Here is a 288,358-nt window from a genome sequence, read left to right as displayed (position 1 = left end):
TATTTGGAATACTGTTCAGTTTAAACACCAATATCTATTGAGTAAAGATCCTCAACATTGAACAGTTTAGTTCTGTAACTGATTTTAGCCAACAGATCTCTCTTGAATCAGTTTGCAACAGTTCAGTTTAGCTGTCAACCTAAACATAGTTACAAGTGAATAAGTGCCACTAAATATAGTAGAAGTTTGGAGTTAACTTTCAGGTGATTGTGTCTCGTCTTCTTTTCACTCTGCCATAGCCAGTGACAGTCCCTGGCCAGCAACAAGAGGAATGGAGGATTCCTAAATTCATCTGCATTTTTGAAGGGACTGATATAATGCCTATTGTTAATTCAAGTTATTAAGTTTATACTTAGCAATTACTGTACCCCACCATTTCTGCTAGTACTGATTCTCATCCTTAGCCGTTTCCATAGAAGACTTCTATATCCGTGAAAATCGTACTGTATGGAGAGTTTTCAATATTTGCTCAATATAAAATCAGATGAGTATAAACTTGTAAAAATGGAATTGAAAAACTAGTAAAAAGGGACACTCATCCATACAGCCAAATCCCGGGCCTGTTTATATGTACTTTTCAAAAGCTATCAATTTTTGCAAGAAAGAAGAAGGAATAATCTTGGTCCCTTTGTCATCATGCTTTTCTAGTTAATCTCTTTATTATTTATAATCATCTGAACTTACATATTCAAACAACCTATCACAAACCTGTACTGCTCAATAATGTAGTAATGTTAATCTACTCAAATGTGTTCTGTGATTCATAAAAAACTGACATATTTATTGGAAATTATCTGTCCAAAGGGTCCCCATACACAGTTTTCTCAACTCTTACAAGCATTTATTTGAGGTAGATCAACATGATTATCAGATGGAAAACTAGACTGACACTTGGTACTGAATCATGGTTGCCTGATATCTCACCATTATATAAGTCTGACTTTGCAAAAATAGCCAGATTTCTATAATGCCAATTGCAAGAGCCTCTTAGCCCTTCATTGTTGCAGAGGGTATAAAGAATGGCCTTAAGGGGCAGGAGGAACAACCACTACCAATAAAACTGTCAGATAAAAAAGGCCTGAGTCAAGGGCAGAAATGTAACCTGAGAAAAAGCTCTGACAAGACCTTCCCTGAGGTAAAGGAAAGGAGGAAGGAAACATATTCAGACTTTCATTATTGGATTACTATATCTTTATAATAAAAGTAGCATTGACCTACATGACTTTGGCTTCCTAGTCTGATCTGCCTTAAAGGGCTAACAATATTGCCATTCAGTAAAGATCTGGCCTTCCCTTAATATGGTCACTAATGATTATTTCCCCCTCCTTGACTATCCCTATTGCCTGCTGAGCTAAACGGGAGAAAATTGACAGTGAAAATGCTTTTGGCTTGAGAAGATTTTGTTCAGCTCTTGAATGCTTTCAGTGGTTTAACTTTGTACAGTTTTCATTTTACTTGAAAATTAAATTAAAAAATAAAACTGAGTAATGGGGTGTCTGTGGATAGTCAAGGCCCATTAACGTAGGTTTTCTTTTTATGTGCAGTATGAAGTTTGAATAATTGTCTCAGTGGATGCTGAATATTTAGTGTGTGCTTAATTGTGAAGAAACCATCAGCCATTTATCCTGAAAATTATTTTTCAGCAAAGTAGTTTTATTATTGCAATGAGGGGGTTGGTAACTTTGTAAATCTACATTTCATATATGTTACAGACTATACTTAACAACAGAAGCTCACCTCATGGTTTCTGATTGTTTGTTTAATACTGCCAATGAGGCCACTGAGAGGGATCTCGGAGTCCTAGTGGACAATCACTTCAATATGAGCCAGCAGTGTGCTGCAGCTGCCAAAAAAGCCAACACAGTGCTAGGCTGCATTAACAGAGGGATAGAATCAAGATCATGTGAAGTACTAATACCACTTTACAATGCCTTGGTAAGGCCACACCTGGAATACTGCATCCAGTTTTGGTCACCATGATGTAAAAAAGATGTTGAGACTCTAGAAAGGGTACAGAGAAGAGCAACAAAGATGATTGGGGGACTGGAGGCTAAAACATATAGGGAATGGTTGCTGGAATTGGGTATGTCTAGTTTAACGAAGAGAAGGGTGAAGGGTGATATGATAGCAATGTTCCAATATCTCAGGGGCTGCTACAAAGAAGAGGGAGTCAAGCTATTCTCCAAAGCACCTGAAAGCATGACAAGAAGCAACGGATGGAAACTAGTCAAGGAGAGAAGCAACCTAGAACTAAGGAGAAACTTCCTGACAGTTAGAACAATTAACCAGTGGAACAACCTGCCTCCAGAAGTGGTGAATGCTCCAACACTGGAAGTTTTTAAGAGGAGACTGGACAGCCATTTGCCTGAAATGGTATAGGGTTTCCTGCCTGAGCAGGGGGTTGGACTAGATGACCTCCAAGGTCCCTTCCAACTTATTATTATTATTATTATTATTATTATTATTATTATTATTATTATTATTATTATTATTACTATATGTGAAAAAATCATTGTATTTCCAATCTTTCATAGAATAAGTTCCTAAACTGTTAGTTTCTCAACTGTTTAAAGATTCTGATCACACAGAAGAGTCCAAGCTGTATTATTGGTTGATATGCTTGGAAATTGGGTCTCGTATCTTTGCTGGTCTTCCAAGTTCTGAAATTGTTAGTAATTTATGGTTAGAGAAAAGCTATTCCTGATGCAAAAAACATAAAGATTGAAAGTTACATTGCACTTTCTTAGCCAAAATGATTTCTTCTAGACTTAAGAAAAGAGAGAGAGAAAATATAAATGAAAAATAAACCTCAATCAAGGAGTAATAGTTTTAAAAGGCAAGAAGGGAACATAAGAATCAAAGCTGTATTGATTTAGTTTAATTATAATTGGTTTTCTACTTGTAATCTAATTCTAACATCAATCTCCACTCAGCTACAGTAATAACCTATTTCTAACACTTCTATAGAAAGTTTATAACATACACTCTCCAGTTTCAGGCATCTTGGAATTTGGATGATTTTTCAACTATTGCCAGTCATGATCTTGAGCTTCACATGGAACCTATAAACTGAAATGGGACTTCAGAAGATCCAAGAACTTCTCCACTTTGAAGATGTCACCACTGTGCAATCTGGTGCCTTAATTAAAAGAGTAGCTGTTGTGCATAATTTTTTTTCCAAATTGTTTTGTTGTTGAGGAAGTTTACAGTTCAACCAATTGCTTTTTTAAAGATTTTTTAACCCACATTTATTTTTAATAAATAACGCAAGGCAGCAAACATATCTAATATTCCTTCCTCCTCATATTTTCCCCACAACAACCACCCTCTGAGGTGAGTTGGGCTGAGTTTTATCTTTACCTATTGGTGCCAGTTGCTGAAGCCAAGGAAACCTAATTTAAAAAATCAACAATATTTATGCAATCAGCTATGCCCCTGCTTAATGTGCCCTTAGTTCCTTCAGCATTCTCACTTTGCTAACATTTTACAATACATATATATTTGTTTATTGCCTTTGTAACCTATCACACTTTTTTTTTAGAATAGAATAGAATTTTTATTGGCCAAGTGTGATTGGACACACAAGGAATTTCTCTCCGGTCCATAAGCTCACAGTGTACATGCAAGCAACAAGTGATAAATCATGATCATAATCATCATAAAATACATTCATCATAAATCATAAGATACAACACTTAGTGATAGTCAAATAAGCAAGCAACATAAATCACACTGGGATACTAAATTAAACAATATAAATCGTAAGATACAAACAACAAAGTTATAGTCATAAGAAGATAAGGCAATAGGTAATAGGAGAAATGAGAAAGATAATAGTAATACAGCCCTATTAGGTAGTTTGACAGTGTTGTGGAAATTAGTTGTTTAGCAGAGTGATCACGTGCGGGGGGGGGACTGTCCTTGTGTCCAATTGTTTTGGTGTGCAATGCCCTGTAGTGACATTCTGAGGAGAGAAGTTGAAACAGTTTATGTCTAGAATGTGAGGGGGTCTGTAAATATTTTCACAGCCCTCTTTCTGGCTTGTGTAGTATACAGGTCTCAGCAACTAACAAAGACATCAAGATAGTATCCAAAAATCAAACACCAAGTCGTGTTTTTCAATAGGATAGTAATGCGAATACAAGGTTTACGGGGCAGCATGTTATCACTTAAGAGAAGTACTTGGTCCTAATGAATGAGTATGATATTTTTATATAGTGTATAGAAGCTCAAACTAAGTTTACTGTTTCTTGCACTGGACCTGTAGGGAATGACTTTATCAGTGAATTGCTAATTTGCAATTAATCTTCTTCTGAATTCACTGTGTACAGCACAGTGCATCTTTGAACTTGGAATATTAAGAGCTCAGTCCTGGTTTACTCTTGAGGATGTGTGGTAAGCCATTGAAAGTACAGGTTTTGCAGGATGAATGTTTAAATGAGTCATAGCAGTGAAGCCTTTGCTAATTATCCGTTTCCTTAATGATCTGCATGCATCAAATTGCTTGAGGTTTTAATGAAACACTGGTTTAAACAAATGTCAGAGCCAATCAAAATGATAAAGTAAATTCAGACATAGATGTTTTTGAATGTCAACTATTTTTTATTCAAGACAAAATTAATTGTGTAATTAGAGGAAAGTATCACTACACTTGTTGGCTTTTTTGCTGAGAATACTAAATGTATTTCTTTTCTTGTTTTCTTGTAAAAGTTACCTGTATCTTTTCTCCCACTTCTTGTGCTAATAACAGTTCTAGATTTAGAAGATGTAAAATGGAACAGCAAATGATCCAAAATCTCAAGTCCATGGCCCACACTCAACTTGGATTGAATGTTTTGAGATCCAGTCATAATTATGCTCCATCATAAATAGTTTGGCATGACAACCTGAAACTGTGCAAGAATTATTTGGTGAAATCCTTCAAGTACTTTAAATCTTAATAGTGCATATACAAAATTACTTACTGAAATTGTCCCTGTGTAAACTCTTCGAACACATCTACTGAGGACTCAGTTAGGACTTTCTCTTATGTATAAGGTTTCCAGAAACAGAGATTTCATGGCAAAAGGGAAGCCACGTGTTGGTTCTAAGATAATACAACCTATCCCCTGTAGAGTGTTTCAATAAAAGTTTAGATCTCTGCTACAGATGTGTTTGGGCATGGAAATACTGTATTTGGAAGCTTCTCAATTGAAGCCTAGGATTGAATGAGTGGTCCATGGACAATGGGAATGAAAACAATTTACATCAGATAATTTTTATATTGGACAGTTTCTTCCAGTTTTTCCTCACAGCAACAATTCTATAAGGTAAGCTAGGTTTAGAGATGATAACTGACCCAGTTTTAGCCACAATATACCTATTCGTTGTCCAAAACTTTTGTTTCAAGACCAGACAACATCCAGAATACCATGCAATGCTTTGTATTCTGGATGATTCATTTCTGACAAACTAGAATAGTTGAATTGTTCTTCTAGGAAAAATATGGACAATTCCAGAGAATGTTATTTTTAAAAATGCAACGAACGAAACACAAGATTGGGCACATTCCTCTTCCACAAATAAGGTTCTCCACAATCACTCTCAAAAGTGTTATCCTGGCAAAACAACATTAAATTTGGTGAAAGCTACATCCAGGCAACATGTGGCAAATATAGTAACTATACCTCTTGTAGCACAGTTCAGCAAACAAAAAATGCCATGAAAGGAAAATATGTGTGTGCATGTAAGCCAAAGGGATAAAGTGAAGAAACTCCTAGATTAGTGTTTTAAGATGTTGGATTAAGATTTTGAAAAGCCTGGTTCTAGAACTATTCCTTTTTTCGTTTAAAGAATTTCTGATATTCTTTTGCAGGGTGTTTAGCCTCAAGCTAGTAGTTTCATCAGCCTTTAAAAATGGAGAGTAGTAGAAGTGTGAACCCTCAATGAATCACGTCTCTTTTCATTCATCATAAACCACAAGGTGGTCCTCAGATTAATTACAATGTTTATCTTAGCATTTGAATGTATGCAAATAAAAGTAATTACAATAATTACCATGATGTTAGGGGAATGATGGCACTTTGTAATTACGGTCTTTTTTAGAAGCAGCTGTCCCAGTAAATGTGTTTGAGCCTAGAACATTTAACTTTGCCCTCTGTGTCTGGAGCCAGCACAGGTTAGGGGTTATCTAATTTATCACAGACACCCTTCTAAAAGGGTTAGGTTGTTTGGAAATACAAAAGAAATTTCAACTATCTCTCAACAGTTTGCGAGCAATTTATGAAAAGTGGAGTATCTTCTGGACTGTCTTCTGATTTAGGATAAATGTACTTTAGATTGCTAAGCATATTAATCACCCCCATGGTGATGACTGCTGTAAATAAAAAAAAACCCTAAAAACGGAAGGTAAACATTGGGATGTATATATTTTATTACATTTTTTCCCCAGAAGCAGCACGTAAGGGATGAAAAAAATGTGTGAAGTACTAGCAAAAGGAGAAGAAAGACTGCTTATGCATACTCAGATGTATCCACTTTATTAAAAAGAGGAAAAAGCTAAGAGGGGGTGCAGATTTCGCTAACATTTTTATATGCTGACTTATGTTTGGTTTATAATCAACTACTGATCCAAGATTATGAGATGATGATGATGCCACCTGATTTGCTATCCTTTATCTGATTATGTATTATATTAAGTCATGTATTATGTATTTTTTTTAGTTCTTATATTAAAGAGTTTTAAATACTAAAAGATAATACAAACAGAAATCAGGGGGGAAAAAAGAAAAGAATGGGAAAAAAAGAAATGCAAAGTGCAGAAGGAGGAGAAGAGAGGAGAGATCCATGCATGAATTGTCATTTCTGCCTTAATATCAGCAAAAAAAAACCCAAAAGAGTATCGATAATTTCATTGTAATATTTCTTATTTTAACCCTCACTGAACAAGTTAACTTTATATTCCTTTCTTTTGCTTCTGAGAACCTTAATATTTAATTCTGGGAATTAAAACATTCTTTCTCACAACTCAATGATTTCTTCAAAGTTTAGAAAGCCTTTTGTAGGAGAAGAGCAGGCAGAACTGGGGGCGGGGGAGGACTTTAATATGTTATTAGTTAGAGTTGTATTCCCACAAGCTCTCCAAGTCCAACCCCTCCTGAATTTCATTGAACCTTATATCACTCCAATTTAGTGTTGAACTTTAGTTGATCCATGTCAGGCACAAAGAATCAAGGCTAGGTTGCAGCACAGAAAGTTTATTCAAGTGCATACTCAAGAATCTAGTACACCTCTTTTGTAAATCAAAAAGTAAGTCTTGCACAAGTCATTTTTCATCACTTGTTTTGTCATTTATATTTTCATTTGGCTATCATCTCTTTATTATAACTCTCACTTTACTTCTTCATCAGCTACAGTGTGTATCCCCTCTTCATCCTGTCCATAAATTCTTCCATTTTGTTACCTGTCACATCTTTCATTTTTTTCTTTATAACCTTGTTCCAAAAAATTTTATAAGTTCAGATATTATTGCTGGCAAATTAGTTATAAATTTCTTCCCAATGCTTCAAAAATCCTTTGAAATATCTTACACCTCATAGCTCTGTCATTTTCTGTCACTTTTCTTTTTCCTGTCTGGAACTTTAGTCCCCTCTAGTGGCCTATTTTTATATTCAGAAAGTTACTTTTTTGTTTTATTCTCAACTTTCTGCCAATGTTTCTTTTCCTGATAAACTAAACAAATTGTGCGTGAGAGCGGGATGAATTATATATCTGAAATTTCAGAAGAAGTTCCAAGAACATATTTTGAAGTTATCTAATAAACTGCAATTTTTAATTTTAAAGAGAAAGCTACTTATAAGTGGGGGGTAGTCACAGTTACTGCATGCAATTAATTTAATTGGAATTGACTTCAGAGCTTGGGGGACTTATTTTTGCAAGCCTAGACTTAATTATTCATGAGAATACAGTTTCTACATTAATATATTACTCAAAGGTCAAGCATGGTTTTCAAATTATGAGACCAAAAAGGACTGCTTGGACTCCTTGCTACTGCCTGGCCTTGCTGGAAGAGGCAGTCAGAGAGAAGCACCTCATCAAGGCAAATCAGGGCTGCCTCACAAATACCTAATAATAATTCAATCAAAGTAAAAATAGCAGATAGAAAGCCAGTAGCTTGGATTGCTACTCTAGTGCAGGGCTGTCAAACTGCCAGCCAGCAGGCCAGTTGCATCATACAGAGGCCGTGCCCACCCCAGCTCTGGCAATGCAAACAAAGTTGCGATAGGTCACGACACGTCACGTGATGCGGCGAGTTTGACACCTGTGCTCTAGTGCAAATCTGGAATCAGGTTGCAAAGAGGAATGTAATTCAGGCCTTACAGGTTTAAAACTTTGAATTAAGGGGACATTTATTTTCTAAACTCTATATAGCTGTAATCAGCTAGATCTGATAATACTGATAAAGATGGATTCCCTAGTCTTTGCAAAATGAGTTTTCAACATCTAAGAAAGATGTCAAAACATTCTTGGGGTAAAGGATCATCAGGAATAACTGAAACACTGCAAGATGCCACTGTTGCAATTAAGGAAGAATGAGATTTATTTTTTCCTGAACATCTGTGATATAACCTGAAAAACTACGGAGTTATAATGCTTGATCAATACACAGTAGAAGCTCATATGGATCAAAGCTGTTGTTGTTGTTGTTGTTGTTAGCTGCGAAGTCGTATCCGACCCATCGCAACCCTATGGACAACATTCCTCCAGGCCTTCCTGTCCTCTACCATCTTCTGGAGTCCATTTAAGCTCACGCCTACTGCTTCAGTGACTCAACCCAGCCACCTCATTCTCTGACATCCCCTTCTTCTATTGCCCTCGATCTTTCCCAGCATTAGGCTCTTCTCCAGTGAGTCTTTCCTTCTCATTAGGTGGCCAAAGTATTTGAGTTTTAGCTTCAGGATCTGGCCTTCTAAAGAGCAGTCAGGATTGATCTCCTCTAGGACTGACCGGTTTGATCGCCTTGCAGTCCAAGGGACTCGCAGGAGTCTTCTCCAGCACCAGAGTTCAAAGGCCTCAATTCTTTGGCGCTCAGCCTTTCTTATGGTCCAACTTTCACTGCCATACATTGCAACTGGGAAGACCATCGCCTTGACTATACGCAAGGCTATCTCTGTACAATACTCTTCCAATATTTCAGATCTGCTTGATATTTGTTTTATGAGATTTAAATTATGCCAAATGTTGCTCTGCAGAATTTCCAATTTATTTTCCTTAAGATCTCGGATACTCTTAATTGATGGTGGGAGTGGTGAATCTATAGTCAGGTTCCATGCATGTCATCAGTTTAAGTATTTTGGTCCTTGTTTCAAATGATTTAATCAATAGAGGCATCTTATTTTAACATCCATTGAAAAATGTGTGAACATTGGCTCTGGATAATTTTTTCCTGAATATGTAACTCTTCAAAGAATACGTGGGATTAAGATGATTCTTTCTTACATATTGCTTAATCTAATGGAAGCCATAATGGTTTAATTAGATGTAAGTAGTTTTTAATCCATTCCAATCAATGGTATGATAATGAAGGAATGAGTGTCTAATTAACTCACAAATTGCATTTCTATTTTCTAAGGAACAAATAGAGACTGGTGGAGATACCAGTAAGTTTTTACATTTTCACCATGTGAATACTGTCTTTCTATTAAATATATTGGGAATAGAGTTGTCCTGTTGAGAGACCAGAATGACAGATCACGAAAGAAAAAGAACTTGGCTGTAGGCACTGTGTGCCTTGACTTAGATCTCTCAGGCAGCCAAAGATCTCGGCTGATCTTACAGAGTCTGCTCCCTCATGAATGCTCATCTTGAAAGGCTGAAGTACTCAGAAACTAAATTAAAGTTGAGAAACTTGTGTCCTTTCACTTGCTGTTGAACTACAACTTCCAGCAACCCTCATTATTTGCCCTTTTCAGTCCCACCCACCCGCCCCCACTCCACATACACACCTTGGGAAAGGTTGAAAATTGCCATAATGACCAAACTTTAAGTCATGCAAGAAATTGATGGTGAGGAAAGAGGAAGGAAATGAATTGTCTGAGGGATATTTGAAGTTGGTATTAAAACAGTTTAGTTTGAGTGTGGTGGAAGATAAGCCAGCCAATATAGGGATCACCAAGTCTTGACTATCTATTTATCTGTCTGTCTCCTATCTATCTGTCTATCTGTCTGTCTATCTATCTATATATCTAACTATCTATCTATCATCTATCTCATATACATAATACTATTATTTAATAAATAAATAAATATTTGAAAGATTTCAAGTACATGTCAGCTGTGGTAGGCAAATGTGTTGTTTTTTTTCACATAAAGCCATGTATGGAAACAAATATAATTTAATAATTATCAGGAAAGTGAATCCCTGCTCCATGTTTCATAAACACAAGATATTTCTATATTTTACCATTTATTGTATTGTTGTGCTTAAATGCAAAAAAAAATCTCACCTTGAAATATAATCCTCCTTAATGTTCTGGACCATTTACTTTTAATTAAAGTTCTGCCTTTTATGTATGCAAAGTGTGTTTTAGATATTTGTAGGATTCTTCTCCAATAAATATTTGAGAATTTATATTATATTTGAGTTTATTTTGCAAGAGGTTATTATTCCAAAATTTATTTGCATAGAATGGTTAAATGTTATCTCATATTGTAGTACTGAAGGAAATCATTCAGCTATCATTTTGGCACATATAAACTATTTTATCATTTTGATTGAGCTGTAATTCTATGTATGTGTGAGAGGGAGAAACAGAGAGAGTGTGTGGAAAAAGAATAACTTTGCTTTCACAAAGAAAAATGCAAGCAAAATGCAAAGAGCCACAAGTTTGGACACTTATTTCTACGTTATCTTCTCTCTTCTTGCTACTCCTTCTTTTTTGCCACTCCAGTCTTCAGGCCCAAATTTCTACCTAATTGGGGAAGACATATGAGCTTTTGGTGTTAGGGTTTCAAATGTGATGTGATAACATTTTACATTCTTATATAAAAATATCAAATTACCAAAATTAAAAAGTTCATGGCTCCTCTGTACAGCTGATCCATCACTTCACATTATATTTTTACATTTTATTCCTCTAAGTCAGAGATCCCCAACCTTTCGGGCACCAGGGACCAGTTATGTGGAGATGTTTTTCTGCGGACCGGAGGGGACGTGGTTTTGTGTGCTGCCTGCATCCTGTAGATGGGGCTTTGCTTGTTTGTGCAGTCTGGTTGCTGGCATGCTACAGCCCAGTACTGGTCCACGGACCAGGGGTTGGGGACCCCTGTTCTAAGTCTGCTGTTGAATGTTTGGCATTGTGTAGCTTTATATGGCTACAAAGTACTGGACTCCCTTTGTATTCAGAAAAGAAGCAATATTTATCATGTTGTACTGTCAAAACGCATCCTTCTCTAAGTCATTTTATCAGGGAAGGGATGCAACTTTACTTAAACCAATTTGGGACTATTTGCTGCAAACAGTCATACTTCACTGCAGCAGAAATGGGAAATCAATATAAAACAATTGCACACCACCTATGTCAATGTACTCTAGGGAAAAAGATTTAACTCTTCATATAATAATAATAATAATAATAATAATAATAATAATAATAATAATAATAATAATAATAATAATAAGAAGAAGAAGAAGAAGAAGAAGAAGAAGAAGAAGAAGAAGAAGAAGAAGAAGAAGAAGAAGAAGAAGAAGAAGAAGAAGAAGAAGTTGGAAGGGACCTTGGAGGTCATTAGTCCAACCCCCTGCTCAAGCAGGAAACCCTATACCATTTCAGACAAATGGCTGGCCAGTCTCTTCTTAAAAACTTCCAGTGTTGGGGCATTCACCACTTCTGGAGGCAGGTTGTTCCACTGGTTAATTGTTCTGTCAGGAAGTTTCTCCTTAGTTCTAGGTTGCTTCTCTCCTTGACTAGTTTCCATCCGTTGCTTCTTGTCCTGCTTTCAGGTGCTTTGGAGAATAGCTTGACTCCCTCCTCTTTGTGGCAGCCCCTGAGATATTGGAACACTGCTATCATGTCACCCCTCACTCTTCTCTTCGTTAAACTACACATAAACTACACATATTCATGGACTTCTTTCTCATTTTCATAACTCCAAAAACGAAGCCATAAATCTTTCCCTACATTTAGTTTTATTATATCCAAGAACATGCTCAAGAATTGAATTAGTTCTGAACATATAATTAAGCAGTAGCAATTAGAGCTTTAATAGTCATTAAGGTTTACAGAATTATCGATGCTCATTAAGAGAGACTGCAAGACAATCTCTGCCAGGCTGATACCTTCCAGATGTTTGAGACAAACAGCAGAGAATTCTGGAAATCTGTCCCCTCTTAACAGGAGGGCAGTGGCGTGCATTTCCCTCTGCTTTCAAGAATAAGAAAAGAGTGCATATGCAAATTTTAAAAAATACCATGAGGGGGGAAAATACTATGTAAGAACATTTGATTTGATGGAATCATATCTCTTGGTTACTATTGATTACCAAAAAGGGAGGGCCTGGAAGAGGTGGTCAATGTTGGAATGAATAGTTTAGATCAGAGGTAAACAACCTATAGAACATCACATATTGCTGAGCCAGAATTTCTATCATCTGATGCAAATCATACTTCCCAAGAAAACTGGGGTTGTAATTTAGGAGATCTGTCTCATTGCAAATTCCCTCCCACTGAAATTTGAAAAGTTTTGCATCATTTAATGTAATCTTTTTATCATTCTATTAAAAAATGACTGGAAATCCTTTTGTGCCAGGGTTACACAAAAGACCCAGTGTGTGCAGGGCAATGATACCATAAGCCAAATATTTCTATTTTATCCCAGGTTTGAAGAATTTTTCTCATTCTTTTTGCAATTAGTTTAAGTTTATTTTAGGGCTTAATGAATAATATCCATGCATTTCCTGCTTTCACATAGTGGGAACTATGCCATCCATTTTCAGCAGTTGGGTAGAGGGAGGCACTGCAAAAGTAATATTTTTATTGTTGTTGTTGTTGTTGTTATATCTATTTAGCAAATCATAAGGTTTAAATTGTTCTGAAGTTCAATTTCTGGGTCCTCTATGCTATTTCATGGAAGTGCAGATGTTCTTTATCATCATACACTTGATCACTAGGTGTCACTGAATCTTCTTTGGGATTTGTTGCCATAAATACAGAATTAGCCAAATACTAAACTGAATCCTGAAATGGCATAAAAAACCATAATTGTGAAAATAAAACTCCGAATGAATACAGGAAGCTTACTGGAGACCAACAGCAAGAGTGAGCTTCCAATGCAATTGGTTGAGCAGATTGTTGGACTAGAACACGACATGAGGGCGGTGCAGTGGTTAGAATGCAGTATTGCATTCTGCCAGCTGCCTCCAGTTCGATCTTGACCAGCTCAAGCTTGACTCAGCCTTCCATTTGTCTAAGGTTGATAAAATGAGGACCCAGATTGTTGGGGGCAATACACTGACTCTATAAACTGCTTAGAGAGAGCTGTAAAGCACTATGAAGTGGTATATAGGTCTAAATGCTATTGCTAAGTGCTATTGCTATTATCCAGCAGAGTAATTCCCGTGGTCTGTAATAATAACAACGTGTTAGGGTGGAATAAAACTTATAAGAAACATTAGAAATTTCCTTCAAAATTGCAACTTACCTATTTTTTGTTAAAGTATATAAATAAGAGTATGGTTGAAAGACTTTTTTTTAATGCCCAAAAACATGGCCTGTATCCTTACACCCTGAGTTTTGGGTGCTAACGTTAACTGCACTTTTGCAAGAATAGGCATATTTATGTCACTGAAAGAAGAGTGTTCTACTCTGTTCTGAACCAAGCCTTCCACGTACAGTTGAAAACCCCAATTCAAAGTTGTTCAGGAAAAACAAACATGGGGGGGAGGTTTGTCTTCCAGTATTTTATGTATGAATACAATGTCAGTATATGAATATGTCGTTAACAATTTTTATAGTTGGAACGGTATCGGGAAATGCTATGGGTTATCATACAATGCAATGAACATGTGGATCTCTCCATATAATTGTAGCTTCTGTCAGTCATCTTTTGGAAAGAGATTATCTGCATCTTCAAAGGATTGGTCTTTCCACTGAAGAGAATGTCCACCTTTGATAACAAAAAAGCAGCAGCCATGCTTTGGAATTTAGGAGAAGACAGGATCATTTCTAAATACAATTTAGAAAGTTAGGATTGTCCTGTAGATCTGCATAGTCCAGCATCATTTCCATGTAGACTGGCTGACCTGTGTAAATTTATCACTAATTTATTCAATAAGTCACAATAGGGTTTCACAACATGTCAGGGTTAGCCCAACGTGTGAACAGGCCTTAGGAGTACATTATATAATTTGTCTTCAGTGTTGTATCATTGTATCTCTGTCATCTGCAAGCAACCCATACATTTCTATGAAACATATTTGACAAAGTATTTTACCAAGTTGGATTTTTAAAAAAATAAGCAAAGAAAAATGCATTAATAGATTCCATAAATAATAGGCTATTATTTTCTTCTTTCTTTTTGATCCCAAGTATCAAGTTTCTTATGTTATTATTTGCAAAAAAAATAATCATATCTGTATATATTTTAGAGTGCACATAAATTCAGATAAGAACTAAATTACAGCAAGAAAAATACACATCCATCAAGATGTAAAATCAAATATGTACAAATAAATGCAGGAATACAATATGTTTTCTTTATTAAAATGTATGAAGCCCTTTAAAAATTGTGAATATATCTAGGCAGGACACCAAATGATGAGTATATGCCATACGTGCAAAGGTTCATTGATCCTAAATTAAATCACCAATAGGAATACCATAACCTTCCTGTAAGTCCTCAATTCCTCCAAAATTTCTCATTAAATGTGGTAGAAAAATAATGATTTGGGGCCCTTTGGAGAAATTAAAGCTAAAATAGAGATGTAAAGCTTTTGAAAACTTAAATGTAGTAGTAGTAGTATTAATAGTAGTAGTAGTAGTAGTAGAGTTGGAAGGGACCTTTGAGGTCTTTAGTCCAATCCCCAGACAGGAAACTTTATACCATTGCAGACAAATCGTTGTCCAGTCTCTTCTTGAAAACTTCCATTGTTAGAGCATTCACAACTTCTGGAGGCAGGTTGTTCCACTGATTGTTCTAACTGTCAGGAAATTTCTCCTTAGTTCTAGGTTGCTTCTCTCTATGATTAGTTTCTATCCATTGCTTCTTGTCCTACCTTCAGGTGCTTTGGAGAACAGCTTGACTCTCTTTTCCCTGTGGCAACCCCTGAGATATTGGAACACTGCAATCATGATTGGCCCTCAAAACTGTCAATATTTTCTACACTGACCCATTCTGTAATATCTGTATCTTATAGCCATACCTGTTAGGACACAGCCTTTTTAAAAAATCAATATATATATATAAAAAGTTGTTCACCTCTGGATTAAAGAATTTAATGTAGCAATTCCAGGAAAGATCCCTCCTTAAAAAATCCCCCCAGAATAAATTATACTAGTTATGAACCAGTTCAGTTAGCCTGCTGAGCACAATGATGCATTCCAAAATATTGGGTTAGCAATCACATGGAACATTTACCTGACCAGGCTTCTTATTTAATGTTCGGATATGAAGCTGGACTTTCCATTGAAATTGGAACACAATTCCTATGAGAGCTTTGTGCATATATCAAAGTTTACACAGGCAGTCAATATTTATAGCATATCTGGGCATGCAGTTTACCAGCAGTCATTGCTTTCCTATTCCTTCCATTTCTAAGGAATTTATAACAAGTAAGTTTAATAGTTTGGAATATTGCCTGTAGCTCATTATGTTGAAAGTCAGTAATAAAAGTCAAATGTTTCATGGTGGTCCAATGTTTAATTAAATTCTTCCTTTAAAAATAACCAGAAAAATATAAATGTTATTAATCATTAAAAAGTTGATGAATTTTCCCCAGCTTTTGAATGTATTTTTAATGCCATTCCTATAAGCTTGAAAGAAATAAAAAATAAAAGTAAGATCAATGAAACCAATGTTAATTAGAAACTGGAATTTCAGCATGATTTTTAAGATCTTGCTAAAAATGTTTTTTTTAATTAATAATCTCTGTGGTAGGAACTTTTAAAACTATTTTGAATTATACTGTAGTAACAAAAAGGCAGTGGTTTCTCTAAAAACAGGGAAAGATGGGGGGGAGGAGGAGGAGGAGGAGGATTAGGAGGAGGAGGAGGTGGGGTTAGTATTCTTTCAGTCCTAATAGGGAGAAGGAACCATTTTCCATAAGCTAGAGATCTGTAAAATCAAAATCGTCCGGTTGCCAGACCATTTTCAGAAAAATTATTGAAGAAAGTATGTAATGCTCATTCAGGAAGGCGACAAGCATGATACTGAAATGGCAGCATGATTTCTCCTACTTAGAGGAGCCCCCTATGTAGTTATAATGCTATTAAACACATACCTTAGAATGGGACTGAATTTTCTGTATATTTTTATATAGGAATGATCTATAAAGTAAACTATTTCAGTTTGGATTATGCTGCACAGAAGTATCAAGTTCCAAATCCAGGGGCTTTTCTGATATAAAGGCTTGGTAGTACATTTTCATTGACATAAATAATAAATATCTGTTTTTCAGACAAAGAATCTCTTGCATAAATTAGTCCTCTCACACCACTAAATTGTTGCTCACCGATATAAAAGTGACTAACATAGGACAAACACATGGAGGAAAATGTTATCCTAGAACACATATTAGAAAATTATTTTTATATATTATTTTTATATTTATATATTACTTTTATGAAACAAAAGTTTTGTTCCGTGGTGGAAGCAAACCAAGTGTCTTTATTACTTTCCAGTTCCTCTGTGAAGTTCTTCCATTTTCATCTGCTAAATTGTCTTCCTTGTCCCATTATTCCAGCTCAATGTTTCCTGCGTAGAGAGTGATGAGCAGAATTGCAGTGAACCCTGTGAGCAAGCCAGCATTTTGAATCAGGAAAAAAACGAGATCTGTTTTTCTTCCAGTTACTTTTTCTCTCAACATGTCGTTCATCTCTGGGAACTGGAGTTGCCATGGAAATAAAACCGCACACATACACAAAAAAGAGAAAGAATTTTACAGTAAGTAAGTTTCGCCATCTAGTGGCAAGTACAATAGCATGGTAGTATATTCAATTTTTAAAATGCATTCATTTTTACTTGCATAGGGGGGGGTTGTACATTACTGGTAAGATTGGTTATGATTTTTAAGTTGCAAGGAAAAATAGTTTAATGATTTGGGGGATACTCCCATCTTGGATAGTAGAACCAATTACTTCACCAAGACACAGACAAGAAAAAAGAAGCTATAGTTATTTTTAGTTCTCTATTCTAAGATTCTTGGGGACTTCCTCACCTGTCCATCTTAGACAGAAAACATTTTATTGGTACCAAATTTAATTCTCATCTTGCTTGGGCAGCCTATCATGAATGAAGAGTTAAGCTGAAGTTCAAATCTAGCTGCAAAACCTAATAAGTTACAATGGTACGTAGGTAGGAAAAAAATAAAGCTGTTTCCTTGTAGACCTTTCATTACCCAGCTAGGCTAACATAAAAAGTGCAGGATATGCTCCCTGTTTAAATACAGTACCACCTTCCCCTTCCAGCTTTGGATGGTTTTCTCCTTGGTATTTCTTTGAATAGGGTGTTGTTTTCTGCTTGATTGTTGTCTAGTGTTAATCCCTACTTATCTAGCTGTTGGCTGCTGGAGATTGTGTATAAGACTGTCCATACAACATGTTCCAACAAAATGGATATCCATACAATTTTATCAAAAAGTGCCTGACCACTCCACCCACCGCAACACAACCAATATACAGTAATGTATGAAAAGAATAATATTACCTTGTCACAAGCATTTCAGAAACAAACCCCAGACTATTGTCACCAAGACTTCATAGTAACACATAAAGCAACTAAAGTCCTCCAAAACATCTTAAGTAAACCAAAAGACTTAGTAGCCCAAAAAGATACACTCTAAGGCAGGGGTCTGCAACCTTGACAACTTTAAGACTTGTGGTGTTCAGCTCCCAGAATTCCTCAGCCAGCATAGCTGGCTGAGGAATTCTGGGAGCTGAAGTCCACAAACCTTAAAGTTGTCAGGGTTGCAGACCCCTGTTCTAAGGACTATAACAGCCACTATGTAAGACAGACAGACAGAACACTATCAAATCATATCCATGAACAACTAGCAGTCAAAAAATATGATGAAAACTCCTTAATCTCACAACACATGGACAAACTCAATCACAATTGGGAAACTGTGAATATCCCAGACCAAGTTAAATCTAAAAATAACATTGCTTCCTAAGGCTAAGCGAAAGTGACTGACCCAAGATTGGCTTTGTGCTTAAGGCAGGACTAGGACTCATGCTTTCCCACTACCCCCAAACTGTTTAACCACTACCCCAAACTTTTTCTCTCTGCTTATCTACCCATAATTAATCTGGGCTATGTCTTGATTCTTTTTTGCACGCGTATTTCTAGATCTTAACTTGCTGGAGATTGATATATGTTTTAACTAAAAGTACTCATCTGTTGAACTGTGGTTCCACTACCAATAGAAATACAACAGATGCTTTATGTACTTGGCAGCAAACAAATGTAGACATTTCTCATTCCTTGCTGCATTTAATAAAGATAGGTGTTTTTTTTCAGTCCAGGATCGGTCAATCTAATGCTTCATTTAATTCCCAGAAGAATATTTCTCCAAAGATGTTACCTAACCAAGGATGGGAAACAAAGCACCTTGTACCACAGACAAGAACAAAAGAATTCAGAAGTAAGTCAGCCACAAACAGCAGCTATTGTATAGGGCAGACATTTAGAATCAATTCTAGAATGTATTTTTTAAGGCTAAGTATAACAGACAAAGACATCAGACCAACAACTTTACTAATGCTTTACCCATCGTATGTAAGCATTTTAATGCGCAGGAAAAAATCTTGTGGAGGAACATTCAAAAGTATGAGACCATACAATCTCTGTTTTGACCCAGAGCTGAGAGATTACCTTGAATAATGAGATTAATGAGATTAATTCACCATGATCACCTAAGAAAGGGAAAGAGAGGGAAAGAGAGAGAAACAAGAACTCTTACAAATCCTACCTGTTTCTAGACAGAGAAGAACAAAGTGGGGTTCAGCAATATATCAGGGTTCTGTATTGATTATTCACACATATTATTACATTTGGCTCAGACACAGTTCCGGTCTAGACACCTAAAGATAGAGAAATTGGAAAGGAGATAGAAAAACCTACTGTGCCATAAGTAGGCTTTCAAACAGGGGTCTATACGTTATCTAAGATAGAAAGGTGTCACAGAAAACAACTTTAATTTCCAAGCTTGTTCTTTGCTCTCCATAAAGATGAGAAACAGGTCATAAAATATACCAAACTGCCATATTTCCACTTTTTTTCTGAACTACACTTAACTCATTGTAACTCAAGAAACAAGGCACAAACATATCCTAGAATTCACTGTGCCAGCTATGATTATAGATGTGATCTATTCATGTGTCCTCTCTAACTCTATATCACTACGAATAATTGTACATAGTTTTATTAAGTTCTCTACGTTTTTAATACATTGATTTTTTTTGTTTCAGAATTTGCACAGACAGAAGCATTAGCATGGCACATAATCCCTGGACACATATAGAGTACTCCAAATACTCCAAAAATTGTGAATAAATTGTAATGCACAATTTGATGGAATAAGAAAAATATTACATACTGTATATACCAGGCATGTTAAACTGCTGGCCCACAGGCCGGATGCAACACGACAAAACCGCACCCACCCCATTGCCGGCAATGGGGGAAAAGTCGCGATACGTCACACGACGTCACATGACGTCACGAGTTTGACATGCCTGATATATATGGAGTAGTTGCCTTAATGGCATTTAATTAATTTTTACTTAGCTATCTTTGTTTGTTTTTGTCCTAGATATACCAAATGTTTTGAAATGAAAATTGCTAGGATGTCACCCACAGGCAAGACGGTAGTAAATTCTAGAACTATAGCTCTTGAAACCCATACAGACTGAATACTAAATCCATATACTTCCCCTTATTTCTTTCATGTTTTTCAAGCCATTGGCCTCATGTACACATGTAGAACTAGTCAATCTTCCATACAGAGTTTTCAGGTGCAGTTAAGTAACTTGGGGAAAACAGCTGTTTTAAGAATTAAGCAAAAAAGCAAGATAGAAGTTCCTTACTTTGTCTCATAGCAATAAATATTTCACCCTAGACTTAGACAGACTTCAAAAGGCGTTTATGCAATTTAACACCAAGCTAGGTCACATCCAATATGTCCAGCTAGGAAAAATTGACATGAACTAATTTCCATTTCAATGTTTTTAATTTCCAGAATGAACTAGTTTCATGCTAATAGCACCAGTACTGTGGTTTCTCTTAACACTGTCTCACAGATATAGTCTCTCATAATCACACATTGTAATAATGCTAATGGTTAAGCCCATTTGTACTACAGTAAGACTATAAATATTGTTGAGTAGGTAGATACGCTGTAGCAGAAACTCACCATATCTGCAAGGGAGATGTATAGAAACATGCCTCCAGCTAGTGCAAAAATGATGTTTGGAGCAAAGTTGTTGCCTACAATTATGCCAAACACTAGGCCAATATAACAGGAACATGCTGATAAAAAATTGAAAAACAAGGCTTGCCTTGTGCTCATTCCTGCATTAAGAAGGATGACAAAATCCCCTAAAAAAAGAAATGGATGCCATTATGAGTACGTAACACAGTTATAATTTATACTTTCAACCAAGATGAATCAAAATACAGAGAGAAGGTCTGGTACATGGGTCGGCAACCCGTGGCTCTGGAGCTGCATGCGGCTCTTCCAGCCTTCTCCTGCGGCTCCCAGTCGTCCTTTGCCATTTGCAGAGAGAGAGAGAGAGAGAGAGAGAGGCACTTGCGCTTCCCTTCTCTCTCTCTCTCTCTCTCTCTCTCTCTCTCTCTCTCTCTCTCTCTCTCTCTCTCTCTCTGTGTGTGTGTGTGTGTGTGTGTGTGTGTGTGTGTGTGTGTGTAACTCACGCTGTTCTCCGAGAAGCTGACAAGCTTATTGGGCGGGGCTCCTGCCTTTGCTGTGTATCCACAGGAAGTGGGAAGGAGGAAGCAGCAGAAAGTAAGGCAGGAGAGCCAGTGCAATAAGAACATGTGTCAGCTTGTCCAAGAACAGCGTGAAGCCAGCTTGCCAGGTGAGCAGAAGATCGGAGAGAGGGAGGGAAAGAGACAGAGAGGGAGGGAGAGAGAGAGAGAAAACTCATGCACAGCAGCCTTTATTTATTTTTAATTAAACACTTCAATCAAGCTCCCCCCTTGTGTGCGTGCGTACGCGCGAGTGGGTTTTGCAGCTCCCAGTGTTTTTTTCCTCTGGGAAATGAGTCCAAGTGTTTAAGGTTGCCGACCCCTGGTCTGGTGTAATACTTTAAAGGCATCCTTGGTACTGGAATGGGAAGTTGAAAAACGTCTATCTATCAATATCCAGGACCAGCATGATAAATTACAGTCTGTAACCTTCTATGAAGTGGTTTTCATCTTGCAGTAGATTGATTCAGGATGATAATAATTCAAAATGGATTGGTAAAATGTATATGAAATGTATATGAAAACTATCATTTTCCCATTTAAATATAAAATATTTATGGATTAGGTTTTGCTTGACGAGAAATTTCCTAAAACAGCTTATCCCAGTCCTGATGCCCTTAGAGTTGGAATGCAGCTCCAGATTTCTGAATAACTATAGTTAAACACTGAAAGCCATAATTTTTGGAAAAACTATAGTGGCTGCATTGGTTCTAGAACTCTGCCTCAGCTACATACCTTAACCTTTGAAATGATGTAAAACATATTACCTAATTCATGAGGAAACTCCTCACATAAGATTGCTATAGATGTGCTAATTCCCTGAAGTAGGGAAAGTGTGAAAGAAGCCCCAATGGCCAATCCATCAATGAAGTTGTGCAAAGCATCGCTTAATGTAATCATCCAGGCAATTGTACCAATCTCGGACAGGGAAGGCCCTTTGATACATTTCCATGAAGTACTTTGCATTTCTTCTTTCTGCAACAACAAAAAACATGAGAGTTACATCAAATACTAAAGTCACTGTAAGAAATCAAAGGATCATGTAATTTGAAGTGTACTTGTTTATTGAGAAATAACTCATGGAATCCAAAGTACAGGTAGTTCTCACTTAAAAACCGGTCACTTAGCTACCATTCAAAGTTATGACACATTGTCTACCCCTTATAATCCAATTCCGGAGTTCCCACAATGGTGAGCGCGCGTGTGTGCACACACACACACACCATGACCACATGACCATATTTCAGATGCTCATTTTTATAGCTGGTTGCAAAATTGTGACCATGATTTATATTTTTCCAGCTGATTTCCAGCAAAAAAAGTGCCCATAAAAACAAAAAAATACCACCACAAACAATTTATAAAATCAGGTCAATCATGTGAGTATTATGATTGTCATGTCTTATAATGGAAATTCTGGGGTCCATTACAAACATAAATTAAGGATTACCTATAATCATTCTCCACATATAGCAAATATTTCTTTCACAAGCACAGCACCATGAGGTCAAATTCACTTTTGATCTAGATCACAGTTCTTCTGTTTTCTCTGCAGTAAACTTTCCAAATGAACTGGATTATCAAAGAACTGCAAAACAGGGTGGATCCTAATGCGACCAGGTTTCCAGTGTTTTTATATATTTGATTCAGAACACCATGTGTTGGATTCATCTTCTAACAGGCTTATCATAGACAGCATGACACCATTATGCAAATTTTTAAAGTAGGTATCAGATAATATATCAAATAATACATTTTCCTCAAAAAAGCAACTGAGCTACAGGTAGTCAATCAATGAAAAGTAATCGGAAATGAACCTGATAGAGTAGGGTTAATTTTCAGCAATAAGATAGAACTCTTTTATTCCTTTAAGCATATTATGCTATAGCAACTTTTCTGAAAGGGTTATATTTCATATTGTTAACAACTGGAAACTCTTTCCAAGCAGCAGGGACCTTTGGAGGTGAAGCCACTGTATTTTTTTGTCAGCCAATTAAATCTTGTCTATCTCCCTCCAAAACCTGACAGGACTATTTAAGACTTCACATAGCTTAATAAACCAAACCAGAAAGCACAGCTTTCCCTCTAGGACTCTGATTTCAAAGTCAACACAATTGTTGGATAGAAGTTACTGTTCACCTATTAATCATGCCACCTAACGTCAATAGGAAAAGTTTGGAATCCCTGGTATTTTAGGTAAACAAACTAACAAAGGAAAGAACGCTCTTCACTAATTCATGTGATTTTGGGATGGCTAAGTTGAAAAAAACCCTGTCAATTTAAAGAAATAATCCATTACATTTTTAAAATATGATTAATAATATTATTCATAATTATGGTAGCTTATTTATAACAATCAATAAAAAATAAGTAAGATCATGGGAGAATACACCAAATTTCACATACAAAACAACCACCTTGTATTGTTATGATCAGTCATCCAGTCAACTGGATGTGGTTTTCATGGCCAGACTGGATTTGATATTTTTATCCTCCTATGGGGTCCAAGCCTCAAAAAAAAAAAAGCTTTGCATGACCAGCAGCTTCCTTGCAAAGGGCCAGACAGGATGTGTCTCATCAACCGTGGGAGGAAGAAGGCAGCAGAGGTCATCTGGGAATGGCAAGGGCAGTGAAGCACAGGGTGGCAAGTCTGTCAGAGTGCAGGTGGCCAAAAGGGCAGAGATGGGGGCAGGTGAGATAGGCAGAAGGGGGGAATTGAAATGCCCTTCAGTCGTAAGTGCAAGTGCCACATCAAGCACCCAATTTTTGATCATGTGACCAAGGGAGCACTACAATGGCCATAACTTCAGGGACTGATATAAGAACCATTTGTTCAGTGCCACTGTAACTTTGAACTCTGACATAGTTAACCAAGGACCATTTGTATGAATTTTTAGCAGACATTTTAGTACTATACTTTCTATTATTGATGAACTGCATTGAAAAATTTGGATAATTTTGCAAATACTATCTAAGTTTCAGTTGGTGCATTGGAAATGCAAAATTAGGTAAATTACAAACTGGCTTTTTACCATTGATTAATATAGCTCTACTCGGACAATAAAATTCCCGGAGACGCCATTTAAAGAACAATTTCAACATTTCAAAAATTACAGCCAATTTACTAATCAAAGTAAAAATAGAAAAATTAATTGATGTCTGACTTAATTTCCTACTGCGTTCTTTTTTTCTTTAATCTTCTTAATTTCTTAACTTTCAGTAATTAACAAGGATTCTGAAAGAACACAAATCTTCACGCCACCTGAAAATTATTGAAAGTGGCCAACCAATAATAAATAATAAAAAGAAAGCTTTATTAATAATATTAAACAATAACATCTGCCTATCCCAGGTCCTTAGGGAAGATTTGATATGTAGATAAAAATGCCAGCTGTAGTCTAAATATCTGTGTGACTGTAATAATAGTAATAATATTTGCCACAATACTTACAACGCCCTCAAACAGCATCTGCCTATCCCTAATCCTAGGGAAGGACTTTATAGGTGAATAAAAATGTCAAATCCAGTCTAAATAATCTGCTGACTTTGTGGTCAATCATAAAATTTCTTAACACTATCTTTGTTTTAAGGCAGAAGGGAGTTTACAATATTGTAATTAAAATAAAATAAAACAAAAAATTGTCCTTTTTCAACCAAATCAAACATTAAAGCTTTCCAGTCTGAGCAACCATGAATCTTGTATAAACATTACATGAGATGTTAAAGGTTAAAGTTTCAACTATGAATGGAATTTAAGTTTACGTGACTGCTGGAAATATTGACACAGAGCTAAACTAACAGTTCAGAAACCTAAAAGAAAGAGAAAGGATACCACCCTAAAGGTTAATTCTATTGTTATATTAACAGAACTTGCCTAAAGTCAAACAGGGTACCTTAAAGTCAATGTTTAAAGTCAGTGAGAAAATCCTATGAACCTGCAGATTCTCCCAATGTAATCTAGTATCAACTTCCTGGTTATGCCTAATATTACTATATAGCTGTATATGCCTTGGTCAAAGGCAGAATCAGTTTCAGGGGAACGTTTTAATGGGCAAAGCCAGAAAAGAGAACCCACCCCAACAGATTCTTACCTCCAATTTACATAGCATACTCAAAGAGATTATGAATAGCTACACATTTCTGTTTATGTGTTTTACATATTCCACTGAGTGGAACGTGGGGTATCATTTCCAATTACGTCAGATTCTTGGAAGCAGTACTGGCCAAGCCCAGCTTTTACCTGAGCAGCTGCCAGATACTGTCTAGTCTACATAACTCCATAGTGTGTGTGTGTGTGTGTGTGTGTGTGTGTGTGTGTGTGTGTGTGTGTATAATGTGGAGTGAGTGATGAATGTAAATTCAATTTTAAAACTTTTATCAACAAAGAAAAGATCAGCAATCCGCTCTTTGCTGCAAATGCTGTGATAAACTGGCAAGACGTGTTTATTCATACCTGTCCAGAAATCACACTGAGATTATCAAAACCCAAGTTTCCATTAGCTTCTGCTACTGCTGGATTTGCATAGCACACGGTTCCATTAACTGGTTTGATTGATTCTGTAGGAGCAGGAGGCGCAGAACAACCTTGAGGAAGTTTCAGTTCTTCGGATTCAAAATGGCTGTGACCCATCTAAAGGGAACCAGATAAAACAATTTAGGAAGGGATCAATGGACTTCAATGAAAAGATAACTTTAGAAATAGAAGAGAGAGAGAGAGAAATCTTGTCCAAATGCACTTTTTTCCAATACGTATGAAAATAGCTGTTTGCTGTACTACAGATTTAAATGTACAGTAAATATATCTCAATGTGAGAAATTTGGCATTCTTAGCCAAAAGTGCACATCCTGGGTCTGAGGAACACATGTGACTCTTGAAAGCCTTATGTACAATCCTCAGGACCCTCCAAAGCTTACCACAAAATTGTTGTTTATAATGGGACTGAAAGGGAAACCATTCAATACCTTGCGGAGAATCACATCCTGTACTTAAAAGTATGTGATTAAATGTAAATGAAATATACTTGCAAATTAAATCCTAATTAGCTTTTGACCTGGCCCTTTTTTAAACAGATCCATGTGTGGTTAGTGTATGACATTAGTATAGTACAGGGGTAGGCAACCTCGGCTCTTTTATGACTCATGGACTTCAACCTCCTCAGGGTGCCTCTGATCAAAGAATGCCGATTGGTGGCCCCCAGGGGGAGGGCGTTCTCTGTGGGCACGCCAGACCTGTGGAACCACTTGCCGGTTGAGCTCTGGATGGCCCCTGACCTTCGCTCCTTCCGGCGCGATCTAAAAACGTATTTATTTGAGCACTCTTACCTGGTCTGATGGGTTAGGGTTGGGGTTTTAAATATGTTCTTAATTATTGTTTTAAATTTTAAATTTGGGCATTATATTTAATTGTATTTTAACTTTTATATTTTGTTTTTTATATTTATTGCCCTGTACACCGCCCTGAGTCCTTCGGGAGAAGGGCGGTATAAAAATATAATAAATAAATAAATAAATAAATAAATAAATACTCCCAGAATTCCTGAGTCAGCATTGCTGACTCAGGAATTCTGAGAGTTGAAGTCCATGAGTCATAAAAGAGCCGAGGTTGCCTACCTGTGGAATAGTAGATCAAAATGTTTTTTGTCTTTTCAACCTACACATCACACGTCAATGGCATTTCCCTTCCAATCTCATTCTGGCTGCTGGAGAGAAAGAACTGGCTTTCCACTCAGTCTCTGCTTCTCTGTACTGAACTGGATTGAGTGAGATCTATTGTCTGATGTGGTCTTTCGTTAAAACACAGCATCGGGGTGTGTGCTACTTTTGACACACTTAAACAAACATAATCATCTCTAGCAGTGAAAAGCAGCCCTTTAATTCAATCCTGCCCACCCAACTCACCTGACTATAGGTCTTCAATAACATTTTAAGAACTCTTTCCACGAAGAATAAGATGTAGAACCCACCAAAAACTGCAACTGCTTTTTCAATGTAGTTATCTACTTTGGGATCAAACCCAAAGGCCTAGAACAAAAATATTAATAATAATTCCATATCATTTTGATATTTCTGTATTTTTTTAAGAAAGCTTTTTTTCATTACAGTATTCACTTTTGCATTATATTCATTCAGTAAATTCAACCCAAATTTACTTTATATTGTAACTCACCTAAACTAAATCATATATGGTATGTCATCATTTGATAGGCCTGTCCCATAACAATGGTTGCCTGTTCTATATTTAAATATCTACTCCAAACTGATTTTTTTAATCAATCTTGAATTAATCCACAAAATGTACATGTGGGTCAGAATGAATGCTGAACAGGATAATTTGGAAATAAATTGCAGTAGCCAACTCTTATTACATATCACCTCTCCAGTGGACTGGGGAGTGCTGTGCAAATCAGAAGATTCAGGCAGTTCAAATAAGTATAAAGATTTATTCAAGGTTGAGCTGTCTACAAGAATCTGAACTATTAACAGTCAAGAGAAATTAGTGGGAGTTAAAGGAATTCAAGGTGGGCTGGACCTAGGTCTCTTGTGGGCATGAAGGGACTCATGATGCGTTTGTCCCTTCCCTCCAGCTCAGCCTGGTAACCTCCTATATGGACTCTATTCGTCCAACATGCTTAAGCAGTTCAGCCACTAACCCAATCAATTTTCCTTATCAGTGGTTCTGGCAACACACATCATCATTTGAGAAATAAAAAACTTCCCTTCCTCTTTCCAGAAAATACCTGAACAATCCTACCAAAGCTTCATGACATCACCAACCTTTTTTCCCTTGGCAGGCAACCACAGATATGTCTTGGTGACTGTACTTAATCAGTGTTTTCAAATTATGTTCTATTTGCCAGGCCACTGCCAATGGACATATGATATTAGTGTGTTCTCCCTTCCACTTCCTGTCAGAATGGTAATTCATCTTTTTTAGATGGGGAATAGTGGTTCAACTCTAATCTATCCCTTTGAAGGAGTTTTTGGTTGGAGGAAATGGAGAAGAAAGGGAATGACTACAAAGTTGTAATATTGAAGAGCATCTTTCTGGATGCTCAGTCTTAAGGGAAAACATAGAATATGGTTATATTCCCACCATTTTTGTCTACCTTTTCCTTACCTCTGGAATAAGTTGAAAAATTGCATTAGAGAAGAGAGTTCCAATGGCCAAACCTACGAAGTAGGTTAAAATCTTAGGGAAATAGTCCTTCTTTAAAAGAGGCGTTAAAACCAATCCAAGAAGTGATGCAAGGCTGATTATAGTCACAGCAAGGAACCCAAAGCCCCAAACTGTAAAAAGGAAAAAAAATCATACAGTAATATATATATTAAAACCAACAAAGTCCTTCTTGTCATTTGATAAGAAACTCATTTGACAGAAAAAAAAGTTTATCCATCTGGAATTGGGTATGTCTAGTTTAATGAAGAGAAGGACCAGGGGTGACATGATAGCAGCCTTCCAATATCTCAGAGGCTGCCACAAAGAAGAGGGAGCCAAGCTATTTTCCAAAGCACCTGAAGGCAGACAAGAAGCAACGGATGGAAACTAACCAAAGAGAGAAGCAACCTAGAACTAAGGAGAAACTTCCTGACAGAACAATTGATCAGTGAAAATCAGATTAAATAAATGAATAAAAAAATGGTAAATTGCATATTGCAACACACTAAAAATACTACATACAAGATTTTTCTTGTTTATTATCACTATTTCCATTCTTAAAAAATAGATTGTCTCAATAACTTCAAATTAATTGTTCCTTTCCCTTGGCATTTCCCATTGTGCTACATTTCTCATCAGCTAAAATTACAGTAGTTAAAAATCACAAAAAACAATAAGGCAGAAAAATTTGTGAGCTGACTAAAATGCACATAGATGCAAGAGCAAGTTTTTTGTTCTTTTTAACTGCTTTAACATTCCCATTTTTATTCATATCTTTAAGGAAAATAAAAATGAACAAAAATAAGAAACAAAAAAGGATGCAAATATATACAGATAGTCCTCAACTTATCTCATTTACTCACCATTCAAAGTTACAACACCACTGAAAAAAGTGACTTATGACCATTTTTCATACTTACAACCGTTGCAGCATGAATGGTCACATGATCAAAATTCAGATGCTTGGCAACTGACTCATTTATGACGGTTGCTGTGTCCTGGCATCATGTGATCACTTTTTAACCTTTTGACAAGCAAAGTCAATGGGGAAACCAGATTCACTTAACAATTGCATTACTAGCTTAACAACTGCAGTGATTCATAACAACTCTGGCAAGAAAAGTCATAAAATGGGATAAAACTGACTTAACAAATGTCTCATTTAGCAACAGAAATGTTGGGCTCAATTGTGTCCATAAGTCAAGGATTATCTGTAATATTAGTAAGTTGGCAGAAAAATTACAGAAATTGTACAGTTAGTGCTCAATATATCATTGTTGAAGAATTAACCATAAAAACAAAATACATTGTTTTTAACAATAAGGGAAAGGATTTTGGAGATCTTTTTAAATTTCTGAGTGTCAAACTCTCCATTGCTTTGTTATTTAAAGACACTATTTTAAAAAAAGAAAAAGAAGTACCAGTACCACTAAAAGCATTAAAGATGAGTATGTGGTTTCTAACAAACCCTTTGTTGTATTCTGACTTATTTATAATATTTATAAATATGGTAAATTTCAAGTATTTCTGATTTCAACTTTTTTCTTCATAAACCATACTCTAGTCTACACGCTTAAATTTTCCTTGTCTTTTGCCTTAACCAGAAGCTACTTTGATTAAAATCCTAGATGTTGAACGTTAAAATAGACAAGACTTTGTTACATAGTTTGTACTGAAATGAATTTGTTTTTATCTAATAGCTACTTCAGGATCATCTGATTTCTTTGGCAAAGGGCAAAATGGCAGCCTTCTTTATCCTGCATTACTATATTCCAATTCCAAAAATATGTCAGAGCTGATGGTGACCAGGGATATTGCACCCACTGTTTCAATAACAATTGTACCACAACTAATATCTTCCAAACTTCTGCAATCTCTATTTACAAATCTTTGAAATCTTTTCCACTTCCTTGTCTTCAACATTACCATCTCCTGGAATGGCTATGTTGATAAGCCATTGTTCTTTTCAATAACAATGGTATCTGGTGTGTTATATTTTAGGCATAAATTGGTATGAATTTAAAATGCCATAACATTTTTTACTTTGTCATGTTCGGTGATTTTTATCTGTGATTTGATGATTCCACTGATGTGAATCCATAGTTTTAACCATACTTGCCAGTGTAATATCTTCTCAATTCAATCATAATCATTTTTGTAATCAGTCTGGGTTATTTTGCTACATCCAGTTACTGTATACTCAACTGTCTTATCTTTACTTTGGCTCAAATGGAATTTACTACTTGTCTTTTCTCATTTTGCCTTGATAACTTTGGTTCATAGCGTTCTTCTTAGACTAAAAAAAACATCGCTTCTGCTTCCTTTTTTAATGTAACAATCTGAATAGTGCTGTCCATTTTTTTTCACTACCTTTCAAAAAATACCCATGGAATGCTTTGGTATTTTCAAATATCATATTCAAGCTATTGTTTCGTATAGTCAAGTTTAGAGTCCATTTCTGTAAATTGCCTTTCTTTCTGAGATTCTTTTGATAAAATTTCTGTATTTGTTTTAACGTAAAGCCCTCAATTTTTTTGTCCTCTGTGATTTGGTTTACCTGCAAAAGTCCTTGCTCACCAGAAAGAGATATAATCTATTGACATCACTACATGTGGGAGGCACTATTTCCAGTTATCAATATTCTAGTTTGCTAATGAAGACCATGAAGGTCCTTCTAAATTCAGGTCCTTCTAAATTCAAGCAAAATTCCTGCACTATACCAGGTTTTATGCAATTAGTTTTTAAGTTTAAAATCTTTTGCAACAATACCTTTCTAATAATATCTGCTAAGGCTTACTCACAAGCCAATGATATCTGACAATGGGATGCAGCAATATTTTGTTATTATCACAATATCATATTTAATGATGATAGTTATCTGAGTATATATTTAAAATTATCATGCAATACCTGTTAGTAGTGAAGACTGGTGGCCAACATTATGCCACTGGAGGTACAGAAATATTGACAGAAGTGCATAATTAGAAATAATAATAATCTGCTAACTAAACTAGGTTCTAAATGGAGAATTACCTTCTGTGGGAGATGGCTTGGAACTACCTTTGGGAACAGATATTTCACAAGGATGAAAAATCACTTGTTGTAAGACAGCAGGGCATATTGTAGAGAAGGTAGATTCCATTATCCTGGTATTGTTTGATATTCCATACAGAGAAAAAATATCTTCAGAAGATATGCACTAAAAGAGAATGAAAAACCTATGTTAGTTTGACAAAGAAAATGAATGCACTTATAGCAGAGAGATGCAAAACATTTTAGATTTGATTGTCATCAACTGTGTATTGTTCGGGGGGTTCCGGTTAGAAAAAGGACAGCAGGCTTGAGTGAGATCAGCTGTTTATTTGCCTCCACAGGAACAACCAAAGCGCATTTCAAACCCCCTTATATAGTCCTGCTGGTGGACTTCTGGCCAATCCCTGTTCGGGCATTCTCCCGCTGTTTCTGCTCGACCAATCCCGGCTATCCGCATGCGGAGCTGTCATGTCGCAGCTGTTATTGGTAGCTGTCAGTGGAAACCGCGTGTGGAGCTGTCAGCGGGACCGCATGTGTCAATGAACTGTCAAACCTGCGAACTATGTTTATAACTATAAAATCCCTTTTTTAACATATATTACAAACTGCATAAAAGATTATCTTTAGAATGGCATCTGAGGAAAAAATTCTCATTATACTTCTCAGTGTCCTCCTGAAAGGATCTAGGAACCTTGACAAGCTCGATTTTATTTTAATTATAGCTTTTAAAGTGAATCTTAAATATTTGCAAGAAAGCTTTCTTTGAACTTGATCCACTCTACCATTCTCTTTTTTTCATGTTGCAAATAAGGAAAATTAAGATACCAGAGTAAAAGACATGATGGGCACAGTCTTTAGATTCTCAATGCAGATATCTCAGCCATACATTATTCCATTTTATTATTATTTTGTTCATTAATTTATTCCAGTTGTACACCGCTCAATCTAGAATGACTTATTTTACCCGCTTGTTACTTGCTCCTATGCAGAAAACTATGGCACAGTTTGAAAGCTGCACTTCATCATGATCACGTGACAACCCCATGAAGTTATGGGAGTTCATGTTGCATGCTATGGCTGCTGCAGTTTGGATTCCAAACAAGGAATGGATAATAAAAACTAACAATTAGCAAAGCTGTGTTGATCAATTCCATATATTTACACAGGGAAGTCCCTTTCCTGATCTGCCATTTAGATTATTGCTTTTGCTTGCCAAGTTGTATAGCCTTCAATCCCTCCCTCTTCCCCTAAGTGAGGTTTCTTAGACAGGTTTTTTTGGGAAAATAAGTCAGGAAATGGCTGCATAACAAGACAGCAAAACAAGATTATATATTAGTAAGAAATACTATTACTGGTAAGTGTAAGTCAGAAGGAGCAAATCATCATCCAGTTGGGATCAGAGCAAAAAGCTCTTTATCATTAGGTTTGTACAAAGCAAAGAGAGGGTCCATGGTTTTAGGGAAAATATGAGGAAGAGAACTACCTTGAGTAAACAAGGTTTTGTGGGCTGAATGAAAGTGCAGTTCATTCACAGTTCGGGCCATGTCTCTCTTTTCTTTTATTTCTGTAATTTAGGAGATACTTTTGCACAAGCAGATCAGCAAGGAAACCTAGCCTGAAATGAACAACTTTCATTGGATCAGCCTTTCCAAAAGGAAATGAATAAGAAAGAGATATAATCAAGTGACATACAGAGGTACATTCCAGCGTTTGCTTGAACTGCAAGCAAAACTCTATAATTGAAATCCTGTGCATTTATGCTCCTAATATTTTATAAACATGTTGTAATGTTGTATTTCTGGAGACAAGATTTCATTAAAATGTGCATGAATTATGTTATGCTTCATGCTTGTTTATACAGTTTCACACAAATTGTGTTAACACTATGAATGCTTTTGTTCTGAAGCTTTATGAAACAATACTCTTCCCTGCAAAACTTGAATTGCTACATATTTATATTATGAAATCCGGTAATCATTCAGTTATTATTTTAAAGTGTTCCAGTAATAGTTATTTAATCTCGGAAACGGAATATGTAGCAATATTGACTTGTTTGGTTAGGGAAAAGACAATATCTACATTTATTGTTGACTAGAAACCTCATATGAAATTTTTGGAGAGAAAAACATCAACTTATATTTTATGGTTTTGATTATTAGGAAGGGTAGATTATAGAAAGAGAATCATAAAGTTACTTTAGCGAGAGAGAGGTTCAACTATCATTATACATATAACTGGTGTAAACAAGATTGGATGACATTTCTTTATATATTTCTTCTATTTTTCTACTTATTTTCTTTTTGCACTTTTAGGTTTTTCTTTTATTTTTTCCTTTTTCTTCGTTTTCATTCTATTTTAGTTGGTATTAATTCTTACTACTGTTGTTAAAACTTTCCGTAAAATTATGTATATTTTAAAAGGGAAACAAGCTTCCACCCTCCCTTTGTTTAAGTTTGGAATATCAGTTAAATTCTTTCTGCCATTATTCCAAAGACAGTAGTTGGGGTATGACTAGCTGCCAAAGCAATATATATTTAAATGTTTATGCCATGCCAGTCTAGTTATTGTTCAAGATAATTGCCTGACCTTTAGCCACAATGGCATCTGCAGTCAATAATCACAGTAAAAAGAATAAGAATACAATAGATAGTTTGTCCAAGGAAATGATTCAGATGCAATTCAACTCTGCATCCAAAATTGACTCAAAGCAAGTTGAGGGAAAACTCTGCAATACCCTTCATGATCTATATATAATTATTAATCAATACATATAAATTCTGTATTGACTCTTATGTCTTCTACGCATGCAGTTTCCCCTCTCCTCCCGTACTTCCTGAAACCCCTCTATTTGGATCTGGTGAAATAATTGATGAATTATTCTGTCAATAGGCAGATGGGTTGTTGTGTATGTAAATAGTTGCAAACAGGGAAGATTGCAGATTGCAAAAGTAGTGGGGTTTGAGCGGGAGATTCTGTTGCAATCATTGGTTGCCATAAACAAGAAGCGGGAAAATAGTCTCCAACGATTGGTTACAGTTCAAACAGTTCCACTATAAAAAGGTTGCAACATTTGACAGTTGACAGTTGACTTTGTGTATTCAATAAAATCATTCCTTGTTAAACCACTCTGAGTCCTCGTCTATGAGAACCAAACAATTGGCGACGAAGGTGGGATAGACAGAAGACCAGAGAATTGGCGGAATTGTCGCGCAAAGGCGGCAAATTCGAATACGTGTCAAAGTCAACCGAGCGGCCGCGGCAGAATAAGAAAAATTCTCCGAATGGCGCAGATTGGGTCATTGAAGGAATTCGACCCAAACTTCCCCGAAGATTGGGAAGAATACGTCGGACAGGTCGAAGGGTTCCTGCTAGTGAACGGAATCACAGACGACCGGAAAAAAGCGGCAGCATTACTGACGATTTGCGGCACACCGGTCTATCGAGTCGCTGTCGGTCTGTGTCAACCGCAACCGGTCTCAAGCGTGCCGTATGCCGATCTCCTAGCCAAACTAAAGGTCCACTTTACACCTAGGAGATCCGAACTATTCTGGCGGCGCATCTTCGAGAAAAGAAACCAGAGGCCGGGAGAATCCATACAAAAATTTGTCGCTGCCGTCAGGGAAGCCGCAGTATGATGTAAATACGATAATCTTGAAATAAGAATTCGTGACCATGTAGTACTGGGCTTGAGGGACGAGCAGCTACAAAACAGAATTATATCCAAACCCACTGGCGATCTGCAGGAGGTGATCGATGAACTTTTAACGTACGAATCAACCGGGTATCGCGACCCCCCCCCGCAGTAGCATGGCAGCATCGTCCGAGATCAACCAAGAGGGCTATGTGGACTACGGGGAGGCGGACCAGCAGTGGGAAGAAGATATCGCTGAAGTCTCCAGGCGATTCGGAAAATTGGCGCCAAGACCACCCAGAAGCGAAGGGCCCGAACCTAACCGCCGTCAACAACCCGCAACTCCGCAAAGACAAGCGACAGGGCCACAACGACCATGGAGGGACACCACAACCAGACCGCGTGACAACGAACCCCAAAACCGGTGTGGCAGCTGCGGTGGCAACCATCCCCGCGCATCTTGCCGATTCCGTACCGCAAAGTGCAGGGCGTGTGGGAAGACCGGCCACATCCAGGCCATCTGCAGGAGCCGTGCTCGTGACAACCGCCTTCACGAAGTAGAGGTGTGGCCCGAAGGTAAGGTAACCCCTAACGTTAGTGGCAAGGAGACCCCTAAACCCTGGGTAAAAATTCCTAATTTAGGGGAGGTGGCGCGAGTCAACCGCAGGAGAATTGGGAAAAATGGCAATTTTCCAGAAGGAAAATTAAAAATCATAGTCCATCTGCAAGGGGTTCCTTGCAGAATGGAAATTGACTCAGGGGCTTCAGTGTCAATAATTTCCAGTGAAACCCTTGATAGGATTGAACAAATAAGTGGAAGAAAAATTCCACTTAGTTCAACAAAAATTCAATTAATTGATTTCCAAAAAAGCCCAATTAAAATAAAAGGGAAAATTAGTTTTCGCGTAGAATTTAAGGGATTTAAGGGGATTTTAGATTTAATAGTAACTGAGGGTCATAGGACTAGCCTAATTGGCATTAACTGGTTCCCTGCCCTGGACATTTGGATCGGGGGAATAAATTCAATAATTAAAAATAAGACCCTCGAATCAGTCTGCAATGAATTTGCAGACGTATTCGACGGATCCCTTGGTAAATACAAAGGGCCCCCAATTAAATTTAATCTAGACCCCTCAGTAAAACCTATCAGGCTTAAGGCCCGCAGGGTGCCTTTCGCCCTGAAGGAAAAAATCGAGGCCGAGCTCGAGAGGCTTGTAGGCCAAGGCGTGTTAGAACCTGTTGAGGGTGGTTTGTGGGAAACGCCGATTGTCACACCCCTCAAACCCAATGGGGATGTGAGAATCTGCGCTGACTACAAGGCCACCCTGAACATTGGAATGAAAAAACATGCTTACCCGGTCCCGACGGTGAAGCAGGTCCTCGCCACGATCCAGGACGGCGCCATGTTTGCCAAGCTAGACTTGGCGCATGCGTACTTACAGTTGACTGTTTCTGAAGAGGCTGCAGAAGCACAGACGATTGTTACCCACAAGGGGGCGTTCCGAGTCCACAGACTGCAATTTGGCATTGCAGCAGCTCCAGGCATCTTTCAAGAAGTGATGGAGAGGACCTTAAAGGGCATACCAGGTGTATGCCCTTACTTTGATGATGTCTTGATAGCTGGAAAAAATGAAGAAATGCTAGTGGAGCGGCTGGAACAGGTATTGGGAAGATTTAGAAGGGCTGGTTTAAAACTAAAAAGGGAAAAATGTTGCATTGGGGTTAAGTCCACTGATTTCTTGGGGTTCAGGATAGACAAAAATGGAGTCCATCCAACCCCTGAAAAAATAAAAGCAATTAAATTGGCTCCTGAGCCTAGGAACAAGGCTGAACTACAAGCCTTCCTAGGCTTAGTAAACTTCTACCATACATTTGTGCCCCACAAGGCTGCCATTGCAGAACCTCTCCATAGGCTCTTAGATAAAAAGACTCCTTGGCAGTGGCAGAATAAACATAGAATTAGTTTCCAAACTTTAAAAGACATTCTTTCCAGCCAATCAATTGTAACCCACTTCATAGAAAATAAACCAATTTACCTAGCGTGCGATGCTTCACCTTATGGTGTAGGGGCTGTGATCAGCCATTTAGACAACCAAGGAATACAAAGACCAATAGCATATTATTCCAGGACACTAACCAAGGCAGAGCGGAACTACGCTCAGATAGACAGGGAAGCATTAGCAATTGTGGCTGGAGTTAAAAAGTTCCACGACTACCTTTATGGTAGGAACTTTACCATACTGACAGACCACAAACCCCTGTTGGGACTGTTTACCACAGATAAACAGACTCCCCAAATCATGTCACCCAGGATGCTGAGATGGTCCATCTTCCTCTCAGCATACTCATTCTCTCTTCAATACAGACCGGGCAAGGACATGGGGCACGCAGATGCCCTTAGCAGACTGCCCTTAAACATCACTGAGGGTGACCCTGCCCCAGTGGGACAAATAATGTCCCTACAGGACATCCCCGACTTGCCTCTAACTGCTAAAGACATAGCTGCGGCAACAAGTAATGACCACACTTTAAAGAGAGTAATGGCCTGGGTCCTGAGTGGGTGGCCAAACGCCAACCCGGATGAAAAATACATTCCCTATTTTAGAAGAAAAGATGAACTATCAGTTCATTTGGGATGCTTACTGTGGGGAAATCGTGTGGTTATTCCTGGGATCCACAGATCAGCTATTTTATTAGAATTACATGAAGGACACCCAGGAATAGTACGGATGAAGGCGTTGGCCAGGAGTCACTTGTGGTGGCCAGGACTGGACAACGACATTGAGGAATGTGTTGCCAATTGCCATTTGTGCCAACGTTCTAGGCCAGAACAACAACACACCCGTACGCATAAGTGGGAGTTAGCTAGAAATCCTTGGTCCAGGATCCATATTGACTTTGCTGGACCTTTCCAAGGGTTAACATTTCTGGTGGTAGTTGATAGTTTCTCTAGATGGCTAGAGGTAGTACCAGTTAGTTCAGTAACTTCAGGAAGAACAATACAGGTATTAAGGGGCCTCTTTGCCACTCATGGGTTACCGGATGTCATCGTGTCTGATAATGGGCCACAATTCACATCTATTGAATTCCAGGATTTCCTCAAGGCCAACTCGATTAAGCACAAGACATCAGCACCCTTCCACCCATCCACCAACGGCTTGGCTGAACGAAATGTGAGGACCACGAAAGATGCCTTAAAAAGAATCATTCGGGGTGACTGGCATCAAAGACTGGCTGAATTTTTGCTGGCCCAACATACGACCCCATGCGCTGCTACAGGCAAAAGTCCAGCTGAAATGAGGTGGGGAAGGAGATTGACCACCAAATTGGACAGATTACACCCGGACAGACTTATACCAAGCGCTGAATTGGACATGCCAAATAGAACATTTAAAGTGGGGGAATTAATCTGGGCCAGGAACTATACCCAAGGGGACAAATGGATTCCAGGGGTGGTTACTGAAATCTTAGGTCCCTTGTCGTACATTATTGAGGGGGAAGGGAATAGGATCATTAAAAGACATCTAGATCAGCTGAGGAAGAGATCTAGTGGATGCTTGCCAGAAGATGGGGACCAAAATATATTGGGGGGAAACAGTACATCCAGGTTCAGTAATAACATCATGCCAGAGAGCGAGGGAGAGGAAAGGCAAAATAATTCACCCCCTGGTACTCAACAACAACCATTTAGTCAATTTGACTGGGTAGCACCCCTGCAAGGTAGGCCAGTGACCACTAATCTTCAAGCACAAACAAATACACAAATCAGCAACAGGGAAACATCAGAGTCGGGTAGCCAAGAGCCCAGGTCCAACAGAGACAATCAGCCAAGCATAAATTCAGGAAAAGGGGTCCCTTGCAGCCAGAGCAATAGATACCCTTCTAGAATCCATAAGCCACCAAAATATCTAAAGGATTTTGTTCAGAAATAACAACAACTGGGGGGTAAGGGGTGTTGTGTATGTAAATAGTTGCAAACAGGGAAGATTGCAGATTGCAAAAGTAGTGGGGTTTGAGCGGGAGATTCTGTTGCAATCATTGGTTGCCATAAACAAGAAGCGGGAAAATAGTCTCCAACGATTGGTTACAGTTCAAACAGTTCCACTATAAAAAGGTTGCAACATTTGACAGTTGACAGTTGACTTTGTGTATTCAATAAACTCATTCCTTGTTAAACCACTCTGAGTCCTCGTCTATGAGAACCAAACATGGGTACCATTAATTTTACTCAATATAATAATCCTCAACTTACAACCGGACCATTAAAATTTTTGATAGACTCCTTCCAAGACATATTCATAACCCAGATTCAATATTCCGATGGCTGCACCCTTCCCTGCAATTATGTGATTTCATTTTAGGCACTCAGCAAACGGCCCACATTTAACACTGTTTGCAGTCTCATATCATTATGTGACTGTGATGTAGAATGTTTTTGCTAGAACCTGGCATTTACTTCTAGTTTCTGGCAAAAAAAGCCTACTGCAGAGAATAACTGCTAAGCTTGTAAGCCGCCCTGAGTCTTCGGAGAAGGGCGGGATATAAATGGAATTAAAAAAAATAAAATAAAATAAAATAAATTTCCCTTAATAGCCATGGTGTTTGCTTTATAAGCACCACGTTCCCTTTAAGAGTGCTGTTTGCTTAACAACCACCACAAAAAGGTTGTAAGATCAGGCATGGTTACGTAATGATAGAATAGAGGAATAGAATAATAACTTTACTGTCACTTTAAATGTATGCTAATCAGTATACATTAAAATGAAATTTTGTTGCATTCAGCTCTCAGAGGGTAACCATATCCAATGTACACTACATAAACATGTCAAAAGTTTATGCATATACCCACATACACACACACATATATATGACACACAGAAATAACATAGTCTAGTTCAGATGTATACATATACATAAAGAGAAAAAAAGAATTGTGCGAATTTACAAGACGGGTGGCTATTGCAGAATCTAGTAGTCCTAGAAATATCCACTTAACTGGCACAATTTACAACCTTAATTCCAGGCTGAATTGAGGTCATTAGTTGAGAACTGCTTGTAGGTTTTCATTGGCTGCTATTCTCATGACCTATGTTATTTAATTATATAACAGTTTTATTGTCATTAAATATACTTATGTGTATAAATTGCATTTTTGTAAGTTATCGTGATCTTCTACAAAAAACAAAAAATTAAAACAAATAAAACTGGTTCATGTTCCATATTCTATTAAACAGTGCTATATAAATAAGGTGGCAGGATGGAGTCACTGAAGCAGTAGGCGTGAGCCTAAAAGGACTCCAGAAGATGGTAGAGGACAGGAAGGCCTGGAGGAACGTTGTCCATGGGGTCGCGATGGGTCAGACAAGACTTCGCAACTAACAACAACAAATATAAATAATACAAAAATAACTAGAACAATCTCATCTAGTTCGTCATATAAAGTGAGGTATAAATAAGCTATTTTCATGAATCCTCTGGCTTGTACAGTAATTCTGTTGACGTATGTTCCAATTTACATATTCACCAACTACCTTTATAATTTGCTATATAGGATTTAAAAACCATGCTGACAAAGCAGTTATTATCATGTCCCTGACCACAATAAATATTTTCCTTAAATCACTATTCAATGTGGGGACAGATCAGATAAAACAAATTTATAAATATATGTGGTATTTGCTAGAGTTTATATTATGTGTATGAAGCAATAAGCCGTTGCCCTTTTACTCTTTAATTGTTTACATTATTTCTATTGTTGTGATAACTATTCTGTTTTATTTATACTGTTGTGAGCTGCACTGATATTTATACTGAAAGGAAACACAAAAGAGAACAACATGGATAAATAGCATTTATAACATAATTATAGAACTCCAGGTTGCAAGTTGTACATATTACTTTTCGATGGTCTAGTAAAAAAAAACAGCCAATAGAAAACATGAAAAACATTTTATTCTTTGCAAAACAATGCATTTTACCACTACAGCTCACCTATCTTTTTATACTACGAGGTCAAGCTTAGATTGAGTTTTATCACAAGGAGACAGACTAAAAAGCTGAAATAGCTTTCTGACCCATATGGTGAAAACCAGCTTGTATTAAGTCATTGTTTCTGTTGTTTATTTTCTGGATGATCCCACTCCACTAATAGCACTTTGGGTGGATTATTGCATGCCTGGTGTTTACTTCCAAAATGAATGTGTGCCTTATTTCTACACAGAAACATTTCATAACAGGTGTTCTCTGATCTTCTTCTCCTCTCTGCTTTTCTTACATGTCAACCCCCACATTTGGGGGATTATGCTGTACAAATTTTTCTGATAACTCAATGCACAAGAACAGTATTACTAGCCTGAGAGCTACAGCATGGCCCAGGGGTAGGCAACCTTGGCTCTTTTGTGACTCGTGGACTTCAACTCCCAGAATTCCTGAGCCAGCCAAGGTTGCCTACCCCTGGCCTAATATATAAATAACGGCCAGATGTAGACATTTAATTTATTCCAGAATTTTGGGGCTACAACTCCCATCATCCACATTTCACACTAAAGAAGGAGAGCAAAATTTAGTAAGGGAGATTTATGTGTCTGTGTTGTGTCTGGAGGGTACCAAGATGAGAAGATTGGTTTATATTCTAAATGCAGAGATAAACACACAATTCATTGTGAAGCACAAAACAGAGAATAGCAGAGAGATGGCAGAGTCAGTCCTTAAAGGAAAAAACAGTAAGACTCAAGCCTATTCTGATGAAATTATGATTTATAATATATTTATTACATATAATTATTATATAATTATAGTTATATAACAACATTCAAACAAGCCTACACTGGTGTAAATGTAATGAGCACATAATTGGATTTATTTCTTCTGGTAGGTACACTCATCTTCTAAGTGTATGAAATTTTTCCACAACATACTTTCCCAATCAATAAAAAAGAATATTTGTAGCTCAGGGTTGAAATGAGGAGTGCTTGATGCTCTCTGAACCTGGTTGTTTTCTTGCAGATGTCTCATTACACAAACTAGGTAACACTATCAGTTTTAGACTCACTTTCCCAGTCATTTGAGTGAGACTCTGAGATATTAGATCTTCTGTGTATATGTAAAACATGTCCTATGGCACTAAACCATAATTCTTCCATACTATAACAATGCTAACTGCATAATGAGCTACAATTTGTGTGTGATTTCTTTCCATATTTTATTTATTGAAGAAAGGGAATATCACCACTGTCCGTAACTGGATGTCTCTCCAAGGATACATGTGGCAGTTTGCTTTGCTTTTATTTCGAAAATAACTTATTTCATTTAAAAAGCTATAGAGAGATAGTCAAGAGGATAACATCTACAAGTATACTTTTTTCTCCCATTCTTACTCAATATTTTCACAAAATCCAGGAAAAGAAGGATTAGCTGCATAGTATATTCTAACAGGTAGCATTAAAAGCTGTCAGTACTGAAGCATGTTCAAATATTCTATATACAACATTTAGCACCGAAGATATAAATCTGTCTTCCTAAATCTAACGCCCTCCAAAGATGTTAGATCTCAGTTTCCAGGATTGCCATCAGTGGCTGAGAAAATCATCAAAGTTGCAGTCAACAGAGGGCATAAATATATTCAGGCATAATTCCTGCCCAACACCAGCTAGGTTTCTTTAACCCAGAAAGTCAGCCAATTTAAGATGGACCAAAAATAAAGGAACTCGGCCTGAAAGTAAACACGTTACCCATAATTGAACATGCAATTTATTTGACTTGAGTATATAGGTAGTCCTCAACTTACAACAGTTCATTTAGTGACTGTTCAAACTTACAACGGCACTGGCAAAAGTGACATGATCGTTTTTTCTGTTACGAACTTTGCAGCATCCCCCATAAATATGTGATTAAAATTCAGACACTTGGCAGCCAGTTCATATTTATGATCATTGCTGTGTCCCACGATCATGAGATCACCTTTTGCAAACTTCTCACAAGCAAATGTCAATGGGGAAAACCAGATTCACTCAACAATAGGGTTACTAACTTACCAATTGCAGTGATTCACTTAACAACTGTGGCAAGGAAGGTCGTAAAATGGGGCAAAACTCACTTAACAAATGTGTCACTTAACAAGAATAGAATAGAATAGAATAGAATAGAATAGAATAGAATAGAATAGAATAGAAGAATAGAATAGAATAGAATAGAATAGAATAGAATAGAATAGAATAGAATAGAAGAATAGAATAGAATAGAATAGAATAGAATAGAATAGAATAGAATAGAATAGAATAGAATAGAATAGAATAGAATAGAATAGAAGAATAGAATAGAATAGAATAGAAGAATAGAATAGAATAGAATAGAATAGAATAGAATAGAATAGAATAGAATAGAATAGAATAGAAGAATAGAATAGAATAGAATAGAATAGAATAGAATAGAATAGAATAGAAGAATAGAATAGAATAGAATAGAATAGAATAGAATAGAATAGAATAGAAGAATAGAATAGAATAGAATAGAATAGAATAGAATAGAATAGAATAGAATAGAATAGAATAGAAGAATAGAATAGAATAGAATAGAATAGAATAGAATAGAATAGAATAGAATAGAAGAATAGAATAGAATAGAATAGAATAGAATAGAATAGAATAGAATAGAATAGAATAGAATAGAATAGAATAGAATAGAATAGAATAGAATAGAATAGAATAGAAGAATAGAATAGAATAGAATAGAATAGAATAGAATAGAATAGAATAGAATAGAATAGAATAGAATAGAATAGAATAGAATAGAATAGAATAGAATAGAATAGAATAGAATTAGTTGGAAGGGACCTTGTAAGTCATCTAGTCCAACCCCACCACCACCACCAGGAGACCCTGGGGTAGGCAACCTCAGCTCTTTTATGACTCATGGACTTCAACTCCCAGAATTCCTGTCAACTATGCTGACTCAGGAATTCTGGGAGTTGAAGTCCTTGAGTCATAGAAGAGCCGAGGTTGCCTACCCCTGCCCCTACACCATTTCTGACCATAAGTTAGCACCATGTATTAGACCAGCGTTCCCCAACAACACATACAGTACTTGCTATGGTTGCTTACAAAGATTACCACCATCAAAACTCCTTCTGGTTCTATGATAGAACATTCTGCCACTGACATGACACTATTTATTTATCATTTATTTATTTATTATATTTGTATACCGCCCTTCTCCCGAGGAACTCAGGGCGGTGAAAAGGGCATGTAGGGACTTAAAGACCATTACCAGAACCTTGAATCTCAAGGTAGAGCTGGAATAAAATGGTGTGGTCAGTGGATCCCAGCTCTTAAGACTTTGCCAGTTCTTCCTCCTAACCATAGAGGTGAAGAGGGGAGGGAGGCAAATGGAGAGCTATGAAAAGTCTGCCTTCCCCTTTATCTGTATGTAGCCTTTGACCTTTTCAGCATTGACTAAAATTCTTAAAACGAAAATCGAGACTTTGAATCCTCCCTCCCTCTTCCACAAACGTGGAAGTCGAAACTGCTGGGTGGAGTTTCCAGCGCTAGGGATGCGGGGCAAAGGGCGGGATGTCTCCCTACCTGGTTGTAGCGCAGATGCGCCAGCGATCCTGGGGGCAAGAACTCGCTCATCTTCTGCCGGGCGCCCAGCTTCTGCAGCATCTGGCCGACCTGCTCGCTCGAGAGACTCCGGTTCCCTCCGAAGACAGCGAAGAGATCCTGAGCGAAGGACCCTCCGATCGCCGCCGACGCTGCTGGAGGATCTTCTTGGGCGCCGGTAGAAACGAAGACGCCAAGTGCCAGAGCGGCGGCCACGAGAGGAGACATCGCCGGCAAGCGCGAAGAGGCGAGCGAGAAGGGAAGGCGAGGCCGGAGGAGTTCAATCCACCAGCCGAAGACGCGCCGTGTCTTTGGGGCTGACGGCAAGCGGGAGTGACCCTTCCTCGGGCACTCAAACTTCGGCACTGCTGCAGGTGGAGGCCGTTTCTTCCCTCCCTCTTGGGCAGGGACAAGGGCCCTTCCCCGGACGTTCCCCAAATCCTATCCCGGAAGGGTGTAGGTAGGAGAAGCTGCCTCAGCCAGAGAACCGAAAGACCTCTTCAGTCCCGAATGCCAGGCGCACTTGGCTCTTCCTGCAACAGGAGGGGGGGGGGAAGTAAGGACAGAAAAAGTGTCAGAAGCCCTCTTGACCCCAATCTGTTGCCCAGAAAGGGCACACTGGACTACGGCTCCCATTATCTCCTGATTGCTTACCCAACCAAGAGGGCAATGATGTCAAGAGTTTATGAAGGACTGCATTGTTCTAATATTTTTTTTATTATTATTCTGTTCCTCTGTTAATGCAACCTAGGATTGCATTGGCTTTTTTAGCTGCTGCTGCTGCACACTGCTGGCTCATATTTAAGTGATTGTCCACTAGGACTCCAAGATCCCTCTCACAGTTACTGCTATTGAGTACTTGTACATTTGTTTTTTCTTACCTAAGTGCAAAACCTTACTTTTCTCTACGTTGAATTTCATTTTGTTAGATAGGGCCCAGTGTTCAAATCTGTTGAGATCCATATAGATCAGTGGTGGTGAACCTATGGTACGCGTGCCAGAGGGGGCACCTAGAGCCCTCTCTGTGGGCATGTGCGCTTTGCTCTTTGGCTAAGTTTTCGCAGGAAAAAGCCATTTCTCAAGCCTCTTCCTAGCCAAAACAAGCCTCTGGAGCAAGCTCTGGAGGCTTGTTTTCGTAGGATTGCTCTTAAGAAGAGTGAAGTATGCTCGCTCTGGAGGCTTGTTTTGGCTAGGAAGGGGCTTGAGAAATGGCTTTTTCCTGCAAAAACTTATCCAAAGAGCTTGCAGTCTCTGTCAGATCTCCATTGGGATAAAAAAATGTTTCCGCACCTATGGAGCGCTTCCAAACGCAGGGACTGGCTGTGTTTGGAAGCGGTCTATAGGAGCTAAAAGACTTTATCCCAACGGAGATCTGGCAGAGACTGCAAGTTCTGTATGCCTGGAATAGGGCGCTTGAGAAACAGAGCACTCCTTTCCATGCAGTCACACAGGGTGCTTGAAAATGCAAGGAATCCCTGTACTTTGAATAGCCCCACCAGAGCACAAACACTGCGCAATGCCAAACCCTAACCCCCACCACACCCCAGGGCATCCACAATGCCAAATCCTAACCCCCACCACAGGACAACCACATTCCTTCACTAATCTCCTTTCCAGCTCTGTTCTCCACGTGCAGGGCAACAAAAGAAGTTTGTGGGACTAAAAAAAAGATCCATCTGACCTTCCAACTTCTCATGAAAAAAAAAAGTTCTTGCAAAGTTGGAAGGTCTGGTTGAACTTTTTTTTTTAACCGGTAGTCCCACAAGCTTCTTTTGTTGCCCTGCACACAGTGGCGGAGAACAGAGCTGGAAAGGAGGTTAATGAAGGGAGGCTTTGGGGAAGCGAGGGGAGACAGGGAAGGGTCTGCTTTGGCCGCTGCTGCCTCACTCCACCAGCATCAGGGCTCGGAGGCTTATTTTTGCCAGGAAAAAGCCATTTCCCAAGCCCCTTCCTGGTGAAAACAGAGCTAAAGCGCATCTCGCTCTTATTGAGAGCAATCCTGTGAAAACAAGGATGACAAAAGACAGCACAGTTAATTCTGAAAATAAAATCCTTAAAGTGTGGAATTCTCTGCCAAATAATTTTAAGTCAATGAAAGCACTTGGGATTGCTTTTCTACTTTGTTTGGATCATCTTGTGCTTGTGAGCAGCTGTTTTCAGCTTTGAATTATATCAAATCTGACGCCAGAGACTAACAGATGACCTGAGTTCTGCATGTGTTGCTCTCAAACTTAGAAGTATGAGCCAAGGTTAGACAAATTATCAGCATGCATACAACAGTAAAAATCACATTAATTGTTCAAAAGCATGCCAAATGCAAACTTTTACCTTTCAATAAAAAGTTGTTTGTATCATTGAAAGCTTTGTTATTGTGTTTTTCTTTTAAGACAAAAGATGTTAACATATGAGTTGTTTCTTCTAAACTAAAACCTCAGTATTCAGGTTAAATTGCCGTGTTGGCACTTTGCGATAAATAAGTGGGTTTTGGGTTGCGGTTTGGGCACTTGGTCTCTAAAAGCTTCGCCATCACTGATCTAGATCTTGAGCCTGTCTTCTGAAGTATTGGCTATTCCTGCCAGTTTAATATCATCAAATTTGATGAGTTCCCCTTCTATTCCCTCATCTAAATTGTTTATGAAGATGTTGAAAAGTACTGAGTCTAAAGCAGAACTTTGGGGTATCCCACTGCTTACTTCCCTGTAGATGTAGTTCTATTACATCTGTAGATATAGTTTCATTAACTCTGTTGTTGTCATTGTTACAAATTTGAAATTCAGTACTGCCAATAATAATGGAAAATCTCTTTTCCCAAATCAGCCCATAATTCCATTTGCTCTATATTGACTGATAGACCTATTTGAACTTCAGACGTATCTCTTTCTTAACTGTCCCAGAAACTGAAACTGAAATCAGGTATATAAAGAATGAAATCTGGCATATAAAGAATAAGACTATTATTGAGCAATTCTAGATCACCTTCTGTTTGATAACAACGCTCTTCTGTTTTTCACTAGAGAGGGAATGTTTTTCTAGTTATATGCAACTCAGATTTTCTCACTCTAAATCAAAGATGATCCAGCTAAATAAACTTTGCTTGGTTCGTATATCACAATAATCCACAGTTTCGTTTATCTGTTTCTGTGAATGTCAATATAATCTGGTTCATATCTAATGCTACGTCAAGGGTGAGCAACATTTGACCAAAGAGATCATTAGAATCTGATAGATGCCACAATAACATCATGTACATTGAAAGAATATTGGGCAAATAGTGGTAATAATTGCATAATTTGTGCAAAGACAAAATATTATCGGTTCCCCTTGCCCCCTTCTCTCCTGCAGATATCCATGCCCAAGTCCCTTATTGTGGCTACCGTCTTCTCTGACCACAATGCCTGAAAATCAGCTGTATGGTTTTCTTCATTATGTGGCAAGAAATACTTAAAACTGCAATTCAGGTACTACAATAAGTAACATAGTTCAAAATCAAATATCAAAATTCTTCCCCACAATCCAGCAAAACCTTGAAAATAGTGGTTCCATCTACGTATACAAATCGCTACAAATTTTGAATGAGTTGAGATATTGTGGGGACCTAAAACTTAATGAATTATGTCATAGCACAATTTATTTTGTGAATTTATACTGACTGGATCATTAACACATTAAAACACTGAAGTTCTTGTACAGAATTTTACTCTCCCCAAACTTCATTCGGATTAAGAAAAGCCATAGTTGAGCATGGTTGGGTCAATTTTACTTTCTATATCAAGTATATCCAAGTATATCCACATGACAAAAACGTATGCATATATCCACATATAGACACATATACGACACAGAGAAACAACACAATCTAGTTCAGATGTATATACATGGGGAGGGGAAAAAATCCTGTGAATTTACAAGACAGAATAGCACCCCAGTGCAAAAATCCCTTCAGGTTGATTTTTTTAAGGAAAAGGAACTAGAAACATTTTAATTATTGTTGTTAACTGCTAGCTAAAGCAATATGTAGCTAAGCATTAACTTTATTTGAAAAAATGCAAAATGCAATCATGGGCTGCAGAGGGAATGGGGCACAGCTTGGGCTTTGCAGTTTCAGATGGTAAACAATAGTTTGCTGAAGCTTTGCTCTTGCTTTGAAATGTCAACATCTGAACACAAAATATGAAAGAATCTGCCAAGAAAACAGTGGGATCATCGGGCAGTTCCCTTTATCAACTTCCTGAGTAAATGATATATATTATTAGAGCATGAGTTTATGGAGTAATTTTTAACTTCCAGGTATGCCTTTAAAATTGTGCAACACATCTATAATATTTTATTTATCTACATGAGAGATATTGGTAATAACTACACACATACTGTAGCACAATCCATACATTGAGTGTCAGCATTCTAAAACTTTCCTACATTCTTTTGATCTTTTACCCAAAAGACTCTGTTTCAACTCGATAAACGTGTTCTTTAGCAAGAGACAATAAAAATGCTGTTTCTCAAGACAATCTCATTAAGGTGTTTTTTTTCCTGGCACAGCTTCTAGCCTCCAGGTATTGTAGAAATATCCCCATAGAAATACCCCCATGGAAGTTTTACTTATAATTACATAACCTGTGTACATGTTTACTTCTGTCATGTTCTCAAAATATGCTAAATAAATAATAGATTGTAGGAGGCATTAACCAATGGTAGTCAAAAATCAGAAGAATCTTATAAAAATGCATAAGCTTTCAAGAGCCATGGCTCACTTCACTTCATCTTCAATTGAGGATCCTACATCAGTTTATCCATTCTGTGCACCTCTCCTGATTTTGGCCAACAAACATGTTTAGTGACCTCTGTCTGTGGGTTGGGGAAGATAATGGTCCAACATCTTACATTTATTTTCATGAACAGCTACAGTCCTCTATCTCTAGTCATTCAACCATCTCCTAGGAAAAGAAAGCAAACAGGAACTTACCATGGCCAAACATTTTTTACAATGGGAAGACGGTAAGAATGCTTTCTCTGTTCTGCCACACAGTAATTACATTCAGCTCTCTTCATTCATTCACAAACATCTGTGTTGTCTATTCTTTTCATCACTTTCATAATAGTTTCTGCTACTATTTCCCATTGTAATGGGCAGGAGAGAAAGGCACTTGTTCCTTACTCACCTTGCTCTGTCTCTGGTTACTCCAACGGTCCTTCAGAATTAACACTGTTTCTTCCTTAGATAAAAAGCCTTGAGAGGAACACAGGTTGTCGTTCAGCAACTATATGCTGCCAGATAACTTGAGGCACATGCAATTTCTAGGATCAAAGATCAGCCACTATTTGCTCCTCCCAGCTGTGGTTTTAGACCTCTTTTTGTTCCATAAAACACAGCCAAACTGAATGAGGCACTAAAATGATTCCCGCTGCTAACTCAGCTGCTACAGATCCTTGTTCTGCACAGTAAGCAGTATACAATTATGCCTCGAAGCTTGACTTGAGAAGTCACTGATTTGTTTTCTTTGTAAGCAAGGTTATAGAAGCAGTTCAGCACAACAGTTAGAATATAATTTTCTTACATTCCACTGAAGTTGGTTTCCATTAAAGTCTTCCTTAATCTACAGACAGATTGTAGTTCCTCTTCCCACCCCCCACCCCATAATTTTGTTTCTTTTTGGCTGGTATAGGCATGGAACTTAACAGATAAAAGGCACAGCAACAGGACTCCACTGGAGAAACCCTCTTGGACGTGCCACCATTTAAACCAGGAGTCTTCAAACTTGGCCCTTTTATGACTTGTGGACTTCAACTCCCAGAATTCCTCAGCCAGCATGCCTGGCTGAGGATTTCTGGTAGTTGAAATCCACAAGTTATAAAAGGGCCAAGTTTGAAGACCCCTGATTTAAACTGTCAGTAGGTCTTGCTTGTTTCTAGTAAGTTATTCAAAGGAAGTTCCATGGATCTTTAGAGAACTAAGCCCTGTCAATATTCTATAGATTCAAATGAAAGGGACGTATGTTTGATAAGGCCGGTAAGAGTTATATCAAGGTGAAACTATAAACTCGCTTCTTGAAAAATTTCAAAAGGTAGGAAACTTTAATTTTTCAATCCACCAGAAAGTTTAGATATTGAACTGAGTATATAAATGTTTTGCAAAACTGTTCAGTATCTTTAAAAAGGAATTAACTTTTTATAGGTTAAAAGCGGCATCTATCTATGAGTGGTATGTGGGTAGAGCTAAGATGAACATTTCATTTCATGTACTATAAACCTTACTGTAAACTAAATTAATAAAATATAGTTCACATCATTCTTTTCTATTCAGAAGAATTCACTAAATTACAATTTTTGTGAATAGTTTTGCAGGTCATCCAAGGACTGCACACAAGACTTGGGGAATTGCATATACTGTTACTGTATTTCAGGCTATTCATCCAGGTTTGAATGAGATGCTAATCATAAGGAGCCAACTTAAGCAGCTGGCAATGGGAATTGAATTTCCTTTCTGCAACATTTTCATTTTACTTTTTCCTAGTTTACTTTTCCATTCCAGGTTTTATGCACAAATAATTTTGTATGTTGTAATTTGACTCATCATAGCTATGAAGAACTTCCTCATACTAACAAAATTTCCTGGAAAATAAAACCAGGCAAATCACAAGATATTTGCATAACAAGCTTTTTTTACCTCACATTCTAGGACTTCAGACTAATGCAATCTGCAAGAAACTGGCAAATGGCACTTTTCAGCCCCTTCTCTGACAAAGAAAGAGCATTTTGGGAAGAGAGACAGGTGCCTGGAGGTGTTTCAGGTGATGACTCTATCTGAATTTAGGTCTTGTACTTTCAGTCTAATAAATTAAATTTAGAAATGTCCTGGGGTGGACAGAAAGTTAAGAAAGAATAATAGCAGTCTAACTACAGGCAATCCTTGATTTATGACCACAATTGGGCCCAGAATTTATGTTGCTAAGTAAGAAATTTGAGTTTTGCCCTATTTTACAACTTTTCTTGCCACATTTGTTAAGTAAATCACTGCAGTTGTTAAATTAGTAACATGGTTGTTAAGTGAATCTGACTTCCCCATTGACTTTGCTTGTCAGAAGGTCGAAAAGGGGGATCATGTGACCCCAGGACACTGCAACTGTCATAAATATGAGCCAATTGCCAAGCATCTGGATTTCGATCACGTGACCATGACGATGCCACAACGGGCATAAGTGTGAAAAAACAGTCACAAGTCACATTTTTCAGTGCCATTGTAACTTTGAACGGTCACTAAATGAAATGTTGTAAGTCGAGATCTACCTGCATAGTGAATAGAGCAAGAATATTTATCTCCACTTAAAATTAATGGAAAGATTTGTCCATCAAGTGTTTTTAGTTAACAAATGTGGCAAGAAAAGTTGTAAAATAGGGCAATCCTGTTATTGATCCACTTCTGATGTCCCCGCCCCCTTTGTTGGAGCTCCTTTTCTGCTCAGCTTCTGACATAGTGGTAATAAATGACAAGGTCTGAATGGATCTCTCCTTTTATTTGTCTCAAAGTGAATAACTTATCACTCACATTTGTTAGTTCAGGCAAAGTTAGGTCTGCAATCACAGAAAAGAAGTCTGCTTCTTGCATTCAAACAGACCCAAGAAGAGCTGTCTTCACGCTATCAAGTATAAACACAATAAATCCTGTAATGTGAGGTAACAGCATGCATTTATGTGATGTAACAGCATGCATTTATACTTCTATACATTTAGGCAGAAGTGTGTAAAAGTCTTTTCTTGCCTCCTTATATGATCGTTGACTTTGCCTTCTGAGTTTCAACCAAGTTGGCACATTCCAGGTTCCTTAATGCTTTCTATTGGGACCCCAGAAGTATGTCTTCTCTGTAGCCGCGCCTGCCCTCTGGAACAAGGTTCGTCCCAAGATTCAAATAACCGAAATTTCTGGTGTTTTGAAAGGCCCTGAAGACTTAACTCTTCACCCAAGCCTTTGGTAAGGATGATTGATGCCTCTTTTCTTCCTTCTTGTACCTATCCAGGTATGTTTTCTCTGCCATTGTTATTCTTTTTTGTTGTCTCCTTGTTTTAAATATTTTGATTAATTTGTAAACTCACCAGGAATCAGGTGGCATATACATTTATATTATTATAGTTGACTGCACAATTAGCCAGATGTTTAGACTTTGCTCTGAGGTAAACAGACATGAGATTCTAGCATTAATCTATGTATTTAATTGCATGTTAGGCCAAGTTAAAAATAGTTGTTAATGTAGCATTAACATCATTCTTTTTCAGTCTTAAGAAATATTTTGCTTTGAATGTATTACCTCAATAAGCCTCCAAAAATCATTTCTGCTAGGCTGCTATTATGATCTTAATAGTGTAGTTAACTTTTGGGACTGAAGCAACAATATAGCACCTGGTCTAAAGCTGGGGCTAAGACAAGACTGAGCTAAGAATCTTCCACTACTGAATTCTGAGCAATCCAATGTCTACTTAAGTAGAAGTATGTCCAGTGTAGCTTATTTGTACATAAATTGACCGAGAATTGCCATTTTAAGATTATATACTATTTGTATTTTGCAGATTAATAGGAGTAGTTGTAGTAATAGTAGTAGTAGTATTCTTAGTCACTTACAGGCTAATTACAGTGTAGTTCTAGTTTTTCAGAAATTAAGCTTAGCTTGGAAACAGCCTGCAAATATATTCTTGGACATTAAAGGGCAAGAGCAAATTGCAAAGAAATTTCCTAACATTCTCTTCTGTGTTGAAATAATCTTCTGCACTCTTTTTTTGGTTTGAGGAAAAAGATGACATTATATTTCCATTGAGAAAGAACAGCATATCTAATAAAATTCTCATGGAGTGAAGTACAAAGGAGTTCCAGCATGTATTCTGGTTATGACGTAGCTGAGAAGTGCTTGTTGAGTGTCCTTGTTGAGTTTCCGCCCAAAAGTCTGAATTTCCCAGATTTCTCTCCCTTTCACTAAGTCTGATGGGACAGCAATACTGTATATGGGAGAGAAATTCATCATAGAAGCTACATGACTGTTATGACCCAGCACTGCCATAAACCATGGATTGCAAGTTTTCCTTGGCTTTCCTCACATCTGGCCTTTGAGCCTCTGGCCTCCAAAATTTGCATGGAGCTGGACAAAACTAAATTTTATTTAAAGCTAAACTTCAGTACAACTAAATAAAGTTAATGATTACCTACCAATCATATATTATTTTCGATTCAGTCATATTTGAAAATCTCCAAAAGACACCTTTGAAGCTTACCATTGGCTGTCCTGGAGTCTCTGGTTGGCTCTCTGCTAAAAACGTCTTAGCATATAGTAGGGCTGACTCCAGGCACCAGTGAGTTAAGATTGGAAAAGGTATCATGTGCTTCCTGATGTTATCACCACAAAAGAATAACATGACACACGTTATTTCATGATAACATGATACAATAGTCACCAATGACATAATCTGAATCCATTGCAAGATGATGTCATTATGTAGATGTCATCACTCTGGTTTGTACCAGATACCAATGGCTATGTCCCTGTAAGTACCGTGACTGGGCTTATTGGCCTACAATATACTATAATGTCTGGAAATTTGTAGCATTATGAGTTCAACATTTCTCTGCTACTTATTAAAGCAGTTGTTGCTTATTTTTAGATGTTCCACATAAGGCTGGAATAAAATGACTTCTTTAAGGAATCATCTGATGCAACTTCTTAAAGCAGCCACAGCTTTTTTCAGACTTGTGTGAAAGTCTGAAGAAAGATGTAGCTAATTTAATAAGTAGTAGAGAGATGCTAAAGACACAACACCGCAAGTACTGAGGCACTTTATTTACAAATTGTGCACAATTTTAATATCTAATTACTGTAACTGGGAAATTTTGACTAACATAGTATGCCGTGAGTTTTTCCCATTTGTGGGTAGATGTCCTCAAAGATATTTATATTTCTTTTCTTTCTTCCCATGCTATCATACCATTTTTAAAATTACAAGAAATCTTTCTTAGTGAAATGAAAGAAACATTTATTGCAGAGTAATAACTCTAGTAACTTTTTTAAATTGTAGGATGATACCTTTGTTACAATTCAAAGAATGAGAATTAGAGCAATTATGTCTAATTAGTGATTTAATGATACATGACTATCCTATGATTAATGAATATATTTTGCAAAAGAAAAAAAATCAAAAGTTCCAATTTTGTTTTAGTAAGTAAAGTTTAATCAATTTGTAAAACATTCAAACGATAAGCAGCACTCCAATGAGACATGCTGTTTGATCACTTAATAGCTCTCCCAAATAGGAAATTCCTCCTAATTTCAAGTTTGGAAGTCTCCTTGTAGAGCTTCCATCACTGATTGGGGTCAAATGCTCAGTCTATCAGGATCCTTTTGAAACTTGAGCCTGCATTCTGGGCTGTTAATACCGGTAATTCCCCCTTATTGTATCATTTATAGATGTTGTGAACATCCCTTGTACTACCTTATCTAAATCATTTTTTATGAAGATATTGTAGAATATTAGTACTAAGTCTAGGATGGAATCCTTGGGTATCTCATGTAAATATCCACCCTTTATTTTAAGATCTTCATTCTCATTTTGTAAAAATATAAATAAAATATAAGGTTATATACATTAATTACACTGTCACTTTTGGATTATACATATTTTACCTCTGATTTGATTTCCTGTGCCATCAAGACTAACCATTATTATTGAAATCTTCGTCATCTACCAGAGAGTAAAAGTAATTCACAGTGTAGTCACCATACCAAAACCAGATTATTAAAATATTACAACTTTATCAGGATCAACATTGGCCTCCAATTCTGAAGTGAAACCTGAAGAAGTAGTTCTTGTGGTTCATTATGACAATCCAAGTGATGAAAAGAACTGTGTATCAGCCAGATTTGAAATACTGCTGAGATAAGCAGAAAACACAAAGATCCATGAAGCTACAAGATTTATGATGCCAAACATTATCTAAGAAAGCAAATAATTTTAAATTTAGAAAACTTGTATGGAAACCTATATCCATAAGTTAATATATATTCTTCTATGAAACATTTTTAGGATGGTTATTTATCCAATGTGAGAGGAAAACCTGAGCTAACAAAGAAAGAAAAATGCTAAGGGTCAAAATGTCCTGGGAGAGATAGTGGAGAATAAGGAACACTCAAAATAGTTAAATGAATTCTAAAAAGTGAAACACCCAGAAATTCCTAGTAAATTCCTAGTAAAGCAATTTCTCTTCATGAGAAACACAACATATAATAATTAACATGATACTTTCCGATCACTTTATAATCTTAAACACAATCTGCCTCTAATGCACATACACCAACATTTGCAAGATATTATATTTGCTGTACATTTAGACGGCAGTTACTGAGAGCTTGTTTAATTGTTTCACTTACGCACTGTTGTAACGTAAAATAATATAAGTCAGTTAAACAAACTTTATGTGAAAATAACAATAATGTACTTAACAATAATGTACTTCCCTTTTCAAAATATTAGCTGGGAAGGATCTGCAAATATCTTTTTATGCAAATTCATATATCAGATATGATACATCAGAGTTCTTTTGGTAGAAGCAAGAAATATCTTTGTAGAGTCTGGATGCAATCATCACACTTAGTTTGGAGTAAAGTAAAATATTAGTTGAATTTAATTCGGACTCATTGCCTACTTATGAATTTTGGAGTGCAATTAGCATGTTTGTATTTCAGGAGTAGTTCCCAGAGATTTTTGCCGTTATTTTTTCTTCTGCAATCAAAAATGACTCTTCCACAATGAAACATGAACTCAGTGGCAGCTAAATAATCAAGCAGTGTGTGAAACTTCCAAGCATGAACTGGAACCCATCAGTAATAATGAAATCAGACTGGTTAAACCAGACCTTCTAGATATAATCTGAAGAATGTATTTCTCTAATAATAAGAGCTAGTTAAAAACTAGTCGGCATGTACGTACAATTTAAGCAAGAGATGTATTGCAACTAATGCAGAAGTAATTAATGTAACAAACTAAATAAATTATTACTTACAAAGAATCAATGTAAAAACAAATAGGAGTGTTATATATTTATCTAGTATACAAACCTGTCTGGTATAGTTTGGGGCCTGTTTGGAGTAGTGGTTAATGTACCAGGCTAGACAATGGATGACTATGAGTTTTATTCATCATCTAAATTATGAATATGAATTATTGTGCCATTAACTAATTTTAAATTTATAATAATGCCTGATATGTTTAAAGCTCTAACATAGAAAATAAGCAACCTGGTCTTCTGTTCCAAAGTCTGCATTACTTTAATCCAGGGGTCTTCAAATCTGGCCCTTTTATGACTTGTGGACTTGTGGACAGCGTGCCTGGCTGAGGAATTCTGGAAATTGAAGTCCACAAGTCATAAAAGGGCCAAGTTTGAAGACCCCTGCTTTAATCCATAAGTTGCTTTGAATGTTTTTCTCCTCCAACTGCCCTGTGAGGCAAGTTGGTTGAAAAATAGAGGTGCTCTTTTTTTCTTGTAAGGATTACTGCCTGATCCAAATTAAATGCTCTGGGGGGGGGAATAAACAGCTGAATGTTATGTAAATCTTTACCAGCAGCTGGGTAGATAAATGGAATGAAATCCATAGAAGGTGGCTACTAAAAGCTCAGGAACAAGATTTTCCAGTGCATGACTGAAAATATAGAACAGAATTCCAAGTTATATTCTGGAATATAGTTTTAGTAAACTCATTCTCCATACCCTTGATCACAACAGTGTTTAAACCCATTGTAATTATATGAGTTTTATGTTTTGTTCTCAGCTGTAGAGGATTGAGGGAATGGCCTTGAAAACAGGAGGAAGAGCTTTACCAAGGCAATGGTCAGATAAAATTACCTGAGCCCAGGCCAAGTATGTAAACATCTCAGGCAAGCCCCTCCTTAGTTTGCACAAAGTTAAAGGAACAAAGGGGAAAACACATTCAGACTTGCTTGATTCTGTTACTAAATTTATAATAAAAGTAGTACTGACCTACATGGTACTGGTTTCCTAATCTGGCTGACATCAGCCTGGTGTGTGTTTATTATTCCATTGTGATTTTTTTTCCCATTTTGGGAGGTTTATCATACTTATTATACACCCAGAATCACTGCATAAATAAATATATAACAGAGCATCTGTAGCTGTTGTGAAAATAGCCTACTATAAGAACTTGTATCTTGCCTTTAATGCATAAAAATATTTATGTATATATTCTTATGTTAATAGAGGCTGGTTAATCTTACTAGATATAGATAATACTCAACTTATAACCATTCATTTAGCCACTGTTATAACTTACAATGGCACAGAAAAGTGAGTTACAATGAGTCCTTGCCCTTATGACTGTCACATGTGATCAAAATTTGGGTGATTGGCAACCAGAATTCTGGTTCCAATTGTGGTTTATAAGTTGAGCACTAACTTAACTAGACTAATTAAATGTAAAGTATGAGATAGAACTATCACATCTAGGCTGCAAAAATTCACTTAAAAGCAGGAAAAAGTTGCCATTTGATGTCTTTTGGGCCCAGTCCTGGGAGAAGCCAGGTCTTTAGACAGCATATTACACAGGATAATCAAGATAATCTTTATCATTCAATTAATACATTCAATTACATGCATCAACATTGCAGTTGTTATTTTGCTTATAACATGACACTTATGCAAAAACATACAAATCCACCCTTTTGTGCAAATACTAACGAGCTGGCCTTTGCAAATGTAAAATGGTGGCTGTTTTGTTGGAGCATACAAAAATATGCCAGCCTACACTGTCTCTATTTTTATGTGCCCATCCAACAGAAATGTCAGTGCAATATTCGCAGGCATTTATAGTGCATATAAAACTGGGGTACAACAGAACCAACTTCACTAATAGCCATCCACAGTAACATCATGCATTAATTTAAAGCAATCACTACATAATTTCATGAAAACAATTTTCATTTAATTCTATGTAGGAAAGTACTGAATCTTGCATATAGTCACGTCATTGTATCTTAGGTTTTAATATTAAGAAAGATGGGAGGAAGCTCATTTCCGCTTTTTCTACTCCATGTAATTTCTACACTTTTGAAATGCATTGCATCAATACTATTTAAAAACAATTCCATTCCTTCTCACTCAAAAGAAAGTGTTAATCAGAATACTGCAATAATGTACACGATGAGGAAACAGTATGTCCGAAATAGTCTGGGTCCATGATATGCAGAAGGAGAAGATTTCAATTGCCTTTTAATAGTCTGAGAAGTATTCTCCTTGTTACACACTCTATCAGGTTACACATAGAGCAGGAAAAACCTACTAACCCAAATTTTCTTCTGAATAGCAGAAAAGCATATTTGTCTTCCTTCCTGAAAGAATGTAACAATTTTTTCAAAGTTCTCTTACTCAGAGTAAAACAGGGGTGTCAAACTGCCGGCCCATGGGCTGGATACATCACACAGAAGCTGGGCCAACCCCAGCTCCGGTAAGGGGGAAAAAGTTGCGATAGGTCATGACACATCATGTGATGCGGTGAGTTTGACACCCTGTAGTAAAAGAACGTGGTGGCTGAGTGGGTTAGGACGCTGAGCTTGTCGATCAGAAGGTCGGCAGGTTGGCGGGTCAAATCCTGAGTGCCGCGTAACAGAGTGAGCGCCTGTTACTCGTCCCAGCTTCTGCCCACCTAGCAGTTCGAAAGCATGTAAAAATGCAAGTAGAAAAATAGGGACCACTCCGGTGGGAAGGTAACAGCATTCCGTGCTCCTTTGGCATCTAGTCATGCCGGCCACATGACCACGGAGACGTCCTCGGACAAGCGCTGGCTCTTCGGCTTTGAAACGGAGATGAGCACCGGCCCCTAGAGTCAGAAACGACTAGCACGCATGTGCGGGGGAACCTTTACCTTTACCTAGTAAAAGAATGTAAGCACTTTAAAAAAAAGTTCTAACTGAAGAAAGCTTCAACTCAAAGAGACTTATTCAAGAAGTTTATTTTAGCTATCTTGCCTGATGAAGCCTTTTTGGAAACCGAAATGGTTATACCTGTTTTGTAAAGAATCAGGTGCCAAAGTATTGACTCAACAGATTACGTGCAATCTACTTGTTGCACAATAGGTTAAAAAAGAATCATCTGCTATAATGTTGATACAGCAAAGACCTCATAAAAAATATTTCACTTAATATATCCTATACTCTAAGTTGCTTCAATAAATGAAGAAATAGTTGTTATTATGTAGCTGTGTGTTACTCAATAGAGTCAGCTTTAGGAATGTACTGTATTTACCTTTATGATTAAGAGAGAATATAACAGAATTTCCCAGCAATCTCACCTGATTCCAAAATTTGAGCTTGTGGCGTTGTTCTGACAAAGGAAATAAGTAACAGAGGTAAAGAAAATATTTTGCTTATGAAATTGCAAATGTGTTTACATTTATATTTTCCTCTTTGCATTTGAACTGAAACATAAATATATATATGTATATTTTTTAATTGATTGATTTGAATCCTTTTACAATACTGTAACCAATTAGAGCCTTGGTGGAGCAGTGGGCTAATGCCTCCTTAAGTAACACCAGCTGCCTGCAATTAGTGCAGGTTCGCATCGCACCAGGCTCAAGGTTGACTCAGCCTTCCATCCTTCCAAGGTAGGTAAAATGAGGACCCAGATTGTTGGGGGCAATTAAGCTGACTTTGTAATAATGCCACTTGGGTGTGTGTGTGAAAGTCCTAATAAGCAGGCATATACATAGAATGAAGGCTACTGCTAAGCTTGTAAGCCGCCCTGAGTCTTCGGAGAAGGGCGGGATATAAATGGAATTAAAATAAAAAATAAAATAAAAATATTTAGTCATTTCTGCATTTATACACACTTTAGGAGGAAAGGAACATTAGACAGAATCAGACTAAACGTGCATTCTCCATTTAACAAAGGCCATTGTGCTGCCTTGTACAACTTGCTATTCCTCAAGGCAGATATAATTTGAATTGAAGTGTCTGGCAACTTCCACCACTTTACTTTGCAACATATCTTTAACTGTTAACACAGGGAGATTCACAAACATCTCTCTGATCAAAAGAACTAATGTAGGTTGAGGCTTGTGTATAAATGGATTTTTGATATCTCAGTTTTACACAGAAAGAGGAGGATGGGAAGTTTTGCATATCTCAAACTCTGCATAGAAATTGTATATATCAAAGTTATGCTATTTTTGAGAGCAAGTATGGTGTGGTGGTCAAGACATTGGAGGATAACTCAAGAGAGTTCACCACTAGCCATGGAATTTCAGTAAGTAACTTTAATTGCTTTCACTCAACGGAATCTCACTGACATCCTTGTTGCAGATAGTAATGAATTGATAGAACTTGGTTCTCCCCCACCCCCCAAAAAAATCATTCCATAAGAGGGAAGTAGCAAACTACTACTCCTTTGCTGCCAAGAGAACAATAAGTACATTTCCATGAACTCACAGGAATTGAGCTTGACTTGAAAGTACTTTCTATAATATATCCCACCAGAGTGAGGAAACCACTCACTAGATGCCTCCTCAATTTTCTGCTCTAATGATCACTGCTGGGGAGTAATTTCAAGGTCCTAAGGGTTCCCTTCTCTCTCTAGGTCAAGAGATAAGAGAACCATGGTCATATAACACTTGATGCCCCAGAGTAATTTTGTGGTCCTCAGAATTCTCCAATATATTCTAGCAAAATTTTCAGCAGTGATTTTTGCAAGTACATTTTTTAAAAAGAAGAGATGGGTTACATTTCTAGTAATTTTGTGCTGGCCTTTAAAAAGACATCCCCAGAAGCCAATCACAAACCAAATACAATTTACAAATTTAAGAATCCAAATCCTTAGGCTTGTCCATCACAACAGCAACATGGACAAACAAGGAAGTGAGGGAGCAGCCAGAGGATCCGTGGCTTTCAACCTCTGTGGGGAAAAATCTCCCCTTTTTTTACATTCTGAAGATTTCCTGATTTAGGTAACCCCAGGACGCTATGGAAGTATGTGCACTGCTACAGGGCTCTGGGAGGGTGGGAATAGATACTGTATAAGTGAATGGCAGCAAAAAAAAAGTTAGGTTTCCGCCTCTTTGCTGTCACTGAATGGGCACCCACCGTTTTTCACTATACTAGTGCTGCTTGATAAGTTTAAGCAAAATTTAAGCTACCTTAAACTCTTCCAAAAACCTTCACAGTTGAGTGGATATTTGCAGAAGTTCACATCTGAATAATAGCCACCATGTGTAGGCCAAACCTGTCTTTACCAAGGGCCATCTGTGGGCCAACACTATCACAGTGCAGAGTTTGATTATTACCATTAAGCCGATGTGAATGCAGAACACAATAAGTTCTACATAACCTATGCATGTATGCATTTACTGAGGTAAACAAAGACTTAGGAGCTTTATAAGGGAGTGGGGGGAAATGCAAAACTGTGATTACAGGTAATCTTTGGTCACATTCATCATACTTTAAATCCCTAGCAAAGATGAGACCTCTCTTTCTTGCTCAGCCAAACCATGTAATGGAAAAAATATTCAGGGGTGACGAGAATAGTGGTTAAAATTTCCTGGCTTATTTACCACATCACACAAACTGAGGGGGTATGAAAATAGCAGCTTCAAAATTAGTGGTGCAGCAAAACACACATTTTAAAGTAGCTTGAAAAGTGGTTGTTGCTACCTTACTGACAGTGCAGAAATGCTGAGGGCAAAAGGCTCAGCACACAGGTAGTTGTTAAGCCCTGTAATTTACTTGTTCTTTGTCATCCTATGGTAAATAGATTTCTGTAACACTTTTTTCCTCATTTATGTTTTATACTCTATGCCAGTGATGGCGAACTTTTTAGAGACTAAGTGGCCAAACTGCAACCCAAAACCCACTTATTTATCGCTGGGTGCCAGGTGGGCATGGCCCACTGGGTGGGTGTGGCTGTGGTGGTCATGGAAGATTGGGTGGGTGTGGTCAAGGTGGGTATGGTCACCTCAATGTCCTTCATGGGGAGGGACACCTGTGGGGGGTGGGCAGGGCTGGGGGAGCTCCAGGAGGTCTCTGGCAGGTGGGATGGTAGGCAGGAGACTCATCCTGTGGGGTGAGGCGCAGCAGGGTGGGGGTGTCATTGCCATGGGGCAAGGCAAGGGCTAGGGCGACTGCTGCCTCACACCATTGGGCCCCGCAAACAGAGGCCAGCGAGCTCATGGGGGCCAACAGTGTCCCTCAGCAGCCACAGCCTGCCGGACCCTCGACAGGCGCACTCTGGGGCTCCGCAACCCGTCACCAGCAGTTCAAAGAAGCCGCCTCCAAGATGGATGGTTGGCGAACAACTGAGGTGGCGATGCAGTGGGTCGTGCCCGGGAAAAGGAGAACATGCGAGGCCAGGAGGGACGGGATGCGGGGGAGGGAAACCAGCTGCACTGGGATGCATTCAGCCACATGGGAACTCGGCGAATTAGTAGGCGGCTGGTTGAAGAGGGACAGTTGCCACCTACGGGGCATGGCATGGGTGCCCACAGAGAGGGCTCTGAGTGCCGCCTCTGGCACCCATACCATAGGTTCGCTACCGCTGCTCTATGCTTTCTTTTACAATATTTTATTTCAATATTTGGTTAATATCTTTGCTCACTATGCATATTCTACTTGGAAGTACCCAACAATTTAATAATGGCATAAAATTTGCTTTTTTTTGCTTTTTTAATGGAAGATTTACATGCAGACATGGCAAACCCATGCTGTTAAAGGTGAATCTATTCCTTTTATTAGTTTTCCATTCCAAGTCTTCCTGGACCACATCTGTAAGATGATCCATTAGACTTGCACCAAGTGTATTGGATTTGTAGTAATACAAGTTTGATGAAGACTTTCAGTTTGCTGATGCTTTTGTATGCTCAACTTTACAGTTGCCTACAGGGCTTATGTGCCAAGTTTGGGCCCTATGATAGATATTGCCTAATATTGGGTGGTGCCTAAGTCTCAGTCTTACTGTATATGCAATGAGCTCTAAATAACTAGGTCCAATGTTACTTGGTTGTTAGTATATTTCCATTATTCTGAAGCATACCCACCTGCATTTAATATGTGAAAAAAGAATTATTCCTTGGATTTAGTGGAAGCAGCAGGGCACCCACCAAAGATGATCCCCTGGATAATTATCAAGGCCAAAGGATGCCAAACCAACTTTTTCAAGCTTCTTAGAAGAAAATTGGATTGTAGGTTTGAGGGATAAATGTATCAAATGCAACAGTATCTCTGTAATCAACTGCACTGAGACTGATCTAATTTGGTACTCAATAGATTTTGACAAGAAAATTTTACTTGTCATTTGTTTGGTACTCAACACATCAATTAGAATTTGTCGGTGTTATTTATCTTGTGATTCATTACACTCTCCAGCCGAAACAAAGGTTGATGTGTCAATCACACAATTGTTCTTGCCCTGTGCATATCTCCTTGCAGTTTTAGCTTCTGAGGTCATTTTGTGTATTTTTGTGCTTTTTTTCTCATCAATACAGGTAAAATGAATTTTTTATTTTTTTTTATTTAACCTAAGTATTCATTAATTTGTCGGTATGTTTCTTATGTAAAGTAATGATATACAACCTTATTTTTTTATGCTGCAAACATTGACATTTTACATATTGCCTTAAAAATGTGCATTGTCTTTGGTTTGGGAATGCATTAAATTTATTTATATTATTCCTTACGGGAAAAATTTGTTTGGTACTCGTACCTCCCAGAACTAATTAATGATGAGTAGTTATTTGCCTATCTTCCCATGCTTTCAATGGTTAGATATAGTTGTTACACAATTAAAAATAATGATCTGCCAATGATACTGGATAGATTCTATAAGATGAAATGCATTCAGGTTTGGTTAATGTGGGCTAGAATGAGATCGTTCTCATCATAACCATTCGGTGCCCTGAATGTACAGGGCACCTTACGGAATATAGGCCAAATAAGACCTTTTCCCACTGCTCAGTTGAAATGCATTCTCCCCTCCATAAGTTAGCAGAAAACTCTATCACAATAACATATGTTATAAACATTCCCTCTCCCACTTTTTCAACTCACTGCAGTCACCTGCCTTTTCTTCAAGCTAATGGTTGTCAAAGCTCAATTGATTTTTTTATACATTAATGCTGCTGTAAAGTCGCGTGCTTCACATAGAGACGGACACAGAGCTGGGGTAAAGATGAGTTTATTCTGAACAGAACAAACTGGGGAAACAGGGAAGCCTGGCGTCTATTTGTACCTGCCCAGGTGGATGGCATACAATCAGTTCAAACCTGGGCTTCCTGCCAGTGCATGTGACAATGGGTGTAGATCCTGGCTTCCCACCAGGCTGACCATGCCTGGGGCTGTCAACAGCTTAACTCATTAGGCTTATCCTGAGTGAGCAGTTATCACCCGGAGCTGTCCAACCCCTCTGCTGATCTGCACCATCAGCCTCCTGCTGTGCTGTCCTTTGTGTATGCTGGGAGGCATACACTGCACCCCTTCCCCCATAGTGAGGAGGATCCTCTGTGTTCCTTCTTAACTATATACAGCTTATTTACAATTTTTACATTTAACCCTCCAGATTCCTCCTCCCCCCAGGCTTAAGAGCGAACATAATCACTGAGGTAGCTGGGGGCTCTGTGTGTCCTGTTTGATCTTCTCAGGCTTGGCTCTGTAGTGGTTTCGGTTCTGCTTTTTGTTCCTTGGTCTGGTTGTGTTGGTCTGATTTGTGTGTGTGCATGTGTTTCTGTGTTGGCTCTTTGTGACCTGCTGCCCTCAGGCTCTTGCCTACTTTCCCTGTCAGCTCCCTGCCAGGCAGATGGATGCCCCAAAACCCTTCCTGCTGTTCTTCTGGGTGACTGTGACTGTGGCTGTGTGTGTGTTTCTGTTTGCTCTGCCTCCTCCCTTGCTCTGCCTCCTCCCTTGCTGTCCCTCCATTCCCCTTGTACTATTCGTTTGAGTGCATCCTTGGTAGTCCGCACTACCGTTACTGGCAGGGTGAAAGGGCGCTGAAGTGGCATGCCTAATCCCCAAGGTCCTAAGGAACACCTGGAAATCCGAGGAGGTAAATTGCACTCCGTTATCAGATACTACTACATCTGGTAGCCCATGTGTGGCAAACACTCCCCTTAGTGCCTGTATTGTGCCCGCTGATGTCATGTTGGACACAGGTACCACCTCTAACCTCTTGGAGTGACTATCCACAATGACTAAGAAGGTGTGTCCCTGAAATGGCCCCGCATAATCTATATGGACCCTGGACCAGGGGGTGTGAGTTTGTTCCCACTTGTGGACTGGAGCGTGTGCCTGCTCTGGGCGAGACCTTTGGCATGTGTAACAACCTGCTACCAACCCCTCTATCTCTTTATCCAACCCAGGCTACCACAGGTAACTCCTGGCCAGAGCCTTCATCCTTACCACTCCCGGGTGACCCTCGTGAAGGGACTGAAGGACTTTCTCCCTAAGTTTTGTGGGGATAATGACACTGCTCCCCCACAGCAGGCAGCCTTTATGGGTTGAGAGCTCGTGCCGCCGCGTAAAAAATGCTGTGAACTCAGGTCCCGGTGACTTGTCCTGCCACCCGCTGCTAACCCAGGACTGAATTCTGCTAAGAATCTTATCCCTGGGAGTTTTGGCTGCTATGTCGCTAGCGTCTAATGGGCACTCAGCCAGCTCCTGTATTGCTAATATCTGATTAGCAGGAGCGGGATCCAGTCCAGCCTCCCTTAGGGGAAGTCTGCTGAGTCCGTCTGCGTGTCCCATTTCCTTTCCGAATACTGTCAGCTAAGGCAAACATTGGTACAGCTACAGATAATTTTAATCTTGTCATTCATTGGCAAGTGATAAGATGAAGGGAGTATCACAAGTGTATGTAGAAAAGGTATCATTGTGCCACGGTTAGGAGCAAGTTGAGAAAAACTTATTTTCTCAAACCACAGGCTGTTGCCACAATAATTTTTTTCCCAGGTCATCTAACCAAGTCTCAGTACATTTATACTAATTAGAAATTACATACAATTATTACATGTTATTGTATATTTTAATAATAACTAATGCATTGCTACACTTACATTATAAAATAATAATCACCTTTGATTAGGGCAAGCAAAACCTCAGCTACTCTGTAGGTGGCAGCAAAGAGTTAAAAGTTTTAGCGCCCAAATTCCTACTCCAGTTTAAGCAATTACATCATACTGTACAAAATATAAGCTAGTTTTAACTGTTCTGGTGCCAGCATGCACTGTGTAATTTGCCAGCCACCAAGCACCCTATCCTGAACCTTGCCAAAAGTAGTTGTGTATCTGATGGAAAACTGGTGCAATTCTCAGAGATAGTGAACACAAACCAAAACTCTGGAGGTCGTTTTGCTACATTCCAGTTTAGGAATCTTTGGATTAGAAATTCAACACTAGATGGCAGACATTGCTTAGGAAAAAGGCAAAGCCAGTCTTCTCCTTGAAGGCATTTATGGGCTAATTTGACCTAAATAGCAACCTTCTTAATATGGAACAAAAAAGGAGGAGGCAGGAGTGTGCTAAAATGAGGGAGATGCTGACAGAGCAACAGGGTGGCAAAAAAAAGTATACCAGTATAACATTTGCCTATTTTGACAGCCAAGGTCTATTTTTACACAGCAACAAAAGCAGGCAACTAGTTCTTTCCTAACCTTTTAAAAGTGAGATAGGTTTAGGGGGAAAATGGCCCTCTATACAAATAATAATAATTCTCTCTTACGTAGGATGAAACTGTGTTGGTGTTGGCAAGAACAGCATGTTTTGCTGTTGTCAAGATGCCTATCAGATTGCAATGGAAAAAACATGAAAACCCTTTCTTAGAATTATCATTGCAGTGACCTATAAGCCTGAATAAGTAAATAAATAAATTATCCCTGCTTCAACCCTGATTTGAAGCTATGCTCATTTGATTATCTATTATTAACAAAACAAAAGTGGCACTTTTCAAGATCATTTCTTTTGGAATGATCAAAATCACTTTACTCCAAATAATCAGAATCGTTCAAAAGGGAATAGAAAAGATTTTTTTAGTGACTTCGTGAAAGTTCAAGAATTTATAACACAAAACTCAGAATATCTGTTGGGGCTTGTATACAAGTTCTTAATGAATTTATGACTCAGAAACTAAGCAAGTTAATGACTGTATCATGCAACAGATGTAGAATTTAAACAAGACAATTCATATGCAACAATGGCAACTGAAGATAAATATTAAATTTAGTGGGAATATCACACTTAGACAAAACTGGTACAAAATTTTATCACTGATATAGTACTGATTATCAAAATCAATAATTCATTTTCTAAAAATTGTTGAAAATGTAGTAATCAATTTGGATCATTCTTTCATTTGGAGCTATGTTGTAAATGCAACAGTTCTGAAAGATCATTTATTGTAGAATCAAATAAATGTTAAAAGCTGAATTCTCTTTCTGGCTACTTGTTTTTCTGAGAAACATTATCAACTGATACATTACCACAAATAAATCCTTCTATTAGAAGAATGGCAAAATAAGCTGCAGGAGTATGCATCAAAATTGAAAATAATTTTTTATTTGAAGAACAAGTCTGATAATTAATTTAATTCTACTTGGAAAGTATTTCTGTATTACAGTTCTTTGTACAGATTTGTACAGCATCTGGGCTTCTTTTAACCTAAGGCTTCAATATATTTTTGCTTGATTCATTAAATAAGAATAGACAGATTAAACAGAAAACTTATTTAATTCTATTCTGATTTATGATTCTCATTAAACTATCATATTTAAGATACTCTAATATGCAGTACTAATCCAATGTTACTTTAAAATTTTTATTTAACTTTATTTTTTATTTTCTTTTTACATTGTCTTATTTTTTCTGCTTTTCTTCTTAAGTCTGTCCCTTTTAAGTATATGCTAAAATAAAAAAGGCCATGGTTTTCCCAGTTGCAATGCATGGCTGTGAAAGTTGGACCATAAGAAAGGCTGAGCACCAAAGAATTGGAGCCTTTGAACTATGATGCTGGAGAAGACTCCTGCAAGTCCCTTGGACTGCAAGGTGTTCAAACCAGTCAGTTCTAGAGGAGATCAACCCTGACTGCACTTTAGAAGGCCAGATCCTGAAGTTGAAACTCAAATACTTTGGCCACCTAATGAGAAGGAAGGACTCACTGGAGAAGAGCCTAATGCAGGGAAAGATTGAGGGCAAGAGAAGAATGGGACGACAGAAAATGAGGTGGCTGGATGGAATCACTGAAGCAGTAGGTGTGAGCTTAAATAGACTGCAGAAGATGGTAGAGGACAGTAAGGCCTGGAGGAACGTTGTCCATGGGGTCGCAATGGGTCAGACATGACTTTGCAACTAACAACAACAAAAATCAAAAAGGTTTTTAAAAAAGTAAAGAAAAATCCTTATTAAAACAAGCGTGCCTTATTTTATGTTTTTTTTCCTCTCAGAGTTGCAGTTATAACAATTTTGATACATTCCGAAACCTTTTTCTAATAGCTGTCCTATTTTGATGCTGCATTTGTATAAAATATTAATACTGTTCAACTACCCTTTTAATCACTTTTATCAGGAAATCTTAACCAAGACTTGTGCCCAGATATTAAAAAGAGGAACGGGGGAGGGGGGGGGTTAAGGGCAGAGATAGCATTTGTGAGATGATGAAGCTATCATGACTTCAGACAAATTGAGGAATATATTATCATGCTAGCTGGAACTTATTAACATCTGGTCATGGGGGTAAGAAAATGCAGATCTTGCAGGTCTAGAGATGCTTGGCTAATCTTTGCACAACACACGAAAACTTGAATAAGTCAGGTTTGGCATTAGCAAAGAACCTGGATTGTGATTGATCTCCCACTGTTAAGATTTTGAAACTAAATTCACATAATTCAAGCTAAAGGGGGCTGACAATTTAGTCATTGCTGATGATATCACCCATTATTGCACCACACTGTCTGGAGTTATGTTGTCTGTAAATCAGGGAAGCCCATCCTTGCAAAATTACACCTATTTTCAGATTACTGCCTTGGTTATCAACAGATTTCAAGATGTAGTTTGATATTCTGATTGTCATTTATAAAGTCTTTTATGGCATGGCATCAGCATACATTCAGGAACTGCCATGTCAGGTATGGATATACTAATGAAAAGGGAAAAGAGGAAATAGACAATAGAGAGGTCTTCTCATTAGGGAAAAGAGGAATTAGATAATGAGGTCTCATCATCTCAGTGGTAGTCCCCATATTAATATTAATATTAATATTATTAATGATAATGATAAGTTGGAAGGGACCTTGGAGATCATCTAGTCCAACCCCCTGCTCAGGCAGGAAACCCTATACCATTTCAGACAAATGGCTGGCCAGTCTCTTCTTAAAAACTTCCAGTGTTGGAGCATTCACCACTTCTGGAGTCAGGTTGTTCCACTGGTTAATTGTTCTGTTAGGAAGTTTCTCCTTAGTTCTAGGTTGTTTCTCTCCTTGACTAGTTTCCATCCATTGCTTCTTGTCCTGCTTTCAGGTGCTTTGGAGAATAGCTTGACTCACTCTTCTTTGTGGAGGCCCCTGAGATATTGGAACACAGCTATCATGTCACCCCTCACCCTTCTCTTTGTTAAACTACACATACCCAATTCCAGCAACCGTTCCCTATATGTTTTAGCCTCCAGTCCCCCAATCATCTTTGTTGCTCTTCTCTGTACTCTTTCTAGAGTCCTGACATCTGTTTTACATCGTGGTGACCAAAACTGGATGCAGTATTCCAGGTGTGGCCTTACTAAGGCATTGTAAAGTGGTATTAGTACTTCACGTGATCTTGATTCTATCCCTCTGTTAATGCAGCCTAGCACTGTGCTGGCTTTTTGGCAGCTGCAGCACACTGCTGGCTCATATTTAAGTGATTGTCCACTAGGACTCCGAGATCTCTCTCACAGTTACTACTATTGAGCAAGGTACCACCTATACTATACCTGTGCATTTGATTTTTCTTGCCTAAATGTAGAACCTTACTTTTTTCACCATTGAATTTCATTTTGTTAGATAGCACCCAGTGTTCAAGTCTGTCCAGATCCTCCTGTATCTTAAGCCTGTCTTCGGGAGTGTTGGCTATTCCTGCCAGCTTGGTGTCATCTGCAAATTTGATGAGTTCCCCATCTATCCCCTCATCCAAATCGTTGATGAAGATGTTGAAGAGCACTGGGACCAGCACAGAGCCCTGGGGCAATCCACTACACACTTCCTTCCATGTAGATACAGTTCCATTGAGGTCCACACGCTGAGTACGGCCTGTCAGCCAGCTACGAATCCATCTGGTGGTAATGTTGTCTAACCCACATTTTTCTATCTTATCAAGTAGTAGGTTGTGATCTACTTTGTCAAATGCCTTACTGAAGTCCAAGTAAATTGTATCTACAGCATTCTTCTGCTCCACTAATTTTGTCACTTGATCAAAGAATGCAATAAGATTTGTCTGGCATTATGAAATATGCCACACCTAAAGAAGAAATTGATTCCGATCCTTGCATTTAAGGAACCTTTTCAGTTGGCCTTTGGAGTCAAGTTAATTATGGGATATTATTATTATTGTTTATTATATATGAATTTTATACGTACAAGTTATTAATCTACTATATAACTCTGAGCATTGGTGAGTTTGGGGAGGTTGATTAATGATGAATGAATGCTTGGCCTGAAATAAACCAAGATGATAAATATATGGTATCAAAGAATTAGGATTTTCCATACCTGTTTGCTGCCATGTAGTGATCATCCAGGTGTCTGCAGTCCAGATCTGGTACTTGTACATATATGGTCAGTAGCCATGATATATTAGTTTTCCTGGGTCTTTATTCTCTTGGTCAGGCATTAGCTATGTTAATTATGTTTCATGTCTCAGGACACCATGGAGTTAACCATTAGCAATAGTAATCTGAAGGGCTTCCAAAATTGCAAAAGAAGTTGTTGTGAATCAAACCATAAGAAGGGGTGGGTGGCTTTTATGTGCATTCAAACTGTGATTTATGTAGCATGGCTCATTGTGATTTATTCAGTTAATTATACACTATGATTTGTGTACCCATGATGGTGCAATAGTTAGAATACAGTATTACAGACTTACTCTGCCCACTGCCAGGAGTTCAATCCCAACTGGCTCAAGGTTGACTTATCCTTCATTGTTGGGGCAATATTTTCTGTTGTTGGCTTTTTGTATTTTAACTTCTCCTAGCCCCACTCAGTGGTCTGATGGGCCACTTTTGGCGGGGCAATATTTTACATATTTTACACATATCCATTGCTTAACAGCACTCTTCCCACAAAAAAAGGTCAGCTAAAAGTTGTTGAGAAGTCATTTTAGTGCCAGAATAGATAGTCATATATCCTTTCCATGTATACGTATTCAGCAGGAACTCCAACAATGTTGAAAGAAGTTTACTGTTGAGCACAGGATTTCAGAATATTTTTGAAAGTCCTTAAGTTTTTAAATGGAAGATGGTCTTAGGATTTCAAGCAAATGGTGGTTTTTAAATAATAAATCGATCTCTACTGGAGGTGATGGGTAAATATTTCCCTGAGGCTTAAAAGGGTGTGTGCGTCAGTTTTTGTTTTATAGCAAATGTCAGATAAAGCAAAAGTAAGATGTATTTATTTATTTATTTATTTAAAAAAAGAATAAATGAATTGTATTTGTTGAACAAGGTTCAAGAATGGATAGCTTTGCAGCCAGCCAAATTAATAATAGCTTTTTATTGAATCAAAACTCAAGATAGAAGCATATCATTAACAAAAGCAAAGGAAGCTGTGCAAAATATATAGGCTTAATATACTGCATACTGAAGATTTAAGCTTTATTATGTGAGCAGTTATCATTTGAATACCCTCTAGATGGCCTCCAAGAGATATAGAAAATGTGGGATTCTTTGCTGCCACTTCATGGTTTTCCAGCATTTTGCAGACCATATTTGATAGCTTTAAGCTATGCCTCAACACTGAATGACAATCTAAGTTTGAGAACCATTAAATGTACTTCTGGTCAGAGTGATTTCAATGCAGTTCCATATGTTTTGTTTTAAAATAGCAGCCTATCTCACCACTTCATTAAACAAAAGCTAAGAACGCTGTCCAATGGATTTAGATAACCTCCTTTTTTTCTGGCTTGTTGCTTAATATTGTACACTGCCATTTTTCTGCACCCATTCAGTATACATCAGTGTATAGTAAATTCAGTGTGCTACAACCTTGGAAGATCAGTAGGAATGCAATTTTAGCAGGCGGACCTGTCTCCCAGTTACAACCTGGATGATGGTGCCCCAAGTACTGTATGTAATTCACTAAAGTACTATTTACTGCAACATTCATATATAGAGAAAAGCAGAAAAATATCAGATAAGGGTTTTTTCCCCCTAACAAGATAGTTGTGATGAGATTTCAAATGCTTCAATCTTTATATTGTGGAACAAACAGGAAAGTTTCCAAAATAGTATCAACCTGACATTGTTAGACCAAGTTGGCATGCAGAGTGGGTGGTGGCAGAGATACTTATCAGACTTGCAGATGTAAATAGCATCTATGTTTCTTGTTTCATCCCTCTGCTTGTCACCACAGCTTCCGGGGTTATCCTCCCCTGCTTGGTCTTTCTGTTTCAACTAGCATGATTTAAAAGCCACATGTTTCCTTTAAATTGAACTGCCATTTCTCTGCTCATGTTTGAGAACTTTCTTTTTCAGCTGGCAGGGTTCTACCTTTGTCAGAACCAGAGACTGAACAAATATGAGAGTGAATCATCACACTGAATTGTGTGGCTTGCCTGCAGAGCTCAGAAAGAATCCTTTGCACCTTTGGACACCCAGATTTCACAAGGTGGCTGTGAACAGCTGGTGATATAGCAACCCAGATTTAAATCTACACTTTTCTAGGTGGAAATGGGAAAGCTTCTGCCTTTAACCCTGGAAAGATGCTAACCAGCTGATTTGGGATAATATAGTCCAGTGTTTCTGGAAGCTGATGAAGATAATATTGAGCAAGGGAGATCCATATTTCACTGAATGTAAGGCACTTTCTTACAGTTTTAATATTACACTGATAGAGGGGAGGATCAAAAAATGTGACCTTACCTGACCATATATGCTCAAGCTAGAACAGAAGTCCCCAAACTTTTGGGCATCAGGGACTGGTTACGTGCAGAGAGGTTTTTCTGCAGACCAGAGGGGGCCTGGTTTTGTGTGCTGCCTGCATCCCGTGGGTGGGGCTTTGTTTGTTTGTGTAGACTGGTTGCTGGCATGCCATGGCCCTGTACTGGTCCATGGACCAGGAGTTGGGGACCCTTGAGCTAGAAGGCTCTTTCAAGTTGTACACATTTTGGCAACAAGAATGGGTTTATTAAGCAAAAGTATACCCAGGTTAGGGACGCGGTGGCTCAGTGGGTTAGGATGCTGAGCTTGTCGATCAGAAGGTCGGCAGTTTGGCGGGTCCAATCCCGAGTGCTGCGTAACAGAGTGAGTGCCTGTTACTCGTCCCAGCTTCTGCCAACCTAGCAGTTCGAAAGCACGTAAAAATGAAAGTAGAAAAATAGGGACCACTATGGTGGGACGATAACAGTGTTCCGTGCGCCTTTGGCGTCTAGTCATGCCAGCCACATGACCACGGAGACGTCCTCGGACAAGCGCTGGCTCTTCGGCTTTGAAACAGAGATGAGCACCGGCCCCTAGAGTTGGAAACGACTAGCACGCATGTGTGGGGGAACCTTTACCTTTACTTTATACCCAGATTCCTGACAAATAAAAGATGGAGAGTAAAGAAAGAGAGAGATAGTGCAAACTTAATTTACTATGCACAAGCCTCTCTTAAACATATCTAAGTTTTTTCATTGCTTTAACAAAACTAGAGTAGAATAAATGCAAAACATCTTACTGGCTGTCTTTTTATTTGTTACTTTGTGCTGATGGAATGCCATTCCTGCCAAAGAGAGTTCATACATTTCATCAAAATAACCTTTACAACATAAGTTTGTTTCCAAGAATACAGATTTTTCCCCCACACAAATTTAGCCCTTACTAAATATTTACATTTTGGATGCATTAATACATTTTAAAATAATAAAAAAGACATGTAACATTTTTTAAAACCGGAAATTATTGACAAAATAGGAGGTTTCAATCCCCTATTCCAATTTTTGTAAATTATCAGTCTTCTTTTTAGTAAAACACTTTAAATATTGGTAGAACTGAACAGTTGGCTTACTCTTTAAGAAGTGTTTGTCTCATTGATAAGATTTTATAATAAGCCATGTGGCCTACAATGAATATATAGCAAATGTTTTGTCTGCACATATTCCTATTCAACAATTGTAGGCAAACTCCCTCTCCAAACATTTAAAGTATCACTAACATTGAGATAATTTAAGATAGCTAAATCAATTCCATTTCCAACCCCAGCCCAGAAAAAAGTGTTAATTTTAAATAAAATTATCCCAGAGTCAATTTATTCAAAGAACATAAACCAAATTATAATTTATTTCCCAATAACATTTACATATGCTGATCAATCTTCAGTGCTAGACTGCATTAGAATTCCAGTTATAACTAGAATAAAATACTAGCAAGAATACCACAGATACAAATTATAATTCTTTAACTGTACCCATAATAGTACATCATTCTTGTTAAGACAGATTTTATTATCTTGCTATATCAACCAAATTAAAATGCTGGATGTAAACATTGGAGATATTCCCCCTCTGTACTCCTTTTTAAAAGAAACTTTATTTTATTGAATTGAGCTGATAAATACCGTACTAAATCAAAATTAGTGTATGGCAGTAGGCAGCAGCTGTATTCACACAACATGCTTAATTAATTGTATATCAGCAATAATGCAACATTATAAATTTGGTTAGATATAATTTGAAAAAGGTGCTTTGCTTGTTTTTTTGTACCTTTGGTACCTTGGTTCAATCCACCCTAAGGCTTATTTTGCTTTAACCATATTTTATTGAATGAGCCACAGAGTCATGCTTCACATATTGCTAAGAGAACTAACCCCAACGGTAGATTAAATCAACATGAGAGTTTAAACAAAACTGATCACATTAATCTGTTGTATGAATCTCGTCTATGCAAAAATAGAAAGGGTTTTTATATCTGTTGAATAACTGGATTCCAAAAGCTTTTTAATGCTAAAAAAGAATGCCTAAGTATAGATGTGATATATAGAAATTACAATTCAAAGATATAAGTAAATGAGTTTCTCTTTTGATCTTGATTCTACCATACTGTGCTTCCTTTCATTCAGGTGTGTACAATAATTGGTTCTGTTTATTGGTCTGGAGGAAATGAGGATAGCCTAGAAATTCAAACCAGTCTTCGTCATTTCTCTTCTCCACAACTGGACAGGACTTTACAGAGATGGTTCGCAAAAGTAACTTACCTTCCCCAACTGAGAAAGTAAAGTCAGGGTTGAGGTAAAATAACAGCAGACTAGGAGAAAACGTGTACTATATTTATTTTGGGGAAAGAAATATGGGAGAATTTCTCAGAAGATGAGGAAGGTGCGAGAACTCAAAGTTATGGTTACTTGGTTTTCAGCTATTAAAGGCATCAGTAGAAATATTTTGAAAACACAATGTGAACTTAATTTAATGTATACAATAGAACACACTGTATTTTCATGGTTAAAATCCTTGACAGCAGAACTATGATTACGTTTGAAGAAAAAAAAACTAAAAATGGGTTAAGGATTAAGTACCCCCGCATTGTTTATTGAAGTGCTGTTTTTTTATATAACTGTTCAAGAAACATAAACTTTACTTACCTATTGCTTAAATGTTCTTAAGTCTACAGGAGAATTAGCAGATAAACCTGGTTAGTACAATAAAACTTCAATTTAATGGACTGTTTGGAAGGAGGTTGTATCTGTTAGACCTGAATGAGATCACTTCAATTTGCATCATTTGCATAATTGTATATAAATGTCTGCATTTAGGCTGATTTCCAATATAGAGGACTTGTCCATTAAATGGAAGCATTTGCCACACAGATTGAGTTCTGTATTTCCACCCATTAAATTTGCAATCTACTAATTAAGACTTCTTCAATGATTTCACTAACTTGGATAGGAGATCACCAGAAAATCTCAGAATAACAGACTAGATGGGAAGCAAAAAAAATAATCATGGCAATGGTTAACCATTTTTGAATTGTTGCAAGAAAACTATCTTAATGAAAAACTAGATCAAGTTTTTGACATTTTTCAAAACCCTTTAGGAAGTAGTGTATGAACCCTGAAAAACAAAAAGTGAGAAAATATGCAGAACAATACATATTAGCAAACAAGGTAAATTCTATACAGATGAGGGGGTCAAATTATTTCCCAAACATCAACAGGCAAGACAAGAAACAATGATTGGAAACTAACCATTGAGAAGCAAACTAGAACGGATGGTGAGAGCAATTAACCAGTGGAGCAACTTGCCTTCGGAAGTTGTGAATGCTCCATCACTGAAGGCTTTCAAAAAGTGTCTGGACAACCATTTCTTTAAAATAATACAGACTCTCCTGCTCGAGCAGAGGGTTGTACTAGAAGACCTCCAACGTCCCTTTCAACTTTATTATTCTGTGTTCCATGAGAGATTAAGAAAACATGGTTCAAAAAAGTGATCAATGTAGGATTTAGGATCTGATTTTTAGGGAAACAGGACATGTGCTAGAAGGATTCAATAGAATTGTCTTCTACTAAATCAGAATAAATTCTACCCCAGAACTGCAGCTTTGTATAAGAGCTTTCCAAGTCCTACTTGGAATGCTAGAGAGCTTCAGCATTGAACGCAAAGCATGTACTTCACCCTTAAGTTACACAACCCACTCCCTTTCTTCAAAGGAAGGAAAACTGGCATGGAATCACATTTGAGAAAGAGATATACAATTGCCTCAGATGAAACAGGAAGGAGGAGAGATTCGGATTGTTGATTTTATTCTTATAAGTGTGTAGATGGGATTCATCATCTAATTTGACTTCAGGTCAAATATTTTTTCATTCCTTATTATTACATTCCCAATACCAGAAAATGATGAGCACTTTACAAGAAATGCTGCAGGCAAATGAAATTTAATGATAATAATAAAAACGATCATGTCAATGCAGAAGACTTTTATTTCCCTTAATCTTAAGGTTACATTATATGGACTTCCTCTGTAAAAAAAAAACACCCTATTTTGCTTCGGAAAAATAAGATCTGATGTTGAAAAGAGTTTAGAATGCAGCCAAATGTGTTGGACTTCAATTCCTATAATTCTCATCAATATACTGACTAGAAATAATAGACCAATTATCCCAAATATTAGGCCAGGACCTTTGTAGTCAGTCAAGCTTTTGATGTGGAGGAAAGTTTTTAGCTGGTGGTTGGAAGTGCCTGAGATGCTTTCATTGCTTTAATATGCTTTAATTGTACTTTTAAAGCCATATTTTATGTCTTATTGTTTTAATTTGTTTTCAGGACATTGTTTATTGGTGGTATGGAAATGCCATAAATAAATTAATAAGCAATTAAGAAAGATAAAAACTAAGATGGACAAAAGCGACCGCACAAACTCTGAACTAAAATAAGCCACACAAATTGCAGACAAAAAAGAAGACCTCATGGACAAATTCAAGGGGTATTTATAGATTTAAGAATATAGAATACAGCTGTGTTTTCATGACACACTCACCAGTGGTTAATGTAAACCTGGTTTATAAAACGTGTTAAAAACTACTTATCAGCATATCTCTGTTAAGATATATTCTCTATAATATACATCCAGAAATACTTACCCATTATGTGACATTCTACAGGACCAATTCTTAAAAGCCTGACATCCTAGACCAGGAGTGTCAAACTGCCGGCCTGTGAGCGGGTTTCATCATACCGAAGCCGTGCCCACCCCATTGCCAGCAATGCAAAAAGAGTCGCGATATGTCGCGACACATCACATGACGTGGCAAGTTTGACACCTGTGCCCTAGACAGTACAGTAGTTATATCATTTTGGTAATGATATCAAAAGTGTTAGAGAACAAAAAATATTTCTTTTTTTAAAAAAAAGATTTTTATTGATTTTTCCCCCATACATTCAATAGTATTTGTTCAACAAATGTGCTGTTTGAGTTTACATTCACTAATACATGTTTAGTTCCTAATCCAGAACAAAAATTATTTCTTCTGCAGCTCCTTAGATAGGATGCTATCTTCAGGTGTCAAAAGAAACATTGTTCCATAATTAATATTGAATGAATATACAACACCCAATCTGATCATGTTCTGTAAACTTGGCAAGGAGCTGACTGGTTCATTTGGTGAGGGCTTCAGTGTAGATTCACAGAATTTAATCCATGTTAAACATGGTAAAATTATGCATCCTATTTATTTCACTTATGTGGTTTATGTACTTTTTCATAGTCCCCAATGAAATAAACATGTATTCTGGGTCTTGTGTTGTTTTATTCTAGTTAGAGTTATCATCCACAGCCTTTGAAATCACACAGCATGACCTTTCTCTTACTTAAAAAAAGGTAAAGGTTCCCCCGCACATGTGTGCTAGTCGTTTCCGACTCTAGGGGCCGGTGCTCATCTCCGTTTCAAAGCCGAAGAGCCAGCGCTTGTCCGAGGACGTCTCCGTGGTCATGTGGCCAGCATGACTAGATGCCAAAGGCGCACGGAACGCTGTTACCTTCCCACCGTAGTCGTCCCTATTTTTCTACTTTCATTTTTACGTGCTTTCAAACTGCTAGGTTGGCAGAAGCTGGGACAAGTAACAGGCGCAGTAAATACTCCATATTTCCAAGAAAATAACTTTATGACTCCAAGTTTATTCAACCACCTCTTTGTTTTTGTCAGCATTCATTGGTTCTATGTTTTTAATTATATTCAACTAGGAATCTGTTAAATATAAAAAGAATTATAGATCTCAAGAGGTAAAGTTCTGCATGCATGATCCTATTCTGGATTTCCACTGCAGAGGTATAATTCTGACTATAATTTAATTTGTTAAATTTGAGAGGTGTTTCTACAGCAAACTTATTTTCAGAATAATATTAACGGGTGTGCTAGCATCCTTCATAACAAGGTATCCCACCTTGGCAACTTTAAGACTTGATGACTTCAACTCCCAGAATTCCTCAGCCATCATGGGCATTGAAAGCCACAAGTTTTAAAGTTGCCACGTTGGGCTCTCCGCTTCATAATATCAAGGCCAATATTTGGGCTAGTACATTTGCTTCCCAAGGCAAAGGATATCATTATGCTCCTCTCATTCCATGATCAAAAGCCCGCTGGATAGCCAATTAAAACAGGCATCTGGAAGGGTGCATGGTTCTTTCCTCCAAAATCCATTTTCTATTGATTGCCTTATTCTGCCTCTTCCTTAGGACCATTTCTTTAAAAAGCCAAAAACTGACCCTTAAGTTAACCCATTGCTAATGCTGTTTCTTACTTGCTCCTTCAAAACAGCAGTCAATGCTGGCAAACCTGGTCTCTTTGCTTCCTTTTGGCTGGATACCCCTCATTACTCAAGAATACTTAGATAGAGGCAGATTCTTGCTTTTGCTGACTACTTGCTCTTCATTTTGTCAATCTTTCAAAGACATGTGAGTGAAAACTTTCTACTCTCAGCATACAAGTAATTCTTACAAACCATAGCTGGAACCAAATTTTCCTTTGCTAAGTAAGGTAATAGTTAAGTGAGTTGTGCACAATTTTACAACCTTTTTTGGCATGGTCATTTGTGAATCCAAATTCTCCCATTGAGTTTGCTTGTTGGAAGTCAGCTGGCAAACTCACAGATGGTAATCTCATGAGTCTGGGAAACTCCTTGCACTGCCATGGGTCATGGAAGGTATTTAGCAGGTAGATGTTTTTTAAGGTTTTCTCCCTCAGAATCAAGGGTAAAATTGATGGGCTAACCTCAGCAGTCTAGAATAATATTATTTGTATGAAAGTTAATTCATTGCTTGCCTATAGGCTTCTGGACCCAGTTCAAACTGCTGGTCATCATCTTTAAATCCTTACACGGCCTAATACTGTTATACATCAGGCACCACCTGCCAGAATCAAATCTTGCCATCCAGTCTGGTCACCTAGAAAGCTCTGCCTTTCTTAAGAGGTAGATGGGGTATGTTTGTACTGTATGTATGTATGATTGACCCACTTGTTATTTTTATAAATAACTGAAGATAATGAACATACCCATTACTTATTCTTCCTCCTATTTTCCTCACAACAACAATCCTATGAGGTGAGTTGGGAGGAGAGTGAGTGACTGGCCCAAACTCACCCAGCTGGGTTTCATGCCCAAAGTGGAACTAGAATTCACAGTCTCCTGGTTTCTGGCCTGGTGCTTAACCATTAGACCATTTGGAAGTATAAGTTCTTCCACAGCTAGAGTACACATAGTCCCATTTTATCTATCTGTCTGTCTGTCTGTCTGTCTATCTATCTATCTATCTATCTATCTATCTATCTATCTATCTAACAACTATCTATCATTACATCAACTTTGTTAACATTCTGTAGATGAGTTAAAACTACTTTTAGCCATCCAGACTAGCACCACAGTGAGATGGACAGCAAATAAATTTATCAAACAAATAAGTATATTTTAATCTCAGTGAACTTTTGGTTCCAGTCGATTGTTTGATATTGTCAACCTTGTGTTATGTATTATTGCTATGTAATGGTAATAATTGTTATTTTGAACATGGCTCAGAATCCTCCAGCAAAGGTATGATTTAGCCCTCTGGAAAAAAAAACTCAGGAAACAGGAGTTGCTAGAAGCCTTGAACGAACTTATTGAAGGAGGGTATCCAATAGAATTTTCAAAGCCTATCAAAAAATTTCTTTATTTCAATTTATGCCTAGCACAATTTATGCCCAGCACAGTTGCTTGAGTCTCTTTCTCACCCTTTCTACTTTCCCAGAACTTATATATTCTACATTGGCTTTACATTCTGTTGACACTCCATCACAGGCTGATAAAGAGCAACTGGTCTTTGGGGACAGAGTATTGAGTCACAGGAGTCTATATATGTGTGTTTGTGGGTCTATCTGGTCTGTTTCTTTTGTTAATTGATATTAAGTGTTCCATAAAGTAATGCAATTTTATTTTCTAGCCCTGTAAACTATGCAGTACATCAATTGTAAAAAGAAAGAAGAAAGACTACACTTGGTCTATAAACCGCTGATGAGCCATGGAAAGCTCTGCAGGTCTTCTTGGCATAGTATGCAGCCAGCTTTCCTAAATGTCTGTGAAGATTCTCAGACATCCAGGTCATAAGTTGTCTCAAAGGAGCTTTTTTTTTCTTCAAAAGGCAACTGGACTGTTGTTTTTTTTTTCTCGAGGAAGAAACCCCCCACCCCACCCGCACACATACAAACTCCTCTCAGAACTGATGACGTTTCTTGGATGAGAAGCGAAACGTTTTCTTCCTTCTTCCTCAAGGAAAAAAAACCAGTCCAGTTGCCTTTTGAAGAAGGAAAAAAAAGCCCCTTTGAGACAACTTTCCTAAAACATCGGATTTCACGGCTGGGATTTAGAACAGATAGAACCCATCACGTCTGAAAGACTCCAGTTGGAGGTGCCTGATATCAGAAAATGTTAAAAAGGCATCTCTTTTAGTATTTAGCGTCATCGTCGTCGCCACCGAGGCGTATCCCTGGCCGCAGGCATTACCTCCCTCCCTTGCAAGGAGAAAGGCACTTGTAGCAACTGTTGTCCTAGCTCGGCTTCTGTGTAATAAACTCGCGAGGGCTGGCGTGTTGCACAGCCTGCCGCCGCCCTTTCTTTTTTTTGCTTCCAACCAACCCTGCCCGGGGGCGGCTGTTTCTTTCGGATAATTTTCATTTTTCCTCCTTCGCTCATCTTTCAACGTCAGTGGGAATTTCCAGCTAGGAAGTGAGAGGGAGGCGAAAGTGCGGCCGAGGAACGAGCGAGAAATGGGCGGGCAGCAGGCTGGGTGGGGGGGGGGGGAGGGAAGGAGGTGCGAGGCGCTCGGGGTCGCGCGCCCAGGGAGCGCGCCCGCGCCCGCCTGTCTGTCATTGCGTGGGCGGCTAGGCGGGCAAAGGAGTCCTCGCGGGACCCGGAGAGGCGACGGCGGCGCGCGGGGCTTCCTTTTTTTTTTTATTTTTATAAACTCGACGAAGAGCCCAGCCTCGGGCAGCTGCTTCCTCCCGCTGCGACACCACCCATCCCGAGCAACCTTTGCGCGGACATGGCGCTCTTTTAACCGGGACTTCTCCACCACGGTCGCCTTCCTTCTTCTCCTTCTCCTCCTTCCTTCTCACCCTGCGCCGGTCTCCGATCCGAGTTCCTCCTTCCTTTCCTGGTCGAAGGTCCCCGGGAACACCATTCCCGAGTGTAAGGTGAGCCCGCGGAGAGTCCATCCCCACGACAGGCATGTATGCTCCGGGCTAGCGGGAAAACCCGCCAGGGTGCGCTTTGGGTGCCATGCGGAAATGTTGCGAAGTCGGGAAAGAAACTCTGTTCTCCAACTTTAGAGCGCGATGGGGTTTCTGGCGAGCGAAGCGGTTCTTTTCTTTTTTACGATCCCCGGATTTCAGGTGGCCCAAGCTTCCCTTGACAGCTGCCGTCCTTTGGTCTTCCCAAAGGGGCTGGGTCCTTGGAGTGAGAGACCGGGTGCCACGGCAAATCGACTCATCCTTCAGCCCGGTTGACAAGGCTGCTTGGGTCTTTTCTTTCGTGTTTGACCTTATGGATTATATAGACGTCGCTTTAGCCTCGGATGTTGGGGGGTGGGAGGGGTTTCAGTTAGGATTAAGTCTAAGGCAGGGGTGGGCAACCTTGGCTCTTTTATGACTCGTGGACTTTCTAGCTGGCTCAGGAATTCTGGGAGTTGAAGTCCACGAGCCATAAAGGAGCCAAGGTTGCCTACCCCCCCCTCTAAGGTGTGAATGGCTTTAGATCTGGCACCTTCTTTTAGTTGTAAGGTAGATGATCTGAGGTTGACTTCTAGAGAGGCCATAGCATATGCAGTATGGAAAGCTGTATTTTGTCACATTGCTATGCATTTGTGTGTGTGTGTGTGTGTGTGTTCAACAGAATTTTCTACTTCCTCATTCCTTTGTAAAAGACAAGACGCTATTCCTTGTTCACAGAAACTTTCTGGAGCACATGGTTGGGGCCTTCCCTAAAATGATGTATCCAGTTAATACAGTTGCAGCTTTTTCTTTTGCCACAGATTCTTCTAGGGCTGCCAAAGACCGATATGCAACTGGTAAAGCTTTCCCCATAACTTCCTCTCTATTTCAGGAACAGCCCCAGTCTGCACATGGCAGCCTCAATACATCATCACGTATGTTAAAGAAATAAAAGCTTTGCGGGGACAAGGTCGCAGCCGTCTTTGACAAGGAGTGCAGGATCTTGCGGGAATGTGATCAGGTTTCTCATCCTTGGCATTGTTCAGAAAAGCCCCCCCCCTCAAACTGAACAGGCCAAATCAGTGAAAGTATTTGTATTTCAGTTGGCATCTTCACTGATACTGAAAGTAGTTTTTTAGCTGCTGGGATGAATAAAGAAAGACAACTTTCTCTTACAGTCATGTAAACATTATCTCTTCTGAGCCAAGATTTTATTTAACTGATTTATTAGACTGATGCTCTGTCTTCCCGCCAGCGACTTAACATTGTATGTAAGATGATTTCTTCCAAATTTTCTCTGAAAGAGAGAGATAGGCTAGGCTGGGAGAATGACCAGTTCATCGTCATGCAATACAATTTTATGGCTGAAGAGCACTTGAACCTGAGTTTTCTTATCTTTAATCTAATGCTTTTAATGAATTTAACCCAACATTTACCGGTAATCATGGTTCTACATGCTGATTGTCTGCAAACATGGGGTTAGGAGCAGAATATTGCTTTTCACTGCTCCTATGTCACTGTCAATTTTTTTCTCAGATGAATGCAATATTTATCATTGTTGATATGACTTCCTCTAAGTGTGAGGCCTAGAACTGTTGTTGCATTGTTCTGCCAAAAGAGATCTGATTCTTAAAAAGGTCTGCGAAGAAAGGAAAGAAAAGAAAATCAATATACGAGTAGAAGTAAAAATGATTAGAAATGGACAATGGACAAAAATAGGTCCAGTATGTTTTTCAGTGCTTGTTCTGCTTTGGAAACTTCTAATATTTTGAGCATGAGCAGAATATGTCTACTTAAATGAAGTGGGGAAAATCACTCCAAAAGTCAGACATCTGAGTTCAGGTTTATAGTAATCTCTAATACTGGTAAGAAATAATTATTATCACAACATAAATAGGAAGTTTCCTATAAAAATACATTATATAAGCAAGCTATTTAAATCTCTGCTATTTCTTGATACCTAAATTAGACTCTTTTCGCTGGGTTTTTTTGATGTCAGTGTAATTCCAGCATGCAGTTTGATGATAATTATGTGACATGAAGTCATTGCTAATTCTTAGTCACCACGTAGATAGATTTACTCCATGCTGATCTGTTCCCAACCTTCAGCTCTTCCAACAGTGTACCCATCACCTTTGTAACTGAGTCCATTCACCTTACTACTGGTCATCTTTTTCTCTTTCCTTTCACCTTTCCCATTGTTAGAGCCTTCTCTGGAGAAAAATGCAGTCTAGGCATTGTTTAAATGAAGCACATTTAAGGAACTACTGGTATGCAGATGGAGCTGAGATGGGATAGGTTAGGGGTAGGCAACCTTGGCTCTTTTATGACTCATGGACTTCAACTCCCAGAATTCCATGAGTCATAAAAGAGCCAAGGTTGCCTACCCCTGGGATAGGTGAATCAAGGCGTATGACTTTGCATATTGGCCATTATTGTAGATTGTCGAATGTCTTGTTGGCATCATCATGGCAACATGAAAAGTCTGTACTGAATATAAATAGGAGATGTATGTCAGTGCAAGTCAAGAAGTTACATCTGCCTTTTAAATACAGCATTAGACAAGGGATACATTAGACTTGAGAATGGAGAGAAAGGACATTGTGAAGTCTGCCCTCTGTTAATTCATGTATACTGTATATTCTGAAGTAAATTGTGTTTTTCACATTATAAGATATTTTGGCATGAAAATATGATTTCAGGAAAAGCTGAAATTTCATATCGGATTGTAAAACATTTCTTTCATTGCAGCTGAGCTTGGCAGGATTTACAAGATTGAGATATTAAGCTTTCCTTAATAAACAGCATTTCTAAAGATACTCAGTAGCGGTTTTGTATTATTAATAACAGATACTGACTACTTACATGTTCAGTTTTATGCAATTTTTGTATATCCCAGTTTTTGTCACTTCTGTATTAGTGTTCAGTATATTGTTTCTAAATTAAAAATACCTCTCATCTAAAACATATATGAAGCTTTGTTGTTTTTTTGGTTAGTTCTTCACAAGAGTTATTTTCTCTATAATGAGTCTGTTAGAAATGATGAAATTAAATAGAGCATGCCTTTGTCTTGTATCAACCTTGAATTTTAATCTATTTCAAAACTCTGTTGCTCATTTTTTAGTCTAATACTACTAGGATTCTGAGGCTGACAGTTCTGTGTTCCCCAACTGGTACTGATGGGTCTGCTATCCTTTGATTGAAGATATGATGTATCCATAATTATCATTGGTAACCTCAGCTGCCTTGCATATGCTAAAAATAATTAATGAAGACAATAACTAATACATAAATAAATAATAAAGCTAGGTAGCAAGATAGAACTGATATATGAAAATTTCCAAGATTACAATAACTAAACAGACAAAACTAACTTTTTTTTTCCTTTGTGGTCTTTCTAGCAGTCAATAGTTTGCAGTGCATTAAAGAGATATTTTGCATAGTGGTACAGTGTCCTAGGTGTACACTGTGTCATATATTTTATTCTATCAGATGAATCTTCCTAATTTAGTTATATACAAAAGTAAAACATACAAGGCTTCATTAACTGTGTGAAGATAGAATTTAAATATAAAAACTATACTTTAGATTATACAAATTTCAGTATCCTCTTCTTAAAACAGTAGCCAATCAGATGCCTCCAAACATTAACATCCAAAATATGAAATTATAGCTATTCTGAATGCCAAAATATAATATTCAAAAGAATTCTGGGTTCATATAGGAGCTGTCCAGCTTTCTTGTTAACAAGAGCTTCTTATGATAAATGGAAAATAACCAGTGTTTACCTCTGGGAATGTTGTTTTTGAACAGTAAGTTTTCATAAAGGTAAAATAATATTCTGAGCTACTAAAAACAAAATGAACATGCATGGCTTAATAAAAATTACACTGGGCATTTATAATTCCGGGTTTTGCCAATCCCGGTTTCTGGGACAATGTAAATTAAGAGAATGAAAAACATGTAAAGAATAATTACATGCTCTTTAATTCATTAAAAAAACACAACACCATGCAGTGTCTGTATTCTTATCTTTAGTCTTTCCTTAAAAGGACCTTCTTTATTGGGTTATCAGGCAACATTATTGAATTACAGGTAGTCCTTGATTTATAACCATAATTGAGCCTGGCAATTATGATCATAAGTCGTGATGGTCATAAAGCATGTCATCACATGATTGACCTTATTTTACAAACTTTTTTGGGTCAGTCATTAAGCAAACGCAGTGGTCATTAAGCAAACATGGCAGTTGTTAAGCGAATGCTGCAGTTGTGAAGCAAACCCATTGTTCACTATGGGCCAGGTTTTGCTAGACGTTTTCCAGCAGTAAACGCTGGTTTCTGTCAAAACTCTTGTAAATCATAGTCACATGACTGCGAAGTGCTCAAATGGCCAGAAATGCAGGCTAGTTGCTGAGTACCCAATATGTGGCCACGTGACCATCAGGGGGCAGCATTGGAATTTTGAAACCAGGTCATAAGTGGCTTTTGGGGGATCTGTTGTAATTTCAAGAAGTCACTGGCTATAAGTCAAGGATTACCTGTATAGGGACGCGGTGGCTCAGTGGGTTAGGACGCTGAGCTTGTTGATCAGAAGGTCGGCAGTTTGGCGGGTCGAATCCCGAGTGCTGTGTAACAGAGTGAGCGCCTGTTACTCGTCTCAGCTTCTGCCAACCTAGCAGTTCGAAAGCACGTAAAAATGCAAGGGATCACTACGGTGGGAAGGTAACAGTATTCTGTGCGCCTTTGGCGTCTAGTCATGCCGGCCACATGACCACGGAGACGTCCTTGGACAAGCGCTGGCTCTTCGGCTTTGAAACGGAGATGAGCACCGGCCCCTAGAGTTGGAAACGACTAGCACGCATGTGTGGGGGAACCTTTACCTTTACTTTACCTGTATAGGAGTTGCATTAGTTCAATGTCTTGTATTGATAAAGAAATAAAATGGTATGCACAACATTGACTAATATTGGAAGAGACATTAGCCAAAATATGTTGCATTGATAGCCAAATAATTTTGTTACCAAAGAAACATATATTGTTAGCACTTCCAGTGTTTTAATCAACCTTCGAAGGTTGTCTTATTGCATTATTACTATTTCCTTCCTCTTCCTAAGAAAAATACAGAACTAGATGGTAGGGAATCCATTTTGCTTTACACAATCTCTTCATTTGATGCTAACCAAGATTTGTTTGTGAAATTTGGGGTGGTTTAATTTGATTTCTGCATGAATTTTAAAGAGTTGACTGAAATTCTACAACTATTTTTGGAAGTTTTTCAAAACAGTGGGATAGAAGGAGAATAAATACAGTTCTAAAGAATAAGTAGATTAAGAAATTTGTTTCTAGATACAGTATATGCTTTTAGATATTTGATACTATTGAAATTTAAAATTCATATCTTTCTGTAGGGGTTAGATAAATGTTTTATTTAAAAAAATCAAGTTCCTGTTTGCATTTACATTTACATCTCTTCATTTGTGATATCAGTGTATTGAAATTTCATTTACAATGGAAGTAATTAAGTACTGACCATGGTTGCACATACTGTGCATTTTATTCTTATTTTGATTGAAAGGCATGAAACTTTCATATGTGTACTCTACTTTGACATTGAGCCACAAATGGTTTGCATGTACAAAAAAGCAATTTGCAGTATAACTGAAGTGTTTGTGTACAGTACGTTAAACTCAAATAAAGCGGGTTTATTTAGAGTCAAATGAATAGATAGAAGTTGTGATTAGTACTTTACATTTTAAACTCTAATCAGTTTTGGTTGATTATGTGGTTACAAATTAAGGGAGATGAATCAAAGAATATAAGTATTCATTATTACTATATTAATTTTGATTGCAAGATTGCAAGAAAGAATGTGAAATAATATATTGACAAGATATATTCTTCTTTTCAAAACAATTATAATTTATAATAAATTTATATTATTCTTCCAGAGTGATAATCTATATAGGTACTGTGGCCATTTTACCTATTTATTGTTGGATTGATCAATTATATATTTTAGAAAACTATTTTTTTAAAATAAGTTGTAAACTCATGTATATTTGGAAATATTGTATTAAAATTAATGATAATTATTTCAAAGTAGATGTGTACAGAGGTCATATGGTACTTATTTATGCTAAATGACTATATATGGCATATTTATTTTTCAAATTATTTAATCCATTCTTGAACATTATGCTATTTTAATAAGCAGTAGAATTAGCAGTAGAATTTTTAGGATGTGATAATAAAAGCTTTATTTTCTACCAACCAAACTAAAATTATTTATTTAAACTAGGTGTTTTGGATTGCATTTGGAACTATTTAAAAAAAATGTGTTATAAAAATTGCAACTGGAAAATTCAGTCATAGTATACCAATTCAAAATGTGTATACCATAAGAATTATGAAATAAATACAACTTCTGAAAAGTAAATTCTCCCTATTTGTCAATCTTACAGTAAAAGGAACTATAAAGCTGGCTTGACTGGTTTCTCTAGAAGAAGTAACTAATAAACAAAAGAGGAAAAAACTTTTGAATCATAAGGTTTTCTGAAGAACTGGGACTCTGTGATACATTTAAAGACCCTTACAAATTTACACTATGGATTTCTAACTAGCTAGGACTATGCTGAATAGAAATTTAATTAACATTTAACACCAAATGGACTTTACCACCAAATATGAGACCGCTTCCATTCTGACTCTCTACAAATGAAAAACCAGGCAACCAAAGTTTCAAAATATGATTTTAAATCATCATTGTTCAGTTAACAGATGTTTTTCTTACTTTGTTTTTTATTAAGGAGTTCTGATTTTTAATTTTATGAAGCATTCTAGCAATCTTATATTTCTTCGATGATTTTTTAAAATAATTGTCTCGTTATGTTGCCTATTGTAGTACAAATGTTAATTTGATAGGAGATACTGGCTAGCCTTGTTTAACTTTTTTATATTTCTGAGAATTACATGCCATGCTTATTAAGTAATCTTAAGTTTATTTCCTTTCCAACAGCAAATGTAATGCTGCCCCAAATATCACATTTTTCATTACAGTTGTTGCATTTTATATGTACCAACTGAAATGATTTACTACAATCCATATTCAGTGTAGCTTGATAATATACTTCTTTAATTTTGCCCTTTGGAAAGATAGAATGATTTTTTTAAAAAAAATATCAATCCGTTTTAAATACAGAGTTCAGCCACTTTCTGTCATAAGGAATGTAGAAACACATATAATATTTGACACTGATATAATTAATATTTGAAATGTTAAAATGGCTGAGGTTTATATTATAGTATTTATAAATAAAATCTAATATTTCATAAATTGGCATTCTGTCCTAGTTCAGAAATTCCTGAACTACAAGTTCCAACATCCTTAGGAAGTATAGTCCATGAGGATTGTTCAGAGTTGCAGTTGAAATGCCAAAGATTGTCAATAGTCTTTTAATTTTTTTATTTTTGAACTATCCCATAGAACTTAATAACGTATTTTTAATTAAGATATATACATTTATTTAGTCATAATGCTGTTGCACACTTACTAAACCACAATATAGTGCAAACATAAATTTTATATGCACCGGGGAACCAAAAAAAGTCATATGGCTCATTTTATTGCTGTGGTCTGGAACCAAACGCAAAATATTTCCAATATATGTCTGTATGAAGCCGTTTCTTTTGTTTTGGTATTAATTTGGACAGACATTACTGCATTTCAATAATCTATTAGTTTTCCATAGATTAAAAAAGTGGGCAGAGAAATGTGAGAAATATATGAGGGCTACATGTGTAAGTTATTCAATCTGAATCTGCAAAATTTAGTACATGTAGCAAGGTGATTGTTTTATAAGGCTGCAACTAAAGAGCTTACTGTACCATCATAAGTAGGCACACTGAATGTGAGGATGGTTAGGTCAAGTGATGGGGTGGGTGGAATTATATACACAACAAATAAAAAGAATATGTTATGATTATATCATGTATAGCAAATCTGAGCAACTAAGCAACATATTCTAGAACATACTAAATATATAAATGCAGGTCTTGTTTTTCAAGAAGAATAAAATCCTATGTATAGCAAGGCATATCCCTACTTATAATGGGAATGACCTGCGAGATGGGGCAAAGAGCTGCTGCTTAGGGAAGTTCCGGATAAGACACAGCGTACCTTGCAATGGCATAGTGGGCAGAGCAAGGGAGTTTATAGGGGAGACGAATCTTCTCGATAACTATGGCAAAATTTGGTTTAATTAACTGTAAAACTCCACTAGAACTTTGTCTACTTAAGAGCAGACTTTGTAGCTTTAACATTATGTCACTATTTTCTTCTTCCCTTCCTTTCTTCCAGTTTAAATTTATTCCCAATCTCATGAATACATTCTTGGATAGTTCTAGAGAATTCAAAACTTTGTTCATGATGTTCCAAAATTATGTAAATCAGTAGCCATCATCACATTTTGGGATTATGTGTTGTAAAGAAGCATCTCCCAAGTTTAGCTTCATTAGGTAAAGGTAAAGGTTCCCCCGCACATACGTGCTAGTCGTTTCCAACTCTAGGGGCCGGTGCTCATCTCCGTTTCAAAGCCGAAGAACCAGCGCTTGTCCAAGGACGTCTCCGTGGTCATGTGACTGGCATGACTAGACGCCAAAGGCTCACGGAACACTCTTACCTTCCCACCGTAGTGGTCCCTATTTTTCTACTTGCATTTTTACATGCTTTCGAACTGCTAGGTTGGCAGAAGCTGGGACGAGTAACAGGCGCTCACTCTGTTCGCGGCACTTGGGATTCAACCCGCCAAATTGCCAACCTTCTGATCGACAAGCTCAGCGTCCTAACCCACTGAGCCACCGCGTCCCTTTTAGCTTCATTAGATAAACCCAAATTATAATATGGAATCCTTGGAGCTTTCTGAGCTTGGTTGCTTTCTTGCAGATGTTTCATTACCAGACTAGGTAATGTCTTCAGTATTACAGGGGAATGGGGTCTGCTCTCTGTTTATATACAGTAGTTTGCCTGACAGTGGGGACATTGTTTTTTCCTATGTATTTCCTTGATTAGGCTGTTTTCTTCTTGATTGTTTGTCCGAGCTGGTACTTCCTTGATTAAAGTATTGCTTGCTACTTGATAGTTTGGTGTTTGTTAATCAGTGTCACCACCTCCTTATTTGGATGTTGACTGCTGATGAGAAGATGTTCTGATTTTTACATGACCTTTTTGGTGACAGTTTTCTATGAATTTGCAATTGGATAGCAGTTATGGATAATTATTGATTGATGGTTATGTACTATCATTTTTTACTCCTAGATAGATTTTTTTCCCTGATGATTTGTCCCTAACCTGGCCTTTCAAGTCTTCCAGTGGTGCACTGCTGGGTATCCTCATCTTCTCTTTCCTTCCACTTTGCTCAATCTTAGAGCCTTTTCCAGATAGCTAGGGCGTAGTGTAGGATAATTTGAGCCTCCTCATTTGTGCCTTGAGTGAGAACTGTGGATTGATTTGTTTGATGATCCATCAATTTGTGTCCTTAGCTGTGAGTGTTACTCTTGAGAGTATTCTCTGGCACCTGCTTCTTTAAAATCTTTCCTTTGAATCTCAAGTTTTTTTAATGAACATCATAACGTGGTAATAGTTGAATGTGGGCTAATGAATGATAATTGTATTTAGTAAAGATAAGGTACTGAAGGTGATGAGGAAAACTAAATGAGGAGTAGTGTAATGCTAAGTAGGAATGATCTTGGCAGACAAGGAAAAGAGGCCTGTGGAAAAGTCATGTAAGAGACAGCATAGCCTGTAGTTGCATGGTCAGTGGAGCAAAAGTCTCTGAAGGATTCACGTTCTCAGATTGTGAATGTGATGGTGGGAGAATTTTACTTTCAGACTTTCAAAATTCTGTTAATGTAGTTTTACAATAAAGTAGAATTAGATTGTCTGGTTGTGTGTTCTGTCTGCTCTGTCTGGTCAGCTGACATTAATCTGGGTCTCTTCTGAGCCTCTTGGATGTCCATTATGTAGCTGCAGACTATGCTGTCTCTTATCTCAGAGGTCCCCAACACCAGGGACCGGTTCCGTGAAGAAAGGTTTTTCCACAGACCAGAGAGTGTATGGTTTTGTGTGCTACCTGCATCTCACGGATGTGCGGACCAGTTGCTGGCATGCCGTGGCCCAGTACCAGTCTACGGACCAGGGGTTGGGGACCCCTGTCTTATCTGACCCTTCCCTTAGCAGCAGCTCTTTGCTCCATTTTGCAAGATCTTTTTCATGTGCCATTATAAGTAGGGATATTTCTTGCTGTACATAGGATTTTATACCTCTGAAAAAACAATACCTGCATTTATATATTTAGGATTTTCTTGAATATGGTTTTGAATGGCAAACCTGGCAAAAAAGTAAAAAAAAATGCCCAATTTAAGCCAGGTGCACCAACAAATATACAATCATTCTCCTCGGCTGGCAGGAACTCTTCAAGAATCAAAGTTCTGTAACAAGGAGGGGAATACCATTTAGCTTTACATTATATCACCTTTGTTTCATGGTAATTGCTTCCCTTATTTTTCTGAGAATAATTTAAAATCCTGGTTCTGGAATATAAAACTCCAAGGTAAAGGTAAAGGTTCCCCCGCACATGCGTGCTAGTCGTTTCCGACTGTAGGGGCCGGTGCTCATCTCCGTTTCATAGCCGAAGAGCCAGCGTTTGTCCGAGGACGTCTCCATGGTCATGTGGCCGGCATGACTAGACGCCAAAGGCGCACGGAACGCTGTTACCTTCCCACCGTAGTGGTCCCTATTTTTCTACTTGCATTTTTACGTGCATTCGAACTGCTAGGTGGGCAGAAGCTGGGACGAGTAACAGGCGCTCACTCTGTTACACGGCACTCGGGATTCGACCCGCCAAACTGCCGACCTTCTGATCGACAAGCTCAGCATCCTAACCCACTGAGCCACCGCGTCCCTTATAAAACTCCAAACAAACAGTTTAATTTAAGATGACAGAAAATTAGAGTCTTCTAGCTCCTTTTCTGATGAACAGGTTTTTAAAAATGCATAAGTTTTCAACTACAGCTCACATAACCAAATGGTATTTCTAACCAATGCAAACAATGTGACATCATTCATAAAGGATCGAGTAAAAAATGTCTACAGACTTCAGCCAAGATCATGCCATACTGACTCCCAAGAAATTCAAATTCTTTGAAGTGAGCAAAAATTAAACCCCAGTGCCATCTCTACTCTGGAATTTCCACTGCATCAGGACTTTTCCATGACAAGACAACAAACCTTATAGAACAGAACGTATCTCTTTGAAGGAAAAGAAACAAACTGTCCATGCTTCTGCAAACATATACTCACCAAAATGGAAGGACTCTGGATTGGATAGCATTTCCCCAGTTGGAACCTATGTTCATTTGGGGGTCTTCCTAGACTCATGGCCCCTGCTTGAGAAACAGGCAGCAGCTTTGACTAGAAGGCCTTACCAAAGGCCTTTATCTTGAGTATCAGCTGCACCCCTTTATGCACCAGGAAGTTTTTCTCATAGTCATTCATGTATTACTCACCTCTGATATCTCATTTGGATTGCAGCAATGTTTTCTGTAGACTCCTTGGAAGCTATAGCTGACTTGAGTAGTTATGGTTGTATGGTTGCACCTTGGTAAGCTCATATTACACAAGATATGCTAGTTACCATTTGGCTTTCAGGTGCAATGCAAGTTGTTGATGGTTATCTTTTAAAGCCCTATAAATCTTATAGCTGTTTATCTCCAACCTCTCTCCAATTGTTTCTGCCCATTCCATAGAATCCATCAGGGTTGGCATGCTTCAGATCCCCTCACACTCATGGAATGTAATCTTGTGAGAGGCCTGAAGCATGCCTCCTTTATTGCCATTCTTCCCCACAAGATCCACATGGCTTCAGCCCCACAGTTCTTCAGGAAGGCTATAAAGATCTGACTTTTCCAGCAGGTCCCACCCAGTGGTGGGATTCAGCCAGTTTGCACCACTTCGGCAGAACCAATAGCTAATTTTTTGTTGCCCAGGCACAGAATGGACTTTCAGAAGCGGCATCCAAACAGAGAACCGGTTGTTCACATATTTGAATCTCACCACTGATCCCACCCATTGGATTTTGTGAGGGTCCTATATGTTATGATTATTTTAATTTTTTATTCCCCAAACATTACTGTTATATTGTGCTTTGAAGTTGGGTCCATCTTCAACACCAGGTTTTTTCAGGGTTGCTTGAAAGAGACATGACAAATTAGGATTCTGGGGTCCTTTGTGTTGTCTGAACTTGGTTGTTTTTTTGCAGATGTTTCATTACTCATATAGATAGGGATTGCTGTCTGTTTATATACAAGTATCTTGTCTTCACTGTTGGTGGGAGTGTTCTTGATGATTCTTTGATTACACTGTTATTTACTGTTTGTCTGAGTTGGTAGTTCCTTGATTAGGTTATTGTTTACTGTTTGATTGTTGGTCTGATATTAAACTTGACCGTAATCTTTGCTTGTCTGGATTTTGATTGCTGACAAGTAGGTGTTGTGGTCTTCTGGCTTTTTGATTGTCTCTTTTGAATAGTATGTAAATGTTGTTTATCTGTAGGTTCGGTTGATGGCTGATTTGTCTGAGTGCCAGATTTCCATAAATTCTGTAGCATTTTTGGATTTGCCTTAGTCTAGGATGCTCAGTTTCCCAATTGAAACTATGATGAAGTCTGTCCATGTGTTGTGCAATTAAGAAGTTTTCATTATGTGTTTGATTGCTTGTTGGTTGATTGATGCGATCTGATAGTCTTCTACCTGTTTGTCCTTCAAAGTGGCTGATAGAGTCCTTAACATTGCATTGTGTAGATGACTCCTGTTTTTTCTTCTGCGGTTACTGTGTCTTTTGGTTAACTTAAGATGTATTGGAGCGCTTTAGTTGGTTTGTGTGCTACAGTGATGTCATGTGATGAAAATCTGTTGGTGGTTTCTGAGATAGTTGTTATCCCTTTCACAGCTTATGTTGGTTGTGCTGTAGTGGGTTGAGTGGTCAGGCACTTTTTGATAAAGTTGTGTGAATATCCATTTGTTGGAAAATATATAGATGATCTGTTTCCTTTTTCTTATGTTCAAAGTTGCTGCAGTGTGTTTCTGCTCATCTAAATTGCACTCTTCCTTGTCTTGTGGGAAATTGGGTTATTACTTTGGTAATGGAACTCTTGCTTAGTGTGGGTGATTTTAAGATAGACTTGTATTTCTAATTTGCTGTTGTTGCTTCTGCTGATGAGGCTATCCAGGAAGGTATTGTTAGGAGTGTTGGGAATTAGGATAGTTGGAAATTAGACAGCGTATATATTTAGATGATGATGATGATGTTGATGATGATGATGATGATGATGATCTGGCCCCATGAAAAAAGGAAAGAGAAATTATTTTCACTTCCTCTATTTCCAAATTTTTCTAGACTGTGCTAAACATATAAGCAGGTTTATTGTTAGCATATAATAATAAAAATGAAGTCCATGTGACATATATTGTTTCTTAATACTGGTAACATAATGAAATTCTCTACACTGTCCGTACATAAAATAAGCCAAATATTAAACCATATGATGACTTAGTGTGATACATGAATCTAGCCACTAAAATCTAAAATGCTTTATTCTCTCATTCCATTCTGTCCCTTCTAATTCTAAAATTAAATTTAGGATCAAAAGATAGAACAAATATAGAAAAATATCTTGGTTTTTTTTATTAATATCTGTTTGTATTAGATATAAATATAATTAATAATATTAATATATTAATATTAAATTCTCAGTAATTCATCTAGAAAGGCAAAATTTGTAATATACTTAATTTCTTTTGTTATTCTTCAAAGAGCTGGTTAGTTAAATTAAACCAAGTATTTTCTAGTAAAAAGACAAGTTATTAATATTACATTTAAAATTGGTTGTATCTTAACCAATGGAAGGCTGCTGTATTCGTTAACTTTTTAGAACTTAAAATCGTGTGCATTGGTGCTTGTAGAATATAATTATGTCTCAGATTACTTCTGCTTTTTTGATGATCTTTTTTCTAATACTTTTAATTTACATCCATGTATTGCTTATTCTTGAATCATCCAAAATTACATCAGATTCATATAATCATACCTATTAGTTAGAGACTTGGGACACTTTTATATGGAAATCCCATGAGTAAAATCTTTGTTGTAATATGTCGCTCTGCTCTACAGCCATGGAGCTTATGCAAGAGCACTTATGCTGCTATGTCTCAATTCCTTCTAGGGAAGACTTACGAAGAAACACATTTTTAGAAATTCTGCCTTGGCATGCTGTGACTAGAACTATTCTTGATGTTGTATTGGTGAAATGCGTTTGTTCCAAACTCAAACGGACTATTGCTCAGTTACAGTCATCCTGCAGCACTCTTTATGATCAATCTTGTGTTCATTGGTTATCTTTTGAAGACCCTTCTTTTTTCATGAAACAAAACACATTTTGTAAACAAAACTAGCTAGAGAGTTATTTTAGCATAAACTTAACAGGCTTTATACAGATGGCATCTTATTTTCTCATTGGTTGTAAAAAGCAGTTCTGAAATATTTCCCTTGTATCTTTTCTGTGGTGCAGCCTATCCTGTGGAATGATACCTTCCAGCTCCCCATAATTTTACTGGCCCTGTAAGTGTTAGTCTTCAAAAAGGTTTTGAAGATATAAAGATAACAGGATGTTAGATAAGCTCCTCCTGAGAGGTGAAATATATACTGGTATACCCCAATTGTGTGGTTTGTTGATGGTTGTTTTTGTTGGTTGGGGATATAGGTGGTTTCTTTCAAAAATGAGCAAAAACAACAGAGACTTTGATTTGCAGATGCCATCTTTATTTTCTTAGATTTTATAGATGCTGGATTATCTGACAAATTTCTTTCTTATATAGATGGATTGTTTTTCCTCTGAATTTTGTTCCCTCCTACTGCCAATAATTTTAGTATTAAAATTAGTCATTTTGGTCATTTGCTAACTATGTACTGAGTTATCCATGCCTGGTTAATTGTTTCAGCTCTCAGAATGGCAGATGAGAATTCTTACCTCTTGGGAATGGGAGAACATCAGGTGAGTATCTGTACCCAATAATAGTAATATGGAAATATTAAAGTGTGAAAAGCATATTGTTATATTCTCGCTTTAACAAATGAAGGCTGTCAGAACATTGTATATTCCACAAAACTTTTAAAAGATGCCTAATTCAGACAAAATACATCAGGTATCCCATAATGAAGCATTAAAATATCAGAGGTGTAGCATAGTAAATGAAAGATAACAATGCCTAGACATGTCATTGATTTAGTATGTTGTACCTCTGATATTTTAAAAGCTAAGTAAATTTCCCATTGCTGCCTATCAGGATGGACACACAAATTCTCATCATTATACTGAGAAGCAACTTTTCAAGAAGTGGGAATACCTTAAGAAAGATTTTCCTTATTCCCTTATTCCTTTAACCTTAAGCAATTTGAGTAAGAAGCCAAGCCAAGGTTTGGGGAAAGGGAAGAATTATTCTTTATTATGATCCTGTTGTCTTGAAACCAATTTTCTTTTGATACTACTATTAATCACACTGGATCAGTGACTGTAGGTTCAGGTTTTTTTATTTTTATTTTTTCATTTCTACCAATCTTGGGGTGGGTGGGTTAGTTTTTGGTTCCTTTGAGTCATTGTTGACTCCTCGAGTCTGCCTGATCAAATTTCAGCAGTTTTCTCAGGAAGATTTTGGAAGTGGTTTGACATTGCTTCCTACCATAAGGCTGAGAGAAAATGAATGTCCCATGGTTGGTTGCCCAGCTGACTTTGTGCCTCAAGCAGAACTAGAACTCATAGGTGTCCTGATTTTAGTCTGATGCCTTAACTCCTAGACCAAACTGGAGTTAAGGAGCTTTTATGTTAACATTTCTGTCACTTGTCTTTTTAGCTAAGATCACTGTACCCCTTAATTTGTATATTTATTTCAAAAAAGAAGTTTTCTTAATCTATACTCTAGAATTAGTTTTATAGCTGTCTGATATCCTGTTTAAAAAAAGAGCTGAAAGTAACACAAGAGACCAGAGAGTCACTTATTCTACTAAAGACGTGAAATAGACTTTTTGAAAGCAGACATAGAGTTTATTTGGTATTGCGTTTTTAGGTTAGTGTATCCTGAATGAGTCATAACTGTAATTTAGATATTTCTTCTTCTGTTCATTAATGAGTGGGAGTTGTAACTTTTTGACACTGATGAATCTCTTTGTATATGATATTGAAAGTAGTGAAAGGCTAAATTTCCAAATAAATAGCATCCACCTACATAGATATACTGCCGAATTGCTGGAAATTAGTTTGATCATCTGCACCACAGGGAGGCAATGAATATGGGTAAGGATACTAGTCACAGTGCCCATTAGGCTACCCATCCCAGGTAGCTTTAGTTTTTTATTCCTTTTTAAATTTAAAAAAAAGCAAAGGTGGCGTATTGCAAAACAAAGTGCCTAAAGTGAGTCTGACTCTTATATGAGCTATGATTTTCTAAGAAACAAAATAGTGGTAAAAAACAAAAAATGCTAGAGGTTCCAGCCTTTTGCATTGTTTAGAAGCATGCCCACTTAGTCCCCAAAATGAAAACTTAACAATAAACTGATATGGCATAAGGTATTGAACTGATGACAATGACCAACTTCAACACTTCATATTTTTGTAAATCTCTATGCCTATCATCATTTCTTTGTGATTTCATGCACACGTGCTATAAAACGTGGCCCAATGATACTAACCTCGTGTATAAACAAATCCTCTGAAATGTGGAACAGAAACATTGATGTGGGAAGTAACAGAAGAAAGAGAGAGAAGTGGAGGCAGGAACGGGATAATTCATAGTTATTTCAGGAGTATTTAGGGTTTTTTTTATATAATGGCATATGGGATTAGGTCGTTGAATTAAAGTTGTCTTTGAAAAGGTATAATCTCAATATATTTGAAGGAAAGGAATGTGCAGATTTCTCTGGAAGGACTAGAGTTTATTAGTTTTTACATGAATACATAATATATAAATTTACTACATTTATCTCCAAGGGACCCCTGGGGGTCTTCCCTTATTTTGCACTCAACAATTCTGTGAGATATCTTGGGTTGAAAGACAGTGAATGTGAAACAGTCTTAAAACAGCCGCTCACACTTGAAATGGATATTTAATGAAACATGTGCAAAGAGATTTAAAATGAAACGTTTTGCAGACCCATATTGTTATATAGGTAGTCCTCAACTTACAATCACAATTGAGCTCAAAATTTCTGTTGCTAAGTGAGACATTTGTTAAGAGAGTTTTGCTCCATTTTGCAACCTCTCTTGCCACAGTTGTTCAGTGAATCAGAGCAGTTCTTAAGTTATTAACACGTTTGTTAAGTGAATCTGGCTTCCCCATTGACTTTGCTTGTCATAAGGTCGCAAAAGGTTATAAAATGACCTCGGGACACTGCAACTGTCATAAATACGAGTCAATTGCCAAGTGTCTGAATGTTGATCACGTGACTATGAGGATGCTGCAGTTGTAAGTGTGAAAAAGGTCACAAAGTCATTTTTAGTGCTGTTGTAATTTTGAACAGTCACTAAACAAATCATTGTAAATTGAGAACTAGCTGTAGTTATATAGTATTTTTTGTACTTTTTTTACCTAAACTGCATCGTCAGTTTAACTTCAGTATGTTTGACCACTGAATTATAACATGTCATCTTCCATATTGATTGGTTCACAATCGTATTTGGACTTTTCACTGTCAGCTATACTAGATGGTTAAGAGAGGACAATTCAAACCAGATACTGTTAATAGCTGGATGGTGAAGTAGCACAGACAGTAATTGTGCAGGATAAAATATAGCCACCCAAAAGTTGCAGGTAGTCTTCAACTTACAGCCATTTGTTTAATGACCATTCAAAGTTATAATGGCCTGAAAAAAATGACTTATCACCAGTTCTCACACTTTTGACCACTGTAGCATTCCTACAGTCTTGTGATCAAACTTTGGGTGCTATATTCACAGTGATTGCAGCATCCCACAATCCTGGGACTGTCACTGGTAACCATCCTAGGGAGATTCTGGCAAGCAAAGTTAATGCGGAAGCCAGATGCACTTAACAACCACCTGATTCACTTAACAGCTGTAGTGGTTCACTTAACAACCATGACAAAAAGTCATAAAATGGGACATGACTTGCTTAACCATTGCCTTGCTTAGCAGTGGAAATTTTGGGCTCAGCTGTGGTGATACGTTGAGGATTACTTTCATAGTATTTGATTTTTAAATTAGTTGTTTATAAGCTGAAATAACTAGACTTACTGAAAATGCAAATATTCTTAACACAGGTATATACAATGGAACATTTCCCCTTGGGGATGAATCAGCTGTACAATAACACAAGCATGATTTCAACTGATCTGCCACTTCGCACAAGTAAGAGCCATTATTGCTTGATTGATAGCATTCATTAATGATAACTATATATACTGATCATGGAAAGGAATTTTTGCAACAACAACAAAAAAAAAGGATTGTGCTTTCAAATCAACATTTTCTGATCCTGTTTATATTATTACTGCACAGTTCTTTCTTGTATTTGTATGTGTTTTTGTGTGTAGGAAAAATACTTGGGAAATTTGGGGACTTCCTGAAAACAAATATTTATTTATTTATTATTTATTTTATTTATTTTAATTCCATTTATATCCCGCCCTTCTCCGAAGACTCAGGGCGGCTTACAAGCTTAGCAGTAGCCTTCATTCTATGTATATGCCTGCTTATTAGGGCTTTCACACACACCCCAAGCGGCATTATTACAAAGTCAGCTTATTGCCCCCAACAATCTGGGTCCTCATTTTACCTACCTCGGAAGGATGGAAGGCTGAGTCAACCTTGAGCCTGGTGGGACTCGAACCTGCACTGATTGCAGGCAGCTGGGGTTACTTAAGGAGGCATTAGCCCTCTGCTCCACCAAGGCTCTTTGCAACTGTGTTCTTTGCAACTGTGTAAAGATGACAGGAGTTTTTCCTGTTGTTGTTGTCATTGTTATAATCTGCTAGGCCTATTTCCCCAAATTAAAACACCACAGATGAGTTAAGAGCAAACCTGCATGATTTTAACAACAGTGCAAGGACGTATGAATGATTTCCATTCTCCCATTCTTTATTAGTTGAAAAATGGGAATGGTAACTTCTTGTCTGCTTCAGGGAAATGTGTGAACTCAGAGTGTATCATGACTTCCTCTTTGAATATTAATTTCTTCTATTCTTTATTTATTACATATGAAGATGATTGGAAGATAAGGCTATTGTTGAACTTTGGGTGTTTAGCTATTTAGCTTTGTGAGCCATGGTGGCACAGTGGTTAAAATGCAGTAATTGCAAACTAATTCTACCCACTGCCAGCAGTTCGATTCTCACCGGCACAGGGTTGATTCAGCCTTCATCCTTCCGAAGTTGGTAAAATGAGGACCCAGATTGTTGGGAGCCATAAGCTGACTCTGTAAACTGCTTCGAGAGGGCTGTAAAACACAGTGAAGCAGTATATATAAGTGCTATTGCTGTTGGTATTTCATTTAGCATTGCCAAAGCCCAGAAAACCTAAGTGTGCATATAAATCATGTCCATGTACGTATATGAGGAATCTTCAGGAGGAAGGACAGTTTCATAGGCTATAAGGAACCACAGCAGGAAGAATGTATGAATTTCCATGGGGAAAGAGAGATGGAGATGTTCAGAGAAGAAAGGCAGAAGCCCCCATTGTTTGGTGGTCAGAGAAAGAAACTTAGGAACAACCTGCACTAATGGATAAAGCAGTCAAAAATGGGGGTAGGAAGTTTATGTCTTCAGACTTGCAAGATTTTGTTAATGTAAAGGTAAAGGTTCCCCCGCACATGTGTGCTAGTCGTTTCCGACTGTAGGGGCCAGTGCTCATCTCCGTTTCAAAGTCGAAGAGCCAGCGCTTGTCCGAGGACGTCTCCGTGGTCATGTGGCTGGCATGACTAGACGCCAAAGGCGCACGGAACGCTGTTACCTTCCCACCGTAGTGGTCCCTATTTTTCTACTTGCATTTTTATGTGCTTTCGAACTGCTAGGTTGGCAGAAGCTGGGACGAGTAACAGGCACTCACTGTTACGCGGCACTCGGGATTCGACCCGCCAAACTGCCGACCTTCTGATCGACAAGCTCAGCATCCTAACCCACTGAGCCACCGCGTCCCTTTTTTGTTGTTGTTAATGTAGCCTTACAATAAAATACAATTCGATCATCTTGTCATGTTTCTTGGCATGGTTTACTTTTTTATCCATGAAAGGTTGTTATGTGGCCTTTTGAATCTTGGACCTGTTTCCCTAAAATTAAAAAAATGATAAACACATGACCAAAAAATTTAAAATAAAAATAAATAAAAAACCCTCCAAGGGCAGAGTTGATGGACCACTAGGTCTTTTTATGCTGTAGTTTTCTATGTTTCTAAAGTTCAAACATAATTTTAAAATACAGGGCTTTAAAGATTTATTTATAGATAGCAGAAAAGATACAGGAAAAAGAGACATTTTGTCAATAGAAGAGACTATTTACAGCTCAGGCTTGAATTGTGGCAGCCTTGATGCTCTCTATGCTTGGTTGTTTTCTTGCATTGATGATGTTAGCTAGTTGGGTAATGAAACATCTGCAAGAAAACAACCAAGCCCAGAGAGCATAAGGAGCCCAAATAAATATTTTGTTTTATTTTCAAAGCAAATGATAAGTTATAGTGTTAAAAGGAAAGGAAAAGAAAGGAATACAAACTTGGTTTATCTATTTAAGGTTCACACACACACACACACACACACATACATACGTACATGTTTGTTATTTCTGGTAACTCTGGACTTTTGCTGAGTAAAACTAAGTGGGAAGGTTTTAGAGATTGTAGATAAGATGAGATATGGGAAGAAGAGATATTCTGTTGTAAAAATCAGAAAAGGTGATAAGTTACTGAAATTGTGCTTGTCTTGGTACAGAGGGAAGTCATTTCTTATCTCTTAGTTTTTTATTACTATTTTTATCCTTTTTAAATTTTGTACTGACACTTAATTTTTTTAAATTTTTTATATTTGTATCATAAGTTTGTATTAGTTTTTATCTAATCTTTAATAAAATTCTTATCAAAATAATTTAAAACATATATAAATATCTAGCAACAAAACAGTTTATGTAAAAAATGAGCAATTTCAGAAAGTCTGCATTTCTTTTGTCTAAAATATTTACCAGAAAAGGAAGTATTTTTAATTGCAATCCCTTTGGGCTATGAATTGTTCTTTAGAACATCTGGTTTCTACTTGCCTTAATATCTTTTCAAGTCATCCCATTTAAAATCTTTTAAAATCTTTCATTTATTATTTATGCCTTATTTGTTACTGGATGTTTATTTCTTTTGGCTTTCTATATTATTGATTATTGTTGTATTTTTTAATAAACTGATTTATGGTTTGAAATTATTCTTCTTTGTGTATATAGTGATTTGTGGACCTAACCTGGATTGAAATTGCAATTTTTTGTTATTGTCTTGCATCTGTGCCAAAGTACAAAATGACTGACAATATAAGTAGTTAAATAAATAATTGCAAGCTATTTGCTTAGAAATAGGTTTTTAGAATTTTTATTGTTAAGAAATATATATAACTATGTCTATATGATTGTACCACTATTTTATTTTGTTAGGATTTTTCTTTGTTGAAGATATCAACCAGGAATTTTAGTCATACTTATGTCTTCGGTCTCTTAAAACATTATTTGCAAAACGTCCTCAGAAATAGCATATTTGTATGAACTCTTTTGTTTTCTTCATTATCTTTTTTACTAGCTGATGGGCCATATCTTCAGATAGTTGAACAACCTAAACAGGTAAGTGAAGAGCATTGTTTTCTTTTTTAATATTGAAAGGTTAATAATTTAGCATAGTGAAAGCCCAACTATTTAAGATAATGCTATACAAAGAAAACACACTTTATACAAAATTTTATCATTAAGATAGTATGATTATCATAATAGATGAAAGTCTTGTGGTCTTAAATCGTCTATTCCACAAATTCTATGGGATCTTCTTACCCAAACTTTATCTCCTGCTTATAATATCTATATATCTATATTTATATGTCTCCATATATGTATTAAGTATATTAATTACAATAGTAAAAACTAATACAAACTAAAATTAAAGGGAAGAGAATGGAAAGAAAGAATAAAAAGTGCAAAAAAAAGAAAGAAGAAAAAAGAGAATATAATAAAGAAAAAAGTGACTTCCAACCATTATAATTATAAAAAATTTTAATAACATTTTACCCCATAAGATTAAATAGATATCTTTTCATCCCAGATTGCATTCCTTATCTATAACTAAATAAAAAAACATCAACTTTTCCATCATGATGTCAACAAAAAGTCATAAAGTATTGACAGAACATTGCAAAAATATACCTTGATCAAACCAACTGTTTATTCCATCCTTTTTCTTCTAACAGTCTTAATCTTTAGTTCAATCAAATATTGTCACCAGATTTGATAGCTCTTTAATTCTTCTTTGTTCCATTGCATACATTTCTTTTTTTTTACAAATTTTATTGATTTTCTAATATTACATTCACATATTTGAAAAGCAGCGTGGTGGCTGGATAGTAATAATTCAATTACATACAGATATCATTAGTACAGATTTCAGATTGCTACCATAAACATTTCCTCTCTTTTTCCCTTCATATGTACTGTCTATTTGTGAATTTAAAGACAGGTTTTATCCTATCAATCATATAAAAATAACTTTCTTACATATATCCATAGTTTTTATTTTACACATATTCTAGTTGATTTCACATACAATCTTTTAGACAATCAATGACCTAATAAATTTTTCAATTTTAATTTCCACTAACATTTAGATTTAACGTTTGATATTTATCATTCCCAAGATTTTTAATATAGTCCCAATTCATCTATCACCATTCCTCACAAAATCTAATATTCAAAATACACATCCCGTTTAATTAACTTTTCACCCTCTGTGTCAGCAATTTACAATCAGGTGACCCAGATACAATATGATATCCTTCCTTTTTGCTGATTTTCAGTTTTGTTTTTTTAAGCAGTAATCAATTTTTTTTATTTCAGTATTTAATACTTCCTCTCTTCCTCTTTGTATCTGCTATCTCTTGCTTAAACTGATAATTTTTGTTTTTAAATTTCCATTATAGACCTATTTATTACTTTCAACAATAAGTTTTTAGCTCGTCTACATTATTCACCTTTACATGACCTTTATGTACAAATCAATATTCAAATTTACTATTAGTATTTATACTGCTAAATTTTAATGACCAATTTTTTTCTTTATCTCAGTTCATAACAAATTCTTGTGTTCAACATGCACATCTTATCTATTTAAGTACATTCTGTTTTAGATTTCAATAAGATGGTCAAAACTCCATTCTTCTTGAGTCTTATTCTGGCTTTTTTCCTTTGCCAAATCATCTTCCATGTCCTTGTTTTTGGGTCATCGAACCAATCTCCTTGTAATATCATGTATATTAATTGATATTGGCAAAACCATCTGGTCACCATTTTTTTGAGAGGACTGGTAGATCTAGTGGGTCATCTCTTTATTCTTCCATATTGTAGTTGTTCTGAATTGTTCTGACTGGGGAGAGAGAGAGAGCAAATCTCCCAACCGTCCATAGCGGCTGCGTGGCAAACCAGAAGTCCCCATTGAATACATTTCTTCTAGACTTTAACAAGCTTTTTTTGTAGATCCAATAAGAAAACTTTCCAGATTATTTTCTTGGTTAATCTTGGTTAAAATTAAAGTTTTAATTTTTAAAACTTCAGCCACTTTTTGCAAAGCTTCTTTTCCTAATCATTATGTTGGCCTGTCATTTGTAGTTCTACATTCTGTACTATTTTTATTGTACCAGATAAAATTTGTTCCACGTTTAATTTTTTTCATTAATATTTTAGACATAGTCTCCCTAAAGAAGTAGACATGTTTATAATGGAGTTGATGTTGTGCTTACTAACTTCTGACTCCATTTTTCAAATATCTCCTTTAATGTTTCTGACGTTACGACCTTTTGTATTAGTCTGTAGGCCCCAGTATTAATTGACACCAGGCTTTGCCTTTTTTCTTCGGCTTAAAATCTTTAGTTTCCTCTGGTCTCCTGTTTCTAAAATCATAACTTTTTTTTATTATGACTTTCATTCGCCTGGATAACCAAAAAAAGTCTGTTTCCCACAAGTAAGTGATCATTTTTATAGTTAATTCCAAAAGGTTATATTAAAAATCAATACTCCAAATTTATCTGGACCCGTAATTTTATTTATAACTTTATTTGATCTCAATCTTAGATTTTTACTGTTTAGGTCGAATTCTTTAAGTTCTTAAAATTGTCATTAATATTTCTTTTGATCAGAATTGAAGATAAACTCACCCAATAAAGGCTTTTCAAACCTATCATTCTGAATGTCTGTAATAGCTTTAGAATAGTTAATAGAAAATTTCTGAAAGTGATAGAAAGTGAGTTTTGCGAACTTGGTGTCCTTTAAAAGTCTCCCCTGCAGTTGCAACCAAGATGGCTGATCCAGTAGTCTACCAGCCATCAGACCCACAGCAGCATATGTGAGCAATGTCCTGTCCTATCCTTATTTCAGGATGTTCCAAGAAACCGTCCACTGACCAATTCCTTAACCTTTGCTATGCTCATTGGCTTCACTGTTATAGAGCCATCTTCAGTTCATCCCATCTCCTCCAGAAGTCCCTCTATTTCCTACTTTGATATAACAGCTTAGAAATTCTCATTGCCACCACCTTTATCTGTTATCCTTCCCCCAACTTCAGCAAATGAGAAAAATAAGGTTCACATAGCCTGTGCAGCTTCCTAGCTAATAAAAGGAAATAAATAATGACAAATGAGATAAATTGTATAGTTACCCTGACTGACCCTGTTGCACTGAGATGTTTCATCTCATCCTCATTTTTTTCATAGTGAGATTTCACAAGCCACAAATGCAAACAAACTTTATTTTAATGTAAAATAGAGGATGTAAAAATTCCCTTCAAACTTTAAGATGTTAAATACAAAACAATCAATGGTGGAAGAAAATAAAATTATAGGGCTGCTCAAATCAGGCACAACATTTTCCAGGAATATCCAACATCAAAATGTAAAGAAAAATACAGGAATTTCAGTAGATTATACTGATATAAATCATACCATTTTGCCTCTGTTTAGAAGCAACTCTGGCATAAAAAGTAGCTGTTTTGCACAAATCCCACATGCACTGAGCATGTATAAAGAAAGACAAAATTGGACTTAAAAATACAGAAAAAAAATCAACTCAGTCCCGTTCATATCTAACATTTATCTATTCCTCTACAGAATATCTGGAACAGATATTAACTTTACACCATTTTTCCTTTAGAAATCCTTCTTCCTGCCATTTCAAACTTAAACCAGAGATTGGAGGGAATCCACTCTAGCTTCTTGGTCTTTTTCTCTCAGAATTCTGATTGTAGTGTTCCAAATATAAACATTTTCCCTCAGAACAGAGAGGGAGGGATTTCAGTCGTTTGACTTTGCAGGTGACCCAGAACTGTTTTTCCTGGAGATGTAGATGTAACATCTGAGATGAGTGAATGCATATTAGACATGCCTAAGCCGGCCAGACGAGAATGGCTGGCAAGAAGGCTGCAATTTTTAAAAATTGGCTGACTATTTGGAACCATTAGTTTTGCTGAAGAATAATATTTTTTCCTATGAATGACAAGTTGAAAAGATTCCCAAAAATTAAACTGTTCTCTATATGAAATATGTTTTTGACAAAACATTGTAAATGATACAGAATTAAGACAACTTTAGCTTTGTGTAGCAGCTGCGCTATGCTGAATATGTGTTTCCACAAACAAGTGTAGGATAAAAAATAAACTAATAGTGTATAGGTGATAAAAGTTCTGCTAAAGGAAAATCGAAGCTCCCAGCTCTTCCTTTTTTGTGTCACTCTAAGTTTTAGGACATGGAAGTTTTCATTTAAATTTCATTAGTTTATTTTCTCAGCATTACTACTAAATGTTACCATCATTAACATTGTGCAGATACCTACTTTTAAATGTAAATAACAAATTTTGAAATAATAGCTCTGATCTTGGAAAAAACAAATCCAACATCCATGGGGAAGCATAGTCTTTATAGGAATCAGCCAAAATGATACAAAAAGGGGAAAGCTTTAGTTCGTCTTAAAATCAAAATCTCAATGTTATAAAAAGCAGAAGGTTGGAGGGGAAAGGAAAGTGACTCGGAATGCCAAAAGCACTTATGACAAATTCTGAGTGCAATTCTAATGTTAAAATGGGGAAATGGACTGAAAAACTGTTATTGAGGCTTTAAAGTTAGCTCTTCTTTGTCTTTTTTATTGAACAAATACTCAAAGAAAAATGAAAAAGAATTTTCAAATTAAGATAAGCCAGTAGAAACAAAAGAAAACCAAGTCCAACATTCACATCGCTATTTATATTTAGATTAAAAGAACATTTCTATAGATGAAAGTCATCTGCTGGGAAATGTTATTGTTAATATAGTTAATAAATGGTAATCAGATTTCAATTTATTTATCCTGAAAGAAAACAGTACAAAAGTACATCTTATTTCTTACGTTTAGTCAGCATCAGAATTTCATTCAGAATACCTGAGATTCATGATCTTTTTTGTAGCATAAGGTATTTCTACAGAAATTATTTGACATATCTGCTAGAAATTGTCTTTCAATTTTAATTTATAGTAGGCCTTTAATGAACTTGATGGAAAGAAAGCATAATGTTCACTGCAGTATCACCTGGATCTGTATTTGCTAAATTATGTAGTTATACCCAGGTTGGATGACCAATTTGCACGTCAGAACCGCTACGGACCTCCACCAGAGTTTCCTCTGGCTTCGCTCTGACCAGGCATAGTTCACCATCTTTCGGGTCCTAGCACGCATGCTCATGCTCCACCTCCCCAACGGGGCGGGTGAGACGGGCCAGTGGTGCGCCCTCCGCTCAGAGGCCTCAGGATCCCACCTCGGCCGGCACGCACCAGCCCTCACCTTCATTGAGCCACAGAGCTTTTGTCTGCAGCCTCCCACGAGCGCCAGCTATTCTGAGGGAAACTTCGGAGGGAACCAGCTACTAGATGGTTTGATTAGTCCAGGGGTAGGCAACCTTGGCTCTTTTATGACTCGTGGACTTCAACTCCCAGAATTTGCTGGCTCAGGAATTCTGGGAGTTGAAGTCCACGAGTCATAAAAGAGCCAAGGTTGCCTACCCCTGGATTAGTCTTTCGCCCCTATACAATTATGTAGTTAGTGAGCGCCTGTTACTCGTCCCAGCTTCTGCCAACCTAGCAGTTCGAAAGCACGTAAAAATGCAAGTAGAAAAATAGGGACCACTACAGTGGGAAGGTAATAGCATTCCGTGCGCCTTTGGCATCTAGTCATGCCGGCCACATGACCACGGAGTTGTCCTCGGACAAGCGCTGGCTCTTCGGCTTTGAAATGGAGATGAGCACTGGTCCCTAGAGTTGGAAACGACTAGCACGTATGTGCGGGGGAACCTTTACCTTTACCTTAAAATTTAAAATAGCTACAGTTTTTACAATAAATAGGCACAGTAGATAAATATTTTAATAAATGAGTATATGAATATTTATCAGTGTTGTATGGGATATTACTGATTTATCTATCTTATTGAGGAATTTGTAATTAAATGTTCTTTAATTCTTCAAAACTAATCTCCTTAGAGAGGCTTTCGTTTCCGCTATGTTTGTGAAGGACCATCCCATGGTGGACTTCCTGGAGCTTCTAGTGAAAAGAACAAGAAGTCTTATCCACAAGTCAAAGTAAGTTAATAACTACTATATTTAATATGATTAATATTTATTTATCATTACCATATAACTATATTATCGATTGTGTGATACTCTACAGAATAAGGAAGGACATACTTTGCTGCTCAATAGTGATTTAACTTAAGGTTCCTTCTATGTTCTTTACAGACTTCATTGGAAATAAATGGTAAATTAGGTTAAATCCCCAGTTGTATCAACACTGAGAAGTGAGGGATGAGATTTAGCCAGACAAGAATTAATTCAAGGTCCACAATTATTGAGATCTTTTTGAGCTTGGAAATTTTTTTCATAAAACAATAAGCTGAGATTCAAAGACATCCTGGTTTATTTTTATCCAACTGCATTGTGATAAATGCAGGCCTTTCATTCTTGCTTTGCTTCTTTTCACAAGCAGGGAAATAGATTCATCAGACAGGGGCTATGTTGAGCAAATCCAATTCATTTCCTTAAAAATATTATTAAAGGGTCTGGTTTGATTTTCAAATCCTACTATTTCTGAATGTGTTGGTTACTGTAAAGACATCTGTGCTTTTAAATGACTTTAGCTAAAGTGTTTTATATCTTCTCTCAGCTGTAGTTGAATTATCAATATAGTATATGTACAATCTTCAGAGAAGCAGATTGTGTCCATATTGAGAGGTTAGCATGTATGTCTTGAATGTCTTTGAGGGCTAACCCTGCTCTTTCCTGAGAATCAATAGAAGTTATCTAGTTAATGTTTTTAGACAAAAAGTAGCTTTAAGGACCTCTAGTTATAGTACCAACACCAATGGAGAAATATCGAGAAGTTTGAATATATTGGACTGGTATATCTGCAGTTGAGGGCAGGCAAGATGGAGGTTGTAGCTCATAATGAAAGCCCTTGCCCAACATGTATTTGGGCAATATTTGGATGGCACATTTCCCATTATGATACCATCACCCTTGCAACTGCTCAGTTCTGCAGCAATGATTTACAGTGTTCTGAAGTTATTTTTTTACTGTAATTCCTGTTACAAAGATACAGGACCATATTGTTTAATTGCAGTGTAAACAATTATTAATTGTTTCCTCATAAGGCTATACTGGCTTTTTGAAGACATCTTTGTTATTTTTATAATTGTGATAGTCTGTGCTTTTATTTTTACATAAAATGGGTATCTTTTTAAAGTTTTTTTTAAGGTTAATTGTATTGTACTCAGGGGTGTGGTGGCCTAATAGTTAAGACACTGGGCTGTCATTTGGAAGGTTGGCAGTTCAAGACCCAAGTACTGTGAGCTCCTGTTTTTGCCACAACTCCTGCCAACCTAGTAGTTTGTAAGCATGCAAATTCAGGTAGATAAATAGGTGTCATTTTGATGGGATGGTAACAACATTCTGTGCATCTTGGCATATAGTCATGCCAGCCACATGACCATGGAAGCATCTTTGGACAACACTGGATCCCTCAGCTAGGAAATGGAGTCCTCAAGATACTTTTTCAAAAAGCAATTGGACTTTTTTAATTTGGAAAACTGGAAAAAAAATTAAGAAAGTCCACTTGCCTTTGGAAAAGCACCTTGGAACAACCATGACCTGGATTTTGAGAATCTCCACAGACATTTAGGAAATAGAGATGAGCACTGCCCCCTAGAGTTGGACATAACTGGACAGGGGAAACCTTTGCTGGATTATTCTCTGTCTCCTACCTTATCTTCATGAAGGAACTTCTGTTTCTGGCATTGACTCCAGTATGAAAAATGAGTCAAGCAAGAGAGAAAAATGTTTCTTATGGAGATGAATAAGATAAATAAGGTAATGCAGGGGAGAGCATTATCTATTCTCAACTACGGATATCCTTTTGGGCTCAAAATTAAGATCTTACTTTGTTTCTCCCAACATCTTAACAGTTTGTTGTGAATGTGTAAATATAGCTCTTCTTAAGATATCTATGTTGAACTCACATATATTTCTTAGAACTCTCTGAGAACCTTAGAACAAATAAACTTTTTGTTTATTTCATTTATATTGTGTCTTTTTGGAAAATATGTCAGAGATGTTCTCATATTTATGGAAATGGGCAAGGCATGTGGGGTTTTTATGGGTATTTCCCCTCATATTATTTCAACTTGCCTTTAATCTTTTATCATAATTATATTACTCAGTCTTCAATTCTGTATATTTTTAGCTGAGAAAAATCTGATTAACAATAGGTCTTGCTTCAGAATAGACATATAAAGAGTGCACTGTCAGTGATTTTTATTTTTATTTGAAAGTATTATATCTTTTTTTTATTTTCTTTCTTCTTCATTTATATAAATCTTTACACGACAATACCTACAAAGAGAGTTTGGCGGATAAATATGGGGAAGTTCCTTAAGGCTACTTTAGTAGCTTGTTAGTACCTGTTTTTTATTTCAAGTTTAGCCAGTTGGAAGGTGGAATATTTTGTGTTCTGTTTCCTTCTGACTGTCTGCCTTCAACCAAGGTGCTTCATTTACATGAATGGAAAGACCTCCAATATGTTATATTGTATTGAATAATTATTAGTTGTTATGATCTATATAGCACCATATATTTTACTGCACATGTAATCAGATAAATTAGTTTCTGCGGAGTTTGCTCTGTTTATAATGCGCTGCTGATTTGTGCAGCACCATCTTTTCAAATTAAGTATAATAATGTCACTTCAGTATAATGATGTCACTAGCAACATACATACATTTTCCCCAAAATTTAAACTTTCTGGGTTTTATTGTTATCAGTATCCCATCTTTCGAGAATATAGAAGTTATAATAAAGCACAATCTGTACTTTTTTAAGGAAAGTAATGGCTAAAATTCTGCAAAGTAAGGCAAAATCCAGCCATTCTGTTAAAACTATGTAACAAAAGTTTTAGCATCACTATACAAACTGTACCCCTTTGTATATTTGTGCATCACACTGCATGTTCCGATGGGGTAGAATCCTCTTTTGCTTTTCCCACTTTTACCCACCTTTTGATTTGCTGTAGTAGAGCATGAATCGCTACTAAAGAGAGCCCGTTTTGTGCAGTATTTAAGACTTCAGGCTAGAAGACTGTGAGTTCTAGTCCCACCTTAGGCATGAAACTTGCTGGGTGACCTTGAACCAGTCAATCTCTCTAATCCCTAGGAAGAAGGCAATGTTAAATCATTTGTGAAAATGCCAAGAAAAATGCAGAAACATGTCCGGGCAGTTGCTAGGAGTCAAAAAGGATTTGAAACCAATAAATAAATAAATAGCATGAATCACTGAAACAAGACAACACTAGGATTACACTCTAGGGCCGCAGCTCCCAACCTTTTGGGCACCAGGGACTGGTTACCGTATGTTGAAAGAGTTTTTTCCACGAACCAGAAGGGGCATGGTTTTGTGTGCTGCCTGCATCCTGTGAATGGGACTTCGCTTGCTTGTGAGGCCTGGTTTCTGGCATGCCGTGGGCTGGTGCTGGTCCATGGACCGGTGGTTGGGAACCCCTGCTCTAGGGGCCTTTTCCACTCCCAGGCTGTAGTGCTGTTTGTTGAGTCAGTATAAAATTATGCCAGTATTAAATGTGCTTTTCTTATTGCCAGTGCCCATCCTATCTTTATGGCTTCTCTTATCAGTCAGTATCAACATATAGGTCAGTAGGCCCCAACTGCAATGGACCGTTTCTGTGGAGGATAATTTTCCATGGACCAGGGGACATACTTTTGCGTGCTGCCTGGATCCCAGGCATGCGTGGATGGGGCTTCGCTCACTAGTGCGGCCCAGTTCCTGGCAGGCCACGGACGAGTACCAGTCCACAGACTGAGGGTTGGGAATCCCTGGTATAGGTGACAAAAGTGTAACATATATACGTACTGTAGGGCTGTCTTTGGAAAGTATTGGAAAAAGAAGCACAATACTACTTTAACAAAAATACAACTAACGATAAATAATATTTGAATGCATGGTGATGAACACAAATGGATTGGAAATAAGAACATAAAAGGAGCCATAGCAGGCCCATCTGAATCCAGCATTTTCTTTTTTTCTTTTTTTTATTAAAGAGTTTTACAAAAACAAGATTTTACAATATATATCCCCAAATCCCCCCACCCCAAACCCGCCCACTTCCCCCCCACTTCCCAGAGCTAAATACAGGATTATAGTTATAATAATCATATTCTAAATAAAAATTATGCATAATATACAATTAACCAAATTCATAATGTGCTTTAAAGAATCCAGCATTTTCTAATGGGGAGCCAGATGCCCCTAGATACCTGAAATGAATTTGGATCAGCCTGTTGATAGTTTAAAAAACTTCTAAAAGTTATTTTTAAAAATATTTAACATTAAAAATGTTTAATCTGTTTAAAACATAAAAATGTAAAATGTAAACACATTAAACTTTTTTAATGTTAAATATTAAAATAGTTATGTTTAGATTTGTGTGTCTGTATTCTGGGAAACATATATTGGAATCATTGTTGTTAGTATAAACATTATTTTTGGTATCACCATGACAGAATTTCTCCACATTTATCAGTAAAAGTTTTCATATTTACTTTTGCTTTCTCTTTCATTTCCTGTTCTTGTTTAAGGAATATCATTTTGAAAATAAGCTTGCAATATATAATGAAAACTCACCATTTCGAAGAAAGTTTTAAATTGCTTCATTAACAGAACTTTATAAAATGCCCATAAATATCTTAACTGTAGTGTCCACCCCATACTTCCTCTTTTTTAATCATAAGTCTGTTAATAAAAATAGTATGTATGTATTTTGATTTATAGTGTCAGGAATCATCCTTCTGGTTTTCAAATGCATGTTGTAACACATATTCAATATAAATGTTTTAAAAAAAAATATTTGTCTTTTGAAAACATTTTTCCATTTTCCAGAATTTAAACATTTTGTTTTTGTAATTATATATTTACATTTTGAATATACCAATTTGGTGTATCTTATACTTACCCAGTTCTACCGAGATGACACTAATATAATTGATACTCCTATATATACATATTTTAATCCTCTAACTCAGAATAAATGAATACCTTCACTTGCCTGCATGTATTAATCAGTGATGGTGCCTGAATTTATTTTAAAAATCTTAGTTTCAACAAGGCTAGAGTAAAGGTGTGAAAAATCTGGAGCACAGTCTAATAGGGCTTCACAGGACTACAAAACTGGCTTACTACTTTCAGCATTCAGTTTCACTTTACCCAAATAAAGAGCAAATAGCAACCCAAAATAAATGTGCAATGAGAAATTAGAAGGATTGTTTCAAAATCCATTTTGTTCTTATTAAGAGAATATGGTTTAAATGTGTTTCTAAAGAAAAGTATTGTTTTATAAAAATATGAAGTTCTATTATTGTTTTATTTTATATCTAAATAAAAATTAAATTATTAGAAATAAGTGATATATTTATTTCTAACTCCAATGAAATTATTTGTTGTGTACAGTATTCATGGAGATGTCACACCAATTAATTTACAATTTTAATTTGAATATCTCAGACTTAACCTATAGAAATGGAGGAGTTTCAGCTTCCTTTATGTATTCATCCATAGTGTTGGGTCCAAATGTTCTGAAACTATTTATGTGCTATTTCAGAACATTGTGTTTATTTATGAATATTAGTATCCTTTTCTTGTTTTTATTTCAAGTCTGTGCCACTTAGCATTTGACATTTCTTCGTAAATTTTAAATAAAAAATTATTCCATACTCTACAACAGGATCCCCAACTCCTGGCCCGTGGCCTATTCAGAATTGAGTGACTGGCTGGAGTGCATGCATGTTCGTGCCTGCAGCTCAACTTATATGAGCGTTGGGCCAGTAGGCACTTGTGTGCATGTGTGTCAGCCTGGTGCCTATGTGAGTTAAGTTTTGTGTGTATGCGCGCGTGTGCCAGCCCTCTGCCCATGTGAACTAAGCTGCATATGTGCAGGATGGCTAAACTGAGCATGTGCATGCTGGCCTGCCACAAGTCTTAAATACATTCCTAACATGCAAGAACTCCACATGTAATACATTTCAAAAATCAGTGTAAAATCAGAATAATTGCTCAGAAATAAAAGTGTTTATTCTGCTTCCTACAGATCTGCAATTATGCTGGACCTGCAAAAGTAATAGTGCAGTTAGTCACAAATGGAAAACATATCCACTTGCATGCTCACAGCTTGGTAGGAAAACATTGTGAGCAGGGAGTATGCACAGTAAATGCAGGACCGAAGGACATGGTAGTGGGGTAAGTAAGTAGTGTCCTTACAAAGTACAATTTCTGTATAATTATGTTATGTAGATTCAGTTCTACCTAAAGTCTTTATCCACTCATTGTTCACTCTGTCTCACCTTTCTAATTTGCGGTAAACCATCTTTTTTAAAAAAAAAGATTAGCAATTATGAAGAGATGGGAAAGTCTGCAAGTGCATGGTGCCAACTTACAATTTTTGTAGTTTAAATCAGTCTATAGTAGAACAAGAAGAAAAATGGATACAATAAAATCTTGTGGACGATTATTCTTCATTTAGGATTACTACATATGTAAATTGTGATGAAGTACATCTCCAGGGCATACACATGAATGCATGAACACACTGTTAAGATACAGTCAAATTTCAATGGGAATTTGGTTGTAATTGCTATTTGTTGAAAAGGCTTCAATTATTAGTGAATCTGCTTGCATAATGAATTGAAATTGATTATGCATGTCATGGTAGAGAAACAAAATGTTATAATACTTTAGTCATACATAATAATAATCATGTATTGTTACAGTTTCATTATATTGTCTAGCTTGAAAATTATAGAAGAAAACCACTGAAGTATTGAGGGAAATAAATGTTTGATTATTCTGAAATAGCCAAGTCCGGGTGTAATTAGCAAGTAATATAATAATTCCTTTTCTAAATATAATACTTGCAAAAATATTTTTAATTATTGCTGTTTTTTTCAATAATTTTCTTGTGATTTTTTATTTTCAGATGAAGAACTAAGATTGATAGTTAGCTTCTTATTCAAAGCTGCCTGATTAATAACTGAATAGCAAAAAAATAGAATTGAAATTTTTATGGAAATGTTTCCTTTCCTCCAAATACATTTCCTAAATTCACTTTCCAGGTTTTTCCATTTTGTTAGAAACCACTTCCCTAGTTTCCCTAATTATAAAGTTAGCCTCTTTCTTCATTACTAAATTAAATAAACAACTTACTCAAGTTAGATAAAAGTGATTATGATGTTGACATAAACAGTGGATTCATTGAAGTGTTGCATTCCAAGAGCAAAATAACCAAGGGAGTATTAAACCCTAGTTAATCTGCTTTTTTTTTTTAAAAAAAGAGCAAATATATTATTGTTCCTAGGATTGGGTTAGTTTCAGTTAAGTGCTAGTTTGATGTTATATAGGAAGATTTTAGAAATACATATGCAAACATACATACACATACACAAAATCCTGGGGAAAAAATAGCCAGATAGAAGCTATGTTTTAAACTTGAAAGACTTATTCTTTTGATGTTAAGAGTCATGTTGTCATCAAACTGAGTGCAGGATTTCAAACTGTTTTCAATTCTGCTTCTAATCTTGAAAGTTTTATCATATTCTTGCTAAGCATACTTAAATTCAGAATATATCATTTGAAGCTACTTATCCAAACATCATACCTTACTTGATGCTCTCTTGTTATTGAAACACAAACTCTCAAAAACTTTTCTGCATTTAAAAAAACTTTGAGTGAATTTATCCAATCAGTTTTCATTGGCTATAAATTTTTTTCCCCCTCTAAGTTCTCAAAGGAATTTGTTTTCCATATCTCATTGCCTGCTTGCAATAGCCCAATTAGGAGGTTTATTGGCTCAACATCATAGCGTGAACTCTATATAGTCTTTGAGTGGCATTTTAAACAGGGGTCTTCTTGGTTCTGGTCTAATGCCTAAATGTTTTAGCTTTACAAAAATAGAAAAAGTTGAATAAACATAGGCAATGCAACAGAGTTTGCATCGATTGAGGCCAGAGAAAACACTGTATGTTGAGTGGAATAAAGGTAAACACTATGTTATACCTGAGAAAGTATAGGATATTTCTTCATATAATGATTTGTATTTCTCTACAGATTTCCTAACCTGGGAATATTACATGTTACAAAGAAAAAAGTATTAGAAACACTGGAAGCCCGCATGATTGATGCATGTAAAAAAGGGTACAATCCAGGACTCCTCGTTCACCCCGACCTCAATTATATACAAGCAGAAGGTGGAGGGGAGAGGCAGCTAACAGGTAGGTAGGGAGTTACCTCTGTGGCACATGTGAAATAAATAAATAAAATAAATTTAAATATTTTAAATTCCTCTTGTCTCTTTATCATGTTTTATGATCAGCATTCAGGAAAAGAATGGTACTTCCTTCAAACTTGTCAATATAAAGTTCAGTGGGAAAGAAAATAATTTCTTTTAGGGTGCATATTCCTTTAATTCTTTTTCAGTAATTCTTTTGTTTCTGATGTATGGATCTCTCACATTCTTGAATATTATCAACTCCTTTTCTTTTTCTTTAACTCTTGGTTCAAAGTAACATTTAGCGTTAAACATGCATTATGTAATTCTTTTTAAAACCACTTTGCATGTTAAATAGCTGGGTGGGTGATTTTGAACTGAATGGGGAATTTGGAATTTCCTATATCTCTTGAAGAAATAGCAGTGGTATTTGTGTGCATGCTTGAGAAGGTTTGAGCATATAAAAAAAACTGTTCAGAAGAATCATAAAGTTGAATATACTGTATCTTTACTATAATGCCAACTGTGTGTCCTACGCTTTGGCTTCCATCTGATCTCTTGCTTTCGTCACTAAAATGGTTAGTCCTCCTCTTAATTCAATTTCTGTGCTTGCTTTCTCTTTCTCTTTCATTTACCATTACCACTGTTAATGGTACCACCTTGCTGCAATAATCCATTGTCTTCTCCACTGTTTGCAGAACGAGAACGCGAAATCATTCATCAGGCAGCACAACAACAGACTAAGGAGATGGATCTCAGTGTTGTTCGGCTCATGTTCACTGCATTTCTTCCTGATAGCACTGGTAGCTTTACAAGAAGACTTCAGCCTGTCTTGTCTGACCCTATATATGACAGCAGTGAGTGCCTTTTGACTTTTCTTTCCATGCTGGAGCCAAACCCCAGTCTGAACAGGATTTTGTTGTAAGGTTGAATATTGAGGCATAGGCAATTTCTCCTAATCGACATTTTGAAAAGGATATGAAAGGCTTACATTTAAAAAAAACCACACAGAAAAGTATCACTTAATATCTAAAGAAATGTTTCTGTAGTTGTAGTATTCACAATGCAAATGGCAGTTTGTGTTAAAAAATGATAAAGGTGAATTTAAGACACACAATGAAGATCGCCTTGTTCATCCCTGAATTAATGTAAATTGAAAAGTATATATAGTCCTCTCCCTGTTAGTATGATTGCTATTATTTCTAAAAGTTGTGACTACAGTTATAAAAAAACCACTATGCATAAGCCCTAGGTCAATGCAGTGAAATATGGTTTGAAACAAATGATACAAAATGGTTCTTAAGTCAAAGAGAATTATATTTCACTATTCTCTCTGCACTGCAGTTAAAATCTTTAAAGACAGCAGTATACAGAACGCAATTCAAAATATTCATATAGGATAAAAATCTTCAAATCGATATATTGGTGATTAAGAGCTGCTTGTAAAATCTTGTAGGTAGAATTTAATGGCTGTTGCAAAGAGGTATTAGCTCATAACTGACACTTCTATACATATGATGAAAGTAAGGAGTCAGAAAAGTCAAGCTGCTGACTGCAATCACACTATCACTCTTTGCCTCCCCCCCTTTTGTTTACAGTGTTGAATATTGTCAAAGGAAGCAGGGGTTCCATGATAGGGACACCATTACCAGCTCCTTTAATTTAGTCCCTTGTGGATTATACTGTATCATATTGTGCAGTACAGCTAGATGCTGTTGTAATTCTGTGCCAGCCTGTGATCCCAACAGCTGAGAGGGCCTCCTTAGGGTGCCATCGGTCAAAGAGTGTCGACTGGCGGCCCCCAGGGGGAGGGCGTTCTCTGTGGGCGCGCCAGACCTTTGGAACCGTTTACCGGTGGAGCTCCGGACGGCTCCCAACCTTTGCTCCTTCCGACGTGACCTAAAAACATATTTATTTGAACAAGCCGGCTTGGTCTGATGTGTTTAGGGGTATTTTAACGTTTTGTATTAATCTATTGAATTGGGCTATTGTATTTAATATTTCTTTTAAGTTTTATATATTGTATTTTATTGTATTGCCCTGTACACCACCCTGAGTCCTTCGGGAGAAGGGCGGTATAAAAATTAAATTATTATTATTATTATTAATCTGAGGAGGAGGAGGGGGGCCCTGGGGAGCCATCAGAGTCAGGGAAAGGCTCTGATGAGCTCCAAGACTTACATTCCAGTGAGGAGGCTGGCCCTTCTGCTCGTGCTCAGGATGAGACGCAGCTGGGTGGGGAGGCTGGGTCGAACTCTGAGGACACACAGCTAAAGGGAATGAGAGACGCCCACAAACGAAGACAGGCTAGGAGAGTAAGCCAGAGAGAGGCAATGGGGAGACTCCGGAGAAGGCATTGAGAAGCCACGCCTTAAGGACTGAATTACAAAAGGGGAATATGTGGGCGGTGCTGGTTGCTGAAGGCAACCGTTGCAAAGTACTTCATGGGATCATGTTCTGTTGGTATTGCCAGTGAATAATTCTATTTTGCATTGTGTTTCGTGTGGACAACTTTCTCCGTTTGGATTGTGCTTTGTTACCTTTGTTGTTGGACCATTTGGCAGGTTTGTTACCAATATTGAAGGGGTTTTTGTTTTCTTCTGAGTCTCCAGCCTCTTTGTCAAAGGGGATTTATCCTTGTGCATTTAACAAGGACGTCCATAGACTGGGACAGAACAGATTCTGTTTTGGCAATTGTTCTTTGCTTTTATCCAGACTTTCCAAAATCTCTATAAGCCAGTTTTTATACATCCTCTGTCTTTGATAAGCCTTTCAGCCATTTTATTCTAATGTGTCTGCTTTTTTGTATTGATATACTGAGCATCTGGAACTCAGTTATATATCTGTGCTTTTGAATCCTCGTGTATAATAGCTGAATGTGCCAATTGTCAGAGCAGGAACATCCAATTTTACAGCGTTGACACCAATAATATTAATGATCAAAGAAGACATAATAATCAAATGTTGACAATCTTTTCATTCATATGACCTTTCTATATGAACATAAGAAGAGGATTACATTTTAATTTTTATTACATTTTTTAAAAAGTAAAAATAAAAAATATAATAACAATAATAATAAATTAAAAAGAAAACAAAAACAAATGAAACACTCAAATGGCATACTCAATGGACCACTGGAATGTTTTCTGCCATCAGTTTTTATATTTCTGTATTAAATGTTATATTATGCTTTTCCTTCTCTAGAGAACCACCTAGAGAAATGAAATAATAAATGCATAATTGGCAACTGAGGTAAAACTACAAAAACATCAAATCAATGTTTTTTGATATTAAAAAGTGGCATGGATTTCCCAATACAAGAAGTCATTGTCTTGCAAAGTGACTTATGACTGGTTGTCACTTAGGACCGTTGCAGCATCGCTGTGGTTATGTGATCAAACTTTAGCTACTTGGCAACTGGCATTTATTTATGACAGCTGCAGTGATTGTTTGCCACCTTCTGACAAGCAAAGTCAATGGCAAAGCCAGATTCACTGAACAACCATATTACTATCTTAACAACTGCAGTGATTCGCTTAACAGCTGTGGCAAGAAAGGTCATAAAATGGGGCAAAACTCACTTAACAATGCTTAGCAAAGGAAATTTTGGGCTCAGCTGGTCATAAATCAAGAACTATCTAATATTTTCTTATTTTACTCTATGGATTATTGTTGTGTATTTTCTGAGTTTTGGAGATGATACAGCCAAGTTGGGAGAAAATTCTTGTTGCTGAAGTAATTATAAGTTGACTTAATTCTTTCTTTAATTTTCTCTCCCCAGAAGCTCCAAATGCATCCAATTTAAAAATTGTACGGATGGATCGGACTGCAGGCTGTGTAACAGGGGGAGAAGAAGTTTACCTCCTTTGTGACAAGGTCCAGAAAGGTGTGAACTCAAAACTGCATCTATCATGCTTGAACACAGTTATATAAACATATGCTGGGAATCAGTAAAGGTGGCCAATAAGGAAAGAGCTAGATGCTATTAGGACGATCAACTTTTTCTCAATCTAATCTATTTCACAAGCCTGTTCCAAAAATAAAGTGGAATTTAAAAATAATGCAACTGAATTCTTCAAAGGAAGGATGAGATAAGAAGGCAGCTAAATGTAGATTCCAATAAAGGAGAACATTTGTAGCCCTGGGTTGAAATGACGGGTCCTTGATGCTCTCTGAGTTTGGTTGTTTTCATGCAGCTGCTTCATTACCCAAACCAGGTAATGTCATCAATGCTAGTTAGTACAGGTCGTCCTCGACCTACAACAGTTCATTTAGTAATGGTTCAAAGTTACAACAGCAATGAAAAAAATGACTTATGACCGTTTTTCACACTTATGACCGTTGCAGCATCCCCATGGTCACCTGATCAAACTTCAGATGCTTGGCAACTGACTCATATTTATGATGTTTGCAGTGTCCTGGAGACATATGGTCACATTTTGTGACTTTCTGACAAGCAAAGTCAATGGGGAAATCAGATTCACTTAATAACCGTGGCAACTGCAGTGATTCACTTAACAACTGTGGCAAGAAATGTTGTAAAATGGTGCAAAACTCACTTAACAAATGTTTCACTTCACAACAGCAATTTTGGGCTCAGTTGTGGTCGTATGTTGAGGACTGCCTGTACTAGCACTAATGATGTTACCTAGTTTGGATAATAAATATAAATTGCTGTCCTGTTTTCTTTTGGGGGGAAGTGGGAAATTTGTACCATAAAATTTATTAATAAAATATGCTTCTATATACTGGAGATTTGCCATAATTATTCCAAAGCCAAAAATTGATTTGATTTTATTTAGTAATAAGAAAGATTTGTAAATGATAAAAAGATATCAAGTCTGACAAAGTCCTTCCCAATCCAAGATAGGGAAGTGAAATAAATTTCTTAACTGATTTAAATAAGACTCTGAGTAAATGGAAACTCCAGAGTGGGGTTTTCCCTTAGCAAGACTGTTTTTTCCTTGCAACAGTGTTAATTGAAATCTCTCCAGCCTAGCGAATTGAAATGTATACTGAGAAATGTGATACTTTTTTATCAATAAACATTTCTATATTAAAAATTTTGATATGGCATCTATTATCAAAAACTCTCCATAATTAGTAAGAGGGGAAAAACTGGCCAACATTCAGAAAGAAAGTATACACTTAAACAGAGTTGACAGCCCACAGGTTTTCTCCATTTAGACATTTCCGAAGTATATGGGGACTACATCTCTGCATCTATGTAATTTTTGACATAGGCTACATTGAACTTATTTTAGTAGCAACTATACAGTAAACTGGCTTATTTTAATTACGAAAAAACAGAAATATTAGCTATAACATTGTTAACAATATGTTTTTGTGGTGGTACAGCTTAGTGCTTCCCAGATTTCTTAAGAAAATATTGTAACCTTTGTTGCATAAATGTTTATGCTTGTTGTGCACAAGCTGTAATTTTTTATTTTATTTATATGATTCCAGACAAGAAGAAAAAGCAACAATTTAAGAATCATTAAGGTTCTTCCTACCCAATTGGATTACATTGATACTGGAGTTGTTGTTTTTTAACTCCAAATTTGCACTTTTCCCCAATAAGACAATCAATTTGGGAATACTTCATAACTCTGGACATCCTAAACACTTTTCCCTTCCTGGAGCGTAATACTACTGTTAACGACTCCAATTAATTTTCTGGTTCCCAAATCCTTCCAATTTTTTCCCTAGTTTAGAAGATCTTGTATTTTATTTCTGTTCTTCACAGGGTTACTTCACTATTTAGCTTATGATGAGAAAATGATAGAAAAGAAGTAAACATGCACACTATCCACATAATTATATACAAAACCTCTACAGAGGTACGGCTGTGGCCTCATAACTGGATGTCCAATTCAGCTATATAGGCAATTGCCTCTAGTGATTGTTTCGTGCACAACTTCTAGGGAACCGGCGAATGCATGTCATGGGCAATAGTTTAATGGTTTGCATATCAGCACCACAATCGTAACAAGGGGAATCTTTCCATCCCATTGATACAGGGCAGAGGCGCTTCTTCCAGTATTACATCTAATTCTCTTCAATTTCATCCAGACAAAAGTGTGTGTGTGTGTGTGTGCGCGCGCATCTGTCTTTGAGTCAGTGTTGACTCCTGCTGAGTGGCAAATCCTTGTAGTTTTCTTGGCAAGATTTCAGAAGTGGTTTTCCTTCCCTGCTTCTTCTTAGGCTGAGAGAGAGTGACTAGCTAGCCCAAGTCACTGAGTTCACTTTGTGCGTAAGGTGGGACTAGAACTCATAGTTTCCTGATTTCTAGCCTAGTGCCTTAACCTCTAGACCAGGGGTCTTCAAACTTGGCCCTTTTATGACTTGTGGACTTCAACTCATAGAATTCCTCAGCCAGTCTAGACCAAACTAGCTCCTATTACTTCAGTAGGATGGGCAGGAACGTACTCTTCCTTTTTGACAATATTATTCCAACCTCCACTTCTCTACTTCTGTTAAAATTCACCTGTAAAATACAAAACCAGATTGCTGGAACTTAGCAGAATACATCTTGATTCCTTAGCCATGTGGCTCTGATTGTTATAAAAAACAAACAACTTGTGTTCTTATACCAGATGGACAGCTTATGGATAGGGGAAAAGAAAATCATTAGCTTTCACTTTGTTTTCTCAGCTTTCTTTGTAAACAGTTAGCTTTCTTGTCACACATTCTTATTTAGGACATAAAATAGTAAGGCTTTCTTGAGAGAGGGAGAGAGACTCTGGACTGACTAATGCTGCCCTAGAATCTAAAGTTTTCCAGCATCTGTTTTCTGTTTTGGACAAAAGAAATGGAGGGGTGGGTGATGGAACAGTCAAATTGTTCCCAGATTTGGATACAACAGCATAATTGTTCACCACACATCATTTGGCTATTAGCACGCTGGCGGAAACAAAGCGAAGTCTGAGGAAATGTCTGGAAGAATGTTAGCACAACTTTAAAAATCAATTAGCAGTGCTTTAAGTTGGATCTAGACCGTGAATGTAGAATTGAAACAATACAGTCTTTGCAACCTAACCCAGCCCACCTTAACTCATCCTGAGATGCCCGCTATTGCCTTAAAGCAGAGGGTAAACATGAATCATGACCTATTATTCATGTTTTCTCTCTTACAGATGATATTCAAATCCGTTTTTATGAAGAAGATGAAAGTGGTGGTGTCTGGGAAGGTTTTGGAGACTTTTCGCCTACTGATGTGCACAGGCAGGTAAGTTCTTTTGGCAAGGAACTATAGTGATAACATATACAACAAGTTTTAATTTGAGGTATTTAATTTCTAACGCTTCTCAGGGTTCGAAAACCTGATCACTTCCAATAATTTCAAAGAAGCAATAATTAATGTACATACAGAGATGTATAAATCAGAAAGAAGATAATATAGTATGCAAATATATTAGATATGTAAATTATTACATTTCACTGTACTTATCTTGATCATCTGTGTCATGATTGCCTACAGTTTGCAATAGTATTCAAAACACCGAAGTATCGAGATGTCAACATCACGAAAGCAGCATCTGTTTTTGTTCAGTTACGACGAAAATCAGATCTAGAGACCAGTGAACCAAAGCCTTTTCTGTACTATCCTGAAATCAAAGGTAATTGTCAATGCTCTGTTATATTGCATATGGTAGAAGACATGCATCTTTTTAGAAAACCATCACTATTGGAATTCTTCTACCTATTGTAATATGTTGCATATTAGTTAATATTATGGACTTCGTATGAATTCCAGAATAATAGTGTTGCCAATAAATCATTGCTGCATTTAACATTCTGCTCATTATAAAAAATAGAATTAATACAGTGGTCAATAAGGAAAAGACCCCTAAATGACATGAGGTAAAAATACTGGCATCATTCACACCTTCTAATATATAGGAAGTCCTTGACCTACAAAAGTTCATTTACTGACAGTTCAAAGTTACAACAGCATTGAAAAAAGTGACTTATGACCATTTTTACACTTATGACCATTGCAGCATCCCCATGGTCATGTGATCAAAACTCAGATGCTTAGCAACTGACCCATATTTATTGACGGTTGCAGGGTCCCAGGTTCATGTGGTCCCCTTTTGCAATCTTCTGACAAGCAAAGTCAGTGAGAAAGCCAGATTCATTTAACAACTCTGCTATTAATTTAACAACTGCAGTGATTCACTTAATAACTCTGATAAGAAATGTCATAATTCGCTTAACAAATGTTTCGCTTAGCAACAAATATGTGGGGCTCAATTGTGATCGTAAGTTGAGGACTACTTGTATGGAGATGTTTTGGAATGATTGGTGGTGATGGTGGTTATTGTAGAGGCTTCCCATATTTCTTTTCCAGTCCATGAGTAAAATGCTCCACCCCCTGGTAGTTTCCATCTCTAGCAAGAAAAGCCATTCGTTACTTTCAAATTTTCAACTTTTTGAACACTGTAATTATATCACAGCCGTTGCTTTGTAGCCTTAGGTTACTTTTCTATTAGTCAGGATTCTCAGTAAACTTCCCAGCTCCTAGATTCAATTTAACCATTTAATTTCCCTATAAACCAACGACAAACAACAGCGGAAATCTACTTCTCTTTCCTGATAACTGTGAAAACTTTGTTCAGTAAGCATTCCCTTCCCAACTAGTTTATTAATAGTATTTTTCTTCATTCACAACATCCAGACTTTGTAGCAGAGGCTGTGCACACTAATTAGCCAATGATTTCTTCAAGTTTCAGAGTTAAAAGTATAGGCAATCAAAGATGATAGTGTTGTGTAAATCAGACCCCACTCTGAAGAAAGGCAGTAAAATTGCACTGACTTGATTTTATCATGCCTTTTAAAGAGGGAAAACCTAAGCTTGATATCTGTCTTAAGCTCTTAATGGATGTACCCAAATTCTGGATTTCTTAACTGTTTACTGATTCAGGTAAGCTGTATAAACACAGGATTCCTTAAAGTATCAACACACATTCTTTTTAAAAAAAATGAATGAAGTCATGTTTATCTATTATCTGAGTTTTGGTTTTGTTGTTTTGACAAGAACTATCTTCAGCAATATTGTCATATCAGTTGTGAAATATCTATGTGTCACATTAATGGGGAACAGGAAGAACAGAATACTGATTCTTGGATAATAGAAAGGGAGTGTTATTGATTACAGTTGATAGAAACACCAGTTATTTTAATTATGTGTGCCTAAAAAGACTGAATGATATTTACTGATAGAGTCAAGAAAGAAATAGCCAAAAAAGGACACTTTTTTCATTTATTGATTCAATATGTAAATATGTGTAACATTTATTCAGTATGTGAACTTATCAAACTGGTTTCTCAAAAATCCTCTGTGATTTTTTTTACAAATAATGTGACACTCTTGGTATTTATTTGATAAGTATGTTTGACATTTAAATTATTTTTACAAGAGTCCTATTTGGCAAATTTGCATTTTAATGTTGTCAAATAATTTTGTTCCTGATAGTTTAATAATTTCTTTATTATTTCATTGCTTGACTTATACCGTATTCTTAAAAGAACTATAAATTTCTTTCTCTTGAAAAATGAATTAGAGGTAGAGATAGCTCACTTATTTTCTAAAGAATTGGAAAATTCTCTGAATTCTATTTTTTGTCTCATCACATTCAGTTCCGATTAGTCAGACTGTAATCATGTTTATTTTTTAAAGGATATAGTATTTGATCCGTGGTGTCCAAGATAGCTGATGTCTCAGTTCTTCTCAGGTGCCTTTACTTTGCTTCCCATCCCAGACTCTTTTTCATCAATAACGACTCAGTCTCCATTTGTAGTTTCAATTCTGTGGCGAATCTTTACTTTCCTGTAAAGGTATTGCATAACAGATAAGCTCCTTCATTTTCACCATAAGCCTCTATTCATAATGAATTTTGTGGAACTAAATTTTACTTATGTTCACTGTACTGAGATAGAAAGATATAGCAGGCCTTGATTAAACTAATTTAATTTATACATGATTTATGTATGACTAATTATTAAATTAATAAATAATTTGATAACTTCAATTATTCTGGCATGTGTAATCACATGGCATACTATCAGTTCTTTCAAATGTTTTATTATATACAACATGAAAATGAATGAGCAAGCTGGAAATACACACACAGCAGTAATAATGCAGCCCATACACTAAATGTGGTTTGGCAGAAAAAGTAGACTCATTCTTGGCATTGCCCACAGATAAACAAAAGCAATTATTTCAATATCAAAATAGAGCTTGTCTCTCATTCTTACAAATACGCAGAAGCAAAACCAATCTCAAATCAGTCTGAATTTGTGAGAATGAAATCTATCACACCTGAGGAAAGTATTTAAAGAGTGAAAGGATTAATATATAACAAGCAAAAACATGTAGTTAAGATGGACAAATGAGGGAACAATTAGTTTATTCTTCATAAGTTGTTATGATAACTGACAGGAAGTGATGTGCTTTAGGGAATTTCCAGGTTTACCACTGAATTGATGAACTCTGTACACTTCTTTTTTTAGGATTCAGAAATCTTTGTGGTGTACAGTTGAACTTTGCAGAAACTTTCAAAAACTCCCTAGGCACCTACTGAACCATCCTGGGGTTGGCTGGCTATCTATCTGTATAATTTGGGGGAATTGCCCAGATACAGCGGCCTACTTTGGTGCTCGGCTTTAACTATAATTATTAATGAAGTTGCAAGTATACCAGTTGAATATCGTCCAAGTCTAGGAATACATATTTATTTTATATTATTGTTTCTCTTCAGTACTCCTAAGTTGGGTGGCTGGGTGTTAATCCAAGGGGAAGAAACCTATATGGAGAATCATTTAAGAAAATATAACTTTGAAGAAAAGAATGTTAATAAAGTTCATGTTTACCCAGAGGTTATCTTATACCTAACAGACTTTTTTGTCTACCATATCTACTCTAATTAAGAAAAAATTTTCAGAGATCTTGGCACATTCAAATTCACATCCACTGCTTTTTGATATTTTTCTTAACTGGAAATGCCAAAGATTGACCTTGAAATTGGTTATAAATGAACTATGTTCTCGTCCCACTCTACTATTCTATTGTCTCTCTGCTTTTCTCAATTTTTCCTTCTTCTTTGGACTGACTATTAATATATTATAGATGTAATATGGTATTCTGATTCTCATGGGCATTTTCCCATCTCTCTGTCTCTGTCTCTGTCTCTCTCCCCCTCTCCCTCTCTCTCTCTCTCTGTCTCTCTCTCTCTCACTCACACACACAGAGAGAGAGAGAGAGAGAGACGTCTGTCTTTCTGTCTGCCTGTCTATCTATTTATTCATCAACCAATCAATCTATATTGTGTGGGGTACCTCAAGTTCTGTCTTGGCCCAGTGGTGTTTAACTTCTTCATAAATGACCTAGATGTGGGGATTAAAGGGCAAATTTCCACATGATACTAAGCTGGGATAAATTGCTAATACTTTAGAACAGAGGTTGTCAACCTTTTGGGCAGCAGGCAGCAGAGTTTTTTCCACAGCCTGGAGAGTGTGTGGTTTTGTGTGCTGCCTGCATCCCATGGATGGGGCTTTGCTTGTTTGTGTGGACCTCTTGCTGGCATGCCGTGGCCCAGTACTGGGCCACAGACCAGGGGTTGGGGACCCCTGCTTTAGAAGATAGACTCAAGTTTCAGAAGGATCTTGTCAGACTTCAATGCTGGGCCCTATCTAACAAGATGCAGGTCAGTGGTGAGAAAAATAAGGTTATGTATTTAGGCAGGAACAACTAAATGCACAGGTAGTTGATAGTCATTACCTGGTTCAACAGTAGATGCTGTGACTCTGAGAGATCACTGGATCACTGCCTAAGTATGAATCAACAGTGTGCTACATTCACCAAAAAAAACCCCAATGCAGTCCTAGGCTGCATCAGCAGAAGGATAAAATCAAGATCATGAGCAATGATAGCCCTGCATAAGGAAGATCACATTTGTAATACTGTGTCCAATTCTGGCCACCTTGAGATAAAAAAAGTTGCTGAGGCCCTATAAAGAGGACAGAGAAGAGCAAGAAAAATGATAAGGGGTCTTGAGGCCAAATCATACCATGAGCGGCTAAGGGAACTAGGTGTGTTTAGCTTAATGAAGAGAAAGCTTGGGGGAGCCCTGATAGCTGTCTTCTGACACTTGAAAGGCTATCACAGGAAGAGGGGGGTCAATTTATTCTCCAGAGTACCTGAGGAAAGGACAAGAAGCAATAGGTGGAAACTCATGAGAGGGAGAACAACCTGGAAATAAGGAGGTTTTCTGACAGTGAGAATGATTAATCAATGGAACAACGTGCCACCTTGAGTTGTGGGTGCTCCATCACTGGAGGCTTTCAAGAAAAAAACAAGGTAATCATTTGTCTGGGGTGATATAAGAGCTCCTGCCTTGGGCAAGGGGTTGGAGTAGAAGTCCTTCAAGGTTCCATTCAGTTATATGATTCTGTGACTCTACTAAGGAAGATAGTAGGCTTCACTAGTTATGTTATAAACTAGTCATGTTTAACCATCTGTTTTAGATGCTTTAATTTAAATTGCTATTGGCCTTGACGGACTGACTAGTTTCAGTTCCATGAATAGGATTCAATTTATATGCTTTTATTCAAATAAGTTAATTAGTATCATCAAAGGGGAAGTAGGATCAGTCCATAAATTAGTTTGAGAACTGCCTTAGCTGCTAGTATAAGATATCTCTTGACCTATTTTATGCATTGTTCATATCCTGGTGTAAATCCAAATACAATTAGGCTTCTGATTTGCCTATAATTAATTGGAAGATCTTAATATAAGTAAAAATGCTCTTAGGAGTGGCTTGGACACACAGAGAATGCTTATATCAATTCCTCTCTCGTTCCATTTTTGTCATTTGTGCTGTTTCCCTAACTTCCGTGGCCTATTTTGACTGTTCTATCTTTTCATGGTACAGAAGTCTTTTTTCTCTATAAGAAAACATAACTCCTATCTAGATCATGGGTGTCAAACTCAATCGTGTCACATGACATATCGTGATGTATCGCAACATTTTTTGCCTCTGCGGAACCGGGGTGGGTGTGGCCTGCATGTGACGCATCTGGCCTGTGGGCCACCAGTTTGACACCCCTGATCTAGATGGTTGTCCTCTTTCACAAGCATACAGCTTCAGGACAGAAACACATGGAGTGATCAGGGGGAAGGGAACGCCCACCTAGACAACCAGATCAGCTGAACAATCATCAATCAGTGGAGTGACAGATGTTACAGCCAGTTCACTGTCATAGTTGTTAATTAAATGTTAATAATTGAGTAACAATAAACATTCCATGCTCTACTGTGGGATCAACATAGTTCCTGAAATGCATTTGGCAATTCTTCATGTGTAGACATGAAGCAACCTATTATTAAAGGAAAGAGAAAATGGGAAGGAATATATCTGAAAAGGAAGAAAACATTTAAGTCCAGGAGAAAAAAAAGTTTTATTAAACTTGAAGTCTTTATTACTATGAGAAAGCAGCTGAGACCCAACTGCTCAGACCTAAGGTCACCAAAGAATCTTAGGAGCCAAGTAAAGCTGGTTTGGTCAGGAGGTCTGTAATTTATTGTCACATCCTGGTCAGGTAGCCAAATAAACATACACTTAAATTAGAATGTCTCCCTTATATTAGTCTATTATGACAAATTGTATTACAGGCTGTGCCTCAGTTTTCCCAGTATTGCCCAAACAATATATCCAGCAATGAAAGAGGAAGGGCAGACTCCTTGAAATAGGGCTTTAGAACCTCCATTATACAACACAAGTATCTGTTTTATTCATTATTTATACAGTCATACTCTTACAAAATATGAGAATTCAATTCATATTTATGTAATTTACAGCAGTAGCAACAAATGTTATTCCTCATTTCATAGCCTGTTACCTTCTGAAACAGTTAGAGGTGCCTTAAAGATTTGGTTGCATCTCTCTCATATTTCTTTTGTCAAAAATGTAGATAAAGAAGAAGTACTAAGAAAACGACAGAAGCTCATGCCGAATTTCTCCGATAGTTTTGGTGGAAGTGGCGCAGGTGCTGCAGGAGGTGGAATGTATGGAGGAGGAGGAGGAGGAGGAGGCGGTGGCAGTGCTGGATCAGGTAAAGAAAAATGTTAATGGGATAATGAATGAATAATGGAAGGTGCATTAGGAAATGGCTTTTCTTTTTATTTTGAACTGTCACTATGATAGCTGGGTTTTGTTTTGCAGGAGATTTAAGGAACCTCAGAAGTTATGTTTTTGTGTGTGGCCCCATACAGTGCTGATTCTAAACTACCACTATCAGTACAGTCCATATTTATGCATTTAATTCTCTGTGGAGTTAGGCTCTGTATATTAATTGAATTGTAAATTGAGTAATGTATTACTTTATTCAATTTAATGTCTTTATGAAGACAAATTGACACAATAACATTTTTCATCCCTAAAAACCAAATATTTTCACGTATATTTATCTTAATACCGTACGTTTTTATGCACAGTTGGAGAAGAGATGTCTATTAAGAACAATTGTCCTTTAATTTAAATGTAGGTAATATATTTAAACAAAATTTACATAAAATTTACATAAAATGTATGAATTATTGGAGTACAGTTTGGAAAAGCAGTGCACACTTATTTATTTATTTAAATTTAGGCACTCCCCAACTACAAACTGACTCTAGGTGGCACACAAAAGCAATAAAAACATAATATAAAACAAGACAAGACAAACTGACAAATTTTCTTACTGTATTCAAACTTTATAAAAATCATTCTCATTTTAGTTAAAAGAATTATTAGTGAAGGTCCAGTATGTTATTAATTCTTTTATGACCTGTACATGTATATGTATATGTATAAACATTTTCTTTCTGTGGATATAGCAATTATTGTTTTGTTGTTGGGCAAACATTACCATCCATATTGAACTCTTAAATAAGAATAAATAAATTTACTTATTTATTTGAATTAGTATTACTTAAAAGTAAATTAATGTGTAGCCTTTGGCTTATATTTGCAGTGATAAACACCATATCTGCATTTCTGGGTGAATGCTAATAGAATGTGCAATAATAACATATATCCTTGAATAAAAGTTAGATTGTTGATAGACTACAGCAAAAGGCCTCCCAAGGGGAAAAAAACCAATATTTGCTATAATAGTATTTGCTATAATTGCAAGAAAATTACTTTACTGACCTATGCATAGTTAACGTCAGACCTATTTATACTGTGTAACCTATTATATACAGTATATAGTAAAGCTTTAAAAGCACGCTTTCATATGCGTTTAAATCATGTATTTTAATCTTTCTATATTTATAATGAAATATCCATGGAAAGCAACATATTAAGCATAGGTATTGCATAGCCTGCTTCTTCTTATACCTCTGAGACCCTGAATCCTGTGATTTATCTTTGTTATGTGGATTGTACTACTTAGATTTCTATTTTGTCTGCTATAGATAGTGAATTAGTCTAAATAATGTATGTTTCTCTTGTTTATGATAAAATTAGAAAGAGATGAGGTGACGCGAACATGCTATAAACATCTATAGATGACACTTTTTGACTTTAAAACAGACATGTCAAACACAAGGCCCGGGGGCCAGATCCGGCCTGCAAAGTGGTTTCATGCGGCCCGCGAAGCCACCCTGGAAACAGTGAGGGAACAGCCCCCACTGCCTTGGCCCTGGCCCAGAGACCCTCCTTCTGCCAGAGACCCTCAGATCTGTCCCACTCCTGCCCAGGCCCCCATAGGCACCCTTGATGCAAATGATGTAGAGCTGGCCATGCCCATCCAGTAGGCCATACGCACTTTAGCCACGCCCACACAGTAGGCCACGCCCACCCAGGCCATACCCACCCGGCCCCCTGAGGGCAACCGCAATGCTGATGCGGCCCTCAATGAAATTGAGTTTGACACCCCTGCTTTAAAAGATGAGAAAAAGCCTTCTTTATGTTTCTTTTTATTACTTATAATCTGGATTTTTTTTCCTTGTCACGCACAAAAAAATGTACATACTTCCATAGAGATTCATCAGACTAAAAATTCTGCAGGTAATTTTGTCAGTTGGAACTATTGCATATTACACTTGAATCAGTACAGGTGGTCCTCGACTTACAACAGTTCATTTAGTGACCGTTCAAAGTTACAATGGTACCGAAAAAAGTGACTTATGACCATTTTTCACACAACTATTGCAGCATCCCCAGGGTCATATGATCAAAATTCGGACACTTGGCAACTGACTCATATTTATATCGGTTGCAGTGTCCCGGGGTCAAGGGATCGCCTTTTGTGATTTTCTGGTAAGCAAAGTCAATGGGGAAGCCAGACTCACTTAACAACTGTGTTACTAACTTAGCAACTAACTTTGCTTAACAACTGTGGCAAGAATGGTCATAAAATGGGGCGATGTTCACTTAGCAAATGTCTCAGGAACAGAAATTTTGGTTCCCAGTTGTGGTCGTAAGTCATAGTTTATTTGTGAATCATTTTTCATCCCTAAAAAACTACAATTAATGATGTGTCTTTTAATCTGCTTTTTTTTTCTTTTAGGATATGGGTACCCACCATATGGGTTTTCCAGTTATGGCGCAATGCATTTCCATTCCAGCACAAACAAAAGTGGTGCAGGAATGAAACACGGTAAAAATCAAAGGACTTCCCCCCCCTTCATTTCTGTTATGCATTGGGATATTACTCTTTGTGTTATTACTGTGAGTAGTCAAGTAATCTGAATGCGATTACTCAAATTCATGTAATTTTTATAGTATTTAATTCCACCTACATGTGTAGGCTTTGTAAAGAAAGTTTGACGGCTTCTTGCTGCAAGGCCACACAATCTGAAATACCTGCACAACAAACCTAGGAAAGGAATATGAAAAAGGGAAGAATAGGTTTGCCCCGTTCATAGTTACCATGGGGCATGGATTGAATTGGATTGGATTCCCTTAAATAGGACCTAGATTGAATACTAGGAGCAGACAAAGCCAGGGTTAGAAACAGAAAAAGATAGCACCAAGTAGAGTATTAAATGAGCCATCAGTTTTCTCTTTATCACCACCTTCTGTTCATTTTTCTTTTTTGCCTCAGTTCCTTTCTTGAAACATCTCTTGTGTGTATAAAATAGAAATCCATTTTTTAAAATTATATTTTTATAAAAATCCAGAATCCAAATGTTTTTATTCGTGGTAGTAGCGAATGGTAATGTAGCCTGCAGAGGAAAGGAGGCAATCTTTTCTTCTGAAAATCTACACAAAAATTAGACCAAAAATAGCATGAAAGCCAACAGAATAGTTTTTGTTTTTATTTTTATTTTATTTTAATCCCATTTATATCCCGCCCTTCTCCGAAGACTCAGGGCGGCTTACAATCTAAGCACAAATCAAATGTGCTTAGCAATAGCCTTCATTCTATGTATATGTCTGCTTATTAGGGCTTTCGCCCCCCCCCAAGTGGCATTATTACAAAGTCAGCTTATTGCCCCCAACAATCTGGGTCCTCATGAAGCTCATGTGTTGCAGGGGAGAGCATACTTCAGGAAAGTTAGAATCTACAGTGAGAAAAGTTATCCTTATCTTTCCAGATAATCATCCTCATAATCTCAAACACAAACACAACCAGCATCCACTTAAAGCGAGGTCTTGTTGCAGTCAGCTGCAACTTGGAGGGCAGTGAGGGAGGGCCGTGAGGTGTAGCATAGCCAATTACATCTGAAAAGGGTGCAGATCACTTATGGCTAGCCCTTTGGGCATTTAGATTGGTTGTTCCAAAAACTTTATGAAACGATGTCTTTGATTGGTGGAAAATGATGTCTGCTTCTCTTGGCTCTCACTTTGAATGTAATAGAGCAGTGTTTTTCAACCACTGTTCCGCGGCACACTAGTGTGCCGCGAGATGTTGCCTGGTGTGCCGTGGGAAAAATTGAAAAGTAATTATAAAATACTTGCTTTGTGTTTATTTGATTCCTATTCAAGAGAATTACTTTATATATAGTCAATATAGGCACAGAGTTAAATTTTTTAACATTTTCTAATGGTGGAGTGCCTCGTGATTTTTTTCATGAAACAAGTGTGCCTTTGCCCAAAAAAGGTTGAAAAACACTGTAATAGAGGACAAGCCAGAACTTTTGCCATCTATACTCTGATGCAATATGCCCACTGGTTTTGTTGGGTTTTAATTAAAAACCTCCATCTTTCTCCCTTTTTAAGGAGTTTCAAATGGCACGCCCAAAGGGGAGAACCAAATGTGCTGTAACAAAAAACACAACAAGAAAGTCAAGGAGAAAGTAGAGATTGAAGATAAAAGCGAAACCAGCCCCGACTTGGTTTCTGGGATGGAAGAAGAGGCTGGTACTGACATTCATTTACAAGGTAATTGGAAAAGTTTACTTAGCATTCTTGCAATTATTTAGGAAGGTGAAGTACAGATGAAGCCTTGACTCTTAAATGCAATTCTTAGTTGAAATGTGCAACGGCAGATAGTCAGATCTGATCATTTTTTGAAACTGAGAAATCAGTTTTCTAATTCAGGCATCTTCTAATTATTTATTCAGAACTACTAGAGGCATCTGTATCTTAAAATGTGCTGTTTTATTATTATAACCTGTCATCCAGAAATGACTGGTGTGCTGCTTTAGGTTTTATAAATCTGGCTTTAAAATTCCATTTTGGTTCAAGAAATAACATGCTCGAGTCTTTGGACATAAGAATCCTAATGTACACATGTGTAAAAATGTATGTGCACTTAATTGTTTGAGTGCATGTGTGCATTTATTAATATGATTTAATTTATCCTTTTCTGAGCCTAACTTTAGCTGACTTTATAACACTTTAATGCAACATCAGCTAAATAACTAAATAAACCAATGCTGCAGCGATCAATAGATTGTAGCTAAATATATAAAAAAGGGAGGATATGAATTTAAACCTGTATAAATAGAGTTTAAAACCATGGAGGTATGAGAGAACAAAATGGTTACTTAGTGTTTGAAGACTAACAAAAGCTGAGTAATATTGGGGGGGGGGGGAAATCCATAATCTGAGTGCCCCAAAGAAATTACATTTCTTGCTGTCCATCTAAACTTCAGTGTTAAGAATACTTGAAGCACAGTCTTCAAAGGTTATGCGAAGTCTTGTTGGAAGAGAGGAACTTGCCAATCCTCCCTTTCACTGAAGTAAATGTATTATGTGAAACATGTCCTAGAAAACAAAGATTATGCATCAAAGAATGTTTTGTGCAATTGCGTACAATGCAGGTCACTTCACATTAATTAACAAGCACAATTGATTAAATCTTAAACTTTGTGGGTACTTTTGTGACCAAGCAGTGAAACAGCTTTAACGGTTTTCTAAGATTTTCCTGTATAAAAACAAAGAGGAATGTCAGTTGTTATTTAACGTGAGAATCTAAGGCCCCTGTACCTTCTTTGAGCCCTTGCCAGGTAAACAGCCTTTCAATCTTCTAGTCCTTTTGATTCCAGCATCAAATACACCAGAGACCAGGCTGTTGTGTTTCTTTGCAGCTCTCTGCACCGTAACTCTTCCCAAAGGAATAGCAGTTTTGTTGAAGCAAGCAAAGGTGAAATTAGCCAGAGGGAAACAGCAATAGACAGCTGGAATTGTCCTACTGTATCATTGTCCGTGGCTTGTCAGTTTCAAAGAAAACAAATAGTAGAACCATTGTTACGATTGCACCTAGTCATGGTGCTGCTTGAACCTAGGATGGTTCAGTTTAGTGGGCCATCAGAAACACATTGAGAAAAGGAAGAAAATATTTCTCAATTATTCTTCATCTCCTTCAATGCCTACTGGAGCCTTAGAGTTTTGGGACCAAGCCTATTTCTACTTTTCTCCAGATTCTTGAATAATTTAGTGTATTGAATAAATTACAGAATGCAATAAATACATTTATATTGGAACTTACCATTTTTTTTGTTTGTGACATGGGTGATTTGTGATTGGCTATGGTATTTTTTTTTTTACTAGATTCCATCTTTGTAGAACCTGCATGCAATCATTTCGGCTTAGCTACCGGTATCACGGAGTAGTTTTGTTTTGGATTACAACTTCTGTGGTCTCTTGTAGGATGCTTTTGAAGTATAGAGATTTTCATGTATAGAGTCATTCTCTTTCATCTGACTGATACTCAGAAATTTTGGCTATATGTTTCCATTATAACTGTAAATTATAATTCTGCTCCCTACAGATGCCTTCTTTTTGGAAAAAGCCATGGAACTCGCTAAGCGACACGCTAATGCCCTTTTTGACTATGCAGTCACAGGAGATGTAAAGATGCTTCTGGCAGTACAACGCCACCTTACAGCTGTTCAGGACGAAAATGGCGATAAGTAAGTATGTAATATCATAAAGCCAAATTTGTATAACATGATGGGGTGGCATTTTTGTATATGATGGGGAAACCCTAATTTCCCAAATTCTGTGTTTTCCATTTTATTTTTTTATTAGAAAAACAACTTTCTCAAAGATGTTTACAGCTAGCCACAATGATATCCAAATGAAAAAAAGTGTTCTAATATCACAACGTCAATTCCGCCCTTTCATAGTTGTGTTGCAGCCTATCATGCAAGTCTCAATCTATTCAATGACATTTACTTTAGGGCCAATGTACACGGAACTTCATGTTAAAGGCAGAGAGTACATGGTCCTCTGCAGAAGAGGAAGGTTGAGTGATAAAATATGCATCATAACATATACAGTACTGATGCTTGCTAAGTTATCCTCTGCAGCAGTCTGTGGTTCTCTCTCTCTCTGTTTAAGATGCCGTTCCATCTGTACTAGCCTGAAAGTAAATTTTATTAAATTCACTGATTTTTCTATTGTTTCTAGGTAAACCACTTTAACTTTTGAGGTATCATTCTCACTATTTTATTTTTTCCCAAGTAATAGATGTCATATTCTTCTCTTGAGATGACACAGAAAGGAAAATAATGGTTCCAAAATGAGGCAACATTCCAATGATTCATTGTAGGTGCTTCTCATTTAGAGAGAAAGAGGCAAAATTATTTGACTCATCTCTATATGTAACGTTTCAAAACAGGATGAGAGGGCTTTTTCCTCCTTCAGCTTTAATTCCTTTTGCTTTTTAGACCAGAGAGAACTCATTCCTCATTCCAATCTTTTTTCAGAATGCCTTAAGGCTTCAGGTTTTTGCAGTTGCATCTCTTGCAGCTGATACAAATCAATTATTCTTCCAGAAAGTACTGAAGAATTTACATTTGGGGAAAAAAGATAATATTGGAAACACTCTATCTGGACATGACAGGAGTTGAAGTTTAATATATCTGGAAGGTTATTTGATTGGAGGAGTCTACCTTTCCTCCTCTTCCAAACATCAGGCTTTGATATTTAATCTTACCATTTCCTTCAGATAATGCACAACAGGAAGCTTCTCAACTCTGAAGCTGTAGAAATTGACAAGGATCATATGTTACCAGCACTTCCCCAACACTTAAATGTGGGAGGAAGCCTATAAGGTTTATGAATTAAAAGAATGATTTAAAAGTTGTTTAAAAGAAATGAAGCATTGTGAAAGATCTTTCGTTGTGGCCAGTGGTAATAATGTTGTTGCAAAGAGTTAGCTCAGATCAATGTGATTTCTACATCTCTAGTACAAGAGATTTGCATATTCCATTAAACCAATTCCTTGCTTTGTGAAAATGTTGGGATCTTGATTTATGACCTCTTTTTAATATATGCTTCCTCTTCCTTAGATATTTTGAAATCCTATTTTGATTACCATACTGGAATTCTATTCATGCTACATCTTGCTACATTTTCTTAGGCAGTGTTCACAAGGCACAAATAATGCAGCCATCCTCTCCCCAGTGGTTGATTATCCCTTGAATGTTGGCAATACTTAATATAAGATAGTTAGAAATGCCACATGATTTTTATTTTTTAATCCTCTGAACCCCAGCAATGAAGGATCGGAGGCTTGTCTCTTCCTTTCTCACTTCTTCAAAATATATTAATACCTGAGATACATTACATCACATCACATCATATCACATCACATTACATTATTAATAGCAATGACACAATTGGGGTTAATTTCTCTATGGAAAAACTGGAGTCCTTCACGTTGCTTTCTTCCCCCTTTTCACATACAGCCTTAAGTGTGGCCATAAGAAAAGTGATGGGAGTTTGTAGGAGGCTTTGTTATCATGGGGTCTCTCTGGGATGTCATTTCAGGTTGAATATGTTATTTCCAGGAAGTGAAGGGAGACAATTGCCTGGAGCAACTTAGTTTAGCCTCAGACAAGACTGTTTTCCCCTCTCTCAAATGACCAGCATAAAGCTGCCATACAAACATGCTTAATTTATTCTATAGGTTGGCTTACGATGAATCTCACCACATGCAGTCTATGCTTCTCTGAGCTGAATGAGATAGGGCAACAGTTAGATGTATTTTCCTCGTAGGAAAATATACTCTACTGGGGAATTCCCAGCCTCTGAAAGAAGACTATCCATACTGTTAATCAATGTGCCATTGCTTCAAGGCATATCTTGAAAAATAATTATGGATCTGTACAGCAAGGGGAGCCAAACTAGACATAACAAGAACTACACAGTTTGCTCTTCATTACAGGTTTTCTCTTTTACAAGTAGATTTTATTTTGAATTCAAGGGTGGAATATAAAACAATACAATTAAATTAAAATATTGTTTAGGGATAGGTGTAACAGATTTGACTTCCATTGTCATTGGAAACTTTTATCTTTGTGGCCGTGATGAGGTTGAACTCCAGCAACCTATGGTCACTAAGTGGGAATCATTGATCAGGCTACCAATTCTGTCTTTTAGAACTAGATATATGCTTTAGACATAACGAAGAAGATTGTTGGGGGCAATTAAGCTGACTTTGTAATAATGCTGCTTGGGGGTGTGTGAAAGCCCTAATAAGCAGGCATATACATAGAATGAAGGCTATTGCTAAGCTTGTAAGCCGCCCTGAGTCTTCGGAGAAGGGCGGGATATAAATGGAATTAAAATAAAATAAAATAAATAAATAAATAACCAGCACTTTCGGTTATGACTGGAAATAGACTGAGGTCTTGAGTAGTGCTTCTAAGAATTGAGTTGTATGTTCCTTGCAACCAATTTCATCTGGCCATAGACTAGTTTAAACTTTCCATCATCGATGTCTATGGAGAGTCTCAGTTATCCAGGTCAGAACTGAAGAAGCTTCTTGGATGAGAAGCAAAATGTTTTTAAGGGAAAAAAAATCAAGAAAGTACAGTTGCCTTTTGGAAAAGTACTTTTGGGTTTTCCACCATCAAGGGCTATATTTGAATTTGCAGAGACCTCTGACTGGCTGCTATTGAAAAAGAAATGCAGGAGAAAATGTTTTGATCCCCTGAGCCAACTTGTAGTCCAGCATTTCATGCTGGAAATGAAAAACAAACAAACAATTCTTGACACACTGTCCAAAAATCACCTTTGCTCAGGACAGTCAAACAGGATGGGAGTTAAAGGAGAGCAGATTGGGTGTAGCTTTTTTGTTCTTGCATTTTTGTTCTTGCTTTTTTGTTCTTGCATTTTCCGCCAAACCATTTATGTTGATTGTGTCTTTGCCTTTCCATTCCCTCTTTCTCCCTCAAAAAAAAATCTTAATTTTTTTAATTCAAAAAATAGTTTTGGAGATTTATTCATCATCCTTGATGCATTGTTTTATTACTTGTCTAAAAAAGTAAGTTTGAAAAGTGATTAAGCAATAGTGGATAAGTAGAGGGAGATGGGCAGTTTTAAACTCAATTTTTAAATCAGCTAGAAGCACATCAGGGGATCTTTTATATAGGCAGTTGTGGGAACTTCAGATTGTTTCTCCTAACCTTCCTTTTTTAATTATGAATGACTGAGAACCAAATGTACTTAAAGAAATAAGAAATTGTGGTCTCAATATAGTAAAACATGGAGGTTGGATTTCCGTAATATGTTCCATCTTACATATTAAATGTGGTTTTGGGGGTTTTTTTCCTCATTACTTCTCTTTTTCTAGCTACATTTCTGAATATACCTTAAAGACAAAAACATTAAAGATCTGCTCAATAGTAGGCAACTGTCTAAAAGAAAGTGTAATTTCCCTTTCAAGTTGGTGCAGTTCTCAGCCTTTCAGATCTTAAGTCCTACCCAATAGTTTATCAAAAAACCTAAATCATTTCATGAGAGATAGTTTAAAAAAACTACTTTATCTCTGAAGTTCACAGGTTATATACAAATCATACTTCTCTTTTATGGCAAATTGTAGTGGTTTACCTTGTGCTCATCTACAATATTTCTAACTGTGTTAGTGTCAAATTAAAAAGCATTGATATTAAAAATCCTGGGGAGGCTTGTGATGGCTTAAATTGATTAAGGATAGTCCACTTCAACAGAATTTACTAAGTATTTTGATTCTGTTGTACGTGATGTTAGGTTTTAAAGGTATTCAAGATTGCCCTTTGTTGCCTGCAGTCAAACTGTGACTACCTTTCTGGAAAGTAAGGATTATAATTTCATTCTACCAATATGAAGCTTTATTTGTCATTAAAACTCCTGACTTAGAAAAGGCACTCCCATTTTCATAAAAGATCTCTATAATCTGCAAAAATGCTTAAGTAAAGAAAATTATTTGCAATATATTTATTCTTCTGATAATATTGCTGAAAACTCTTGTCTTTCCCTTTCTTTTCTTTAATCAATACCAGTGTTCTTCACTTGGCAATTATTCACCTTCACACGGAACTGGTGGAGAACCTTTTAGAAGTAATAGCAAATATGAATGCTGCTGATGTTCTCAATGTGAGAAATGATCTTTACCAGGTATGGAAACACTGGGAAGAAGGTAATACACAAACCAGTTCATTTCTGGACCTAAGTGGAACTATATTAGAGGATACAGTGAAATTTGCAAGAGGACATATTGTCTGCAACTGAAACTCATGTGACCCATTCAGTATTACTTTTCTACTGTTCTTAAGCTACAGGTTTTCCTACACATCCATCAGTTAATAATCAGTTAATAATCAGTTAATTTCCATGTTTGCACTTTATATTTCGTAAAGTTTTAAATGGGTACATTTGTGCAAAGTGAGCCAGTTTGAGGCAGTAGTTAAGGTTGAAAACTGGGAATCTAAAATCCACTCTGCATTAGGCACAAAGCTAGCTGGGTGAGGTTTACGCCAGTCAGTCTCTCAACCCTAGGAAAATGAGACATCACTTCCAAAACTGTTGTAAAAAAAAATGCAGGGACAATTCCAGGCAGTTGGGAGGAGTCAGAATGATTTCAAATGCACAGACATAAACACATATGCAAAAAACAGATTTGCGGGGGGAAAATTCTGATGGCCTTTTTATTTCTCCCATTCCTTCTTTTTTAAACAGACTCCTTTACACTTGGCTGTTATAACAAGGCAAGCGGGGATTGTGAAAGCCTTGCTTGGAGCTGGGGCCGACGTGAACCTCTTGGATCGCCATGGGAATTCTGTCTTCCATTTGGCAGCTCAGCAAGGAGATGAGGCGGTTTTAAGTATGTTGCTTCAGCACAAAGAGGCATCTGGGATGAGAGACCTTCCTAACGGGGACGGTAAGCAAGTATCAGGAATATCTTTCTAATGGATCAATAGTGCTGTCCTATTATTTTCTCAAGAGCTATTCATTATTTCATTACAATTTAGATTTCCAAGGAAGTTCTGTATTTTAATGCTTACATTTTGAAACAAAACACATTATTCTACCACCTCCTTCATCAACAGCTATGCAGTGTTCTTTAACTGTACAACCAAAGATGCTTTAGAGAAGACTGAACAAAACTGAGCCTAACCTATAAGAAGACAATGATAAGGAGGATGTCATGTCAGTGTACCATCTCTTCTCTTTTCTGTCCCTGCTATTTTTTGTTATTTTCTTGATGGAAACTTTCCAAAAGAAACTTTCCACTGCTTCTATCCTACAGTGCTGCCCATCTGAAATTTGGTATTTCGGGGTTCATTTTGACCAATTCTGCCATAGATGTTCAGGAATATGTCCTGAAATATGTCAGGATCTCTTTTTTTATAGCCCCTGTGTTTTCTTCTTCTTTTTTGTTGTTGTTGTTAGTTGCGCAGTCGTGTCTGACCCATCGCGACCCTGTGGACAACGTTCCTCCAAGCCTTCCTGTCCTCTACTATCTTCTGGAGTCCATTTAAGCTCACGCCTACTGCTTCAGTAACTCCATCCAGCCACCTCATTCTCTGTCGTCCCCTTCTTCTATTGCCCTCAATCTTTCCCAGCATTAGGCTCTTCTCCAGTGAGTCCTTCCTTCTCATTAGGTGGCCAAAGTATTTGAGTTTTAGCTTCAGGATCTGGCCTTCTAAAGAGCAGTCAGGGTTGATCTCCTCTAGGACTGATTGATTTGATCACCCTGCAGTCCAAGGAACTCGCAGGAGTCTTCTCCAGCACCATAATTCAAAAGCCTCAATTCTTTGACGCTCAGCCTTTCTTATGGTCCAACTTTCACAGCCATACATTGAAACTGGGAAAACCATAGCCTTGACTATACGTTTCTTCCTAAGTAACTTCAACATTTTGGAAAATGGAAACGTGGTCACTTTTGAAAAAATTAATTTCAGGAAAAATTGTCTTGAGAAAAAGGGCAACTTTCCCTGTCCATAGGTTTTTTTCCCCGGATACAATATTTGCCTGATTATGTCTTATTATGGTTGATTGCATGGCCAGGGAGATGTTTAGATAGGATTTGGCATTTTCATCCACATAGTGAATCCTTCCCAGGGACCTGGGATAGAGAGATGTTGTTAAAAGTATTGTCACAGGATGTGAGTTGTTCTAAACTGTTGTTGTTGTTGTTGTTGTTGTTATTTACACAACTGTGTGAAATTACAACTGCCAGTACTTTAGGTAGTGTTGGCATTCATGCAGATTGAATTCTTCCCAAGAATCTAGGACATTGCAATATTACGGTGTTGTATATCTGCAGATTCCAGCAGTGTTGGTACATAGAAATTCTGTCAATGCACAGATTTTCTAAGTGCTGTCCAAGATTTCTTTATATGGCACCCAGTGTGGCAATAACCATTGGACCTACCATAGCTAGTTTATGCCACAAGATTTTCAGATCTTTATATTTTCAGATCTTTATATTTTCTGATCTCCAATTCTTGGTCTTCTGTTCTACTTCCCCTGGTATTGCCATGTAAATTATCCACATTTTTTCTTTCTTTCTTTCTTTCTTTCTTTCTTTCTTTCTTTCTTTCTTCTTTCTTTCTTTCTTTCTTTCTTTCTTCTTTCTTTCTTTCTTTCTCTTTCTTTCTTTTTCTTTCTTTCTTTCTTTCTTTCTTTCTTTTCCTTTCTTTCTTTCTTTTCTTTCTTTCTTCTTTCTATCTTTCTTTCTTTCTTATTGATGTTGTTGTTATTATTATTATTATTCAGGCCTGACAGTCCTTCACTTAGCTGTTATTGCAAACAGTATGCTGTGTCTCAGACAACTCCTTGCTGTTGGTGTTGATGTCAATATCCAGGAACAGAAATCTGGAAGGACAGCCTTGCACCTGGCTGTTGAACAAGGAAGTATTTCCATGGCAGGATGCCTTCTGCTTGAGGTGAGCATTATGGGGGCAAAATCTCTCTATCTCTCCTTTCTCTTTTGAAAGAAGCAGCCATTCTTCTCTATATAATCCTCCCACCTTTATAAAATTGGGAAGAGTGTAGTGATACATCACATCCTACAATAATGGTACATAAATATTTCCTTCAAACACAGGCAATCCTTGCTTTTGTTCTTAACTAATCGGAAAACAAGGAGCATTCCCCTTTATGATTATTTTGGAATTCATATTGCATCTGATATCATTATTGTGTTACCCCTATCTGGATCCAGGCATTCTGGTTATCTGTGAGAGTATTGTAGAAAGTAGTAATATTGATGCTTACATATTTATATGTTTATGCATGTGTGTGCAACACGAGAGGGAGGGAGAGAGAGAGAGAGAGAGCCATTTTGGAAGAACATCACATCTTGCAAGTTTCAGTACACGGGTGGTGCAGTGGTTAGAATGTAGTATTGCAGGCTAATTCTGCTGACTGTCAGCAGTTTGAGTGTGACAGACTCAAGGTTGACTCAGCCTTCCATCCTTCTGAGTTCAGTAAAATGAGGACCCAGATTGTTGGGGGCAATATGCTGACTCTGTAAACCCCTTAGAGACTGCTGAAGTGCTATATAAATCTAAGTGCTAGTGTTATTGCTAAATCTGAGACATGCTGTTCATACCTGAAATCTCACAAGATTTTAATCAGAAACAAAAAGTCTTGTGAGATTTGATGACTGGGACATTTTGATTATTTTAATCTTACTTTAAAGTGCATGTATTCTAGAAAGGCTATGCTATAGTTGTGATCTTAGGCCAATTTACTACATTTTCTCTAGCTTTTGCTTTCAAGCTGGTCACGAGCCAAAACAACATATTTTTTTTGCTTAAAAAAACAGGGAGATGCATTTGTGGACAGCATTACTTATGATGGAACCACTCCACTTCATATAGCAGCTGGAAGGGGATCTACAAAATTGGCAGCTCTTCTCAAAGCAGCAGGTAAGGAAGTAAGTCTATAATGACTGTATCATTATTCACTCCTAAAGTTCTAGCTGAAAAAAAATTATACAACTCAAAATTATAGGCCCCCTCGTGCCAAAATGCACTGCTTTTCTAATACACATGCAATTTTATGCTTTACATTATTGTAATGCAACAATGGAAGAATTTTTGTCTTGTAATATTAAACACTTCCCATTTTAAAATGTTTCTCTTTTTCCTCTTAATCACTTTTTCATTCTCCTCTTCCTCTCACTCCATTATCTCTTCCCCATCCTTTCTTCAGCTGCATTATCACCTCTTCTTACTCATTTTCTTCTGTGGTTTTAGTCATTCTCTAATTGAAAATCTCAATCCAGAGTTAACTATGTCATTAGGCACAGTGGGGTAATTTCCTTGACCATCAGAGGTTAACAAGGTATTGGAGGGAAAGACTTGTGTGATCCTGCCCAATTCCTTGTTTGGTAGCCCACCACCCTCAAATAATTTAATGGCTCAGCTTCCCCTACTGACTCATTGTTGATGTCAAATGTTGCCAAATTTCCTTCTTAAAAAATTATATGTGTTGTTGTTGTAATATATAGTGTTAAGTGTTTAAAGACAGAAATCTTTTCCCCAGTACTAAGTCAAAGCGCTATCCACCATCCTTAAGCAGGCACAAAACGCCAGCATAAAATTTGTTGTTTCCATTGCCAATATTTATCCTGTCTTTGTTTCATTTATTTCCACTCACTACCAAATGGTCCTGTCCTTATTTAACAGTATGTCATATATTCTTATGGGGAAATTGTGGCTTTTCTTTTGCCTGTGCTGTTGTCCTCTTTTACACATGATAACCCAATGAGAAAATGTTCATCAATCAAGGCAATGCAGCATGAATTGGGTTGTGTCTCACTTTGGGAGCCTGTATATTGTTCTCCAGGCTGTTTAGTCTCCCCCCCCCCACCTTTAGCATACCTCATTTGGGCATCTCCCAAGTTAAAACAATGTGAAATGAATAAGGAGAGGAGAGGAGAAATAGCTCCAAAGGCATCACCTGCATTCACTGTGCAACTAAATAGATACTAAACTGATAGCTGTTGGGAAGTGTTTGAAAACTGGCAGAAAAGCTCAATTCAACACCCCTCATATTCTGGACACCCCAGCAAAGAAATGTAGATACATTTCAAAATACTATTAAGGGAGCATAGATCAAGAATACATCCTTTCATTCTCCAAATAAAATATTGGAGGTCTGGACATTTTTAGAGTACCATTAAACAGGACTAGCATTAATACAATCTTCCCCATATAAAATAATGGAGTTGTGTTCTTCTCCTCTAGGTCTTCTTCTAGGTTTGAGAGAAGTGGATGAAAATTAGGAAGGGGGTGGGGATGAAAGTGCTAATGAAGTATGCACCCACTCTGAAGTGACTGCAACAAACCAGGGTTAGGGATAAGAGGAGAGGAGTTTGTATGCTCCTCCCAACAGTCTCAAAATACATCTCAACAGAGTTTGCCTGCAATATTATAATTACCGTATACCTTGAAGCTGCAAGAGAGAAAATATTTCTTTAAAACTCGTGTACCTCACATAGCGCTGTTTCATTCATGAGCTCAGGATGAGTCAAAGGCAAATTTGTGCCAGAAGAACCTGGTATGGATAAGGCTTTTTATGCTGTGTTAAACTGCAAGTGGAAAGCAGGGCCGGAGTGATTCCTAAATAAAACCTGACGTAAATTGGAGAAAAACAGAGGAAGTCAGAACAAAGAATATTCTTTTCTTTGGGAAGGTAAATCATTGTTATCAGCATTATTTTAATGTTGTAGACCAGGGGTAGGCAACCTTGACTCTTTTATGACTCGTGGAAGTTGAAGTCCACGAGTCATAAAAGAGCCAAGGTTGCCTACCCCTGTTGTAGACCATGATGAATTCATACTTTAATGTTGTAGACCATGATGAATTCATATTTGTTCTCCAGTAGAATCTCTCATGCCTTCAGTGTGATCATTCCAAGTACTGTTGTTTGGCACTTGGACTACCACTTAAAAGACATAATTAACAAAGAGCGCCATTTAAAAACAAATCAATTCTGTCTCAGATTTGGACGTGAGGATGCACCTAAGATTGTGAAAAAATAACGAGTTATTGTTTCCTTCATATGGAATCACTCCAATTATTTTTGGAAACTTGCTAATATACACTAGATAACAGATAGAAACTCTGCCAATTTACAACATTTGTTTAAAAATTGGGAAATTGGGATGAAATTAAGCAATGCCAATGATACCTAGGTGCCTTGAACATTTAATTACCTACATATTAAACTGAACTATTATAATAAAAATGCTAAAATAATTTATGCTGTCTCCTCCATATTCTTTATTTATTAATATAGGTGCAGATCCTCACATTGAAAACTTTGAACCGTTATTTGAAGAGGAAGATATGAAAGATAATGAAGGTGAAAAAAGTATACCTGGGACAACACCTCTGGATATGGCAACCAGCTGGCAGGCAAGTGATCACTGACACCTTGTTTCAAAAGACAACATTTTTTGTTTGTTTCTTCTTTGTTTCTTCTTCTTAATCACATATTTTCTCTTTTCAAAAAAAATTGATACTGTGGTTGTGTCAAGTTTCCGACATGTGGGTTTTTCAAGTGACTCTGAGGCATTGTTTACCTTAAAAGTCCTTTATTAGCCTAATATGCTTGAAGGAAGTTGGAATCTGAAATCTCCGCCTCTTGCACAATATATTAAAACACAATTCTCCACCTCTCTAATTTTGTCATTAATCATATTCTCCAATTAATTTGAAGAATCAGTTTCCCTTCCGTTAGAACAGACATGTCAAACACAAGGCCCGCGGGCCACAAACGGCCCGCCATACAATTGAATCCGGCCTGCACAACTCTCCTGGAAATTACGAAGGTACGCCCCCCACCACCTTGGCGCCGACCCAGCTGAGCACTTGCTCAGTAGGAGGCAAGTGCACGTAGACTAGTGGAGCCCAGCAACATTTGCAGCTCATTAGCCCCTCGACAGCTTATTGGCCAGAGCCGTCTCCTGCGGCTCCCAGTCCTCCTCCACCATGTGCAGTTCCGAAAAAAATAGTGGGACTAAAAAAGTTCAATCAATCAATTCAAAGTGCTCACATAAAAGAAAACCCTTGCAAAGTTTGAATTGATTGGTTGAACTTGCTTCTTCAGACTGCACGTGGTGGCAGCGGAGGAAAAGACTGGAGGACTGGAAAGGTGAGTGGGCCCTTTTTCTACCTGCTGCGCAGGCGGGGGCGGCCAGTCTTGGGGTGCCCCGGGCCTGCCTCTTCCCTGCCCAGCAGGTCTCCCCTTGCCCTGCTCCACTGCCACCTCTGCTAGCCTGGGGCGGGGGTCCACCAGGGTCTTAGAAGCTTCCCCGTCAGCCCCTGCCCTTTGGCGTGTCGCGGGTGGCAGATCTTACAAGAGATTCCCCTGTGGTGCCTGCCAGGCCTGCTGACCTTGGCAACAAGTCCAAGCCATTGGTGCACCTCCCCTGTCACTGTTTGTGCAGGGACCCAGAGGCATCCCCCCCCCTGTATGGGGATCCACTCTGCCGCCCCCTTTTCTCAGCTGCCTGGCAGCACATCCCGCAGGGGAGGTCTGCTAGGGAGGCGGCAGTCCGGCGTTGTTTCCCCCCTTGTGCGTGTGTGTGTGTGTCAGACCTGCAGGAATGGCTGGTAAAGGTGGCGGCAGTCTGGCATTTGCATTTCTCTGTGTGTCGAGCCCCGTGGGCCCGACACACAGGAGGGGGGGAACGCCGGAATGCCGCTTCCCTACCAGCCATTCCCACGGGTCTGACACACACACACATACACACACACATGCATGAGGGGGGGAAACAACGCTGGACTGCCGCCACCTCTACCAGCTCTGCAAGCCTTTGCCACTCCTTCTGTCCGCTTCCTGGCCTGAACAAAGAGGAGCCGAAGGGAGCAGCTCTGCAAAGCTCTGCCGCCCCCTTCTCTCAGCAGCCTGGCCCGAAGGGACGCCCCTTCATTCGGGCCAGGCAGCGGAGAGAAGGGGCGGCAGAGCCTTGCAGAGCTGGTAGAGGCGGTGGCAGTCCGGTGTTGTTTTCCCCCCTCATGCGTGCGTGTGTGTATATGTGTGTGTGTCAGACCCGCGGGAATGGCTGGTAGGGAAGCGGCATTCCGGCATTTCCCCCCCTCCTGTGTGTTGGGCCCACGGGGTTCGACACACAGAAAAACGCAAATGCCGGACTGCCGCCACCTCTACTAGCCGTTCCCGTGGTTCTCACACACACACACGCACGAGGAGGGAAACAACGCCGGACTGCCGCCTCCCTAGCAGACCTCCCCTGCGGGATGTGCTGCCAGGAAGCCGGGCAGCCCGATGAGCGGACCCTGCGAACCGCGGCCCATCAGCTGAGGCCGAGCCAGCTCCGGGATGCCGCCAGAGTCAATGAGCGGCTCGGCGCGGCACAGAATGTAGATATGTTGCTAAGAAGGGGCCGAGCTGTAAGATCCAATCTCCTGAGCAGACTGAAAGAAAGTGCTCCCTACTCTGCTATTAGGAAATTAAATATTTTATTAAAAAATATTCAGAGTACAGGGTAGCAAAAAATAATAATAAGAGGAGCCCGTGTCATTTTAATAAGGCACCCCTCAAAATAAAATCTTAAATAATAACTTAGAAGCTAAGCACCATTCTCAGATCCCCGTGGAGCACAGCTTTCGCAGGGGGAGGGGAGATGGGCAGCCCAAAGGAACACCTTCCTCGGCTCTTAAGGGCTAAGCAGGCATTGTGTGCCACCAGCTAAGCTCCTGAAGGAAGACGGCATTCCGAGGCCCAGCAGAGATTTTTACTGCTGTGTTGTCTTTGGGGCTTTTCAAAAGCAAGCTACAGTCTACTCTAGTCTGTTCTAGCGACCTGAAGGTCTTTAGGATAAACACAGTTCTGCACAGCAACAGCCCCAACTCTACCTTTGGCTTTGCAGCCAGGGAGGCCCAACCGTATCAGTTTACTTAGGCTTTCTTTTTGGCAAATTCCAACACCTGATCTTTCCAACTTATATGGGACAGGTTATTAGCGAGTCTTGGCTTACCATCCAACGGAATAGCCAATTAATTCCAAGCAGAGCTTTACCTTTGGGATTCAGATGAGCCCCCCACCCAATTCTCCAGCCAAAGGAGCTGCAGACCTTTCCCAAGGGTGCTCAAAGGACCTTTTCTCACTCTTCAAGGTATCTAATCGATGATATCTGATTCATGGGCTTCCTCTTCTGTGTTCTGAACGTCTAAATTAGGGAACCTTAGGGAACACCTGCTGCCGGCGTCAACTTCCCTCCGCCCTGTGCGTTCCCACAGAGAGGGACTCCTCAGGGTGCCACCGGTCAGAGAATGTAGATTGGTGGCCCCCAGGGGGAGATCTTTCTCTGTGGGCGCCCCGGAGCTATGGAACCAGTTACCGGTTGAGCTCCGGACAGCGCCCGATCTTTGCTCCTTTCGCCACGATCTGAAAACATACCTGTTCGAACAAGCCGGCCTGGCCTGAGGGGGGATTGGTGGGGTTTTTACTATCATTTTATTGGGGTTTTTATTAATGTATCAACTGTTTTTATGGGCATGTATTTAATTACCTTTTAATTTTTGTAACTCTGTGTTTTATTCTTGCCCTGTACACCGCCCTGAGTCCTTCGGGAGAAGGGCGGTATAGAAATATTAATAAATTAAAATTAAAAAAAATTAAATTGCTGCAGTGAAATAAGAACATTTCTCAATACTATGTACCTGATGGGACCTCAGGAACTGTAAAGCAGCCATTTGTTCCCCCTACTTGCTAAGGGAGAGGGCATTATATTTGTGCAAACAAGATGTAAATGTAGTTAAAAAATAAAAAAAGGCAGCCGGATACCACTGTGCCCAACCACATAACTAAAGCATGCATCAGCATAAATGAACCCAGAACACTGACCCTTCTCACAACAGGCAGTGGTAAGCACCATTTGGCATCTGGCAGTCAAAGCTTAAACTGTCATTCACTTGAACCCTGGCCCACAAGCAAGAGATCTCCAGATTTATTTGAAATAAATAACTTATCTTTTATATTTGAAATTTTACTCCTTTTTGCCCCACTCTTAGACATAATACACTTCTGAACTAATACAATAGTCTTACATGCAACTGGCCCTTTGAAGGCAACCATGATGCTGATGTGGCGAAAGTTTCCAGGAAGCAGTTTCCTCCAACTTCTTCTGCCTTGAAAGATCTCTGGAGAGGAGCAGAAGGTGGCAGGGAAGCTGCATGAGGGAAGGCTGCTCCAACAAGCCAGCATCGTGACCACGCATGATTGGAAATGGGGATTCCCTTTCAAGAAGGGCCAGCCTCCCTCATGTATGACTGGGAAGTGCTGCTCCCTGCTTCCTCTTGCTGTCCAGAGATCTGTCAAGGCAGAAGAAGGAAACTACACACACACACACACACACACACACACACACACACACTCCAAGCTTGGAGACTAGGAGGCTATCTACATCTGAGCTAACAAACTACCAATCATGCCTGGGCTTGGGAAGAAGGCCCTTTCCATCCTCTGTGGATAAAAATCCCTAAACTTGGAATGCAGTCTGTGTGCGTGTGTGTGTGCATGTGCACATGCTTGGCTGCAGAGTTTGGGGAGGTGAAGAGCTTGTGGGGCAACGAGTTGTCCCCACATCAAATTAGCCGGTGCAACTTGTTCTTTCCTGACCAGGTATCTCAAGTCAGCTGCGCTGAGTGAGCAGCATTGAGCTGACCACGCCCACTCAGCCACGCCCACTAAGCCACACCTACTCGGTCACGCCCACCCGGCCCTTTGAGGGCAACCATAATACTGATGCGGCTATCAATAAAATTGAGTTTGACACCCCTGCGTTAGAAGAACCGCCAAAGCCTTATCTTCTTTAGAGAGACAAATGGCCTTGAAAGTGCATTCCTACTCTTCCCTCCTCCCATTTTAAACTAAAGCAATACACAAGTCTTAAAGCAATACACAAGTTTAACATATGAAATAGCTACTTCTTCATCTCTTGTCAAGCAATAACATTCGATGTTAGCAGCGCTGACAGGTTGTCTAATACGGTCAAGGATGTGAAGAGTTATATAGTTCAGCAATATCTGAATTGCATTTCTCAATGTGCAATACAGTGAAGGGTGAAAAAGAACCTCTTATAGGTGACTCTGATTCTATTTTTACAATGATAACAGTCAGTGCTAACACCTTAAGATATTGTTTAGTTTTGAAAATTGACATATACAAACTTAAGGGTTTTTTTAAATTAAAAATATTTAAAATTGTGGTTTAATTGTAACAGATATTAGCAATGTTTGTATAACTAAGAGTAGGAGGTTTGAGGGGGTCAGATCTAGCCTCACATTAGACACAACTAGGTGACTTTGGGCCACTCTCTCAGCCCTAACAAGCAGGCGACGGCAAACCACTTCTGAAATCTTGCCAATAAAAATGTAGGGATTATTCTGGGCAGTTATTTATTTATTTATTTATTTATTTAATTTGTATACCGCCCTTCTCCCAAGGGACTCAGGGCGGTGAACAGGGCAATACATAAAAACTAGATACAAAAATTAAAATTATTAAAACATGATTAAACAATGCCCATAAATTAATACAAATTTAAAATTAAAGTCATTTATAAAAATCCCACCCCGTCCCATCAGGCCAGGCCAGCTTGTTTAAAGAGATGGGTTTTAAGATCGTGCCGGAAGGAGCAGAGATCGGGCGCCATCCGGAGCTCAACCGGAAGATGGTTCCATAAATCCGGTGCACCCACAGAGAACGCTCTCCCCCTGGGGGCCACCAGTCAGCATTCTTTGACCGGTGGCACCCCAAGGAGGCCCTCTCTGTGGGAGCGTACTGGGTGGAGGGAAGTTAACGCCGGCTGCAGGTGCTCCCCAAGGTATTCTGGACCCATGCCATGAAGGGCTTTGTAGGTCATTACCAACACCTTGAACCTCACCCGGAAGACAACTGGCAACCAATGCAGCTCGCGGAGCAAAGGTGTGACATGGGAGTATCGGGAAAGTCCCAGTACAACTCTCGCGGCTGCATTCTGTACCAGTTGGAGCCTCCGAGTGGTCTTCAAGGGTAGCCCCATGTAGAGAGCGTTGCAGTAATCAAGACGAGAGGTCACGAGCGCATGAGTGACCGTACGTAAGGCATCCCGGTCTAGATAGGGCCGCAACTGGCGCACCAGGCGAACCTGGGCGAAGGCCCCGCTAGTCACAGCTACGATATGGTCTTCTAAGGAGAGTTGTGAATCTAGGAGGACTCCCAAGTTGCGAGCCCTATCTACAGGAGATAATGACTCACCCCCCATAATGAGGGGTGGGATATCCTGAATATCCCGAGAAGCCGGTACGCACAGCCACTCAGTCTTGTCAGGGTTGAGTCGAAGCCTGTTCCTCCCCATCCAGACCCGGACCGCCTCCAGGCACCGGGACATCACGTCGAGGGCATCACTGGGGTGGTTTGGGGTCGAAATGAAAAGTTGGGTATCATCAGCATACTGGTGATACCCAACTCCAAAACCACGAATGATCTCACCCAGCGGTTTCATGTAGATGTTGAACAGGAGAGGCGAGAGGACCGACCCCTGAGGAACTCCACAAGCGAGAGGCCTCGCGGTCGACCTCTGCCCCCCTGCCAACACCGACTGCGAGCGTCCCAGGAGATAGGAGGAGAACCACTGAAGAACCGTGCCTCCCACTCCCAATCCCCTGAGACGCCGCAGCAGGATACCATGGTCGATGGTATCGAAAGCCGCTGAGAGGTCTAATAGGACTAGAACAGAGGAATATCCCCTGTCCCGGGCCCTCCAGAGATCATTCACCAGCGCGACCAATGCCGTCTCCGTGCTGTACCCGGGCCTGAAGCCCGATTGGTACGGGTCTAGATAATCCGCTTCATCCAGGACCAGAGGGAGCTGATGCGCCACCACACTCTCAACAACCTTCGCAAGAAAGCGAAGGTTGGAGACCGGACGAAAGTTATTCAAAACAGCCGGGTCCAAGGCAGGCTTCTTGAGGAGAGGTCTTACCACTGCCTCTTTCAAGGCGGCGGGAAAACTACCCTCACTCAGAGAGGCAGATATAACCGCCTGGAACCATCCTCGTGTCCCCTCCCGGGCTGCATAAACCAGCCAGGAAGGGCACGGGTCCAATAAACATGTGGTGGAGCTCAGCCTCCCCATGATCCTGTCCACTTCCTCCGGAGTTACAGGATCGAACTCCTCCCAGGTGACATTGACAAGACCGCTCGTGTCCTGATCGTCCGATACTGCCCAGTCGGAGTCCAAACCGGTCCGAATCCGAGCGATTTTGTCCAACAGATGTTGACTGAATTCCTCGGCACGCCCCTGCAAGGGTTCCTCACTCACCTCCTGATTAAGGAGGGAGCGGGTCACCCTAAACAGGGCGGCCGGGCGATTATCTGCGGACGCGATGAGGGCAGCGAAGTAGTTAGATCTCGCTACCCTCATCGCTGCGAGATAAGACCTAATATGGGTTCTTAGTCGCAATCGGTCGGATTCAGATCGGCTGGACCTCCAAACGCTCTCTAGGCCCCGTCTCCGACACTTCATCTCCCGGAGCTCCGCGGAGAACCATGGAGCCCATTGGGATCTGCGCCGGGTCAGGGGCCGCAAGGGTACAACTCGGTCAAGTGCCTCCGTGGCCGTCCTTTCCCAGGCTTCCACTAAGGCATCTGCCGAGCTGTGAGCTGAGAAGGCAGGTGGGGACCCCAGCGCTGCCTGGAACCTCTCAGGGTCCATTAAGCGCCTGGGGCGGAACCATCTAGTTGGCTCAACAACCCCACGGTGGGGAGTGGCAAAACGGAAGACCAGCCGCAGGAGATGATGATCGGTCCATGACAGGGGCATAACAATTGGGGAGCCCCCACCAAGATCATCTAACCACCGACCAGATAAGAAAACCAAGTCAAGGGTGTGGCCTCCCTCATGAGTCGGTCCATGAATTACCTGCGTCAGGTCCATGGCCGTCATGGAAGCCATGAACTCCCGAGCTAACTCAGATGCTCCTCCCAGGGATGGTAGATTGAAGTCTCCCAAAACCATAAGTTTGGGAAACTCAATCACCAGCCCTGAGAGGATATCGAGAAGCTCAGGCAGGGCTGCTGCTGCGCGACTAGGCGAAAGGTACGCCAGCAGCAAGCCCAACTGCGCCCTAGGACCAAACCTCAATAGGAGAGAGTCACACCCGACTATCTGAGGAACGGTGGCCTCCTGCGGACATAAGGTCTCCCTCATAACCACAGCCACTCCCCCACCCCTACCCTGAGTCCGAGGCACCCGGAAGCCTGGTGGGCAAAGATCAACCAGGGGGATACCACCCTCTGGGCCCAACCAGGTTTCCGTGATGCAGGCCAGGTCCGCTAAAAGGTAGTCCTGGACTTATGACTACAACTTTCCATTACTAAGCAAGGCAATTGTTAAGTGAGTTGCGCCTCATTTTACACACTTTTTTGCTATAGTTGTTAAATTGCAGTTATTAAGTGAATCATGCAATTGTTAAACAAATCTGGCTTCCCTCATTGACTTTGCCGGAAGCCAGCTTGGAAAGTTGCAAATCACATGACCCCAGGATGTGGCAAAAATTGTAAATACATGCCAATTGCCAGTTGTCCAAATTTTGATTATATGGCCACGGGATGCTGCAGTGGTTGTAAGTGTGAAAATAGGTCATAAGTCACAATCACTAAATGAATGGTTGTTAAGTCAAATGGTTGTATTTACCAGTGACTTGATGGGGCAAATAAATTTTTTGTAGAATTTAAATCCAAATACTGTTTTTGAAAAGTGGTTGTGATTTGGATAATTCAAAGTGGATTAACTGTATCAAATGCAAGGTGAATTACGTATTTTGTAACAACAATATTTTAATGTTAAACCACAGCTTAGCTTTACAGGAGGGGATGTGGCCTCCCATTTTTCTTTTGTCTTGTAACCATAATAAAGAATTCAGAAGTAAAAGCTTATGCTTTAAATCAATCACATTTTTCTTAGCTTTGAAAAGACAAGTTTTAATTAAACCAGGGGTAGGCAACCTTGGCTCTTTTATGACTCGTGGACTTCTACTCCCAGAATTCCTGAGCCAGCTCGGAGTTGAAGTCCACGAGTCATAAAAGAGCCAAGATTGTCTACCCCTGAATTAAACTATAATTAATAAGCAAAATGCTTCTGTGAGTCTTGTTCTTAAAAAGTAGTAGTTTATTAGGGTTGTTTTTCACTATTAATTAAAATAACTTATGATTCAAAAATGGAGAAAGTTTCTTTACGTTCTCTCGGCAGTTCTACTGGTGAAGGAGAGAACCTAGCAACTTGATCTCACATTTTCCACAGCAAGCTGTCATTTGGCACTGTGTCTAAACTTGGCAACTGAGCAGTATAATGTTCAGGAAAAATGCGCAGGATAAAATCAATACTTTTCTCACCTATAACTTGTTTTTTCCCCTCTTGACAGGTGTATGATATTTTGAGTAACAAAATATGTAAGTCAAAGGCAGCTTCTGAGGATCTACTGATTCGAGGTGAGAGTATATTTAAGCAAGAAAATAAATCCTTTGATACTTATATGGTCTTTCTTTCTGTAGTAGGTATTATTTTGCAGGGAGCCAACGTATATAGGAAATCGGTAGGGATTTAATTTTTTTAATTCTAACTAAAAATACCAATGTGACCTGTTTTGATACGTATTGGGGTATGTATGGTTTCAATCTTCCAATTGTAGTCAATAGTGGATTTAATGCTACTTTAAAATACTATATGCTGTTCCTTGGAAATTTGAAGGAAGTTAACATAGTTTAATGTATGTTTATGGCATCTATAATTATGACACTCTAGTGGATTTTTAAAATCTTTTCTAGGCAATATGAAAGACCTGAATGAGGATGTTAAATTACAGCTGTACAAATTGCTTGAAGTTCCTGATCTGAATAAAAGCTGGTCCATGTTGGCACAGAAGCTAGGTCTAGGGATATTAAACAATGCCTTTCGGTTGAGTCCTTCTCCATCAAAAACTCTACTGGATAATTATGAGGTAATTCTCTTAACTGCCTTACTATGATGAAAACCTTCTTTGACAAGATGGTGTCTAAACACTGTTATAATTTTAACGTTCATGTTGTTAGATGTAGAACTTCTTGCCACATACTGAGGAATTCCTTGTATTCTGGCATGCCTAATTTTTAGGAATTCCTGTCTTTCACAATACAGGCAATCCTCGGTTTACAGGGCCCAGAATTGTCGTTGCTAAGTAACGTGGTTGTAAAATGCAATATCACATGACCACATCACTTAGGGATAGCAATTGCAGTAGTCTGGTTGCCATTAAATAAAGACCATGCAGGTTGAAGACCGCATGAGTCATTAAGCAAGGGCTTTATATGACTGCAACTTTGATTTTGCTGATGGCTTCTCCATTGATTTTGCTTATCGGAAGGCAACAGGGTATGTAAGAAATTGTGATCATCTAATCACGGAGACAGTGTAAATCCCCATTCAGCATCATTGCAAGATTGAATGACCACTGAATGAGTGGTCATAACCCGAGGACTGCCTGTATAACTTACTGCATTCTCCATTGCTTACATTCTTTGTGCAATATTTTTTGAAAGGTTGAACAAATCTCTCTCTAGAGGGAGAGAGATGAGAATTCTGCTTCCTGCATCCAGATGTGTGTAGCTAAATCTGTACCTGACCTTCCATTAAGATAATGTAATCATAGATTCCATACCAATTATTGAATTTTTAAAGTATTTTTATTAGTATAATAAAATACAAAGGAAAGAAAGATCCACACTGGTAGTAATATAAAAAGAATAACCCAGTAATAACAAAACATAAATAAAAGCATTAAGAGAAAACCTTCTAGTGATATTTTCCCCGCCCCTTCTGTTTATTTCCCCAATTGCTGCCACAACCTAAATACATACTGTATGCTTTATATTTACTATTAAAGTTACTAGAATCTATTTGAATCCTTCAGCCTATTTATTAGTCTCATACTGTACCTTTGTTGTAAAGCTATATTCCAAGGGTTTCCATTTGCCCTGTTGTATAGTGAGTACACTATAGTATAGTAAGTAGTATATTCCATTCCTACTTAAATTTGGTTGGATTTCTATTATGAATATATTTAGTCAATTTTGTCATCACTGCATATTCTCCAGTTTTGGTCTCCCAGTCTGATGTCAGCAAGCTTTTTCCCCCCAATGTTGAAATTTGTTCTTGCAGCTCTCAACACACAATATAGCTTAGAACATTTCAAATTTTTCATTTTTTTCTGGAATTACACTTAATAAAATTCTTTGATTTTAGTTCAAGTTTTATTTTTAGGATTTTTTGAGTATTTTGCTATATTTCTTTCTAGTACTTTTGAAGTTTTATTTTTACATAACCATCTTATATAACATGTTCCTTCTTTGTTACGGTACTTCCAGCATTTACTGCTATTTATCTAACTTGGTAATTATTGAGATAAATATATATATAATCTGTAAATTATTTTGTATCAATTTTATTTTGCCATTTCGAATGTATTGATTGATTTTTCTATTGCTTTTCCCATTATTGTATTGTAATTATTTTGTTGAAGTTTTGCACCTGTATGATGTTTAGGAGACAGTCAGCTCTTTTTATGATTGATCTTCACTATTTGGTGATTTTATCCACAGACTATAATTAAAATATAAAATGAAATGTTTTCCATCCATTCTGAATGTAGCATTTAAAATATTTTATTTTACTATGTAAATGCATATTTGCAATGGAGAAAAGGGGAGAATTACATGGTTTTCTTAAATGGTAATAAGATTGCAGGATTTAAAAAAACTATGCTGCATATTCACTCAACTGTCTTAATATCATTTTTTGGAGTGGCAGAGTGTACCATACTTTTAAAATATACAAATTTATCTCCCACTAGATATTATAGTATCTCTGTAGAGTCTCTGTGGGGGTGTGTGTGTGGAATCCTTCCAAAGTACCTTAACTTTGTTTCCCTTTTGAAAGGTTTCTGGTGGAACAGTAAGAGAGTTGATTGATGCCCTCAGAGAAATGGATTATCCAGAGGCTGTTGAAATAATTGAGAAAAGAACTACTTCATCCAGCCAGTCTAGCCAGGAGAAAACCAAAGATGATGTTCTTCCGTTATGTGATTTACCTTCTCCTAGGACAGAACAAGCAGGTAAAATAAATGTCATTTCAGACCTCTTGACCAGTAGACCTTGGAAACTTCATTGTCCAAAGTCCAAAGATCTGTGGACTTCAACTCCCAGAATTCCCTGGTTATCGGGGTTACACCCCCAAAAGAAAATTCAATTTACAACCCTTGCTTGTTTTTGTTTTTGTTTTTTTTTAATTCCATTTATATCCCGCCCTTCTCCGAAGACTCAGGGCGGCTTACAATTTAAGCACAAACCAATGTGCTTAGCAATAGCCTTCATTCTATGTATATGCCTGCTTATTAGGGCTTTCGCCCCCCCCAAGCGGCATTATTACAAAGTCAGCTTATTGCCCCCAACAATCTGGGTCCTCATTTTACCTACCTCGGAAGGATGGAAGGCTGAGTCAACCTTGAGCCTGGTGGGATGCGAACCTGCACTAATTGCAGGCAGCTGGTGTTACTTAAGGAGGCCTTAGCCCACTGCTCCACCAAGGCTCCATAGATCATCCATTCATTTTCAATAAATCTAGTAATGCTGTCAGTCTAGCTAAGCATGTTTGGTTTTGACTAGTTCCTGGATGGAAACTAATGCTGTGAGTTTTTATGGAAAACGAAGGATATAAAATTATTTAGTTTTGCTAAATAACCCTTAACTGCTTTTTTCTTTTTTTATTTTATTTTGCTATATTCTTAATTACTGGGAAGTAAGCCCTCTTTAAAACTGAGGAGTATTTGCTTTTGAATAATCTTCATTATGGCTGCCCAGTTAATGTAGACTAGAGGTTATGTTTGTATGTATCATTTATTGGGCTGTTGCCAGCTTTTCTGTTGCATCCATTAAGAAACACCAGTGGCATTTAAAACGCATTACAAGTAATTAAAATTCCTGAAGATGGAGGTAGTGAATTAAGATTGAGCCAGAGGGTGGTAAAACCTTAGCAAACATTGACAGCTTCAGTTCCATTGAAACTTGGGGCAGCCTTCAATACTTGAAACCCAGTTTGCAAGAGGGCAACCGTTGGCATGAAAGAAGTTCTAGGAGAATCTTCAGAGAATATCTCACCTCTTATACCATAAAGCTGGTTCAACGTCTCCATCATGTCCTGCATTGTTTATATTAACTTTAGGGCATTGGTTATGCCAAAACATTATTTTGTATTTATTTATCATGTTTTTGAACCATCAATCTACCTTCCAGAGGGATTAAACTATGTTACTAAACTATGGAATTATTGCAAATAATTAGAAGGCAATATATTGAAAATTCTTGTCCAGACTGAAACTTGACTCTGGATTAGGAAAAGCAGAGGTGGCTCTATTCTCTTCTATGAAAACAATTGGGTGTACTGTGTAAGTCTGTAAAGTGTTGTGTGTCATTGCATTTTTCAAACATTTTCTTTCTTTCACCAGATGAAATATGTAATTTCAAGTTCCAGGATGCTGAAAGCATTTGTGACAGTGGTGTAGAGATCTCTCTTCACAAACTTAGCTTTACATATTCTGATTCTTTTACCGACAAGACATCAATAAACCTTAAGAAAAACGCTTCAGGCTATGGACAGGACAACTCATTACAAGGTAAAATTGAAGTAACTTAAATATGGTATTGCTATGAAAATGCTTTCCAGAGAAAAGAGAACTGTTATTGATCCAAAGTCCACCAGAAGAAAAAGCTCTTTGAAATGTTTATCCACTGGACTTTTCAAGAAACTCAGACCAGATCCCAGTAAACTGGAAGACTCAGGAAAAGGATTGACCAGCACTTATTTTTCCCCAGAAGGATCACTGGTAAAGAAAATGAACCATTCTCTTCATTCTCAGTGAAATTTATGGAACAGACTCTTAATTGTGGTCCAAAGCTGTGAAGCACAAAATCACAAATAATAATCAGGATTCTTAATTGCAAAATATAATGTAAATGTATTTAAAACTTCATCTGGTGTCTATAAAATAATGCAAGCTTCCAAGGGTTTGCCATTGTTTTACCTTTTTATATTGTAAATATTTCAGTTTAGATAAATTGCCACTAAGAATTTTTTAAAAGGCTTGTTTTTTTAATTTTACTTTTATAATAAAAAGCAAAAATGTGATGAATTGTGGCATTGTTTATATCCTACCTATGTAGGATATGTATCCTACCTATGTAGAAAATGTCTCATAATCAAGCATGTGCAGCAAGTCTAAAAATAGAAATATATAAATTGATTCCTATTACTATTTCTGAGGTAGACAAATGCATCATTTCTGAGTGACAGGAAAGCCAGAGAAAGAAATTAAAACATTTTTACAAATTCAAATATATCAGAGTGGAAAAACTACAGGTAGTCCTCAACTTACAACATTTCATTTAATGACTGTTCAGAGTTACAACAGCACTGAAAAAGTGACTTATGACCGTATTTCACATAACTGTTGCAGCATCCCTGTGGTCACATGATCAAAATTCAGATGCTTGGCAACTCATATTTATGACGGTTGCAGTGTCCCAAACTCATGTGATCACTTTTTGCAATCTTCCGACAAGCAAAGTCAATGGGGAAGCCAGATTCACTTAACAACCGCGTTACTAATGTAACAACTTTGATTCACTTAACAATTGTGGCAAGAATGGTAATAAAATAGGGCAATATTCACTTAACAAATGTCTCACTTAGCAAAAAGGAACACTATTGCTAGAAGCGCTCACGCTGTTATCCCTTATCTGCCCTCTTTAATAGTAGACACAGAAGGTCCAGTCTATTAAACCAACACACTGTTCAAATTTCCTGTATTTACCATCAATATTATCCTTATACACCAGCAGTCCTCAAATTTTCTAGCTCCGCGGACCGGCAGCAGCCGCGATGGGGTGTGTGTGAGAGAGGATGGTTTCACGTGTGTGCCTGCAGCTCGCACAAATGTAGCTTTGCGAGCTCATGCGCTTGCCTGCCGCTTCAGTGGCCCGATTCCTGGAGTTGGAGACCCCTGTTATCCACCATAATATTTATCTGCAACAAGAGCAATGTTATAATTACATGAGAAGGATGCCCATCTATGATGCCCCAACACAAGAAGCAGGAGGGAAGCTCCCTCTGGTCAATCCTGTAATAGGACCAGTGCCTAAAGATCCATACAGATCTCTGGTCTTTTGCAGTGTATGTTTTCATTGGAGATGCAGACTCTGGTTCTGGAATTCAGAAAAATGGTGCCAGTGGGATGCAGAGTATTACATATTTTACTGTTCACAGACATTTCTCAGGATGTGTGCCCGTCTAACATTTCAAGTATTCTCATTCTAAAGAGATTCAGAACTGCACTTGGCTTCCCTCCACTTAACTGAGTAATGCCACATGTGTAGGAAGCTGGCATGAGAATAATGTCCAACCATTCCATTTTATCCACTTTATTTTAGAGTTACATTCCTACACAAGTTCCCCATTTCCAGCAGCTTTTGTCACCATTCTTGCTGAGTTTTTGTCAGGAAATGTCTGTCAGCGATATTAAGCTGAATGACTTCTCCAGCTCCTTGACGCTAGTAGTTTCCCAAGGGTGAAAGAATAAGACTTTTTGCTCCTCTGTGAGGAGAAATCCGTTGTCACTGAATCTTCCTGGGATGTTCCCAACATCTAACCAAACAAAAGGAGCGATGGCTGCAGCTTCCAGGGCAAATTTAAAACGATCTCCTTCTTGAGAAATAGAAGCCTGAAAGGGGCAGACAAATTTAGGTTACTGTATTGTTTCATTGTTTCTTTACATATTTGGAATTCTAGAAAATTTGTACTATGCGCTGTGTCTTTAATACTGTGCTATCTTCAAAACAGATTACTGTACTTTGCAGAAAAAATAAATGTCACACGAACAGTATAAAAAACATCCTAATTATAAAATTCTATTTATACCCACATAAAAGGTATAAAGAACATCCTAATTATAAAATTCCATTTACAATAAAGGGTGCTTTAGAATTTATCAATCTAAATTCCCCACCATCATCACAAAAATTCCTAGAATTGTAGCTTTTAATTGGTGAAAATACAGGAAACTATCCTACCAATACCAAAATACATAATTCTCCAGATTTTCTAGTTAAAAAGATGAACCTAGATATATTCTTAATTTACTCTACTAATGGCAATGTTGTTAGATGTTCAAGATAAACATTTTATCCAGTCCTGTACAACCTGTTTAAGTTGGTAAACACAGCTCTAACTTATGAAACCTATACATGCAAAGCACTGGTCTCCCAGTAAAATATGATTTAATGACCAGGTTACAGTGGTCATGGCTTGCTACAGAGTGTAGAGCAGTAGCTATGGCATCGTCTATTGACCTGTTCCTCCTGTAGGCAAATTGATGTTTGTTGAAGTCCAGTGGGAGGCATGTCCTAAGATACTGGTTCTACAACATCTTAGGACATGCCTCCCACTGGACTTCGACAAACATCAACTTGCCTACAGGGGCAACAGGTCGACAGATGATGCCACAGCTACTGCTCTACACTCTGTAGCAAGCCATCTAGAGAAACCTGGAAGCTATGTCAGGATGCTTTTTGTTGATTACAGCTTGGCTTTCAACACCATTTTTCAGAGCACTAATTGAAAAGCTGACTGACTTGAAATTTTCCCCCTCCATCTGCGATTAGATTAAAGACTTTTTCAGGGACCGGTTACAAACAGTGAGGGCCGGGTCTGTTTTATCCACCCCCCCTGAAGCTTTGCACCGGCTCACCACAGGGCTGCGTGCTTACCCCTACCTGTACTCATTGTACCCATATGATTGTGTATCATCCGACCCATCTACTGCGATAATTAAGTTTGCAGATGATACCACCATAGTGGGTCTTATTAGAGGTGGAGATGAGACAGAATACAGGGGGGAGGTACAAAAACTATCCATATGGTGTTCCAAGAACAACCTGCACCTGAACATCGGCAAGACGAAAAAGAGGGTGCTAGAGTTCCAGAGGAAAAAAGAGGAACCTGCCCCACTTTACATTGGGGGGTCTGTGTGGAGAGAGTTTCCTCCTTTAAATTTCTGGGAGTCTACCTCTGTGAAGATCTTACCTGGAAAGTCAATACAACCCAGGTGGCCAGAAAGGCCCAACAGAGACTCCACTTCCTCAGGGTCTTGCGGAAGAACAGGGTAGAACAACGGCTAATGACCCTCTTTTACCGGTCTACTATAGAGAACATCCTCTCGTACTGTATTGTGGTTTGGTATGCTGGACTGACAGCCGTGGATAGGAAAGTATTACAGAGGGTGGTGAGCACAGCACAAGACATCGTGGGCTGTCCCCTGACACCACTGCATGACATTGCCAGGGCTCGCTGCCTTGGAAGAGGAAAATTCTCAGGGATGACTCACACCCTGGTCAGTATCTCTTTACTCTCCTACCATCAGGTAGGAGATATAGGAGTATAGCCAGCTGTACCAACAGGCTGAAGAACAGCTTTTATCCATGGGCGGTTAGGCTCTTGAACGGGAAATAATTTTATAACTTTATGTATGATTGACTTGCGAGGCCAGTGTGTTGTGCAATTAGCTCACATGGTGTAATAAGATGGAGGGTTTGTTGTCACTGTGAGTTGTGGGGGGGGCACGAAGGGAGGCTCAGCCAATCTCAATGTATACATGGTTGTACTTTTGACAATAAAGGTTCATTCAAAAGGTTTGATTTAGTCTACTTCTCCCCATCAAGTATACAGTATTAATTATGGGACCACAAAAATAATGGAAAACTATTGGTGGCAGACATGATTAATGATTGTGTTACTTCTCTCATCCAAACCCAGATAATTTCCTAACAAGCAGTTTTGCACTTATATTTATGTTTAACACAGTAATACAGTTCAGAAATTGAACATATCTTACAACTGAATTCTAAGCTACCCAGTCATTGACTGAGATAGGCAATTATAGAAATTGAGTAAATAAACAATATAAAATAAATAAACATCATTTAAAAAAACAACATTTTGCTTGAAAGATATAAAATCTCTTCCAGGGAGGGGAAAAATCCAAAACTAGGTAAAATATGTGTGTATGCATTTTATTGTGTAATCTATTTTCAGAAACAAATTCTAAACTGGCAAGAGTTTCTATAAATTATGCAAATTAGGTGACTTGGCATCTTGTAATTATTTCTGCTTCTCCAAACCAAGAGAAGAAAAAGAAGCTATGCAAGTCAGTAAAGTCACACCCATCATCCCCACCTCTATCTTGTGAAAGCATATCTTCAAAAAAGGTCAAAAAGATGCCAAAAAAGGAAAAAGGAACTTTAGGAGGGTGCTTTATAGGCCCACCATCAAAGTTTAGTCATATTTTCAGGAACAAAACCAAGTAGGTCACTTCCTCTAGCTTTTATGATTCTCAAAACAATACATACGTTTAATGCTCTATTTTGCTGAGGTCAAAAGAATTGCTGGAAATGGTACTTACATGAATGTGTGGATTCTCTAATCCTTTTGCATTTTTCAGTGAGGACAGGAAGTGGTAATTAATTGGACTGGAGTGTTCACCTTCTGTCTCAAAATGAAAGGTAATGACACAGCTTTGCCTGGTACAATTTCCACATCTTTTCAAAAGATCATTGATGGGCTCCTTATAAATGAGAACGGCACTTCCTTGCTTAACAATCACATCATCTTTCGTCAAAGTGCACACCGGCTCCATTCTGCTCCAATCATATACAATTATCTATGGTGCCCATAAGAAAAGATCAAGACAAGAAAAAAAGTGATTATGAGTGACTATTTTCCATCAAATGAATTTGGGCACTCAAATATCTCTGTAAATTTCTTTAAAAAGTAGAATCATACCTTAAGGCTATCATGTTCTATCTTGTCTCGCATGATAGCTGTAGAGTGCATAAAATAGAAAACGTATTTTGTTTCACACCTGAAACAATCTACCGTGTTCTGGAAGTTGGACCAATTGTGAATTAGTAAGAAACAAAAGCCAGACTATTTAGGTACTTCCATATTTGGGCCAAAATAAAACCCAGAGAGATCCCAGAGTAAATTCAGAAACAATAATAGACCAAGGCTAGTGCATGTTGCCTCTTCTATCCAGCTTAGCATCCTCTTTGGTTATCCAACGCCTTATCTTCCCAGAGCATTCCCTTCGCTCTTTCTCTCTTTCTCTCCCCCCTCCGTTCCTCCCTCCCTCCCACCACTTAGTATCCCAATCTTTCTTCACTCCCTTCCCCAAAAATAAAATCAGAGCAACTGCATTTCATAGCACATCTGGACTAAAATTATGGAACAAAATATCCAAAATACACCTTTTTCAGTGTTGCTACAGACCACTGCAAAACACATGTAACTTGCACAGAATGGGTTGAGCACAGAACGTTTTACGTATTCCTCTCTTATATCTTCCCTTGCAATGTTCACATCTTTACTTTAAAATACTAAATATAATATTTAATTAAATATAACCATACAGAATGCCATCTTATTTCATTTCTGGCTTTTGAGCAAACTAAGGGAAGCTGAGCTACTAGGCCAAAAAACAAAAACAAAAAAACCCCTTCAAATTTGATTCCTGGTGACTCTATAAACACATTCCAAGTTCTTTTCTTTTGTTGGCAACTATATTTTTTATTTCCCAGTCTAGCCTCTAGCCTTGAGATAGCCTGGTAGCCTAGCACATATTTACCAGGCCCAAATCTGTATAACGGTTTTCTGAGAGCAGTTAAGGTCAGCTATGAATTGCCACACAGTATGACAACAGGAAAACCACAAAAAACTAATCAAAATAGAAGGGGTTTTCTTGTGTTTTCTCCCTTGTTTGCCTCTTTAAAAATGTTTTTTTTCTTTTTTAAGGCTGAGAATTTTGCTGGTGGTTTTGCCTCAAAGCAAAATTCTGTTGCCACTATTTTTTTTTCTAAGAGTATAAGAAAAAAAATAATGGCATCCTTGTCCTCTCAAAGAGGGAGGGAAAGAAGGGGAAGGGGAGCAAAAAAGCAAAGTTATGAAAGATAATCTTTATAAAATTGATTTGGACATTTTTTTCAGGGCTCACACTGCATACTATGTAATAAAGCCAAAACCAGAAGAGAAAATTACCATGTTTAATTCTTCCCTACTTCTCGCATGCTTCTTTTAAGAAGATAATATAGTCATCAAAATACCAAAGAAAACATTTCCTGCTTCAGAACATTTCAGTCAGATAAAAAAAAATTAAGCAATCCAGTAAAAACAATATAAACAATGAACAACTATATTTTACAATCAACTGGCAGTTTTACTTTTCCCTTATTCCAGAATCTTCTCTAGCTCTCATTTCAAAGTGAAGTAAAAGGCGACTTACTTTGAGGGCCAGGTTGTAGTCAGAATGAAAATCCGAGACTCCATATATGTAGAAAACATTTTCCTTCTCATGTGCCACAGGCAACAAAGGAGCAAAGAAATGCTTGGCAAAGTAATGAAGCATCTTCCATTTGCCACCGTATTCTAAGAAAGGGTTCAAAACAGGGGGAAAAAACCCATCACACTCTTTGCAGAAGAACCCAAATGGAGCTATTCGGCTTCAAAAGCCTGCTCTCTTTTCTTCATTCAGGAGGAGACTAAAGACTGTCCCTATATATATTGACTTAGAAAAGGTTGCCAAAATCTGGAATCTCCAGATGAGTTGCTTGCTGAGATTTTTAGGAATTGTCATTCCAAAACTTCATGGAAGGGGTAGGAGAGTTATATACCAGATTGGGAATGGACACTTTACAACAGAGGTCACCAACCTTGGCAATTTTAAGACTTGTGGACTTCAACTCCCAGAATTCCTCAGCCAGCCGGCTGAGGAATTCTGGGAGTTGAAGCCCACAAGTCTTAAAGTTTCCAAGGTTGGAGACTCCTGCCTTACAAATAATGTTTTTTTTTGTGTGTGTGTTTTTGGTTTGTGTGTGTGTTGGTGTTTTTTTTTGCAGTAATGTACAGGTGCTCCTTGACTTACAACCACAAATAAGCCCAAAATTTCTGTTGCTAAGTAAGACAGTTGTTAAATGAATTTTGCCCCATTTTAAGACCTTTCTTGCCAGGGTTGTTGCAAATCACTACAGTCCTTAAGTTAATAACATGGATATTAAGTGAATCTGGCTTCCCCTTTTGACTCTGCTCATCAGAATATCACAAAAGGTGATCGCATGAGCCAGGGATACTTAACTATAATAAATATGAGTTGGTTGCCAAACAACTGAATTTTGATCACATGACCATAAGGATGCTGCAACGGTCATGTGAAAAATGGTCACGTCACATGTTTCAATGCCGTTGTAACTTCAAATAGTCATTGAATGAACTGTTATAAGTAGAGGACTGCCTGTACATAATAGAAATAACAGTGATAGCAGTATTCCAGTATTTGATGGGCTGCCACCAAGAAAAAGGGCTCACGTTATTCACCAAAGCACCAGAAGGCAGGACAAGAAACAATGGTTGGAAACTGAGCAAAGAGAGAAGCAACCTGCAATTAAGGAGAAACTTCCTGACAGTGAGGACAATTAACCAGTGGAACAGCTGGCCTCTGGAAATCGTGGGCTCTCCATCACTGGAGGTTTTTAAGAAGAGACTGGGCAATCACTTGTCTGAGAAGGTATAAGTTCTCCTGCTTGAGCAGGGAGCTGGACTAGAAGACCTCCAAGGTCCCTTCCAGCTCTATTCTATTCTATTCTAATACCAAATATAGTGGGACCTTAAAGAATAACAAATGTATGACCACAGGAGCTTTTAGGAATCACAATCCATTTCCTAAAAAATTTTTCTTACACTGTAAAAAAAAATTATTGAGACATTAAGGGTGCCATGAACCAAGTTTGGGAACTCCTGGCTTATTATATTAGGCTACCATGGCTCATGAGAACTCAAGCCTCACACGATGAGATTTCATGTTTCATCTGATCCTCGCAGCAACCATCCAACAAGGTAGTCAGTCTTAGAAGGCATGCCTAGCCCAATGCCACCCAAAAAACCAATATGGTCAAGTGGAGATTTGAACATTGCTCTTCCCACTCCCATCCCAAATCAACCTTCACAGCATGTACTCTAGCATGTATGCAGTGATATATGTGTTTATTCCTACTGACTCAACCCATGTGACAATTCCTCTAAAAACTGCAAGAGTTGAAGCCATTAATAAATTTAAAGAAATCACTATACTCAGATATTGGTCTGAGTACAATAAAGGAACAGATAGGGAATATGCTCACTAATGAACACCTTGAGGCCCTTTTCACTACCTGTCTCAGAAGAGTACTCTTTCCTCTCTTTCAGGGTGGCCCGCATGATTATGAAAAATAATAGGAGATTTTGGGACCCAGGTCCTTTTTCAACCCCACCCTATCTCCCAGAGGCGTTGTAAGGCAGGGGTTCTCAACCTTGGCAACTTTAAGCAAAGCTGGCTGAGGAATTCTGGAAGTTGAAGTCCACAAGTTTTAAAGTTGCCAAAGGTTGAGGACCCCTGTTGTAAGGTTAAAATGATAAGAGTCCTCCAAGCATACTGCCTGGAGTTCCTAAAGAAAAGCTAGTTTATGCATACAATAAACAAACATACAAACAAATATGCCATACCATGATTTATGCTATGATTTATTTCCTTCTCTCTGTAGACATAATCATCATGCCTCAGAAAGGCGTGATTGTCTCTAATAGCTGCTGTGTTTCAGCTCAGCAGAAGATGAAAATGCTAGTGTAATGGCAGCAAAAACTGACTCATTTCTTCAACCAAAATGTGCGATCTGAATTGATCACGCTAAAGTGACCTTAAAATGTAGGATGGAAACTGAGGAAACAAAGCTTGCAATTTGCCTCAAATGTAACCCAGTGGTTTATGCAAACCATACAGATGGCTGACTCAGAAGCCTTTAATTCAAAGCTTCAGACATAGTATTTCCTCAATAGGCCACAAAGAACCAGGGGAGATGACTTCCTGAGGTCATCTGGGGAAATTTATCTACAGAAGCAGACACTCACCTGGCAATGGCTGAAGGTCGAGATTTGTCTATCATCTTCTCTGGTCTCTGAACTAGAGGACCAACCTCTCTGTTGCCATTTAACACACCCCCCATGCTTTTTTTAAAACAGCCTTTTAAGTGCTCACCATTTTAATTTAATATTTATTTATTTATTTATTTATTTATTTATTTATTTATTTATTTATTTATTTATTTATTTTTGGGACTTATATGCCGCCCTATCTCCCGAAGGACTCAGGGCGGCTAACAACAATAAAAACAACAATACAAAAGTTAAAAGAAATTAAATAAACAGCCCCAAAATAAATTAACTAAACAATTAAAAATTAAAACATTTTAAAAACCCGTCGTCATTCCAGGTCAGCCTGATGAAAAAGGAAAGTTTTGAGATCGCGGCGAAAGGACCAGAGATCCGGGGCCATCCAGAGCTCAAGGGGGAGTTGGTTTCACAGGGCTGGCGCTCCCACAGAGAAGGCTCTCCCCCTGGGGGTCACCAGCCGACATTGTCTAGCCGACGGCACCCTGAGGAGGCCCTCTCTGTGTGAGCGCACTGGGCAATGGGAAGTCGTCCCCGGCAGCAGACGGTCCTGCAAATATCCTGGGCCTAGGCCATGTAGGGCTTTAAAGGTAAGTACCAGCACCTTAAAACTCACCCGGAAGACAACCGGTAACCAATGTAGCTCACGCAGGAGGGGTGTAATATGGGAGTATCGGGATGCTCCCATCACTACCCGCGCAGCCGCATTCTGCACCAGCTGCAGCCTCCGGGTGGTCTTCAAGGGCAGCCCCATGTAGAGAGCATTGCAGTAATCTATCCGAGAGGTAACGAGTGCATGAGTGACTGTACGTAGGGCATCTCGGTCCAGATAGGGGTGCAACTGGCGCACCAGGCGAACCTGGGCAAATGCCCCCCTGGCCACGACTCCAATATGATCTTCAAAACTGAGTCGTGAGTCCAGGAGGACGCCTAAATTGCGTGCCCCATCTACGGGAGGTAACACCTCTCCTTCCATAACCAAAGATGCTCTTGGACAAGTCAAGATGCCGGTACGTAAAGCCACTCAGTCTTGGCCGGGTTGAGCTGGAGCCTGTTCTTCCCCATCCAAATCTGTACCGCTTTAATCCGTACCGCTTTAATATGTCCTTTAACACTTTCGTTCCAGTTTAGTTTTATGTTTTTATTATAACTAGAAGACTTCAGGTGGAAGGAAGGAAGGGAGGATTATTTCAATTCCCTCTATCAGTGGGCCAATGATAAAAAAAACTGGCAAAAATCAGGTTACCCAAGACTAGTTTGGGGATTTCGTTTCCATGTGCTTTAAAAAATTATTTTTGAAACTTTTTATGCTAATTTACAGCTCACACTACAATTGCTAATTCTGTCTTCCTGCTAGTAATTTTTAGCAACAGTGATAAGAGGTGGCTTGAGGACACAAGCTACATTTCTGCTGTAATCTTATGTAAGTATTAGCAGAGCAATTACCTCTGCCCATGCTGGCTGGAGTTTATAGGAATTCAATCCAATTTATCTGATCGTCACTGGCTAAGGAAGGCCTCCAAAAATTTCTTAGGAGCAAAGTATAAGTAGTCCTCAACTTACATCCACAACTGATCCCAAATTTATGTGGTGAAGTGAGACATTTGTTAAGTGAGTTTTGCCCCATTTTTATGACTTTCCTTGCTGCATTTGTTAAGTAAATCACTGCAGTTGTTAAATGAATCCGGTTTCCCCATAGACTTTGTTTGTCAGAAGGTCGCAAGAGGGATCTTGTGACTCCCAGACACTGCAACTGTCATAAACGTAACTCAGCTGTCAAGCATCTGAATGTAAATCACATGCTATAGTGGTCATTAGTGTGAAAAATGGTCAAAAGTCACTTTTTTCAGTGTGTTGTAACTTTGAATGATCACTAAACAAACTGTTGTAAGTCGAGGACAACCTGTAATTCCTGTTTCTCTAGATGTTGTCAAACACCTTCCAGTCGTCCTGCCAGCACTGCCCTGGGGAATGCTGAGTGTTACGGTTCTGAAACATCTGGAAAGTTTCAGGATCCCAAATCTGTTTCAGAGAGTTATGTGTTGCTTGTCTCTCTCATTTTACAGCTCTTATTAAACATCCCCTGAGAGGAAGAATCTGTCTAAACCAAATCAAGGACAACATCCTGTATAAATAGTAAAGGTTAACACAAAAGACTTCATTAAAATTCCTGTTTTCTGCACCTCCTACATCTTTGCTCAACAAAAGAAAAAAAAGGCTTTCAATTGCCTGGATGTGATGCAAATTTGTACTTGCTATATTAGGGACTCATCCTAAGAAATAAAGACAAGAAGCATAAGCGATTTCACACCTTTCCCCTCCTCAGCAGTTAGGGAGACTAAGTTTAACTTCCAATTAAAAATGCTTTGTATTTTAAATTCTTTTTTTAAACAAAAAATACAGCAAATTAATCATTAGTGTGATAGACTTCGTGAATGAAGGAGTGCCAGTTTGGTGCACCAGGCTAGGAATCAGGAGACCATCAATTCTAGTCCCACCTTAGGCACAACCCCAGCTGGGTGACCTTGGGCCAGCCACTCTCTCTCAACCCTGAAATCTTGCCAAGAACATTACAAGTAATAAATACATGTTTAGGCAATTGCCAGGAGTCAACACTGATTCAAAGGGAAACACCCCCCCCCAAAAAAGTGAGAGAAAACTAGTCACGCTGTTAGTCATGAAGTTGACTAAGTAATTTATCTTTCAGTCCACGCTAACTCACAAGGTAAGATTTGGTTGAGAAACTCATACACTGCCTTCAGCACTTTAAGAGAAAATAGGACCATATTGAAAGACAGGGAATTTTAAAGCCCATATTTTAACTCGGCACAACCACTGTTTTTATTTTTAGTCTTACCTAGAGAAGCCCAGGATGGGCCCTGCCAGATATCATTTAGTTGCCAAAAAAGGGCACCCATAGTTCGTCCCTCCCCGTTGACTATCTCACTTTGGCTGCGACGATAGAACTCGGTTTCAGTTTTTACACACTGGGCCTGCATGATCTAATTTGGGACATATATATATATTAAAAAACACAGGTTTCAACCACCCTAGAAACATACAGGTTTTTATAATTAGAGAACATTTTTCATTCAAAGATCAGCAGATCTGGAGGATATCAATTATCTGGACCTATTTCAATTGTTCTTTCAATTCAAATATGCAAGTAAAATTACCTAACTAGATGGCCTACTCTTGGAACTGGGAAGAACAATCTGGCTCAATGTGATTTCCTGGATATCTTTGGAGGTTTTTGATATAATTCACCATGATATCTTATGGAGGGCTAGGATGTTATAATTCAGAACCTCAGTGTTCCACTGAGTTCTACCTTATTCTCCATGCTGTTTAGTGTATAGATGAATGAATTTGCATGATGAAGTCCACAGGTCTTAAAGTTGCCAAGGTTGGGGACCCCGTCTTATAGAACTTAAGTCCAGACAAGATGGAGAGATCCTAGTAATCATAGGAAATTGGACTCCAGGCTTTAGGAACATTCTGTTCTGGATAAGGCTACAATCCCTCAGAAAGAACAGATCCATCGTCTTGGACTGCTCCTTGATTTCGGATGCCTTATGATTCTCAGGTGGGAATGGAAAGCATACTTACCATGTCATGTCCAGTGAGCTGTTCCTGAAATAATCACACTTCAGAACACATTCCCATCCCTTGGTCACTTCCACTTGACAACTACAATACTTTACAGCATATATCTAGTAACCACAAATATTGCAAACACCAGCAAAAAATGGCTGCGTGATGTACAGAACATTATTTTAGCTAGCACCTTATCATTTGCTGTTGGGAAAATACTCCTGGCTCTTGAGGCCCTCATGTCAGACACAGGATAGACATTCATTAATTTCACATTTTCACAAAAGGGAGATGTACATTTTGAAACACATACACAGATCGTATTTTTCACAGCCCCCTCTTAAAAGTTTGGATCCTTTGAAAACAAAGGACAAACCTCAGTAACAGGGCTACGAAAAGGAGAAATTAGCCACATTCTCCTGAGCCTATGATTAAAAGTGTTCTTCAACCTTGGCAAATTTTAGATGCATGGACTTACACTGATTGGGGAATTATGCTGACTGGGGAATTCTGAGAACTGAAGTCTATACATCATACAGTTGCCAAGGTTGAAAAACACTGGATTAAAGTATAGAATTTACAAGAAGCTTGGAGGTTGGGGGGGAGAGGGGCTTTTGTTTAAAGAATCTGTTTATTTCTAAGGACTCTGGAAATCTCTAAGTAATTAGCCAGGAAGTTGCATTGGTAGTTTGATAAAAATTTTTACACATTTTAATGTAAATGTGCAAATGTGCTATTTAAGCCTTATTATATCTTGTGCTTATTATTTCTGAAAAAGTAAGGAATTCAGTGTAACCCCAATCTCTCCATTCCTATACTCTCACAAAGTAAAACATGAATAACAGCCATTTTTTCAATGATTCGCTTGAACTCACTAGCCAGAAAACTCAAGCCAGCGCCATCTTGTGATCTGTTTGGAACCCTGCAGGTAGGTACGTTTGTAAATTTTAGAGTAAGATTTCATGTACTTTATCTTCTCCATTAAAAAAAAGCTTGATTTTGTTTATCACATGTGAATTTGTCATTCAGACAAGGTAGACTCTAAATTATATAAATTATTTTTCTTCCTTTTCCACCTTTTAAAAGAGAGTACAGGAGATGAAAGTTGTATCTTTCTTATATGCTCGATTAGGGGAGGACCCCAGATGTCTCTGTGGAAGCTGGGAAGTAACAGAGGGAGTCACCAAGACTAATCCAAGACAGAAGGCACAGCCAAAATGTAAAGATTCAGAAAGTTTCTTGGAAATGAGGTTCCAATTATGAGTTCAGCCATGCTACTATAGTTTTCCAGACCCCAATGTTCTAGATTTTGACCTTTAAATCATGGTTTGAAATTAGACTATTGGAGAGATCACCAATCTCAATATAAAAATTGGTAGACAATATGGTCAACAAAAGAGGTTTTCTTAAAATTTCCCTCACTTTCCTACTACCTTTTTAAAGCTCATGTTGAGAGGGTCTTCTCCAATGCTGTCCCCAGGTTTTGAAAAGCAATCCCTCAGGAGCTGTGCTGAGCAAAAACTGACTTTTGGATTAAAATTTAAGCCAATTTCACTGAATTAGGTCATAAGTCCTTACATAGAGAGTATGAAGACTCCAAGAAGAAGCATTTGTGCTACCTTTACATGCAACGTACATGTAAGCATATACACTTTTTCCTTCAGAGAAATTATACATTTGGAAGAGACATATATAAAAAGAAATACAGAAGGAATGTGAGAAGTTGGGAAAGCATCAGAGTCCGAAGGAGGTACTAGACAGCATGTGCAAAATAAAGGCCAAAGTGGTCCAAGTAGTGGTAGGATCACTGAAGACTGTGGCTCCTAAGCTGGGAGAGTTGGCGCCAACAGATCCCAGGAAAAACAATAGCTCTCTGTCTGGAAGAGTGCAGGCCAGCTGCTTAGCTAACTGGTGGCATAGTGGTGCAGTAGTTACAATGCAGTATTGCAAGCTAACTCTGCCCACAGCCTGAAGTTGGATCCTAACTGGTTCAAGGTTGATTCAGTCTCCCATCTCTCTGAGGTCAGTAAAATGAGGACCCAGATTGTTGGGAGCAATATGTAAATAATGCTGACATTATAAACTATCCAGAGACTGCTGTAAAGCACTATGGGGTGATCTAAATGCTATAGCTACTGCTTAGCTGCTAACATAACTGCTTAGCTAGTCACTTAGCTAAGATCCTGTGCAGAACCCCAAACCCAAGATATCACCCAAAGAGTGGGAAGAGATTTTACATAAATACAGTATGTGTATTTACACACACAAACACACACACACAAAGAGAGAGAGAGAACTTCATTTTGTTGTTAGATCCAAGAATTAGCTTCTGTAAAATGTGAACAGATTATTTGCTGCACATTTTCTAAAATCTTTACATTAACTCTTTATTTTTTAAGGTCACTGTTAACATTCTGACAAATCCTTACCTGGGTGAGATAGATTGTCTGTTTGAAGTTCTCAATTGGATTTACTACCTGAGGCAATTTAAAGTGAAGCCCTGCCTGCTGAAGCATTTCATCGTTACCTCCAGCATGATGCTGTCGGTGCAAGGAGAAATTACTTTTATAAGACCAATCTTCCTCTACAGAAACCTGAACTTAAAAAGAGTAAAATTCATATGATTATAAGAACACGAATAGTGTTCAGAAATGCATGCATTTTAAAAAATCATATATGGTACTTCAAAATCAGTATCCTATTTATTCATTCAAATAATATAATATCCTTACCTAAAACAAGGACTCTTTAAAAAGCTATTAAATATTTGGGAGTATGAAGGGCATAACCCCCAGGATGACTCTCTTTTTAATAATAATAATAATAATAATAATAATAATAATAATAATAATAATAATAATAATAATAATAATGATGATGATGATGATGTAATTGCCTTAAATTGTGATAGCTCATTTATTTTTGTAAAACTGAAATAGACCTATTGTTTCCAATGTTGTATTTAGACCCAGGAATCATAATTTCGTTTTTCCAATCCAAGTTGTTCTACCTTGTTTCTATGAAAGAAGATTTTTCAAAGTAGCATTACTTTCTGAATTCTCCAAGACACCTTGTTGACTCTCAGATGAACTACGAACCATACAACAACCTCAGAAATCAGTTTCAGGCAGCAAACCTTGTCCTATATTCATTCAACAGGCTACTGGTTTAAACTGGGGAAAAAGAAAACCGTGTGCAGACTTGTCAGCTATCCTGTGCTGGATTAGAACTGCCTCCAAACAACCAGTTAGAGAAGTTTTAGAGAATGTATGTTTCTTCTTGCATTTGAGTTTACAAAGTAACACAGGCATGCCCGACAAACAAAGAAATAAATGCTATTTTAAGTCTGCAGCTTTGGCTTCCCTCTAAAGCCAAGCGTGTGCCCACACATCCTTCTACTGAAGAAATGGAGGAGACACAAGAGATAAGGATTTTTTTTCTTCCTTAAAGTGAATTGTGTCAACTCGGTGTGGCGGAGCATAACTGAACACCATTTTCATGTGTGCATCTGTGCCTTTAATGTGCCAATGTTTAAATATGCACACTGCATCAGCAGGGGAAGAGAACTAAACTTACCACCACTATCATTTCCAGCTCCAGCTGAGAATCCAAGGACAATCTTAGTTCTGAGTCTATTGAATCTATCTATACAATATTCAACTTCTGAATCTGTCTATTAGGTTCCCAAAGGTCAAGGTCATTGTTTCTCCATCTCAGCAGCTTTCAGATGTGTGTATTCCACAGAGTTCCCCAGCCAGCCACTTTGATGTAGTAAAGGCTACTGAGAGTTCTGAGTTGAAAATGTAGCATCTTATTTTATATGGTTTTATTCAAAGCACTGGATAAAATAGGTACTTGGTTCCACATCATTTAATCTTATTATTTGATGTTTTGACCCAAGACTGGACCAGATGGATCCTTGAACTGATTCCCTAAGTTTTGTGTTACATTCACAAATGGGCTATAGCAGGGGTAGGCAACCTCAGCTCTTTTATGACTCATGGACTTCAACTCCCAGAATTCCTGAGTCAGCTATGCTGACTCAGGAATTCTGGGAGTTGAAGTCCATGAGTCATAAAAGAGCCGAGGTTGCCTACCCCTGGGCTATAGAGAGTGAGAAAAGACAACTGGCTTTTATTTACCTGTACCAAGGTGCTAAAGGAAGGCCATGACTGAAAGCCATATTCAGAGGCAAACCGAGCCCTTGGATAAAGGGTCCAATCCCAGCAGTCATTCAGATAATTGTAGTAATGGGTATCTCCATAATGGGTATCATAAGGGTTACGAGCCAACCAGCCTTCTTTGACTGACTCCAATCCATTGGTAGGGCTTGAGGCAATAAAAGGACGGCTCTGATCTTCCTATATTGAACAAGATTTGACATAATAGGATAATTAGCATCAAGAAATAAAAGAGATTTGCTATAAAAACTACCTAGGCAAACTGCAATTTGGAAAGTAAAAGCCAACAGCAGATTTTTCATGGTGAATCATGGTCTCTTTTCCCAAGAATACTAGGTCATTTCTATCATTTCTGGTTAATTGAATGTCTCTTTATTGTACAGATCTACACATGGCTCAGGGGACGTGGTGGCTCAGTGGGTTAGGACGCTGAGCTTGTCGATCAGAAGGTTGGCAGTTTGGCAGGTCGAATCCCGAGTGCCGCGTAACAGAGTGAGCGCCTGTTACTCATCCCAGCTTCTGCCAACCTAGCAGTTCAAAAGCACGTAAAAATGCAAGTAGAAAAATAGGGACCACTGCGGTGGGAAGGTAACAGCATTCCATGCGCCTTTGGCGTCTAGTCATGCCGGCCACATGACCACGGAAGACGTCCTCGGACAAACATTGGCTCTTCGGCACCGGTCCCTAGAGTCGGAAACGACTAGCACGCATGTGCGGGGGAACCTTTACCTTTACCTTACACATGGCTCACTGCATTTTACTGCATATACCATGTTGCTCAGTTGGTGAGTCATGTGCAGATCTGTGCATTGGAGAAACAAAACAACCCACTTTATAAATGCATGGCATAACATAGGAGAACAAACTCATCAGGACAAGATTCAGTAGTCCATCTGCATTTAAAAGACAAAGGCCACTCTTTCGAAGACACCAAAGTTCACATTTTGGAGAGAGAGGACCATTGGTTTGAAAGAGGGGTCAAAGAGGCCATGTATGTCAAAACTGAACAGCCCTCTCTCAACAGAGGGGGAGGGATAAAACATCATCTATCTCCAAACTACAACACAGTCCTTTCAGCAGTTCCAAAAGCTCCACACCATTTGTAGTACTCAGGTGACACTGATGACACAGATAAACCTCCAGGTGGCCTCAGTAACTCTCTAAAAGAATGCAAATGACCAGCTATTTGCAAGGAGTATAGATCCTTCCATTCCCCGCTATCCAGTCAGAGCTGAAGAAGCTTCTTGGATGAGAAGCAAAATGTCTTCAAAGAAAAACAATAAAGTCCAGTTGCCTTCTGAAAAAGCACCCTTGGGATAACTATGATCTGGATGACTGGGAATTTCCATAGCCTTAGTCACTAATCCAGGATGCCCTCTGCATCTCTTTTAAAACACCACTCTTCATGGTCTTTTACAGTAGAGCTGATTAACTTACCACTTAGCTCAGCCATGACATTGCCAAGGTATCACCATAGTATTAATGCAAAGTGGGGACACCATGTCACGCTGTCTTATCAATTCTTCCTTCTGCCTGATGAACTCAAGGCACCACAACAAGGTTGTGTGGTTTTTCCAAAGTTTCTTTTGCCCACAGGAAAGATACGCTACGTGTGTATGTGGGAAGCGGGGGAGGAATATGAGAGAGAAAGAAAGTGCAAAAGCAAAAGGAGAGGAAAGGAGATGCTGGCTGGAAGTTGATTTTTATACTTCTCCTTTGGCCAGCAGAACAGAATACTTATTAGTTATTCGCTTTCAGGGGAAAAAAAGTGAGCTCCGGGGAATGGAAGCAATAGTTCTTTGGAAATGCCTTTGGAAAAACTGAGAAAGGGCCAAAAAGGTACTTCCAGGGAACAAAGATACTATTCCTTTCACATCAGTTAGGCACTGGCTACATAATTTTCCCCTCCCAGTTTTATTTAAGTCTTTTACGTCTTCCATGGAAACAACTTATTATATTTACTTCCTGTAGAACAAATGAAGCTTTTACCCTTGTCAGTTTACCTCTTCACTATTCTGCATAATTTCTTGTGTAACATTCACCATTTTAGCTATCAAACTTGGCTTCTTTCATTGAAAGGCAAGACAGCTTTTAAGATCACCACAGAAGTAGGAGATATTTTTCTCCCGTAAGCAAGGTAATCCAGTAGGGAGCTGAAGCCTTCTTATCTTCAATATGGATAGTATGTGGAATATCCAGAGTTCATTCTATCATTACAAGGAATGAAACAGAAAACTGGACAGAAGAATTCACCTCCTAATCCAATTCTTGGTGAAGCCCTTTCATCCCCTTATAAGCACAGGGCTTTAGCAACAGGTTTCTCTTCTGGGCAGCTGCTGCTGTGCTTTATTCTCAGTGGGCTGTGTGTGAATGAAGCCGTGACAATTGTCTGCATAGGCAGCTGTGATAAGCGTCAGAGAATGACATTAAGTTGTATCATCTGTTGTACAGTCTTTCAAGAGGGGAAGCCAGCTCTGATGTTTATACTTCTTTTCCAATAGTTAATTATTTCCTCCACTAGACAGAGCACTGGGCAATGTGGGCAATACAAGGAAGACCTTTCTTCCCAGTCCCAAAATGCCTTTGTATATATAAGAAAAAAATAAAATGAGCCCTTTCATACTATTTTTGCAGCTATTCAACAACAGACTACTTCCAGAAGCACAAATGCTCTGGCGGGGTGGGTGGGACAAGCCCCAGGTACAAAGTTTGCATCCCATAATGTACTTCTATCGTAAACAGCTTACTGGATTTTTAGTCAGAATTCAGAAAAATTCAAAACAATCCCTGCACACATTTAAAAGTGGCCTGCACAACTTGTAACCAGGCAAGCCAAACAGATCCTTGACATTCTAATATAAAATGGCTATTAGCAGGGGTAATAAATTTCCAGGATTTGTTGTCTGCTTAGGATTTCAGAAAAGAGAAACAGAAGGAAGAAGAAAGTAGAAGGAAGAGGGGAAGAAGAGGTAAAAGATAAGACATCCGGTAATCCAAACAGCATGGCAGCTGGGCAGTGATTGATTTAGGAGATGGCAGCGCCTGGAATGGCTGCGGCTGCATTGGCTCTTGAAGGTGAATAGTTTTGGGAGGGATAGTAAGGGCTAAAGGCCACATGATCAGGAAGATTTTAATGTGTTTGAGCAACATGGTGGAACTAAGGTAACATACGACATACGACCGACAATCTTTGCTGGCCTGGCGAGTTTCTAGTTGTTTTGGAACTGTTGGTGAGACCGTTAAAAGTCGTTGGCGCTGTTTGAATTTGTTCTACCAGCAGCAAGATCTGACTGCTGGCCCAGTGATGGATTCTACTGCAAATCAGGGCTGTTTCCAGAGGAGGCAGAGGAGGAGAGGACCTGGAGCTTATGGAGCGAAGGAACTGGATGAGGCTGTCGGCAGGCCCAGAGGAAGAGAGAGAGAGGCTTTTGGAGGAGTTGGTGGCAGCGGCAGCAGCGTGCTCCAGGGGCGAAAAGAAGCAAGGCCTCTTTAAGGAAAGGGTGGAAGAGTCAGGATCAGAAAAAGGAAAGAAGGCGAGGTTGTCAGAATACAAGCTAACTTGAGGGCTAATCCACATGGAGCCCCATTTCCATCTGTCCTGTTTGCCATCGTTCACTCCCTAGAGACTAAAATGGACAATGTGAAATTTGAGCGGGCCCCGAACAAGGAGTATATATCGGAGGTGGTGAGCCTTTGAGAGCTGTATGCAACGAAATTTCATTTTGATGTATGCCGATTGGTGTACATTCAAAGTGACAATAAAGTTATCATCATCATCACAAGCCTGGACCAGCCTGATTTAGAAGGAAAAAAATTAAGTATGTTCAATGCTAAGAACTCATGGCCATGTATTCATTCTTGTGAGCAATACAATAAAGTCATCAAGCTGATGGGTAACAAGGGCATGATAAAAACAGCCTCCTCTTTCCAAACCAGCAGCAAATCATTAGATTTATTAGAGAAGTCAGACAAGATTCCTAAAATCACAGAGGCGTTCCAACAGAATCCAGGACACTGAACTAGGCCAGATAATCATCACCATTTTTAAGACAGATCATAAACTTCCTCTTTACACAATGACTTCATCTCCTATCTGTTTTTTACAAAATACTTGAAGAAATATTATTACTACTAATATAGTGCCATAATTAGTAAATTAACCATGTCCCAATTCAAACAGACCACCTTTAGTTGCAAAATAAAAAAAGGAAATATGCACCTCCCCAGGAGTCATAGAGTCCCTGACAAAGACTAGCACCAAAGGTGTATCAGCCAACTGCAGCTGGTAAGAGGCAGGGCTTTTTTTCCTCATAGAACGCTCAGAACGGAGTTCCGGCACCTTTTTTGGATGGAACCTTGTAGGGTAGGCAAGGCAGGTTGTATGACATGTGTGAGTTCCGGCCGTTCCTAATTTTGTGAAAAACTGTATGATCTCTTTTTAAACATATTTACCAAGGCAAACACTGATATTCAAATTGGGACATTGGTCTTTCCCGCCCCCCAAGCAAAATTCTAACCTGCTACAATAGGCAATCAACAGAAGAAAGCATTTTAATATGTATCTTACAAAGCCAGCACAAATGTAAGGGGAAAGCAGAACATAAAATGGTTGTCAGCGCATTCTGAGCACATCAGGACTCAAAGGAAACAGATGTTTCCAGATTTTATCTAGTGCATCTTTAATGTTAGGGGTTTGCCTGCAAAATTATTCAAATCAATCTATTCATTTCCAAACTCTGAAGGAAAGTCACAATTTATCAGAATATAAAACCAACTAAAATGTCAGTCCTCTTTTAGATAGGGGAAAAGAAACGGGTACTTACAGCAAAAACAATTTCTCGGATATTATCAACATAAAGTGTCACATAATCTTTGAAATAAAGGTTCATCTGTGCACTTGGAATGGAGAACCAGTTGGTGGAAAGTGCAACTTCATTTTCATTGTTCCCACTCCATAAAATGATGGACGGGTGATGTTTCAGTCGCTTTACCTGGAAAGAACAGTTCTTCTTTCAGCTTAAAAGTATTTGCATAAAATTACAAATTATTTATATCAGATGTATTTGTATGGAAAAAAAACTAAAGTCAAACAAAACAAAAGTAACACTTCTAAAACTGATTTCTTTCAGGTGCACTAAGATTGCAACTTCCAGTGATCACAGCAAGCGTGACCAAGACTACCTTAAAAGAAAGGACACAAATGGAAAAAAAAATCCTGTATAATTTTACCAAGAGTCTTAATGTATCTGGAAATATGACATAGTGTAAAGGAAGCTATGCTTCATATTCCGGAAGTGACTTTTGTTCTAAAGAGTCCAAAGAAGAAGAATCTAGTCCCATTACACCAGCTTCTGTTTAAGGTTTTATTATTATTAAAATAATTACTTAAAAATAATAAGATTAGACTTGCCCAATTGTGCCAAGTTATTTCTCTTGAATCTGCTAGCCAGGTTTATCTCTGATAAAAGAAATAAACAGGGCATTCAATGTTCTGCAGCTTTTATCAACAGAATGGAAATTTCCAAAATCACTTCCTGTTCAAGGATTAAACCAGTCATATCTTCTTCCACCAAGGCAAAATTATCTAAGCCAGATATGCGTAGAGGCATTGGGACCATGAATATCAATTATTTAACATGCAGCCAGCAACAAAACACTGCTCTCTTTGGCTTTTTTAGAAAGATCAGAATAGTTTAGACTAGGATATTTCATGTGGCTGCAACATCTATAAACATATGGGTTATACCAGGGGTCTTCAAACTTGGCCCTTTTATGATTTGTGGACTTCAACTCCCAGAATTCCTCAGCCAGGGTGCCTGAACAGGTAACGTTCAACGTACAACTATTTCTTTAGCAACGAAGTTACAATGACACTGAAACAACTGATGTACTGTATGACTCCCTACCCCTACAACTGTCATAGCATCCCCATGGACACATGATCAAAATTTGTGTGCTTTGCAACTGACATGTATTTAGACAGTTGCAGCCTCCTAGGGTCATGTGTATTGCCATTTGCAAAGCCAACAAGGGAACAGATTTGCTTAATGACTGCTTGATTTACTTAACAATTGCAGTGATTTGCTTAACAATTGTGGCAAAAAAATTGGTTGTTAAATTGGGCATGACTTAGTTAACTGCCCTGCTTAGCAATGGAAATACTGGTCCCATTTGTCACCATAGGTCGAGGTCTACGTGCAATGCATAAAACCTGGCCCCTTTGCAGGCAGAGATTGTTAACCTCTCTGCTCCACTTTGGGGAAGGGGGAGAAAGTTAGTTTTTTTTTAATTAAACAAGAAATGGCAAGCTACTGTGCTGCAGAATAAAGTAATTCTCAAGCATGACCTCTATGTTTGCAAATATCTCTGGGCTTTCCTTTGATTTCAGAGAGATTCTTAGAAAATATAATGTGGATGACTGCAGCCAAGTACTTTGTTGTGAGGAGAAAGTTAAGAGTACACTACATAGTGATGCAGGGCGCAGGTGAGTGGAAGAAAAAGAATAGGTGATAAGTGGAAAAGTTTTCATCAGTGGGATAATGTGTGATTGGCAACAGGGACAATGGAAGCTTTGCGTGAGAGTACTGAAAGGGTAATCTCACAAATGTTCTCCCATGGACAAAAAAATTGCCATATGGATCCAATCTCTGCCAATCCCAAGAGTGGCTGAGATAATTTTGACTCCTGAGTGATCATCAGGTAACACTTATTTTGAAAATGGTCAGAATAACAGAGTTGAAAGGGACCTTGGAGGTCTTCTAATCCAACTCCCTGCTCAGGCAGAAAACCCTATACCATTTCAGACAAATGGTTGTCCAATCTCTTCTTGAAAACCTCCTGTGTTGGAGTACCCACACCTTCTGGAGGCAAGTCATTCCATTAACTGTTCTAACTGTCAGGAAATTTCTCCTTAGTTCTAGGTTGCTTCTCTCCTTGATTAGTTTCCATCCGTTGCTTCTTGTCCTGCCTTCAGGTGCTTTGGAGAATAAGTTGGCCCTCTCTTCTTTATGATAGATGCACTCCTCTCTTTTAGCTAAATCCATATTCTCCCTTTATAAATACAGTAACTGTGGTGCTTCCAAATTCCAGTCCTGGGAACAGACAGCAGAGGAGAATCTCTCTCAGCCGAACACAAAAAAGTCTCTGTTTATTCAAGCCAGAGCGGCAAAAGGCAACTGAGACCTGCCTGAAAATAATCTAAGGATTTCAAATAAATTTTACTAGCTACAAGTACCTGTTTCTGAAGACATCAGAACAAAACTCAAACGGGAATATATTTTATAGTCCAATTCAGTGAAAAGTTTATAGGATGCATTTGTAAGCTTTTGCTCCTGCCCCTTTGTTGGAATTTGCGCCAGTGTTGCTCTTGGCAGCAACGATGCATCCAGAAATGGTTTCTTCTTCTTAATGCATCCAAAACTCTTATGAATCCAAGCAACTATTCAGTGATGAAATTGGCTATAGGCCAGAGATGTTAGTGATGAAAGTGCCAGTTCTACCAGCTGAAAATTATACTGGCCCACTTTCAGTTTTTACAATCAGGTTATTAAATGAGCAAGCATACAAGCTAATCAATGAACCCTTTTCTATATGAAAGGTAAACCACAATCACATTAACATGTACAGTGTATTTCCTCTGAGGAAAGAAAGCACCCATTTTTTTTCTCCACAATGTTGTTGTTGTTTTTAGTTGCGAAGTCGTGTCCGACCCATCGCGACCCTATGGACAATGTTCCTCCAGGCTTTCCTGTCCTCTACCATCTTCTGGAGTCCATTTAAGCTCACGCCTACTGTTTCAGTGACTCCATCCAGCCACCTCATTCTCTCTCGTCCCCTTCTTCTATTGCCCTCAATCTTTCCTAGCATCAGGCTCTTCTCCAGTGAGTCCTTCCTTCTCATTAGGTGGCCAAAGTATTTGAGTTTTAGCTTCAGGATCTGGCCTTCTAAAGAGCAGTCAAGGTTGATCTCCTCTAGGACTGACCGGTTTGATCGCCTTGCAGTCCAAGGGACTCGCAGGAGTCTTCTCTAGCACCATAGTTCTCCACAATACAATCCATTAAGTCCTCCCTCACCCCATGTCTTTCTCCCTCCCTCCCGCCACACATTTTCTCTTTTTTCCTCCTCCTCGACCCATATCCATATAAAATAACTAAGAGGTTTCCCTTGGCGTCAGCGGAAGCTTTTAAAATACTGTGAATGTGGAGAATATGCAACATATGAGGAAAAAATGGTTAACAGGCCATAACACACTTTTTGCTCCATGTGGGAATAAGGCTAGGAAGGACTCCCCATTTCCCATGGAAGCTTCACAGAGATTTTAAGGATGTGACTGGAGTGACCCCAGGCTGCATCCAACTACAGAACAAGAGTGGTATACCTCTAAAATAAGTGTTCTCCAAACGAGTTTTAAAGAATGTTACTCTACTTTTTCAGTTACTCATTTTCATACTATAGCTTGCCATGTGGACAGTTAACCATGTTAGATAGAAAGTTTGCATACGAACCATTAAGGTCTTCCACGCATTGTGGGAAGGAAGAGAACAGTGGAGAAACAGTAGGATTAGCCTATTTTGAGCAAGATAAACTTGTTGATAAACCTTCAACTGACATGAATGTTTATTTCTTTGTGATAGTTTATCATAACCTTCCTCCCCATGTAAAGAATATCATACCTGATGAGTAATTTCTGCTCTTACTGAGTCTAAGTAGTGCTGGTTGGTAGGATAAAGGGCACACGCAAACATAAAGTCTTGCCAAACCTAGAAAATTAAGGGGGGGGAGGAAATTGAAGCTCAAAAAACAACCGGTGTCTTTTTATAAAGGCAGAAGATATATTACATTATATCAGTGATTCCAACCTGTTATTTACAAAAAGTATTGGAGTATAACATCCAACAAGGGCATAATGACTAGAGATTATAACAATGCTATGTCACAGATCTGGAGGACACTGGATCAAGAAAGATTGCCTTAAAAGGATACACAGTCATAAAAATACTGTCTTCCTTCAAATCGTACTTAAAATGAAGTTCCTGTCACGTTTTCTTGAAAATATGCATTTGAATATAGAGCTTGTTTCTAATTGGTACTACAGGTTTGCAGTACAGAAGATGTAATAAATGTATAATAAAGGTTTGTTGTAGCTGAACAAAATTGGGGTGATTTAGGAGATACAAGCATTTTTTTTTATTTTTTTTTTAATTCCATTTATATCCCGCCCTTCTCCGAAGACTCAGGGCGGCTTACAAGCTTAGCAGTAGCCTTCATTCTATGTATATGCCTGCTTATTAGGGCTTTCGCCCCCCCCCCCAAGCGGCATTATTACAAAGTCAGCTTAATTGCCCCCAACAATCTGGGTCCTCATTTTACCTACCTCAGAAGGATGGAAGGCTGAGTCAACCTTGAGCCTGGTCGGATGCGAACCTGCACTAATTGCAGGCAGCTGGTGTTACTTAAGGAGGCATTAGCCCACTGCTCCACCAAGGCTCTTTATAAAGAAGAAAACGTTACATATAGCAATATAAAATAATGATGAAAAAAATGATGGCCTAATTATTTTCAGCCATCCTGCAGTCATCATAGTCTTTAGCCTGAATACAAAAAGGTAAACATGGTTTGTTTCCTTAAGAAGCAATTGGATAGTATACCAACATAAATAAAAATGCCTAAGGCAGCAATTCCCAATTTGGTGTCCTCTAGATGTCTGGAAACCCCCAGATTTCTCCATATTTGTGGGAGTTGGCGCTCAACACATCTGGAGGAAGCAAAGTTATAAAGCACTGGATTGAGGTTTACTTTCAATGGAAGCCACACATTCAGAAAACAGGCAAGAGCTTGTGAATACTTGTCCCAGTATTCCCTCCTAGGAATAATTGTTCCTTACAAAACAAATGCAAATTATCAGCAGAATTATTTTTTATAGAAAAACCAAAAGTCCATATCCCCACACAGACATACACACATAGATACTACTCTGAAATAACAGAGACTTCGGGTAATCAAGTATGGACTTTGCAAGAAAAGAGAATGAGATGTGAAATGCAAAACAGGCTCTAAATTCTTTAAGCTAAACTGTGCACCAGGTTCAGTTTTGCTAGAGGGAACAGCCAGAGAAAGGGGAGAGCAAGAAGAATAATGGTATCTGGATGTGATCCAAGGAGCACAGGGTGGGAGCTGAAATTTCACCTGACTGTATCATTAATGAAAATCTAAGAAAATGAACTTAAAGGCTATAACTCAAGGTTGTGCAGATAGTTTATCTGCAGTTTCAAGCAGGTGTCTTTCTCCTAATCATACTTCTATGTGTGTGCATATGTGCATGTATGTATGTATGTACTGTATGTACACACACAGACACACACACACACACACACACTTCATTTTTTTAAAAAAATGGGTTTTGAAACTTTCTGTGTTTGGTCTCAAGCCAGGACTCTGTGTGTAGGTTAAGAAAAATTAATATTTACTTCCTAAACTAAGAAAATTCAAAACAGTGCAAAATTTTCAATTATCTTCTGTTTCCTAAACTATATATTACAGTATTTGGGCCTTAACATATCTGTAGAATTCTTGGTGCTCTCTGAGCTCGGTTGTTTGACTGCAGATGTTTTGCTATCAGATTTGTTGAAGATGTTACCTAGTCTGGTAACAAAATATTTGCAAACAAACAACCTCAGAAAGCGCCAAGGATTCTACAGGTGAACCCTGAGTTACACATATTCTCTTCTATTAGTCCTAACATATCTCAAAAGACAGAAAGAACCACCACAGGGAGCATTTAGTACCGTAATAATATAGGTTAGAAACCACACACATTTTAGATACCAAGAAGACCAAAGCGGAACAGGAAACATGAACAGTTCCTCATGTTTCTCATTTTCCTGCTTCTGCATTATTTTTTTACTCAGTTACTTTTGGTTGCATTCCTTTTGCATTTTCCAGAGAAGAGGGACATATGAACCGTTAAATGTGCAATCTTTACCACATGAGTATAGATTCAGTAAACTAAAAGCATTTTTCTGTTTCTTCAACATATTCACAAATTGCTGTACATGTGAAAAATATACTCATTAATCTGGCTAAGCATCTCCACACTGGTATGTTAGTGCTAGACTTTAGATCTGCTCCAGTAGGATTTACCTTCCAACCCATGGCTTAAGCTGTTAGCTGTGGTTTTACTACAGGGACAAGCAATTGCTGTGCAGCCAAAGGCCACACTTAATTTAAACAGAAAATAATGCTTAGGCTACTACATTTTAGGTCAGTTGCTGCTAACATATACTGGTTTGGGGGACTTACCATGATTCCTAGTTCATCACAGATCTCATAGAACTCATCTTGCTCATATATGCCTCCTCCCCAAACTCGAAGTGTATTCATATTGGCATCAATTGTTGACTGCAATAAGAAGCGTAACCTATCAAGAAGAACTGAGAGTTCAATCTCACTGAGCAGCAAATGCTACCCTATAGAAAAGCATAAGGAAGTAGCAAATATTTCATTTGACAGCATGCACATAACTCAGTGGTGATCTTGCTTTTTATATTTTGGCATTGAATTATTCCATGAGCAACACTGAACTGAAGGAAAGATACTTAACTATCATATTTTCTGTGTTATTCCAAAGATGCTGTCTATCTAACATTTTCAAAAGACAATTGGATTTTTGTTTTTCCTTGAAGACATCACTTCTAATCCGAGAAGCTTCTTCAGTTCTTTTTTGAAAAAGCACCTTTGGGACAACCAGGACCTGGATGACTGAGAATCTCCACAGTCTTATTTCCTGGGTGTTGCCATAGGCCAGGGATAGGCAACCTTGGCTCTTTTATGACTCGTGGATTTCAACTCCCAGAATTCCTGAGCCAGCAGGAATTCTGGGAGTTGAAGTACACGAGTCATAAAAGACCCAAGGTCGCCTACCCCTGCCATAGGCTCATAGTGAAATTAATCTTTGCAAATTATTTTCATTCTTCTTTCAGAAAAGCAGCAGCACCACAATGCAAATGGGGGGAAAAATCAGCCCCTTTTAAGTTCCCAGTCCTTCCAAAAGATCTTTTGTTTTAGTCAATGTGTTCCTCTGCCTTTATGAACTCTGTAATATACCTTATTTCTAGAATGCCAAAATTATTTATATTCCATTTAGAAAGAAACGTTAACATTTCTACACAACTGTTTCAAAACTCTCCAACCCTCAATCTAGTACTTGCCTCCATAGACTAATTTCTATACTGAACATCTAAAAAACATTTGTTCAAACTCACATTGTAGAGCTCACTTTGTCAGGAAAAGAATCAGCTGGAATCCAATTGGAACCTTTCATAAAAATGGGCAGTCCATTTATTCTGAAATAAAAACTCAAACCAGGAGAGTCAGGAATGGGTTCCTCTACCAGATCTACTGTCCGAAAATAAACCTAGGGAAAAAGAAAGTTTGGACATATTTGAGAAAAACCTTTAGCTTTAAGATATGTGTTTTGGATATTCTCCTCCCCAAAAGCATCATGTGACATACAATGAAACCTTATTGCAATAATTCTTAAAATAAGAAAGGCATGGGGCTGGACTAAATTGGAATCAGTTGGAAAAGGAACCTAAAACTAGACACTGCTAGAAAATGCTAAGGTTTCTGCTTGATTTCTGATTCTTTTTCAACAAAGAAAACTTATTTTTCCTATGAACATCTATGTAGTTTGTTTACAGGGAAATTCAGGTAATATATTGTAATATAAATTCAGGATAATGTAATGAATCAACTAAGCGAAGTGTTTATTACTCAGACTGCATTCACAGGGAAACTATAGAAATACTAGGACAGATTTAAAAGGATCACATTTTTTTCTCCAGCCACTATTTCTGATTCATATTAAAGTTCAAGGAACAAAAAAATCAGTTCAGCTATGGAAAAAGGAACCTAAAGGTTTTGGTGGCAACTTTAAAGGAGCAGCTGGGTAAATTGGAGATTATCCCAATTCATTATACAGTGAGTTCTGGAATTACAGCCTTCTGCAAGCTTTTTCCTTCCAGATGGGTTGGTCTACCATTCCCATAATTCCCAGTCAGTATTGATTGTGTGTGATGATAATGGCAGCCCAACATATCTAGTGAGCAATGGCTTGAAAAAGCAAGTTAATCTGGGGGAGGCTGTTCCCTATACCTTACACTCCATCCCCAAAGAATACAAAGACCCAAACTCACTATATAGTAACAAAGGTATTACTTCTTTAACAGGCATTGTAGAAATAGATCACTCCATGATGACAAGATATTGCCAATCACAACAGCAAAAGTGAAACAACCATTTTATAATATTTTAATCATTAATCTGTTTTGGGCTTTCCCTTAATATTATTGCACAAAGTGGTAATAAATAACACCAAAGAACATTAAAGATAAAAATCACTATCCTGGGGCCATTTCTAGAGATATTTCAGTGGTTGCATGCAATGCTTTCAGAAACCATATTCTTAGTGGATAACCTAGTCATCATTTGCAGTCTTCGATCATATCTTTATAACCTACAGAGGCATTCAAGAGACCTGCCTGATTTTTCTCACTGACCAAGTTATTGGCCTAATTAAATGTTCTGCAAGAAACAAAATGATGAATTTTCAAAAAACCCCAAATGTCAGATCTTTCATAAGGAAGAGAAAATCTATTTGTTTTCTTCTTCCTTTCAGGGACTCTGCTGATATTGCTAGACAGACGGGGAATGAATGAATGTCCTATCTAACATCCAATGTAGCCATCAATCCACAACCTTATCCTTAACACAGGTAGATTGCAAAATGAAAATATTAAAATATTCAGTGGAGTATTTCAGCAACACTGGACAATATGTTAATATGTGTATAATTGAGAGGGGGATACAGTTCAGGCTCCACTCATCCACTTCAATATTATATGTGTCAAAATCTTGCAAGATGTGTTTTTTTTTACTATTAATATAGTGCAATCTATGAATCCAGTCACAAAGGCTATGAAAGAGAAGGGATGATTGTATGTCATATGTAATGCTAAGCAGAAGATCTGACTTACCTTCCAATGTTTTATGATCTTGTATCCTTCCTGCATAATGAACACTGTTGTCATGTTGTATCCAGACTGATTTCCATGCCCAGATGGCCACCAAAGTTCCACTGGCACACTCTTTATAAAACCCACAACAGGAAAAGAAAGAAGTATGTTACAATGAAAATCTGGGCAGAATTTCATTCAACTCATAGAGAACTGTTCCTTGAACAAACAACATCCTTAAATATTCCTTGAAGGATGGACTAAGCGCTAACAGTATGACAAAACAACCCTTCCAGATAACCCAGTTATCTGCACTAGATATTAGTGATATAAGAATTCCATTTTAGTCAGATTCTATCTACTAAAGGGTTATTGCCTTAAGTCAATTTAAATTTTATGTATAAAAAAAGAACCAAAGGTACAAGGCCATCATCTAAAATGCATCCAGTTATGCTCATGGTCAATTCAAAATTTCTTCCATCAAAATCTTATGTGATCAGTGACCATTATTTACTTCAGTTTAGGAAAATGAAATCTAGGTCAATATACAGAGCAGATACTATTTTTTACAAGGCAGAGAATATTCATTGTAGCATTCAGAACTTATTTCAAACATTCTAATAGTTACAACGTTATTAGTGCCATTAAACCAGTCAAAAACATTAATTGTGAGACAAAGGAAGAAATTCAGTGTCAGCATATAGGTAAAGTACAGGGTCATCCTAACACAACATTTAATAACTGGTTCCTGCATTCCTTAAAATAAATAATAAAATATGGGTATACTGGTGCCACTAACGGTATGACTTCTCCTTATAAAGCAGAGTGAAAAATCCCTGGTCCCCAGCAACAAAAACATTGCCCAAGAACCCTTGCCTTCAACTAGGTGATCAATGCAGCCAGCTGGCCTGTAGTGAAAACTCTATGTAGGTGCCGTTAGGACCAGTCATAAACTATTGTTTGTTAGCAAGTGATTGACTGAGAACCAATTGTTGATTTCCTGCTGCTAAAAGCAACAGGAAACCAACAAACTGAAATAGGGTCCACTGAGAGATGACAAAAAAAAGCTTATTGCTTTTATCTTTCTTCCAGCAACTCTTAAACTCTTAAACTTTAGTCTGAGGGAGTAAGTTCCTTTTCAAGTACTGTGATAGCATTTAAACCCAATTTAATTATCCCTCTTTTGATCACTTGGCACTATGAAAAATACGCTCCATGATGTGGATCTGGAAATGTATCTTAGCATCAAAGAATGTACCAAAACATCATACGTGTTTTTCTTCCTCCGCTACTCTAGCCTGCCTAACCAGTTGCCATCTGAGGTAATTTTAGAACGGTGACCTAGGGTTCCGAGAATTTGGAGGAGGAATATGATAGGGATAGGTTGGGGTTAGGTAAGGTGCTGGCCTAGAAAGCAAGAGACTACAAATTCTAGGCCTCCCTTAGGCATGAAAGCCGGCCGGGTGACTTTGGACCAATTATTCTCTCTCAGCCCAACCCATATTTGCTATAGTAATAATAATAATAAAAAAAGCTAAACACCATAAGCAAAGGCATGAGTGCCTCATTAAAAACAAAATATCCCCCAAATCTAACATTCTTGCCCACCGAGATCTCATGTGAATTTATTTTACAAGATTTTAACCATTAAAAATAACTAAAGTACTAAATAAAAAATATGTGTCCTTAGAAAGTATAAGAGTCCTATAACCACTATACTGTTAACTCCTGGACTACACTGTCTGAAGTCCTCTCACAGCACTACACAACACTACTGTTGTTGGACTCTGGGGAATCATGAAGTCCCAACCTGCTGTCATAGGAAATCATCTGGCAACTTTTCATATGCCCAGTTCATTATAGGTTTCCATCCTGACATGCTATATGAAATATTTTGATAAGACCTGCACAGAAGTTCCCAGATGACTCACACTGACTCTATTCACAATTACTGTAGCATTCCCTTAACCTAGTGCCCCTCCCGACAGGTCAGGTGGCATCAAAATCCTTAGGTAGCATGACTTTTGTCTATCAATGAGTCAATGTCACCCTTTTTATTAGTATAATATTTAACAATGAACACTATTTTTAATACAATTATCTGTTTTATGCAGAAGTATTAGCCTCTTTTATGTAATGTAAATCCTAATGCAAAATTTTAACCATGACAAATTTATGAGATATGCCTGAATATTTTAAATGAATAAATGTTGAACATGTGAATGGTCAATGGTCTGGATATTTCACATACAGCAACTAGAGAAGAAACATTCAAACAATCCAGTTTGTTGTGTCTATTACCAAGGCATTACTTTGTAAAGCCACTAATGCTTTACCTTTCATTATCTGGAATTACATGGAAGGGTACATGAATTCTTAGCAGAGAGCACAAAGCATTACTAATGTGCCTCTTTCATTCAGCAGCATAAAATAGAGAATGGCATAGGAGCACAGCCATTGGTTGTCAGTGATGTCACATCCCCGCTCATCCATTTGCTACTCCTTTGCTGGAAAACACCATGTACATTCAACTTGGGTAAGAAGTGAGGGGGAGAAAGAAAAATTTATACTGTTTCGGAGGGCCTCAAATGGTTTGAGCAGCCTCATCTTTGGCACTCTTCCCAGGAATAAATTGCTGTGGCTTTTTTTAAAAAATGTGTATCCTGTAATTTAATACACGAATCCATCAAGCAACATCAACTGCAGGTACAGGTTTTCTACGCTATATAAATTTCATTTCTGAGTGCTTCATCACAAGACCATGCAAACAACAGATCAGGGAAGATGGGACTGATAAACTGCAATAAAAAATGTGTTATTATAATCATAGGGCTTATCTGCTAATGCTTCTGAATGGTTTTAAATCTGTTTTAAATGGGACTTCTGAAGCAAATGGGTTTGTCCCATTCTGCAACTCTTCATGAAGGGTTGCCAGGAATGAGAAATCATTACTTGCAATTAGGTCTCACCTGACAGTCAAACTGTAGATTCAATTGTGACAAAAGAAATCATATTAAGTAATACAAAGCCATGTATGGTCCAAACTGAAGGGGTTTGTTTTCCTGGCTGGCCTGTGGACGTAAGAGGAGACTGGAACAACTGTGAAGTGAGTCCATTCCAGCTGCAGTATATTCTGTTGCTTCATCTTTTTCTCATGACCTCCTCTTGGGAGGGTAGAAAGCTGAAATCAGGATACAAAGTAGAGGGAGGGGTCCTGTCTTGGTCCAGTAATGATCAGAATGCTGTAGTGTTAAGGTTTGCTTCTATTATACTAATACAATGAAACAACAATCTACTACACAAAGATGGCTGAGATGCAAACCAAACCAAAAGATAATCAGTGCACTGAGCCCAATCACAGTTTACTGTATCTTCTAGTATCTGGCTGTTGTGTGGAATGTAAGGAGGGATTTTTGCATCAAACACAGCGAAGAATGCAATGCCATAGGTACAAAATGAGGTATTAGAACATTAAGCCAACTATAACCACTTGGCAATAGTCATTCTTTGATCATCTAGGTCAGGGGTTCCCAACCAGAGGTGATATTCCAGAAGGTACGAAAACTTGGGTTTTCAAAATTATAGCATATATGCATAATTCATTGCCGTTATTTCGAACTTTTGTAAGGGGTGCGAGAATATATTAGAAGCGTTCTAGGGGTGCAGGATATAGAAAAGGTTGGGAACCACTGATCTAGGTCAAACTATATTTTCCCAGGCAACCACAGAAGCAAGCGCTTGCAAACTGGAAAAGTCCTGGTTTTTCCCCCCAACGAATGCTTTAAAATCAATGGAAGGATTAGAATCACACTGAAAATGGGATGTAAAATCAGTTAACATTTGTCTAGATTATGCTTGCTGACATACAAAAGTGTTACGCTTAGTAATCCAGCATGCTTTTCCACTATGTACCAATATGGTGCACTGATTATCATGAAGAAGAAAACTCTCCACGTGCAACAGATATGGCTCTCACCTTACTGACATTTACGAGCAACACAATACTGCTTTCTCCAGGAAGAAGTTGCACAGTGAAGCCCTGCTGGATCCTCAGCTCAGGAACGTTCACAGCCACAAATCCAGCAATTGGCTTTTTGCTGACAACATCAAACTTTGACTCTATCTGAAGATGCCACTGATGAATATTTTGCTCTAGACAAAAATAAAAACAAGAAGTTTGGATGCTGGTAGACATGAAATGTGATGCTTATTTTACATACAGGTAGTCCTCATCTTACAACAGTTCATTTAGTGACCGCTCAAAGTTACAACAGCACTGACTTTATGACCCCTTTTCACAGTTACAAGCATTGCAGCATCCCCGTGATCATGTGATCGAAATCCAGATGCTTGGCAACTAGTTCATATTTATGATGTTGCCGTGTCCCAGGGTCATGTGATCCCTTTTGCAACTTCTTGGCAAGCAAAGTCAATGGGGAAGCCAGAGTCACTAAACCAGGAATCTGCAACCTTGACAACTTTAAGACTTGTGGACTTCAAGTCTGGAATTCCTCAGCCAGCATAGTTGTCAAGGTCGCAGACCCCTGCATTAAACAACCAGGTGACTAACTTTACTGAAGTGATTCACTTAACAACTGGGGCAAGGTCGTAAAATGGGGCAAAACTCACTTAACAAATGTCTCACTTAACAACAGAAATTTTGGACTCATTTGTGGTCATAAGTCTGGTAAGTCAGAATGGTCTCCCTGAGCTGGTATTCTCTAAGAGTGATGGACTACCATGCCCAATTTTATTGGGGATGGACACGGCAGGTGAACAGTAACAAAGCGGAGGTGCACTACTTTTTTTGGGTTAATGAACAGACTTTGCCTTTTGATGGCCTGGCAATGGCCACACTCCAATAACAGGCAAGGTCAGAACAAAAACACTGGCCACTGCCACTGAATTCTCTCTTCAAACAAGTATTGGAAAATTAGATTCATACTACTGAAGTTGCTCATCCGTTGATTGAGTAATAATAAATTGAGACAAAGAAGATAAAATGCTGCATCAAGACTATTATAGGTATAGCAACACAGAAGCAGCCTTTTAAAATTCTTTTCCTAATTTGCAACTGAAAGATTCAGGATGGAGAATGGAGAACAAAATCTCCAACAATTCTTCAAGGGCAAGACTGCCACTTTGGAGTGAGAACAGCATTGCTAATGGAGGAGCAGTGAGAACAAGGGAACCAGTAGCCTGCTAGTGAGATTATCTGCAATGAAACAGAGGATATTTGCATGTTCCTCTCAGCAATCTCACCATTAAATAAGTGTAAAAGTATTGCATTTCATCAATATTTCTCCTCTTTTAAAAGATATCCCAAAACCAGGTAGGTGAAGATAATAAAAAATCAAAGGTTTTTTTCCCTGCCTGGCACCAGCTGCACTTAATGACATCAACCATTGGGGCACTCCCCCCTCCCCCTTACATTTGCACTATTTTGGGGAAAGATCTTAAGTTTTGGACAACACAATCACTTTAACAGAACAAACAAATGCTGCATTCAATTAAAAAATGTGTGAAAACATCTCCTGTGCTTCAAGGTTGTGAAGTGGGTAAAATGCTGGAGGAGAATGAATTGAATCTGTTGCGTCTGAATCTTAAGGAGCGTATGGCTTTTTTCTCTTGGTCACTCAGGTGTGCTGGACTCATCAGTATGCTGAAAACTGATGAAAAAAGGTCTCTGCAGCATCTAAAACAATCTTTCAGTTCAATTCATTCAATCAGAGTATTCTCAAAATGACAAGAGAGGATTCAATGGAGTGGAGTGGAGTGGAATGGAGTGAAGTGGAGTGGAGTAGAGTGGAGTGAAACGGAACGGAACAGAACGGAACAGAACAGAACAGAATAGAATATGCCAGTAAAGTAGGAGGGGTCTTCCTAAAATCCATTCACATCTCCACATTTAAGCATGTTCAGATTGTTCTGGCTGCACCACAGGGCCAGTTGTTCAACCTCCAATCTACCATATAGGCAGATTCATTACCATCTCAGTTGAGACCAATGTCTGTTGTATCATCTGCAAACTTCAGTACTTTAACAGAGGGATCCTTGGAGATGCAGTCTTTGGTGTAGAGAGAAAGAGATGGGCCATAATTGTCCATGGAGTGAATGAATTATATTTTTTCTGTCATAAGCACCTACTTGGTTCCATTCATATTAAAGTTCAGTTATACATATCTTTCTCTTACCCTTGAGAATTCTGGCAATATTATGTATCTTTGAAAATTCGGAAATGACTCTTTTAAAGGAACCTAATTACATGAACACGGTCAAAAGAGGCCAATTATTCCAGTCATTGTCTGGGGCTACCTGAGTATAATTTTCATGCCACTCCAAATATTTGCATGACTATTTTAGACATTCAATTGTTTCTTCTCTTCTTCTGTGGACAGCCATCTGTGAGCTCTTCTCCAGAAGTGCCCAAATGGACTAATGGAAATTGAAACTGGCTACTTATTAAGGTGATGCTGGGAAACTCATAATTTTGCTGTGACAATCTGACAACTCTAATTGTGTAAATTTCCAGAAGCTTTGATAGCTTATTTTTCTCCTGTATCATCCATATAAAGGAGTTAAGTGTTTCACCAGCAGACAATATTCATACGCATGCTGAATTTTCACCCAGCAGAACAGAAATGCTCCATTTGTGCCACAGAATGCCCTTCACAGGTACGCAATGACTCTTACCTGAAGGATCAAAACACCTCAGGTATTTATGTTTTGCAACCTTGAAACATATTATTAAATCTACTCATTAAACATGTGGCCTAATGCAATTGCAGAGTTGGAATTCAGAATATATATTTTGCATGCAGATGTTATTTACAAATAAGGATGGGAAATTCCAAATACGTTCAAACAGTGCTTTATCAGATAGCTTAGGAATGGGAAGTGGTTTTTATCAGCTCTGGATCGAATGGGGGTTATGAGATATTTTTAAGATATTTCACATTATAGAAAATCTGCATGTTCTTTGCTTTAGTCAACTCATTGTAAGCTAAACTGCAAACAAGTGGCCATCAGTGACAGGAAGCAACTTGGCAGCTCTGGACAAGAACAGAGTAGGAAGCCTGATCATATTAAAGATAAACTATCCTTACACCTTTGCTTATGCTATAAATTATTGGAAATCAAATCAGGGGGGAAAACTCAAAGATATTCATAATGATGGTTTATAGTCTCAGCAGCTCCTGTTTGAGAAATGCACAGAGTGAACGTAACACATGTCAATAGAAAAAGTAATGCAAGATGAACAAGGAAGATGGAACCCTGAATTTTTCTCCAGGGATATTATTCTAGAATCAGCTCTAATTTTGCTATAAACTTCCTTAAACTGAATTTATGTCTATCAGGTCACTAACTTCAATTACATCCAATAGCATCTGCCCAGAATTTCAAAGAGAAACCTTTGACAACACTACTTACTGCAGTATGACCAGAAACATTTTAAGATTTTGAGAGCAGATGCTACCACAGAGAAAAGGGAACTTGCCTGCTCACAAAATGATTACTTTTATGAGCAAAGCCAGAACAACTGGTGAGATTATTCTCGGCTGTTCCTCTCCTGATCAACTACCACCTTATTTTGGTTTTCTAGGCAGAACAACTTTCAAACAAAGCACACAATGTAATCACCACCTTATGTGTTTTCAAAGAATGACATAGAGCCTTGACACTGGCAGTTTGCTTTGCAATATGATAATCTCTGATTTATCTATTGTAAAATAATAGCAAAAGCACTTAGACTTATATATCGCTTCATAGTGCTTTAAACACTAAGTGGTTTACAGTCAGCATATTGCCCCCAACAATCTGGCTCCTCATTTTATCAACCTCTGAAGGATGGAAAACTGAGTTAACATTAAGCTGGTCAGGATCAAACCTGGCAGTGAGCTGAACTAGCCTGCAATACTGCATTCTAACCACTGCGCCACCACGGCTCAGTAATAGTAAGAATAATTTTTAAAAGTCAGATGGAAGGTAAGTCTTCCAGAAGTACAAACTCTTTCCACGCTTAATGTAGACACCTGATCTTCACTCCTAAAACCTCATTTAGATACTGAGAGCCCCTATAAAAATCATTTATTTTCTATTTTCTGTATTTGAATTGTAAGAGTACTCCTCCATGATTACGTCTATTAATATCTCATTTTTGCACAGCTGATTCTAGGTACATTAAAAGCTGATTCATGTGCTGGCCTTGCCCTTTGGGTAACCTTTGTATCCAGCTTAACAACACACTTTTATCATAAGCCTTTAGTCAGGAAAGCCTTCACAGAACATGCAGAGCCAAGAAAAGGAACTTCCAGGAGACTGGGCAATGAGCTGACAAGCAGAGAAAGACAGACAACATCTGTTCAAAGCACAGGAAGTAATATGACATGTCCATAGTGAATAAGCTACAAACAAAGTATACTGATAACAAGTGTTTTCCGGTGAGACCAGTCTATCAAGACAACCTGGTCTATCCTAAATATGGGACGGAGCATACTGCTTCCACTTTTGCCCTTCAGCCCCAATCTAGGAGCCTTCACAGGCAGTCGCTTCTGCGACAGACTATTTTTGTGTGTAAAATTTAAATTTACCGACAAATATAGTGATAGCAGTTAATATGGGGAGTGCAAGAAGGTTGTTTAGTGAAAACAATGCAAATAGGCAACGTTCAAAGTTTGTGATACAATATAATGAATCTAAACCAATGGGAATTTGAAGAATTTACCCATCAGTAACTACTGGAAACCTTCAGTTCTGTATTTTTTTAAAAAGAGGTAAGGACATAACTGAAGACAGATCGCTAAAAACATTGGCTTTCTTCGTAACTAGAAACGTGAGGAAACAAGAAGAAAAATGACAGGAACTCAATGATAGGAATGAACTAGACCAGGGCTAGGCAACCTTGGCTCTTTTATGACTCGTGGACTTCAACTCCCAGAATTCCTGAGCCAGCCATGCTGAGGGGAAAGGGAGAGGTTTCCAAGCTGAGCCATGGTGGCTCAGGAATTCTGGGAGTTGAAGTCCACGAGTCATAAAAGAGCCAAGGTTGCCTACCCCTGAACTAGACAAAAGAAATTCCAGGCTGACTAGAGGGAAAAAAAACCAGTGTTCTATTACCACAGATGGCTATTTTCAGCCAAAGTTACATTAACAAGAAAAGCCATTAGTTGCCTTTAGTTTTAAGTTTCAAAAGACCACTGCTTCTTCCCGCATTCAGTCAAGACTTAAGCAAGCAAGACTTACCATAGAAAGGAGTCACAGAGAAGTAGACAAGGTGACAAAGATTATATACTTCAATTCTAACATCCTTCCAAATTCCCTGAGTAGGGAAAGAGGGACCCCAATCCCAGCTAAATGAACACTGCTCCTGAAACAAATGAGACAAAATGCAAAGTGAACTGCACAATGAGCACCTGCAAAAGGAAAACACCAGATTCTGCAACATTCATCCATAAGGGGATCTCCATTTTTTTTTGAAAGACATTTCAGTACTGCAGGATTGAGATATGGTGCAATGGCCACCTCATGCAGCAAAACTGAATGCGGAGGCAATTTTTGGAATTTTGAGGTATTGTGGTGAAGCAAAAGGTTTATTTACAAAGAAAAGGATCACAAAACAGGACTGAAGGTTGAAAGTGAATTGTGGGTTGCTCATGCTTTTTGTTTTGTAAAAAAACAAACTTCTAACTCATTCTATCTCCAAAGGGAATTGTGTGTGTGTGTGTGTGTGTGTGTGTGTGTGTGTGTAAATAAGAAGCCATTTGCCAGCACTGAACATTACTCTAACGCAGCTTCCTTTTATATGTTTCCTATCTTAAACAAATCGGTTCTGAAGGGCAACAGATTTTTTCATAGAATTTGTGAATATTTATTATATAAAATAAAATACATAAAAATAGTAAAATAAATTAATAAAAATGTGGTCTCCATATTGAGAGTGATTTTTGAGATCAGGATGATGCTAAGTAAATCAACATTTATTGTCATTTTAAAAAGATTGCCAATGATGGCTGAGTCCCTTGTTTTTAAAACGACTTTCCATTTTAGAAATGAAGCTTACTTTTGATGTTTGAAACAACCTCCTAATTTCAGGATTCCTTCATTTTAATGGTATTTCTTTTTTCTGTTTGCAATATATTTGCAAGCTAGAGAGAATTAAGATCCCAATGTCTCACTATAGTCACATTTACAGACTGAGACAAAAAATGTTTTAGGAAGGATAGTGTACAGTATGGATTTTCTTACCCACAAACCATTGATAACTTTCCAAGCCTCATAACACAATTCACTGCCCTAACTTGGCTAAGAAACAAAATTCATTTTCAACATCTGGGCAGGCAAAGGAAGGCAACAAGCTTACCATGCATCTCAGTCGAGCTCTCACTAAGCTAAACCAAAATAAACTATAATGATAGGCTGTGTGAGAATTCAAATCCTCTTGATTGTGAAGTTAACTCAGTTTTCATGGACAAGGTTGTCTATCGGCCTAACTTGTAAGAATAAATTGGAGTAACACCATATCATGTATTTTATTCCTCTGCTCCTTGAGAAAGGAGATATGACTGTAATATTGTTATTTGATACAACTAAAACAGTATTTATTTCTATGGAGAAAATGAAAGCTCAACATGATTACTATCCTATGCTCTCTACAGATGATTCACTATTGTTTCTTAGCTATGCTACTATATAAATTAATAGGCTAGCCAAATCCTTCCCCTGCAATATAGAATTACAATGGGTGTCCTCCTTCTTCTCGTACTTTTTCAGTGACAGTATTTTACATTTCAGGTTGCTTTCCTCTTTAATTACATTCTTTTTCAGACATTTATTTCAGCTGATATTCCCAATCTTAAGAGTTGAAAATAAGTGAATCATAGTCCATGGGGCCAAAATAAAGTCAGAGAGATAAAGTGCATTTCAGTTACGGCCTCTGCAATTCAGAATGCCTACCAACTTCTCTAGTTTGCCCCCCATTATATAATTTCGAGGTTCTGAAAGCTGCACTCTCAGTCATCCCATAGAAATCAGACAATGAGCATCTGAAAATATATATCTCAACATATTGTCTATCATTATTTGTAGCATACCCTGGTTGTATGCATTTGGTTACAACTACTATCCCAGTTCAAAAATACTAAGATATACTTCAAAAATAGGTAAGGACAGTTCACATGCTTCAGAAATGATTTGACCTTCTCTCTGAGATTTAGAAATACTAAGGGCCACTTGACACATTAACTTTTATCGCATGGAGTAGCACTTCCATGCGAAGAACGCTACAAAATGAAATTATAGATCCTTGCATGTGGCAGCATCCACACACTTCGTCACGTGCTAGCAGTCAGGCCCCATCTCAATGTACAGAAAGCTGTCATATGACTTGCCACATGAGGCTACTTTGAAAGCACGTTAAGTGCTACATTCCATTTCAGGATTATGGCAAATTTCTATGTTACCTGCAAAAGAAAAAAGAGTAGCTCGAACAGCAGCAACGGAGGCTTTTATTCCTGAATCCATGGTTCCTAAATTTCAGCTCCCGCAGAGAAAAACACTGTACTGCAAGATTGGCAGCGTAGCTTATGACAGGCCCCTGAAAAGCTCCTTTACGACTGTCAAAATTTCACACAATTTCAGCTAATTGGGATGGGTTCACACTATAGGGCCGGAGTTTTAAGAAATTTGCAGATTTCTATTTGAGAAAACAACATTTAAAATTGCTTTTTTCTGCAACTTCACCATGATGATATGGAGGCCCATATCATCAGTCCCCATATGAACAAGCAAACAAACAAAAATGTTTGGCAGAAGAGGCTGGGTTTCATTTAGTTCCCACTTTTGAAGAAAACCACCCTCAGGAGTTTAGCTTTCAAAACTGAGCAATTTAGGTATAATATAATTCAGTAATCCAAAAATGAGACATCAAGAATCAGATTATCTATGCAGCCCCAAAATTTAACAGCTGTGCTGCTTTCCATTAACTTTACATGAGTCCCTTGAACTGATCTATTAACTAATACAAAAAACACATTCCACTCAGATGTGAGATTCTGATCACATGAAAACATTCAGGGCAAAAAAGTTATTGACCACTCCCTGGTCAGGTATTCAAAACATGGCCTCATTTCCCACCTCTGGGCATGCAAGTGACCTAAAGTTTTACACTGTGACCTTCCATCTAAATTTATAACCCTAATAATCAGTAGCTGAAGCACACTAATTTTGGCAACACACTGGGCACTTGTCTCATTTGTTCCCTATATCCCAGGAATTGGCTTGCCTGCCAGTAGATCAAATTACAAGTAATGTGAAGCAGGCATTGTGCCTATTTCTAGTTTATAACCCTGGGAATAACCACTTCTTAGAACAGAGGTTCTCCGTCCCCATCCCAATTACCTTCCAGCTTGATTGCTGCAATGATGCAAATTTTGAGTTTCAAATCTATACAAGCAACTGGCATTAATACAGCAAGGGAAATGGTTTCAGACCAGAGTCACACACCCTTCTAAATCCTAAGTCTGTATGTGGCAACGACTCTGAACGTTCCCCATAAAATGTAGGCAACAGAATCGCCATAGGCAGATATAAAATATCAAAAATGAAGCCATGAATCCAGTCTTCATATGTTATAAAATCATTTTAAAATTCTAAATTTTACTTTAAAAAATAAAATTTGATCATCAGAGGAATGACATAGACATTTAGTGCAAGCTTACTTACTTACTTACTTACTTACTTACTTACTTATTTATTTATACTTTGTATTTCTTTACTGCCCATCTCCCTCATTTTCCTGGAACTTCCCTCATTTAATTTCCATATCCCTGCCCTATCAACTTAAAGGTTAAGTTTACTTATTTTTAATAAAGGATTTCCTCACTTTCCCTTCATTTTACTTCCACATCCATGCTATATCAACTTAAAGGTTAAGTTTATTTATTTTTAATGAAGGATTAATTTCCTCGCTTATTTATGTATACTACTACAAAGTCAGTGTATAATAATAGGGCAGAGAAGACAAACAATCAACAGGACAGGTCTGGTTTGCAGAGTGCCTGCACATTGGTGGTTAACAATTACTTCCATGTAATCAAAATGTTGTCATTCAAACTACTGATACTTATCACTGAACTGGCCTGCCAAGGGTAGAATGCAACCATGCCATTTTTCTTCAGTGTTCTTCAGTGTTACCAATATGCCCTGAGCTGCTTCAACAAGGATTTTTTTCAGCCTCTTTGAACTCAGTTCACTCTTCTGAACCATGCCATTCTGAGTAACCAAATACTATTCCATACACGAAAGAGGCTGTAATACAATTTATCCAGGGTCATCAATCTTTTCAACTGTCAAAAGCACCGTTCACTTTTGTGCAACAGCAAGGGTGTCCAAATACAAACATTAAATTCATACACATTTATATGTATATGTCACCTTGTTAAATTAAAATGGCTGAAATTTCAGGAGAGAGACAAACCTTGAAAGATCTGGTTTCTCAGATGGGATCACACAGTACTTGGGTCACTTGTAATTCTCTCTCATTCTCTTCTACCTAGGAGAACCATGGTCCGTCCGGTCCCAGATGAACTGAAGCTTGTGGTTCTAAAAGTCACAGACACCAACCATGGGCACTGCACACTGACATATTATGCCCGCTTCTCAGTTAAATGCAAAGAGCAGGGAGTTTTCAAGGATTCACACAACTGGCCCATGCATACCTATGAACTTAATTTTTATTTATTTCTCACCTTTACTATTTTTATAAAAAAACTCAACGCAGCAAACATGTCAAATACTATTCTCTGCTCCTATTTTGTCCACAATAAGACTGTGAGGCAGGCTGGGCTAAGAGCAAATCACTCTTGGCATAAGGTCATTCAGATGCCTTTCATATCTAAGAGGACTAGAGAATTCACAATTTCCTGGTTTCTAGCCTGGTGTCTTAACCACTAGACCAGGGGTCCCCAACCCACGGTCAGTTGACCAGTACTGGGCCTCAGCATGCCAGCAACCGGGCCACACAAAAAAGCAAAGCCCCATCCAAGGGATGCAGGCAACACACAAAACCACACCCCCTCCAGTGCGCGGAAAAACCTCTCTCCACGGAACCGGTCCCTGGTGCCCAAAAGGATGGGGAACTCTGCACTAGACCAAACTGGCTCTTATCTCAATTATAGCAGTTAAAGCACATAAATAATATATACATATGAGGGAGTAGGTCACCTTGAACACAGAGGGACTTATATCCAGATAAACATGCAGAGGATTGTTCTGTCTGATATTTACAGAAACAAGATTCACTGGTCTTTTTAATACATTTCTAACCATTATGACTGAACTGAATAAAAGCTGTTGGGAATCATCCTCTAATAATCCTCAAATAGATCCCATCGTCTTATTCTGTAACATTTCCCAGAAATTGTCAGGGCAGGTTGAATAATATCAGTATGGTAGTTTGGAACAGGGGGAACAGCAAATACATACAAAGCTGCTATGTAGAGCAGGCTATGCTCTACTATGTAGAGCAGGCATGTCAAACGTGTGACATCAAATGACGTCGCATGACGTATCAGGACTTTTTGGGGTGGGCACAATTTTGGTGTGACACATCCAGCTCTTGTTGGAAGCTGGTTATGAAGCACTCAAATGTTGAACATGTGACTATGTGGATGCTGTGACAATCATTAGCACAAGGACTAGTCATAAAAGTTACTTTTTCAGTACCAGCATAACTTATACTGCTCATTAAACAGAGCAGACATTTAGCAATGGCTACTATAACAAAGAAGTCAACGTACATCTCATTGTTTAGCTTTGGCTGGACCTATAAAAGTATCACTTGATTATAGATTATTAATAGATATATTTAAGTGATGTTCAGTTACCAAACAAGGACAATTGTAGCATTCATTTTCTCTGATCATCATTATTATAACTTACATGCACACAGCAGTATTACCTTTCGGATGAAATTCACATGACATTCTCCTTTTTGCACAGGTGGAGGACATTCTGGAGGTACTTTGTATGCTTGGTGATTTTTATTTTGTTGTGCAGCATACAAAATAGCAGACAAAAACTGGACTTGAACTGTGTTGATCTCCTTGATCACATGAGTAACATCAAATTTCTATGTAGACCAACAAAGACAGAAGGTTGATTATAGACAGATTAATTCATTACTCTGGTGCACAGAATCATCTGTATATTGGTTCCATTATGTGTACTAGGATTCTTCTGTTTATAAATGTATACCAGGTATGTGGGCACTTTTAAGAAATATGCATGATTTGCTGTATGATTATCTTCACATTTCTCCAAGGGAAAGGAACTTCAAGGAAAGATTTTTCTGCACCGAGCATAGCATACCTTCTGGATAATAGCAACAACAGCTTCATTAGCTGCTGATTTTGCGGTGATATTACCGGAAGAAGTGCTTTTCAAGCATTGCTAAGCTTTCTGCAGAGCTGGTTTAAAGAAGGTAATGAGAGGTTTTTTGACTCACAGATGCCTTGTGCTCCCATTTCTATGTTCTTATTATACTGTTCAAACACAAGAGATAGGGCACTTAAGAGCTGTTCCTAGCGCTGGGTTACCCCATCTCACAGGTCTGCAACCCGTGGCTCCGGAGCCGCATGCGGCTCTTTCAGCCGTCTCCTGCGGCTCCCAGTCTTCTGCTATGTGCAGTCCCCCCCAGAAAAAAGTGGGACTAAAAAAGTTCAACCAATCAATTCAAATATGCAGGGTAGATGCATATCTCGCCTTGGCTCCACTCTTCAGTCAAACCCTGTTCTGCGCATGTGCGCATGTACGTGCATGCGCACACATTTTTTGCGGCTCCGTTTATCCTTTTGTGAGGGAACCGGTTCCGAGTGGCTCTTTCACTGTTTCAGGTTGCTGACCCCTGCCCCATCTTATTGATGAACCAGATAGTCATTGACTGACTTACTCATTTCATGATGTTGTTGTGGAACATCAAATTAATCTGCAATAAAATATCTGGACAGTTGTCAATCTGAAGAGGGAGATGCTTATAGTGAATCCTACATTGTGGACAGGGTTGGACAAGATTGCCTCTTAGATCCTTTGTAATCTACTATTTATGACCTATGATGACAAGTGTGGATGAACAGGCCGCTAACCTAATTTGTCTGATGGAGATTTGGATGAGAAATGTAAGTGGCCCAGATTTAATCAATTAAATATGTCCAAATACAACGTAAATAGGTTGGGTGTGTTTGTAGAGTTGCATCCATATACAGAAATTCTATTCCCATCACCAGGAAACTACTCATTTTGCAATCTAGATACAGTATAAGGGCTTGTATTTAATCCTGGGTTGAAGGGATAGAACAGGGTGCTACTGGCATACTAACCACTTTGTTGTCCAGTAGCCTTTCTGTTTGAACTGGTAGAGATGATCTCTAGTGTGGTGTTGAAATGTCATCCCTCTTCATTTGGGTTTCAATGTGCATTCTGGGGACTCAAATTGACCAGTTCAAGACTTCGTGACCTGTACAACAACTAGAAGGCTTTCTCAGTATATCAGGTACCTTGCAGGAAAAATGGTCATGTTATTTTTTGCTTCTGAGCAGTTAGACAGAAAACCAGTGGATGGAGCTGTGCACGTTTTTCCTTTTCTATGGAATTGTATCTATTCTAAATACAATTTAGTTTGACTATCACTCCTGTCTATAGGAGTGGGGAACAAATTACAATGGTCTATCCCCAAAGATTTATGAGAATAAAGCACTTTTGACTTCTTTGATGGATTTTTCAATGCATAAAATAATAGAAGGGCCTGTGGAAATCTTCTGGACCAATACCTTGGCTAGGCAGGAATCCTCAGACTCTACCAGACAAATGGTTGGACAACCATTTGTTTGATAACCGTCAGTGATGGATCACCTACAGATCCAGGAGGCAGGCTGTTCTTTGACTTAATAGCTCTCATGGTCAGCAAATTCTTCCATATTTCAAGATTTAGTCTGAAAGCTTCAGCCTCCTAGGTTTTGTCATACCCTCAGAAGTTACAGAGAATAAATTCACACCCTCTTTCCTAGGACAGTCGTTCAGATATTAGAAAACCGATATCATATCTCCTTTTAGCATTATCATCTTTGGGTTAACCTTACACAGTTCCTTTAATCCAGGGGCTCTTAATCTGGAGTCCATGAATACCTCAGGATCTGTGGCTGAATTTCAGGGGTTCACAAAGTTGGTTGGGGGAAAAATTGTATTTTTACTTGTTTATTTTAATACATTAACCAATCATTAAGTGGGTGACCACATCCAATTTTACAACCTTTTTTTGCAATGTTTGTTAAGCAAACACAATGGTCAGAATGTGAATACTGCAGCTGTTGAGTGAACTCATTGTCTGCAATGTGTTTTTTTTCTCCAAAAAACTGGAAGTAAATGCCAGTTTCCAGCAAAAAAAAAAGTCATAAATCACTGTCACGTGACTGTGGGATGCTGAAACGAGCTATAAATGCAGGTCAAAATGTGAACACATGACTATGGGGTGGGGGGGCATTGGAACTTTGAATCTGGATTGTAAAGTATATAAGTTAGCTTTAAGTCCATCATAAGTTCGAATGGTCGTAAGTGATGTTCAAGGCTAAGAACTACTTGTATATGTCAATGTGCAGGATCTCTCACTGCAAAGCACCAGCAAGAGTTCAAACTGAGATCTGAAGAGGCAAAACACATAAAATGTATATATTCTTTTCTCAGTCATAGAAACCTCTTTCGGACAACTGTAATATATTACACACTGCATTGAGAGTTATCTTATTTGAGTTAAACTATATAGTTCAATAAATTGGTAACATTTGAAATGTCCTGAATTTGAGATGTGTTTATTTTTGTTCTCTTCTTTAACTTTAACGAAACACAAAAAAAGACACTCACATATTTCTGGAACATATTATCCGTCTTTCCAACCGTTATGCTATTGACCACTATCTCTGCTACTGTATCTACCCCGTCAAAAGCCAAAGTCACTTTTTGCCACGTGCTGCAGAAAAGATAACAAAAACAGAATTTTGAATTATTTTATTCATATTTACATTCCTTCTTTACAATTCTAACTCCACTCCCAAATTCTATCATTACAACAAGTCTGTGAAGTAGGTTAGGTTGCCATAAAGAAGAGGGAGTCAAGCTATTCTCCAAAGCACCTGAAGGCAGGACAAGAAGCAATGGATGGAAACTAACCAAGGAGAGAAGCAACCTATAACTAAGGAGAAATTTCCTGACAGTTAGAACAATTAATCAGTGGAACAACCTGCCTCCAGAAGCTGTGAATGCTCCAACAATGGAAGTTTTTAAGAATAGACTGGACAGCCATTTGTCTGAAATAGTATAGGATTTCCTGCCTGAGCAGGGGGTTGGACTAGATGACCTCCAAGATCCCTTCCAACATCATCATCATCGTTATTGTTGTTGTTATGATGATGATGCTCCTGGATCAGCAATTCTCTTGTTCAAAGGTGTGTACTGCTGTATTCATTTTCATTTCATTTCATTTCATTTTATTATATTTGTATTCAGGGGGGTTTATTCTTAGATAAATGCATACAAATGTGCAGTCTAAACCTTAGTAATCTTAAATTCAATTTTATCACATACCTGATATTAAAAGGAGCTTTGAATGTTCTGCTATATGTCCAGTTATCCAAGGAGATCCATCTGTAGGCCAGATCATTAAATCTATAGTAAGGATCCTACAAACCAGCCACATGAAACAAAGAAACAAACAAAAGCTTAAAATTGAGTGATGAAATAAATTATACAAAGACATTTTAAATGATATTGGCATCAGAAATTACAAACAGCTATTAACTTTAATGCCTGATTGCTTTCACTCATACCTGTTGGTAAATAAAAGAGGCTTCACATCCAGTTGATTCATTGGATTAAGACATTTCACAACATTATAATTTACCGGTATTTATTTCTCCCCAAAGTAGTGGACAATACTATAAAAATAAAGTAAAAATAAAAAAACTAATGCTAAATAACAAGGCAAAATAAACAGTATGTAAACCAGTAAAATCCCACAATCAGAGAACAGACATGGCAAAACAGAATGAAAATGCAAACACGAAAACCAGAATAGAAATGAACACTGTTTTTAATTTGACTTTTCCAAGAAAATCTATCCATGGGTTATATTAGATACAGTGACTACAGATCAATGACAAACAATAATTTATGGTTACAGGTAGTCCTTAAGTTACAATGGCATTTGGGACTGAAATTGACTTTGCTAAGAGATGCGGTAATTTGTTGCATTAAAACTCTCCTTGTTCCCAGGCAAAACCAAAGATTGGTAATTAAGACAACTTTAATCCGAAGGACATAGATTTGCTGAAACATGCCAACTCCAAACCTTTTTAAGTTGATAATGTCAACAAACCATAATTAAGATTAAGGTTACTGCATTTTACTGCATTACTGCATTCTAACCACTGCGCTACCACAGCTGTTTACTTGAATTGCACAGGATAGAGCCAAGAATTGGAATGACGCTTCCTTCCATGAACGTTTTTAATTCATCTCAATTTAACATGCAAGCCCAGTTCTGAATCACCTTGTACATTTATAAGTTGCAGGAGTGTTACAGACGAAGTACTTCCTTCAGTTTTAACTCAGAAAAAGCAACATGCTGTAGCTATCAGATGTGGTCAAGGTTGTTTTGAATCACAGAATCAGCAATTTTCATGGGGGAAACTTTCCATCCACCCAAATCAACCAGCAAAATATTGATAAATGTGATGAAAACAGAGAACAAGCAGACTGCATCCAACTCCAATAATAATGATATAACAAATAAGTCTCCAAACATGTGCTCTAATGTTGGCATAAGAACTTAGGTAATCAAGGTAATCAAACATTAGCATCAGGGAATTGGCGATAGTAGAGATATCACACCTGCTTAATAGACATAGTATGTTAATCTGATAAATGAGAAAAATTGGGGAGAAGGGGCAGTTCTATGTCCTAACTACAAAGAGAGAAGATTTGGAAGGCCGATAATTTGTTATAGGTTCCACTTATTAAACTTATGTAATGATTCACATCTGAAGAGGAAACTGATTTAAAGCACACACGGGAGCTCATGTAACCTTCATCAGCAACTCCTTAAAAATCCTGTGTCTTCTACACATTTGATTTAAGAGGAGCCAACACCTGATACCGTACAGTGTGTGAATGCACCTGTGTCTTTTTCCCCTTCAAACTTTGAAAGCTGCCCAGCATTACTGTTTTTAAAGAATGTTCACATGACTTCTCTGCAGGATCAGATACTATACATTCACAGAAGATATCAGTCTGTGTAACATCACTGGGAAGAAAGCAGCTGTAACTTGTGCTGGCAGGTCTCAGCATAATCAGAATAGTCAACCCAACATTGGTTGAATAATCAGAAAGATAAGCCACCTACTGTGAAGAAAAGGATAATTTATAGAAGTAATTTCCAACCTTTTTATAAGCAGATAACTTAGCTTGCTAATGCACTACAATGTCAACTCAGACAACAAATAGTTGAACAGCAAGAGATTCTGGGTAGACAAAACCAATCTCTTATACGACATATGGAATTTGCTGCTGTAAGATGCATCAATGATTTTAAGAGAGGATCAGATAAATTCAGATGAAAAGCAACCCCCAAGACTTTTAATAATATCTCCAACATCAAAGGCAGAATGTGTACTGATACTAGTTTCTACAAAATAATAGAAATCCATTGTTCCCTTGTCCATCTCATAGATATCCCATAGACAGTTTTATGGTCACCATGGAAGCAGTGCTGGACTAGATAGATTAAGGTCTGTTCTTGTGGGATAACACTGATCAACTGGCTTATCCCACAGTAATTCTGGTCACGTGTATGAAGTCATCAAGCAATATTATGTGCATAAAACTATAATGATGTTATCCATTCAGTTAAGTCTGACTCTTGGTGATACTATAGGCCAGCTCTCTCCACATCTTCCGATCTTGCACTATTTCTTTGAGTTTTTTTATGCTCTGGCTGGTGTCAGTTTTGATGGTGTCCAGCCACTGTGTTCTTTGACAGCTTGGTTTTCTTTTACAACTGACTCTTCCAAAAATGATTGCATTCTGCAGTGAATTCCCCCACATGACATGGCCAAAGTAAGTGAGATGCAATTTTGTGATTTTGCCTTCCAGTGACATGTCTGGTTTTAGGCACTCCAGTACTTGCTTGTTAGTCACCTTTGCTGTCCAAGAAATATGCTGGAGCCTTCTCCAGCACCACAGCTCAAATGAGTTGATTTTCTTCCTGTCTTGCTTTTTTAAGGTCCAAACATCATAACCATAGGTAGCTATGGGGATCAAAATAGAGCAAACTAACCTACATTTGGTTGCAAGGCTGTTGTATGAAAATATAAAATGGAAATTATTGGTCTATCTAGACCAGGGGTAGGCAACCTCCGCTCTTTTATGATTCATGGACTTCAACTCCCAGAATTCCTGAGCCAGCTGGCTCAGGAATTCTGGGAGTTGAAGTCCATGAGTCATAAAAAAGCCAAGGTTGCCTACCCCGGATCTAGACCTAAGGACTCAGAAGTAAACCTCAGCCCTCCAATATCATACAGTTTAACTGGGTTGAAGTTTCTCATACAACATGAAGCAGCTACATAAAAGTGTTTATTGAAAACTAGAATGAAGCCACTCTGAGCAGAAGGATGGTGCAGTTCCTTGCTTAAATCCATTGTTTTCTTCCTGACTTTTTGCACTTTGCCTTGGGCTTTATGGCTTTCAAGCCAAGGATGTGCTGACAATAGCAGGTCTTTATAACCTCTAAAGTTTAAACCACCACTTATGTCTTATCTTGTATAACATAATTTCCAAGATAGAAACATCCTTTTTTAAAGTATATAGCACATATGTATTTCCCAAATTCCCTGGGCCACTGAGCATATATTTGGCTTTGGAAAAAAATGTGAACAGGAAAGGAAGTGTTGGATTAGATTTTACAAACATCAGGCTAGAAAAGAAGGAGAGCAATTAAATGTGTTAAAGGATAAAGATGTTAGTTCTGTTTATCAACAGTGCACAATGTATCCCTTTAGGTTTCACCTGAAAAGAGAAGGAAGTATTTTGAAATAACGCATGTTGGTTTTTTAAGAACTTGTATAGAAAAAGAGTTTAAAGGGAAAAATCCATTAATGGATAAGCAGAAAAATATACTTTTTTGATTTAGTTATTTAATTAATTAATCTTTACTAATAATTACATCCAAGCTGCAGTTTTACATGAGATGGATTTGCATCTGAGTATAAACTGCCAGAAGGCCAGTTTCTCTAAAGTTTGCCCAATTTGCTGAGCCCTGACAAACAGTATTGGTCCCTGTAGCCAAGAACTATTAGAACTTATAATACAGATGAGTCTTAAACAACTGCTTTTGTTGATGGACTAATTCATGAAAATCTAGCAAATTATGTAAATCTGATACATACTTCAGTATTAGTTCCTGTTTTGCCTTTATCCGCAATTGATTTGTAATTTTTATTCTTTGCTAGATATAGCAAGAAAAAAAAGTCACAAAGTTCAACTGCATATTATCAAATGCCCTTCGCCCAGTGCGCTCCCACAGGGAGGGTCTGCTCAGGGTCCCGCTGGTAAGAGATTGCCGGCGGGTGACACCCAGGGATAGGGCCTTCTCAGTGGGGGCGCCTGCCCTCTGGAACCAGCTGCCGGTGGAGCTGAGGACTGCTCCCGACCTCCGATCATTCCGCCGGGGCCTGAAGACCTGGCTCTTTGAGCTCTCGGGCCCAGGCTGAGGAGACATTCATTTTAATTGGGGTTTTAATTAGTACAGGGTCGATTTAATTTTTTTTAAATTGGGTTTTAACTTTTGTATGGTTGATTTTAATTCCCTGTAAACCGCCCTGAGTCCTCAGGGAAAGGGCGGTATATAAATGCAATAAATAAATAATAAATAAATAAATATTATACCATCAAATGAAAATTGAGTGTAAAACAACTTCTATAATCTGCATAATTCAGTCACATGCAGACAGTGGTAGAATTAATTCAAATAGATACGCACAGGCATGAATTTATACACATTTATGCACATACTTAATTTAACACACTTAGACAGTCACTGTGAGGTTTTTCTTGGCAAAAAAAGTTGGTAGCTATTTCAGAACATGTTTTCAATGCAAATAAAGAGAATTCAGCGCTCACAGCTGGGTCTCGGGAATCAAAAGAAAAGGCAGAAATGCTCACTGCAGTATATTCACATGGAAACTGCTGAGAGCACTTAATAGAAGTGTCCAGCTCTCAACTGAATTGCTGCCTAACCCTTTCTCAGAAACAGACTTCAAATCCTGAACTACGTTCCCTACACAACAACTAGCCTTGAAATATGAGTCATTCATTCCACTATCCTTGAACAGCTTCATAGCCTTGATGAAATGCTTAGCAGCACCTAATAAAATATCTCAGCATACTTTTAATCATTTGTACAATAGGATACCAACTGCCACAATGCATCAAGCAGAAATCATTGGATGAATTTGTGGAAAATCATTACTTATAAAAGATCCGTCTGTTTATTTCCTATTACAATCCCGGGCTTGTATTTGGATCCTAATCCCTACCGCTATGTTCAAATGAAGCCATACTTATTTAGAAGGCAACTCTATACCTGTCTCCTCCAAAGTAAATTCAAAATCAGCACTGCAGGCTTCACAACAAAAGTAGACAATGAAGCTGGAATTGATTTTAGATTTCTGTTGTGAGCTTATGTATTACAGGTATTAGATCATTAAAACAAATAAAAACCTGCACTTAGAAACAAGGATAGTGTTGAAGGAAAAGTCTTCAAGTTTATTGAAGAGGAGAGCCAGACAGGAAGATGGCTCTGGAAGAAAAGAGAGTAAGCACATGTAGGGAGTGGGTTTTTATACCTTCTTGAGCCTTTTGTTTGGAGTTGTTCCTGTGGCACGCACTTTGACCTGAGTCTGAGTGTGCCTTTCTGGTATTCTGATGGTGGTGGGTTAATCCTATTATATTCCAAAGGTCATATCCTGCTTCCCTGGAGCTGTGGCTGATGGCTCTTAGATTTTTGGTGTTGATTATAGGGATCTTTCTTCCTAATCCCAGTTTCCTGGCTCAGTCTTTCTGAGAAGATTATCACCTGCATTTCTACAGAGCTGGTTTCTGCTTGGGGAAGGAAGACTTGGGGCTATTAAGAAAAAAAAATCCGGACATGCTTTTCTGCCTCTTTAAGATCCTTTGAGGAAATATATTTTTCTGCCCTTTTAATATTTCCTTCTCTGAAGGGGGTGACTTTCCACAATAGCAACCAGATTTTGCTAGACAAATATTGCATACAGGTAGTCATCGACTTATGCCAATCACTTATTGACTGTTTGCACTTACAACTGACTCAAAAAGGGGGCTTATGACCCAAACTCAAAATCTGGTTGGGCCTCTTCCACAATCACAAGACCAAACTTTGAGTGCTCAGCAACAGCTGCCTTTACAGCCATTTGCAGCATCCTGTGGTCACCTAATCATTTTGCCAGAAATGGACACTTCTGGTTTTCAGCAAAATTGTACCCAGAGCAAATCATTGGTTTGCTTAACAATTGCCACACTTGCTTATGACCACTGCATAAAAGTCATAAAATCAAGTCAGCTCCATTACATAATGGGCAGGTTCCATTACAATGTTGGGAACTATTGGTAACTTTTTAAAAAATTCTTCCATTTTAAAGAAGCTCATAATCTACTAAGAATTAGAGTTGTAATACATGTAGTTGTATCGAAACAGAGCTGTTTTACATATACCATGCAAGTAAAGACAGCAATTATTTTAAAAATGATCAGATAAAAAATACAATATTATCACATAATACTATGTAACCAAAGATGCAAGACTGTCCAAATGGTTAAAAATTAAAAAACCACCATAAACGCAGGCTTCCCTGTACTTGCATATTCCAGATGTGTTTGGCTACAAAACACATCTTTTCCAAATAGGATTTCCACATAATGAGAAAGGTAACCATTAAAGTATTACGAAAACATCTCCACTGAAAAGGGGAAAACAAAGCAGATGACTCAATAAACCCATGTTGTTTCATGTACACATTTACATGGTGTCCATGTTATAGAACACATTTCCTACAAGTCCAGTCAGCTGGCCACTATTTTTCTGCAGATGCTTTCCTTTCTGGCAACTTACTCAATGAAGCTTAAACCTGAATTCATGATCTTTAACTTGCTTCCAGTTTGCTTCTGATTACAGCACTTCCTCCCCTACACAACTTCATTGAAACAATGAGGATGCATGATTGTTATTTCGATTAAAGTGATCATTATATGGCTATTCAGTAGCTCCCTTTGTTGTGTAGTTCTTACTTTTTTCAACAGGACTGAAACAGGGATGCACTTCATTTTTTTTATTTGGTAATTTTGCCCTTAACTTTGATGTGTCGTTTATAAGGAACAGTTCCATAAAATAGAGCAGGGGTGTCAATCTGCCGGCCCATGAGCCGGATGTGTCACACGGAAGCCACGCCCACTCCAGCTCCGGCAAGGGGAAAAACGTCCCGATACATTGCAACACGTCACGTGACACGGCGAGTTTGACACCCCTGAAATAGAGTATAAGAATCTTTCTTGTTTTTTAAGGCATCACTGTAATGGATTCCACTTAATTATATTTGAGGCTGTATGATATACACATTCACAAATCATGTGCAACTACTGCCTGATGCTCGCTAGTTAAATGATACATCCATCTGGGCATTCATTTCCATTTTAAGAAAAGGGGGGAACTGGGTTGCCACATGGCGTACCCCTTTCAGATCCATGCCTTTCTCCACAATTTTTCTGCAATACACTGTTGGCATTTTCCATGTTTATGGATTTCAATTTCTTTCAATTCCCAGCCACCAATGTTCAGTCCTCACTAGGATTTTGGGAATCTAAAGGCCCCTCAGGCTGGTTTGATTAAATTTTCTTTCTATAAACTATGTGATCTTGGCTACAAAAACCATCGAACATCAAGAATGAAGGGAATAAAAAATCAAAATAAAAATGTCAGATTTTGTTTTAGAGAAGTTTGTTGAATAAGCCATATTGACTTGAATGGATAAATTATAGCTGGTAGGTTCCTATCATGCTAAAATTAAACAAACTAGACTAATTTCTTTAGCGCAATGGATCTTTACCTCTGATCTTTATTTCAGGACCACTAGTAATCTGTATATATAATAGCAAGTATTTTCTGTTCTGGTATCAAAATAAAAATAAAAGTTTTTAAATGATTAACTTATCGGGAGACTGCCAAATCTTACAAGATTTTTGAGTTGTGGCTTGACATCTCTTGAGAATTTGGCTATTTTTAAAATTAACTATTATTCAATGTTGAGGTCCAACAGACCCCAATGGAGACTATATATGTCATGGTGTCATTTTTCCATGGCTTATGCATGATTTTCAGGATAACACATTATGAACCAAGGAATAGATTGCTTATTGCTGACTTAGTGTTATGTGTGAATATGTCCCTTTCTTAAACAGCTCGATATTAGAAAGCCACAGCCCCATTTGAAACTAAAACAGATATCATAACAGCCACAAATAATGGACCTGCACACAAAAATCAATTAATCCTGAGCTGGAAGAACTGAATGTAGTGGCTGGTGCTGCAAATCCCATCAAATCCAAAAATACACAGCGCCTGCAGAAAGATGAGCACATCAGGGGAGCAACTTAGTCACCAACGAAACAAGCAAACACAAAGCTCCAGAATACTTCAGTACGTGTTCTTTAATCCATCTTACTGCCAGAACATCGGATTGGGCTCAGAGAAACCCGCTTAACCCTGAGAAAAAAAAACGCAATCTTTTTTTATTTATTTCATTGTTTTTGGTACAGATGTTGAAACAGTGCAGGTTCGCATCCCACCAGGCTCAAGGTTGACTCAGCCTTCCATCCTTCCGAGGTAGGTAAAATGAGGACCCAGATTGTTGGGGGCAATTAAGCTGACTTTGTAATAATGCTGCTTGCGGGGGTGTGTGAAAGCCCTAATAAGCAGGCATATACATAGAATGAAGGCTACTGCTAAGCTTGTAAGCTGCCCTGAGTCTTCAGAGAAGGGCGGGATATAAATGGAATTAAAATAAATAAATAAATAAATAAATAAATAAATTTGGCAACTTCTGAGTCATAGAATCATAGAGCTGGCAGGGACTTGGGAGATCTTCTAGTCCAGGGATAGGCAACCTCGGCTCTTTTGTGACTCGTGGACTTCAACTCCCAGAATTCCTGAGCCAGCCATGCTGAGGGGAAAGGGAGAGGTTTCCAAGCTGAGACATGCTGACTCAGGAATTCTGGGAGTTGAAGTCCACGAGTCATAAAAGAGCCGAGGTTGCCTACCCCTGTTCTAGTCTAACACCCCCCCCCACCCCCGCTAAAGGCGGGAGCCTTATACCAGGGGTAGGCAACCTCGGCTCTTTTATGACTCATGGACTTCAACTCCCAGAATTCCTGAGTCAGCATAGCTGGCTGAGGAATTCTGGGAGTTGAAGTCCATGAGTCATAAAAGAGCCGAGGTTGCCTACCCCTGCCTTATACCATCCCACTCAAATCCAAGAGCTTCCCTCAGGGACAATTCAGCCCGAATTTACCACGCTAATAGTAGACTCAATTGTCGCGGGATAACCACAGTTAACACACACACACACACACCGCTCCTCCCTCATCTGGGCTCGCGAGACGCCTGCCGCCCACCACCTGCTCTCCAATGCGCGCCAGCCGGCCCGCCGTCACAATACCTGGATGAGACCCGCTCGGAACAAGGCGGTGTGCACGCAGCCCGGGACCTCGCCTTTCAGAGCCAGCGAGCCGTTCGCGTTGTTCACCCGCCAGCTGCCCCTCAGGCTGCGCACAGCTGCTCCTCCGGGTCTGGGCGAACTGGAACCGAGCGGGAAGCCTCTCCCGCACACGGCGAGCAGAACCGCCACCCCGAGCAGACGAGCCCCGCTCTCCATCCTCGGCTCTGCCAACAGAAGAAGTTGAACCCGGGCAAGAGACCGGCTGGCAGATGAAGAGGAGGGCGGGGAGGAAAGGATCGAAGGCGGCAGAGCGAACTCGCCCGGAAAAGCGAAAACTCTCGGGCGCCTTTGGCCTCCGCGCAGAGGAGGAAAGACATACGCCTGCGCGCGTCTTCCACGCCTCCGGGCGCTGTAAACCAGGGGACTTCAAACTTGGCCCTTTTATGACTTGTGGACTTCAACTCCCAGAATTCCTCAGCCAGCAAAGCTGGCTGAGGAATTCTGGGAGTTGAAGTCCACAAGTCATAAAAGGGCCAAGTTTGAAGACCCCTGCTGTAAACAGAAGGCTGGGCGCTTTCTCGCTTCTCGCCTCCGCGAAACGCGGTCGGAACTTGGGGGGAAAGAAGCAGAGCGAGGCGGCTAGGCGCGTGATCCCCCTTCTAGATGTTGGCGATGGTTCGAGACGGTGGCGGCGCCTTTCTGAGAATGGCAAAAGGCGGCGGCGGCGGCGGTGCTTTTCCCGCGGCCCTGCAACTTGGACACTTTCTTCTCGGACACTCCCCTTCCACGTTCCCTCTTGCGGGTCGGCAAAGAGACTCGGTTTTTTTTTAAAAAAAAAATCACCTCCTCTCACCCCAGCGCTCCCGCCGGCGTTAAGGTTGCATTAGTCAGGTCGGGAAATCGCCTCCAGGCTGCGTTCTCACGTTATTTATCCTCGGGTAAACAGAACGCTGATTTGTTACACTTGGGATACTGCCTAAGACAGGGGTCTTCAAACTCGGCCCTTTTATGATTCATGGACTTCAACTCCCAGAATTCCTCAGCCAGCATGCCTGGCTGAGGAATTCTGGGAGTTGAATTCCATGAGTCATAAAAGGGCCGAGTTTGAAGACCCCTGGCCCTAAGAACTGGATTGAGGCGTTTCTGGTTCAGAGAATGTCTTGGAGCGGGGAGTGGGAGGAGAAGAGGAAGATTTGGGGATTTCAGTCTCCTATCCACTGCAATGTCTTTTGTGAACGCCCTGTAAATTTAAGCTGCTGCTTTGGCGCCACGTCCCTCGCCTACTCCATTTCTTTATTTGATGGGAGTGGTGCTTCAGGAATTTTCATTCAAGATTTTTTGCCATCCTTAGGCTTTTAACTATCCTGAGTTTGTAATCCTTCCGCTGTAATATATATTGCTGGTAGTTCTACTGAATAAAAGGAGTTGTGCACTTCTCACTTTCCAGACAATTGGAATGTAGCTCATTACTGGAATTTCATGGCATATAAATTACTTTGTCACTTTTTAATTACCAATTTGATTCTATAACTCCCAGTGACAAGGTCCTTCAATTTCAGGGGTTGCCACAAAGAAGAGGGAGCCAGGCTGTTCTCCAGAGCACCTGAGAGCAGGACAAGAAGCAATGGATGGAAACTAGTCAAGGAGAGAAGCAACCTAGAACTAAGGAGAAATTTCCTGACAGTTAGAACAATTAACCAGTGGAACAGCCTGCCTCCAGAAGTGGTGAATGCTCCAACACTGGAAGTTTTTAAGAAGAGACTGGACAGCCATTTGTCTGAAATGGTATAGGGTTTCCTGCCTTAGCAGGTGGACTAGATGACCTCCAAGGTCCCTTCCAACTTATTATTATTATTATAAGCTGTGAGTTCAGTCATCTTTTTGTTTAATTTCAGGACCCTCCTTGGTGGTCAAGATGGACTGAGAGAAAACCAATGAGTGGGGCTGTGCAATGGTGTAAGCCTCTTTCAGAAGGGAGGTGCCTTGAAGGAGGCAGGTACTTTCCCATCATGGACAGTTACTGTCTAGTCTCCAACTTTCTCTTGGTGGGGAAGATTGTTAGAAAGGTAATCAGACAGCGGTTACACTGTCTCTTGGAGGAAACAGATTACCTGAACCCATTCCAGTTGCATTTCAGGCCAGGGTATTTGCTTATCAATTATCTTTGGTGTACCCTTAGCCATGAAAGCCAGCTGGGTGATTTGGGGCCAGTCATTCTCTCTCAACCCAACCCACTTTACAAGATTGTTGTTCTGGGCAAAATAGGAGGAGGAGGAGGAGATGTTGAACATGTTTGCCGCCTTGAGTTATTTGTAAAAATAATAAAGGGGAAATAAATAATCAAATAAACCTCCTGAATTTCTGTTTTGAGAGCATAATATTCCATTGGCTCTTTTCCTCTAACATGGAGTTCATTCCTAGAGGCATGTTACATATTTTTGTCAGAAGATCTGCAATTTTATCTTTATAAATTCTTGGATAACTTCCATCTGGATTTGGAGATATGTCTATTTTCAGTTAGTAATGAATAGAGCAAAAATAGGGGGGGGAATGTATTTCTTCAAATGTTACTGAACTACAACTCTCAGCAGTGCCAGCTAGCATAGCCCAAGGGTTAAGATGCAGTCAGCTATATTAGCAATTGGGGAAGTGTAGTTCCCTCTTCTTCTATTTAATGTTTGCTACAATTTGTCGGATACAGGTGTCTGAACAGATATTGTCAGGAAGAGAATCTTCTTGTCAAAAGCAGACACCCCTAATGCATTTATCTGCCTTGCAAGCTCTATTCTTTTACCATGCCTCTAATCTATAGAATTATGAAGTTGGAAGATGCCATTTAGACCACTGGCTCCAGCCTAAATGACTCAAAGTCAAGGATTCCCAGAGAGATAGTTATCTAGCCTTTGCCTGAAAATACACTGTGAAAAGGAACCTTTTTCCAGTTGAGTCATCAGTAAATGACTTTACTGTTAAAGTGATTTGCTTTACTGTTACTTTGTTTTAATAACATTTAATCAGACTCTACATCAGGCATGTCACGTGACTTTTCCCCATTGCAAGCATGGTTTTGGCGTGACGCATCCGGCCCGTGGGCCGGCAGTTTGACATGCCTGCTCTACATTCCTGAAACTCAGATCCATTATTCCATGTCCTGCATAGAATACTTCAAGTCTCTAACTTTCTAATGATATCTTTTGAGATATTTTTAGACTGCTATCTGTTAAACAAGTCAAAACCATTGGCTCAAGGATTTAATCTGTTCCTTAATTGGTTTTCCTGATTCTGATTAAGATTAATTTGGTTCTTTGTGATTGAAAAATATTTTTCCAAAACCCTTTTGTAACCTCACATTTACTTATTTCCACGTTTAAACGCTCTGAGAGGGTTGTAACTATGATTGCACAGCCCACATCTGCTGGTTTTCCAGCATGTATTAGATAAACAGATTAAAATCTGAACTTCTAAAATACATTTATTTAGTTGAACAGAGAACATAAGCAATATCACAATTATAAATTATTTCCAGAAGGGTAATAGTGATATGTTACTCAGTTCCAAGGAAAAAAAAGGAATTTTCTAGGATAATGATGGTGAGCCTATGATACTTGTGTCAAGATGACATGCCACATTTTGGGTTTCACGCTAGTGTTTATGAACCCGAACAACTATTCTTGGAAGTATGGAAATTACACAAGAGGGTTGTGCATTTGCGTGACCTCCAGAGCCTCTGAAAAATCACACAAGAATGGGAAGTGCTTTTGTACAATTTTCAGAAGTTGCAGAGGCCACAAAAGAGCATCTTCCAAAGCAGGGGTCTCCAACCTTAGCCAGTGCTGCTGGCTAAGGAATTTTGGCAGTTGGAAGTCCACAAGCCTTAAAGTTGCCAAGGTTAGAGATCCCTGCTCCAAAGCTATTTCAAGAATGAAGGCCTTGTATGACCTGAAATAGCCTCAAGTAGGCCACAGGGGCCTTTCAACTGAAAGCAAGCAAGCACTGTATGGCAGATTTGGAGAGCACTAGGCCTTGGAGGCAATCACGCCTTGGAGATGATGTGAGGCAACCTTTTTGGGCGGCAATGGTGGCACTAGGACTGAAGTCAAGGGCTAAACCTTTACTTCAGACCCAGACTCAGTGCTGCTGAGTGCAGCTATTCAAGGTGGCCTAGATGGGTCATGGGCCAGCAGAGTCATGAATTTTTGACATGCCAAGCCCAAAAGGTTCACCATAACTGATGTAGGGCATGAGGTTTTGTAAATTACAGGTTACTTCAAAGATCTATGAAGTCATCATTAGTTGGTAACTACACCCCCATATGTATATAGCTGTAGAGGCACAGAAACTGTGAGCAGTCAGGCATCACATTTAAAAAAATAATAATAATTGTGGTAGCCTATTGCCATGTTGAACAGGATAGTTACACCAAGGAGGGCATAACTGGATTTTTTAAAATGCCCATCAGAGAATAGCAAAATAAAATATCCCATTGTTTTTCTGTAGTGTAAAACAGGGACCAATCAGGGCAGAATGAAAAGTATTGGTTTTGATCTTCCACATAAATAAAAGATGCTACTGGTCTGTTCATATAAGACCATCCCCTGATATCAAGGAATCTGCCCAGGTAGATGGAAACACCAGATGCAATTCATGAACTAGATCCAGTTCTTCCGCCCGCACAGAAGAGAAATGGCAAATTAAGATGAAAAAATTTGATAATCTAGTACAGAAAATAACATTTATCATTTATACCTCTTAACTAATACATTTTCAAAATGTCATAATGATCTACATTTTTGTGAGACCCAGGGCACAGCAGTCAGCTTGCAATTCAAACAGTCCTCTAATTGCTCCAAATTTTTCCCAAATGCTCCCACGTTTCTGGCAAGCCTCCAACAAAAGAAAACACACACACCTTCAGCTGACTCTGGCTGCAAGTAGTTTCACATACAGTCTGATTAGAAAAGGAATGATGTACTCAAGGCCACAGAGATAACAAGGAATAACACATACATCATAACCCTAAGGAGTCTGCGTGAATACAAGCTTGCCTGAGCAGTTTCAAAAGAGAATCCAAAATACAGTCCGAGATCTTTAAACATTCAAGCAACATTGTCAGTCAGTCCAATAGTCACGAGTTTCCTGGTGTCCAAGCAGAAGTCACAGAACAAGAGATCAGCAACAACACACAAAACTCCAAGGAATCAGCGTTTGTTCCTGAGAAATGCCCCTCACCACAGGTCTCCTTAAACATCAGTCTCCAGGTGTGCCTTGTGGAGTGGGGCGGGATGCTCTCCTCCAGAGTAGTTGAGCCTGCCTGCATTGTTCCCTCCTCTCCACTCTCGTGCTCTAGGATCAGGTGGGGGTGGCCCTTGCTCATCGCCTGAACTCTGCCTCTCTTGTTCATCCTGTCCCAATCCTGAAGGCCCCTGGCCTGCCTCGGCCTGCTCTTCCCCACATTTCTCTGAAACCACAGATACCTCTCCCTCAACCTCCATAGGGTCTTGTTCCAGCTCATTTTCCTCCGCAGATTCAAGCTCCGACGGAGGCATGACAATTTTTCTCAAACATTACTGACTTCTTTCTGCCCCTTAATATCTTTTGTTGACTTAAGAGAGTATTATACATCTGATTCCATAATAGATTGATTAGCTTTTAAAATACATTTGCAATCATTTAAATTACTCTTTCAACAAGATGAAATTTAATTTAATTTGATAAGTTTACCTGTTTCACTGCAAAAGCACAAAATAGCTTACAAACATATCTAGTTCACTGAACCTCTATAACACATAGTCCATAAAACAACACTGGAAGTTTTTAAGAAGAGACTGGACAGCCATTTGTCTGAAATAGTATAGGGTTTCCTGCCTGAGCAGGGGGTTAGACTAGATGACCTCCAAGGTCCCTTCCAACTTTATTATTATTATTATATATTTGTTATCCAGATCCAATACTTAAGCTTACTGGAACAGCAACTTACTGAATTCCTTTTTAAAAAATAATAGTGTTATTAAAAATTACTATATAAAAACTAATACAAAGAACAATAATTAAAAAAAGCTGCAGAAGAAGAACACCTTCAACAATCTTGACCTTCAGTCCCTTCAAATAATGTCCTAAAACTTGATTTTTTTCTTTGCTCTTCTCACAAAATTCTTCAAAGCTTCAACATGCCTTTTTTTATATCCAATTTTGGAAAAAAATTTAGGCCATTCTCTTGGTTTGTTATTTGTACATCCTTTTTAACTATTATGACATCGGCTTTTGTTTTTTCTTTGTTGGTCAATGTAGTATCTTTTTCCATATGATTCTTGTAGCTTGTCCTTTTTAAATCCTCTTTGAAAAAATTTCAGTCACCTGGTAAAACTTGTTCTTCTTCCATAAATAAAGTCTATCTATAGAGGCAAACATCCGTTAACTTCTGGGTTAAGTGTTCAAAAATATCATTCAATATGTCAAATGTTAAAATATTTTGCTCCATTCACCAATATGCCCTTCTCCTTTAATTGTAATCTTTAGTACCTTGTGGTTTCCACTAGTGTCCAAGCTTCAAAGGACCATCCCATCATGTTATTAAAAAAAATCAAAAGAAAAATATTTCCCATGGGAATAATTCTTGTAATTAATTCCAGATTTGTATTTCAAATTTATCTGGACCCTTAGTCCAAGTAGTAGCTTTTTAAAATCAGTTTTAATCACACTTTTGATGTTAATGCCAGTTTTTTTCATCTTTAAACTTGTATTTAAATCTTTTTTGACTAAGTATTGAAAGAAAATTATCTGGAGCTGTCAAATTCGTCAATCCAAAGTTCTCCAATAACTGGGGGGAAAAAGCAATTTCTGAATGTGATTAGAAAAAGAAATAGCAAAGGCGCTAACCATGAGTAGATCAAGATGTCTATTCCCTTGTCTCCCAAACGAACAACTGTAAGGAGCACTTGTGGGCGATCTCAGATCCTCTCTTTGCCCAGAGAATTATTACAAGCAGCTTGTCAACTTGCCAGCTCTTCATTCTGCTGCAGTCAGTGGCTCTGCTTTTAGTGGAACCATCTTCAGTTCACCATTTCTTCCCCCAAAGTCTCCCAATTTACAGAATTTGCAATATGACTTATGCTGCTGAGAATTCTGGTAGCTGCAATTGTAGCATACTTAAGCGTGTCTCGTTGGTGAAAGTTGTACCCTAAGATTCTGATTCAGGAAAATACTTTCCAAAAGACATGATGTTGTTAATTGACCACAAAAGGGCTTGATGGTTAGACAATTTGGGATTCAGCAAATATACAGAGAATAGGAAGTACGGTAAATGGATCGATTACTATACATGAAATCTCAGTGTTCGGAGATGAAGTGTCACCAAATATCAGTTCTGAAAACATCAGTGCTGTTACCATCCCAGGAAGCACTTGGCTGATTGGGGCAAACAGCATAGACTATATGGTACTTTGCTCTGTTCATTTTTATTTCTAACAATTACTCTTTTTGAACTGAAAGCATTGAGTAGGCTTTATATCATACTCTATTACATTTATTTAGTGTTTTGCTTGCCACAATCAAAAGACTATTCTACTAGCTTTTCTTTTTGTACTTCTAATGTTTGTTTTGCTATTGTATTTTACAACTTTGTTGCATTAATTTATAGGGAAAAACAAACATTGAAGTCATTTGCCATTATTTATATTTATATAAACAAATCAGAGGCCACGAAAACATGCAACAAGTTTTCAAAATATCTAATATTAGGTAGCTTGTGCTCAAAAGGTTTCAACCCAAATCATGTCCATTGGACATTAGAACACACGTTTTTTGCAAATAGACTGTCATCCAAAATTATTACTGTGAACAGCAGCAAAGGTACTGTCTGCATTTTCCTTTAAGACACTTTAAGCTTCTGCTTGCTTATCTTTTATTAGTAAACATTATAAAATGAAAAATAAGGCAACCTCTTTATGTGGATTTATTTATCCATGTTAAGCATCCAACTCCCTTGCAATAGGGAAACAGAGCCAAACTTGCTCAATTCAAAATATGTGATAAAGCAAGCTGCTGAAAATGTACCTATTCAACACAGCAGTAATTCAAAGGTTGAGAGTTTGAGAGAAATCATAGAACCATGAGTTCTAGGCATGAGTTTTAGCAAGTCCTATTATTAGATTGCTAATAATAAATATTCATTCTGTTCTTAAAGAGAGCATGTTCTGCTTCACCCAACTTGTCTTTGTATAGCAGTAGTTTCCTAAAACAAGGACTCCAGGGAAATGCAACTGCAAATAATCTGGATTTGGCTGAACTAGTGGCACAGTAGCTTGTTTGGAGCCCAGTATCGCCACAGTCAATTATCTCTCCATAAATGTTGGAGGATCACTAAATGTAGACATCTTAAACTGCATATTGACATTATGCTAATACACCATTATGCATGGTATATTAATCCAGCCGCTATATCTGTAGTGATTGTTGATTCAGTTTAGCAAATCATTGAGAAGCACTTTACTTTGCTTTCTTAAGCTTATCTACTCAAATGTTTCTTGCAAGAAATTATCTGAAAAACAGGAAAAAAAATCTCTAAGACGTTATGTCTTCTTGCCAGACACTATGAGGACAAAGAAACTTTAATAACTCATTCCTTAAACATTCTGACACACACAGCAAACTTACCAAGGGTGGAACATGACTACAAACATATCCCCTCCCCCCCAGTCTAATCTATATCATCAAACTTTCAAGATCTTCAGAAGGCTTACTTTGAGTGTTCCTAGCCAATTGGATAAGAAGTAGCTAAGAGGCATTTGGTAGTGGTGCTTGTTATGCAGCAGCTCTGGAGACATTACTTGCATGCACCCCATGATCTCTTTGGTGCCCATAAGGACATTTGTATTCATAGAGACCATTTATTTATTTATTTATTTATTTATTTATTTATTTATTTATTTATTTATTTATTTATTTATTTATTTATTTATTTATTATTGGGACTTATATGCCACCCTATCTCCCGAAGGACTCAGGGCGGCTAACAACAATAACATACAATAATGCAGAATAAATTAAAATTAAAATAAGTTCAAAATTAAAGTAAAAAATTTAAAACATAATTAAAATCCCTGTCAGTCCAGGTCAGCCTGATGGAAAAGGAGTGTTTTGAGGCCGCAGCGAAAGGACCGGAGATCTGGGGCCATCCGAAGCTCAGGGGGGAGCTGGTTCCATAGGGCTGGCGCTCCCATAGAGAAGGCCCTCCCCCTGGGGGTCACCAGCCGACATTTTCTAGCAGATGGTACCCTGAGGAGGCCCTCTCTGTGTGAGTGCACTGGGCGATGGGAAGTCGTTCCCGGCAGCAGATGGTCCTGCAAGTAAATGACTTATAGCTCAGGACTGTGTTTTACAAACTTTAATTTTATAATTCTAAGAAATGATTGGATTTTATTTAATATTATTTTATGTATTTTAAAGCAGTTTCATTTATATTGTAAATTGATCTGAAATACCAATAAGGAATGTCATATTTAGTAAACCAATACTGTTTTATCTGTCATTCTTCATACATGTATGAAATAACACCAGCTTAAATAGTCTGAAATTTACTTGTGCAACTACAGCATTCCTGAAATTTTAAGCTGTTTAGATTTCCCTGTTTGTATACTGTTAAATCAGAATTTTTTTCACATTTCAGAGTTCCCATGAAAATCTGTATAATCCTTGCATAATCTTTAAAGCCAATAATCATCAAGGTTTTATTTTCCATTTAATTTCAATGGTAATAATCTAGGAAAATGCATCAAAGGAGCACATACCAACACTGTTGTGCTTTTAATGGAAATACAAAGCTAACACAACCAGTTATAGTTTATTGCTATTAAACAGGAAGTGACTTGGGCTGCTTCTGGAAAGAGTTTATGAAGAAGTGAAAGATTAAAATCTGCAGGACAAAAAAAGTCTGCTTCTAGATTTATAGCAGGATTATCTTGGCAGTTTTTCATATTTTTCTTGGCATAAAATTCCAAAAAAAATTCTGTTTTTGTTCCGGTCCTAATTATTAGAATTTGAATTATCTAAAATTTTTGTTCCAATTTGTGAGGTACTCAGGATAAAATTGTTCAACACATCCTAAATATACGTGATTGGATGTGACTGCCATGCCATGCTGTAACCACTGTTCACTGCTGTCAGAGAGCGTTTAAAAACAGATGGCCAACTAATATTGTCCTTGTTTAGAATGGACCAAACCAAAACTAACAAAAATCCTATTAAATATGTGTTTCTTTCAGAGTACTGTCAATTGATTTCATACACCATATATAGTATACAAAATTCAGCCCCCATAGGCCAATCACAATAGTTTTTCCCATATGAAATGTATTTAGAAGTCAAAGGACGTGTCAAGAAAACAAATCTTGAAAAGAAAATGATGGCCAATTGGAACATTTAATGCAATTAATATAAGTTGTCTATGGGGGGGGGTGTCTATCTTTTGGTATGCGCTATATATTGGGGAAAGTAACCCATGATTCAGATCACATATCTTCTCCTTTCACAATTTGATTGAAAAGTACATGGCCCAAATGCTGCTGCTTTCCAGAAATCTGAAGAGCCCTGTGTAAAAATGTTGTTCATAATATGGCTTTTTAATGTACTGAGCAAATCTCCCAAATCTGTTGAAAGAGAAACCAAAATCAAAATAGTAAATAATAATAGCCAAACTAGGTCACTTTCACACACTCTCCCAGTGGAGACATTGATCACCCGAGACCTGGGGGAGAACTGCAGTTTTTCTAACAGCTGGCAGGGTCAGGACCAAATAAGCACGTATGTGGAATTATTCCAAAGGGCAGGCACTGTTATGTAAATGGGACCCCTTCTGGGTCCCACCTGGTGGCACATCAAGGGAAGAAGTTCAAACCTGCCTACCCTATTAGAATGAGTGGGATGGGTATTCTTGGGAAAAGAGGTCTATCAGGTCATCCTGACCTATGCCATGTTGGGTTTTAGAAAGATCTTCAACCACATCATTTTGCACTATTAGAGTGGTATTTGAAAAATAAGTGTTGGAAGCATAAAATTTCAAAAAAAATTCCAAGTTTAATTTTACACTTCAAAGAAACTTTTCTAATTAGGTTGAAGTACCATTGTCCTTTCCACTTGAGGCTCTAAAACAAGCCTAAAGTTTAATTCCATGGATGAAATGACTGATCCAAGTGTTCTTAAATTGGGTTCTATCTTGATTACATTTAGTAAGTTCCTTGACTGGTACACTTACACAGAAGAGCAGTGCAATACTTTTAAGTCACCTATATAACTACCAACAACCCTTCCTATAGACCACAATAGCCAAGGCCACTGGGAGCTTTGATTTAGCAACGCCCAATTTGGAGTAATTCTCAGCTGCATTTATCCAGGCTTAAGATTCTTCCAAAAAAGCTATGTGGAAGGTATGTGTTGAGGAGTTGCTTTCAGAACATTCCACGTTGTTAATATTCCAACAAAGTCATGCTTCATCTTGGGAAAATCAAGGATAACTTCAAGATGTGTTTGTATGCCGTCTACTCCCAAAGGCTCAGACCTCCCTAAGATGGTTTATAAACCTTCTAATGGCATGGTCAGTGGTTGCTTTACCATAAATCTGCAGTTCTCACTACTCCAGCATTAACTGAATAGCATAAGGATGTAACAAAAACTTGGCACCATTTCTTCACAGTGAGGCAACTTCTCTGATCAGTACAAAAATCTGAACAGTTGCAGGAGGGCTACATACACAGCTCAGGACTAACGCCAAAATGGTGTGGTCAATCACTACAAAATGTTCTGGAGCCACTTAACAGGTTAGTCAATAAAACCACAATACTTCAGTTAAATTTAAAGCTAGTCAAATCAGTAAACACAAAAAAGCTGCCCTCTTTTAGTTACTGAAAAATACTTAAGTGTGTAACATGGCCCTGAAGGTAAATTAGCCTCATCTATAAAAAGAAAGTTGACTCTGCCAAGTTAATTCTAGGAAATAGAAAGAAGAGCAAGGAATATATGAGCTGAATTAAGACCTACACTAATATCTTAAATGAGAGGACAAAGTTAAAAATCCAATGCATTGTTACTGCTAATAACAATCCCTGGTGTGTGTGCGCATATGTATGATTGTTAAGATCACACAACAGGTTGTGAGAAAAAAAGTTCAAGACCAAGATTCAATCTATTTTCAGCTCATCTATTTCTTATTTCTAGGAAGAAACAGAAAGTAGCATCTGGGAAAAAATAAAATATTAGTCCTTGTTTAGCAACTGTTCAATTATGACTGTAATGAAAAAGGAACTTTATGACCAATCCCTGTGACAACCTCTGTAAAGCAAAGGAAACTTTAGTATTTGGGGATTCTGAAGAAAGATCATAAGCACTCATGTTTTCATTTGATAACTGCTTTGCTTAGCGGCCAAGCTGCCAATGCCAATTGTGGTTGCTAAATGAGTATTATCTGTATTTGCACTGCAAAGTGGAATTCTATTTTGCTTGCCCAGTTGACATATAACACTAGGACTATAACATGATTCCTAGACCGATTAGGACCATGCCCAAAAGCCAGACACCTCATTTGATGTATTGCAGAAGAACTACATCTACATGACCTCAACATACCTGAGATCGCTACTGCACTGGTAGAGAAAATGATCTGAGGATAGCAGTCTTATTTTGCCATCCTCCAAGCATAGATCAATGAAAAGTAGATGTCATGACACTCCTTATATTTATTAAACAGTCCGATAGGATAGAATCAAATCAGTCTTTTTCCAAGGCTAAGTAAGTAAACTTTTCCAAGGCAAACATAAATGTTAAGAAGTACAAAGGTCTTGGAATTATAAACTGGGCGTAGGGAAGCAGTGAATTCTGAAATAGGCATTTATACAGAAAATCTAATCCACGCACATTCCTAATCTTTATGAAGTCTGAACCCATGGTTTATACAGCAGAATAATCAATTGTAACCTGTTAATATTGTTTATTCAACTTATGGGTTGTGTTACTTTGTCAAGCATGTGAGGGGAAAAGAGGCTTATATTGCATGCCATAGAATTTAAGATGCTTCAGGAAAGATGAATTCTTCTGTAATCACAACTACATGACAATCAAATCTTGTGTTTAAGCTTGCAAACAATCAGTGTTATGTTAGAAGTCAGCCTGTATATGAGATTAAAATGTAAATTACATCATCTGAAGGCATTATAAATATGCTTTCCAGATACACTGCTTTCCATTATACACTATAATTTCAACATATCTAAAGGGCACCAAGTTGAAGAAGGCTACCTTAGTAACATTTTAGTAAAAATGCCATGTTCCCTATAATTAAGGATTTTATTGCAAACTGAACAAAGGAGCCTCATTTTAATTGTTGGCCCTGATTCTTCAAGTAATCTTTCTTCACTCTGTAAAGTTGCTTTTACTAACACCGTAATACATCCAAAGCACTTGAGCGGAATTTGGTGTACCACACTGAGAAAACTGAATTCACCAAAATGTAATTAAAAAAAAAAGTTGACACAAATCATGGCCAAACCTGTTCCCCTTTCATAAAATGTACAGTCTACTTTTATTTTACAATATTTCCAAAATTATGTTGAGGAAAAAGCATTAGGATCCACACAGCAGTGCTAAAGATGGAAGAAGTGGCAGAAGCACAAACTCATAGCACAAGACTAGAAAATACTGAACTATAGACTTGGATGGAGACAAAATTATGATGCAGAAAGGATAAAATTCATCATTATCAAACAAGAATTAGTGGCACAAGTCAGTGCTTCTCAAAACAGAAAAATACTGTAGCAATGACTTTATTAATTTTTAGTCACCCTGAAATAGTGTTCCTTGCAGCAAAAAATGTTTGTTAATATAGGCGGTAGCATGATAATCTTTTGGACAGCAAACATCCCACATTGAAAACTCACTTCAACACAACCTCATGACAATTCCCACATCAAAACAGTACTTTATTTTGCAATTTTGCCTCTTTACTCCCACAAAAAGATCTTTCGGCTGTCAAGTATACAAGGCGGAGAAATGCTTCTCAGTTAGCAAGCTGGGTGCATTTGGTGGTCTCCACAATACACCTGTACATATATCATCTGGGTTCCAAGTCTGCAGTTGAAAACCTGGTTCCCAGGACCTTGTGTAGCTCACTAAAGTCTACACTACTAGGTTAGCTTATTAATTCTGCATATTCCAGGGCTGATCAATGTGTCAACCTGAACACAGACCAAGTATTATAACTGAACATGGCAAAAGGTTCACTCTACTTACTTCACTTCATTATTTGATGTCAAACAATGAGGCAAATCCCAACAAGTATATACAAAAACCACCTTTGCTTTTACAAAAGACTTTTGTTTCCCATACTGATTAATTCAGGCAGCTAACTCATTGGTTTATGTAACTTTATTGAAGAAAATAAAATCAATTACTAGGAGAGCTATTAGTTGATCATTCATCCATTGACAACTTGCATCATTTATTCAGTGCTATATTAAACTGCTGTGGAAGATAGATTAACTAATAGCTCCAAGCATCCTAACAAAATTTAAATGAGAATTACAAAAATGTTCCGAGACCCTATTTTGGAATACAAGGGATGTTGGACTTCCAATCTCCATTCTCTGTAGAACAAGAACTGGTCATTCCTTTATTGACATGCATAAGATACATCACGTGTTCTGTTCTGATGATGCTACAAGTTCTGTACCAATTCTCCAACCATACCAGTTATGAGCACAAGTATGTCATGAAACCTCAGTCTCTAACACTGGAAGGTTTTAAAACAAGATGGATGATGCTACAGCAATGCTATTTCCTGTGATGTGAGCAAACTGAACATCCATCTCCCCTCCCTTTGGGTGATTTCTTCAGAAGAACTGTTAGAGCAGTGAGGAATGATTTCAATCTCATAACCAAGTTAGAGTGAAGACATTGGCCACAACACACATGCTCCATTTAAAGAATTCTGAATCTTGGGCAATTGTTCTTGTATAACTACTTTACAAATTCTAAAAAGCAGTTATTGTCCAAAGCTGGAAGAGCTAAAGTCTTCTCAGATGAGCATGTGCATGAATGGATAGAGGTAAATTTTAAAAAAAAATAGATGAGGTCTGATAGGGGAGCAGCCGGATAAGAAAATCAAAAAAGAACAGTAATTTAAAGTTTATTCCAGCTATAATGCAGGTTATTCTGACTTAAGGTAGCATCACATGGCATACTTCTGAGTCCATTCCCGAGATATTCTGTTGTACCTGGAAAAGGAAAAAATACTTTTAAAAGTTTAAATCTTTTTAAAAGATTATATATTTTATACATATATAGATAGACATATCAGCAAAACCAAAAGGCAGCAATAAAAATGTTAACACATTACAAAGTTCTGTGCTGGCCTTTGTCTATAACATATAGTTCTTTGCAGTGACTCATGGACACAATCATTTATACTAACTTTACAAAATATTTAATGTATTCCATGAAATCTGGAAAAAATTAGTTTCTAAAATGGAAATAATACAGGTGAAACTCAAAAAATTAGAATATTGTGCAAAAGTTCATTTATTTCAGTAATGCAACTTAAAAGGGGAAACTAATATATGAGATACTCATTACATGCAAAGCAAGATAGTTCAAGCCGTGATTTGTCATAATTATGATGATTATGGCGTACAGCTCATGAAAACCCCAAATCCACAATCTCAGAAAATTAGAATATTATATGCAATCAATAAAACAAGGAGTGTACATAGAACAATATCGGACCTCTGAAAAGTATAAGCATGCATATGTACTCAGTACTTGGTTTGGGCCCCTTTTGCAGCAATTACTGCCTCAATGCGGCGTGGCATGGAAGCTATCAGCCTGTGGCACTGCTGAGGTGTTATGGAAGACCAGGATGCTTCAATAGCAGCCTTCAGCTCTTCTGCATTGTTCGGTCTCATGTCTCTCATCTTTCTCTTGGCAATGCCCCATAGATTCTCTATGGGGTTCAGGTCAAGCGAGTTTGCTGGCCAATCAAGCACAGTAATCCCATGGTCACTGAACCAGGTTTTGGTGCTTTTGGCAGTGTGGGCAGGTGCCAAGTCCTGCTGGAAAATGAAGTCAGCATCCCCATAAAGCTCGTCTGCGGAAGGAAGCATGAAGTGCTCCAAAATCTCCCAGTAGACGGCTGTGTTGACCCTGGACTTAAGCACAGTGGACCAACACCAGCAGATGACATGGCTCCCCAAATCAACACAGACTGTGGAAACTTCACACTGGACTTCAAGCATCTTGCAGTGTGTGTCTCTCCATTCTTCCTCCAGACTCTGGGTCCTTGGTTTCCAAATAAGATGCAAAAGTTGCTCTCATCAGAAAAGACAACTTTGGACCACTGAGCAACAGACCAGGTCTGTTTTTCTTCAGCCCAGGTAAGACGCTTCTGACGTTGTTGTTCAGGAGCAGCTTGACAAGAGGAATACGACATTTGAAGCCCATGTCCAAGATCCATCTGTGTGTGGTGGCTCTTGATGCACTGACTCCAGCCTCAGTCCCCTCCTTGTGAAAGTCCCCAACACTTTTGAATGACCTTTTCCTGACAATCCTCTCCAGGCTGCGGTCATCTCTGCTGCTTGTGCACCTTTTTCTTCCACACTTTTCCCTTCCACATAACTTTCTATTAATGTGCTTTGATACAGCACTTTGGGAACATCCAACTTCTTTTGCAATTACCTTTTGAGGCTTTCCCTCCTTATGGAGGGTGTCAATGATGCTTTTCTGCACAACTGTCAGGTCAGCAGTCTTTACTGAACCAGACTGAGAGACCATTTAAAGGCTCAGGAACCCTTTGCAGGTGTTATGGCTTAATTAGCTGATTAGAGTGGGACACTGAGCCTAGAATATTGCACCTTTTCACAATATTCTAATTTTCTGAGATTGTGGATTTGGGGTTTTCATGACCTGTAAGCCATAATCATCACAATTATGACAAATCACAGCTTGAACTATCTTGCTTTGCATGTAATGAGTCTCTCATATATTAGTTTCCCCTTTTAAGTTGCATTACTGAAATAAATGAACTTTTGCACGATATTCTAATTTTTCGAGTTTCACCTGTATATAAGTCAATAAACAGGAACACCTCAAATCATTTTGAAGAGGGTTACCAATGAAGAAAATCTACTTGGCTTTCTGGAAATGTGAACAACATGAAGAGGCATTTTATCAAGCAGTCAGGTAAAAAAAACCCCAAAAATTCTTGATATAAATACACTGATTCAGAAGTTTTTAAAGATTAATGCACAACTGAATCAGATTTTTTTTCCTCTTGGAACTGATGGACAAGTAGAAAAATGTTGTGAAACTTCATTTTCCTATATGACAACTGCAGCGAAATTATCATATGCTCAAAGATTCAACACCATGAACAAGAGAGGAATGATTATGACATTGATGGAGCTTGTAGAAATTATTAAACTAACTTTGTTGATTACAGAAAATACAGTATCTATATTTATGGTAGACTGGAAATCCCTTGCAGATTTTTGCATGAAACAGAAGGAAAAAAATGCACTTATGACTTATGTTTTGAAGATTAGGAAAAAAGGATAGAAGTTAGCTTTTTTATAATCATAGATTAGAAGCTTCTTTTTTAATTTTTTTCTTTCTGAATTTTTGTCTTTTCTTTTCCTTTGTTTTATTCTATAATAATTTGTATTGTTTTAATATTCTCTTTAACTTTCAATAAATTCAATTTTTTTTAAAAAATTAACTAAAAATCTATGTAGATTTCTTAGTACATAATGTTCTTATTCAAAATTTTAGGATAAATTGAGTAATGTCTTTCCAAAAAGCAAGAGTTTTATGTCTTGCTTTTTGGAATGAGATTACTCAATTTATTTGATTAGAAGTTTTAAAGAGAATATAAAAACTAGGAAATAAGAATTCTTGGTGTGCAATATCCCTATAATTTCCTATGATTCAATTCTACTATCAACTTCAGTATTCACTTGGTCATTTGGATAGTGTTGATAAGAATGAGAATCATTAATAAAATATTTTGTCTACAATTTTACAAGTTTTGGAATGGATTCTAGACAAAGTTCACTTGCCAATTTTGATATAGCATATAAAAACACAGTACTGCATATTAGAAATCACATGGTAATATGCAAGTATAAGTGGATATTCTTTCTAGCAAAACTCCACACAAACATCACAAACCCTTAAGATACTAAATATAGCCAGCCTCTTGCATAAGCAGGGGTTGTGAGTGAACTGTGCAGAACTCCACTGAAATCAAGTCAGTGCTAATTTACATGCTCAGTTATTATGTTAGTGTCTACCTATACATGCCTATAGGCTTTTATACTTCTGAATTTAATCTGCTAAATAATTTAAATTATAAGTAGAACCACATTTGTGCTGAATAGGTCTCAACATACTTACCAGCTAAGTGATTTTTGCAGAACCGAGAAATATCTACAAAACTTTTAAATATTTGACTATTCTCATCTAGCCATGCAGATAGGCCTCCCACGCTGAATACAATCAAGCAGTTAAACCTTTGTATTTCAGTGACTTGAACAATCTTTTGTTAGTTAATCCAGTGCCTTAAGCATGCTGCACTCAAGTGCTGAAGTCCCCACATCATTAATGCACCATGAAGTGCAGTCTTACCCTACAGCATAGCGTATTTCTCTGTCCACTCTCTTGCTAACCTATTGTACCTAATTAGATAAGTATATTTAGTAACATAGACAAGCCAATAGAGCCCTATTAAATTTATCTGGGCAGATTTAATTGCCAATACAAAGCAGAACTACTAATAGATAATTTTAGTTTACTTCGAAACAGAAAGCAATATTTAAATTATCAAAATAGCGCACACTTTTGTTCCCCCATTACCCTAGTGTTCTCATTTACAAATTGTTCATAGCAATTTTAAACTTGAAAGTAATGTCAATATTTTGTAGAGTGGTAAAAAGTCTATTTTAGCATGCTACTGAAGTTTCCAAATTAAAAAAACATGAATATTTTACCCAATTCCGTTTTAAACAGCAGCAATGACTCAACTGTTCTTTAGCCACATTTCACCACATCATTTTGTTTAAAAAAGACAAAGTTATACTTACTTGTCTCTGTCTGTTTTATAGATGCGCGCAATCTCTGGCACTAGGGGATCATCTGGATTTGGATCACATAACAGTGAACAAATGGATAAGAGAACTGAAACAAATAGAAAAGAGCATACAGAAAATTGTAAATAGTCCAAAGAACAAGTTATTTACTTCTGCATGTGCAGGTAGAACATACGGTCCCATTTATTTTATTTCAAAAAGATTGTCTCTAGTTTAAAAAAACAGCTTAACTTGTCAGAAACTTTATACTTAGTTTGTTTGACCATGCCCCTATGTATCCCTGCACCACACTATTCTGAATATTCTGATAAATAGTTTGAGTTTGAACTCATATGACTCACTGTCTGTGTGCCAAAACAAGATTTTTTCTTTGTCTTGGCTTCTTGGTAATCTAAAGTCATTTAGGTCTAAAAAATAAAATTAGCAAGAAGCCACTCAGCTTCTCTTTAATGACTGAACCTTAATCCTTAGAGATATCTATTCTGTTTCAACATGATAATATGGAACACTTATTTAAAATTAATAACAACGATGATGGGGAAGTGAAACTACAAAAAGCACAACAGTCTCACAAGCATCAATTGAAGCTAAATACCTCGAATTGAATTACACTTTATTCATACTACTCTCTTCCTATTAGTATTTTTGGGATATTTTTCTGACAAAATGGAGATAAATCTGTGGGACAATTGCATGGCTAGGAAAAGTAATGGTGGATAATTGCCTCAAAATAACGGTCAAATATCATGCTAAAATAGAAAGGAAGTAAGACAAATCCTAGTACATACAGTACTAAGAATGTGCCAAATTTGTCAATGTAGGAAAGGATCATTCTGGAATACTCTAAAACAAATCCTTTCAAACCAAATTCCAGGGACAATTCAGAATTACCAAAATAAATTCTTCAATCTAGAAACAGGTTAATTCCTTCCATGGGTGGTCCAAAACCAAAACATGCATTCAAGCTGCTTTTCGTCAATAAAATACAAAAAACCCCCAAGAATATCAACTAATGTCAATATTCATCCAAATATGCTTACCTTTAGAAATAGTTAAAGCAGGAGACCACTGTGACCTTAGAATGTCAAGACAAATGCTGCCATTACTGTTAATATTTGGATGATAAATTCGTGTTGTAAATGCAACCTAAAAAATTGAGATCAATCTGTAATCAATATACAGAACTTTTTCAGATTAAAAATGCTGGTTCTCAATATTTAGAATATACACAATTCTGCTTAATAGTATCAAAGAGAATAATGTCTGCTTGGTACACTTCATATAAACTTAATTTTTGATATACACAGCTTGAAATATAATTCTACAAGTGGAGTAGTTACAAGGTATGTAAATTCAATTCTATACAACTGCTATTTTTCTAATTAACAAAACCACTCTTTTATTTTTCACATTTATTCAGAAATATGTTCAGGGTTAGTGTAAAATCTAATGTATGCTATATCACATCACCTTTCTCTAGGTTTGGTACTTGAAACTGCATGGGCAGGGGAGAGCTATTTAGTTCTGGGGCAAGTATCAAAATAAAACTCTTAACATTTTTATCATTTGGAAATATATATGTTTTCAACTTCCAGAACTATTTTTACAATGCTTTATTATTCTCAGGCTGGTAGGAAAAATTCACAATAACGTTACACATGACAAACTCAAAGAATATAGAAATGTCAGTAGTCTAAAACAGTGAAAATTGGCTGTGTTAAAAAAAACACCCCACAATACATTGTATATCACAGCCCAAATATCTGCATGTGTCACCAATCTATGTTATAATGGCCTGAAAGCATGTTCAGTAACTGCAGCTACAATCATAAAGCAAATATATTTTAGGGAATTTTGTAATTATTTGATTGTAGTAATCCAAAGGATAAGTCAGTGTATAGATATGAAGAAGCAATTTCTTTATGCCTCTTTGGCAAGTCAAAATGCTTTAGCAATGGTCACAGTCTATTACTTGCTGATTCATGCAGAAATTCAATGTTTTAAATTATGTTTCCATCTTTACTTACCTTAGGTGGCTTGAAAGGGTAGTCTGTAGGGAAATGAATTGTCAGAAAGAAAACACCGCCTTGATACGGACTGTCATTCTGACAAAGAAGAAAATTCAGAAGTTAAACATTTCTGTAGGAACTATAGTTTAAGAGACACTGAAGAATTATAGTAGCTAACTAAAAGTAAAGCTACCTGCAGCAAAATGACTCATATACGCATACTTTGACAATATTAACAATGGGATGCACATGATGATAGGCTGACTTCAACATTTCCTTCTGCATAAACAGTCTTGGAAATGTTCAAAAATATTGCTACATGTTCTGACACAGTAGAGAAGACAGCAATGACATTTATGGACTGCCTTTGCTGGTATCAATACTCTTTCATGAATATTAAATCTGGCCAACAGATCAGTTTCAGCTGTACTATTATTTATTTTTTTATTTTTTTATTTTAATTCCATTTATATCTCGCCCTTCTCCGAAGACTCAGGGCGGCTTACAAGCTTAGCAGTAGCCTTCATTCTATGTATATGCCTGCTTATTAGGGCTTTCACACACACCCCAAGTGGCATTACAAAGTCAGCTTAATTGCCCCCAACAATCTGGGTCCTCATTTTACCTACCTCGGAAGGATGGAAGGCTGAGTCAACCTTGAGCCTGGTGGGATGCGAACCTGCACTAATTGCAGGCAGCTGGTGTTACTTAAGGAGGCATTAGCCCACTGCTCCACCAAGGCTCTATATTGATTTATAGGCCATAATAGTTTATTTTATCATGATGTGCCAACTTGCCATAAGGGATAAAATCTCTTAAATAAAAAGTATGATACATGAAGCCCCCAAAAGAAGCCATGATATGGTTTTTTACAGGTACAGTGTTACATAGAGGAACTATCTTACTGAAAGTGTTTTTAAGAAGTAAATTCATCTGAAATCTTAAACCAAAGTGTTTCCATGAAAATTGTAAATCAAAGATCATAATATTAGCATATTCTAAAGCAGGGTTTCCCAACCCGGGGTACTCACCCCCCCTAGGGGTTTGAGATGGTATTCCAGGGGGTGTGAAAATTTGGATTTAGAAGTTTCAAAATTATAGTGTATATGCATAATTTGTTTTGAACTTTTGTAAGGGGTGCAAGAATATATCAGAAGCGTTCTAGGGGTGTGGGGTATAGAAAAGGTTGGGAACCACTATTCTAAAGTATGCACAATGAGAAAAACAGGATAATTTAAATTAAGTAGTCCAATGAAACCATGCCAAAACCTGTAAACTTTATACCACACAAAAAAAGAACGTAACAATGTGTTTTTTGGAATAACTTTTGAATAGCTGACTTTAGAATGAATGTTAATAAAACTGAAGTACTTACAGGACCCATAATTGTAGCTTGCCAATGAAACACTGAATGACAGATTGAGAAGGGAAGAGAAAAAGAAAAAATGTTATTTAAATGTTTTTATCCTCCCCCACAAACAACAAATCATATTGGTTTACAAGGACCTGTTTAAAAGAACCAGTATTTATTAATAACAACTTACTGTCATCTCCAACAGGGCCTGCAGAACACTGAGCTGGTGGGTCACGAGCCAAGTCACTAAGTTCCTGAAATAAAAACAATACTGTCAGAAAATTACATATTTCTGCCCCTTGCCCCTCCAAAGCATCAATCCAAATGCTTTTGTGCACCAGCTATTAAAATCAAACTTGTTCTCACATCAATAAACTAATTACTGTATATGTATAACAATGCAACTATAATTATTGAAAGCACTTGAAATTGTCCAAACACTGCAAACATTTCACACTCATGAATCAAGGGAAGTCTGAAATACTTTTCCTTGTTGAAAACACTTTTGTACACCCAAGCTATGGTAACTTCTACCGTTCTAGATATAGTACAAAGAGAAAAAGAAGCACTTGTTTGCCAACTAATTTTACATTAGGCACTTATTGGGGAACTAGGCTCTAAGTACAGGCTAGGGAACTACATTTAATTTAGTTTTTAAGCAATCTTAATGAAACCCAAGGAAAATTCATATATTCTTAAAGAAAAGCTTTCCTTCTCTTTCAAGAATGTCAACCTTGACCTGAAATATATTTTAAATTCTGTGGCCCTATCTTAGAATTCTTGAATGAAATAGAACTTTTCATAATAGCAGAGGCAGGGTACAGTAGAATATTAAAATTATATTAAAACCTACGATGGTTAAGGAAAATAATTTTCTAAGAGGCAGAGAGATAAGTAAAAGCAGTCCAAAACTGGAAGACTATATTCTTAATTACTAATTATCTGAATTCTTAAGACAGAAATAATGTTTAGTAGTTTCTGTGCACTAGCAGATACAAAGAATACACAACATCTAAAAGCTGCAAGCCATATACATGTAGCCCTTAATTTACAATGGCAACTGGAACAAGAATTTCTGCTGCTAAGCAATGTGGTCGTAGAGCATGAATCCCACAGTCATTAGGTGAGGTGAGTTCTCACCAGCTTCTCGTAATCAACGTCAGTGGGCAAGCCAGCAGGGAAGACTGTAAATGGTCTCGGGATGTTGCAACTGATTTTAAATGCAAACTGGTTGCCAAGCACCCAGACCAGGGGTAGGCAACCTTGGCTCTTTTATGACTCGTGGACCTCAACTCCCAAATTCAACTTCAATTCTGGGAGTTGAAGTCCATGAGTCATAAGAGCGCCAAGGTTGCCTACCCCTGACCCAGACTGTGATCACGTGATCACGATTGTGACAGCAAAAACTCTGAAGACCATAGTAACTATTTGTTCAGCACCAATGGTTGTAAGTCAAAGTCTAATTGTGGAACCTCCTTTAAAAAGGAAAGTAAAAGGCAACTCTGGATGGTGTCTACCCATGGGCGAGAAGTAAATATAGTAGCACAAATCAAAATAACATTCCTAAAGCTAACTCAAGTTAGCAATCTGGCAACTGGTCTGAATACATAGAATGCATCAAAAATCAGGCTTCATTGAAAATTATATAAATTGTATTAAATATTCAAACTGGCCGCAATTTTCTCTCAAACACATATATTTGACACATGATCTCTGAATATTTCTAAGTACGATAATATTTTCCCTAAAATATTAATAAAACTTTGTAATTGGTCCATTAGGCTTGATCTTTGGTACAAGATGCATATAAAAATACAGCCATTAGAGGTAGTCATCAACAATAGGAAACACTGAAGGAAGCAGGGCCCCAGGTAGTTAAATTATTCATCTAACTTCCCCCATCTGGACTTCAAAACACATACTGTAAAAAAAAGTATCAGCCTCCAGATTTAATTTTGTTTCAAATAATGCACTGGGTTCCAAATGGATCTATAGGCTTTTAAAAGCAGCTATTAACTAGTGGAGTGTTTTGTTTTGTTTTTGTTTGTTTGGAAGTTGTCTATCTGCCCTAAAAGAGTAGTCTAGTTGGGAGGTCCTAGTAAGAGTGATAATCCACAGAAACTATTTTGTGAGACTAGCATTTAAAAATTTTGTTTTACTTTAAACACACTAACACTGACAGATTGAACATTACTATCTCCATGAACCAACTAATCAAGTTCGAAACAACACTTTGTCATGATAACCAAAACTAGGCACAGAGCTGAACATGTCAGCTATAGTGTATTTCAATGTCTGCATATTCAATATTTCCCTCTGTATTATATTATGATAATTTTAATAAAATTGAAAAAAAATATTCCTCTTGCAGATCTACTGTATAACCCAGGATTAAACAATTACTTTGTAATTTTAAAAATTGCCTAAAAACTGTACAAAAATGGTTTCTCTTATTCCTTTAAGAACTGAAGACACATTTCATAGCCCAGAGCTTAGTAGATGACCTGAACATTATACCTAGCAGAAAAGAGAGATATGCAGTTTCCTTTCATTGAATCTTAAGCCTCTAATTAAGCAGATTTAACATCTTCAGCCTAAAGTCAGATAATCTTCTCCGATCACTTGCTTTTAGTAACATCTTGATTAAGAGGTTTAAAACTCTACCCAAAATACTGTTCATTTCTGGTATTCCTAATGCTTGACCATGGAGTTGAGAATTTATATTGATCATATGATTCTAAGAGGAAATGCTATTTTTTTAAAGATCTGAATAGACATTTATTCATTTACATGCCTATACACAATCAAGATAATAGCTGAATTCCCAACATGGGATTTGTCAACATGGTTTGTTTACACATACCATGCTTTGACCCATTTATTTTAAATTAAAAGAATTTTTTTGAAGTAGAAAGCTGGCATATTGCAAAGCTTCATCACAATCCTTATTTAAAAGGAGGCCCTTGTGTCCAATTAGCATTCCTAAAAATACTCTGGAAGCAATCTCATCAGCTCAGAACAGAAGCACAAGAACTATACAAATGCACTAACTTAAAGTCTGCCTTGAGTAATTGATAAAAAAGGCTGCTAAAATTACAATGTAAAAAATACAGGGAAGAGTAATTGTTAACAAGATGTTTTCCTGACTTCTTACAGTAGTTACATAAACTTTGAAAAAGAAAAAACAAGAAAAAAACCTGTTTATTTACTAGAAATCTACATATATACTTTCCTTAGTTGCAGGCTATTTCATTTCAGTCTAGAAAATATATTCTTTAAGGTAACACAAGGTCTCCATTTATTAATACAACCCAAGATGCACCCTCAGGCAATTTGCTATAAAGTGAGAAAGAAAGGGGAATCAGTATCACATTGCAGTATGTCGTTTGTAGTTACTGCATGACTTTCCAAAACTGCCATTATCTTAGAAACAAGCAGTTATGCTTAAACATATGTTTAGCTCCTACACTGCAGATGCATATTTTTCCTAGAGCAGCATTCCCCAACCTTTCCGGATTGGCAGCCTGTTGGAGGAGGGAAGAAAGAGAAGAAGGCTTTGAGGGTGTGGGGCAGGCATGCATGAGTGAGTGACAGCTTCATTTGTGTGAAGGGGCTGCGAGCACCGACGTCCGCCACTTGTGAGTGGGGCTCTGAGTGCCAGCATCTACCGCTCTCATGAGTGGGGCTGTGCATGCACCACCTTCCACTCACATAAAAGGTAAAGGTTACCCCACACATGCGTGCTAGTCGTTTCCAACTCTAGGGGCCGGTGCTCATCTCCGTTTCAAAGCCGAAGAGCCAGCGCTTGTCCGAGGACGTCTCTGTGGTGACGTGGCCGGCATGACTAGACGCCAAAGGCGCACGGAATGCTGTTACCTTCCCACCGTAGTGGTCCCTATTTTTCTACTTGCATTTTTACGTGCTTTCGAACTGCTAGGTTGGCAGAAACTGGGAGGAGTAACAGGCGTGCTCACTCTGTTACGCAGCACTTGGGATTCGACCTGCCAAACTGTCGACCTTCTGATCGACAAGCTGCAAATAGGCCATGGTCTGGTAGGCTGGTGGGCCATGGCCCATAGGCTGGGGACCCCTGTCCTAGAGTATGTGCTGTATGCCTTACTTACCAACATTGCTTATGACACATGATATGATAGTTTCTTCCCAGTGTATAAAATAAACAGGATTTATAATCTCAGAAACATGCATAATATTAAATATGTTCTGAGGAAATATCAATACCTTATCTTACTATCGTCATTCCGCACTAATACTAAACATTAGGTATATACAAATATGTAGTAACAGCCCATCTTAATTCAATATTGAGTCTCTCAGTAATTAATCAGTTACAGGTAGTCATCGAGTTATGACCAGTTGCTTAGTGATTGTTCCAAGCTATGACCAACCTGAAAAAGGGGACTTACAAAGAAGAGTGAGTCAATCTATTTTCCAATGCACCAGAAGTCAAGACAAGAAATAATGGATGGAAACTAATCAATGAGAGAAGCAACCTAGAACTAAGGAGAAATTTCCTAACAGTGAGAACAATTAATCAATGGAACAGCTTGCTTCCAGAAGTTGTAGGGGACTTTTAAGAAGAGACTACTTGTCTGGAATGGTATAAGGTCTCCTGCTTGAGTAGGGGGTTGGACTAGAAGACCTCCAAGGTCTTTCCAACCCTGATCTTCTGTAACTTTGATTCTGACCCTCCCTGCAGTCACATGATCAAGTTTTAAATGCTTGACAACACAGAATCATTTATGCTCATTTGCAGCATTCCATGGTCACATGGCATTTGACATTACTTTTGTAGAAAATCAACATTTATGTCCAGTTTTCAACAAAACTGTGCCCATAAGTGAACCATGGATTCACTTAGTGACAGTGCCATTTGCTTTATGACCATATTATAGGACCATAATGAACAGGGTCCATTACAGTAGTATGTCGAAAAATACCTGTATCTGCAATGCCTTCAAATAGAAGACAGGATACATCACCTTTCTATGCATGGTTCTCTTGCAACTAGTATTTCTAGAAATGATCTCACCAACACAGAGGTAGCATTCCAAGACTCTTCCAACAGCTCCTCATGAAATTATCTAAACTTTTAAAGATAGCCAAATTAGTAGCTGTTATCTCTCCTTGCACTAATGCCTCCTTAAGTAACACCAGCTGCCTGCAATTAGTGCAGGTTTGCATCCCACCAGGCTCAAGGTTGACTCAGCCTTCCATCCTTCCGAGGTAGGTAAAATGAGGACCCAGATTGTTGGGGGCAATTAAGCTGACTTTGTAATAATGCCGCTTGGGGTGTGTGTGAAAGCCCTAATAAGCAGGCATATACATAGAATGAAGGCTACTGCTAAGCTTGTAAGCCGCCCTGAGTCTTCGGAGAAGGGCGGGATATAAATGGAATTAAAATTTTAAAAAATTAAATTAAATATTGTATGCAGAAGTTTCCTTTTCATCAGTTTTACTTAGGGATAATATATCCATCCTTACCCTACTTGATCTCTCAATGACTTTTGATACCATCATTCATCATCCTTTAGTTTGGGTTGGGGTGGGCATTATGGTGTTGCACTGGTTTACCTCCCTTTTTCAGGGTCAATTCAAACAGTGATGATGAGAGAACAGAAGTCTTGGCCTCCACTATATGGGATGCTATAGGGCAGGCAGGGGTGGGCAACCTTGGCTCTTTTATGACTCGCGGACCTCAACTCCCAGAATTCCTGAGCCAGGAATTAGTGCAGGAATTCTGGGAGTTGAAGTCCACGAGTCATAAAAGAGCCAAGGTTGCCTACCCCTGCTATAGGGATTAGTCCTTTCTCCTCTCCTTTTTAATGAGCATGGTGAAGTCGTCTGTTGTGATTGGATGAGGTATCATCAATATACCCACCTATATGTCTCTCAGCGAATTATGCAATACCATAAATGTCTTATGCCAATGCCTGGAGACCGTGTAGATTTAGATGGAGGACAACAAGCTTCAGCTGAACTCTGGAAAAACTGAACGGCTGTTTTTTGGGGGCCCACTGACTCACAGATTACGCCATCATTAGCAATGGAAGGGGTTGCACTACTCCAGACGGACCCAGTGCAAAATCTGGAGGTACTTCTAGATATACAACTCCTAAGAGGACCTTTGCACGACTTCATCTTATGCATCAATTGTGCCCGTTCCTGGATCAGACTACCTATAGTTGTTCACGTCCTAGTCATCTCCAGATGGGATTTCTGTAATCTATGTGGATGTATCCTTGAAAAGTATCTTGAGGCTGAGTTTGGCGATTCTCTTGCAGACATTTCATTACCAAACTAGGCAACATCATCAGTGCACTAATAAGGATTTTTTTATATTTGTACTACTGTTTTTGAGATCTTCAGTTTTTATCTATTGTTCTGCACTGCCCCAGAATCTCCTTAGATTGGGTGGATGGATGGTTATATACATAACTTACAACGCTCTAAACCTACAACTGCTACATTTTTTATGAGAATGTTGTTGAAAAACTCTTCAAAAATCCAAGCTCTCCTTGACAGCCTCAAAAAAGCTCTAGGTTTGTGAAACAGCATTTACCAATTTATTAATCAATGTGGTTAAGGTGCTTGCCAACAAACCAGGACACTGTTAGTAATAGCACTAATATACTGCTTCATAGTGCTTTACAGCAGAGCTCCACGACCCATGGGACTATTCCCATGCAGGAAACCAACTTCCTTAACAGTTGGGAAAGAACGGCCCAGGTAACTACATGCTCCCTCTGTACCTGAAGGACCAGGGCTCTGATGCTGTCCTGACGTTCCTGAGATAAATAGACCCTGCATAGTTCGGTGTTTACGATCGCGCCCAAATGAAGAAGGCGGGTTGAGGGAACTGTCTGGCTCTTTTGAAAGTTCACCAAGAACCCATGGTCCTGGAGAGTCTTGATAGACAAAGCCAGGTCCGATTGAGCCGCCTGGACTGATAGGGACTGGATGAGAATGTCGTCCGGATAGCACTGGATGCGTACGGGGATGGAACTCAAATGCGCGGTCAGCGTCATCGAGATCTTGGTAAACACTCTTGGAGCCGACGAAAGGCTGAACAGTAAGGCTCTGTACTGGAAATTGTGACTTTTGTAGCAAAACCTAAGGAACCTCCGGTGGGCGGGAAGGATGGCAATGTGAAGGTATGCTTCCGTGAGGTTGATGGACTTCAGGAAGTCTCCCCTCCTGCTGCTGGCCAAGATGGACTGTAGTGTTTGCATCTTGAACTTCTTGTATGTGAGATGAGCGTTCAGTCCCTTTAGATCGAGTATTGCCCTCCTTCCTCCAGACGTCTTTGGAACAACGAAGAGGATGGAACAGAACCCCATTCCTAGCTGCCCATCTGGGACTGGTTCTATGGCCCTTATTTCTAAGAGGTGTTGAATAGCTTCTGACATGAGAGCCTGCCTGACTTCATTTTTTGATAACGGACAAGGAATGAAGTGCTCTGGGGGGGACAGAATTCAAACAAACAATGTCAGTCTGCCAACAATTGGGGAGACTGCCCTGAAGTCATTTAGACTTTCTGAAGAGATGGCCCCCCATGCCTTGAAAGGGTTGCTTTGCTTGGAATTGCAACCTGGGTCTGTCTCTGGTCCCCGGTCGGTTGAATTGATGGTCAGACCTGGGAGGGAAGGAACAGGAGAGCTGAGCAAACTCTGATCCTGACCGGAAAAATTATCTGCGGACGTACGGGGTAGGCTATCTGCCCGTCTAAGAAGATGAGACATCACCTTACACTTGTCCTTGTTTTCCACCAAATAAGGTGTCAAGGTCTCCCCAAAAAGCTGACCACCATGGTAAGGGGCAGCCGCCAAGCGCCACTTGGATTTAACATCCGCTCGCCAATGTTTGAGCCACAGGAGTCTGTGAGTGGTAACATTGGAGGCTCTGGCCCTAGAAGAGATGTGTAGAGATGTGTCCGCCATGTAGCAGCCACTAACTTGGCTAAGTCCTGGTGCATTCAGGCTTCCTCCGGGGGTACTCTGGCCTGAAGTTGGCGGAACCAGAGAAGGGAGGTTCTGGCAAAGAAAGAGGTGGATGTGGCTGCCCTCACCGCCCATGCTGAGGCCTGGTGGGTCCTGCGGAAGGAAAGTTCAGATTTTCTGTCCTCAGCCTTCAAGGTCTCAGCCATATCACCGGACACAGTGGAGGAGAATTCACAGAAGGAACCTCTAGCACTTCCAACAAGACCGGGTCAACATTAAAGAGCTTCTTGTCCATCCCCCCCCTAGAGAGGGAAAAGTGCCAGGTGTTCCCCATTGCTTCTGTACCGTGTTGAGGAAGAGAGAGGGACAGGGGATGTGACGCTCAGTGACCACATGCTCTCAAAATACCGGCCTTGCGTCTTGGCTGGTGGACGGACCAGGATGCGGAACCTGGTCAGGACCAATCTTAGCAGTAGCGCTGGCCTTATGAAGCAGAGATTTAAAGAGCGCCAGATTGAATAAAGGGAGGAGGGTCTGGAGTAAGATCCTCATCCTCCGAGAGTGGCATTTCCATCGGGTCATACTCCTCAGAGAAAGATACTTCGCTACGAGGAAACCAGGCGGGAGAAATAGGGTCAGAATATTCTTTCTGGTGCTCCCAACTGGGGGAGATAAGGCGGTGTCATTGAGGCCACAGATTCGGGTGCATACCTTTGTTGACGTTGTAAGGCCTGGGCAACCGCCTGGGAGATCAGAGCCTGAAACTGCTCTGGCGATCACAGTCCCTGCGCCTCTGAGGGCCAAAGACCAGCTGCTGTGGGTGTAAAGGTGGCTTTGGGCCTGGACTGTGTTGTTCTGGGGACTGGAAGTGTCAGTCGGATACCTGGTCCCTGGGTAAAGGAAACCATCTCCTCTTGCTCAGCCCTGGGAAGATAAGGTTGGTCATCATCATCTCCCTCCAGAGACCAGACCCTCTGGGAAGATGACGGAGGAGCAAGCTGTGGCCCAAATACAGAGTCCTCTGCCAGAGGAGAAGAGACCTGTTCAGCACCCATCGTGCCCTGTTTCTGGACCTTGGCAAACTTTCTAAGGCCTGGTGCCTCCTGCTGCCCTCTTTCTCTGCCGCCTTGGAGGACCTTTTGCCAGAGATGGCCTTGAGCTTTCCAACAGCCTCCATTTTGGAGGACTTATGCTTTGAATGTGCAGGAGTGTTGGGGGCACGTGTGAAGCCTGAGGTGCGGTGTTATCTGCCATCACAATTGGGAGATATTTCAGTGGAATGCAGAGAGGGATCTCAAACAGAGGAGCAGAGTACTGATCTGAGGCTGTGTGCCACTCTCAGGCATCAACAAGTACTCTATGGCAATGGTGGCTGCAGGACCAACTTAATAGACAACTGGCATACCTGCAAAACTCCTGATGGACTTAAGACTAGTTGAAGCACCTTTGGAGCACAGGCCAAGTCTACTGTGGTGGCAGATCACCTCAGTGATAACAGCCAGCTCACTAGTCTTAGTTGGTGGCGGCGAAGCCAAGAATGGCACGGCCAGCACACTTCTTCTGTTGAAATGGACAATGAGCTAGGTTGAGGCCTAGAGCAGGGGTCGGCAACCTGAAAAAGGAAAAGAGCCACTGGGAACCGGTTCCATCACACATAAAAAAAGTGGGAGCCGCGTGCGTGCGTCCATGCACGCACATGCGCAAAAAAAAATTTGCGCATACGCAAAATGGTTTTTTCTTGCGTGTGCACAGACACGCACGGTTGCCGTTTTTTTAATGTGTGATGGAACCGGTTCCCGGTTGCGCGACAGCGACGGCCCGTCTGCAAAGCTGCCACTTTCGAGGGCTTTGCAGACGGGCCGCGGCAGCTTTCCCAAGAAGCGGCGCCGCTGCCCATTCCGAGAGGTGCGCGCGCACCTCTCGGAATGGGCAGTGGCGCTGCTTCTTGGGAAAGCTGCCGCGGCCCGTCTGCAGAGCTGCCGCTTTCAGCAGCCTGCAAACGTGCTGCGGCAGCTTTCTCAAAGAGCGGCGCCGCTGCCCGTTTGCGCGGAGGTGCGCGCACACCTCTCCAAACGTGCGGTGCCACTCTCCATTTGGAGAGGTACACGCGCACCACTGCCCGTTCGAAGAGGTGCGCGCGCACCAGGCGGCTGGGAGCCGCAGGAGACGGCTCAAAGAGCCGCAGGTTGCCGACCCGTGGCCTAGAGCTACAGTTGAAGCCTCCTGTATGTGACCATCCACTTTGAAAGGTTTCGGGCAAGGCAAACAATGATTGTGCTACAGTCAGAAGGGATCTGAACTCAGAACCCTCTGCAATGATTGTGAGAGAAGGAGCCTGAAAAAGGACCCCTGAGAACTGACCAGAAGCTCAGGGACCAACTTCCCTGAGCTGGAAGGCAAGGTAAGCACCTTTGAAGTCTGTTGGGGTTTTTGGTTTTTTTTGGTGGGGGCCCCTGAAATCTACCCCCCCTTCTCAGAAGCTAGCAAAGAAGGCTGCACAAGCCTTTTCAGAGTAAAAGCAATGTGATGGTGGAGCCCAAAATGGCGGTTGCTACTGCTGGTAGTGAAAAAAGAGAAGCAACCTGTCCTTCTCCCTTCAGGAGAGAAGGCAGGCAGTTCTGAGAGTCTTCACGTGCCTCTGATGCTATCAGCACACTTAAAAAGGCAATGGAGGCTTTCTGACAAAGAGCCTCCTTTCAGCCAGCTGCTGGTAAGCTGGAATTCAAAATGGCGGCCACAACTAGCCTGCCGCAAAAGAACAGCCTGGGGCTTCTGAGAGAAAGATAAGATCCTGAAAAGAACTACACCGAAAGCTATCTAATTGAGAAACCTTCCCCAGGGACTTGAAACAGTGAAAACAGTTGAAACCTCCAGAAGGCTGAAGCTCAATCAGAGCTACAGCTGGAAGGAGAAAAGCAAACTCCAATCCTGAAAAGAATGCTATCTAATTGAAGAATCCACGAAGGGGAAATATATATGACCTGCTCAATTACTCAGAAGAGATGACTCAGCAATATTCTGGGAGCCAAAATTACCATGTCTATTCTGGGCACAGACTAAGTCGTGACTGGGAGGTGTCCTGGCCCAGGAGAGGCATGGCAAGTTTGACTGACTTAGTCTAATTGGGCAGGAAGACAGAGTTAACCCATTCATGGATTCTCCATCTATCATGCTGGAGAAATGGACAATTCTGACTACAGGGAAAGGAAACTCAGCGAAATTCAACTCCCACAAATTTTTCTTATAATAAGTATATGCTATTTCTAGTAAACTATGTTGAAGCAGTTTAGGAAAATTTCAAATAAAACACTAAGTTAAAATAACGGGAAGAAAATGTTGTCTCTATCTTTCACACAGAAATGAAAAATGGGCTTGCAATAGGTGCATCCTGAATATAGACAGTATTGTATCTGTGAAGGTCAATCAACCAGTAATTGGGGGAAAAAAACCAATTCATCACACCCACAAGCAAACTATATTGAGGACTTGTGCAGCAGCTGTCCAGATGTATTAGTCAGAGACACTAATACAAAATTGTAGTCTTTTATATATACGTAAATATATTTAATATTCAAACTTACAAAGGCCTTTGTCATTATACAGAAAGAACATAAGGTAGTCAGGAACACAGGATTATCATGAGGTAAATTAAACAGTATATGGAACACACAGAAGAAAAAGGTGAGAAAAAAAGGGAAACTCCCCCTTATACTTACAGCAACCAATCATAGTGTAGATTGCCTCATGCAAGTCAGTACTCTCTAACTAATCAACTACAATTGTGTGTTCTGGCCTATTGTTCCAGCTACTAAATTCAGTATCTTAAGAATCTATTAGAATCTATCTGCTCTGCCCCGGCCCCCTGACCGGCTCCCGGGGACGGCGGCGTCTCCGGGCTATCGACGGAGACGCCGCGGACCAGCTGGGTGGCGGAGGCGGCGGCATCTTCGGCGGCGTCGGCAGCGAGAGGCCCGCCCCTGGACCACGACAGCCCTGGACCACGACAGCCGTCGCAGCCATCCAGGAGGGGCCGGAGGCTCTGCTCTGCCCCTGACCGGCTCCCGGGTGGCGGCGGCATCTTCGGCGGTGAGAGCCCAACGAGCCCGGGTCTGCGGTCTCCTCCGATGCCGATCACCGGGCAAGGGCGGCGTCTCCGCAGATCAGCTGTGCGGCGGAGGCGCCGGCAACGAAACCAACAGCAGCAGCAGCGACAGCTCTCCAGCCCCCAAGCTGACCGTCTGTCCCAGGAGCCGAAAAGCGATGGTGGCAGTGGCGACGGGACTTCACCGGCCGCCCCAAGCCACCACAACCATTGCTGCCATCCAAGAGGGGCCAACATCTCTGCCCTGCCCCGACACCCCTGTTCGTCTCCCAGGCTGCGGCGGTGTCTCCAATCGATCAACGGAGGTGCCGCGGACCAGCTGGGTGGCGGAGGCAGCGACATCGTCGGCAACGGCGACGGCAAGAACCCCGCGGGGCCCTAGTCTGTCGTCTCCCCACGGGCCTGAACACCGAGGCAACCGCAGCAACCACCCTGAACAGGACCGGAGTCGTTACTCTGCCTCGACCTCCTGGCCTGCTCCTGAACAACGGCGGCGTCTCCATGGGATCAAGGAGACGTCGCAGACCGGCTATGCGGACCTGTATCGACCACCACCGAGGGGCCTTGACAACGGCGCTAAGCTTCTCCAGGCCCTGGTCGACCAATCTCACCAAAAACCCTCGACGGAGGAGATGACGGCGATTAGACCACCGAGGCCATCAGCATCTTGCCTCCACCAGCTCTGAACCCCCTGCCCTCCCTCGCCCCACAGGACATGATGGGCCTGGGTGTAAGCCACGGTGGCAGAGTGGCCTGTCCTACATCTGCAGCCCCATAGAGGTGAGAGCTCTATGGGGTATGCTTCACCCAGAGTGGGTCCTGGACCACCCCCAGAAGCAGAATCACAACCCATCGTGAGAGGATGGGGAGTGGCCTGCTTCCGGGGTTCACCCAGCCAAGTGGCAGTGGTTGGATGACGGCCCAGATACCCACCTACCCGACTAGACCCTCCTTCCAATGTTCCACCCAGGGGACCGCCTTCCCAATGCTCCCCAAGGCTCCCTATGCTTCTCCAATATTCTAGCGTAGATCTACTCGCCCTCAGGAGTTCCCCCCTCTCCTGGGTTCGTCCTGCCTTCAATACATCAAACCTCGATGACGGGCCCGACCATTGGGCCTCTGAGAGATGGCCAGGCAGGGTCAGGGGCCTTCATCACAAGACCAACAAGAGGCCCCTGGTTAAGTTTCTTGCCAAGTTTTTTCTTGGGTTAGGGAGGGGGGCGGGGAAAGAATATGGCTGCTCAGGAAAGGCAGGCCTTCCGGCTACCATAACGCAGGCCAGGCCTACGACCAGTCGCGATGGTGAGAAACGAGGACCAGTCGCCGACAATACCCAGTGGCGTACTGACGAACATCCTATTCCCAGGATGGTGGGGATCGGCAGAAGGTGCACAAACAGAGGGCCGTATCGTCACCGGGAGTGTCATCTCCGCTCTGTACAAGCGGTGAGACGCTCCGACCCTCTGTTCTCCCCCGGAGGACCCGGGAGCAAAGGTGCGCACCCTCCCATGCTAAGGCTGGTCTACCTGAATGCAAGGTCCGTAGCTAACAAAGCTCACCTCATTCGTGACCTAGTGGAGAGCGAGCATGCGGACCTGGCTTGCATCACAGAAACCTGGCTGGACCCAGAGGGGGGTGTTCCTCTGGTTGACCTCTGCCCGCCAGGTTTCCAGGTGCTGCACCAGCCTCGGGCTCATGGGAGGGGCGGGGGAGTGGCAGTTATCATCAGGGAATCCCTTAGCCCGCGAGAGACCACCGTCCCTCAGATGGTCAGGTGTGAGTCTCTCCTACTGAGATACGGCCCAGGGGCGCAGTTGGGCCTGCTGCTGGCGTACCTACCACCTAATCGTGCAGCGGCGGCCCTGCCCGAGCTACTCGATGCCCTCTCAGGATTGGTGGTTGAATTCCCAAGACTCATGGTCTTGGGCGACTTTAATCTACCATCCCTGGGAGGATCGTCCGAACTGGCTCGGGAGTTCATGGCTTCCATGGCGGCCATGGACCTGTCGCAAATAATTTCCGGACCGACTCATGAGAGAGGCCACACTCCAGACTTGGTGTTCTTGTCTGGACGGTGGCGTGATGATATCGGTGGGGGTGCCACAACTGTTACGCCCCTGTCATGGACCAATCACCACCTCCTGCAGCTAGACTTCCCCCTTGCCACCCCCACCGTGGGTGCACGGTGCCAGTCAGATGGTACCGCCCTAGGCGCCTAATGGACCCTGATAAGTTCCAGGCAGCGCTTAGGGACACGCATGCACTCCCTGCTCACAGCTCGGCGGATGCCTTAGTGGAAGCCTGGGAAAAGGCAGCCACGGAGGCTCTGGACCGAGTTGTACCCTTGCGGCCTCTGACCCGGCGCAGATCCCAGCGAGCCCCATGGTTCACCGAGGAGCTCCGGGAGATGAAGCGTCGGAGACGGGGCCTAGAGAGCAGTTGGAGATCCAGTCGATCCGAATCCGACCGATTGCGACTAAGAATCCTCACCAGGTCTTATCTCGCTGCGATAAGGGTGGCAAAATCCAACTATTTTTACACCCTCATCGCGTCCGCAGATAATCGCCCGGCTGCCTTGTTCAGGGTGACTCGCTCCCTATTAAACCAAGAGGTGAGGGAGGAACCCTTGCAGGGTCGAGCCGAGGAATTCGGTCAATATCTGCTGGATAAAATTGCTCGGATTCGAACTGGCCTGGACTCCAACTGGGCTGAGATGGAAGAACAAGACATGGACAGTCTTGTCGATGTCATCTGGGAAGAATTTGATCCTGTAACTCCTAAGGAAGTGGACAGGATTATGAGAAGGTTGAGCTCCTCCACATGCTTACTGGACCCGTGCCCTTCCTGGCTGGCCTATGCAGCTCGAGAGGGGCCACGAGGCTGGTTCCTAGCGGTCATCTCTGCTTCTCTGAGTGAGGGTCACTTCCCCACCGCCTTGAAGGAGGCGGTGGTGAGACCTCTCCTCAAGAAGCCCACCTTGGACCCATCCTCTTTGAATAACTTTCGTCCAGTCTCCAATCTTCGCTTCCTTGCGAAGGTTGTTGAGAGCGTGGTGGCGCACCAACTTCCTCAGATCCTGGATGAAGCGATTTATCTAGACCCGTACCAATCAGGTTTCAGGCCGGGCTACAGCACGGAGACGGCATTGGTCGCTCTGATGAATGATCTCTGGAGAGCCCGGGACAGGGGCCATTCCTCTGTCCTAGTCTTATTAGACCTCTCGGCGGCTTTCGATACCATCGACCATGGTATCTTGCTGCGACGCCTCAGGGGACTGGGAGTGGGAGGCACGGTTCTGCGTTGGTTCTCCTCCTTTCTCCAGGGTCGCTCGCAGTCGGTGCTGACAGGGGGACAGAGGTCGACCCCGAGGCCTCTCGCTTGCGGAGTCCCTCAGGGGTCGGTCCTCTCACCTCTCCTGTTCAACATCTACATGAAACCGCTGGGTGAGATCATTCGCAGTTTTGGAGTAGGGTACCATCAGTATGCTGATGACACCCAGCTTTTTATCTCAACTCCAAACAATATCAGTGATGCCCTAGACGTGATGTCCCGCTGCCTGAAAGCGGTCCGGGAATGGATGGGGAGAAACAGGCTTCAACTGAACCCGGACAAGACTGAATGGCTGTACGTACCGGCAAGCCAGGATATTCAGAACGTCCCGTTGCTTAACATCGGGGACAAGTTACTACCCCCTGTTGATAGGGCCCGCAACCTGGGTGTCCTCCTAGACTCGCAGCTCTCCCTGGAAGACCACATAGGAGCTGTGACCAAGGGGGCCTTCTCCCGGGTTCGACTAGTTCGCCAACTACGGCCTTACCTGGACCTGGATTCCTTACGTACAGTCACCCATGCCCTTGTGACCTCTCGCCTGGACTACTGTAACGCTCTCTACATGGGGCTGCCCTTGAGATCCACTCGGAAGCTTCAACTGGTGCAAAGTGCAGCGGCACGGACACTCTTGGGAGCCTCCCGATACTCCCATATCACACCTCTCCTCCGTGCGCTGCACTGGCTTCCGGTTGCCTTCCGTGTGAAGTTCAAGGTGCTAACAATGACATACAAAGCCCTACATGGCATGGGTCCGGACTACCTACGGGAGCACCTTCTGCCAATGTCAGCACCCCACCGTCCTGTGCGCTCCCACAGAGAGGGCCTCCTCAGGGTGCCACCGCTCAAGGAATGTCGGCTGGTGGCCCCCAAGGGGAGGGCATTCTCAGTGGGTGCGCCAGCCCTCTGGAACAGCTTACCTACCGAAATCCGGATGGCCCCCGACCTCCGTACCATCCGACGCGACTTAAAAACTTTCCTGTTCCAGCAGTCCGGCCTGGCATGATAGCGTTAACTGGGGTCCCAGTTTGTTTTCACTATTGTTTTTATTATTTTTATTGTTCAATCTGTATACATTCCTTCCTCTGTACACCGCCCCGAGTCCCTCGGGAGAAGGGCGGTTTATAAAAACTAATAAATAAATAAATAAATAAATAAATAAATAAATAAATAAATAAATAAATAAATATTACTGCCTCAAGTTATTTCGGACATATTTGCAATAAACAGTTCTTGAATCATAAAAACTAGCAAAGACAGACTAGTGCATGATACATATATATTTAAAAGATGCTAATTCCAACAGTGGTTCCTGAAAGGCAAGAAAAAGAATCGGAGCAGAAACGAAAACACTGTTCACTAGTGGAGTTTAAAGAACTGTGTCACAGATATCAGGACTCAGATACGTTTTCAAAATGCTTTGGATCTCATGCAAGCACAACATCTTTTATTGTTCATTTAAAAGAGCCCAAGTTTTTCAGACTCCCTTACAAGCCTGTAAAAAAATATTGCTTTAAAAGCCACCTTAACTTTAATGAGGAAGCTGGAAAAAGTGAGACTGCTTTAGTGAGTAGCAAAATGTGTTGCATTTACAGTCATGCAAGATTCAGAGCATATCTCAACACTTGTACAGACCTATCAAAAAGTCTACGTTATATTTTTGCAAAAAATTGAGGCTATAGCATTATCAGAAAGATTAATATTTGAGAACAAAATTACTAGTTAGCCATCTTAGACTTTGCTTAAGAAACATGAGCTTGTTATTTAATTCTACTACTAACTTTTAGTAAACATTTTGGGAACAAATACCGCCATTTCTAGGATGTCTAAGTATTCTTAGTACTGATAAAATTAAGTAGACTGGATAAAATAATAAAATTAAATTGACTAGATTAAATAGACTGGAAGGATCTCCTGCCATTCTGAATATTATGCACGGCAAAAACAAAACTACACCATAGTAAGTCTTACCAGAAGCCTAGAGTAATAAAAAGGCATTTTACATAATTAAATGAAGATTGTGAAAATGTGCTGAGGATATTTACTCACTCCAGGTTTTAACTATCAGAGAATAATATTTGACAATTGCTTCCAGATACTGCATCTTGATGGAATTACATGATGTATTTTCTTTATGGCAATTACAAATGGTTATAAACTACTTCAGTAAGAGAGACAACAAATCTTAAGCTATTTTGGCAGTTCTTTCTCAATAGTCATTACAGGGAATATACCAAGAATGACTACTTCTACTAGCACAATACTAAGAAAAACTGGTGGTATAATACATCACAGCATATTTTAGCACTTAGTCTATGAATCTGCATTTTCAGCAACATAATCTTGAGATAGGCAATAGGCAGTGGAAGGGCAAATATGTTATGACTAGACAGGGGGAAAAAACCCGAGGTAGTACCAACTGTCCTGCAAGACAAATCAGGAATAACTAGATTTGGATGAATCAGCATTATCTAAGAATCCAGGTAGCAATTAAAATTGAGAAGTGTGGAGTGCATGTGCATATGCATGTAATGTATTCTAATATTAATAGCCTTGCCTTTGGAGAACTTAACTGAACATTCTGGAATACTAAGTCTGAAACTTTTGTAAAGTGAATCAACTGCTATTGAACTATGATCTCTCTTCCTTAGTGCCACACATTTTAATTAAAACACAAAACCACTCTCTTTAAAGATAGGTGACAGCAAAAATGCAAATGGAGAAAATGTACTTAATAAAGACAATGCTCTTTTTTAGATTGGTTTATCATCATCGTCATAACTTATTTGTTACAATTATATATAGAAATATCTTTGTATAAATAGCTCAGGATGAGATTTTAAATTCCATCAGTGGTTTTGTCTGGAAATATTACTTTTAAAACGCCAATACTGTTATTACGGCAATATACTTTAAAATTCAGTCATATGTTGTTTAAGAATAATAAGCTAGTTACTGTTGTTAAAATCAAGTCCTCAGCTAATTTAAGGACTGACAACTATAGAAATAACACCATTAAAACAAATTTCACTAGAGGCTATAAGATTGCTGTGTCAATAGACTTATCCATTATTATTAACAGCCCCCAAGACTACTTGATTCAAGATTCTACTTTGAAACAAAATGGTTCACAAATTACAGGGCAAAATCCCCACAGACTGAGGTGGAGCAAAAATCACGGAACATAATCCAGTAGTTTTCAGCATGAGACATTTCCATTACATCCCTAAGTCTTGAATACTTCATAGGCGATAACATTAATCAATCCACATTGGATTATGTAAATGACTACTGTAGAATTTAAAATGTAATTCTGGAATTGTAAGGATGGAACACAAAACAGAATTTTGGAAATCAAAAGAGTTTAGGAAATTCTGCTCTGCTGTTCCTGGCTCTTTCTTATGTAATGAAGACTCACTATGAAAGTTGTACCAAAATTAATGCAAAAATCAGACATTTTAGCTAAAAGGAATTTGCAATAATCAGTGTTCTTTTTAAAAAGAACCTTGACATGTCCATATAAAATATAGAAAAATCATATACCGATTAAAACTGTACAGCATTCTGTATTTGAAGAGAGAAAAGTGCCTTGGATAATGCAACCTAGCATGTGTCCAGAATTGGTTTCAGGTGCCGACACACCTTTTCCTAGAATTGCACAGGCTGCTTAAAATACTTGCAGAAATAAGTTATAATTACATAGTCCAAAGTGCACTTTTATCTTCAAATCCAAAGTACCTTAGTGGTCTTGCAAAGTTAAACAAAGCAAAACATGGAAAGCTATGCAAGTCAATTATTTAAAATAGTGCCAATTCAGCAATGAAAATGAGGAATAAAGTATTTTATTTTACAAATGTCTCTTTCCCAACCTATTATTTTGACTTCTAAAGAAAACGTCACTATCCAACCAATATATCATTATGTGTAACCTGTGTATGAATTTATACTATAGGCAGTTACCATAATTGGGACTCCAGTCAGTCACTAAATTGGAAATCATGTGAATGCAACTGTACTTTCTGGCTGAAAAGAGATAAGACTACAGGTAGTCCTCAAATTATGACAAGTGAGCCAGAATGTTGGTTTTACATCACTATTATAAATTAGGCCACCACATAGCCAGGCTCAATTTTACAACTGTTTTTGTGACAATCATTGAGGTACCACAGTTGTTAAGTGAATGACAAAGTTTTAAGCCCAAATCCAATCCAATACTTACCAGAAAATGGCAAAAAAATGTTGCAAAACGCTATCATGTGATCGTGGGACCCTGCAACCAGTCATAAATGCAAGCCAGTTTCCAAATGCCTGAAATGCAATCATGTGATCACAGAAGTGGTGCAATAGTCATAACTTGAGGGCAGGTCATAAGTAACTTTTGAGTCTGTTGTAACTTTGGTCAATAAGCAACCAGTCGTAACTTGAGGACTACCTGCATTGTTTCACCTCTTTTGGTGTGTGTGTGTGTGTGTGTGTGTGTGTGTGTGTGTGTGAGAGAGAGAGAGAGAGAGAGAGAGAGAGAGAGAGAGAGAGAATTGATTGCTTGCTTCCTCCATTCCTTGCAAAGAAATCAGAGGAAACAATTTCAAAAGAGTAATATATGCTGTTTGTGTAGTGTGCTTGCAGCCCTGGTCACACTGCTTTTGATATGTAGAAGAGTAAACAGCTTATTCTCTTGCAATCCCTTTCTCTTCTGCAGGGGAGAGGTGCCTCATGTCAGGCACAGGACAATACTAACTATAATGGCAATCATATGACTGAGCAACATTGCAAAGGCTCTAAATGGAAAGTAAAATTAATTTTTAAGCACCATCACAACTCTGAATGGTGAGTAGAGGTAGTCCTCAACTTACAATAGTTCATTTAGTGACCATTCAAAGTTACGGCACTGAAAAATGTGCCTTACGATGGTTTTTGAAAGTTACAGCCTTTGCAGAATCACCATGATCATGTGATGGAAAAATCAAATGCTTGGCAACTGGTTCAAGGTCATGTGATCTCCTTTTGCAACCTTCTGACAAGGAAAGTCAATCGGGAAGATAGATTCACTTAACAACTGGGTTACTAACTTATCAACTGCAGTGATTCACTTAAAAACTGTGGCAAGACAGGTTGTAAAATGGGGCAAAACTCACTTAAGACCACTCCAAATTTCTCCAGTACTGCAGGATGATGAAGGAAGAAAACATGAGGGCATGTAAGAGAGTCCTTTTTGAAAGCCTACTAAAATTTCTTGCTAGTAAAGATAATTGAACCTTATATAGTATTCCACTATTTCCGAAGAACTAGTTTATTGATATAATCTTAGCGTCAAGGTACTTTGGATTACATTTCTTCTCCAACACAATTGTGAGCAAGCAGGGACCAAACATTCATGGCTAATAACTGCAAGATAAAAGCTAAGCATAACTTTAAGATTTGAACAATTTATAATTACCAGTACTATCATTGTTTTTAAAGCATCTTTGGGATTTCTTCCAATTCTAATAAACCAAAATGTAAAGAAATTGTAAACATTTGGTCTACAAGAGTTAAAAAAACAATGTAAAATAGCCTAGCTTCAATTTCCAAGAAAAAGTTGTATTTGCAACTCTCCAGCTACTTTAAGAAACAAAACACCAGCTATGCCATACTATAATGCAGAGAAGGAGTGCTATTTAATTTGTTAATTTGTAACTCTGTGTACATTAAAAATTATGTGGAAAGAAATGCAGGCTAAAATTCTAGTGTGATAAGTATCTCAGTGCTTAAGGAAAACTAAGTATTCCAAACGTAAAGAACAACTCAAACTGATCTGATTTGCTGTTACGTGTAAAGATGAATCCTTAAGATACCAAATTATTAACATGTGTTACTAAGAAAATTTCAAAGACATTCTGAACTAGAATTGCAAACATTGCAAGTTGTCTTGCAATGGAAGATACCTAGATATTACTATAAGCAAAGATTAGGAAAGCAAATCTAGTATATAAAGCAAAACTGGCAGGAAAACATGCAATAGAATGGCATGTAGAGCAGCCCAGAGAGATGAAATATAAAGCAAGATTACTGGTGATATTTCACATACTAATATGGTACTGCAAAAGAAATTTTCAGCAGCTTACTTAGAACAAGTACAGACTGGAACGTCCATGAAAGGAATAAAAAACTATAAAAAATACAGAATACAAAAAGAATTACTGATAAAAATAATTAAAAATAAAGATAGTAACATTTACAGCAGGGGAAAGATCTGCCAAACAATCAAGAGTTTCTGAAACAGCAACAAAAAGGAAATCAGTCTGGTCTCTACAGACGGCTGTTCCATAATGTCAGCAACGCTAGAGTTTACTAGTTGTAATGACATTTAAGTAACTTAAAATATTTCAATTTTCCTCCCATCAAATCAACATAGTGAATAATATAAATGCAAAAGACCTACTGATGAAAATGCTGTGAGTTTCCTATCAATATGGTTAAGACCAAGTTGAGGGGTCGAGAGAAAGCATCCTATTAGTATAAAAAATTATTTTCCTTTCTGATATAACTACTATGACAAGAAAATTAGTTAATCCAGTATACTAATTTTGCTAGCAAGTTTTTTTGCAACTACTACTAAAACAATTAAATCTATTACCAAATTTCATAAAATCACATTGGGTGCATCAGCAAAAATAACAGATTTTTTATCCAATAAAAATATAGTCTTCTTTATCCTAACATACAGTGGGACAAAAAAGTATTTAGTCAGCCACCAATTGTGCAAGTTCTCCCACTTAAAAAGATGAGAGAAGCCTGTAATTTTCATCATAGGTATACCTCAACTATGAGAGACAAAATGGGGGGGAAAGAATCCAGGAAATCACATTGTAGGATTTCTAATGAATTAATTCGTACATTCCTTGGTAAAATACGTATTTGGACACCTACAAACAAGCAAGATTTCTGGCTCTCACAGACCTGTAACTTCTTCTTCAAGAGGCTCCTCTGTCCTCCACTCATTACCTGTATGAATGGCACCTGGTTGAACTTGTTATCAGTATAAAAGATACCAGTCCACAACCTCAAACAGTCACACTCCAAACTCCACTATAGCCAAGACCAAAGAGCTGTTGAAGGACACCAGAAACAAAATTGTAGACCTGCACCATGCTGGGAAGACTGAATTTGCAATAGGCAAGCAGCTTGGTGTAAAGAAATCAACTGTGGGAGCAATTATTAGAAAATGGAAGACATGCAAGACCACTGATAATCTCCCTCGTTCTGGGGCTCCACGCAAGATCTCACCCCATGGGGTCAAAATGATCACAAGAACGGTGAGCAAAAATCCCAGAACCACACGGGGGGACCTAGTGAATGACCTGCAGAGAACTGGGACCAAAGTAACAAAGGCTACCATCAGTAACACACTACACCGCCAGGGGCTCAAATCCTGCAGTGCCAGACATGTCCCCCTGCTTAAGCCAGTACATGTCCGGGCCCTTTTGAAGTTTGCTAGAGAGCATTTGGATGACCCAGAACAGGATTGGGAGAATGTCATATGGTCAGATGAAACCAAAGTAGAACTTTTTGGTAAAAACTCAACTCGTCGTGTTTGGAGGAGAAAGAATGCTGAGTTGCATCCAAAGAACACAATACCTACTGTGAAGCATGGGGGTGGAAACATCATACTTTGGGGCTGTTTTTCTGCAAAGGGACCAGGACGACTGATCCATGAAGAGGAAAGAATGAATGGGGCCATGTATCATGAGATTTTGAGTGAAAACCTCCTTCCATCAGCAAGGGCATTGAAGATGAAACGTGGCTGGGCCTTTCAGCATGACAATGATCCCAAACACACCACCTGGGCAACGAAGGAGTGGCTTCGTAAGAAGCATTTCAAGGTCCTGGAGTGGCCTAGCCAGTCTCCAGATCTCAACCCCATAGAAAACCTTTGGAGGGAGTTGAAAGTCCGTGTTGCCCAGCGACAGCCCCAAAACATCACTGCTCTAGAGGAGATCTGCATGGAGGAATGGGCCAAAATACCAGCAACAGTGTGTGCAAACCTTGTGAAGACTCACAGAAAACGTTTGACCTCTGTCATTACCAACAAAGGGTATATAACAAAGTATTGAGATGAACTTTTGTTATTGACCAAATATTTATTTTCCACCATAATTTGCAAATAAATTTGTTAGAAATCCTACAATGTGATTTCCTGGATTCTTTCCCCCCATTTTGTCTCTCATAGTTGAGGTATACCTATGATGAAAATTACAGGCCTCTCTCATCTTTTTAAGTGAGAGAACTTGCACAATTGGTGGCTGACTAAATACTTTTTTGTCCGACTGTAGGGCTTTTCAACCAGTGGTATGGGTGCCACTTGTGGTACATTGGCACCTGGCAGGTGGTGTGCGACCATCCTAGAAAAGTGGTAGTGGGGGAGGGGAATGAGCTGAACCGGTGGCAGCACAGCACAAGCCTGAGCGAGAGATGGCTGGAGCTGCAGCACTGTTAGGGCTCACCGGAAGCGCCAGGATCAGCACTTCTTCGGGACTGTCAGGGTTCAGCGGAAGCACCGGATCAGCGCCAGGCTCCAGCTGGAGCTGATCCCAGTGCTTCTGCTGAGCCCAGAAGAAGCGCCAATCTGCTGGAATGTTGCAACATTGCGCGGTCTTGTGATTTACATTCAGATGCTTGGCAACTGATTCATATTTATGACGGTCAGTGTCCCAAGGTCATGTGAAGTGACCAAAACCTGCTGCAACTACCCAGGAGAGGGGGGGGAATAACAACCAAACACCCCCCCACTCCCCCTGCCAATCCTCAACAGAAATGCTCACAACTATGAAAACCTCAGACAGGAGGAAGAGCACCGCAAGCGGGGAAGGAGGTGTCTTGCTCGGCTGTGGCTTGGGAGGACACTTTTTTCAGTGCCATTGTAACTTTGAACAGTCACTAAGTGAACTGTTGTAAGTTGAGGACTACTTGTACTTCACTTTTTTCCTTTCCTTTTTTTTTGTTCATCAAGTTTTTGACACCTTGCTAGGCGACTGGTGGTACTCGGATGTTGCCGTATCCTAAAAGTGATACAATGGGTGAAAAGGTTGGAAAGCCCTGCTCTAACAAATCAGTAGACATGGCCAAAGCCAGATTAATGTAAGGAGTCTTAGAACATTTACAATACAAGATAAATTTTAACATCTAAATTATTAAAGGTGAACCATTTGGCACTATGTTATATACAACATAGCAAATTTAGTGTTATCAAATCAGATTCATAATTATTTTAAGCCTGATCTAAAAAAAATAGGGAGGATAGACATACTCACATTTTTTTAAATATCTTCTTTAGGAGGCAATAGGTTTACTACTACTACATCAGTCACAATCCTGTAAAGTTAGCTAAGGATAGTAACAGATTCAAAAGTATCCAGTTAAATATACAGCTGAATGGAAGCTACATCTGATTTTTTGTAAGTTTTATTTCCTCCAAACAAATATTAATTGAAATTAGAGGCCTCAAATGACAAACATTTCAAATATCTTGGAACACAAAACCACTACAATTATTAGAAGATATTTCGGTATAGGATCATTCAGTATAATAAAGTATAATAAAGAAACTTTAAAGTATACAATGAAAAAGATCAAAAAACAGAATTTTAATATAAATGCAAAAATATAATAAATGACATTTTACCAAGTATGAACAGCTAGTTAAGTATCATGCATATCAAGTAACAGTACTGAACCAAGAAAGCTACAGATGCAACTTATCCAAATCTTTACTGGACAAGTTTAAGCCATTCTCTAAGACACCCTGCAGACTACACACTGATAAAATAGACAGAATCATGTTGCCATGAGTTCTTGAACCAAGGAAAAAAAATGAACCATGAAAAAATTAGTAATGCAATGGACTAAATTGTTTTAAGTTATCAATTTACTATGTGCCCTTTATGACAATATTATGGTTCAGGAGACATACTTCTCACAATCCATCTATCTTCTGATTTGTCATAAATAAAATATACAACACAATACTGTCTAATATCTTTGTATTACTGTTTGTTTTATTGACTGGTCACTATCTACAATAAAACATTATTTCATTAAACACTCCTGAATATATTCATTGCACTATGTAACTGGTAATTTTTTTCTAAAAGTTTTGATTGGTCAGCTAACTTGCTTGAGGTAAAATGTTAGCATCTGATAGCTAAATCTTTTAAACTGAGTTCCCATCACCCGGTGCGCTCACACAGGGAGGGCCCCCTCAGGGTGCTGGCTAGACAATGCCGGCTGGTGACCCCCAGGGGGAGGGCCTTCTCTGTGGGAGCGCCTGCCCTGTGGAATCAACTTCCCCTTGAGCTCCGGATGTCCCTGGACCTCCGGTCCTTTCGTCGCGGCCTTAAAACATTTCTTTTCCATCAGGCTGACCTGGACTGACAATAGGGATTTTAAAAAATGTTTTTAATATTTTATCATTGGGGCTTTAATTTTTTTTAACATTTGTATTATTGTCTTTTATTGTTGTTAGCCGCCCTGAGTCCTTCGGGAGATAGGGCGGCATATAAGTCCCAAAAATAAATAAAATAAATAAACTAAGGAAACTACTATGATCAATTAGCAGGTAACTGAATTTTCTGTCACATTCATAAACAAGACTGGTGGCATTGATGCTACCTTAACTAAAAATACCACTATTCATTTTACAATAAATCAGTATGGCTAAACATCTATTCTTTATTTTACAGAATTGTGCATATTAATGTACTCTTCTCAATCCTATTTGGATACTTTTGTTGAGACAATAACTAAACAGACAGTAACTTCCATCATATTTATTTGGCGTTTTATCAATTCTAAACCATCAGTATTCAGAAGTAATACAAAAACTAACAGATTGCTTGTTTTAACCACACCTACTGGGATGAAGGAACAAGCAAAAGTAATAAATTAGGATATAGTACACACTTTATAAAAAGTATTCATTGAATTAAACATACCAAGACAATTAGTAAATTCTAATTTTTATAGCTGAAGATCAATACGTATTTATACTATGAATTTTATAAATGTTCAGTTTGTAGGTGGTATGCAATCTCTAAAATTTGGCAAATATATTAAGAGAAACAAAATTGAGAATTATTTCTTCACTAATCGTTGGCAATATGAGGCCTGGGACTATTTTGAATTATTGTGTCTCGATTATTGAATATGTCGGGGAGTAAGAAACTTTTGAGTGCACCTGATTATCTAAAGCAACAACTCCTATCCATAATTACTTGTTTACTAAATTAATGGTATAGTTCTATCATAAATGTGACCCAGTTGTTTTCATTTACTTTGACTAAGCATGCAAAGGTTACTTTTAGGGTTTTCAAGAGGCAGCATTTGTAGTGGTTTCAAAGTTTATAAAAAAACTGCAACAAAAGTATAGAGAAAAGTAGCAAATAGGAACATAGAAGATCCTTAGATAATGTTTAAATAATGAATATTTAAATATTTCTTGAACTGATTCACATTTCAATAATTTGTAAAGGTATACAAAACGTTTTCTAATTCGAAATGTTTCAAGTCTGAGTTATTTCAGGTTTGGTGCTTCCAGGATATCTGTAATAAATTTAAATTGAAAATATTTTGTACACCACTAGTTTCCTGCTCTGGCCATAAGTTCAACCTTGAGCTACCAGTATTTGACAAAAAAACAAACCAGGAAACATTTCTCAGGCAGTCTATATATTACATTATAAGGGTGTTACTGATAAAGATGCATTCATTACAACCTAGGTCAGGGGTAGGCAACCTTGGCTCTTTTATGACTCATGGACTTCAACTCCCAGAATTCCTGAGCCAGCCATGCTGAGGGGAAAGGGAGAGGTTTCCATGCTGAGCCAGGCTGGCTCAGGAATTCTGGGAGTTGAAGTCCACCAGTCATAAAAGAGCCAAGGTTGCCTACCCCTGACCTAGGTAAACCAGATAAAAGTGAGACATCAGCTCTGAGAGTTCTAGAACATATCACATGCACTGATTTCAGTTAACATCAGTTACATTACCAAAGATAATGAATGCTATTACAGCCACAAACTCTAAATTCTAAAACTTGGTTATTACAACTACATCCTTATTTATAGAATCCCAGCTTCAATAAATTAAGCTACTACCTTCGAGTAGACTTTAAATCAAATCTGACTTTCTGAATAAGATGAAATGGAATGCCAATAACATGAGCACCTCTTTTGTCAGGACTCTGATTATCTTTCAATTCTTTAGCATTTACATACATTAGGAAAAAACAAAATGTTCAAGACTGAAGCTGCTAAATATTCTGCCTCTGTGTTGTTTTGAAAACTAATTAAAGCTGGGTAACTCCCTTGAGTTGTTATCCTCTACTGCAGGGGAACAAGTTTTATATGTAAAGCTTACATCTATTCATATTTAATATTGAACACAAACAGAAAAAGTGGCGAGTCAAAGATTATAGATCTAAAATATAATCTAAAAGGTGGTCCAACTATTACAGCTGGTCTAATGCTTCACATGCACTAACCATAAACAGCTTTTATAGGACAGAATACCTTCAAGCCCACCCTGAACTTGCCAGAAAAATGCTAGGAAGAAAAAAAAAACTCCAAAGGACAGTTAAAAGCTTTAAGCAAGTCACTAGCACTTCCAAGACCCCTAGCCATTTGTAAAAACACGCTCACCCTTAGTTTACAGGAACGTCACCAGTGAAACTAGGTAGGTGACAAAGTTACCTAAACCGCACCCCTCTGCCAGAACAAGTGAGCCTCTAACTCAAAATAGGAACCAACTTCCTCACAACGACACTCAGTTCACATTAAGCTCCTTACTCCACCCTCCTTCTAGATTGTGCAAGAACGACATTCTCGATGCATCACAGAGCCGCCACCACATACTTCCGCTCCTTGTCAGGAGCAGAGGCAAAAGACAAGGATTCCGCATTTAACAAAAAAGGCTACGGCCTCTGGGGCCAGGCCGACCAGCAGCTGCAATGGAGGTGGCCGAGAAGGGAGACGAGCGTGCGTGTGTCAGACATATTATTGCTGACAGCGAGCGAGGAAAAGAGGGAGAGAGAGACAGAGAGAGAGAAAGAGATCCCGGAGAGCGCCTGAACTGGCAAGCCCGCCGCCATCTTACAATGCGGGAAAGAAGTTCCTGGCCGGGGCACAGAAACGGACGGCAGATGGGAGGCAGACGCCGCACACAGACACGTCCACAACATATACACACAAACACGCACACAGGGCGGTCCGGGATACTTTTTGATTGTTCCCCACATGAAACGACTGGGGCCAGGATGGTAAGCTACCGTAACAGGCGGCTTTGTAATTTCAACGAAGGCAGATACGGCGGCCGGCAGCAGCCGAACGGACTCCGGGGAGGACGAATCGGCTCGGCAGCCTCCGCGATCCCCGCTGAGCCCCAACGGTCCCGAAGGCCCGTTCCGACGGCTCCCACTCCCACCCCACAACCGGGCCCGACGGCCGCGAGCCGGCAATCCAACCTCCCGTCCGCCCGTAACGCTCCTACCGGGCCCAGCCGAACCGCCGCTGCCCAACGCCCTGGGCGAAGGCAGGCGGCAGCCTCCCCCGCTCCCGGCTTCTTCCTCCGCACGGCGGCGGTTCGGCCCAGCCGGCAGGCCGAGGCCGCTCGGCGGGCCCCGCTCACCTTGTTGATGCGTTTCAGCGCCATCCTTCCTTCTGCGCGGGGGGAGCGTCGCGGTGAGGGCGGTGGTGGTGGGTGGCCGCCGCGGCCGGGGGGTCACTCGAACTGCGCCTCCTTCGCCTCCGCCTCGTCGGGCCTGTCTGCGCCGCCGCTGCCGCACTCCCTCCCTGCGGGTGGGGGATGGAGTCGCTCGCTCGCTCGCCGCCTGCGTTTTCCTCCTTCCTCCGGAAACAGCCGGGGGCGCCCGCCCGCACCGAACGCCAGCCGCGACGTCGACGGCGCCGCCTCTTTCGCTCGGCGGATGTCTCCCGACGAGCCTCTCCGGCAAAAGGGCAACGACGGCTCGGCGGCTACCTCCTTCGGAGAGGAACGGGGGAAGAGCGCGGTTAAACTCAGGCTCAACAGCCACCGCCGTCGCCGGCGAGGCCAAGGAAAGGGCGGAGCTAGATATAGGTCCCGCCTCCTCCGCCACCGCCCTCCCCCCTGGGGCGGAGGCGGGCTTACAACGCGCGCCCGCGTGATCTCCCGCCCCTCAGTGCCTTCCGATTGGTTGAGTCCAGCAACGCTCAACTGCCGCTATAGGAAAGGAGACCGCGCGCTCGTTCGGTGGAGCGAAAGTGGGAAACGAAGAGAGAAAAAGGGGGGGGGGGTTAGAACATTCGCGCACGCGCCCTTCGTCATATTTACTTTTTTTTCTTCGGCATTAAGCAAAAAAAGGGAAGGCGCACAAATGTCTTCGCTAAAGCTCTCGCGAGATAAACAGCGCTTATCTTCTGGTGGGGGGGGTAAAAAAAAATCCCCGGCTTCGCTCATCGCCAAGGAACGCGGAATGCGCGCGTCGAAACGGGAGCACATGGACGCGCACAGCCCTCCCACCACCCCCCCCCCGGCTTCTTCCCTCTGCCGGAGCGTCTCCGCTTTTTCCCCTTGCCTCCTGCGCGACAATTAGCGACGGCCTCCTCGAACACTTACAATCCTGCTGCCGTTAGAATCGGGATGAAGCGCGTGCGCGCTTTCGGCCGCCTCCAGCAAATACGCCGCTCGGCCCTCTTCTCCCTTTCGGGATTGCGCACTAGGTGAATGGCCGTCACAGCCGGATCTATTTAACGAGGCAGGTCTGGCCCTGTATCCCTCCGCACAGCTCGGCTGGGTCTGCGGGGCGTCTGTCGTTTCGTTGGATCAGCCCCCCCCCCCCCTCTAAATGGGATGCTGCCTGCTGACGGTTACGCTTCTCGGTATATCCAGACTCTTCGCGAGCTGGTTGACTTGAGTAAATCTTAATAAAGCTCAGAGGCTGGAACTGACCAAAATTAAGATGCCCCTTTTAAAAATCTGGAAATTGTTTTTTTCCCAACCCTGATTCGAACATATTGAACTTCTGGAAAATTATATACAAGATGGGACTGCATTTGAACCCTATGATAGATTACACTCAGAAAGAATAAGCTGCTGGCCTAGAAATCGGGAGACTGAGTTGTACTGAGACTGCACCTTTAAATTTAAAGCAGTAGCCCAAGCTGTTTGGCTAAATTTATTTCAATTTTCTATATTTCCCACTTCTTCCTAGGACTGAGTGACAGTGACTGGCCCAAAATCACTCTTCTGTGCTCAAGGCAGGACTAGAAGATGGATCTCCCCACTCCTTAATCACTTTGTGAAATTGCTTTATTTTTTACTATAATTTTATATTCCCTAGCCCTAGATCAACCTATCCCTGAAAATTTACAATAAATACAAAAATTATATTTAAATATATATATGTAGAATACAGATTGTTACTCAATCAGCCAAATGATACCAGTATAATGCCAACATACTTGTTCAAATAAAATTTGGCCCTATGGAGAACTCAAAAAAAAATCGCCAGCAGAGCTTCTGTGAACATGTTCCAAAGAATGGGCACAAAACAGGGAAAGAGTGCCTTTAGTCCCATATCTTTTGAATTCCCAACATCCCTTCATTAACACACAGGCTAGAAAGATTCTGGAAAAGGTCATCTCAAAGGTATCTTAGAGCCAAGGTACAAGTCAAAACCAGCAGTTAGAAATGGAGCCAGTTGGCAATTCATGCATCAAGCAAAGAATAAGCTCTATGTTTGAGGATCAACTCTTACTTGCTGTAATCTTGGTTACTACATTTTGTAGCAACTGTAGTTTCTGAATAATTTCCAAGGCTGCCCCCAGAGACTCTGTTACAGTAATCTAATCATGTAGTAATATGGTAATGAGTTACTGTTCCCCCGGGTATCCTGATCTAGGTAGAACTGGAAGTGGTATATTAACCTCAGCTGGATGAAAGCCCTTCTTGATTCAGTTTTCATCTGCAGAAGGAAGACTCCCAAATTGCACATTCGCTCCTTCAGCAGGAGAGAGCAACCCTCATTTACAACCCCACCAAGAACCAAGTTATTTCTAGACAAATACATTTGCTGGACTTTAGTTTGCACTTGTTTCTACCCATCATAACACAGCCTCCAGATACCAACAGCATTTCTGATTTGGCCTGATATCAGTAACGGTGATAGCTCACCGGATTGATGGATGACCTCTACCCTGTTGAGCTGCAGTGTATCTAGTAATCTACAACGCATGTACACACAAACATACACACTCTGAAACCAGGGCTACTACAAAATGGTGCCTGCAACTCCCAACCATGTAGGCAGTTCAGTAAGATCCATGATCAACAATATAAAAAGCTACTGAGGTCTAATAGGGAAAACCAGAATAGAATAGAAGGGAAGGGAAGGGGAATAGGAATAGAATCCGGAAGGGACCTTGGAGGACTTCTAGTCCAGCCCCCTGCTCAAGCAGGAGAACCTATACTGTCTCAAACAGGTGAATGTCTTTTTAAAAATCCCCAGAGATGGAGCGCCCACGATTTTTGAGGGTAAGCTGTTCCACAGTTGATTGTCCCTGACTGTCAGAAAGTTTCTCCTTAGTTCCAGGTTGCTTCACTCTTTGATCAGTTTCCAAGCATTGTTTCTCCTTCGCTCTGGTGAACAACCTGGCACCCTCTGCCTTGTGGCAGCCCCTCAAATACTGGAACACTGCTATCATGTCTCCCCTATTTATTCTTTTCTTTAGACTAGCCAAACCCAAGTACCGTAGCCATTCTTTGTATGTTTTAGTCTCCAGCCTTTGATCATCTTAGTTGCTCTTCTCTGATTTTTTTCCAAACTCTCAACATCTTTTTTGTGATATGGTGACCAAAATTGGCTGCAGTATTCCAGGTGTGGTCTTAATAGGGTTTTATAAAGCAATAATAATACTTGGTGTGATCTTGATTCTATGCCTCTGTTTATGTAACTCAGGATTCTATTAGCTTTTTTGGTTGCTGCTACACACTGCTGGCTCATAGTCAAGTGATAGTTCAATAGGACTCCAAACTCACATTTACTGTTTTAAAGCCAGGTCTCGCCCAATCTGTACTTGTATTTTTGGTTTTTCCTGCCTAAATGTAAGACTGCTTTTCTCCACATTGAAACTCATTTTGTTGGCTAGGGCCCATTGTTTAAGTTTGTCAAGATCTTTTTGGATCCTGAGTTTGTCTTCTTGGGGGTTGGCTACTCCTGTCATTTGGTGTCATCTGCAAACTTCAGTGTTTCCATTTCATTTTCAATTATGAATCCAGATTAAAAGAATCCTAGATACAGTAATCCATTTCATTTACTAATGTCTTCTGAAACTGAACCTCCTTATCTTTTGTACAATTTTTCCCCAAAAGGGAAAACTCTACCAGGGCAATAGCTGCCTAAGTTGAATCAAGAGATGGTTTCTTTCAAGGCCGTGGCATCATGTCCTCTTTTAACTTATCATGGAGAAAGTTTCCTTATTTCAAAACCCTCTGTTATTAGTATCCTTATCATCTTTCTATTAGATCAAATAAATTTCCTATAGGATGTTATTTTGCCAATAATAATTAATTTGTTCAGTAATTGAGGTTATTTGGACAGATCATACAGTTATAGACTTTCTAAAAAATAGAAAAATACATTTCAGGTAAAAATTTAAGAGACAATTTTTAACAATATGGTAATTTGATAACCAATGCAAACAAATAAGGTTAAGGCCCTTACTGGGGTTATTTTAACAAAAAAATAGATATTATCTTAAATGCTATTGTGGATTTCTTGACTGCAGTAGCAGGTTAGATTGTTAAGTCATAACAACCTTCCAGGTTCTTTTTAATTGGCAACCTTTAATATTACTTCCCATTTCAAATATATTTAGTGTAACATTTGAAGTAAATTTTTGTTATGACTATACATGTGAGTTCCAAATATGGAGGCAGACCCATATTTTGGCAGCCTGTGGATAGATGGATAGATGGAAATAGGCATGCTCCATTCATTTTAATTATAGTTCTATCTTCTGCCCTTTAAATACAATGCTCATATGCAATACCCTCATTCCTGGGACTGAACTTGTGGAAGGAGAATATATACCTTATACAGTCCTTCTCATCACTCTATAACAGTCATAATTCCTATTCTTTAGGGATCTAAGGATACAACAGATTAAATTATATTCAAAATACTTTTATACCAATTCTAATTATTTTAAAATCTGGTTTCATGATTTTTAGCCATTTTTTAAGGTGCTATAAAGAAAAAGTTAGCACATGGAATAAATAAAACATGTACATCTTTAAGTTTTTCTACAATGAAATCAGTAGTACATAAACAATTCCATTGTGAAGATTCAAGGTTCAGGTTATGCATGATTTGCAATAAATGTCTTCTGAAAAAAAGTTTATCCTGAGGCAGGCAAGGTAAATACCACTAATTCCTGAAATACATATAGATGTAGAAGTTAGGCAGCCATTACTCATCTTTCAGCTGATGCAACCCCTCCTCCCTCAAGGTGATACATCCAACTGAAGTACAGTTTAGTTTCTTGAGTTTCCACCTAGTTAGCTGCGTCAGCTAGTTTGAATAATTTTGAAATTGTTTTAATTTTTAAAAATCCTCTAGCTTCATCTTTATTTAGAAGATTGCCTCTAGGGTCTTCATGGATCACACAGCATTCTTAGAAGTTAAAACCATTGGGTGGCAGCAGTTCATTCTGTAATGAGCCTTGGTGGAGCAGTGGGCTAATGCCTCCTTAAGTAATACCAGCTCCTGCAATTAGTGCAGGTTCAAGTCCCACCAGGCTCAAGGTTGACTCAGCCTTCCATCCTTCCGAGGTAGGTAAAAAAATGAGGACCCAGATTGTTGGGGGCAATAAGCTGACTTTGTAAAAATGCCGCTGGGGGGGGGGCGGCGAAAGCCCTAATAAGCAGGCATATACATAGAATGAAGGCTATTGCTAAGCACATTGATTTGTGCAGTGCTTTTTTTGTAAAAGAAAAAGGTGCCAGAACTCACACATGTCATACAACCCGCCTTGCCTACCCTACAAGGTTCCATCCAAAAAAGGTGCCAGAACTCCGTTCTGAGCGTTCTATGACAAAAAAAGCCCTGGATTTGTGCTTCTTAGATGGTAAGCCGCCCTGAGTCTTCGGAGAAGGGTGGGATATAAATGGGATTTTTTTTAAAAAAAATTGTAATTATATGTATATGCAGGAGAAATAAAGGTGGATAGAGAACATTCCAGGGATGGGAGAAAGGAACCTCACGACTTTGCTTCCTGGCAAGTGTACTCTGACTGGTCATGTAATCTATGGCAACTAGTTTATCAGAGCACTCCTACTATGTTCACCAACCCAATGTATCCCTACCTTAGAGGTTTCAGGCAAACCACAGACATGAATAATTGGTTAACTTAATGAAAAGATTAGTCCAGCACTCATTTTGCAGCCCCAGTGCATCTGACAACAAAACCATACATTTTCATAATGAGTCACATTTTATGAGATGGGCAGCTATATAAATACTGTATGTATGAATGAATGAATAAGATTTTCCTGTTTTCTTTAAAAAGTTAGGGGCACAATAGATATCTAATATAGAAACTTAAAGCACCCATTTTGTTGCTTTAAACCCCACTCAAACCCCAATCTCCTTCCCACAAAACACCAGCAATTTTACCCTATGTATTCAGTCTAATACTATTATCCATTTCTTGGTCATATTTTCTAAGAAGCATTTTAGAGCTGTGGGGCCCAAATTGGGCATACGTTATATATGTGCTTTTTCTATGAGCTTTTTGGTGTATAGTACTCTGTATCTCTTTACAATGAATAGTGTATATAGCACATCCTTCAGTCCTTGTTTCAACCCTTCCCCTACAAATGATGTCATGTGTTTATTTAATTCTACATTATAACAGAATTGTGGAAGAGTAATATTCAAATGAATGTTCATAATCATTTAGCAGTGAAGCAGGTGAATACATGTCAAGAATGGCAATTCTAACGACTAAGAACATATCTTCCATTATATTTGGCTTGACTAATACGTATTAGTAATCACTGCAGGATGCACATGTGGATAGTAACTCATCCTCCAAACGTGGGCAATGCCACTACTGAATCATTTACATTAGGAGAGAGAGAATTTGAAGTAGCCTTTTTTTGTGACTCAGATGTCATTTTGCAGGAATGTGGTCCTTGGGCATAGCTACTTGACTATGACTTACCTAAAATAAGGACTTATGTAACAAAGCATATCTGCATGGCAATGCTCCAAGAGACATCCTGGAAAGGTAATAAAATATTTGGTAGAGTAAAATAACAAATTATTGCTTGGTAACAAAAACTTTTTAATACTATTTTCTTGATTTCTTTTTTCTTAATAGAATAACCTTTAATTCACAGCTGTTGTAGCATGACTTTGAAAAATTCAAAATTTGTTTTGAACAATTAATATTTTTAGCACTTCTATTTACTAAAGTTTGAGTTTATTGAAGCAGACCAGGAAAAAATGCTTTGGCAGAGAAAATCTGTTCTTGGCTTTTCTGACTATCCCTCTTGCTATTTTTTTTTAAATAAATGAAAGGTCTCTCTAACTTTGGATGGTTTTATGGATAAAAATGCTATTCTTTATCACCGTTGTCTGATTCATCCAGTGTTTGTTTAGCCTTATGTTCAAAAGATAAAGAATAAAGAATAGAGTACATAAAATAAAATGTGTAAAGAATAGAATACACCTGCTACCTAAGAACATTGTAGTAGGCACAGAAGATAATATAATTTAAGATAGAATTCCAAAATGAACAACTGATAGCTTGCTAAAATAAAATATGTCTTGTTTTATAATCTATGGCTTGAAATGTTTCATATTTAATTAGAATCACTTTCTGTTCTACAGTTGCAGTTAAAGTAAAATTAATCTTATATTGTCTACAGAGGTTGTCTTAATTATATAACAAATATATGTCAAGTGGTTAAAATTAGACCAACATTCAATTAGCATTAAAATATTTTACATGACAGTGAGTCCACAGGGAGAATTGTATATAATTTCTCTCAACTGCAATTATGAGGCTCAAAAATTCTTAACATTGTGTCTCAGATATGTAGTTATCTTACATAGGTAAAGGTAAAGGTTCCCCTGCACATGTGTGCTAGTCGTTTCCAACTCTAGGGGCCGGTGCTCATCTCCGTTTCAAAGCCGAAGAGCCAGCACTTGTCTGAGGACATCTCCGTGGTCATGTGGCTGGCATGACTAGATGCCAAAGGCGCACGGAACACTGTTACCTTCCCACCGTAGTGGTCCCTATTTTTCTACTTGCATTTTTACGTGCTTTCGAACTGCTAGGTTGGCAGAAACTGGGAGAGTAACAGGCGCTCACTCTGTTACGCGGCACTCGGGATTTGCCCCACCAAACTGCCAACCTTCTGATTGACAAGCTCAGCGTCCTAACTTACTGAGCCATAGTCTAATCTAAATACAGAAAATAGAATGTTTACAAAATGGTTTATAAACCATTATGATTTATGATTCAACATGAACATCAGGCTAATTATGGTATACTGTATATCAGGCCACTGCTTTTATTTAATCTAGTAGGTGGTGTTTCTCTTTTATAATTCTGAGAATAACTGGAAAGTGCCAATTTAATTGGTGGCTAAAAATGGAGGTTTTCAGTGGAACCTGTGTTATCTATCATTTGTTAAACTTTCACCCCACCTTTCTTCAAAGAACTCAAGGTGGAATGCAAAAATTCCTTCAGAGTCATTTCCAAGGAATGGTCATCCTATGAGGTTGATCAAGTTGTGGATAGAACCTAAGTTTCCTACAGCAAATAAATGTTGCTGTTTCTCTATCATTGTCATTATCTATATCTATATGCCTATATCTATGCCTACCTGTCTATCATTCCTACATACTCCTATTTAATTTTATTTCACCTGACACAAAAGCAGTTGTCATATGGTATTTGGACCACAGAACTGGCCTGCAATTATGGGGTCTCCTCAAATATCACTAAAAAAATGTCTCCTTGTTAATTCTCCTCCAATATTGCCTAAAATCATAAAAGGCTACAGCCCTTTAATAGGTTTTTACCAATAGACTAAACATCAAAGGGACAACTTTGTAGATGCTATTACTTCAAGAATACAGTTTGAAACATTTTTGCCAAGTTATATCACTGAAATTCAGTATTCAGTATGGCCTGTATTTCTACTGCTATATTTGTTAAATTACATTTTTTGTGATTGAAATAACTGGAATTCAACCCCTGAAACTTTACAGAAAAATATTGCAGTTGACTGAGATATTCATATGCCAGGTAACAATTTTATGGCCATATAAAATTAGATAAATAAGTTCAGGGCACAGGTGCAAAACATATAAATTGGATGCAGATTTTAGGGGAAATAATAGAGGTAAGAAGTTTATGCATTCATTTTCTCTACTTATTTTCAAAATATGTTCCTAGTTCAGGATTATAATGAGCTATAATGTTGCAGTACATAATTACATTTAAAGCACATTTGAAATATATAATTAGATAGATTAGATTAGATTAGATTAATTAGATTAGATTAGATAGATTGATCTTCACTGCATATGAAAGTTACTAAGATATATATATATATATATATATATATATATATATATATATATATATATATATATAATCACACCACCTGCTGGTAGTAATACAATACTGCATTTGCTTCACTGTACAAAGAAATGGACACTTTTGCCTGGCTGGCTGTTTTTGTACGTACGTACGTACGTACATATGTTTTTTATTTATTTGTTTGTTTATTTGTTTATTATTTATTTATTTATTTATTTATTTATTTATTTATTTATTTATTTATTTATTTATTTGATTTTATATACTGCCCTATTCCCGAAGGACTCAGGGCGGTTTACAGGGCGAATTAAACAATACAAATAAATACAATTAAAATAGAATTAAATTAAGACTAGCCCACAATTAAAACAAATTAAAATTTAAAATTTAAAGTTAAATTAAAAACCCCTCAGTCCAGGCCAGAAAGATGAAATAACCAAGTTTTCAGGTCCCGGTGAAACGAGCGAAGGTCCGGGGCAGTCCGAAGTTCCACCGGCAGTTCATTCCATAGGGCAGATGCGCCCACTGAGAATTCCCTCCCCCTTGGAATCACCCGCCGGCATTCTCTAACCGGCGGAACCCTAAGGAGGCCCTCCCTGTGGGGGCGCACAGGATGATGGGAGGCTGATGCTGGCAGCAGGTGCTCCCTGAGATAATCTGTACCCATGCCATTTAGGGCTTTATAGGTCATCACCAGCACCTTGAATCTCACCCGGAGGGGAACTGGAAGCCAATGTAGCTCTCGGAGAAGAGGTGTTACATGAAAGTATCGGGAAACTCCCATTACTTAACTCCATTTAGCCTTCAAATCTGGTCTAAATCATCAATGGCAACTTGTTCAAGTTCCAGAATGCACATGACCTCACATAACCTTTGATTAAAGAGCTGTATGAAGGAAGAATAAGGTGGTACATTCTATGGCCATATTGAATACAACAGGAATTTGGGATGTTGCACTGGGTACACTACACTCTACAATATAATAGGTTTTTTTCTGCATTGATTTTGAATACGGTACTTTGAAAACCTAATCCTCTAAGAAAATTAACTAGGAAAATTAATTAGGAATGTAATAATGCTCCTTAGCTAAATCCTATTGTTTTTCCTGATTTCAAAACTTCTATCTCTTCCACGTTTTTTCATTTTATATAAGCTAAAACTTAGTGAACGGAAAAGTGGTGTGGCAGGGGAAAATTTCTGCTCAGGATGTTCAATGTGTCCCTGTGCTGAGAGAAGTTGACAGGAATTTATTTCAAGCATTTTCATTGGGCTGCAGAATCAAGAAGAGAGAAGAAGTAAGAGGAAAGAGAAAATAAAAATATGGGACCATTGACTGGGATGAAGACTTTGCTATGTTCCAAATTGCAATGTCCAGACTGCTAGCCTTTTACAACAAATTCTAGAACAAGCCATGGGTTGCAATAAAACATACAAAGCTGTTTTGATTTGGCTGTGATCCAGGAAACACGCATTGAGAATGAACAGCAGCTTAAAAGCAGAGGAAGAATACCTGGATATAATGTCTTAGGCGCTATTTTTCATCAAACTTATGGTCTGATAACATATGTGCGTAATAACATTGAAAGCGCATATTTATTGGAAACAAGCAGTGAGGATAACATCCAAACTATCACAATTAAGATTGGAGACACCCAAGTTATGAACATCTATAAGCCCCCTACTATCTCTTGGCCTAACAGTTCTTCCAAGGATTCCACACCCGGGCATCTATATAGGAGATTTCAATAGCCACCATACCCAATGGAGATATATGCTTAATGATACTAACGGCGAGACCCTCTGCGAATGGGCAGAGCAGAACAACCTATACCTAGTTTTTGATGCTAAAGATCGAGGTACTTTTAAATCAGCTGCATGGAAGAAAGAGTATAACCCTGACTTATGTTTTGTTACACAAGATAAAACCAAACCTGTACCTGCCTCTCGGCAAGTGCTACCAACCTTCCCCCATAGCCAACATAGACCTATTATTTATTTATTTAGTTATATTTATATACCGCCCTATTCCCTGAGGACTCAGGGCGGTTTACAGGAAATTAAAAATCCAAAATACAAAAATTAAGAACCAAATTAAAAAATATTAAATTAACCCTGTAGTCAGTTAAAAAGAACCCCAAATTAAAAATTCCTCCTCAGTCTGGGCCCGAGAGCTCAAACAGCCAGGTCTTCAGGCCCCGGCGGAATGATCGGAGGTCGGGGGCAGTCCTCAGCTCCACCGGCAGCTGGTTCCAGAGGGCAGGCGCTCCTATCCCTGGGTGTCACCCGCCGGCAATCTCTCACCGTCTTAATTATCATTAAGACAGGAATAAAGATACCTATTATCAGATCTATACCCCGACCAAGGTGGAACCTGAAGATGGCCAACTGGGAAAAGGACCTTGAGAACACAATAGGACGTATCCCGGCAGTTAGTAAAAGCTACTATCACTGTGTCGGAGCAGTCATGTCATCAGCTAAAAAATCCATCCCACGTGGCTTCCGCAAGGAATTTATCCCAGGATGGAATGAAACCTGCGAAAACCTATACCAAAAACATCTAGAGAATGGTGATGCTGAGATAGCCGATGAACTTCTTCATAACCTTGACCTGGCACGCAGGCAGAAATGGGAGCAAACTACGTCTGGACTAGACTTTAAACACTCAAGCAGGAAGGCATGCAGCCTACTGAAAAAATTGAGAGGAGACCAACCAGTTCAACGCAAACAACAAGAGGTTACTCCAGATCAAGTAGCAACTCGAATTGTCAACTTGAGTACCCCATGATAAGAAACATACTAAATTAGTGAAAAGAGAACTAAAGCGCTTAAAAACTTTGTGCTCACCTAGCCAGGAATATGCTCGACCCTTCCAAGTGGCTGAAATAGATACTGCCCTGAAGAATGTCAAAGCTGGAAAATCTCCTGGTTTTGATGGAGTAATGCCTGAATTTATCATCCATTCTGGGCCTTGTACAAGAGAATGGCTGGCAAAATTCTACACAGATATCCTAACTTCCAGTAAGCTCCCTCCAGAATTTAAGAGAACCAAGGTAATTGGCATATTAAAACCTGGAAAAGAAAGCAACAAGCCAGAAAACTATCGCCCCATTGCTCTGTTAAGTGTCTGTTATAAACTACTTGAAAGGTTGATACTTAACAGAATTGGACAGAAAATTAACGAACAAATACCGATTGAACAGGCTGGGTTTAGATCTTTTTGGAGCTGTGCCAATCAAGTCCTTAGTCTTACTAGCCACATTGAAAGCAGCTATCAGAATAAACTGAAAACATCTGTTGTATTTGTGAATCTCACAGCAGCATACGATACAGTGTGGAGGGATGGTCTATTAAGCAAATTCCTCCACGCTGTCCCTTGTAAGACCATGGGCCGCCGAATAAATAACATGCTCTCAGCAAGGACCTTTCAAGTCATCATGGGCGATAAAATTAGTAAGCAAAGACATCTGAATAATGGACTCCCTCAGGGCTCTGTATTGGCCCCATCCTTATTCAACTTATCTATTTCTGATATACCACCCACGCTATCAACAAAGTTCTCTTACGCTGATGACTTGGCATTAGGATATAGCCACAAGGACATCGAAGTTACAGAAGGTGTACTTACAGCCGACCTTACAACTCTGATCACATACTTCCACCAATGGAGGTTAATCCCAAGCGTAAGTAAGACAGTCACATCATGTTTCCACCTTAATAATAAACTGGCAAAAAGAGAACTCAATGTATACCTAAATAACAAATTGCTCCCATATGAGGCAACTCCAAAATATCTGGGGGTCACCTTAGACAGGACCCTGTCTTTTAAAAAACATATTCAGAATATGGCTGCCAAGGTTAACAGCAGAACCAACATTCTGCAAAAACTATGCGGAACAACTTGGGGAGCTTCAGCTCCAATTCTTCAATGCGCAGCCCTTGGGCTTTGCTACTCTGTAGCGGAATGCTGCACACCTGTATGGATAAACAGCTCACATACAAGACTTGTTGATGTTCAACTCAACCATACGATGAGATTAATTACTGGGTGCATAAAATCTACACCTATTCACTGGCTACCAGTTCTTAGCCACATACTTCCCCCGCGCTTACAACGACAAGAAGCTCTCATTCGGGAGTATAGTAAGATCCTGCTAAACTCCTCTCTATCCATTCATGCCTATACCTCTGATCTCTTAAGATGTCGATTAAAGTCAAGAAATCCACCACTCCTCACAGCGCTTAAGCTGCTGGCCGAACATCAGAGCACTATACAAAAGTGGATGGAAGCATGGAGTAGCTATACCTCCGAAGATATTTCTGAGCATATTAATCCTAATAGTATACCTCCAGGATTTAATCTACCCTGACACATATGGGTGACATACAATAGAATTAGAACAACTCATGGGGTGTGTGCCGATTCTCTGTATAAATGGGGAAAGACACCTTCAGCACAATGTGATTGCGGGGCTCCCCGACAGACTATCCAACATATAGTGAGGGAATGCACTAATAGAAGATACCCAGGAGATTTTAAGGACTTCCTCTGCATAACAACGGCAGCTACTGACTGGATCTCCAAACTCGACATTAAACTCTGAAATGTTATTTCTGTTTTCCTCTTAGGTTTTATAATTGCTTCTTTTTAAAAAAAATTGTTTTAACTGTTCTAACTTGTAAATATGAAGTGCTTTTAATTCTGTGTGTGACCAGCCATACGCTAAATAAATAAATAATGTGATTCTTTCATTTTAGCTCTAAGGTGCTTTAAGGTTTAAGAAAATGTGTGAATTCCAGCAAAGACTTTATTAAGAAGAAATTTCCTATTGGGTGCAATTTGATCTGCCTCATCCTTTACTTATGGTAAGTTGAATAAATTAGAGTTTGCAGAATTTGCACAACATACTAAACCATATTTACTATGAAGTAATAAGGTTCAAGTAGCATATTATATAAAAACATAACAATTCGTCTTCCCAAATTTAGTGAAATTATAAAGTTATATAGAAAATTCATTTTGAGATATTGAGTGAAAATTGTCATCATGGGTATTCACAGGAGTTCAAAGAGGCAAATGACAATAAAGAGGAAGTGTACTAAAGTAATTGTGTAAACAAACGTATTCGTGTCCTTAGGGCAGACACTGATCAAGGTAGCCATAATCCTGATAGCGTAACTGCATGTATTCCCCCAGCGACTGTCTTAAAGAGGAATGTATTAAAGTCCTTGTTTAAGCAAATGTAGTCTTGTCCTTAAGGCAGATGATGATTGGGATGACATTGTCT

The 288,358-nt window shown here is 38.7% G+C and overlaps 4 protein-coding genes across 8 annotated transcripts; 1 reads left to right on the top strand and 3 right to left on the bottom strand.

Moving 5' to 3' along the window:
• Window positions 1–16,250: 16,250 nt before the first annotated feature.
• On the bottom strand, window positions 16,251–45,568 carry SLC39A8 (solute carrier family 39 member 8). Its single transcript, XM_083366896.1, has 8 exons — window positions 44,575–45,568; window positions 31,366–31,531; window positions 28,294–28,463; window positions 27,075–27,197; window positions 25,630–25,806; window positions 21,944–22,151; window positions 20,605–20,789; window positions 16,251–17,076 (listed from the first exon to the last, which is right to left on the bottom strand). The coding sequence occupies exons 1-8, from the start codon at window positions 44,818–44,820 to the stop codon at window positions 16,927–16,929; spliced, it is 1,425 nt and encodes a 474-aa protein (XP_083223022.1). The 5' UTR covers window positions 44,821–45,568; the 3' UTR covers window positions 16,251–16,926.
• Window positions 45,569–82,596: 37,028 nt separating this feature from the next.
• NFKB1 (nuclear factor kappa B subunit 1) lies at window positions 82,597–164,057 on the top strand. The gene is made up of 24 exons (XM_083367822.1): window positions 82,597–82,981; window positions 98,050–98,102; window positions 101,381–101,468; window positions 104,880–104,920; window positions 110,836–110,934; window positions 116,996–117,144; window positions 119,008–119,171; window positions 119,866–120,024; window positions 122,952–123,056; window positions 126,307–126,398; window positions 126,651–126,789; window positions 133,148–133,288; window positions 135,734–135,823; window positions 137,389–137,550; window positions 139,385–139,526; window positions 143,886–144,000; window positions 144,562–144,763; window positions 146,605–146,774; window positions 147,659–147,761; window positions 150,139–150,257; window positions 159,273–159,339; window positions 159,676–159,848; window positions 161,822–161,996; window positions 163,386–164,057. The coding sequence occupies exons 2-24, from the start codon at window positions 98,058–98,060 to the stop codon at window positions 163,571–163,573; spliced, it is 2,928 nt and encodes a 975-aa protein (XP_083223948.1). The 5' UTR covers window positions 82,597–82,981; window positions 98,050–98,057; the 3' UTR covers window positions 163,574–164,057.
• A 1,114-nt stretch (window positions 164,058–165,171) lies between these two features.
• On the bottom strand, window positions 165,172–222,916 carry MANBA (mannosidase beta). Of its 2 annotated transcripts, none has more exons than XM_083367823.1 (17): window positions 222,575–222,915; window positions 213,378–213,472; window positions 212,658–212,763; window positions 209,704–209,874; window positions 203,991–204,114; window positions 198,724–198,899; window positions 194,769–194,879; window positions 192,996–193,147; window positions 192,034–192,151; window positions 189,408–189,494; window positions 185,559–185,726; window positions 180,697–180,915; window positions 178,984–179,148; window positions 175,818–175,962; window positions 170,268–170,410; window positions 168,393–168,650; window positions 165,172–165,656 (listed from the first exon to the last, which is right to left on the bottom strand). In XM_083367823.1, the coding sequence occupies exons 1-17, from the start codon at window positions 222,788–222,790 to the stop codon at window positions 165,432–165,434; spliced, it is 2,679 nt and encodes an 892-aa protein (XP_083223949.1). In that variant the 5' UTR covers window positions 222,791–222,915; the 3' UTR covers window positions 165,172–165,431. The 2 variants fall into 2 exon arrangements, with proteins under 2 accessions (XP_083223949.1, XP_083223950.1); XM_083367824.1 differs by lacking the exon at window positions 165,172–165,656 and adding an exon at window positions 168,773–168,810 and having other exon boundaries at window positions 168,531–168,650; window positions 222,575–222,916.
• Window positions 222,917–236,968: 14,052 nt separating this feature from the next.
• UBE2D3 (ubiquitin conjugating enzyme E2 D3) lies at window positions 236,969–275,191 on the bottom strand. Of its 4 annotated transcripts, none has more exons than XM_083367388.1 (9): window positions 275,071–275,191; window positions 274,102–274,455; window positions 245,249–245,312; window positions 245,080–245,111; window positions 243,723–243,800; window positions 242,736–242,841; window positions 241,690–241,783; window positions 241,235–241,284; window positions 236,969–237,831 (listed from the first exon to the last, which is right to left on the bottom strand). In XM_083367388.1, the coding sequence occupies exons 2-8, from the start codon at window positions 274,123–274,125 to the stop codon at window positions 241,236–241,238; spliced, it is 447 nt and encodes a 148-aa protein (XP_083223514.1). In that variant the 5' UTR covers window positions 274,126–274,455; window positions 275,071–275,191; the 3' UTR covers window positions 236,969–237,831; window position 241,235. The 4 variants fall into 4 exon arrangements, with proteins under 4 accessions (XP_083223514.1, XP_083223515.1, XP_083223513.1 ...); XM_083367389.1 differs by lacking the exon at window positions 275,071–275,191 and adding an exon at window positions 274,603–274,725; XM_083367387.1 differs by lacking the exon at window positions 275,071–275,191 and having other exon boundaries at window positions 274,102–274,553.
• Window positions 275,192–288,358: the final 13,167 nt, after the last annotated feature.

The sequence above is a fragment of the Vipera ursinii genome (assembly GCF_947247035.1).
Source record: "Vipera ursinii genome assembly, chromosome: 7".
In the NCBI taxonomy this organism is placed as follows: domain Eukaryota; kingdom Metazoa; phylum Chordata; class Lepidosauria; order Squamata; family Viperidae; genus Vipera; species Vipera ursinii.
The sequence above is the reverse complement of the archived record's forward strand: the minus strand, read 5'-3'. Positions and strand labels throughout refer to the sequence as shown.

Coding starts and splice junctions, on each gene's coding strand:
- SLC39A8 (XM_083366896.1), bottom strand. CDS start 44,820: ATGTCTCCTCTCGTGGCCGCCGCTCTGGCACTTGGCGTCTTCGTTTCT. Junction 22,152..25,629: donor TCAGTGTGATTTCTGGACAG/GTATGAATAAAC, acceptor TTGTTGTTGCAG/AAAGAAGAAATGCAAAGTAC. Junction 17,077..20,604: donor ACATCTCCCTTGCAGATATG/GTGAGTTTCTGC, acceptor TGGCAACTCCAG/TTCCCAGAGATGAACGACAT.
- NFKB1 (XM_083367822.1), top strand. CDS start 98,058: ATGGCAGATGAGAATTCTTACCTCTTGGGAATGGGAGAACATCAG. Junction 146,775..147,658: donor CAGGATGCCTTCTGCTTGAG/GTGAGCATTATG, acceptor TTAAAAAAACAG/GGAGATGCATTTGTGGACAG. Junction 159,849..161,821: donor CTCTACTGGATAATTATGAG/GTAATTCTCTTA, acceptor CCCTTTTGAAAG/GTTTCTGGTGGAACAGTAAG.
- MANBA (XM_083367823.1), bottom strand. CDS start 222,790: ATGGAGAGCGGGGCTCGTCTGCTCGGGGTGGCGGTTCTGCTCGCCGTG. Junction 179,149..180,696: donor CCTTTAGCACCTTGGTACAG/GTAAATAAAAGC, acceptor TTTTAAGTTCAG/GTTTCTGTAGAGGAAGATTG. Junction 175,963..178,983: donor AGACAATCTATCTCACCCAG/GTAAGGATTTGT, acceptor GTCCCAAATTAG/ATCATGCAGGCCCAGTGTGT.
- UBE2D3 (XM_083367388.1), bottom strand. CDS start 274,125: ATGGCGCTGAAACGCATCAACAAG. Junction 245,313..274,101: donor CGCTGAAACGCATCAACAAG/GTGAGCGGGGCC, acceptor TTTTTATTTCAG/GAACTTAGTGACTTGGCTCG. Junction 243,801..245,079: donor AAGCTACAATTATGGGTCCT/GTAAGTACTTCA, acceptor CTTCTTTGTCAG/AATGACAGTCCGTATCAAGG.